We start from the raw sequence: 288358 nt of genomic DNA, 5'->3' as shown, positions 1-288358 counted from the left end.
CAGAGTGCCTTCCATCAGCTTCAGCTGGTGGTCCAGCTACGCCCCTATCTGGACAGGGATAGCCTAACTACTGTTGACTATGCTCTGGTAACCTCAAGGTTAGATGACTGCAATGCGTTATACGTAGGGCTGCCTCTGAAGACGGTTCGGAAACTTCAGCTAGTGCAGCCTTTCGGTGATTTAATCTTGGGGGGCGTTGTGTGCTGTTTTCGTTGAATCTATTTATTTTTGATGTTACGTTTTTCTGTGTTATTTAATATCTGCATTCTTCTTGTTGGAGGAGAACTACATGCTATGGGACAGCATGCAAATGCCAGAAATAAATAAACAAATTCCTGAAAGCCATTTCATTTCTGAGATTAGTCATTTATCTGAAAATGTGAAGACCAGTGTGACATGGGACAAAACAATCCGATCTCACTTGATGCAAACTCCAGCAGTAAACCCAGCACAGTCCCTTTGGTATGTTTTTAAGCCACAGAGACAGATAGAGAGCTGTGGTGACATGGGCCGTGAAACAAAATTGCCTAACTTTTTCCTATGCTAAAGAGATGTTAAAAATAAATGAGTATCCATTTACCCTGATTTTCCACACATGCAATTGATAGCATCTCCCAAAACATGCAATTAGCCAATCTGTGAGTCATTCTTTCTAATTTAGCATTCATATTGGAAGGACAGTGGTTCTCGACATGATTTAAACTACCCTGTTACCATATTGATGGCTACTAGTCATCACGGCTTTGCTGTGCCTTCACAGTTAGAGGCAGTAATGCTTCTGAATACCCATTGCAGGAAATCACAGGGAGAGAGTGTGCTCCTGTGTTCGAATCCTGCTTGCAGGTCTCCTTTAGGCTGGACTAGATGGACCATTGGCCTGAACTAGCAGGCTCTTCTTATAGAGGCTCAGTGGTAGTTTGGATCCATAGATTTACAGATAGGACTTGGAAGACGTGCAATTTATTAGGATTCCTTTATGTGCTACATTTTGTAGATCCAGATCTGCAGCAGCATATAAATGTAAGAATGGATCTACTTTCTCAATATTCCTTCAACTTTACAAGACTGATAATCCACCTATAAACTGGACACACATTTATTTATTTATTTTTATAAGATTTTTTTATTTTCTATTAAGACAAAAGGAAAACATAGCAAAAACACCAACATTAACAATACAGAAATACAATACATAAACACAGCAAAAAACACAATCAAACAATTACAATGAAAAGAAACATATACAAACCTTTAAACTAACACTTATCCTCTTACTTTTCTTGTTACTATCTTCTCTGTTTTAGGGGACTTCCCCCATTCCCTCCACTGTCTTCAAAATCATATATATCTTCTAGGTAGCTTTGTATCTTATTCTATTCACATTTGCTCAGTTTTTAGTGTGCTTTACTTTACTTAATCATATCTTAACTTAAACACCAAATCTTAACATATTTTCTAACAAATAAATCTTTCACACAAAAATATCTTGCTAACAATTTTATCTAACATAAACCTGCTAAAGCCGCTGTTCTATAATTCTGCTCAAATATTCAATTTTACTGATTTAACTAGATAGTCTTTAAATTTCTTCCAATCCCGTGACACCTTCTCCTCCCTCTGGTCCCGGATTCTGGCGGTCAGTTCTGCGAGTTCCATATACTCCATCATCTTCATCTGCCATTCTTCCACCGTTGGTATCTCTTCGCCTTTCCATGTTCTTGCCAATAAGATTCTAGCTGCTGTTGTGGCATACATAGAAAACACTCTATCCTGACTGGGTATCTCTTCATTAGTTATGCTCAGGAGAAATGCCTCTGGTTTCTTACAAAAGGTAACCTTCATTACCTTCTTGAGTTCGTTATAAATCTTGTCCCAGAAAGCATTTACCGCTGGGCACAACCACCACATATGAAAAAAGGTACCTTTCGCATGTTTACATTTCCAACATACATCTGACATTTTGGTATTCATCCTAGCTATCTTAACTGGTGTCAAATACCATCTGTAAACCATTTTCATTATATTTTCTCTTAAACTATGACAAGCAGTAAATTTAATACCTTTTTGCCACAATCTCTCCCAGTCATCCATCATGATATTATGTCCTACATCTTTCGCCCAATCTATCATTGACGATTTAACCAGTTCATCTTTCGTATGCCACTCTAGCAAAAGATTATACATTTTGGAAAGGTTTTTAAAGTTCGATTCTATCAGTTCTGTTTCCAGTTTTGATTTTTCTACTTGAAAACCAACTTTTTTGTCCATTTTAAATGTTTCATATACCTGATGATAATGCAGCCAGTCGGGGACCTGGCTTTTCACTTGATCGTAGCTTTTTAGCTTAAAAGAGTCCCCTTCCTGCTGCAATATGTCCATATATCTTAACCAATTTGCAGACATGTTCGGTCTCTTATAGGCTTTGGCCTCCACTGGAGAAATCCATCTAGGGGTCTTTCTCTCTAACAAGTCTTTATATCTAATCCAAACCTGATACAAGGATTTTCTAACTATATGCGACTTAAAAGTTCTGTGGATCTTAACCTTGTCATACCAAAGGTATGCATGCCAGCCAAACATATTATCATGTCCTTCCAAGTCCAATACATCAACGTTCTCTAGTTTAAACCAGTCCTTTAGCCAGCAAAAGGCCGCTGCTTCAAAGTAAAGTCTTAAGTCCGGCAGGGCAAAGCCTCCTCTCTCTTTAGAGTCTGTTAGAATCTTAAACTTGATTCTTGGCTTTTTGCCCTGCCATATAAACTTTGATAAGTCCTTTTGCCATTTCTTAAAACAATCCAGTTTGTCCAAAATTGGTATGGCTTGGAATAAAAACAGCATCCTTGGTAGGACATTCATTTTTATCACGGCAATTCTTCCCATTAACGACAATTTCAATCTTGTCCATATCTCCATGTCTTTCTTTATTTCCATCCACAGTTTTTCGTAGTTGTCCTTGTACAGGTTCAAATTCTTGGTTGTGAGATTGATACCTAGATATTTTACTGTTTTGACAAAATTGAGGCCAGTGCCTTCCTGTATTCTTTGAATTTGTTCTGCACTCAAATTTTTTCCTAAGACTTTGGTTTTCTGCTTGTTTAATTTGAAACCAGCTACAAGTCCAAATTGTTCAATTATTTCCAAGGCTCTGGGGACACTGCTTTCCGGTTCCTGCAGGGATAACATCAGATCGTCTGCGAAGGCGCGTAGTTTGTATTCTTTCTCTCCCACACGAATTCCTTTTATCTGTTTGTCCTTTCGTATCATATTTAGGAGGACTTCCAGGACCGTAATAAAAAGTAAAGGGGAAATAGGGCACCCTTGTCTTGTTCCCTTTTCAACTTCAAACTCCTCCGATATCACACTGTTTACTATTACTTTAGCTCTTTGTTCTGTGTAGATGGCCTTAATGCCATTCAAGAATTTTTCTCCAACTCCCATCCTTTCCAAATTCTTTTTCATAAATGTCCAAGAAACTTTATCAAATGCTTTCTCTGCATCAACAAACAGTAGTGCCGCATCTGTGTTTATGTTTCTCTCCAGTTTTTCTAAAATGTCCACAATAATTCTCGTGTTGTTACTAATTTGTCTTCCTGGTAAGAAACCTGCTTGATCTCTGTGTATATAATCTTTCAACACTCTTTTCAGCCTTGTAGCCAATACATTTGCAAAAATTTTATAATCCACATTCAAAAGGGATATTGGACGGTAATTTTTCATTTGAGTCTTGTCAGTATCTGGTTTTGGAATCAGTGTGATAAAGGCTTCTTTCCACGTCTCTGGTGCCCTATCTCCTTCTAGTATTTTGTTGCAAATTTCTCTTAGCGGCTGCGATAGCCAGTCTTTCAATGTCTTATAATATTTTGCTGTTAATCCATCCGGTCCTGGAGCCTTCCCTAATTGCATGTTATTTATTGCATCTTCTATCTCCTGTGTCGATATTGGGTGGTTGAGAGTGACTAATTTTTCCTCTGGGACTTTTTGCAATCCGTTCTTTTCCAGAAATCGGTCTATTTCTGCTTCATCTATCTTCTCCTCCTTGTACAGTTGCTTGTAGAATCTTTGAAAACACCATCTGATTTCCTCCGGTTTCTCCACATTTTTTCCATTTACTACCAAAGTATTGATGACATTTGCCTTTTGTCTTTTCTTCAATTGCCAAGCTAGTAGTTTTCCACACTTGTTAGCCGATTCAAATGTTCTTTGTTTCATCATTTTCACTTTCCATTCAATGTCCTGATTCATTATATTAGCATATTGGGATTGCAAGTATTTGATTTCTTTTTGGATTTTAACACATCTGGGATGTCCTCTTAATTCTTTTTCCTTTTCTTTGATTGATTTCAACAATCTCTCCATTTCTGCATTTTGTTGTCTCTTCTTTTTTGCTTTTTCACTAATGAGAAATCCCCTCATTACAGCTTTACTTGCATCCCAGGCAATTCTTTTCTCCACTTCGGAACTCCAATTTATCTGAAAGTATTCTTTCATCTTTTTCGCCGCTCTTTCTACTAGCTTGGTGTCTCTCATCAAAGCGTCATCCATTCTCCATCTAAAAGAATCCTTGGAAATCATTTTTAAATTTAACTGTACCGGATTGTGATCTGAAAGAGTTTTAGGACCAATTTCTGCCTTTTGTATTTTTGGAGCCAATTCATTCGAAATCCAAATATAATCTATCCTCGACCATGACTCCTGAGATTCACTAAAATAAGTTGCCTCTGTATCTGTAGGGTTTTTTAATCTCCAAGAGTCCACCAAATTCAAATTATCCACCATTTCGAAAAAAGTCTTTGGGAGTTTCCCATCATTCGTTAATTTGGTTCTTTGAGATCTGTCCATTAATGTGGAAACTGCACCATTAAAGTCTCCAAGGCAAACTAATTTGTAATCCAAATAGTCCAACAGCAGATCATGTATTTTCTTATAAAAAATTGACTTTCCATCATTTGGTGCATAAAGTCCCAGAATCAAAAGTTTTTCGCCTTGTATATTAATTTCAATTGCGATGTATCTCCCTTCTTCATCTTTAAAAAGCTGTCTTGGGCTATATTTCTCCTTTGCATATATCACTACTCCTCTCTTCTTGACCTTGTCCGATGATATAAACTCTTGGCCTAATTTTTTGTTCTGTAGTAATCTTCTATGACGTCGGGCTATGTGGGTTTCCTGTAAACATATTATATCCAAATTCTTCTTTTCTATGCTGTAAAACACTCTGCGTCTCTTTGGTCTCTGATTCAATCCCCGGACATTCCATGTCATTAACTTGAGCGCCATTTTCCTTTCTTTAATCTTCTCCTCCAGTTGCTTCTCCTTTCTTGTCTTTCTCTGGATCCTGGCTTGGACCTGGTAAACTTGGTAGTCCCGGCGGTGGTGGAAATTCCGCTGGGAACCTGTAAAATTGTGCTGGGTCGAGTGGTGTGCCTTTAAATTGTTCCAGATGCTTGTCCAAAAACTTTTGCTTCTCCGCCAAGGATCTTATTCTTATCTTTTTTCCTTCAAATGTAAATGCCAGGCCTTCTGGAAATTCCCAACTGAAGGGAATTTTTCTTTTTCTAAGCTCAGTTGCCAAGTCGTTGTAAGGAACTCTTTTGTCCAGGAAAAATCTGGGGATATCCTTATAAAAAATTACTTTATTCTGCTCTACCACCAGGTTGTTTCTATAGTGCAAGTCCAGAAAAAAGTCCCTATCGTGTCGATCGTGTAGCACAATCAAACAGTCACTAACTGTTTTGTTACTTTTCTTTCCTCTGGAACCTCTTGGACCAAATCTGAAGGCCTTCACTATGCGCGCTGAGACGTTAACTTCTTCTACCTCCCAAAATCCTGAAAATAGCTTCACAATATAAGCTTTTAGGTCTTCCCCTTCCAATTCTGGAAGACCCCTTAGACGGATGTTGCCCTCTCTCTGATGTAGTTGCAGAAAAGCGAGAGACTCTTCAACAGTTCTCTGTCGTGTTCCAATATTCTCTATCTGCTCCAAATCTAAATTGTCCAATTTTTCCTCCACCTTTTTTATTTTTTCCTTGACCACTTTAATTTCCTCTGAGTCCTTTTTCAGGGTGGTCACCTCCTGCCCAATCCTATTAATTTCTTCTCTGTTCTTCCTTACATTCTCCTCAATTTGCCCAATTGATTTTTCCAGGGTCTGCGTAGAATTTTTAATATCAGCTTTTATGTCAGCTTGTAATTTTTCTATTGCTGAGTTCACTGCTGTATTTCCTGATGAAACTTGATCTTGTGTTTGCTTCAACCCTTCAGTAACGCTTTTCAATCCTGCTGCAATTTCTGCCACACTAACAACCAATTTCTCCATTTGTTCCTGTAGAGTTAGGGAAACAGAGCCTCTTTTTTGTGCAGAGCTAGCACCAGTTGTTTTTGATCTAGTGTCCATCTCCTGTGGGCTCTGCAATTGTAATCTCAAGGTCACTCCAGTTGCTGTGGTAACAATCTCAGACATTCACAGCAGAAGGCCAACAGTCCCAAAAGTAAACACCAGGTGGCCAGCAGCTCAGTTCTGAGAACAAAGAGACTGCTGAGCCAGGAGCCCACACCAGTCCCAAAAATCCAGCTTTTAGGCAAAGAGTTTAAATTTTTCAGAATATAAATTCCTTAAAGCCAAGAAGGGTTTATTTTCATATAGCCCAAGTCAGTAACAGTTCCTAACTTGCAGTGTTACCACCAAAGTCCATAAAGTAACTTGTATCTGGTTACAAAAAAGTCAAAATGTCTCCACTGGTAAACAGTCACTGAAACACCAACAAAGAAAAAATGGCAACAATGTATCACAGCCCGCTACTGACCCGGAATCCTAATCCAGAGGGTGAGGGGCATCTTCTTTTGCCATATCAACTGTTTTTAAGTCTTTAAACATCCTTTAAGCAACTTTTAATCAACTTTTAAAAAGTTTGGCAGAGTTCGCAAAACTTTCCCGTTAGTCGCGGCTTTGATCTTTTAGCGCTACCAAGCTCGCGCAAACAGTTCAAAGGGAACAGGCTTCCTTTTGCAATTTCCTCTGCAAGCGGTGCTCTTTAAACTTGTAAAATAATCCAATTCTTTAACTTACAGAGTTTCTTTGGAGGTTTCTGTGTAGGAAGTGCCGGGTGCTCAGGTCTGGCGGGATCGCTGCTTTGATCCCCCGCAGGCAGTCGCTTCTTCAGTCCCGTGCTGGGGCTCCGCTCGCCTGGTTTTCCCCCTTACGAGGGTCAATCAGGAGCGGAGACAGCACGTCTGGGACCCACGAAGCCGTCGGTCCACGGGACGCTCTTCCCGTGGCTTTAAGGGACCCGTGGCGCAGGCACGGAGATCCCTATCGCCTAGCGGAGGACGGAGCCGTCGGACTCCCGTCCGCCATTGACTCGGCACCTAACCGGAAGTCCCACACATTTAATTTATGTTATCTTCTGTTTATGAGGCCCTGCTGCTTTTGTGCTTTTACTTTTAAATTTGTATTATTACTATTAGTATTATTATTGATTTAAAATATGCTTGTGGTGTTATTAATGTTAAGTGTAGGCTGCTTCAAGATACTTGTGCTGAAGAGTGGCATGGAAATGTCCCAAAACGAATAAATAAATAAATAAATTTTCTTTTCTCTATCTTCATATTCCTCTCTCTCCCCCCTTTTCTCTCTCTCCAAACAATGTGTTTGGTATTGTCATTCAACTCATGGAACACCTTAGGTAAGATCATCTCTGTTGGTAGGAGAACATATTCTGTTTAAGAGGTGGTGTGGGGATAGCCAGCATCTGGGACGACCAGTAATTCCCGGAGTTCCTGCTCCCACTGGCCGTGAAAGGGTCTGCTGGTTATGAACCTGAAGGTCGTGAGATTGTTGTTGGGAGTTCTGAAGGTTTCCGAAGGTTTCTGAAGGTTCCGGAGGTTCCCGGATAGGAAAGATAGGCAAAGCTAAAGAAGCGGCCAGAAGAAGGCCAAATAAACTTTTGAAATAAAATGAAATAAAGACTAAGAGACTGCAGTCAATGGTGAAGTTGCGCTCTACTGCTCTGTGCGGCTTGGTTTCTCTTTTGGTTTCTCTCTGGCTTGTCTCACACTGATGTTCTTTCTTAGCTTGTCTCGCGCGCACTCCACACCACTACAGAGAGCAGGGGCTATTTATTAGGAAGTTAAACATCGTCATAACATTGTCAACAACCAATCACAACGTTGTTTCTAGGTGAGTTTCTGGGTGGGAAACTCTTAACTGACCGTTAATAAGGCTAAATTGGCACACTTTGCCCCAAGCGCGGAGGGATCCAGGCAGCAAACCTTCTGCCGGATCCTTTGCCTTCCGTGGGATGCGCGGAAGGTTACCTTAAAGCAAACAGGTACAGGAGCACCTTAAAAACGTATTCCCACAAGGTGGTTTAAAACAAACAGGCATGGGCTGCATGGAGCAAGCTAGCATTTATTTTGCTGCCATATTTTCTTTATTGCACATCATGGACATGATCACATTTCTCTTCAACCTATTAGACATTGATTTCTGCCAGAGACAAAAACAGTATTTTATTTAATATACCTTGATTTATAGCTATTCTATTATGAACACTTGAAGAAGTAATAATAACTACAGAAACAGAACTGGGGGAAAGCTCAATTGAACATAATAAAATGCAATAAAACTGAAACCAAACAGTAAATCAAACAGATTAAAGCACAATAATGTGGTAGTTAAAGAAATCACCTCTTCTTCTGATTAACCCCTAAATGCCTGTAGCCTAGAGTCAATTGGCACATAAACTCCTAATTGAAGTCCCAACCATCTTTTGCTAGACTATGCATTTTGAAGTAGGAGATATATTGCCAGTGTAGTATTCCTTTATGGGGTTTTTTTAATAAAAAAAATTACAAAAACAAGTTGATGGATACAAGGAGCAGCTGGAAATAAACACAAGAGGTTTGTTTATGTTTGAAACTGTGCCTGTCAATCAGTGTTCATATATAATGAATAAAATTTTACCCAGAATGTTTGCATTTGGCACCTTACAGTTACAGTCCTGCAGATTAAATTACAGCACCAGCCTAGTTTATAATGTAGGGTAGCCAGCTCCAGATACTTAGAACAAGTTGAAAACTGTATAGCTGCAATGACAAGAGAAATACAGGAAATACATCTAGGAGCTGTTCTGCATGTCCCTTGATAACACAACATTACCCCACATCCGTTTTATGCACCAAAGCCTCTGTGGAATCATGCCACTTACATAACAAGACCACGTGTCCTGCTAATTCATTTATCATGGCCCTGTCATCTTCAACCAATAAACTCAGTGTCGTTTCCTTTTATCACTGTTTCCATAAGAAATAAGGGAGGCACATCCACACTGCTTCCTTTTCTTCCCCCACCCCCACCCCAATATTCTCAGGGTATCATTTCAGAGCTGCAATGGCCCAGCCAGCATCTTCCTGCCGGCAAGCCCTTGCATTACCTCACTGCCTTTTCCTCCCTGCTAACACCAGAGACACCTTCCCCCACCCTCATAAATCACATGTGGAACAAATAAGTGAAGAGGAGTTGCTAGCAAAAACTATGGAGGGCAGAGGCGGGGCGGGGGGATCAGCTCAAGTGAATCATTGACTCAGACTTACTCTCACACATAAGCAGTGCACAGTTATTGCAGCCAAGCCAAGCGCCAACTTTCACACATTCTCAGCTGCTTTAGTCCTATCAGCGAGGAGTGGGGAAGAGGGCAAGCTCATCGCTAAATAGCCAACTGGCTGGCAAAGATCTGGGAACGAAGGTACCTATCTCAGCAGGCCTCCGGCCTCCAGGACATATTTTTCTAATTACTGCAAGCAGAGCTATTATTTTTCTATACCCATACATGTCTCCTCTGAAACAGTTTCTACACTGCATTTTTTTTAAAAAAACACACCACTTTTTAAAAGGTTGTTTATAAAACTTGAATAGAAAGATTAAGACTTCTGAAAAAAGGTCCGGTGGGAATAAGCTGTCTCATCTTGAATGACAGGAGGATTGTTTTGTTTAATTTGGGTTACTCAATATAGCCAGATGAGATGCATCATTGCAAAAGCTGCAGCAACAACAGCAGCTAGGGATTCAAAGTAGGGGGAAGAAATGGGGCTAAAGCTGTTTATCTTTGAAATTGCAACAACCAAATGTCAATGTTTGATCCCGACTTAGGGGAAATTCTCAGAGGCTGAAACAGAAAGCGGAGGGGGAAGCAATTGCTTCCCTCAGCCATGGCTAACCTTCCAGTACTATGCTGGTAATAAAACTGCGTGAGAGAACAACATGCTTCTATTTACATATTTTGCCAGGCACACATTTGTGTATTGGGTGGCATTCAGACAAAAAATGTGTTGAGTTGTTTTCTAATTTAGAACTCAAATTTCAACCTTTTTGTCTGTTACTGGCTGGAAATGACCATTCCCGTCGTAGGACAACCATCAAAAGGCAACCAAGTCTACAAAAAATGACCCTAGTTTTAGGATACTGTTTCTAGAAAGCTGCTCTGACAAGCCCAAGATACATACCAGAACCGAGAGACTGCACTGGGCAACAACAGCAGCCATAATAGCTGTGGCCTAGGTGGCATAAAACTAGAATTCTGGCCAGGTGTCAGCATCCAGCGAAATGGGGCACAATGCTTGTGCCCACCAGTGGGAGCTGACACTGCCGCCCCCCCCCCCCGCCTTATTTGTCCTGGCACTCAGCAGAAAAGCACTGGGTGCAGAGAAGCACAATACTACATAACAGAGGTAAGTAGAAGGTAGATAAGGATGCAGGGATAGATCTCTGGGTGAACTGCAGTACACCAGAAAGGTGTGAAACAAGCAGTGATTTTATGAGCAGCATGCCTTGTGAGCTGGGTTGTGGTACATACACAGCCAGCCCAGCCATGAGACCGAGTGAGGCAGCTGCATTGGGCAGCAGAAGCCCAAGAGGTAATGCTCCCCTGGATATAGGTCCCCAATGTATTAAGTTTGTTTCACGAAGAGCACTTACAAGGCCTACTATTCTCTCCTTGTCTCTCTGTCCAACTCCCTCTGTCTCTACTTCCTGTTCCTCCTTCAGGCGCGTCTCCTTGCAATTGATGGTTGTAATTCTGAACTCCATACGTCCTGTTGCAGCCAGGCACTCCAAGACTAAGGTATTGTTGGCCAGGAGCTGTTGAAACTGTCTCCAGGGCCAGGAGCCTTGGCAGAACGTACACTCAGCCATTTGGAGGAGCTAAATATGCCGTGGGTTTCCCAGGGATCTCTTGGCTATGTGGATGTTTGCAGGACACCAGTTAGACCCATCTGTGGACTAAGAGCTAAGAAAGCAGCAGCAACAACAACAACAACAACAACAACAACAACAACAACAACAACAACAAACAGCAACAAACAGCAACACTGAAATTCTTGGGATGTTGGATGGAATGTTAATTTAAAAAATTACACTTGATGGTGTTAAAAATTTAGGAAGGGCATAATATAGATATACAGTACAATTTCATATATGAGTTTGCGTGTGGTGGGGAACCTTTTCCACGTGAAAAGAGGACAACCAAACTTTCTTGAAGCCTTTTCCTTCTATAGCAGCTCTGAGTCTGCTGATTTGTATTCTCTCCGTGGAAGCAAGGTTCATTAGCATTCCTGCAAGGATCACCCACTAACCCATTTGGCTGCATTCCTAAACACACTTGCCTATAAGCAAGAGGATCTGAAACAAGTGAGACATACAGATGAGTAACCACGTTGAGGATTGAAGGCCTTCTAAGTCGAGTGAAATAAACTATTGAAATAGGGTGCTTTTGAAAAGGAGGACCTGGGGTACCCTTCCCCCTTGCACCAATGACCTTGTTGCTGATTTACAGAGCCCTACAGAGTAAAACCCATCAGAAATTTTGATGCGTCGGAGGGAAATGACACAGTGACGGCAATGCACTTTCTCCCCCCCCCCCATGATCGAATTATAGAGGAGGAAAGAGAATACAAAGTGAGCTGTAAGCAGTGGGTACAAAAGCTTCTCTGTGCTGTCTGCTGACCTACTCAGACTCGCAGCTTTATCAATAAATTGCATTATCTATGCTCGAGTTAGTCCCACCACAAAGGATATCTCTCAAGGTTATCAAGACCGTGCTTAACTGTAAAGATTTCTGAAGATTAAGGCTGTCAGGTGCCTCTTAGTTTAAATGGCTCATCTCCCCCACCTCACCACTGCCTGAAGCACCACAGTTTCCAAGCATCTTCTTTCTAAAACTGCCTTAAGATTCTATAAGAAAGACACCACCGCCCTGATCCAGCATTCAGTTTGGACACAAGGACTTCAATGAGGACACAGAGCAGGCTGATAGGGGTAATTGGCATTGTGTGTACATCAAATGGCAAGGTGAATCAGGATGATTTAGGGAGCTGCCTTCTGAAGTGTGATATCTACAACAAAACCTCACCCCCATTGGATTTGGTGCCCCACAAAGTCCTGTGTCACTGTATTTCAATGTTTTTTCTGTGTCAATACAGCTCTATATTTCCTATATATCTCTATGTTGCTCTTTGCAGGAAATTTGGGATTCATATGCCTGTGCAACATGAACAACAAATACTGGATACAACAGGCATTTGGAGGTGACTCATACACTGGTCTTACATTTTCCTCAAGGGGTTGACTCATATGCCTGAAGAGCACTAGTTTCCATATGTTATCTTCTGCTATATTAAAGTTATCAGTGGAGGGACTCCTGGCAGTGAGGTGGGTAGGGATGGGTGAACCCGTCCATTTCGTTTTATCATTTTCCCAATCTTAAGTTCAGTGCTCCACATTTCCACATGAGTTTGCAAAAATAGAAAATTAAGTCGTCATGGATAGCTCAAAACAAAATAAAAAAATAAAAAAATTCCTTCCAGTAGCACCTTAGAGACCAACTAAGTTTGTTCTTGGTATGAGCTTTCGTGTGCATTGGTATCTGAAGAAGTGTGCATGCACACACGAAAGCTCATACCAAGAACAAACTTAGTAGGTCTCTATGGTGCTACTGGATGGATAGCTCAGTTGGTTACCAGCAAGGTGCTGATAACACCAAGATCATAGGTTCAATCCCCATATGGGAAATCTGCATATTCCTGCATTGAAGGGGGTTGGACTAGATGATCCCCAGGATAGCTTCCAACTCTACAATTCTATGATTCTATGAAAATTCCTCAACATCTTTGTTTGAATTCTGCTAATATTTGTATGCAATTTGGAACAAGATCTACATTTTTACAAAGGAATTTCTCCAAATATAATACTTTTTGCATATTATTTTCTCTAATGAAGTAGTACCTTGGTTGACGAACAGCTTGTGAGTCAAATGTTTTGGCTCCCAAATGCCACAAACCCAGAAGTGAGTGTTCCGGTTTGCAAACGTTGTTTGGAACCCAAACATCCAACGCGGCTTATGCGGCTTCCGATTGGCTGCAGGAGTTTCCTACAGGCAATCGGAAGCCGTGCCTTGGTTTTTGAATGTATTTAGAAGTCAAATGGACTTCCGGAACAGATTCCATTTGACTTCTGAGGTACCACTGTACAGGCATTTACAGTGGTACCTCAGGTTACAGATGCTTCAGCTCACAGACTCCGCTAACCCAGAAATAGTACCTCGGGTTAAGAATTTTGCTTCAGGATGAGAACAGAAATCACATGGCGGCGGCGCGGGGAGCCCTATTCAGGGCTGTCTTAAGCCTATCTGGCACCGTGGTGCAGGTATCCCTCTGGCGCCCCCCACGCCCACCTTTCGTTCGGGGAAAGGTGGGTGTTCCGCGTGGATCCCTTCCACGAGGACCCCTCGGGCCCCTTCCCAGCTGCCCTGTGCCCTCCTCCAGTCCTGAACAGCGGCAGGCTAGAGAAGCGCTCAGAGGAGGAGCAGCCACCAGGGATCGCGCCCGCCTCCTGGGTGGGGCTCGCACACCCTAACAAGCCGCCGACGTGGCCCCCGGACCTCTTCCCTGGCGTCCTCCAGAACGTGGCACCGTGGTTCCCCATGCCACTATCCTCTATGGCTAAGATGCCCCTGGCTGCATTAGCTAAAGTGGTACCTCAGGTTAAGAACAGTTTCAGGTTAAAAACGGACCTCCAGAACGAATTAAATTCTTAACCTGAAGTACCACTGTATATGCACACTTTAGTATATGCACGTTTGTATGCATTACTCGCCTGGAGAACTACATTGCAGAATTCAGAGAAGTTTAAATTTCGAAGGATGGCTGTATTTTGACTTATTACCAAAAGTGCAAATTTGGTAGGTTTACCTTTAAACATGAACTGAATATCTCCCCATCCCTAGAAATGGGTGGCTACCAGTGATGTCACCCCAGTTGTGAAATGTCCCGCCAGGCACCTTCTCCATTGTCCTTAAGGAACCAGGCAAAACCATTATTACTACTACTACTACTACTACTACTACTACTACTATTTTCCTGTTGGCTGTTTTCTACAACTTCTATATTTCGGGGTGGGGGGCTTTCTTCTTCTTTAATTTTCCTGTATTTACACCTTAATTGTTCCATGCTTTGTGTAAACAGCCTTGGGAGTATGACTGAAGGGTGGCATAAAAAATAAATAAAGACTAGCAGTTATTTTTGCAGGCAAGAAAGTAGATGGGAAAAAGGAATTGCTATAAATATCTCCGTAACAGAATGAGACAGGAAGCATCTTCGTCTGGAGATTTACCAGAGTCTCAGCAGTTTATAAGAAATGTGGTAGCTCAGCCTGAGCTGAAACCTACAGAGAATAGCTTCAATTGTTTTTCCTCTATTTCCTTTTTTACAATATCTTGTTACTTTAAACATGTTACTCAGAAGCTTCTACAATACAATTCCAAATAATAAAGGAATAAGAGCTGTGATGCAGGGGCGTAGCTAGCAGCTGAGCTGCTGGGGGCGGCAAGCCAAGCGGCACTCATGGGGGCGGGGCGTCGCTCCGTGCGCATGACGTCATGACGCATGCGCACGGAGCGACACCTCCGCCCGGGCCAGCTGGCCCGCCCCTCTCCCGCTGCGCTCCATGAGCGGAGCTGTCCCAGGAAAGGAGAGGGGTTGGGCCAGCGAGGGGGGTGTAATTCCTCTCGCTGGCCCGCCCCTCTCCTTCCCCCCCCCCCGGGCTCCACTTCCTGAGTGCAGCCTGCTGCGCTCCATGAGCAGAGCCGTCCCGGGAAAGGAGAGGGGTTGGGCCAGCGAGGCTTTTTTTGGCTTTTTTCGCCACTGGCTGGAGGCGGTCACCCCGGGAGCAGCAGCCGAGCGAGCACCCTGTCTGTGCAGCGCTGCTGCTCCCGGGGGGTGGGCTCACACAGGGTGCTGCTGAAATTTGAAAGACCCAAATCTGCCCCAGACATTCTCCTCATTTAGCTACCCAGTTCTTAACATGCTGAATTACTTCATGGGGGTCCTGAGAAAGATAACGATAATTTACTAAGAAGGATAATTTAATATAATTGTTTCAAAAAGGTCAATTCTTCGCCTAAAAAAAAGAAAAGAGGAATGGATGGAATGCAGAATTACAGCATCAAATGCTCACATTTCAGATTTCATTAATGCAATTTCTGTATTGGCATAAGGCAGCCAAAAAGAACTGCTGTGTTACAGTGTCTCAGCATTCAGCACACTTGCAGGAAATTACTCACACTGGACAAGCTTTTATCTGCTCCTCAGCTTCCCTTCATTACTGGAATGCCATTAGTCATGCTGCAGCCTTCCAAGGGTGAAGAGCCAGCCACACTGCCTTGGCATAGAGACGGCTTGCTACATTTTCTCCTTAGGAAAAGCCTTCACAGTGCAGTGATTTGACTGACTTGAAAGTCTTTTCAGACATTCAAACAGAGTGTAGAATCTCCTAAATAAATAAAGCAAAGGGGGTTGAGGAATAGAGTGTAGAAAGAATTGCATTTTTTGTGTGTATGCGGTGAGAGGATAGAATCATAACAGTCACCTACACCCACAATCAATTTGTACATTTGTTTAAACAGCTGAAGAAAGAGAGAAAGTGTGTAACTTTAAGGAACATGTAAAATGAGTGAAATGCAAGTTTGTGCTTCTAAACACATATTTTATATGCGAACATTTTATATTCTTAAATCTTTAAACAGTAGCAAACTGGAAGATAAAGACTTGTGTTTATGTAATGCTTGAAAATAGAAAGAGGCTTTAAAACACAACAACAACAAGCAAGCAAGCAAGCAAGCCATTAGCTGCAGTTTTAATCGTCCCAACCACCAGAATCTTTATCTATTATTTCAAATTGTATGCCACTTTTCCACATAAACGTACTCAAAGCAGCAGTGAATGTAACCACAAGAAATGCAAATCAATACATCATTGCAGTAACAGTCTAAATACTTGTTCACTTCAGAACATAGCAATCCAAATAAATAATTCATCATGATAATATGGATATTATAACATTTTAAATTCATTTTCACTGGCCATTAAAACATATCAATTGATTATTATTTGGTTACAATATATAAATCAGGGGCATATTTGATCAACATTTCCAATGTAATCAGTTCTTAACAATAATATAACAAGCAAATAATACACAGCCATGCTGTGCCAATTGGTATAAAATACTGTATAAGAAACTGCACATTTTATTCATGGAAGCTAAAAATTAAAGTGCAGTTCTTAGTAGCTTGAGCATATACTATGAAGTGCTCAAATTCAGCCACACAGGGAGCCACTCTTCTGTTGACAATAGATGACACCCATCACCTCCTTTAGTCTGACCTCTTATCCCAGACTCCCCATTAAAGCCATCAGGTAACTACAAAATTTAGAGTGTATCTATGAAACCAAACTGCCTCTAACATGGAAGTGGTTCAGCCCAACCCCCTCCCTTCCCTGGCTCTCATCATGTAATTAATACAATGCTCATACCTTCCACCATCATACCATCACACTCTGCACATTGCATTCATTTAGAAGTGTACCATGGTTTTCTGTCTGTTCCCTCTTGGTCTTTCTTCTTGAGAGCCATCAGTGCCCCTCAAATGGCAGGCAGACTATGACAATATCATGGGGAAATACAATGGGTTGAACCCAGAATTCTGTGAACGCTCATGGAAGAGGGGGCTCTTAGGTCCTGCTTTCAGGCTTCCTCTAGGCATCTGGTTGGCCACTCTTGAGAATCAGATGCTGAACCAGGTGGGCCTTTGCACTGATCTAGCAGAGCTCTTGTGAGGTTCACCCTTCGCCAAATGCCACAATTGGCGCTATAAGGTCAGGGAACCTTTTGCGAAAGGTGTGGGAGATGCCACAGGGAGGTTACAGAAAGAAAGAGGAATTGGCTAGAATTGCCCTCTCCATGCTTCTTCTCTTAGAAGCTTTTGCTGGATCCAACCCCCTGCTGTGAATGGGAGTAACATGAAACAAAATCCTCCTTCCATTCAAAAAAGGGCACCTTTGGATCCAGCCCAATGTTTTCATAGCATCCAAATCAGCTCATGGAGATACTGAATTACCCTGACAGCTGGAATTTACCGCATCTGAAGCTTCTGCCCTCTGCACACAGTAGTCATATTTTACACTTTGATGTTTATCAACCTCTACATTTTATTTCACAGAATGGATCTGTCTAGATAGCTACAACTCTCTCCATTTTGTCAATAAATCTGCTGAGTCATTTTGCCTGCTAGAAAGAAGCAAACATCTGTGAAAATTCATAGTTGCCTGACTCCCATTAAAATAAATGGAAGCCATGCAACCAAACCATTACAGATGCCTCAGTGGGTGGGTGGGGGAGGAGGATCAAGCTGGTAAATCTGAAACTGTGGCAGCATCTTTTGTTCTAAGCCCACTACATATCCAGAGAACCACATGCAGAGTATGTGCACATGTTTAACATTGCTCCAAAGCCTCTTTTGTAAAGTGCTCCCCAAGAATCCCCAAATGTTTGTTTTTAAGAGTGGGTTTTTAGAAAGCTTTTGGATATTCTTTGAGGTCACCTACGGAAAAGGACACTTTTAAAACTTGGGGTGCTCATATGGATTGTGTGCGGTGCACACCTCTAGATATTAGCTAAACCTTACATTCGACACTTTTCTATTCCGATATTGTGTTATCACTGGACTAGGGAATGAACCAAAATTCAGTGCTTAAACTGAAATATATTAAAGCACTCTCATTTGCCAGAGTGGGACAGTGGGTGAGGCTTATTAAAATAAAGAACATTTCTGTCAAAAATCCAGCAATCCTATACAGAATAATTTGAACTAATTGAATTGCACCACATCCAAGGCTTCTGGGGACTCTAATGGCCATGCAAAGTTGTGTGCATCATCCAAGAATGTCCCATTATACACAATCCAGGTGCGAATGCATAATATTCTTGCAATTGCAGTGAGCAGAGAACTCCATATTCATGCAGCGCTCTTCTTTTAAGTGTTGAATTAGGAGTTTCAAAGTACAGTACATAGGATCAAAAATGAAGATGGAGGAGAGGGTTGGATCGGAAAGCTGTGCGATTCAAATCAGGTGGAAACTGAAAGGGTTGGAATGTTTTCTGAAAGGGGCTATGAGGTGATTACAGCTCCAGTAATTGTTTTGCCCAGCCATTCCTTTAGGGCAATCGCTTCAATAAGAGGTGCCAAGAGATGGATGGAGAGATCTAAATGCAAACATTCTGCAAACAGCTTAATGCTTAAATGTAGTGGAAAATAATTGACATCACAAATGCCCCAAAGCCAAGCATATAGATGGCATACATCAGTTTAAACAAAACAAAACAAAACAAAACAAAACAAAAAAAGACACAAAGTGTTTCATACATTAATCCTGGAATATTGAATTCAGACAGGAAAATATAAACCCAAATGCTTCTAGGATACTAGAATGGGTTTGTATTTAATTTATTTATGGCTTCTTATTAGCCCTGTTCAGGCACTGTTCTCTGTGTTTTCATGTAAGCAATCAAACAAGAAAGAGCAGAGGCACACTGCCAAACCTTGCCCCCTCTGGCGCATCATTTAAGACCCTGATTGTGCAGGCTTCTGAATCATGCAGGGACCCTGCAGGGGACAAGACGGCTCCCTGCTGCAGACTTTCACCCGGGGATGCACATGGAATGAAGATGATGTGCTGGAGTGGCCGGGGCTTGGCAGAGTGCCCTGACCCCTTCCTCACATGACTGCTTAGACGTGAGTTCAGAGAGTGCCTGAATAGGGCTTTGTCGATAATCTTCAATACTAATAAAGTGCAAGTGTCTCTGCGTCCAGTCCCTGTGTCCGTGGGATTGCGCTACTGCGCATGTGCCCCACGGACAGCCGTTGGGACTTGGAGCGCAGAGACTTCGGGCGGCTGGGCGAAGCTGTTGAAAAGTGGCAGGTGTGCGCGGGCACGCGGCGGGTGTGCGCTCGCGTGGACGTACTTCTAAGCAGCAGCAGCCGTTACAAGTGGCGGTGGGTGAGCAGTCTGTTTTTTAAAAAGTTTCACCACATATGTTCTAGCGCCTGTTAATTTAACGGGTTGAAAGCACTAGTCTTCTATAAAGCACAAAATAGAAAATATAGCCAGCGTGATATCTAGTGGCCTCAAGTACTTGCTTGCAGGGTTTCCTATCAGCAACTGGCTGGCCAATGTGGGAAACAGGATGTGGGCCTAGATAGGCCTTTGGTCTGATCCAGCAGAGCTCTCCGTATGTTCTTAACCTCTTGGACCGACTACCATAATATGCTTTACACTTGGCCACCCCTGTAGATGATTCAGAAGCTTCCATTGATGTAGAAAGTGGCAGCATGCCTTTTGGCAGATAAAGCAGAAGGATATTCATCCAATTCTGCAACAATTGCAGTAATTTCCAATTAACTACTGGGACCAATTCACCATTTTGTTTTTGTTTTTAAAGTGTACAGCCCTTTGCAGTCTTGGGCTACAGACCTCAGGGACCCAGTTCTCCTTTTTGCCTTCTTCTGCCAATTAAGAGGCTCTTGTCTCCTCAGTGACCTTGTTTTGGCAAGAAGCAGGGCTTTTAAAACTGTGATAGCCCCAAAGGCTATGGAGCAGCCTCCAAGAGGAGGTTCACCACTACACTTAATCTTACAGCCTTAGAGGTGGGTTGGGGGCATTAGATTCAAGTCATTTGGCAGCTGATAGTGGAGATACTTGCAGGTAGCATTGTTGCCCTCATTTCATTTTGCTGTTTTTGTTTTTGTTTGGGGGCTTCTTCTTTTTCTATTCATTTTTTAAAATTATTTTTAATGCATTGAGTTATAATGTTTTTTTGTATTTTAAGACGCCTCTAGCTTGGAAGAAGAAATGAATGTGTGAGATACTTGCTCGCTTTGGAGTCTCAATAAGCAAACAAGCCAGTGGTAATGTTTACAATTAAGTCAGAGTAGCAACTGATTAAACATTTAACAGATCTAAATTGGAACAATATCTCTCAGCAGTTTGCTTCCCTGGAGCATTTTGGCTAAAGTGAAAAGCTCGGTGTTGTCAATATACAAATATAGTTCAACCTTGATTAAATAAAAAGCAGCACCAGTGTTTCATCGGGGAATACAAGGGAGTAAGGAATAATACCAATGTTCCAAGGACACACGCACATACATATGATAAATTTGCAATTCTGAGTCTGATATAAAAGCAGCAGTAAAGATCCAGTGTGATGCATAGACTTGGATGTGGCAGATCCAGACAAGTTTCCTTCACACATCCATTTTCCCCAACATCGTTACTACATCTGCGCTTGTTCTCTCTCATACTATTCCTGTGAGGAGATAAGGCCAAAAATGGATACTAAACAGGGATATGTTCCGTCCTTCCTTCCCCCAACCTCTTCTGAGTGAGGCTCTAGGAGAGTTTTATTTCCCCTTCCATTATGGTGTCACACAGCCAAGTCTGTTTGGCAATGTAGTGCCATGATGTCATTGTATTGACTACCTGGTCCCTAATTGGCTAGAATGGCGCAGCGAGAAGCCCTTTCAACTACAAAATAAAAAATGGAGCTTAAACAGCAGTCAGATCTGGAAAGCAACAGCCATGAATAAAATGTGAAGGAGTGGAAGATACTGGTGTAGACACTGTAGCACACAAACAGACACACACACACCACATAGCACTTTTACATTCACAACTGAGTCGAATGGAAATGTGGTCCTGCACTAATATTTACATTGTGCTGTGTGATGAGAGAAATATGTGGATTCATACTGGAAACAAAGACAGAAACCCTACCCTAAAGACACTCTTTGGTCTATACTTCTTGGTCCTCGCCAACTGTTACAGATGGCTACTTCTATACTTGCCTCACATTTCTCAGTTCTGTTTTTTATGTTACATCATGTGTTGTGTAGATGCCACTAAACCGTGCTACTGCATGGCAGTGTCTTTCTTTCCAGTCTTTTATTGATGATCTCTCCTGTTTATTCATATATAAAAGAAAAATAATAATAACGGCATGTTAGCCTCACCGTCTATTTTCCAGTGATGAGTGAAACTGAATTATCTAGAAACATAGAAACTCAAGTACACTTCAGGAATAATTAATGCCTGGAATTTTTTTTTACAAGGCCATGGCATTTCTCCCTCCCACTTCTAAACTCTCAAGCGAATATCAGGAAAAGGCATAATGGTGTAATTTAATATTATTAATGGGTCTATCTGGCTAATTTAATTTCTGAGAAATTCTTGTAGTGAAATGAGATATATGGAAGGGAAGCAAAAGGGTTCTCTCTCTCTCTCTCTCTCTCTCCTTTCTTTTATTCTTTCACAAAGTTGCAGGTCTACATTTTTATGCTACATCAATATTGAAAAATTGGAGACTCAAATGTCTTTTTCATAAAGCCTTTGCAAACATATATTAGGGCTCTATTTGTACCTAGCTATTCACCCATGATTCCCAGTGGGATTTATTTGCCCATCATCTGTTGGTATCCTAAATTTGTATGACGTTATGCAGGTGTGTGCTTTTTTTGATTAAAAAGGAAGTTTATAGTGACAAAAAAGAAAATGTAGCTGTACATTATGCATAAACTTAGAAGACCCAGCTGCATAACCATGTACATTATTCGAGTTATGGGTCAATTATGGAATCATACCCATGCAGTTTCATCTTTTCTTTTCTTTTTTACAGGATGCTTCCAGACGGGAGTTTATTGTAGACTCGCTGTTGCTCAACCACATGACATCATTGTCACCAAAATGCCAGCCCATTTTTAATATATATATATATATATATATATATATATATATATATATATATATATATATATATATGGATTTCCCCATACCATGGAAAACCTAATAAGCAAAACCAATCCATTATATATATATATATATCTATGTCTGCAGCCACTGCTGACTCCACCCCCACAGGTGTGAATGATATTCAGCACGACATGCGGGTATATTGCTCAAAAAGACACTGTTCCATAACACAACAGGTACTGCAGTCTGGAAGGAATGTTAGAAAATGGGACAGAAGCACTAGCATTATAACCAGGAAAGCCAAGACAATATTAATCAAGGGGAGGGAATGATAAGTCTCTTTTTTTCCTTTGCTCCTTGCCAAGATATCACACAGGCAGTGCAATCACAAGTCTTCTCACATGCCACCTCCAATGACAAAGTACACTGAGGGATCCAGCCATCACCAGGGCTTCCACTTGGTCGTGGATTTCTCGGGGAAGAGGTAATGGTGAGAGGAGACCTCTCTGCATGCTGTCTCAATGTAAAAAGTACACAGACAGACCTGACAGGTTATACCTCTCTGCAACTCTGCAGAACTGACTGATTCCCTCCTCCTATCCAGAAGAACTGTTATCCACTCATTACGTTAGCATGAGCTGCCAGAACAGTTCCAGTTGCCTGAAGATATACAAGGCTGGCACAGTCATTAGCCAGAATGAGGTAGCTGCTTCCTATGGCATATCATGGCAAGTGATGGGGGTGGCAACAAGGCATTAGAGGGCAGCACCATCTGAGCTAGCCTGCTGCCCTTAGATTCCTGGAGGATGTTGGCCTGTCACCAGTGTTGAATCGACTGTGAACCCAGACTTATTTTGTACATGGGATACAGCAGGGAGGGTGCCATTTTGTTCTTCCTCAACCTAGTGCCTTCCAGATGTTTTGAACTACAATTTCCATCATCCCTGCTGATTGGCAGAGCTGATGGGAGCCAGGAGTTCAACAACATCTTTCAACACATGTACAGGTGAAACTCAAAAAATTAGAATATCGTGGAAAGGTTCATTTCTTTCAGTAATTCAACTTAAAAGGTGAAACTAATATATGAGATAGACTCATGACATACAAAGTGAGATATGTCAAGCCTTTATTTGTTATAATTGTGATGGTTATGGCGTACAGCTGATGAGAACCCCAAATTAACAATCTCAACTTTGGGGTTTTCATCAGCTGTGCGCCATAATCATCACAATTATAACAAGCAAAGGCTTGACATATCTCGCTTTGCATGTCATGAGTCTATCTCATATATTAAACTCCAGTAGCTAATGAAAACAATTGCTTACATAAATGGACTTTTCCACGATATTCTAATTTTTCGAGTTTCACCTGTAGCTACAGCCATTCAAGTTTGGGCAAATCCTTGAAAAATTCTTCAGTCCTAGTGGGAACAGGCCTTTAAAGTATGGTGGTCCTGTGTTTTTAAAAGTGACAGTGTCTTTTCTACCTAAAATCTTCATGAATAAGATGACAATGGGAATAGATTAAAGAGAAAATATTTCTGTTTTGAGTTAACTTTGTACAACTGGCGGTATTGTCTGTGTTGACAGCTTAGTGCTTCTGGTAGCCAGCTTTATTCTCATATGCTGGAGATTAGCAAATGAAGCAGTAAAAGAGGAAACAGCCAAAATCAGATGTACATGTACCATCACAAGGAAATATGCCGGTATGTTTAGGGCACTTTGTCAAAAACATGAATTCTACTAAACCACGCTATCAACAAAAATACTAATTTTAAATAAGCATTTCAAAGGGTTGATTCTTCACTAGAGACCTTTACTACCATAAATGGAATTGAAATAGAAGCTCCATACAGTATTTAATAATATAGTACTTTTTTATCCAGCAGGGCCTTTCATCATGGCCCAAACACTTCTATAATATTTACACACAAATAAATCCTAGCCAGCAAAGGTCCTTTCCATTGTTAATCAATGTGATGTTGTGGATACTGCCCATTTTATTGCCTCCTGTTGAGCACAGCTAGGCTACTAGTGATGAACTGTCCCATGATTCCCCTTAGAATAGCTTCTTTTAGGGTGCTTCCAGATTACCTATTTATTGAGCATTCATCCTGATTTCTTTGCAAGGAGATTAGATGACAGTGGCTATTTAATGAGCATTAGTTCTGATTCTTCTTTGTGTGTGGAGAGATTAGTTGATGTTGTGTCAAAACAAGTGCTATTCCACACTTTCCAGCACATTTCCCCATCACTTTCCTTACTGCAAACCACCACTACCCCAATGTTTTGGGGAAGCAGGTTTGTTGTGCAAGACCTCCTGTTACGCCTGTATTAATTGTTCAAATGAAATTTGCTGGTATGTGATTAAATCCTACCCAAAAATAGTGAGTCTGGAAGTGCCACTAATTGCACAATGCCTGTTTTTGTCCCTGGAGGAGGCTGCATTTACTTTTTCCTTTGCATTTTCCTTTTATTTTTTTAGCAAAATAGTGTGGTTTGACTATTTAAAAAAAAAAAGAAAGGAGATAAGTATCCTAGTAATTAAAACCTTTATACTATCCTATAGAAACAGAAACTGGCATTGAGGAAATTCCAAAAGGCTATTGAAGAAGGGGAGGAAGCATTTCTGAGCAGAAAAGACAGGAAACTGCCAAAAGGTTTCTGAGCAAGCGACTCTCTCTCTCTCTCTCTCTCTCTCTCTCTCTCTCTCTCTCTCTCTCTCTCTCTCTCATGACACAATTGGTTGGGGTAGCTCAACAAAACATATGGCACGCAACACATGGTGACATTTTGCAAGCTGCTGGACAAGTCAATGCAGTTTGAGGTAGACTCTGAAATTTTGGGTGGAGGGCAGGTGAGAAAAAGCTTACTTGAATACTTAGAATGCAAACTATGATTTCAACTCTAGGTTCGGTTCAGGTGTGACATCTTTGCTGAACCAACATTAAAGGGTAGCAAAGAAAGGTTGAAGAAAATTTTGGTTGTGATAACAATAGGGAAATATGCCTATTATAGAAACCCTATCATCCATTTATTAAAACAGTAATAATTTTACCCCCATTAACCTGCACTGAATTATGAAGCTCTCATAATTAAATATACTTTAAATGCAAAATGATTACTTCAAGATTCCCAGATTAACACTCTTTGCTCTCTCACAGCATTGCCATGCTTTCCCTCACTAGTCTTATAATGCTTCTCTCTTGTCTTAATTAGCACTGACATTCCTGATGCTTTGGTGTTTATATGGATTAGCAAGGAAATCTTTTTTTTTCTTTTTGAAAAGGGAAGGGATAAGTGATATAACCCCATTCATTCCTGAGTAATCAACCTTGTCCAAATATTAATTCTTTGTATGAATGAATGTATGGGAAGTGGGGGGGGGGATCAGTATCATGCCTCCTGAAGCTGTGCCTGGCTCCCATGTGTGTTTTTCTTAGTATCATTTACAATTGGCAATTAAAGAGGGAAATATCAAAGGCCCCGATTGAAGTGTTCATTCATTTTCATTTTAATAACTTATATACTGCTTAATATAACACAATCTCTAAGCAGTTCACACAAAGCACAGCCAAAAAAACCCACAAGCAAAATAAATAAATCTATTTATATATAGTATCAAAATAGAAAAAGAATTCAGAAAAACATTACGCAAATCATTAAAACAGAAATATGGAAATTATGTCTGTGGGCTGTTACAATGCTTTGAAGAGAAGGCATAGTAAACCCAACTTCACAAACCATGGTTTGAATTTGGCTCAGTTCAAACAAGCCATAGTTGAGCTTAACTTCAGCATACTAGTCAGTATGTTGGTGACAAAGTATGATTACTGAAAAACAGATGTGAAAACTTCCAATCTATTCCTTGAGGCTGCAGGACAAGGGAAGCAGACAAACCCGGTTTAATCATGACTTCCAAACCAGTTCATTACCAAAGGCTTACCGGTACAAACGAAAAACCTTCCTGAACGTGGAAAGTGGATGGAAGGAAGGGAGAGAGCAGTAGTGGCTAGTGGGACTGTAGGTGATGGTCTTCCTTGTTCTCCTGGCTTCCCCAAGCCACACACTGTTCCTGGTTGCCAAGAGGGAATGGCTCAAGGCAGTTGGGGTCTTGGCTCAGTGCAGGCACAGCAGCAGACCCAATCCGGTGCTCTAGCAACTATGCCTGCCTCACGCTGAGTGAGCTCTACATGTGGGAAGCCAGGACAGGATTCAGCCCAACCAGCTACTACTGGGAGAGAGAATATTAATTATAACAGCAGTACATCCATTCTACTATCATTCACTTTTATTTAAAGAAAATCAAGCGAATATTTCTGGGAGGACTGAAGCAAATGGAAGAAAGCCCTACCTAAGCGGACAATGAAGAGCTGAGAGCTTTTATCCATCAAGCTTTAAACAGTACTCTTTCCGCCCCCAAAGGTTTGAGAAGATAAGCAATTTGAGAGCAAAACAATAGCATGCAACAGTGGAAGGCAATTATGGAAATTAGTTCCATTGGAAGCAAGAGTTCAGAACAAAACCTTTTATTGAACAGTGGGATATTCAAGCAGACTAAAGTTTCTAAAAAGAGGTAGTACAAGAGGTATATCTATTTGCCACGAGTGTTTTGTTTATATAAAAAATATCAGTATCTCCACAAGTCTATCCAGGTGTTCTTGGGGTTTTACACAAACATCGTGTGGTTTTTATTCAGTTGGTTGGGTATCTTTTTTGGCAAGTCCGTTTGCCCTCCTCAGGTGGATGGCTTTGCGGGCAGGCCCCGGGCCTCCCCTGTGAATTGACCTATCACAGGCAAGATCATCCTCCTGCCACTGAATTGGCCAATGGTGGCAGGAATTTAGGGGCATTCCCCTGGGCGCGATGCCAACTGACCAGTAGTGGCGCTTGGCACCATGCCAAGGGCAAGGATAAATGTCCAGCCTGCATGGCCTTTCAGCCTATTTCTCACTGCATCAGTTATCCCACCAACTCTCCCTCAGATTAGTTTTCTTTGTGGAAGGTACAACCTTGCCATGGACAATGTCAGTCGCTGGATTTAGGGGCTGAGCAGGAATTTTTCCCATCTGGTAAATTGGCCCTGCCATTTGGGTTTTCGCCTACCTCATAGCAATCGTCACAACTTTGTAAGGCGGATAGGCATTGGGTAAGCCTAGTCTTAGTTGGAGAAGAGGTTGTAGCTTCCACCTGCGCCTCCATGGGTAAGGGTATCCTGTTCAAAGGATCCGGGAGGAATGGCACCTGTCCGATGCCCAGACAGGGGCTAGGGCCACACCACTCCTCCAACGGAGACCACTCCCCCCCCCCGATTTGATGTAGGTCAAAGGGCTCCCTTCATGCTAAATCGGTGCGAATGTCAATCTGGAGAAAACCCAAATTGCTGTTTGCTCCGATTGAGCACTAAAGAGCAGTTTCCCCTGAGGAAAAGCAGCAAGACTGAAGTGTGGATAAGCCCTAAATTAGGCTTCCTATCTTGCATTGTTAACTCTGACTTTGTTCCACAGACACTGATGCAGCCCTAAACCATTTGATGGGTATAATTGCAAAGCTGCTAGCAAGTGTACTTACTACTTAGTCTTCATGGTGGTTGCTCTTCCAGGACCACCTTCTTGGGATTAGTCTATATTTTGATGACGACATACAGACAAAGGCATTAATTGCCTTGGCCTTTGTAAACTGCAAAAGAGCTCATTTAGCAGTTTAAAATGGGATCCAGATGCACCCACTCGGCATTTGCCTTGATAGCTTTTGGAGACCAAGAATAGAGCCTTTAAGCAATAACTTTTTGTGCTCATGGCAGGAGCCCAAGGTAATCTAGCATATAAAAATAATACTGATGAGTTCATTATTTGGACTGTTTGTGCCCAAAACATTGTCTGCATGTTTTACAACTATGTATTTTTTTGTATTTTTTTAAAAGAGAAAATAAAAACAGAGTAACAAGAGAATGCTAAATTACCATCATCAGTTTTGTTGTTGTTGTTGTTGTTCATTTGTTTCTCCTGTACAGTACTTGGACAGACACATGGAAATGTATTGACTAATATTCTAATTATTGACCTTTGTTTGTTCCTATGGTAACAGTTGCACCATCAAACCTATTCCAAATGAAAAATAAGCCAATATTTACCCAATGCCAATTCGCCTGGTGTGGTCAATGAATTTCAGTGATGGTGGCTCATCACACACACACAATAAAGCCAATTCTATTTGCAACTGACTTTGCTAGTTCTGTAAACACATTTTAAACTGGGCAGAAAAGAGGTTATGAGCTATTCATTGTGAGACTCAACCAAGGGTAATTTACAACCCTTAAGGGTGGAACCATTCAACGATTTCAGTCACTATTTGATTAAAATGTGTCAGTGGTATAGAATGTATCTGTTCTGTCACCATTACAATTTATAGAAGAGTTACAATCAGTGTGACTTCAGAATGAAATCCTATAGCAATCACAGTGGCCTCCAACCCTTCATAATGATTGCTACTGTTGCTTTTCTTTGTCATTTTCCTTTGTTCTGTTTCTTTTTCTCTCCTTCCTTTTGTCTGCCTCTCTCCTTTAATTTAATGTACCGGGTGGTGGCTGGCAGCTGGCTTGGAAGGCAAACGTCTTAAAATAACATTGTCACGGGGCAAGGAAACGCCCGCAGGGATGCTGGACATTGGACAACCAATGCGAAGATAAGATTATTTGTGGGTAGAAAAGGGAAAAGTTAAGAGGTGACAGGAAAATGATGGGGTGCTAAAAAAAAAATCACCAAATGTTACTGAATAAATGTTGGGGTTTGTTACAGAATTTGGAAAGAAAGTATAAATGTTATTAATAGACTATAATTTCTGCGTTCCTTATCAGTAACAATCTGCTTCTTTCCATTCTAAATATTACTTTTACTGCTGAAATATGAAAGGACAAAAGCTGCTTTTGGGCAACCTGTTTATTCAGCATTCATCCTAAACATTAGGAAGAACTTCCTGACAGTAAGAGCTGTTGAACAGTGGAATTTGCTACCAAGGAGTGTGGTGGAGTCTCCTTCTTTGGAGGTCTTTAAGCAGAGGCTTGATAGCCACCTGTCAGGAATGCTTTGATGGTGTTTCCTGCTTGGCAGGGGGTTGGACTGGATGGCTCTTGTGGTCTCTTCCAACTCTATGATTCTATGATTTGTTTTCAAGGAGGTTAGGTCATGATAGACCAAGCAAGCGTTAGCCCACATTTTCCAGTTCACTTTCCTTGTCGCAAAAGTTTGATTGTTTAGGGAAGCCAGTTTGTTGCACAAGACCTCCCAATAAATTTTGATGGTGCAACCTGAATTTTCTGGTTTGTGATTAAGTTGTACCTGAAAATAGCAAAAGTCTGGAAGCACCCCCTAGATTGGGACTAATTCAATTAACTTATTTAATAGAAACAGCACATGAATTTCAGAACAAGCTACATTCAGATGATTTGTTCAGATTCATCATTGCTGAAGGCAGCTTGCTCAGGTATAATAGTTTCTTTTAGCCAATGGTTATTTGTGTAAATTAGGAATGTTCCTTCTAGTATTAACTAGAGTTTATAGTTACGTATAAACTGGCTCTTACTCAAAGTACCGGTAGGTATTTACTCCAGATCTTCATTTCCTTACTCATTTTAATAGGGATGTTAGCACAGTTATACCCCACTCCAACAGTGGAGAAAACTGACTGACAAATAAAGAAACAACAGCTTACCAAAGAATACTCACAGAATACCATCAAATAAACATTAAAAAATTAATAATCAAACCAGCACAGTGCCAATCTAAGCCTATCACTCTAAACAAGATCAGTTTCATACAGCTAGATCACATATACAACTGACAACACATTTTGGTTTGTGTAGAGATTAGGGAGGGAGAGATCTAGTCTTTTAGATCTTCTGAAGGACAGATCTTTCTTCATGCCAGTTCTCTCCCCCACTTGTCACCTGTGCCAGATTAAAACCCACCATATCACAGATACATTTTACTATGAAACATCTTTGCCTATTCTCTCTCTCTCTCTCTCTTTCTCTCTCTCTCTCTCTCTCTCTCTGACTTCTTGGATTCCATAGCAGCATACATAGTAAGATTTTGTTTGACTTCATAAATGAAGTGTATTGAACTTCAAAGCCCACAAACCTTCTTGGAGGAACATTTAAGAGAAAAATGACTTATAACAGACTTTTCTTCTTCCCTGGCTGTTATTTTCCTCACATCTGTTCACATAGCAACAAATGGCATGTTTGTGCTGTAAAGCAGTGGTAATTCCATTAGTTCCACACCCAATGACATCACACAGAATGGGAATCTATGATACAAGTAATCATATGGCAGCAATTATGATTTTCATTGTCATAAGGAAAGCAGAGTGGTATAGGGCTTAGGGTCTTGGCCTTGGGCTAGGGTGTTCCAGGTTGAAATCACCACTCAGTCATGAATCTAAATGGATGACCTTAGGCCAATCATACTCTTTCAGACTAATCTATCTCACAACATGTCCCTCCCCACTGCCTGGAGTCCTGGGTAGGAGGGACCTGTGCAGAGTTATGCTTGGTGATTGGCTAACAAAAAGCTGATTGACCACAAAATGGGGTTAGAGGATCATATGCATCACCTTAAGCCCATTGGAGGAAAGGTAATGTATAAACATAATGATGGTAACAGCTTAATGAGGCAGCTTAATGACACGTGTAGATTTTCTACTCTTTTCAGCTAGGTCCTAGACCTTACCAGATCCTGGACTTTCAGTGCAGTTTTCAGTGTAATCAGCTATGCAGTATATGAAGAAAACCTCTCTTTCTTTATCAAGCAACTACAAACAGTATCGAATCATCCAGAGCAGCCTTCCTCAATCTGGTACTCTTAAATGTTTTAGACTACAACTCCTATAATCAGTGCTTTTTTCCTAAAAAAATGTTTAGGGGTACTCTCATTTTCCTACTCATATTGAAATACTGCCCCTCAATGAGATTCACAAAATGTTTAGGGGTATGCGTATCCCTGCACCCCTCCAGAAAAAAAATCACTGCCTATAATCCCAACTATTGACCATGATGGATGGGGATGATTAGAGTTTTAGACAAAAATATTTGGGGGACACCAGGTTGGGAAAGGTGGTGGGACAGAGTTTTCAAAACAGAGATGATGACTCAAGCGCCAGAATTTCTCATTTTGGAAATCAGGAACCTATTTCATGATATACTATGTAGGTCCATTATGTCATTAGTTTTTTTTTTCTTATTCCTTTCTTAAATTATCTTTATTGGTTTTAGAGAAAGCAAGACGTGGGTGAAATATAAAGAGGAAAATCACACTGAATAAACAACATGACCATTCAATCAATGTCAGTTCCAAATTTCCCAAAGACATATGATAATATGAACCACCATTTTCTTTCAAAGGGAAACAGCTTCCTTTTTCTAATTAGGGAAAATCAGTGCCAGAGTGGTATAATATTGTGGTGTAATGACTGAAGTGACAGGGAGACCCTGATTTAAATTTCTCTTCTGTTTTGAAGGCTGTGGGTGGTCTTGGGCAAGTCAATCTCTACCACTCTAACCTGCCTCATGGGTTTGTTGTGAGGCTAAAGTGGTGGTCAACCGCTCAGAGGCCAGATGGGATGAAAATAGAATAGTTAACCCAGTTCAGAATGGTTCCATACCTTAATAATCCTATCTGTAACAAAAGGGACGTCTCCTGGGCTGCCTGCTGCTGAGAAAAAGGTCCACCCTTTGTTTCCACAAACGATGAAATATTGCAATTTGGGGGGTTTTCTTTATTCTTCTGCAGCAAAAAAAAGTATTTGTTTTATTGCTAAAAGATCCTTTCCCTCTTTAATTAAAACAAATATGCATTTGTCTTATATTTCTGGAAACCACCTGGGTGTTTAGTGTATGTTTTTAGTTTTGTCCACTGGGATAAATTAGCCTACCACTGAGCTAAATGCGACTGCCCTATGCAAACATCCAGACCCACTGACTTCAAGAGTCTTTTTGGTTTTCCCACACAAGCAGAAAATCTGTAATGCATGTGTTTCAAATGCTGGCCGTGGTCTTTTCTTGGAGTTCTACGAGTGAACTCCTAAGCATGTTTAACTCAGTTGTAGGTCCCACTGAGCTCAATGGGACTTACTCCCAAGTAAGAGTGCTTGTGATGGAACTGTTTGTGGTTTATAAAAATGGATGCAGCTTCAAGTGGAGAAAAACGACCCACCCACAGGAAACATGGTCTGAAGAACTTGTTTCTCAATTGCCATCTCTTGTAGCAGCACTGGCTCTGTATGCTCTACTATTTATTTGATGCATAAACAATGTAGCCCTGGTGCATTGTTTAAATTAGGGGTAGGGGACCTGTGGTCATTGAGATGGTGTTGGAATAAAGTTCCCATCAGCTCCAGCCAGCATGGCCAATGGTCAGGGATGATGGGAGCTGTCATGCAACAACATCTGGAACATGACTAGTTCCCCACCCTGACTTAAGTAATATTTTTTAGTTCACATAAATTCCTTGTATCTGAAGGCAGTGAAAGCGTATTAGTAAAACTGATAAGGACAGCTGAAACTGTATGAACGATGTTAGTGATGACAGAACTAGGGAATGACTACTAGACTTCATCTAGATGAGTTGTTGTCTGTTCTGATGTCAAGGTTTCTATTTTCCTGCAAGCAATTTTTCCTTACACCACATCATGACCTCTCACAGGTTATCCTTGATGCCTCTGGCTCCTGGGCACCCCAGCTCCATAGAACTACTACTTAGGAAGGATGTTGTATCCTTTATTTGCAAAACAAATGGCTCTCCAGTGGCCTTTTATAGCCTGTCCAACCAGCCCTGTCTAGAATGGCTACCAGTCCAACCAGCCCTGTCTAGAATGGTCAATGTTCTGGGATGGTAGGAACTGTAGTTCAAAACAGGTTGGGAAGGCTGCCTTACCAGCTTTGTGTCTGGAGGAGGCCTTGATACTTGCTTCTTTAAAAGGCCTTCTGATTCTGAACCATTTGAACACCCCCCTCGATAGATAAGTTATATAACCCTGTCGTCCCTAAAAAGAAAAAAGGAATCTTAACAGCACCACATCCACGAGGAGAACCAAGATCATGCATTTACCGTATTTTTCGCTCCATAGGGCGCACCGGACCATAGGGCGCACCTCGTTTTTAGAGGAGGAAACAAGAAAAAAAAATTTTTTCTGGTTTTCCTCCTCTAAAAGCCCTGTTTTTTTGAGGATCAACTAAAAGTTTTGCAGCTTTTTTTTGCAAAGGGAAAAGCCCTGGTTTTTTTGAGGATCAGCTAAAAGTTTTGCAGCTTTTTTTGCAAAGGGAAAAGCCCTGGTTTTTTTGAGGATCAGCTAAAAGTTTTGCAGCTTTTTTGCAAAGGGAAAAACCCTGTTTTTTTAGGATCAGCTAAATGTTTTGCAGTTTTTTTGCAAAGGGGAAAAAGCAAAGAGGAAAAGCTCCGTTTTTATGGGGTTCAACTCACATTTCTGCAGCTTCTAAAGGAAAGGGAGCCTTTTCTACAGTTTCCAGACAGATAATCTAATCAGCCAGTCGCATGTAGCTGGGGAAACAAACAACCTCCCTCTGCAGCACATTCAACAAAGGAGGGCGGGGCTGAAAGGGAGCTGGGGACTCTTATCTCTCTCCCGATCTCTTGCTGCTCAGCTGCTGAGCGGGGTCCTTTCAACACCCCCTTTTCTCTTTGTAAAATAAAAAGCACGATCCTCTTTTGGCCCCTGGGCAATTCAACTCCAGGGACCACCATTCGCTCCATAAGACGCACATATATTTCCCCTTACTTTTTAGGAGGAAAAAAGTGCGTCTTATGGAGCGAAAAATACGGTACTACATTCAGCAAAATAATAAGAAATGTAATCACTGTGCCCATACAGGAGCATATTTGAGTTCCTGAGCTGGTCAGAACTTCAGAACAAGGATCATTAAGATTTAACAGTGCAATCCCATGCATGTTTACTCAGAATCAACTCCTGCAGTGTTCACCAGGTCTTACTAGTTAGTGTCTTAAGGATTACAGTCCAGCAGGATGGCCTTGATTCCTTCTTTTCTACAACTACCCCCAAGTCCTTCCTGTACTCATACAAGTTGCTTGTATTTCTACACCCATACTCGAGGTTGTTTGCCTTCCATGCTCACAACACTCATATGAGATACGGTATGCAGTTTAGGGAGGACCTAAGTTTGTTAAGGAGTGTATGAGCTGTGCCTTGCAACCTTCACTTTTTATGACAAACAGGAACAATTGAAGGTTAAATGCTGCCCCTTCTTTATTTGATGTTTACGCAAGAATTCAGATGTCCAGGAATGTTGGTTGTTGTTTTTTAAACAAGCTTGTGTTTGTGCTGAGTTTTACAAAAGTTATCTGGCTAAAATCAAACATCATCTCTGTTTCTCCAGTACTCAGGAATTCTTCGTGAATTAATAAATGGTTGAAAAAGTTCCTTACTGTCAATTGAGTTTCTTGCAGAAGGAGTCAAGGTGAAAGATTTTCTGCTTGATCAAGAGAAGAAATGCACAATAAAATTTCTAACACCCATTCATTATCTGAAGCCAACCCTGCCCTTGAAGGGAGCCCAAAAAAAATCCACAAGAAGAATAGAAGGATTTAAAAGATACCATTCAGACCGTGTTGTAAACAGTTTAGGAGGCTATAGGCAAGGGTGACCTCCGCACATTGGACTTAAGAGTGATGAAACTGCTGGATGTTGAAGGGATCAACAATGTGCAAGGAGGCACATTAAGGATAAACAAAACCCTGTGAGAGTTAAGGGAACTTTTATTTCAAAGGTCATTTGACAGTGTCAGTTCCCTGGCCTCTGGTCACTCACTATTGTTCCCCACAGTGACTGTCCATCTGTCTCAGACCCACAAAGGACAAAATGGCATCTATCATTATCGATTACTTTAGGTTTTGAAGTGTTTTGTGAATTAGAGGCTGGTGCTGATGGAGGACAATGACTCTCGCTTAGGCTTTTTGGCTGGAGCTCCATGGGGTGCCTCAGGCACTTTCTTGGCTGGTCAATAGGGGCTTTTGAAGAACGGCTGCACTGCAGTCAACACATGCCAAAAAAGAAGAGAATATTGCTGTCAGGGTCAAGTTTGTTTCAATGACCACTCAGGAAAAGGTGGCGGCGGGGGGGGGGGGGAGTGCATTTATAATTATGAGTCCCTCCATTTGAAATTTTGTGGCACCTCCAGTTTAATGAGACAACTACCATATTAAAATGGTTGATAAATTGTACTCCAGAAACTGAAACTTGGAGTGTGTTTAGGGAAAGGCGACAAACATGACCAATTGGAACATCACAAGCTGTTTATATTCAGATTGTCTTTATTAATTTTATGTTTTATGTTTGCAGGGCAGCTTGCAAACTTAAAGAGCAATTACAAGATATGTATACAAACATCAGTTAATTTAAAAACGGCATCCTACAGAATGCAGCAGAACAACAACAAGCTGGCTTAAAATTGGGGTGCTGCCAGGTTTGAGGGCACTCTGGGAAAGGTGACTTCCAGCCCCGCCATATTACTCACCCCACCCCCTCATTTCTCTGCTGCTGGTTGCCTGGTTGGTGGACCTGGAGCTTTAGCTGCGGGACGTTTTGCTTCTGCAGCTGGCTCTGTGGCATCATTTGGGGACACGCATGTACACCATGGGGTACTAGATTCAGGCTCTGTAGTTTGGCCCTCTAGTTTTGAACTAGAGGCCTGGAAGGAACCTACCACATAAACCAAATGAACTGGTCACAAGCAGTAAGGGCCTCAGACTCTCCAGTCTCTACTGCCACCTGGGAATCCAGAAGCAATGATGGGTTTCCCACATCAATCAGGCCCTCCATCACGGACAATTCCATCTTGCCTGCCTTGCTTCTGTAGTCAGGCAGTGATTTGGATCTCCCAGTGCTGTTTTTCAGGGGGTATTCAAGGGTACACAGGACTGGCACCTCTTTTTGTTGTTGTTAAAAAGTGTGGCACTTACACTGTAACAAATTCATGGTGAGTACCAGCACCTCTTTTTCTAGAAAAAAAGCACTGGGACCTCCTAATTTTGTCTCTGAATATCAGCTCCTGGGGATAACAACTGGAAGAGACACTTGTGCACATTGTGCCTCTGAGTTTCCTGTAGACATGTCGTTGGACCTGTAAGAGCAGAATGCTGGACTAGCTGGGCCTTTGGTCTGATCCCGTAGGATTTATGTCCTGCTCCTTAGCCCAAATTAGTCCAGGTTCATTTTGCAGATATCTGGAGGACCACAGGCTCTCCACCAATGCTGTAAGTGCTCCAATGCTTTTTGTCAGAAGGCATTTGGTAGATTTAGCCACTTTGGGGTGCTTTTCTCACTGTCCATTGCTGTTTATGATTTTATCTTACTCAGTATTTTTAAATATTCTATGCTGGCTTGGCATTAGGAAAGCAATCTATGCATATTTTAAATAAACCCATGACCTCGAGACCTTGTGTACCATCTTAGCTGTTCCCATGGGCTTACATGGGAAGGAGGACTAATCTTTAGATCCTCTTCCTCAGCGGAAAATTATTTGCTCACCATGCCCAACACCCTTTATATACTGCTAAGTGGTTTGCTGATTTAACAGGGAGGAATCTTGAATCTTTCTCTCCCCTGGTGGTCTTGATGATGTGCCTGGGTCCCTGACCTCGGAAATATGGCCATTATCAATCTCCTTTCTTTGTTTCATATCCATTGAGCAAGGGAGAAGATTATTACTGAATGTTGTTCTTTGTTTTATTACATCAATCATTAATTTATTATTTGTGCAACTCTGAAACTCTTCTCTGAGGTGGCTATTTCTGTTCTGAAATTGGATTGCATCAAAACCTTGTGCGAAAAAAGAATAAAAGAAATGTTATTAGTGTTGCTCGATAACAGACAAAATTGATCTATTGTCAGTGACATTTCTTCCTGACTGAAGACTAGGAAGCAAATGTGATCTCCTGATTTGTTTTTGGTTTTTTTTTCTTCCTCAGGAGAGAGTCTGGGAACAAGAACAAACCTACTTATAGTGCCTGAAGTGCATGATTCAGTACAGTTATTTGTTAGCAAATGTTGTTTTATCTGCTCCATTTTAGTTCCATTTATTATGAACGTTACTCCTATTAGACTTTTGGTTTGTTGGGGCGGGGTTCTATATTATTTACATGCCATTGTGTTGATTATTATGTAAAATTGCTTTACATCCACCCTTGCTGACTCCTAATGGTTATGCAACTTTCAATAGTTTGTGATAATCTTTAATTTCACCTTTTCCAGCAATCAAAACGTGCCTGAAAGGCAGCAAAGCTATTGAAGGCTGGATGAAATCTTTTATATATGTTGATTACTTGCATGTTCAAAGCCTTTTCCAAAAGAGAGAGGGAGAGAGAGGGAGAGAGAGAGAGAGAGGGAGAAAGAGAATAGGCAAAGATTGTTAGGGTGCCAACAAGTTGGCGTGCTGAAGTGCAGCAGTCAGACAGATAAGCCGAGGTCGAACAGTCCGAGTCAGAAGCCAGTTGAAGTCAGGTATCAGCACGGGGTCAAGAAAAGCCAAAGTCAGGAACAGTCCAAGTCAGGAGCCAGCCAAGTCAGTCAGGAACAAGCCAGGAGCCAGGAACAAGCCAAGGGTCAGAAACAAGCCAGGAGTCAGGAACAGAACGAGCGAGAGCAACCACACACTCAGCATAGCAGTTGCAGGTGCTAGTGAAGGGAGCAGCCAGCCTTTCTTAAGTAGCTGGCCTGTAACCACGTCTCTTACGAGTTGCAGCTGCCTCTAATTGTTCCCTGCGTCTCTCAGCCCTACGTTCTACAGCTGAGAAGGGAGGAGGGGAAGGGCCCTGCCTGTTTCTCTCCTCACAAGGGCCTGATTCTGGCTCGACTTCCTCCTCCTCCTGTTCTGGTCTTTCCCCCTCTCCATCTGACTCTTCCTCTTCCGAGGAGTGCCGCCACCAGTCTTCTCCAGGTACGAACACCTCCATTTCCCCAGGTTCTTCCGTGGGTGCAGTCTCGCCAGGGGGGGCTTGCTACCACTCCTCCTCATCTGGTTCAACCCTGACAAAGATGTTCCACAGTAAAATGTATCTGTCCTCCAGAAGATCTAAAAGACTAGAGAGAGAGAGAAATGCATCTGAGAGACTGGGAGAGATTAAACCCTAGTCTTTCACAGAACATCTTATGCCTTTGACAGGAACAGAAATCAATGGCTGGCCGAAAAGCATATTCCGGACACTAAGGTGTGTGGAAATGAAATGCTCAGACCAGCTGCATATAAATAAAGTGGCAATTAATGATCTGCCTCCCTGAGAGTTTAATATCAAACCAAAGCAAATGCTGAGAAAGTATGAGAGAGAGAGAGAGAGAGAGAGAGAGAGAGAGAGAGAGAGAGATTGGCCTCACACCAGCGTGGTGTTCACTCAATAATTTAGTGATGCTTTGCTCTATGAGGAACAGTGGATGTATAAGCTCATCTCTGCCAGATCAGAAGCAAGCCTTATACTGCAAGCAACTGTCACATTCAGCATGGCAAGGGAACATTGGCCTCCTTCCTCCCAACTGGCCAAAATAGGGAGAGGGAAGACCAAATATATTGAATAAAGCTATCTGACATTTTACAATAGTAGAGTAACATAGGTCTCCTTTCACGTTTTGAAAGGCATATCTACTCATTGCGGCCCTTGAGTAGAACTGCTTTTGCTTGACCTGCATTTTGATGGTATTGCATATGGATTAATTCTACCGCGCTTTTCTTGGTGTTCCGCAGCTGTGCCTTGTGAAAAAATCTGATCTTACCAACTGAACAGAAATTCTGTCACACAAAATCTCTCTTTGGGTTTCCCAGGCATTTGATAAGATCCAATTCAGCAGGTAAGGTTGTTGTTGTTGTTTTTTGCAAAGGAGTACACAAGACAACAAGAAAAGCTCTCAGACCCAGGCAAATTAACAGAATATGATCCAAATACAGGTCAGGCAAAAGTGTGAATGAGCCCTAAGGTTGTATACAATATTTAGAGCTTTCATGATAGATTGCGGCAGAAAGTGTTTTTTAACGTTTTAAGACTGCAAATTTTATTTTATGGCTTTTGATATTGCTGTATATTGCCCCCTTTCATATATGGGTCTATAAATAAAATGATCATAATGTTGATCATAATAGAAACAGCAACTGCCACCTGATCCTTTAACCGCAAAAAGTGTGAATCGAACCCAGGACCATCTTCATGCAAAGCGTGAGTCCTACCTCTGAAAATTCTCCCTCCCCAAAAGCCAGGCAGCCCATGTGACCACAAAGTGCACAACCGATGCACGCTTGTGTGTTCAAACACCTGCTGAATAACCACGTGGCCCCTCTCTCATGCTACCCCCATTCACACCCCACCAGCAACAGCCAGCAGATCGTGTTCAGGAACAGCAAAAAGAAAGTAATTCTGCAACAGAAATTAAGAACTGGAGTGTACTGCCCCACTTTGCACAATGTAGCATTAATGTACACAATATTTGTTTTTTAAATACCACTTGTTCTGCCTCTGTGAAGCAGACCTGGCATATAGCACTGCTTGGCAGCATGGAATGAGCATCCTGTTCCTTAAGAAAACCTCGGTGTTCTTTTACTGCTGCACAAAGCAAGAGTTCTTGTGTGTGGTTTTCTTTGTACACTGGCACTAATCATTTGTTATAGCCTCCCACCCATTCCAACTGTATAAACTAAGAGTTGTTAGGAATGTGGGTTAATTTGATGATGATTCTTGAAAACGATTGTTTCGTTCCTAATGGGTCGGGGCGGGTTACAGTTTCATATTTATGCAGCACCTGCTGTATTTTCTGCCTGCATGTGTAATTCACAAGCTATCCATTGTTTGTTCTACCCATTTTCAAGCGGTCTTGGGAATGGGAATGACTTAATGGGCAGACAGGCTGTTGAAATAATAACGTTGCCCTTCCAGTAATGGGAAGCAGAAGTAACCAGCAGCAGCCCAAGATACTCACACATAGTACTATTTTTAAAGATTAATTTTGTATTTGCAAATTTAACAAGAAAAAAAAAGTAAAAACAACAGACCACCATCAGTTCACATTTTGGATACAGTGACTATAACCGCAGAAATCTTAATTTAAATGTGTAAGTTAATATAACCCCACAGACGTCCAAAGAGGTATTTCCAAAAAAAAGATGCAAAAAATTCGCATCAACAATGGCAGCAACAACCCCAGCCCAAGCTTCTGCTCAGCAACCTCAGTTTTTGTAGCAGGAGTCCGTCAGGGCCCTGTCCTCCCAGGCCAAGTGGGAAAAGGCCTGCAAGGCAACGAGCTGGCCTTCCAGGACCCACAGTCATTGGGTGAATCCAAGTTCTAGTATTATAAGGAAAGGCGAGAAAAAATATATCCACCCTCCCCACGCTACCCATAAACTTGATTACTGATGTTTAAAAAATAGGGACTTTCTACTAAGCAGTCACACCCAAGAGATACTGACTACATTAGGACGGGCCATGTGAAATATGCTCAGATACCACTCCATTGCTGTCCACCCTGCAGCATCTGCTGCTTGAAGCATCTACCTTGCTCTGCCTAATGGTAGGACCAGCCCTGGCAACCACTATGCAAGAAATACAATGAATACAGAACGGGAAGAATGACTTTGAAACACCATGCTAATTCAGCCTATGCTGAATTTTGTTCCAAATGCACTGACCTTTGGTTGTGTACACACTCGTTTACTGTGCATCCAGTGTGCTCCCACTGCAGGTTTAGGAAGCAGCATACACATAATGTAAGCCACAATCCATATCTACACTGCATTTTTGTGCAATTTCCCCCCCCCCCAACCAGCTTCGTTCCGCATTGAGAACAGGAATGAATGACCTAACTGCATTTTAAGCTAGTAATGTATACACCACAGCCTTTCCCTGTAATAAATTGGAATCCTTGCATTCTCGGCTGGTAAAATCCAAAGAAGCACACAGCCTATGTGGTAATTCAGAGTTTATTTTAAGCCGACAGCCACTGCTGAGGTGCTCTTTAGAAAAGGTGCAGTCTCCTCCCTCTCAATCAGCACCTTTGACAGACACAGGGGGAGGTTGTGGTAGTTAGCAAAGAGGCAATGAGTTTACATGAACCTCTTTCTCAGCATGCTTCAAAAGAAAAGGCATCCTATGACGCTGGCATTCCAAATTGCAGAAAAGAACAGCAGTGAGTGCCACTAAAAAAGGGTACAGCACTCAGCATGTTTTCATGCATGCCACTACTCCTCCACATCAACTTTTAAATTGGAAGAAATAGTTGTACAGTACCCAGCCATATGGTCACAGGCAACAAGATAGCCATTTGCCCACAAGGTAGAAGATGCCACTGAGGTCTTACACGTTGGGTATCTTTTGGGAGATTTTCCTCCCACATCAGTAGGGTGATAATAATGCTGTTGGTCACACCTACACCCCACATTTAAAGCACCTGGCTTCCCCCAGAGAATCCTGGGAACTGTAGTTTGATAAGGGTGTTGGAAACTGTAGTTCTATGAGGGAAAAACCTCAGTTCCCAGGATTATTTGGGCTGATGGAGGATCAGCGGGACGTAAATGCAAGTAAATAAATTGAATAAATCCTTGTTTCCTTTTAGAAAATAATGTGCTGCAACAAAGCTCTGGAAATGCAAGAATTCTGTTGAGGGTGAGGGGGCAAACTCCAGCACCAAACTCAGTACAGTGAGAACTAACGAAAGGTATCAGGAAAACAAGACCTGAGGAGGAAACTTATATATGCACCCATAACCCACTGTGAAGAAATATTTTGTAACAGCACTTCAAATCCCACAATCTATTTTCAAGCTCTGAAGCAGTCTGAACATTTGCAGTCTTGTGGCTCCATATTACAAGGATTTATATGGAGCAGTTTTATATTCCAGCATGCATCCAAGAACACACGTTTAGATGTCAGACAATAGCAGTCACAGCCCACACACTGAATATGTGATTACCCGGCAAAGCAAAAGGTTTTCCAGTTTGCCTCTACTGAATGTAATGTTCTTTCAGTCAAAACTGCTTGAACGCCTTAGTAAATTGTGGCCTGGGCAGGAAGTTTGGCTCAGTGCACCTTGCAGAGTGCCATGTCCTTAATGTTTTTTGTTTTTTTTTAAGTTAAGTATTAATGAGTAGTTTCTGTAAGTACAGAGCAGTCACTTTATTTCATGTGTGTTCTGTTTGTGGTGTTATTTTTTCCTGAGATGAAAAAGAAAAGCAGGAGTGCTGTGGCTTGTATGGGCCCACAACATTTCACCACTCAGCTGCCTGCACTGCACAAAAAGTGTGCCCCCAACTCTTCTGCAATATCACCAAGGACACTGAGGTATGAACTCTTTGAGAGTTGTGCCCCAGCAACGTCTCTGACGTTGCAAAGAGGTCGCACCTCTCAGATCACTTCTTTTTTTGCCATATCATTTTTAAGTTAAGTATTAATGAGTAGTTTCTGTAAGTACAGAGCAGTCACTTTATTTCATGTGTGTTCTGTTTGTGGTGTTATTTTTTCCTGAGATGAAAAAGAAAAGCAGGAGTGCTGTGGCTTGTATGGGCCCACAACATTTCACCACTCAGCTGCCTGCACTGCACAAAAAGTGTGCCCCCAACTCTTCTGCAATATCACCAAGGACACTGAGGTATGAACTCTTTGAGAGTTGTGCCCCAGCAACGTCTCTGACGTTGCAAAGAGGTCACACCTCTCAGATCACTTCTTTTTTTGCCATATCATTTTTATTGGTTTTATAATAATACAATAGTAAAATCCATCACATTATCTTTTCAACTCTTATCGTTTTGGCTTTTTAAGGCCATGACTTCCTTCAAACCCTCCTTATGATATCCTAACATTCATCACTAATACCTATACTTCACATATTAATCATTGCACCTCTCAGATCACTTCCATCGGCAGCACTACAAAAAAAATGTTGCTTTCTTAAGAAAGCACAATGTCTGCACGGTCAGGCAAATTCTGGCTGTGGTGCCTCATACCCTCCAACATTTCTCCGATGAAAATAGGGACGTCCCACTCCATAATGATAATTTTGCTATTTATACCCCACACATCTTACTTGGTTGCCCCAGCCACTCTGGACAGCTTCCAACATATAGAAAAACATGAGAAAACATTAAACTTTTTTTTTTTTATTCCCTATATAGGATGGCTTTCAGATGGCTCAGCCGTCAGATAACTCCAACATTTCTCCAATGAAAACAGGGACGCCCTAAGGAAAAACGGGACATTCCAAGGTCAAATGAGAAACCAGGACAGCTTCTCTAAATCAGGGATGTCCCTGGAAAATAGGGACACTTGGAAGGTCTGGTGCCATATGGAACTTCCTTCCTGCCCCCTTCAGTGTCCAAGTATTTGCACCCAGTGTTTGAGGTGTCTGTGGCAACTGGGTGCTCACATTGGCAATGATAGCTTTAAAAGAAGACCTTTGAGAAAGGCTGTATGCATTGCATAAAAATGAGTAAGCTTAAGAGTTTTCTCATTGTCGTCTTCTAGGACACCTTGCCAGTAATATACTGCTTCCTGGAATCTTATTAAATCTGAATTTCTATGATCATAGTACTGTACATGTCTGACTCATTATATAGTGTTGAACTATTCCTAATAAAGAAGGTTACTGGCACTGCTGATCACATGAGCTGACCTTTTACTGTTCGACAGTAACCCTGATTCCTTAAAATGCCAGTAACCAGCCATCAAAAAGCCATCCTAAGTACTGTAATTCAACAGCAAGGGCTGGAACAAGCAGTCTTCCAGATGTGTTGGACTTCAACTCCCATCAGCCCGAGCAAACATGGCCAATAGTCAGGTTGGGAATCCAGCAACATCTGGAGGGATGTAGGTTCCCAACCCTATCCTATGGTATTATACTGCTGTGGATTATGAATAATAATTGTCAGATTCTTAGCAATGCATTAATGTATCTGTTTTCAAAGCAGCATTGTTATGCCGACCAATAATGGATTTTAAAAATGTGTATAAAATTATTTTGTTTGGTATGAAGGAGATCATTGTGCTTGTGTGAGGTGTCTTGTTGTTGTTGAGTCACAAAACATGATTAAAACTCACAGAACCAAAAGAGTAGGCAGAGAAACCACGCAAACATATTGGTGAATCTCAGACTTGTCACCCCTATGCAATAATACTGTGTGACATGAAAGTGAAGCATAGAAAGTTATTCATCTTCCACACAAAAAATGATTATATGAATGTGTTTTTGCCCAGCAGAAGAGGTCTGGTTAGGCGAAATCCTTAGTAATTGCTATGTATTAATTTACAGACCTTGTCTGACTAGGCTAGCTGAGATAGCAGAGAACCTTCTTCAAATAGAATTGGGTGATGTGTTCACATGAGCATTTGTCCAGGCAATCCAATATCAAAATGGCTATATATCTGCAAGAGAAATTGAGTTATAGTGAATAACTTTGTAGAACACAGACCCTGAGCAAAAATGACTGAATTATATGTTTGGGCCTAGTGTAATAAGAGGCATATTATGGTGATAACAATCGTAACAAAATTATAAGCGGCTACATATATATATATAAGCGCAGCATCAAATAACGAATAAAGCAGCAGATAAGGATTCCCGCCCCCTCCCTGTCAAAGCAGCACAATGAAAGAAACATAACTGATAGCTAGGATCTCTCCCATCCCTGGTAAGACATGTCTTTCCCAAGTGACAGAAATAATTTAAATGGTGCTTTCTGAGGAAGGGTAAGTTACTGAACAGGCAATTGAACCTTGACATGACCAAAAGGATCCTGCTTCTCCTACCCATGCTCCATATTTCAAGAGAAAAGACCTCAGAGTATGGTCTAAAGGCACATGAAATCACCACTTTACCAAAGCAAAGCAGGTCTAGGCCTAGCCTGTGCCTGGGGAGGTGATCACCTGAAGGCCGCTTGTATGCTGCCTTGGTTACCATGACAGGGTGGCAAAAGGCAGGAGGCAAATGTAAGAAAATAAACAGCTGGTGGAGGATACCACAAAAAACCTCTGGTGTTGACTGGAGGGCATGGGAAGCACATGGGAGAGAAGTCGCTCCTCAGTGTTTCAGGTGTTCTAACAATGCGCATCCAAGAAACAATGCACACTCTGCCCTGCAATGGCAAACCTATAAGATGCTACGTTAAAACTGGCTCTAAGAGGGTGATCTAAAGTTGTGTGTCTTTCTCCTAGCTGATGATGAGGACTGTGACATTACTCACACACTATAAGAGACTCTCTAAGCAACTTACCACACAGTTGTGTTCTTCAGCACCACATGGCTGCTCCCCCTCCCCTCTTTCCGCTCCCCTGGTGCATGATCTGCCCGAGGCAAGTGCTTCACTCTGCCTAATGTTTTCTGGATTAACTAAGCACGCACGCCAAGTCACAATTTCGCCATTTAACTAGGAAAGGGGTTTCAGACAGCCGAAGGAGAAACGTCTTAAGAAAAACGTGGATTAGTCTTTGTATGTACCACCACACACACTTTGAGGTACTACCACCACCTTCCTCCACATTCTTGCATTTCCTATACTCCTGCTCACATTAAAATCATAAAACAGCAACAGACTCACCACAATGTTCCATATTAGCTTTTTATCATGAGGTCTTACTCGCTGAATCAGTTGTTAGGCATCTTAATTAATGCTTGCGCTCACTTGCCCTGCACATGGAGGAAATAGCTCACCATTCTTCTGGGTGATGCCACAATGATAAATTGACCACCATTCAGCAGTTTCCTCCCCCAGATTTAAATCTGCATATGAAGGTTAATCTGACCTGCAGTAGCACACAGCTATCTCTGCCTACTATCCACAGGGGGTTTGTTTTGTTTTTAGAATATAGAACTGCCAATCATAGCTACTAATTCCTACATATTCCCAATGTTAACTCCCTATACATTGTCCCTCCCCCCCCCTCTCTCACACACACTACTCCAGAGATCAGCATTGGAGTTACCAATGGAGTTTGTTAAGGCTGCAGATTCTGAATAGAAGCTTCTTCCTCACTAGCAGTATTTCATTATAAATGTGCTTTACTGTGTTAGGCTGCAGGTGAAGGGCCAATGTGAAACTGGAAGCGTCCCACGCCACGTTGCCCTCACTGAGCCTTTGAGCAAGCTGGTACCTGGTTCAGCAACTAAGTTCTAGCACATTTGCAAAGCTAAGCAGGGTCTGGTATGGTTTCAAATTGGATGGGGAACCATGCGTTGAGATTCCTGCATTGCAGATGGTTGGACTACTTGGCCATTGGGGTCCCTTCCAACTCTACAGTTCTTTTCACCCACCATCTTGGAAACACATTTAATGTTTCCATACTGGAAATAAAACATCACATAATTGGGATTATTTTAATAATGTTAATATATTGAATGATCTTTGTGTGACAATGTTGTGCTCTTCTTCAGGGCAGATATTTCTAGTGGCTTGCTCAAGTTAGTCAGACTACAGCTTCCAATTATACTGCCTTAGATGCTAGGTTATGTTCAGCAGGCCTGAGTGGTGAAAGAGAGCCTACAAGAAAGCATAATATGCTACAATCAAATGGGGAAATGAGAAACTGAAATTATGAGGCTGGATAAGGACGGCTGTTCCTGTAATTAAAGTTTCAAAATCGTCATAAATCCAGGCACTGGCTTGGCAGTATTTATGCTGCTTTAAAAAACAACAACCCCACAACCCCTCTATACTTTTTATAGTAAAACCAAATGTACAAATATCCTGGACTGACCTAATAATAACTGCCTAACCAAAATATTTAACATGGTTGCTCAAGCAGCTTTGTTTGACTGGACTGTGATGGCAGCAAATACACAAAAATATAAATTATGAGTTTCTGAGGTTAGATACTATTTTCCTAGGTCAAATATGAACAAAAGCATTGGTGGTTGGGGTGGAACAGGAGTCAATATTTCCTATGAAAAAGAACGTTTAGTAGAACAGTGGAACTTTACGACAAATGTCAACGGATCAGTTAGAAAATGTCAACGCAATCTGATAATGACTGTAATGAGAACCACGTGTGGAAAGCAATGAGAAGCAAGTGTGAGCTGTTCCATTGTCAACAGCAAGAACATCCTGGCTGTGCTTGCGAAACAAACTCACAGGGTCACAAAGAGTCAGGTGGCATGTCCTTGAGCTGCCTTAAATCTTATTGCAATCAATGGGACTCAAAGGCAGGGGGCAGGAAAGGTGATTTCTGCATGAGGTGAGAGGGCAGCAAACAAAAATGATCAAAGGTCTGCTCTCAGGGACTTATTCTGGACTAACCTGCAGAACAGCATTAGGGTGGTTGCCCAACTGACTGATCTGCAGAAGCCAGCAAGTTTTCATGGCCTACCCAGAGGTAAACCTTAAAGGTTCCACAATACTGACTGGGTTGCCTAAACAGCCCATGTTTTGTATTTAGCACAAACTCCTCCCCCCACTCCAGTCTTCTGGCATGCACAGAAGATGCTTGGGTGAGAGACAGACATTTCTACCATTTGCACCTAGAGATGGGGTAGAAATTCTGTTCAGTTCATATTTAAAGGTGAATCTATGAAAATTTCACTTTCCAAAACTATACAAGAACCGAGGCACAGCCATCCTTTGGAAATCAGACTTGTCTGAATTTTGTGTTGCACTTTTTCAGCTGAACCATGTTCGCAAAAATTCATATATTAGGGGAAATGTGCATAAAAATGAGATTATATATATTGGGGGGAATTGTTTGCAAGAATGTTTACTTTAGTCAAAACTGCATACAAAAAATGTGTTTTATCAGGAGAAATTTGCACTAAAAGTCAGATGAACCTTCATGAGGATGAGCAGCTGGTAAACTGGAAAAACGTTGCAAGGTGTCTCATTTTTCTTCATTAAAATGTTAAAAGTGAAATGGTTTGTTTTAGTGGAACTTTTGCACCCTGGCTTGCATGTATTGATATCCCTTCAAAAATTAGGGGTAGCCACAGTATGTGCAGCCACATCCCCACAAGTTCACTCTCTAAGCCTTCAGTAGTTTCTCAACCACTGCAACATTCTTCAGTGTCTCCAGGCAAGCCAAGGGAAGAATACTGAAAACCTGTAACACAGAGCAGATTATTTTGTCTGCCCTGTTCGACATGAATTATAATTCAATATATTGGTTCTCCTGCATGAACGCCATCTGCTTGTGACCATTATAATCCATTTTCTATGCTGCAGAGACAAGATCTTAAGGGGGAACGTGTGTGCACAACCACTATCCAAACACTGCCGCTTCTCCCTGGGGATCTATTAAAGCCCGGCACACCCAAGTATTTATGAGCCATAAACTGCCTGCTTCGAATGGAGATTCATTGGGAATCCCTGGGAGAGACTGACAAAGACAGAATATCCTGTAGCCGCATGCTGGTGGGGGAAGGGGCGAAGTAAAGGCTACAAAGATTCCTTCTAAGAGCCGCAGCAGCTGCAGCAGCTGCATTGATCAGTTGCTTCCCATTACTGCCCATCCATCGCTTTGTCTCTCCGGCAGCCAGAACGAAAACAAAGAGATTCTTCCAAAGTCATAGTCCATTAATGTTTTTTTTTTGGGGGGGGGGTTGGTTGGTTTTGTTTTGTTTTTTGCTAGGTCACCACTCCAGACTAGTCTGCACATTACATTTCATTAAAAGAGTGGGGGTGGGGTGGGGAATGTGAGATTCTACTTGTACTGAACGCTTTTGATTATAGTCCATGCTGATGCACAAAGGCTGCAATGTCCTACTCAAGTGTAACTCCTTTAAAATGAGCGGGATTGTGCCCATGCAAAATTCGAGTGGTCGAATTTTGTACTTTGAAGGGGTACAGCTTTCAGAACAGGGCTTTTGTTAATATACAGAAGAGAGTTCCATAATTTTATTTTATTTAAAAAAGAAGGAAACAAGGACATGTGTACATCTCAATAAGGTTTTAAAGATGCATTTTAATCTGCTGTCAAGGCAGGGGTTGACACAAAGCCACAGAGACAAATTGGAGCAGCAACCTGGGGGCGTCCACATTCCAGGGATGTCTGCCTTAGCAAAGCAAATACTTGCAGAGAGAAGACCTTTTTTAAGGGTTTGGATGAGGTGCACAGAGGGAACATAGCAGCTGGTTGATGACCCCTGAATTCCAAAAAAGAAGAAGAAGCCATAACGGATAAGTTTCTGACTTGAGATGGTCACCTTGGACATGGGCACACTTAAAAATGGCAGTCATAGGATGGAAACCTTGCTAATTTAGATTGTAGTGTTATGCTTCCTCCTTTAATTCTCACATAACTTAGTGGGTGGGGCTTAATTCAGAATGGATATGCATAGGATTTCACTATAGTCAGTGATCTTCTGCATGCAGATGCTCTACCACTGAGCTACAGACCGTCCCCTTCCTCCATTTTGCAGGCTATAGGGGATATATCTACTATTATTATTGCTCTTCTAGTGCAAGCATTTCTGCTGGCCAGATGGAATAAGTTCCCCTCTCCTCCCCTGTCTGCTGTTCTGGGGATTCTCCTGAGCAGAGAAAATTGGGGTGGGGGTGGCATGCAGCAGGCAGGAGGGGGGAATGCCCCATTGCACTAGTAGGACTCATTATCCTGGTTTTCACTAGTACAACCTAGTTGCATCCAGCCCACTGTTTCTGATGTCTTACCATGCTAAGAATTTCATTGCTGCTACTGTTATGGTTTCATTATTGCTTGACTGTGATTAATATTGTGTTTGTTTCTTTATAATCTGGTTTTTGACCTAAAGGTCTACAAAGTGGTGAATGTGGGCAAATACACGTACGCAAACTTTAAAACTTTGTTGCAGTTGTGATTAAGGGGCTAAGAAGCCAAAGGCAATGGGACAAAAGTAGGCTGAGAGAGATAGCATCACCATGAGGGAGGAGGGGATAGAAAGAGAAAATGGGTGAAGTCCTGAAAAGCTGAGAGTCAAAAGAAAGCATAGGAGAAGGCTATGGAAAGCTTTAAAGGCAAAGAGAAGGAATTTGTGCTAGATACAGAATAGAAGGCAATAAAGAGGAGCATCATATTGTCTAAGCAACAAAAGAGGTGAATGTTTTGTGGATACGTTTGAGCAGACAGATGTGAAAGAGGAATAAAAAAGAAAATATTGCCCATTTGACTTTTAAACCGAAAACTTAAATATACTTTCCTGTGTTAAACCAAATGCTTTTACAATGCAGCTGAAGCATTTGTCATCCTGAATGAACACATTGCTGGGAAACTTAAACTGAAAGATTGAGTTTCTTTTCCAACCTAAAGCACATCCATTCCAAAGATTTTCGCAGTATAGGAAGAAAATAAATCTAAACTTGTCTTGACCCATTCATCTGAGTCACAATGAATTCCTCCAGTTTCTTTCAAAGCACAGAAATCTGCAAGACCTTTTGTGGTTCTCTGTTTTCTTGATTCATAGATACGTATGAGATTGCAAGAGGAGGAACTCACTGCCTTATATGGCTAAATAAGTGTCTTGTTTTTGGGGGCAGGAGCTAGCTGGCTGCAGATTCCAGAAAGAAAAGTATATGGTGCTGCTACAGCATGCACAAATGAACAACACTCTCAGAACGGTATTCCATGATTGTGCAATTTCTTTGAAATAAATGCTGCTAGGTTTTCCAGGGAAATACCTCCAGCCATTCTCCTTTGTCCTCTTATTATTTCCCTTTCCTTTTTGCCTCTCTATACAGCTGTTCTTATACACCACTGCAGTTACTGCTGCTTCCACTATAGGTGTGGAGGATAGGTGTGCATGACAGCATTTGGCAGTTCTTTGCAAGCGTGTGCGCATTCACAGCCATGACTTGAAATGCTTATTAGCGCTGCAAGCAAACACATCTATGAATGTAACCGTGACTTGGCACATCAAAGCTCCAAAAGAAGGCAATTTCCTCCTGCTCTCTTGCCTACCGAGAGATTATGAAATAAAAATGTTTGAGATGCTTCATTGAATCAGGTTTCTAATTCCCTTCATGCCCAGGGTAGCGCACATACTTCCTCCTGGATTTTATAATCATAACAACCCTGCTGAAAGAACGTAACCCAGTTTCCTGGCTGAGCTGGCATTGAGCCTAGGCTGCCCCAGTCTACATCAAACACTCCATAGACTGGCTTGGTGCCCTCCAGATGCCCCATCATCTCTGATCATTGTTCATGCTGTCTGGAGCTGATGGAGCCTACAGTCCAGAACATCTGGAGGTCACAAGGCTAGTAAAAGTGTTCTGGATAAAAATTGCCCCGCACTGGCTTTTCATACATTGTTGAATTAAATTAAAATAAAAGTCAGTTGTACAGACAACAACTGTTACAGGCGTGTCCGATATGTGCATGACCGTGCATGTACACATCATGCTGAGTGCCCACGTAAATCAGGAGTTGCCTGTGATTTGCAACTCAGGGCAGTGTCATACAGAATGCTAAGCCGTTACAGACTGGACATTTTATCACACATCTGCAGTTGCTCAGGTATCTTGGGGCAGAGAAAACCTACTCTGAATGATTTTGGCCGTGTGCAATGGCTTAGTGATAAGGCCAGACAGGAAGCACCAATTCCTGGTGCTGTTTCTTCCCTTCCCCTTTTGTTTCATTTCCCGGCCCCCACCCCAACATGTCTGAAGAAAGGTAAGAGCCAATGGCATCTCTAGTCCAAGTTCTTTTTCTTGCAGTGACCAACCAGATGCCTGAGGGAAGCCCACATATATTTTCTCGTTTGTTTAGCCTTTGTATCAATATCTTTCAGTTACAAAGCTAAGTTTCTTTATTGCCGTCTTCTTCAAAAGGGCTGCATGCATTGGGCTGAGAATGAGGGGTGGGATATGTGTGCCTTTCATGTGTAGACATGTATGTAGTGTGTGTGGTATGCTTAATGCTGGTGGTGTTCCTCTGAAATGAATATTACATCCTCCTTGCAACAGAAAACAAAGACTGCAGACTCCTCTTCCTGCTCTTTTGAACCAAGCCTGATTGCATAGAAGAGTAAAGAGCGGCCCCTCCTGGCTCAAGGCACAACTCGGATTGCAACTTGTGGAGATTCCTTCCACGCCACCCCCAACCTCTACTACGCAGCAAATGGCAGAGAAAGGCGTTTTCGAGCATGTGCAATGGACTGCATCAGTGACAGCTTTGCACTGATTCAGGGTACAACATCACCGTTTACAGCAGTTGCTGGTGTGGGATCTCACTGAAAAGATATGGTGCGCATCTAATTTTGCAGGTGCAACACTCTGAGTGGCAAGGAGTGCTGTACAGAGCTGCCAGCGAATCAATAGAACAACAACAAATGACAAGATTCACACACCATCAGCCGGCTTCTGAGACCAAGAATTTCAGAGCCTAGGAGAATTATGCACTTTCCATTTTGACTAATCTCTTCTGGCTGCAGTGGAGTCTTTTTAAAGAAGCTGAATCAGCAATAAGCAGCAAGGGAGACACTCTAGGCAATGCTTATGTCTACATAACAAATGAGCAAAATCCCACTATTCCTTCTAGATTTCACTTCAGCCTCATGTGCCTTTGTTTGCTGTGGGAAAATGAGCGTCGCTGCAGACATTGCCTCTTCCACCTGTGCATTGCTATGACGGAAGGAACAGCAACGTCCCACTTTCTATGAAACTGTTAATAGTCATGTCCTGTATCTTTCTTAAAATAACTTTTCATAGGTTTTATAAACAAGGACCATAAAAAGGATAAATGATACAAATAAACAGATCAAGTCTTCTCATGTCATTTGTATGTCACAAAAATAGCACAATAAATTTGCAGTAACATCTACGACATATGGTTCATTATTAGTGGTCAATGTGTGAGTTATTGGTTTGAACAAAACCAAAGGGGAAATTGGATAGAATTGACTGATAACAGTCAAACGCCTAATCAGGAACCCTTGTGGTTGTGCTTAGATTAAGTATGAGTAATCTTCATTTTTCCTCCTATGTTACCAGTGAAACGATATAAAGTCTTGGTATATTGATGAATGTGGGACAGAGGTTCAAAGTGAAAATAATAATTAAAGTTTAAATTTAAATTTAGATCAAACAGATCGAGCCAAATGCTGATGCCTGGTTTTGCTCATTATCTGGGCTATTAAACTAGCATATGTTATGAAATTAAACTACACCGGGGTAAAGCCATCTGATAGCAATCCTTTCAGTCTACAAAGCTATTTGTGATTGCAGTCTCTTTTCCACCCTTCCAATACCGTTCTGCTATAGGCAGTATCTTATGAGCGGTATCCTAAACCCCAGGCACAGTGCAGTGGGTATAGGAGGGGTTAAAAAGCAATGGCAGCACAACAGCCCAAGATCCTTTCAGCTTCAAGGCAGCTTCATCACCCAAGTGAACTTAGCAAGCATTTCAATTTCAAATATTATTATTATTCTTACTTTCAGTTAAGTATTTTTATGTATTTACTTCATTTAGGGGAAACAGTTGCCCCCCTGCCGCCCCCAACAACATCTGGAAGGGTATGCAGGTTCCCCATTCTTGCCCTAGGCCCTCCGCAGCCAGGGTTCATGGAGAAGGAGGGGGGGGAAGAAGAAGAAGAAGAAGAAGAAGAAGAAGAAGAAGAAGAAGAAGAAGAAGAAGAAGAAGAAGAAGAAGAAGAAGAAGAAGAAGAAAAAAAACAACAACAAGAGACAAGAGTTTGGATTTGATATCCCGCTTTATCACTACCCGAAGGAGTCTCAAAGCGGCTAACATTCTCATTTCCCTTCCTCCCCCACAACAAACACTCTGTGAGGTGAGTGGGGCTGAGAGACTTCAAAGAAGTGTGACTATCCCAAGGTCACCCAGCAGATGCAAATGGAGGAGCAGGTAAGCGAACCCGGTTCACCAGATTACAAGTCTACTGCTCTTAATCACTACACCACACTGACTGGAGAGTCATTTGCAAGGAAAGGAAAAAGACACAACCCCCCACCCAGTGCTTTTTCTGGGGGGTAGGCAGTGGTACGCATACCCCCAAACACATTGTGAATCTTTGTATTTTTATTGTATTTATTTTCTCTGGTATAAATCACTATAAAAGGTGGTTTTCTTGAGTCAAAACGAGAGTACCCCTAAACATTTTTTAAAAGAAAAAAAAGCACTGCCCCCACCCCACCAAAAAGATTCATATTTGCGTAAAATTCACATATACTGATTGTTGTGCATAGATGCAAAGTTATAATGATTGTAATTTAAAAAGAAACATAACTCATCTCACCACAGTGTGAAAAGCCTGTGATAGTGAGGAAGACTGATCTGGTGACCTGGGTGCCTGCTCAGTCTGCTGCTAGCTGTAGATGGGTGTTTGAAGACCCCCCTCATTTCTTATGGTTCCCCATCTATAAACTGGACGTGGAAGAATCAGCCCTTCAGATAGGTCCTCTGTAATGTAGGACACATCACCACCTCAGGTAGGGGTCTCTAACAGATTACAGTTCCCTTTCAGGAAAGGAGGGCAAGAGTGGTCCAAAATCTTGTAGCATGTCTCATCCAGTGTTTTTCTGCTGTCATTGAGATAATACAGTGGTACCTCGTGTTGTGAACTGTCCCCCTTACAAATTCTTCAGGTTATGCGCTCGGCTAACCTGGAAGTAGAAGTCCCTTGTTGCAAACCTTGCCCCGGGATGCGAACAGAAATTGCGCTACGCCGGCATGGCAGCAGCAGGAGGCGCCATTAGCGGAAGTGCGCCTCACGTTACGAGCGGTTTCCGGTTACAAACGGACCTCTGGAACGGATTAAGTTCATAACCGGAGATATATAAACAAATGGAACTTGCTGCCATCTATTGGTCTTCTTGTGGAATAGCTTTTGCCAGGCCAGTTGTTGCCCCCCCACCCAATAATAATAGCATACGTGCTTTGCTGCGGTATTTTATGTGCTCTAAGCAGATTAAAGATGCATATGAAGTGTGACACAAGGTTTTAATTTGTCTCTGACAACTGACTGTAAATTGGCAAAGCTAAAATAATTTGGGAAATAATTTCTAAGATGTTCTTCGTTAACAAGACTTTATTGTGGGAAGGCATTATCAAGTTACAGATTACTAAAAGCATTGTTTGTTTAAGAAACATTTTTTAAATGGCTACATGTGCCTGCCACAGTAAATTAAATATCACAATGCCATCTTACCAGTCAAGCCATGCAAATAACTGTCTGCTCCTTAGTAACGACTCTGTTTTTGAACACTGATAAACACTGGTGGAGGAACGGGATTGTGGAGGGAGCGGATCGCCCCCAGCACCGCTATTCCGGTAGGGTGCCATTGCAGTGCCCCCTGGACATGTACCGTGTATTCCCCTGTGCGCTGGGCGCCACAACCCCACAGACAGCGCATCACGCCCCCAGAACGTGCACCACGCCCTTGCGGGTGGCGTACCACACCCTGGGATGCATGCCACACTCGCCTGCCACACCTCCGCCTGCTCTCCACCCCCAGTAGTGGAGCATGCAGCTTCGCCACTGCTGGTAAAGAAAGCGCAGCTTGATATTCCTAAGGGATGGAAACACATTTAGTTCCCACTCATACATTTAAAGCATCATTTACAGCATTAAGAACAACATGAGTTGCAGAGATACCTTTTCACAGAGAATAACCACATCATTGATTTCACTGCATCTATATAAACTCTGGAAGAACATCCTGTGGTGAGACAGAGAGAGCAAAAATAAGGTTTCTCAAAATCTCATGGAGACCACTGGTGAGATTACAGAAAGAGGGTACCTGAAACCCATGACAACTGTAGGAACCTGACACAGCTCTTCCCATATTGAGGGGCAGGGGAGGCTCTATAGAGAACTATAAAGCTATTATTTGATGAAGAAGGACAAGAGAAATATCACACAAAGACTTAATAAATAAATAAAAATACCGACAGCTGTGAGATTTACAACAGCCAGAAGGCAGAAGGACTTAGGTGACAACATAATGACAGAATGGTCCCAACTAGTATGGTCAGTCGTTTTAATGGAAAAATTGACACAGAAAGCGAGGCACACAGGGCCGGATTTAGATGAAGAGAGGCCCTAGGCTACTCCACTTGTGAGGCCCTTCCCAATCCCTCACCCTCACGACTAGAAGAAAATGGAAGAGTGTTATAAACAAAATTGAGTGAAGCCAAGGATGATGACGGGTATTTAAAATTCTGTAATTCACAATTTCTCCTCTGAAGGCCATAACATGTTATTGTTAAATACCATGGTGATTTTTTAAAAAATGCATAAAATTTACACTGAAAAACTATTGCAATAACTGAACTTTGTAAACTTTTTGTGGAATAAGCATTATTATTATTTTAGGAAAATGAAGTTGTTATGGTTTTTTTAAAAAAACAAACAAACAAACCCCCTTGAGTTTACAAATTGCCTGGGAAGTGTAAATAATATGATCATGATTATCTGACAGTGTGGCACTTTTAGAATTTACTTTATGTTGTCATTAAAAAGTCAGAAGGATCCAGAAGGCTGTTGCACCTCTGACCTGGTCCAGAAGGATGTTCTAATGTTTTATGGCTGCTATGCTGTTAGTCTCTACCTACTCTCTATTTGTATATTCATAACAGAAACTTCATAATTCTCTGGTGATATTTACCTCTGAAGGAAAACCTGGTACATGCTGCTCCTCAAACTAGATGACCAGATACATTAGTTACCGGGGTTCATGTACCGCTACCAGCTTTACCGAAGTAAAATATGAGTTCCAAACTTCTCTCTTCCAAAGTTTCTCACTTCCTCCAACACAAGTTTGGTAAGTGAAAATAACACTTTTACTTGGGGGCTCTCCAATGGTCAGAGTCATGTGCTTTCTGTACAGCATTCAGAAAACAGGCAGTACAACTTTGATTTGTTACAATATTATTTGGTATAGGAACACAACAGTGGCCTGTAGGAGCCATGTGGTTTGAACTGGAGCAGCCCACTCAAAACACCTCTTTACATGCTGAATTTCTAATGGAAACTGAGGGAGAGGGAGAACAATGGGCTTGATTGCCTTCCTCCCAAGGCGATGGGGGATGACCTAGCTAGCCTAACCCCTTCATGCATTAATTAGACTTACACATGTTGGTTATTTGAACGGTCATCCTACAAAATGTGTGTCTTCTTTTCAATAACCAGGCAGATGCACCTGGCCATGCCTTGGTAAGGCAGCTTACTCTATGACATTAACCCCTTCATGCATTCTCTAGTCTTTGGCATGTTGATTATATGAACTGGTTATCCCACAAAATAAAATAAAATAAAATAAAATAAAATAAAATAAAATAAAATAAAATAAAATAAAATAAAATAAAATAAAATAAAATAAAATAAAATAAAATAAAATAAATAATATTTGTACCCTGCCCTCCCTGGCCAGAGCCGGGCTCAGAGTGGCTAACATCATATAAGTAATACGAAATGTTGTGCCTTCATTTAAATAACCAAGGCTAATGCCATCTGCCTGAAATTAGCCCTGGAGCTGGGGAGGCCATGCCATGGTTTATATAACAATTACAATATAAGCACAACTGTGACTCGCCATTGGGTGTCACTCTTCTTTCAACTAATGGTAGCACAGGCGGAAGCAGAGAAAAATCACCTGGGTCCTCTCTAAAAGAGTTGGAAACACTCCCTTACAAATTGGCAGGGTTGGGGTTTGGATGTGTATTGAAGCCATCCTATGCCGTGCAGCGATATCAAAACCTTTCTCAGCATTTCAGTTAACATGCTCTTCTTGGGTTGCTTTGCTTCTCTCATCCTCTCCCCACTAAGGCACAGCTCGGGGTTCTAACTTCTTTCTTCTTCTGGAATAATGTTATACTGTATATTTCACAATTCACTGAAGGGGGAAATGTTCCTGGGGCATTCAGTTTCTTTTGGGAAATCACCAGCGACTTAGGGTGTCTTTGTGACATTTGGTGTATTTACAGATACAGAATACCATTCACCTAGGTATGCCGAGCTAAAGAAAGGCCTCTGCCATGACCAAGGAGACTCAGAATCACTCACCAGCTATGCCCCCTGCCTTCCCAGAAGAAACCCTGTGGCAACTCCTATCAGCTCCAGGCAGCATGAATGAAGGTTGGGGGTGATGGGAGTTGTAGTCCAATAGCAACTGGAGTCTGCCAAGTTAGGAAAGGCTGGTATGAGGGCTGCTAAAGGAGGCCAGGGAGATATCAAAGGGAATACTCAGACCCCTGCCTGCCATGCAGTGGAACATTTCTTATCATTTGCTACCCACCGATGATGTATCAACCAACTATCCTCTACCATTAGCAAGCCAGATGCCCAGTAAATGTCGGGTAACAAAAGTTTAGACTTATTCCAATACACTGAACAGTATGGTTTACATTAGCAAAAGGAAGCTAGCAGATTGCTGATGCTGTCTGCTGATTTTCCAGAGATTTGCAAGCATGGAACAGGAAACGACATTTATATGAAAAAGACTTGATGAAGGAAATCCTCCGAAGTGAGGTGTGGTTTTACATGTGAGCCATTGCACTGAATTTCCATCAACGGTGGTGCATTTGTTAGGTCTATATCCTGAAGGAAAGAACTGTGCTTGACCCCCTAGCTTGAGCCAGAATCCAGTTTAGTTAAAGTGTTTGTGTTTAAACAATGTTTGTCTTTTTGACTTGAAAGGGACTGAATAATCTAAGGGGCAAATGCTACACGGCACACACTTCTTGGATGTGAATTTTTTTTAATGTGCATTTGTTTTAAACTGTTTCTATATTTATAATTCTTGCATAATTGTTTTTACACTTGCCATTGTTTTAACTGTTTTATGTATGTTATTATATTATAAATAGCTTTGGGATCCTTATAGGAAGTGATTCATAAAGTAAATAAATAAACAAACTCTTTCCTGACCATTGGCCATGCTGGCTGGGGCTGATGGGAGATGGCGTCCAACAACCTTTGAGGGGGGGGGGGAGCTTGTCTTTGCTATAGACAAATGAATTACTGACACGGTGACATTTTATTTATAATTTAGCAATTTTGCCGAAAAAGCTCAACAACTTTTCTGTCTGGATTTCCACTGTTTGAAATATGGCAACCCTAACAGAGGCCCAAAGACAGAAAGAATTCCAAACAGCACTCGACTGCTGAGGGCAATCTGTCTGTGAGAATGAAAACAGTGATGCGAAAGTATGTTACGGACAAGGGTAGCGGGAGAGCAAAACCCCAACAATTTTGTTTTAAAAATGAGGAATACCCTTTCACAGGGAACTAGCACAAATGGATACAGCAGAAATTAAACTGACAAAAAAAGAGAAAAGATAAGAGGCTTTTCATTTGGGGGCCCTGAGGGAATCTAATTAACCACTTTCTAGAGAAACGGCAGCAGTGCCTCACACTGAATCCTCTGTCAGATACTTGGCAAGAAGTCAAATTGCTTTGAAAGAAATTAATGGGGAGGGAAAGCTATAATGTCTGACGATAAAGCAAACTGGCTGGCCTAAGAGCTGTAGGGCCTTTGGTTCTGGAATGCTTGAGTGCATATTGAGAGTGGACCAGTGATGAACCCTAGGATAGTGTTTACAAAAGAACACAAAGAGCATAGTCATAAATCGCCCGCTGCAGCCTGTAATTACTCAAACTCTATTGCAGCAGATTTCCTCTTCATGTGATAAGTACTACTTGAAGCCAAACTAATGAGCAATAATGACCAGAAAATTGATTGGTTGAGGTTACACCTTCTTACATCGGTGATGCAGAGATAGACTCGTTTCTAACTGCAATTAAGCTACTTCCATCGTTCCAGTGTCGACTTCAGTGAGTCCATACTACAGTTTGTCCATTACGAGCTTCTTACTTTACACCCATCCTGCTGTTTAAGGTGATATCTTTGTAATCAAATAGAAGATGCTAAAAACCACAATTGCACTAGGGAGAAAAGAACCCTACCATATAGTTCACTCAACCTGGGAATGAGCTCCAGACAGACTACACTAGCCATGAGAGCTATGGCTATTACATCGCCTCCAACATTTCTCCTATGGAAATAGGGACGTCCCACTCCATAATGACAACTTTACTATTTATACCCCACACATCTTACTGGGTTGCCCCAGCTACTCTGGGCAGCTTCCATATATATAAAAACACAATAAAACATTAAAAAACTATCCTATACAAGATTGCTTTCAGGTGGCTTCGGGGTTGGATAACTCCATAGCCTCCAACATTTCTCCAGTGAAAATTGGGATGTCCTAAGGAAAAGCAGGACATCCCAGGATCAAATCAGAAACTGGGATGGCTTCTCCAAATCAGGGACATCCCTGGAAAATAGGGACACTTAGAGGGTCTGCTATTATTATTACAGCAGAGGCCATACACAAAGGCTTCTAGAGATGAAGGATAAGCAGCTTTGTGACTGCAGCTGTACACAAGAACACAATAAGAGCCCTTGACCATTCTTGCAAGTAGTCCAACTTCCTGCTTCTTTTAACCAGTGGTCAACCAGACATCTTCAGAAGGCCCACAAGCTGGACATGAAAGCAAGAACCCTTTCCTCCCATTGTTGCACCCCAGGAATGGTATCCAGAGATCTACTGTCTCCGAACCCAGAAGTTGCACAACTAGCAGCCATTGGTGCTTGGGTCATCTAAGGAAGTGGCCATCACCACATCTTGTTGCAGCAAATTCTGTAACTATGCATTGTGTAAAGAAGTTCTTTCTTTTGTCTAACTTGAAACCATGGTTAAAGCCATTTCTTTAGACCTGAGGGATAGCTCAGTTGGTAGAATCTTAATGTCAGGGTCATGGGTTTGAGCCCCACACTGGGTGAAAGATTCCTGCAGCACAGGGAGTTGGACGAGATCCTCATTGTCTCTTCCAACGCTATGATCCTCTGTAACGTGTGACACATAGCCACCCTACACACCCATTGAGAAGCAAAAGGATGAACTCATTCTATGATAAATCAGTTTGTCTGGAGTCTAATGGATAATGCAATAGCACAGAGAGCACCAAGGCTTAAGAATTTACAGGCAGAATGTCTAGAACACCTGGAGCTTGGAGTGATGTTTGTGACTGACGATGACATTTTCCTCAGGCCTTAAATTAAAAATAACTTTGGATAATGATTAAAGTTATGAAAATGCCCTCAGACCTAATTGACAGCTATTAAATGTGCATGTGCAAGCTATTTTTGAAAGATGAAATGTTTGCTCTACATGTTGTGTCTGAATTATTTTACTACACATTCTTAAGAAGCTCTTTAGAAGCATTCTGTGGTTTGCCAATAGGGTAAGAAATGGAATCCCGAAGCAGACAGGCACAAAGTGTTTTAAGGAAAGAGAGGGCTTTTATGAGCTGAATCATCATTTGTTTCCTCACTCCCAGAAAGGGTTTAGGCTTGTTTTCACATTTAATCACAAGCGAGGAAATTCAACATTCTGCTACAACCGGTATCCATGGTCAAATAGATTGCTGAATTAAATTATTATTTGATAATAATTTAATTTTACAGGCTAAGTACAGAAGGTCCAGTTACATATCAGACTGCCAATAGGTCAGGCTCAAAGACATCCCTTGGTTTCTAATGCCATTTTATCCAGGGACTTTGTTATGCTTCGAGCTAAAGCCAGTACTGTTTAATGATAAAATCCCAAATAACCCCAAGTATAATTTGCAGGTATTGGCCCAGTTCACACATCACAGTAATGTTTTACTATGAAAGGTGGTGATTGCTCCCACTGTACTTCTCAACTCTGGCCTCTAAGAGAAACAAACCACAACATCTGACTTAAAAGGTAAAAACTGACCCCTGGACAGTTAAGTCCAGTCAAAGGTGACTATGGGGTTGTGGCGCTCATCTCACTTTTAAGCCAAGGGAGCTGCCGTATGTCCACAGACAGCTTTCCGGGTCATGTGGCCAGCATGACTAAACGACTACTGGCACAATGGAACACTGTGATGTAAGCCAGAGTGCACGGAAATATGCTTTACCTTCCCGCCGCGGCGCTACCTATTTATCTACTTGTGTTGGTATGCTTTTGAACTGCTAGGGTGGCAGGAGCTGGGACAGAGCAACAGGAGCTCACCCTGTCACGGGGATTCCAACCACAAGCCTTCTGATTGGCAAGCCCAAGAGGTTCAGTGGTTTAGACCACAGCGCCACCCAGCGCTAAGCATCTGGCTTAAGTGTTACATCTGAACCAGGGATTGTTCTTTAGCTTGCTTAATCAAATCATGATTGGGAACTCAAGAACAAATCTCAGCTGAACATCATGGTTTGTTTCACTTCAAACAGACCCTAGTTCACACGAAGGCAGGGATCGTGTTTTCTTCTTCCCATTGGCCAGAAGAGAGGAGTGAAACAGGAGCCATCTGCTTATTAGGATGTACAAACACTGCCCAATGTATGTTGATGACTGGCTTCTTAGTCATTACATCTCCCCAGTATATTGCTCTAGTCTAGAACTTGAAGGCTGCTGTCCTAATCACATTTACATGAAATTGAGTCCTATTGAACTGATAGGTCTTATAAATGTTTTTTTGCTAAAATGTGGGGAATGGCTAAGCTAACTTTGCCTGTTTTTAAAGAGCCAACATCCTCCCACTAAAATATATTATTACAGCCTGGATTAGATATTTTCCTGTCAATCTTAAGATTTATGAAAGATGTCTCTAATAAATCATTTAAATAGAATGGTGAATAATTTCAGTGTAATAATTCAGTGACCGGATCATCTCTTCCTAGCAAGATACACATGGTAAACCTTAAGATGTTGGAGAAAAGCCAGATAGACAAACTTTACAACGGGTAGACAGAGTGGAAATGAACTGATTGTTGCCATTTACTCATGTGTACCGTACTAAATCAGACTTTCACAATTATACTGGAAACAAGAGCAGAAATGGATTTTCATGGTGATAGTTACAGTGCAAAACCATAAACTACTGTCACCACTGTTGCAAGAAATTCATCGAGATGTCCCTGAATACAAAGTGATTTATCCTTTATTCTGCAAAATACATCAGTTTTATGAGAACCTAGCAATTGATTCTGAAGAACATGTTCAAGCATAGTTTTGCAAATTTCCCTTTTAACAATTGCTAGCACCCTCCAATGAACTATCAAAACTGCTTAATGCTCACCCAAGTTTGTTTGTTTGTTTTTTAAGCTGTTTGGGGAATTTGGTGCAAGAGACATGATGCTGAGGGGCTAATCATAAGATGGGGGGGGTGTCTCATGACCATTAGACACCATAACTAAAAAAATCTTCTAATCAGCTTTCCACGTGGTGACCACTGCCATGTGGAATGGTTTAAAGCAGATTGTAATGAAAACATACCAACCCATTATATATTATACTAAAAGAAATGTGTTGACCTTCAAGACAAAATTCATATGTTTATTATTCATTTAGCACAATCAAGGTAGATGGAACTTTACATGACATGAAACTGCATATAAGGACATTTGACACAGCTAGCATCTATGAGCATGATTTGAGCGTGAAAATATCCCACAATTTCCACCTTGTGTGCTAGATTCAGCCTTGCCTTCATCTTTGAAGTGGTTGATCTAGAAAGAAGCAACTGATCAGGCTGGGTGGGTTAACTTTTGCAAGAACAAGACTGCTGTAATATTTAGGACTACTATTTATTTTTATTTTTTTAGAGGGATCTACAAGGGGGGGGGGGGAAGCCAAATCCACAAAGGCAGCTGCCTCCCAAGCTAATCACATTGTCAGTTGCAACTGTATAGCCTTTGGAGAATGAGTTTTTAAAAAACCACATACCGTAAGTATGCAGATTTGCCTTTTAACTGTGAATAAGAGCAGAGGATTAAGTATATGAAATGAAGTTTTTAAATGTTCAAAGTCTTGAAAAGTTCCTCGTATTTCAAGCATATTTAATTACAATGTAAAGTATTTAGGAAAACTGTAAGAAAATATGTTCTGAGTGGGGATTATTGGGACGCATTCCTATTTCCCCAAAGCAAAAGGGGCTGACAGAGGAAACATACCACCTGATGGGAAATTATTACACTTAATGCACACACCCTTCCGGCGATCATCTTCAAAGCATTTTCTAGCTGCAATCACACTGAAATTGCTGGGCTATGTTGTTGTTCTCATAACTCTAGATAGGAGTTGTAGTCCAAAGTGTCTGGAAGGCACCAGGTTGGGTTAAGGGTGGTCTAAGTTGAGCATGAAAGCTTAGAACTGGCAGATGTGTGACCTGTGACAATTACTATTCTTTGTACAGTGGAACCTCGGAAACCGAATGCCTGTAAACTCAGACATTTTGGCTCCCGAATGATCAAAACCAGGAAGTGATTGATCCAGTTTTCGAATGATTTTCGGAAGCCAAACATCTGGCACGGCTTCTGTGGTCGAACATTTTGGAAGTGGAACAGACTTCCGGAACAGATTCCGTTTGACTTCCAAGGTACGTCTGTACTTTGTTTCTAGTTCTGCATTTCAGTTTGGAGTGGCGGGGATAAGTTATCATTAACTCAATGGCTGCATACCTATCCTGGTCTATTTGTACAAAGTTTGTGGGGAGATTAGATGACACCAGCTATTTGCAAAGCATTCATACAATGTTCCTTCAAGCAAGCATTACAACACACTTTCCAGTGCATTTCCCTATAACTTTCTTTATCACAAAAAGTATGCTCTTGATCTGTGGGGGTTTTTTTTGGGGGGGGGGGGAATTTGTTGCCAAGTCAAGTTTAATTGTGCATCCTGAATTTGGATGGAATGCTGCCCCAAACTAGCAACTCTCTGGAAGGACCCTTACTCTCTGCATGTCCCACTTGGATGAAATGGGGAACAGGGTGTGAGTGGCATTTTGATGGAGATGCCATTGGGTGGATGCTGTGAAAATCTTCCATTCATGAGTAGCAACAAACCCATGATAAGCTCACATGTGGAAGCACTCCCGGTGTGGAAGCAGCCCCAGTAAAAATTGCGGTCCTGTTATTAAGCCTGCTATAAAGCGAAGGAAGCTTTTGCCTAGCTAAATTACCCTGGGAATTCTTCATGGCGTTGAGATGCACAATGATCTTCTTGCTGATTGCCAAGGAAACACTTAAATATGGCTCTTTGGAACAACTCTCTGCTAACTTTCAGGATATCCCTGGTATGTTGATGGATGGAGTGTGAGAACTGGGTTTCATTTAAATTGCAAGATGAGAATGACTACTGTTACTTGCAATAAACATTCTTCTCTGGAAGGATGACATTCAATCCTCCCTCCCCCAGGATCCCGTTTTAATTTGCTTCCCCTTTCTTCTCCTCTTCCCACCGACAAAGTTTACTTCAGCTGAAATAAGTTACATATAGACCACACTTATGATTCTATTCCATTTTTAAGGTGCCTTCTATGTCCACAAGCAAGGTGTTCTGAAGGAGGCTAAAGTTGTGGGTTAGACAAGAGAAATCAATCATCCATAGCTATCCTAAAGCATCATTTGGAAGCTATCATTAGCCATTTAAAAAAATGTTGTATGACAAGAGTTGAGGCACCGCAGTTGACTGAATATTTCTGTCTGCTCTGCATCATTAGTGAACCAGTCAGTCATGCAGTTTCACATGTTAGTTTTGGCATACAAAGCATGTACAAGCTGAATTCCAGAATCAGAATACCCAAGAATGCACACCACAAGAAGCAATTTCCCCCATACATTTTTGTGTTTTTTTTTAGGCATGCCACTTAAAACTGTGCAGTTTAGATCAGTTTAGTGATATCTAATGTCTTCTGTGTTACATGAACATATTTGGCGTTTTCAAACAGGATGAGCCAAAAAAAAAAAAAAAAACCACCCCATTTTCTGTGGGTCTTATATTATTTCATCCCCATCAAACAAGAGAACAACAGGAAAAGTCTACGAGCAAGCATCAGGTTGAAAGGTGTCAGAACAAGGTGACCAGCTATTTAAATAGCTTAGGAACATATCACAAACTCATTGACCTGGTCACTTTCAGAAGAGTTGGGGGTGGGCAATCCACATCCCAGGCAAACAAAATGTAATCAATCCCCCAAGGAAAAGAGTGGTTTTCAGCATACCATGCAGACCCAAATAAAGGAAAGTAAACCTATATGGGAAATGACCTGGATTTGTTCGATTTACATTTCCTGGTTTCCTGTTATTCTTTTTCACATGGTGCTGTTTTATCCATTACCAGAACACCTGGGAGCCAGAGCTCAATCAAACAATCAGGACTAAATGCAAACTGGCACTGCAATTCATTTGTTTTGTTATGGTAGTTGTGTGGTTTCTTTTTATTTTATTTTAAAGCCATTCCTAGATCATGACCCAAGATATAATTTTTAAGCCGAACAGTGCTGCTTCTGGGAAAGAGATTTTCTCCACAGGGAAGCAGTCTTTTAAAGAGCAATAAATGCACTACGTAAAAGGAGTTCCTGCAGGGGAAATATTTGGCCTGTCTCTCCATGTGTGCAAGTGCCATGGGCCAAGGCTGCATTCATAAAAGCTGCTCTTGCACATAGTTCTAAGCCGTGGTTTAGCATTAACAAGGGCAAGGTGCAATAAGCCTCAGGCTCCCACAGCTATATGGAGGAGTTTGGAAGCTTTCATTCTGCTTTAGATTAACCACAGTTTCGCATTACACCCAAACCCTAAACTGTGGCAAATCTTAATCATGTTTTGCTGAAACAAGCCAACTTTCTAAGATACGGTTGGCTTTTTTCAATCGGCCATAGTTATGGCAAACCACAGTTTATCCAGGTTTGAACATCACAACAAGTTGTAGTTGATCTAAATTGGAAGGTAAGCTTCCAAACTTCTCCTCGTGGAACCACTAGAGGAGAGAACAGGAGAAGTGCATGAGCCCAAAGTGCAAACAACACCTGTCTGTGGCTAATCTAGATGTCTTCCCCTCATCCCACATTAATAGGGATGAATGCAACCATTGCAGATCTTTGAGCACAGGTGTTGTATGCTGTGGTGGTGATGTGGTCCCTCAGAATTTCACCAGAGTGCTGGAGTGGAGCCTCTCTCTGATTGGCTGCCAAGACAGCTAGCCAGAGGCAGGTGGAGCAACACAGGGAGAGAAAATAACAGGAGCTGTTTCTGAGGGAGGGAGTTAGTTAGGGCTTGATTTGAGATGGGAGATAGGGATTAGGATTGGATTTGTCTGAGGGAGAATTGGTTATGATTTAAGCTGAACAGCCATGCTATCTATAGCAAGAGGAAAGAGCCTCGCAGCTTACAGATAGGAAGACCGGGCCGAGTGTCTGGGGAAAGTATACAGACAGGAGTTAACTGGAGGGCTGAGTCTGAGCAAGGAAAAGGAGAACCTGTGGGAATACAGACAACCTGGGTCTCATTCTAGCCAGGAAAAGAAGACTCCCAAACCAGTAACCAGGGGTGAGGCAATCCCCTGGGACTGTTGTACGCATTAGAATACCTCAGGAATAGGATTGTTAAGAGAGTGGGTAACTGACAAACAGTGCCCCTTTGCTTGTGAACCAAATTAATAAACTCTGTTAAAAGCACTGACCCGTAGCATCTGCTTGAACTAAGGACCTAGAAACGAGTAACAGAAAAGGAAGTGTAACAACTGATTTTGAGTAAAGGGAGTTTAAGAGAAGCCGTGCCTGCGTTTAAGCCTCTGGCATCCTTAGTTTAAATAATAAGTTAACTTCTACCTGAAAGAACGCATTTCCTGACCCAACTTTGTTTCACCAACTTGTCCTTGTTTGATCAACTCCTGCCTGAGACTCCCTGAGTCACAATTTCCCTCACATAAGACCCCCAACCAGGTAGCCTGTGGTAAATGCTGGGCATTTGTTTAATTGGTGTACTGTGAGGTGGCCCACTATATTTAGGGGGGGGGCAGTTAGCAGGGTGAGTCTACATATGCTGACAAGTGGCCTCACTCTTGGCAGTAATCATGCTGCAGCAAACTGCACCAACCGCAAATCGAACACAAGGGAGGCCCAACATAAAGTGCATGGCAGTAATCATGTCTTGAAGTATACCAGCGCATGAACTACTGTGCCAAGGCTTTTCCATTCTGGGAATAGACGTAGCTGTCGAACTATCTGCAGTGGGCAAAAAGCATTTCTAGCCACTAAGGCTCCAGTGACAGAGCTGGATCCAGAATCACCTGCTCCTCCAGGAGAAGTGCAACATTTGTCAAGCATTTGAGGGTGGTCCAAAGACTATAGGCACTAGCAGATTTGTAATTATTTTTTTTTACTTTAATGTACCTCTGTTCCGGAAACTGGAAGTCAAATGGGTGTTTTCCAACTTGCCCTGAATATATTTTTCCCTAGGTATGTGGCTTTACTGTGCTCAGTGTTCACTCGGGAAAAAAACATTTTAATTAAAATATCAATCAGTTATTGGGGCCTATGCAACAAGCAATGCCTTTAGGACTGGAATGTGTGCAAGAGGGAGAGATCCCCGCTAAGAAACTTGTGGGCACGCTACCAAGCGCTGTGGGAAATGGCGAGCAAAGTTACCAGACGTTGAGGGGCAGGAGGAGAAAAATAATGAGGCACTTCAAGGAAAAGAGCAGGGAGGTCTTACTTCTGTCAGGGGTGGTGGGTCGAGGCTAAGCATGAAAAGTCCTTAATGAATCCAGTAGCTGTTTTCTACATTAGGCACTGAGGGGGACAAAAAAGAGAGCAGATGTTTATGAATAGCCACCTGGAAGGCAGAGCCAAGCAAAGCAAGGAATGGGTGGAAGAGGAAACCTGTGACAAGAAAGGATTACCGTTCTGCAGCCCACACAATTGTGGGCAAGCGGGGAGCCCTTTAGATGGAACACTTTATTAAACAGTGTGGACATTTGGGCATAAAAAGCAAGACGGGAAAAGGGCGTCCCACACAATAGGTATGAACAGTGTGTGACAATGCTTCTGTCTGAACCTTCATTGACTAGCTCTTAGGAAGCAGCCCCATCTCAACGGTGTGTGTTGTGGGCCTGTGTGTGTTGTGGGACTGCCATTATATTGACCCTGATATTGCTTGACTTGTGGTTGTGAGTGATGTGATGCCGGTGATATAACCTACCTGTCCCCTAAAGCGCTAGTTTGTTAGCAGTCACTGGGGCTAGGTTCAAATCATAAATCATCATCACAGAGGAGAGACAGCAGGCTGTACAAATGAAGGCTGTCCCCTGCAGGGAATCAGTTATGACACCTACGCTATTCTGTATCTATGCGAAAGTGCAGGGGCAGGTTGTCCACGGATTAGAGGTGTGTTGCCATTACCTGGGGACACCGAACTTTATTTCTTCTAACACCAGTGAAGCTGTTGAGGCTTTAAATCAGTGCATCTAGTGCATTAGTGATGGCCAGGGTAAATTAAGACAAATTCATGGAAGATAAGGCTATTAATTGCTGCCACAGTGGTACCTCGGGTTACAGATGCTTTGGGTTACAGATGGTTCATTTTACAAACTCCGCTAACCAGGAAGTGGTTGCTCCAGGTTAAGAACTTTGCCCCAGGATAAGAACGGAAATTGCGCGCTAGCGGCAGCAGAAGGCCCCATTAGCAATAGCGCACCTCAGGTTAAGAACCGTTTCAGGTTAAGAACGGACCTCTGGAACGAATTAAGTTCTTAACCCAAGGTACCACTGTAGTTATGATGGCTATGTTCTACCTTCACTGCTTTATGCCTCTAAATATCAGTTGCTTGAGTGGTGTTGTGTGTGTAAATGAGCTTTGATAATTGAACATTTTTTGGTGCATGGTTTTTCTGCTTTTCTGAAAGAGTACTTAACCATGTACATTACAGTGAAAAACTACCCAGGGCTCCTTCCTTTTCTCCCTCCCTTGTATACTGCCCTGATTCTGGGATGGACATTCTTTTTCCATCCCATCTCTGCAATTTTAAAGGCCATTTTTAAAAAGGCAGCTAACAGCATGATCCCAGATTCCACTACACAGCAGTATAATGAGAGCACAAGATCCAGCATGTCAGTTCCATTGTTCAGCATTACAGAGCTGTCCCCATTCCCTGTGTAGGAACTGCGGCAATTAACAAGACTATTGCTGTACACAGCACTTAGGACAGGGGACATTTGGCTCTGGCCCACCGGCAAGAGATAAAGGCCGGACTTGCACCATGCATTTAAAGTGGTACCATACCACTTTAAACAGATATGGCTGCCCCCAAAGAATCCTGGGAATTGCAGTTTGTTATAGGTGCTGAGAGCTGTTAGCAGACCCCTATTCTCCTCACAGAACTGCAGTTACCAGAATGGTTTAAAAATCAATCTCTCTTCCCAGGAAACTTTGGGAATTGTGGCTCTGTCAGGAGAATAAAGGTAAAGGTAAAGGGACCCCTGACTATTAGGTCCAGTCGTGTCCGACTCTGGGGTTGTGGTGCTCATCGCGCATTAATGGCCGAGGAAGCCGGCGTACAGTTTCCGGGTCATGTGGCCAGCATGACAAAGCCGCTTCTGGCAAACCAGAGCAGCTCACGGAAACGCTGTTTACCTTCCTGCTGGAGCGGTACCTATTTATCTACTTGCACTTTGAAGTGCTTTCAAACTGCTAGGTGGGCAGGAGCTGGGACTGAGCAACGGGAGCTCACCCTGTCGCGGGGATTCGAACCGCCGACCTTCTGATCAGCAAGCCCTAGGCTCTGTGGTTTAACCCACAGCGCCACCCGCATCAGGAGAATAGGAATCTTCTAACAACTTTCAGCTTCCTTAACAAACTACAGTTCTCAAGATTCTTTGGGGGAAGCCAGGGGCGTAGCTAGCTGCTCGGGCGCCCGGGGCGGTGTGCACACCCTTGCACCCAGGGCGAACTACAGCTGAGGGGGAAGCGGCAGGCAGACGCTTGGGCAGTGAGGATCCTGCAGGTGCCTGAGCCACCGCATCACTCCCAGGAGAGATGCGTGGCTTGGGTGCGCTGCAGGCCCCAGGCTTCTGGGCTGCAGGCCTCTGCTCTATTGACTGACTGTATGCGCAGCTCACAAAATGCTCCTTTTCCTAAGCCCTTGCCAGTTTTACTGCCTGCCTCTTTCTTCACACTTGCCCGGGCTGCCTACTTATTGCAGGAATGGGAAATGTCTGCTGCCATCCGAATGCTGATAGGACTTCAATTCCCATCATCTCCAGACAGCATGGCAGGTCAGGATAATGGGAGTTGTAGTTCACCAACATCTGGATGGCCACATGTTCCCAAGTCCTGATATACTGGGTACTGGCCTCAACTTGTCTCTCTGACCTATGATTTTTGCTTTCCTCCTCTGTCAGATACTTTGGCTCAGCCAGCTTGTTGAAAAAGGGCCAGGGCTGAGGAGACGCAGATCTCTCCACTCTCGTCCAGGGAGGCCCTGACTGACCCTGCATGGGATGGAGTGCCAGATCCCTTCTTCTGTGAGACAGACAGAGAGAGAGGTTCAAGCTTGCCATTAGTAAGGTTTAAGTTTCAAAGGGGGTTGAGTTATGGGACAATCAGTTAACATGAAGCACATTAACCTTGCCAGAGCACAGCTATACATTACAGGCCTCTTTCATGTTTAAATATCATGGAATGATGTTCAAAGGAAGTTAAGAAGGCTACATTTCATTGTAGTAATATATGGGAAAACAGATAGGCAAAAAATAATAATATCTAGCCTACCCATACATGGATTTTCCATGTTACAGAGTGACTTACAATACCAATGAATGAATATGAATGAATGAATGAGCACACACACACACACACACAAACCAGGGGGTGGGGGTGGGGCAAGAATGACAGAAATCTAGGCAAACCATGTCCAGAGCAATGAATTAATACCTTCCAAAATTCCTAATGAAAACCATGTACATGTATTTTCTTTCTTTCATTCATTCATTCATTCAAAAAAGATCCCAAGGGAATGGGTGGCTTACAGAAAAAATAATTGAAAAATAATAATGTGGGGTTGAATAAATGTTCAAAAAAGGAGTGTGGACATTATATGTTGGGTTCTACACAAACCAGCTTCTCTCTTGGGGGAAATAGCAGCTGGAGGAGGGTTTGTTGTTATTTTTTGTCAGGACTGTGTGGCGAGGGTCACGGTGCTGATCCTGAATAGGGCAGCCTGTGGCTGTTATTTAAACAGGAGGAACTGGGTACTTTAAATGCAATCATGCATTTAGCATATAGCCTAGTTTGTCCCTGGAGGATTTCATTTACAAATCCTTAAAGCCTGAACATCCTCCCCTTCCTGGTATGACCTGTAGACACAATGCAAAGATATAAGCAGGAAAAGCATTGAAGAACATAATGTAAACTCCATGTAACCCCAAAGGGGCTTTCACTAGAGTTCAAGCTTTATAGATACAGTAAGAAAATACCAGGAGAAGAGACAGTCCTTGGTGTGTCCTTAGGGATTTGTGGGCAGGTAGGTCTCAGTGCACCAATAACATTTCAATTCAATGGAGATGTATGCTTGAATGCATCCACAGCCTTCGCTAGAGATAGTCCTAGTTCTGAAAACTTATGCTGCATTCAGTCTCTGGGATGGAAGTGAAAGGCAATTTCCCAGAGAATTTCTTGCCATGTCAGCAGTGCAGAACACAAAATTGCACTTTTTTTGTCCTGCTAGTTTGGAACGAAGACACATGCAGCAATCCTGTTGTCATCAGCCAAATTCTTCTCCATTGACACAACACAGTTAATATTAAAAGCTGATCCCATTCTGAGAAGCAATTGGCTATCATTCAAATGCCTGATGGTAAAGAAAGGTTTTTGACTGGTGCTGGAATAAATTCAAAATTGTCCCAGGCAAACGTCACTGGGGAGAGCCACTAAGAAAGCCCTCTCCTTCCTTGTCACTCTCCAAATTTCTTTTGGAGGAGGGACCTGTAGGTGAGCTAAGGGCCTGAGCAGACTTTCAGGAGAAGAGGTATTCCTTAAGGTACAGAGGTCCCAAGCCTAATGCTGAGTAGACTCTGTCGAAGTTGTTGTTCAGTCGTTCAGTTGTGTCCGACTCTTCGTGACCCCATGGACGAGAGCACGCCAGGCACCCCTATCCTTCACTGCCTCCTGCAGTTTGGCCAAACTCATGCCAGTCGCTTCAAGAACACTGTCCAACCATCTCATCCTCTGTCGTCCCCTTCTCCTTGTGCCCTCCATCTTTCCCAACATCAGGGTCTTTTCCAGGGAGTCTTCTCTTCTCATGAGGTGGCCAAAGTATTGGAGCCTCAACTTCAGGATCTGCCCTTCCAGTGAGCACTCAGGGCTGATTTTTTTAAGAATGGATAGGTTTGATCTTTTTGCAGTCCAAGGGACTCTCAAGAGTCTCCTCCAGCACCATAATTCAAAAGCATCAATTCTTCGGCGATCAGCCTTCTTTATGGTCCAGCTCTCACTTCCATACATTACTACTGGGAAAACCACAGCTTTAGCTATACGGACCTTTGTTGGCAAGGTGACAGGGTAGAACTCTGCACTGAACACTGCTCGAATAGCATAAATACAGAATTATTCTCAAAATAAAGCACCCGAGTCCAAAAGTCCTAAGAGAAGAAAGTGCCACAGGAAATATAGCAATGTTGGTATCCATGCAAGTTGAGATAGTTAAATGAAGTGAAAGGTAAACAAGGGGCTGGTGCAGGTATACCCTGATCTCTAAGTTATTTAAGGAGATTTGATTTTGGGTAGGATTTAACTACATCTTGGCAAAATTCAAATGGCACAATTCAAGTTGTGCGACAAACCCGCTTCCCCCAAAATCAGACGTGTTGTGACAAGGAAATCACGGGGAAAGCAATGGAATGTTTGGGATAACAGTCACTCAATGCGACATCTTATAACTTTTCCCAACATCACGACAACTGCTCAATAAATTGCTGGCATTGCCTAACCACCTCACAAACTTCATCAAAACAAATCATGATGAATGCTCAATAAAGTAGTCATTTGGAAGAGACTTAACAGATAAGCCTTTGGTAAGGCAGTCCAGACTATTTGTGCTGTATAGGCACCTTATGCTCAAAGCACATGACTTCCCCCAAGGATTCCTGGGAACTGAAATTCACCCAGCACAGAGCTACAACTCTCAGCAATCTTAACAAACTACAGCTCCCAGGATCCTTTGGGGGAAAGTCATGTGCACCAACTCTCCAGGGTCTGCGGCACCGAAAGGTGCCTTGGCCCTTTTCAACTTCGGATGCCACCGACTGAACTTGGGACCTTCTGCATCATGTGATGCAGATGCTCTAGCACTTCACTAGAGTCCAGTTTTTGGAAAGGCAGCAGGTCACATCCCCCTTGCCTCCGCCTCCAAAAACAAAAAACAAAACTGCGTATCTATTACTGTCCCAAGTAATATGAGCAACGCTTTATTCCCGAAAACCCCTTACCCATTTTGATTGTTATGGTCAGTGCTTGTCTCTCATTTGCTTGTTTCTCATTTGTTAATTACCTGATCTCTTGCCTGGGGACACCCAAGCTGGAGGTGCACAAAGCCACGTGTTTACGATTATTTCAAGCAAGTGCCGGTCCCGTTCCCCTCCCCACTCGCCCACCTCTTCTCCATGCAATAAAACCGTTGTTTGCAGCGGGAGGGAAGGGCCTTTGAGCAACGTGGGGGTCTGCCGGGGCGGATCTACCATGCAAATCTCCGACCCGCCCCCAGGCCGAGGCATGCAGAACCAGGAGAGGCAAAGCTCAGACTCCAGTCCAGCGTGGCTTTCCCCGTCTGGATTTGGGCGGGCTCCTCGGTCCTGCAGCTTTGCGCACTTGGCAGCTCTGCTCCCCTGCCCCGTGGAAAGGCTGGGAAGAGTCCAATAGCTGTGGAGAAGAAGAACGGCGAACCCAGCTGCCAGGGAGGAACAGAAGACCCCGAGAAACGAGGCGGGGTCCCTCAGAGAGAGGGGGGCGTGGGCAGCAGCGTCCCTGGATCGTCGCGCGTAGGTTTGCCTTCCAGTTTCAAACTAAAGGACCTCTCTCTGTCTCTCTCTCTCTCTCTTTCTCCCAGCTCTACCCAACTGCCTCCTGTTGCTGCCTCAGTTTCCTCAGGCATGGTGCTGCTCGCCTGGAACACTTTTATAATTCTTTTCTGGCTGCCCCTTGTTGCAGGTGGATTTCCCGAAAATGTCAGGTTAGTATCAAAAAGGGGCAGGGGGGCCATGGGGGTTCCTTTGGAGCCAGTGTTTTTGTTTTAATGCATATTTTGTGTTTCTCATTTGGTATTTTTATGTCACGAGCCTCGCCGTGATCTTCGGATGAAGGGTGGTGTACAAATTTAATATAAATAGATTTAAATAAAATAAGAAAGTGGGTGGGGTTTCTTTCTGGCACCCGTCTGCCAGTCTTTGCGGCTAGGAGTCACCCGCCAAGGGCTGGTTCAAACCAGCGTTTGACTCACCTGGAAGCTGAATCTGTGTCCTGCCTCTCCTGAAATTTATTCTGATGGGTGCTCTGCAGTGCTTGGTCTGCTATGGCTTTTTCACGCTGGGTGCCAGAGAGCCTGAGTGAGAAATACAGCTGGGAATTGCAGCACTGTGGGGGGAATGCGTGCAGAGTGCATTTTCAAGTGATCACAGCCCGTGCCTGTGGATCTAGGAGACAGGGCTTCCACCTTGCCGGATTTTGTTCCAAAGAACCTTGGGTGGCAAGCAATTCTCTTTTGGAGAAAAAACAAACCAGTAGTTTAAAGGTGTGGCTGCATCAACACTTTGCTCTGAGGCTGGTGCTGTGGTGAGCCTTCCTAATCTGTACACCTGATTTAGTGAGGATTTCGAGGAGAGTAGTGCAGAAGATAATGTCAGAAGTTGTGTCTGCATGCTGTATACCAGAGATGTCCAACCAGTAGATCCCCAGCTGATCCTGATAGATTGCGGGATCCGTATCGCGCACAAAAAGTTATTGGGGAGGGGGAGCTAAAAAAACTGTGCAATCCCCCCCGAAAGCTCAACAACTCTGGGCACTTCCCTCCTAAAAACAAGCTCAACAATTCTGGGTAATCCACCCACCCCCCACACACTCCTTCTCCCTCCAATGACAATGGGTAGATCACTGCCAGTTTTTTTATATATATACTGGGAGTAGATCACAGTCTCTTGTGAGTTGGACATACCTGCTGTATACCTTAGAAGAGGGGCCAGGGTCAGTGCAAGGGATTGCATCTCTCTCTCTCTCACACACACACACACACACACACACGTTTCTCCTCTTCCTGCTGCCACTCCTCCCTTTCATCATGCAATTGTAGAGATGGAAGGGATCCTGAGGGTCATCTAGTCCGACCCCCTGGAATGGTAGTGGTGCCCTCCTCTGCTTCCCCTTGCCACGCCCCATTCCTCCTCTCCTTCCCACATTAGTGGGAAGGCAGTTTATCTCCACCTCTTTGCTGCTTTCCTGCATTCATCTCCTGAGACAATTGTCTCATTCTGCTTCATGGTTACTCCACTTGCAGAGCGGCTCAGTTGTGCGCTGCCTCCTCAACAGCTGATTTCATGTGTTTGCCATAGAATACTGCATGTACATAACCTTGCAAGGGATGTTGTATGTTAAGCCTGATCTGGAAGTGTGTGAAGAGTTCTATCCAAATCAAAGGGGCAGGTGGTGTTCTTAAGCAATAGCATAACTACCTCATGGGATCCAGATAGACTTACACAGCATATGAAATTGCATGTTGGCAATTGGATATTCCCAGTAAACTGTCCTGTCCTGTGTGTTTCTGGCCTGGCCACACAGTATATAAAATGTATTGGCAGCATGCCCAAACAAATAGGTGAACTGAAATCAAACCTGAAAATGGATAAGTATGGTCAGTGAGTTAAAAAACCTCTGGTAAAACATAGTTTTGAGTTCATGTACAAATTACCATTATAGAAGTGGTCTGAGTCACTCATTATGTTTTAAAATGTACACCTTTAAAAACCTGCATATGAAATAGATAGACTCATGTAGCTTTATATCCCGCTTAGTCCCGAGCCTGCCAAAAAAAAGCCATAGTTTCCCCACCCTTATTCTAAACCACAGTTTCCAAAAGTGGCCAATATTGACAGCCGGGGATCAATGGGGTTATGTGAAGGGGTCAAAAGGGCACCAAAAACGGTCTAGAGGTAGAAAAAAAGTTTCTGAGGTATAGTGCAAAAACTTTGATTAGGAACTATGCGAAATAAAGGGTGATTAGGAACTATGCGAAATAAAGGGCATATGCACTGTATGTATAATACATCTCCCTTGCCAATGAAGAACCTCTTTATTTAATAAGCTGAATCCACACAATACACCAGTATTCCTTACATGTTATGATTCCTAGCAATGGCAATTGGTGATTAATAAAGGTTGCTTATATGTTGATATTTCATTTACATTTCTAATAATTTTGTTTCTAAGCTCATCAAGCGTCAGTGAGCTCAGATGTTTGGGAAGCCCTGCTCTAAACCAGACTTCCTCAACTTGACACCATCCAGATGTTTTGGACTCCCAATTCCCATACGCCCCCTACGCAGCACATCCCCAAAACATCTGGATGGCACCAGGTAGGGGAAGGCAGCTTCAGCTCACCCCCAGTGTTATGGATGCCATCCCATCCCGTTTTCTGGCCCTGGGGCTTTCTTTAAATGGCACACCTGCCTGAGTTCTTCCACTTGCTTCCCTGCCTCTTTCCTGCTCCTGTTAACTAACTAAACTCTTTCCCCCTCTCTGTTGTCTGCTGGCTGTTTCTCCTGCCTCCTTTCAAGAAACATGGGAGCTGGAAGCATTCCACACCAATTGGGGCTCTGGCATTCTTCCTTTCGCCCATCCCCATCCAGACTCTAGAGTTTTCTCTACCATAAGGGATTTTGGGTAGAGAAAGCAGAATCACACTACAGTACCTGTCTTTGTACAGCAAGGTTTTTAAATAGGGAGTGGGGACGTCACATTTCAACGTAAAGAAATTGGTGGTGACCTCCCTGCCTCAATTCAGGAGGAGCAGGAGGAGGAGTGAGAAAAGCGCTAGAAGAAGATTCCTAGGAGGAGTTTCTATTCTGAGCCCAGCATCAGCATAGCTGGAAGAAGAGAGGTCTCTAAGGGAAATCTCTTATCTTGAGACCACTCATGGGAAAAAGAGTGTCTTTTCCAGCACCTGGCGATTCCTCAGAAGTAGAATGCTCAGAAGCATTTGGACATCGAAGAAGCAAGTGGCAACCTCCTCCATCGCATCCCTCTTAGGTTGTCTCCTTTCTACCTTTGTCTCTCACCTGAACCTAGAAGTCCCTGCTCTAGTTTACATCAATATGTTTTGAAGCCAGTAAATCTAGTATTGGGGCAGTGCTTGAATTACAGGGAGCTGAGGGTGCCTGGTCCCTCCAGTTACTGCTTTTATAAGGCAATGGAAGCATGGTTGGCCAACCATGGTAGTTGAGGTTTTCCTCTTCCCTCAACATTTCAGGCACTGTGTTAGGGCGCCAGCGGGTTGGTGCACTGAAGAGCAGCAGTCAGTGTCAGATAAACAGAGGTCCAACAGTAGGGGTCAGGAGCCAGCCGAAGCCAGGTAACAGTACCGGGGTCAGGGGAAGCCGAAGTCAGTTTGAGTCAGGAGTCAGGGAAGCCTAAGTCATGTACAAGCCAGGAACCAGGAAGCCACAATCAGGGACAAGCCAGGAGTCAGGAAGCCAACGTCACGAACACAGGAATCAGGAACAGGACGAGCAAGAACAACCACGGGCTCCAGCACAGCAGGTGCTGGTGAATGGAGCAGCCGGTCTTCCTTAAGTAGCCGGCTCATAACCACGTCTCTTATGAGCTGCAGCTGCCTCTAATTGCTCTCTATGCCTCTCAGCTCTACGTTCTACAGCTGAGAAGGGAGGGGGGCCACCGGTTCCTTCCCTCACAAGGGCCTGATTCTGGCTCGACTTCTTCCTTCTCCTGTTCTGGTCTGTCCACTTCCCTATCTGGTTCTTCCTCTTCTAAGGAGTGCCGCCACCAGTCTTCTCCAGGTATGAATTTCTCCATTTCCCCAGATTCTTCGATGGGTGCAGCCTTGCCGGGGGTGGGGGTGGGGGGCGGGGGGCTTGCCACCACTCCTCCTTGTCTGGCTCAACCCTGACACTGCGTAGAGGGAGATAAAGGAAAATTGAGTAACATGTGCATTCTAAATTCTCCTGGAAGAATAAATAAAACACACCATGTCTTATTTTAAAATGCTGTCGATCATTTAGCTACTTGGAGCTCACAAAGGTATAAAGCTGTGCTACATGCACCACAGGCTCTGGGAGAGAGAAGTTCCAGTGTGTACTTTGAGTTGGTTTCCTTTAAATTAAGTCACCAGAGGCATTACTGTGGTAAAAGTGTTTAGTTTCACATATATGTAGGTTAAGTGTAAGCTGAGGGTTCACAGCATTAACACTCCCAACATATTCTGCTCCCACATTCATGTTTTTTTTAGGGGCTACTAGTGCCACAGTATTGGATTCTTATAAAGGACAAGTTGGGCCTCTGTGTCTCTTTCTACCTTAGTCCCCTTACTACCAGTTTATTGCTTGCTTTCACATCTGCACTTTGATGAAATCACTTCCCACACGAAGAGGGTAAGCTAAGCTCTGATTCCCAAATTGTTCTCTCCTTCCTGAAGAACCCATCCTTTGAGAGGCACCTCCTTGAGGAAAACAAGATAGTTGACCCCTCTGTCAGTGTCATCAAGATAATCTTCAGTGATGCTGCTGCTTCCATTAACCTCCGCTGACCAGACCTCAGTCTTGCAACCAAGAATCACATGGCTGCAGCAGACCCGTCTGGTAACATTCAGACTACTGCCTCCTCCTTATCAATGCATATGTACTTACCTAGAAGTAAGCCCTATTAATTAGGATTGCACCTTAAATAAATGAGTTAAAAAATATTGAACAGGAACATGAAAAATCATCATCATCTATGGGTGCTTGGAAATAAAAGCAGGAAGTCACAAAATTAGAATCAGCTTGGAAAAAGTGAAGCCAAAATATCTAAAGAGACAGTTTAAAAAACCCCACAGGAAATGTGGAAATTTGTAGAAGATAAATGACAATAAATAAAAGGGGTTTTTGGAAACCTCTAGGAAATAAAGCAATAAACTTTTGGGATTTGCATTTAGCAGCAGATTTCAAAAGACGTAAATATTACATAAGGCAGGCGCTTTGACTGTACTCCTTTTGGTGCCTGCTAAAAGCATTTTTGTTTAGACAAATCTACCCAGAATGCTGGTGTGTGTTTAGTTTATTGCTGGTTTTAATTTTTTATTGTTTTAATTGTTTATACTAATAATTTTACTGATTTATTTCTTTTGTAAACTGCTTTGAGGGTTTTAAAAACAATCAAACACTATATAAACTTCGTGAAATAAAGAAATGTTTTCTCTAATTTTGAAGCCTATCAAGTTTGTCAAAAACCTTAAGGAATAACTTTAAACTTCTTACTCTGGAGTAGTTCTTATGACATAAATGGAATTCCTGCAAAGTAAGTAGTCAGACCTTGTAAGAAAAGCCTCATGAACTATGTGTCATAATTGAACGGAAATTGAACAACTCTGACAACATTGCAACTCTGAATGAGTGAATCTCAAAGCTAAGCAAATGCACAGACCTAAACTAAAAATGGCAGTCAAAAGGAAAGCTAGAGTGAAAAATTCTCAGACCTTTTCAACTTCAAAACAAAATAAAAAATAAAAAAATCCTTCCAGTAGCACCTTAGAGACCAGCTAAGTTTGTTCTTGGTATGAGCTTTTGTGTGCATGCACACTTCTTCAGATAAGGTGCTACTGGAAGGATTTTTTTATTTTTTTATTTTGTTTTGACTCTGGCAGACCAACACGGCTACCTACCTGTAACTTTTCAGCTTCGTAGGTGTTGCGCTTTGTATGAGTCCTTGCTTTCTTTGCATGCATGCATGATGAAATCGCTGTGATATGCTATCACAGGACCTATTGTACACACATGGTTTGCCTGCTGTGTGAAGAATGATTCCAGAGCCTGCAAGGTTGGCAGCTTTTCTGTAGATTGAAACCATTTTAACATGTATGTGAAGATTTTCATGCATGGAGATCTGCATTGTCGCCACACTAATTGCAGCAGATCAGTCAGGCCAATGTGTTTGTTTCTGATCAGTTAGCAGCTGTAAAGGTAATTGGAACCTGCCAGGTTCTGGTAAGCATGCCTTTAAAAAAAAAAAAATGAAGTTGGCTCTGCTGTTGGTGAATCACAAATATACTGCTGAATTTTACCTTGTGAGAAGTTCAGCAGTAATCCTGGTACAGTATATGCCTGGACTAGGCAGTGGGGAATGTTGGAACGCTTTTCTTTCTGTTAATGTGCTTAGCATGTTTTATTTATATGGAATGTGGATGTCATTTCCACTCGATTGACCACTACCCCCCTGCAACTCAGAAGTATCTCTTCAGGGTTTCTGGTTTCCTTTTGATAGTCTACAGTATCTCCCCTTAAGCCTGAAAATGTATTGGAAGAAAATCTGGAGCTATTTGATGCTGACATGCCATTTTTGCTTTTAATTTTAAGAGGGAAAATGAACCACAAGTTTCTTTTAAAGTATCAGTTGGTTATTATTACTTTTTTGTGAGGTTTTTGGACTTGGTTGGTTCCCCCCCCCCTCTTGGAAACTTTCGGGGATTTAATGCACTAAATATGTTTACCAGCAGTGTTTGGAAGCACAACATTGCAGCTTTTTCTAATTTTCATTGTCATCAATATCCCACAATCTTTTCCAGTTTAAAAAGACAGCCCAATCATAAATGTGTTTACTCAGGGCTTTTTTCTTTTTCTTTTTTTAAGCTGGAACTTGCCAGAACTTAATCCTGGCACCTCTCAGGTGGGTGCAATTGCCATTCTAAGAGAAAGAGGGAGGTGGTTCAAGGTGACTTCTGGCACTTACTTTTTGAGAAAAATATCACCGTGTTTATTTGGAAACAAGACTCACAGGGACAAACTGTTTCTGACTTCCTTGTAATTATGATGGCAGCCATGGCATCATGCAGAATTCCTATACTTAATGGCCAGGAAGTAGCAAACTATATATATTCACACAAGTTGGCAGTCACACATACCCCCACCCTTGACATAGCAGACCACTTTTGAAACTGAGGTGACAATTTAAAAAATACTATGACGTGGCATAAACACCTGCTGTTCAAGGTGTGTGTGTGTTCTTAAAACCCTACAGGCCTCTGGGTATGCTTCAATTAACAATTTGGATGCAAGTCCAATGTTCCTACATCCCATGCTGAATATCACTGATGATTCAGCGTATAGGCTGAAACTGTTGATTCTTTGATGACATAAACATATTTTTAATAGTACCATAGAGCACAAAGTATAATATAATAGTGGGATTTAAAATCTATACAGCTTTTCTATTTAACCTTTATCATTTAAGTTTGAAAATAGGATAATTATTTTCAGGGGGGTGGAGGAAGTGAACCATGTTTTTTCCACTCTGCGTTTCCCATTGCTAATAGCAAAGTTATATAGTAACACAATCCACAAAACAATGTTCCCGATAGCCTCTGTTTAGGAATGAATGACAGCAAGATTAAGTGGATTTGTCCTGTTGCTATCAACTCTTTCCAGGCATATTAACCAAGCCATGTGAAATTTTTTTTTTTAATAAAACAAAACAATTTATTTCTCTCGTATTCCTTTCCCTAGGAAGCTCTACTACACATAGAGAGGTTTGTGGCTGAATTAATCATGTTTATCTCCAGAGACAATCCGTGGTTTCATTTTACCTTTATGAAAGTTCATAGGAAGTTCATAATTGGATGTCCATAACTATTCTATGGAGAGAAGGCCAAAGGAAACGTCACAAGGAGTTCTGTGATTCTCTCCGCTGCGTTTTTTTTTCTTAACCAAAATCAGCCAGGGTAGACTGGAATGCCAGACAGATGTGAGGAGGACAGAAAGGGATGGCTTAACCCTTTCTACTCTAGCCCCACAGTTCAAAATCAACCTTCACAAGCTGGTTTAAAAAAAACAAAACTTATGAGGAACAAATAAAGGCTCCCCCATATATGAACAGGGAGTATGCTGAAGGAGATTTGACCTGGAAAGTGATCAGAAGGGAAAGGGGTTAAGTCTACTAGGATTTGCAGGTGCTCAGGTTGCCTTTGGTTTAAACCAGGCATAGGCAAACTCGGCCCTCCAGATGTTTCGGGACTACAATTCCCATCATCCCTCACCACTGGTCCTGTTAGCTAGGGATTATGGGAGTTGTAGTCCCAAAACATCTGGAGGGCTGAGTTTGCCTATGCCTGGTTTAAAGAAACAACCCCAATGCATAGGAGAATGAATCACAGACACCTTGCAATTTGCCTCTTATTTTATTTATGTACAAACTTTTTTAACAGCACCTTTCTTTTTATTTGATAAAATGTTTTATGCGAACACTATTCTTGCTGCTATGTATACATTCATATTGGAATTTAACTGCAAAGGTGGCAGAAATGGCTGTGAAAATTGGGTGCACATTGTTTTATAACCACAGAATATGGTTTCTTAGTAGGTTTCATAGGCTGACACTCAATGTGTGATGCTGAAAACTTACATCTGTGCACCAAAAGTCTTTGTGTGCTTTCAGATTCAGCAAATTAGAACTGGAGGAAAGTAATTAGATTTTGTGCTTTTATTTGCTGTTTATTTAATTGAGAACTACCAGCAACATTGGCTGGTAAGTGCAGAGATGGTCATCTTAACGCAGCTGATGTAAATCTTTGGAGTTAAGGAAATTTGGATATATATGCAGGACATAGATGGAAGGCCACCTTAGAACCTGTCCCTCTGAAATCCTTGAAAAGGGGCAGAGGATTTAGAAGCTTAACAAATAGAAGATAACCAACATTTTTGCTGGAGGGAGCAAGTCAGTTCTGCTGCAGTGAACCACATAGGCAGATAACACTTGCAATTAAAGTGCTTCAGGAGTGTTTAATTTCAGTTACTTCAACAGAACACCAGTGTGGCCAGACTACACAATGGAGAAATGGAACATCTTTCCAGGTCCTGGATCTGCAGGGGATCCGTTAATTCATCTGTTCTATTTTATGCACAGCTCACGAGGTCGTAGGCAGCTCCTAACCATGAATCTACCTGGAGTCTGCCGCTATGGCTCCAAGCTTGACTGCTGCTATGGCTGGAAAAGGAATAGCAAAGGGCACTGTGAAGGTAATAGCAACAACCTTTCATTCCCTTGTCTCCAGAAATATATCCCTAAATATGAATGGATTTGACTTCCTGACGGGCCTGCCAGTGGTTTCGAAAATAAAGAAATGAAAGCTGCATAGTGCTGTTTGAGGGTTTAAAACGACAAGACAGGGTCTAGTGAAAATGTTCTTTTGCAAGAAAAAAAGTATTCTGATCATTTTAACTGATTTGCTGTACAGCACAGACCAACTATTAATCATTTAACAGATGCCACATACCATAATCTATCCATTGATATACATGGATGAGAAGAAAACAGTCCATTAATATTATATTAACTGATACATATATTAGCACTGTTGTAGTAATTACCATAACACATAGCATCACAATTACTATATGAAAAAATGCAATTTTCTGCATTATTATTTTTAACTTGTGGTATAATGTTTCATCTTGTTCCCCCCCCCCCTCCTATTAGTCCTGGGCAGATGCTGTACTTTCCAGGGTAGCCAAAATACCTGATTTCCTGGGCTCATTCCATAACAATTTCACAAACGTAGCTCATGGAAGAAAAGAGCTGCCGCTATTACACAAAATGAACCACGTATCTTGGAGGAGTCTAAGGTGTGACTTGTAGAGTCCACAAATAGAATAGAATCTAAAACAAAAAAAGTTTTATCGTAGGATAGAGTTGCCCAACTAAACCAGAAGACAAGCAAATAAAATGGCTTAGGTGATTTTCCTCACATCCACAGATACTCTGCTTTCATTTGGACAACATCCCATGTGTTTTCCCCATCATGCTCAGCTGTGTGATGAATATGTGAGCTTTGACCTGTAGACTTTGGTCTGGCTTACTTTCTTGAGACATATAGGTTATTTTCCAATTCCGGTACTGTTATAGTCTGGATTGCATTGGGATATGTGGAGCCCTGGTATGATATGTGTATAGTATTGCTTGGTGCTAGGATTCCTGTGAACATATGCAGTAGTTGTATACCTTAGAATAAATTTTAAAAGCACCTTTTATAGGCTCTACCCGTGAGCTCCACCTATTACTAATCTTTATTATTATTATTTTAAGAAGATCACTATGGGATTTCCATGCTCAGTTTTTACCCCAAAGCTGTAGTGTTAGAAATTAAAAAACCACAGGGAAAATGCAACCTTTAAGCAAGCCATGCAGAGGTATTTATAGCCAGGTGCTTTTGATTAAGTGGCAAATGTTGTCCTCAGGTATTTACGTTAAATGGAGTATTTGCTAGATTTTAACTGTATAGCATCCTAATGCAAATGCACCTGAGGATTATCTGTGTTGTTTTCAGCCCTCTGTAGAATTACTTCAACGAAGAACCTATGGTTCTTTAATGACCCCTAAGATTTTAATAAAAAATAGTAAAAACACAAGGGAGAGGTTGAAATCTTTCTCCAGCTGGAGTCTGGCAAAGCTGAATGAACTAATAAAATGTTGACTCTTGGAGTCGTCTCTTTCGTAGACGCTGCATCTGCTGTCCTGATGAGCTTAGCTTTGAATATATGGGGCAGATGAACAAAAGTTCACATCATAATTGATATGCTCACCAGACTGTTGTCCAATCAAAATAGCTGCCAAAAGAGCTTTTTCTCCTTGAACCTTTATTAATGCATGTTGCAGATAATAGCTCTAGTTGAAAGCATTGCCATCTGTTGAATAGAGAAGTCCTTTATTAATAATTTTTGTATTGTTTGTATAACCCCAGTTCAGCTGCTTGAGTACCGTATATGGTGTGCTAAGAATGGATAATAATGTGAAGTTCTTTTTAAAAAAGCCAGGAGAGCTTCCCACCAAAAAACAATAGAATATCTCTGACTAGTATCCATTTTTCAAAAACTTTACATTCTTCTCTTGGCAGATATCTGGTTTGAGTCCTGCATGATATATGGTGAATATATAAATTAAGATGCAGACGTTCTGTGCTGTATAGTTGTACCTTGGTTCTCAAACGCCTTGGTACTTGTACGTTTTGGCTCCCAAATGCTGAAAACCCGGAAGTAAATATTCCGGTTTTCGAACGTTCTTTGGAACCCAAACATTCAAGCTCCTGCAGCCAATCAGAAACTGCACCTTGGTTTTCGAAAGTTTCCGGAAGTCGAACGGACTTCTGGAACAGATTACATTTGAGAACCAAGGTACAACTGTATTGTTTTTTCTTTATTGCACTGTTCCTTTCATTAGACTACTTTTGGTCAGGATTTTTATAATAAACACCTTTTTCCTGCTGGCACAGTATCATTAAACCATTTGGAACAAATGATGGTTTAAATTGCCAGATATTGATGTCTAATAGATTTTAGAATAACATTTTGGGAGACTCTGAAATTCAGTCATGTTAAGTTTGGAAAGTTCTGAACAGTGGCCAAGGACTTCTACGATTCAGCTAAAAAACAAACTAAATTCCACATGTATTCTGTGGAGTGGAAACCTAAATTCTGTGACCAAAAGCCTTATAGATTTAAATGTATGGATAGGAGATATAGAAACATGGTACGTATTTTACTTAACCTTGACTGCAGAAGTATCACTGGACATGTGAGCATGTTATGGGAGAAACTGCAGTATGGGACTGGAGTTTTTTTTTGCAGGGTGGGGAGCTGGACATCGGAGGAGTTGAGGCAAGTGCTTCAGACGTCCCTGTCCCTACTCTTTTTGTGGATGGATTAGCTGCATGAATTTCTAGAAGTTCAGAGCCAGTTCATCATCCCACCTCTATACTTCATGTTTTGGGATTCGCTCAAAAGCCAGGTGGCCCTTCTCTCATGCAGTCAGCTTAGGAAGAGTGTGAAGCTGCCAGTCAGAAGTCCACATGGAAGTATTTGCATAGAAGGACAGTCCTCACATGGAAGGCACCCTTTATTTGAAGGACTGTCTAATTTAACCCATTATAACATCACCTGGGTGGCAGTCTCAGAAGGCATACAGGTCACCTGATCCCAGGTTTCTGTGCTTACAGTGAGATGTATTTCTGTTTCAATTAAATTATTTATTTAAAGCATGTGTAACCAGGGCAGCTTACATACAATCAATCAATTAAACAGGGTTTCCCAAACTTGGGGTCTCCAGCTATTTTTGAACTACAGTTCCCATCATCCCTGACCACTGGTTCTGCTAGCTACAGATGACGGGAGTTGCAGTCCAGAAACAGCTGAAGTTCCCAGTTTGGGAACCCCGAGTTAAAACAAGATAGCCTCTGCCTACAAGCTTAACAGTCTAAAAGATACAACACCCAGTGAAAAGGGGTGTGGAGGGGAAGGGGGGAGCAAACTCAGGTGCCAATCATTAAAGTCAAAACAGTAGTGCTTGGCATGGCAACAGTCCACAGTTCAGGGACCTGGATGGAGCTGGTCTTTCAGCAGAGCTGATGGAATGAGCCCTGCTTCTCACCTCTCCCACCGAAGCAGCCTGCTGGAGTAGCTTTTACTAAAATTAGAGTAATTATTTATGCATTTACAGACATAAATATACATTAGCACATGCAGGTCATATGCAAATATCTGTGCCCTCCCTTTTCTGGTGATGAATTTCCACTTTTTTGGCAATGTGCAATGTATGAGTTTAGTAATAAAAGGCATACAAATACTGGCGCCTCTTTTTGTTCTTAAAAATTGTGGCACTTACTCTAACAACTTCATGATGAGTGCCGGCTCCTGCTTTTCTAGAAAAAAGGCACTGAGTACAGGTAAGAGTAAAAACTGCTCATGGTCACCAGTTGGTCTGAATGTGTATTGTGTATGTAATGCCTAATACTTCACTAAACCACTGCTGAAGCACCAGATTAATTGAAATTCAGATCGGCATGGAATTTTTTTTTGGGGGGGGGATATTGGAAGCCATCGTTAACTTTGCTGTTAGTCATACCCAGTCATACCCTGTAGGAAGAAAATCTAATAAAAGTGAAAAGACTTCAGTTGTTCAGAGAGATAGCTGTAAACTCTCAGAAAGTAGGATTTATGGCAAGCAGCCATTGTGATGCTTGGGTGGTATATTAGTTTCTGATACGGGAAAGTGTTTAGGTCCAAATGTGAGCCTCTTTATTCCTCCTGCGCTCTCACTGTAATTTCCAGGGGAAATTAAGTCACTCCAGAAAGAATTTGGATCTACAGTAACCTGAAGCAAATCTGGCAATGATTGGAAACAAAATCAAATCAGCAACGACGTTATGTTGAAATAAACATTTTCTGGAGAATATTTATTAAATTCCATAGTAAATAGGAAAGAAAAGACAATGGTATATTACAAAGAACAAATCATATATAACACAATTACAAGTTTTCTTGGTGTGGTTTGATTTGCTAAAGTACAAAGTAATTTGGTTTTTTTTAAATAAAAAAACACCCAGATTCTAAATACATGCGGACATTTTTCAGACCAAGGAATTAGACAAACTCTGCTTTTGGTCTTCTTAAATCCTTTTCTTATTATCACTGTTTTCCAAATATATACTGAAGAATATACCAGTTGGGTTATCTATCTTCTGCGTTTTCACTTCCTATTTCTCTCCTCCTCCTTCTACAGCTACTTGTGAACATGGGTGCAAATATGGTGAATGTATGATGCCAAACAAATGTAAATGTTTTCCTGGATTCACAGGCAAAACCTGCAGCCAAGGTATGTACAATTTATCATTTTTCTTGTAAGCGGTATGCTTCAGCTGTCGCATCCTTTATTCTCTAGCAGCAGCATGTACATTCTTCAGGAGGTGCGCACCCCTGCATTTCGGGGAGACCCTTTGAAAGGTCAAATTGTTATTTCTGTTATATTTAGATCAGAGTCCTCCTCCTTTCCCAATACACACAAACACACAAACAAACCCCCTTTAATTTGAGTATGAAGTTGCAGTGATTTGTGTTCCTGCAACTATAATAGGCACATTGTGTTCTTATAAGAACATCTGGTGCCTCTTTCTAAGTGTAAGAAATACAACTTATAGGCTAAGGAATCTTGGAATCGACTCAACCTAACACCACTTCTGGCATCTCACTACTGTATTGAGCTATGCATTCTCTGTGGGCTAGGAGAAGCTGTGCTCTGGCTTGCAAGGCCACATGAATAAGGGAGCAGAGGCTGATGTCATTAAAGCTGGACTGGAACAGAAGGCCTGCTCAGAAGAACTCTGGCTTTACAGGAGTTGCGTGACTGTGATGTCCCATGAAGGGTGTATGCTATATTTTCTTGATGAAATTTACATGTTTTACTATCGGGCAGTAGGCAAAGAAGTGACAGCGCAGGCAGAAGAGCCAAATCTCCCCATGTCTTTTCCCCCCTGTGCTTTAAAGCAACTGCTGGAGGAAGTGTGACTTTTGGATCAGCTGTGGAAAAATGGTCATCCTCTGCGCCTGCCTTTTGTACTTGCCCTTTGCACTGTTTCCCTGATTTAAAATCACCCCTTTGCTGAAGCTGGTATTCAAAGTGAAGTAGGGGGATAAATTTGTAATATGTATATCTGTGTGTGTCCCCTGTGTGCCAGTTAGAGTGAGGGAAATGGCACACGAATGCCCAAATCCCCCGAGTGCCAGGGCTCCAATCTTATTCATCTCCTTTTCATTCAATGAAAGGATGTCAAGAGGTCTGATCATAGGTCTTCAAAGTATCATAAAGTTTGGCTTCTAAGTTTCATTTATTTTGATGAGAGAAATACGAGCATGTGATTAACCTTGGCTAGACTGAGGGCTTATCCATACTTACCTTTTCTCCTGTGCTTTCTAGGCAGATGGCCTTGCATTCGTGGTCCATGTCTTAGCCCTCCCCCCCCCTTTTTTTTGCCTTGCTGCTTTCCCTAGGAAAACTCAATCTTTACTGCTGAATTGGAGCAAACGGCAATTCAGGACCTATACCTAGAAATGTGGAGCGAACATGAACGAGCTCAGTGTCTGTTATATGTGCTTCCCATTACCTGCAGTGGACTTTTACACTAGGCAATGCATGTGTGCGCATACGGCAGTTTAAACTGCATTCAGGGCATTCCATGGGTGCATGTTTTTGCTTTCTCATCATCTTTGTCCGCAGCTTAACATTTCCACTCAATTAATTTAGATGTTTCTGATCTGTGGATAAGTTGGGGGGGGGGGTTCTAATGTAAAATCTCAGGTTACCTGAGTATGGGTACACAGAAGTGAATTGTGTGGGTATGACTTTTCAACATACGTGGTGATGTTTTACTGGGTGCTAACCCTAACCCCCCTTTTTTGCTGTGGTCTAAACCACTGAGCCTAGGGCTTGCCGATTGGAAGGTCAGCGGTTCGAATCCCTGCGATGGGGTGAGCTCCCGTTGCTTGGTCCCAGCTCCTGCCCACCTAGCGGTTTGAAAGCACATCAAAGTGCAAGTAGATAAATAGGTACCGCTCCAGCGGGAAGGTAAACGCCATTTCCGTGCGCTGCTCTGGTTTCGCCAGAAGCGGCTTAGTCATGCTGGCCACATGACCCGGCAAAACTGTCTGCAGACAAACATCGGCTCCCTCGGCCAGTAAAGCGAGATGAGTGCCACAACCCCAGAGTCATTCGCGACTGGACTTAACTGTCAGGGGTCCTTTACTTTTACCTTTTTTTAACCCTAACCCTTTGTTTCCACTTGCTCATGGCTTGAGCTCTACCTATCCATTTTGTCTCCATCAGCACAAAGGAAAGGGTGCCACATGCCTATTACTATTGGTTGTTGCTGAAGGTTCCTTGGCAGTGGGAAGGGGAAAAAAAGTTAAAACAGCTGTTTTCTGTTGAACTGCTCTTCTGCAAAACAGCTGTATTAAAAATAAAATTGGCTCATGCAGGTACAGCAGATGGGGAAGGGGAACAAAAATACTCTCTGCAAATCCCTTTCTCTCAAATCGCTCTCCCTGTCCTGCTTTATGCGTTTTGTATTTGTGTGTGAAATGTGCTGCTTATGTTCTTCTTCTGAGCCACACCACAGCTTTCTGTGTTGGGAGGGAGCAAGGCTATGGAAAATGGAGGCACTTTGTGTCTTTGCCTGCCAGCCATTCTTCCCCTGGCAAGACACTCCTTTGTGGGTTGCCGGTTCTCTACCTGGTGGTGCTGGGTGGAACACACAAATATATATTTATTTTTGAAACTGCTGTTTTGCGTGAATGTGTAATTTGGAAAAAGATGACGTTGCTGTTTTGCCCACTGTGAAACATTGGCTCTGGTGAAACTTTATTACTATGTTATTCCACAGACAAAACAGTTCTTTAAAACAAAAGGTGTGCACTCACAGGTAAACAAATACCTGTGTGCGTGCCCCCAATGGAGCTCAGGTTTCCACAACTTCCGGAGGCCACAGAATTAGTAGCTGAGGGGAGAGGACAATGACACTCAGCATGAATACATCCCATAAAGCACCACCCACTAGTGTGGACAGGAAACATTGAGACAGATTTAAATGGAAAGTGCTTGGGGGGGGGTGTCGAAGTATGCATGGATAATCCATGCTACACACATGTGCATTAACACCCTGGTGTGTGCACAGCCAAACTGTCCTTGCTCTTTTCTTTCCTCTCCAGTTTCCCTAGGGTAAGAGCTATTTAAATCTTCCAGTCAATATGTAGAGGCTGTGTTTTGCCATCTCAGAATTTTCTACAGTGGTAATAGCACTCAAAAGTCCTCTTATCCGAAGTGTCTGTCCATTTTAATGCAGTGGCTACACATAAGTGCCATCAGTTGCCAGAGCTGTGTGGTGGTTTTGCAAGGGCAATACATGTAAAACAACGTGAGTTATTTTGTGAGTTATTTTGTCTGTCTTGGGGAAACTTTTTCAGCCTGAAGGTGGATTCTGCTCTGGGACTAGCAAATATCCTCCATCATCCAAGTAGGAAGTCAAAACAGTCAAAATAGCCCCTCAACTTCATGAAGGCTTAGGGGATGTGGGTTAGGAAGGCGTGTCGATTCCTCTCCACTAGTCTCTGCTAGAAGAGAGGTGTGATGGATGCAGCTGGGCCCTGTCATGACAGAGGCTTCACACTTGGCCTGGGAGTTTCCCTGCCAGGAGTTTGGTGCGTAAAGCCCTGAAACAAAGAGAGGCAGGATGAAGGTGGCTTTCTATCCAAAGTCCCACGGGGTCAGTTCTCAGGCTCTGCAACTACACCAACCTGGAGCTGGCACACAGCAAAAAATGGAAACTGCCTTTTGCACTACATTCCACCCTGGCTGGCATGAGCTGGCATTGTTTCAAATGTAGTGGTGGCTCCATGAATGCCCCTCATTAGGACTTTTCTGCTTTGCAAAGATTTATTTTCAGGTTATGAAAATTTGCTTAGGAGTTTAAAATTTGCCAGACGGTTAAAACAAAGTATTTAAAACTGGCAAGGTGGCATTTCTTCATGCCAGTTTGTCTTTACAGATTTAAAAAGCATTTTTTTAAAAAACAAAACAAAAATCTTTCTCTTTAAAAAAAAAAGCATGAAAGGAAAACAAATAAAACCATACCCGCATTTGTAAATCTCTGAAAATGGAATTCTGTCAATGTGTCCAACAGATTGAATTAAAGACTGCTTTTGTACATAAAAGAAAACCACGAGGAAATATAACTGACTGGTTAAGATCAATAGTAAAGGCCACTGGAAAGCAGACGATAAGCATTTTCATTGTTCTAGTAGCCAGGAAGTATGCCTGCCTATTCAGGAAGTATATGAACTTCAAAACAGAAAAGTTGATTTAGATCAATGATATAAAATTGATGCTTCAAGCTTGGCTTTAAATCAGTGATTTACAATGCCTTAATAAATCATCCAGCCACAGCCAGGTAAGCGAACTAACTTGTTTGCTTGTAAAAGAAATTTACATTTCTTGTTTTCAGTTACAGATACTTACCATACCTAACTGAGAACCTCTGAGCTGTGGAGACAAGTCCACGTGGCCATTCAGCATATAAACAACAGTGCAGCAGCTGTTTTCTTTCCTCCCTTCCCAAGACAATCTATCTCCTGGTGTAAAACACTTCCCCAGATTCCGTCAGGTGTGGTGGTAACTTCCTGCTAGTGCTCCTAGCACACAGCCCAGCAGATGGTCTGCTGAATTCTTTCTTTCTTTCTTTCTTTCTTTCTTTCTTTCTTTCTTTCTTTCTAGAATCTGGCTCACTCGAATCCTGGAGATATTTTCTCCCTATGAGAATTTAAGCTGTAAAATAGCAACTGCAGTAAGCTATTTTGTTTTCTTCCAAAGATCTGCAAACTCATTCCCTCCACCCCAAATGATTTCTGCAGATCTCAATGAATGCGGATTGAAGCCACATCCTTGTGAGCACAGATGTATGAACACGCATGGCAGCTACAAGTGCTATTGTCTCAATGGGTACATGCTCATGCCCGACGGCACCTGCGCAAGTAAGTGATGGATATTACACAAGATGCAGCACGTGAGATGGCAGTCAAATCCATATTGTAACTAATCATGAAATAACCTGTGCCTCATAGTATGAAACAGCTAGTTAATTTATACTATTACAAGTTTGGTGGTGGTGGTGGGGAGTAGGCCATATGCTGAGACCCTTCTAACCCTTGGATCCAGCAAATGTTAAAGTATAAGCCAGGCTAGCTTCCTGGTGACGTAATGGGACATTAAGGGAACAAAGGAAGTGGCTCAGGGCCAGAGGACAAATGGGTGGGGCCCCTACCTGGTGGGTCTCCTCCCTCAACTGGGTGATAGTTAGAAGGACAAAGGCAGAGTGGAGAGCAGAAAGTAGAGTGGTGTTGAGCTAGAAGCAAAGAAGCAGGTGGAAGACATGCTTGATTTCTGCTGGAATCAGTTCCGGGTTTACATATAAGCTAAACAAGCTATAGATTAGGGCCCCACTCTCTTGGGCCCCCCAAAAAAATTAAAGGAAAAAACTGGATGTACATTTCCAAAATATAAGATAAAAAAGAAATAAAATAAAACCTACATACAGCAACAGTGTTTTGTGTTGCGTAGGTCCATAAATTACCATATAGCATATATTCAACACAAAAGTGACAATTTGTTGATGACAAAGGACAGCTGGACATATAAAGGGCCCCATTACCTTCATTAGCTTAGGGCCTCATCAAACCTAAATCCGGCCCTGGCTGGAATCCAAGGCTGCAACTATGGGAGAAGCAGAACCTCTTGGGGGTGTTCATGCTGTGGACCCCTCAATCATAGGTTCAGATTGTATATATGTGTAAATAAACCATACATCATAAAGACACTATGGTCTCCACTGTGCCTCATTCAGAAGGAAACACGAACCCGAGGTAAGCGCCTAGAACCCCAGGAGACTGGGGTGGTGTGCAACAATATCATAGGAATCTTTCAGTGCTCCAGTACAATTAGCATTAAAGGATATGCTGAGCACGCTTTACACTTAAAGCTATATAGAGAGCATTTTAAACTTCAGCAAATTAGTGTTTGTTGTTGTTGTTGTTGCACCTCTTAGGAGCCAGTAGTGGGGCATTTCTTTTCTTTTTTAGCTCTGTCCATTTTTTTTTACTGCATGTAGATAAGACAGAAGGAACCACATCTGAAAGCTGAGTAGAGCTTTTAAAAGAGGACTTGGATTTATGAACACATTTTCAAAGGTTTCTGTTGCAGAGATTTTCATTTCACACTTACAGATCCCCTTGAGAAATTAAGCTTTCCCAGTGGGGTGGTGTTAATTTAGAAAGGGGTAAAGGACAAGTTTCTAACCAGATTATTTTCTCTGAATGCAATGTTGAAACTGCCCAAAGTGATAAATAAATGAAAATGTACAATTTACTAGTTTGGAAGTATTAGCAGTAAAAAGGAGAAAGTTTTTAGTGGTTTTGTTGCCCTTTTATAAGGGCTAACTCTTTTTCTTGCAGCTGACAGATTGAAAAGCAAAATATAAATACCCAGAAGCAATTCTTCCTTATGAATTGTCAGGTGTGGTTTCCGAGCTACAGAACAGTTTAGAGTAGAAGGGGGAAAAAAGCAGGCAGCTAAGTTGTCACGGAAGCCTTGCAGATGATATCCAGAGAAACCTATTTAATGGCTGTAATATAAAAAGGGAAGATGCACATATGTAACTGGAGCCTTTTAGTGCAATCATACCCAGCCCTCATATTGGCGGCTGGTGTGTACGTTAGGATGGTGTGAAGGTTTGTCTCTGCCAGTGGAGAGGAGCTCTCGGGGGGGTGGGGTGGGGGTGGCTTTTCCAGCTTTAATCAAGTGGTGCAATGCTGATAGTGATGGTTCTTCCCCTTGCAGTAGCCATCAGTAAGACCCAAAATGGGACACTTCCAGGCAAGGTGCTGGAGGCTTTGGTTCAGCTGGATCCAAGACCTGGGGGTACCCCAAGGGCTACAGTCACTCAACCCCTCACATAGAGCTGGCATATCTAACAACAACAACAACAACAACCCACCTTCTGCCCCACCTGCCCCCTATCTTCTGTCCTGGCTGGTGCAAGCTGGGATGACTTTGAATGCAGTGGTGGATCTGCTGGTCTCCAGTCTTATTAGGATTGTGCTGTTATTTGTTAGCTAGCTTGCTTATCTATCTATCTATCTATCTATCTATCTATCTATCTATCTATCTATCTATTGCATTTCCATAGTGCCTGTCAAAACTCCCAGGGTAGGATACATATTAAAACATTTAAACCAATATACATATAAAATGTTAAGTTAAAATGCAGAAATAATTGAAGCAGCTATATATAGATCAAACCATAGGTTGTTTTTTAAGAAAACAGCAATGATGCTGGAATGCTTGGGTAAAATTTAAACAAGGTCAGCATTAGGTAAGCTTACCAAGGAAATGCCTTTTTATATTACAGGTGCCACAACTAAAAAGGCCCTCTCACCAGTCACCACTTGCCTAAGCTCAGGTGCCTAACCTGGGGCATACGATGAAGAACATAAGGTTCATGCAGTCTCATGTGGTAGACATGGGTCCTTCAGGCAGGCAGGTCCCAACCAATTTAGAGCTCCACAGATAGCTAGTATTACGTTGAACTGTGCCCTGTGAAATGGAACAGCAACCCATTTAGCTGTTTTTAAAACTGGCAGTATGGTTTTGCCACAGCGTTCCCACTGGCAAAGAGACAAACCACTTTTTAAATCAGAGGCTTGTGTTTATTTGGCAGTGGGAATAGCAGTAGCCAAATAGCTAACGTATGTGCTCATGTTACTTTTTTTTTTTTTGCATGCCAGTGCATTAATGCTCTTAGGGAAGGGATTTTAAGATCATTATCATCTGTTAATGAAACAAATCCTCTTACGCAGTTTTACCTATGGCTTTGTCAAGTAACATGTTTTTCAAGATTCCAGGAGCTGCGCCATGGTGAATTGTCAATATGGCTGTGAGGAAGTGAAAGATGACGTGCGATGCTTGTGTCCATCGATCGGACTTCAGTTAGCGCCAAATGGAAAAACATGCATAGGTACATCAGCATCCCTTTATGCTCTTGCTGTCATTAGCACAACAGTTCCAAGAATCCAACCTGTGCTTGCTGAACACCATAGAATGGCTATACTTTTAGAGCAAGAGTGAGTAAACTTTTTGGCTTGGTGGGCCAGGTCCTTATCTGTCCCCACTCCTGCTGGTGAGCTTTGAGGCAGCGTCATCTGACTTTCACACAAACAAATTGTGATGAATAAACAGGTGGTCTGGAACTGCCTGCAGAGTTTGGTGGGTTTTTGAAAGTCCCTAAAAACCAGTTTTTCTTCATGTTTTTAGACATCTAATATATCCACTCTCCAACTGTAGCTATGTGAGAAGCCCCGGGAGAAATGGTTTGGAGGTTTTATTCTTTTGGAAAGGGGATACTTCCTCATCCCAATGGGCTCTAGGGATCTTTTAGAACCTAGGTGAATCTTGACAAGCACAGGAAATGAACTCTTAGCTGTGATAACAGTCTCTCATAACCTTTCAGGCAGCCTATTCATTAAACACATCAAACTGGAAGCATAGCTCTGCAAAAGCCTGCTACTTTTGTCATACAGCTGCAACAGGAAGCTGTTCATGGATTTCATGACATGAGAGTATTTTTAGGAACTATAGAATGAACCCTTATGGATTCTTGGCTCAGCAGTTAAACAAGAAACATGCCACAGAAGGAAACACTGCTCCTCTTCTCCCAAATTTGTCTGTATAAATGGGATTATTACTGCCTCTGCCATCCTCCCATCGTTTAATTAATGTTTATTTGAGGCTTTTGTCCACAGCATAAAATCATGAAACACAGTTGAAATCTAACAGCCAAGTTCCTCATGCACGCATGTTAGTTGTTTATGTTTGCATTTTCTTTATTTATAAAATACTTCACTATACTTAGAGCAAGAAAAATAATCCTATCTGGTTGGGAGTCGATGATTCCAAATTAAGGACTGCACTTTAAACATAATTACAGACATCTGAGTTTTGTAACTTTCTGTTGTATATTGAAATCGTTTATCCATAATGCATGTATTTATAGAAGGGGGGAATTCTAGCCAGGTGTCCATGTGAACAGAGTGTAAATTGCTTTGTACTTTTTTGTGCCCATTCAAGCACTGATATGAGCTGTTTCTGTCTTGAGACGAGGAGAAGAGGGTAGTTATTTCAAGCCTGGAAAGGAAGAGGGATGAGAGTAAAATAGAAGGGGGGAAGGATTTGGCAGGGTCCCAAACACTTCTGTTCTGAGAAACTTGAATGAAGCCTAGGATAGGAATTTAATACATAACCTAAATTTACTAGGGACTAGAAAGCTTCAAACATTTGCTACATAAATCAGTGAGATCAATGAATTTTGCTGAGAGTTCAGTTCCTGTAATTTTAATAAAATAGGCATGCACCTGTTGGATATTTATTTATTATATGTATATATTACATATTATATGTATATGTATATATGTATATCCCTTTCTTCTTTGATGGAACTGAAGGAGGCATACAGTGGGGTTCCCAGGTATGGGCTGAACTTGCTTAGCTTCAAAAAAGTTGAACAAGTTCAACAAAGTTGTGTGCCTCCAGATCATGGCCTGGGTATCAGAACAGTGATGTTGTGATGTTGTGTCAGCTCTGAGTCTCAACTACTAATTGACTTTCCAGAAATCAGTCCTAACCAACTGGCCTGGTAATACCTAACATTATTTACACAGCCTAAGAAAGAGCTTCAGAGATCTTAGGCAATAATTTAGGGTTGTTGCTGACTTCCATCTAAGACAGAATTTGGAACAAAAATTGGGTCTTGGGGACAGGTGAGGATTTGTTGAAATCTTCATGCTTACACTTCATGCCTACACTAGTTATGTGTGGCTTAGAGTGGCATGCATACAGGAGGAACATCAGGGGACATATTATGGGTGGCAACTATGCAGAAGGACTAGATGGATTTCATCAGAAATTGGTAGGCTTTAATCGGGATAAGCAAAAGTCAAGCTGGATTCCAGACATGGATTTTGCACCTCTCTAGTATGGGACATACCATATCAGCATTAGTCATTTTATTCACAGACATGACCGTTAAGGGTTTGTTTAACCACCTATTATCCTTATACCTTTTCCTTGACCTTATCAGATTTCATTTTCATATCTTAGATATTAATGAGTGCTCCAGTGGGAAAGCTGTTTGCTCTTTCAACCGCAGATGTGTCAACACATTTGGAAGTTACTATTGCAAGTGTCAAATTGGATATGAACTGAAATATGTGAGTGGCCGATATGACTGTGTAGGTAAGAACTAGATTCTAGTTTTCCGTGTGTGTCTACACATGCACATATATGCACATATTTTCCTTTTCTCATAAACTTGGCTGATTTTGGTGTATTTTTGAACTGTAGTATAAATTTTGCTTGTGCTTGTTTAAACTAATACCCTGAAAACCACTTTTAGACAACTTTTGGGACTTTCTTGAGTCTCTACTGCCTAGTGGCAAATGAATTAAAATAAACACCTTTCTTTATATATTCTCTTTCTAGACTGATAAGTGGAACCTATAACATAATATTACAGTGTATCCTCTCTCCTGAAAGGAGCACTCTCCTTCAGAGTCCCCACCACTCCTTCCCACCAAGCAGAACATTCCATTCCCCGACTCCTGCACCCAACATTCCAGTTTTATGTTTTCAGCTATCACTCCACATTGAGAGGCTACACAGTAAAGTGCATCCACGTGGCACTTTTGGGTGTGTTGGCTTCTTAGGCTTGATTTTTTTAAAAAAAAAATGTTGTACATCTGCAAGCCTTGGGAATTCCTCCAACCTAGTATCTCTTCCTTATTTCTCATTGGCCCTGTTTTGGCTACAAGCTTGGTGATACTCACCACCTGAAGGAATGATGGAGCATTCCTTTGTAGTGTAGCTTAGAGTGTCAAAGAGAATAACATCAATGAACGATCAAGTCTAGGGAATCTAAACGTTTGTTTGCCCTGTGGATGTGAGCTTAATTTCTAATGAAAAATAGTTTCCAGGTCTGTTTTGATGCCATGTGGATGGCTGCATACAAGACTTAACATCTGTGCATGCATTTGTCCTGGCAGGCAACACTTTATGCTTTGTAATTATTAATTTTAAAAAAATCAATGTTTGTAAAAAAAAAAATTTTAAGGTTTGTTTAGGAATTCTCTGCCCTCTGCCTACTAGTTTTCCACCAAATGCTTATCCCCATTAACGGTCTAGCTCCAGTCCCCAAAGTGATGTAAACCAGAGAAATACAATAAATGGGCAGTTTGTTCAAATAGAATTTTTGAATCAATACTCATTTATTGTTAAGATCCCCCCTTTATATTCATTGACAAATGCAATCTTTAACCATAGCAATTACAAAGAGGTTGCCAACATTTTCTTCTGATACGGTTCTTGTGCTTCTATGACAGGCAGGAATTAAACAGGTGCAGCTTTTCTCAGCATGAAAATAATGCTTAATTTGTTTTAAATCTCTGACTTCTCTCTGTCTTCAATTATTTGTTTTCCCCTGCCCGCCTCCCCCACGCCCCTATTCCTCTAGATATAAATGAATGTACTACAACTATACCTAAGTGTAACTTCCACGCAGAGTGCCTCAATACTCAGGGATCCTTCAAGTGCAAATGCAAACCAGGCTACAGGGGCAATGGATATGAATGCTCTGGTAAGTGCAATAGAAGCGTCATCGATTTATTCTAACACCTTTCTCAAATGATGGGAAGTTGGGACATTTTCAGAATGTACTATGTCTTTTTGTTTCCTATAAGATCCTGTGAACTGCTTACTGCTATCAGGAATCTAGTCAAGGGGCATCATTAAAATTCTCTTTTATGTTCTTTTCTTTTCTGACAGTTGGTCTAGAAATTTAATAAACAAATAATCAGAAATCCTGGTAAAGTGGGGAATTTGAGGTTGGGGCAGGAGGTAGAGATACTTGATACTCTGTGAAGATGAAAATGACCACAATCTTCATGTAGTTACATTGGTTCAACTTTATATTTGTTGCTTTGTTTTGTTGTTGTGGCTTTGGGAAATCAAGGGGGCATGACCCATAAGGGCATTTCGTTCTTTTGTATTTACTGTGAAACAAGAACCAAGCCTTGCACTTTCACCATGGAAATGTTTCCTCAGTTCTTGTTAACTTTCCTAGTACAGGCCAGCCCAAGACATTTCACTGCCTGAGGCGAACTACAAAATGCCCCCGTCCTCACCAGGGAAGAAGGTGTGAGGGAAGAGCTACATAATGCACAAGGGGGGATCCGCAGGAATCTGCTGTGGATCCTGCTACCTGATGCAGTTGCCTTACCTCGCCTTAGGGTGAGCCGGCGCTGATCATAGTAAATACTTCAGGGGGGAATCCTAATTCCCATCTGTGGGTGGAAGAAGGCCTGAGCAGTGTAACATCTGAAGTTCTGCCACTCACATTGGCCATGGCGGAAGGTGATGGGGTGGTTTAATCCTATGTTGCTGTGCCATCTCCAGTCTGGTGCAGCGTAGAGACCCATATTGGGCCCATATTTATCACAAAACAAATGTTTTCAGAGAATTTCTTCAACATCATAAATAGTGCTTTCGGGTTCATTAAATACTGTATACTAAGCACACTGTGGAAATTCAATTCCACCTAAAGGGGGATTACAATTACAGTGCGAATATTAGCTCTTTCCACCTCATTTGACATACCTTTCCATAGTTCAGTCTAGACATGGCTTGCGTGATTGCCTGAGGAACAAACATTTTTACCATGTCAAACTGATTTACCCTGCTAGAACCCAAGGTGAAAAAAAGCTGATTGGGGTGGGGTGGGGTGAGGACTGTGAACATATTGAACATTGGTTTCAGCCTATGAACTGTGGCATCTTTAGTGTTGTCTGGGTCTGGCTGAGGAATCTGATATGAGTGGACTTGCAGGGATTGGATGTGCTAGATGAGGGCATTCCAATCCCCCAAACTGAGCACCATGTCATGCCCCCTTGATTTCCCAAAGCCAGAACAACTTGGCTGCGCAGTAAGAATATTTCATTACTTATAGAAAGACTTCAAAGCAAGAACTGCAAGCAGATGTTCTGGTTTGCTGGGCAGTCATTCTGTCTTGAAAACCTCAGCAGACTCTTTATTAAAACGCTAGGGGTTTGCCTTTCTTATTGCTGAGAGGAAATTTGTAGGGAATTGGGGGTTTCCAGTCAATTTTTCCTTGCTGTACCCTGAATAAAGATTTCAGTGAACCATGTCAGTTAAATTTCACAGTGTACATCTTTTACAACCCCATTTTCTAGTAAGCGGCCAGTTAACAAAACTCTGAGATGGAGGCATCTGGGCAAAACTAACCAGGAAACATTCTTCATAGGAGAGATTGACACTGCAATGCTATTTCTAACTTTGCAGTTTCTAACTTGTTAAAAAACTGAAACTAAAGCCTCATAAGACTGAATGCTGTTACAATATGTGCCAACGAAACATAACAGCCTTCTTTTGTTTCTGTCCTAGTTGATTGGGATGAAATTATCTAACCAAGTATGTTAGACAAATATTCTCAATGTTATCTCTCTTTAGTACAGGCATAGGCAACCTTCGGCTCTCCAGATGTTTTGGCCTACAACTCCCATGATCCCTAGCTAACAGGACCAGTGGTCAGGGATGATGGGAATTGTAGTCCGAAACATCTGGAGAGCCGAAGGTTGCTGACCCCTGCTTTAGTAGTACATATGGAGTATGATATAGGTTTGTAGCAGGTTATCTTCCCATACTACTGCTACCATTTAAACCCAAATGATCCTATGTGAAATGTCACATTTTCTATTTTATTCCCATGAATTTCAATTATGGTGAAATCATGTTTTTCCCTAAACAGATGGGTCACAGACATTAATCATGAGCGGAAAGGACATGTCTTGCTGTGCAGAAACTATCTGGCTTCTTCTCTAAACACACAAAGTTAAAAATATGACATAAGGTCAAATCTGTCAGCCGCTGGAATAACTATATATTTGTATTTTCACCTTCATTTAATGGTTTTTCCCTGTTTTGTCAACATAGATGTTTAAGTCACAAAGCATTGCTTTTCTCACTGTCTTGGATGTCATTCTAGTACAAAGAACTTCATTGCAAGATCTTGGGGATTCAGGCCAGTGCGAATGTTATCCAGAGATTCCAGAGCCACATAGACTCAGAGCTGATTCTCATCTTAACCTCTTAATGAATCAAATCTGTACTGGTGGAATGCCTTCTGGATGCTATTACTGGCAAAGGTAGCTAGTAGGGATGGTTGAGGAATTCACTGCTTGTAAATTCTGATATGAGCTGGCCTGATTTGCACCTCTTTAACTAATGTGCAGATTGGAACGTTGCTTTCCAACAGGTTTTATGCTTCTCTGAATGCTGCAACAGTTCTTATCTCAAAAAAACATAAAAATGTATCTAGAAGTACATGCATCTAGATACGTTTTGATTTTTTTTTTTAATGCCAGTTTTCCTGCAGATTTTTAAACTGCACGGGTTACAGTGGAAACAGGACAGAATGGACCTAATAAGTGGACACCTGCAAAAATGATATGGACCAGAAATAAGACTGATCCATACACCTGTAGTAGCTGAGGATTGTTCCCAAAGCTTACTTTGTCCTCTGGGGGACATAATTGGAAGCACCTATCCATAGCTATTCCCATTTATCCATATGGACTGTTGTCCTTGCTTTCTCTTGACAATTGGCAGGCTCCTGATAGAGAAGAGCAACTGCTGGGAATACTCCACAGAATTTGTTATTTTCCTTTGTGACTGATTTGAGCTCTATGGTGCTTGACACATGGCTGACTATAGTACATGCTGATGAATTGTGTTTGACTTGTTGCTGACAAGTTATTCTGGCCCAGTGGTCAGACTAAGAAATAGTTACTTACCTTTTTAATGGGATTGACAAAGAAAACATTCACTGCTGCCCAGATCTTCTACTCTGTATACCCTTGGCTCTACATAGCGACATCTTTACAGATAATATACATTGCTTTGAATTTATTGTACTTCAAATACATTTCCAACATTGCCAACTGGTGTTTCATCAAAACGTTGCCAGCTGGTATTTCATCATGTTGAGAAGCACTAATATTGTGCAAAAGCCTAAGACCCTCAAAGTTTAAGCTAAGTCAAGCATATTTTGTGTTTTCTTGGTTCTCTACCCCATTCCCTACCCAGTTATTCATGAAAACTATGTGAAAGACATTCCCAGAATCTCTGGAGTTGCCAAAGAGAAGCTCAAGAAGCTGCTTGTGCACAAAAACAGTGTGAAGAAGCATGGAGACATAAAAAATGTGATCCCAGAACCGCCTGTGACCCCAGCTTCTAAAGTTCACGTAAGGCCGTTAGATTACGAAGACGGTGTGCACACAGAAGGTGCCTATGGCGAACAGGGGGGAAGTACTGAAGATGTCAGAAGAGAAGGGAAAATAGAAGAGGAAGAGGAAGTTGAGAAAGGAGGAGACAGGGAAGACCTTGAAAACCAAACTGGTCATGAGAAGAAACTTCGAGGAGATGTGTTTTGTAAGTTTCACCTTTAATTCCCCACCCCCACTCCAATGTCTAAGATGATGTTGAATTTTGAGAAGCATTTATTAACTTCTGTGGTGGGATGGGGTTTTTTCTCTCTTGTTTTATTAACAAAACCCAAATTCTACTTTAATGCCACCATTTAATAGCACTTACACCGTTTAACCCCTTAACTTACCAAGAACCCTGATAACCGTGGGATATAGGAGTGAAACAAGGGCATTCTGATATAGGGTGGGATTCAACTGAGTTGTTGTGTGTGCTGACACAGAATTCCTCTCTCACAATGAGACTCCCCACCTCTCCTGCCCTCATATGCCTCTCTGTGCCCCGTAAATCTGCTCTGGAGGATTGGAGGGGGGAAACCTAGAACAGTTTTAGGGGCTTGCAGGGGACGAGAGGAGGGAAAAGTCCCATTGTTGTGAGCAGATCTCATTCCCCGCCCCCCCCACATACCCCACTTAGTGCTATGTTGAATTTCAGCCATAGCTGCTATATTTGACAAATATATTCATGCTTATTTATTACAAGATTATATAGTGCACAAGTTCATGTGGTTACTGTGATATAGTGCTCTTTCTTTAAACTAGTATATGTTTTGTTACTTACGGTAAATTTGGCTTATTTTACACTTCTTAACCAAGACGCAGGTTTTTACACTACTAGGGACGCGGGTGGTGCTGTGGGTTAAACCACAGAGCCTAGGGCTTGCCGATCAGAAGGTCGGCGGTTCAAATCCCCGCGACGGGGTGAGCTCCCGTTGCTTGGTCCCAGCTCCTGCCCACCTAGCAGTTCGAAAGCACGTCAAAGTGCAAGTAGATAAATAGGTGCCACTCCGGCGGGAAGGTAAACAGCGTTTCTTTGCATTGCTCTGGTTCTCCAGAAGCGGCTTAGTCATGATGGCCACATGACCCAGAAGCTGTACGCTGGCTCCCACAGCCATGGACCTAATGGTCAGGGTTCCTTTTACCTTTAAACCAAGATAGCTTTGAGGAGCCTTATCAAAAGTATCTCACCTGATTGCCCTTGCCCACTATAACTGAGGAATTTTGTTAAAGCCCCTGTTTCAACCTTTACAGACCTATTAAATGCAGGTATATTCTTTCCTGTCCAATCCTAGAGTCTTCCACTGGCTCTCCTACAAGACACCAGCACCTAGCATTCCAAACTGCCTCTCACATCTTTTTCCTCAGCACTGTAGACCAGAGGTTGCCTACCCCTGCTATACAGCCTCTGCAAATGGAATGAGGCATGCATGCAGTGTGCATCTAAGCCCTCAGTGCAAACATATGGATACCAGTCTGTCCTGGAAGAGAAACCAGGTTTGCAGGACCAGAATCGGCTATACAAAATGCATGGTTGGCTTCCATGTGTAAACTTGGGGCTGTCCTTGAAAGAAAGATGTGTGTATGTTTTCTCAAAACATTTCCTTTGCTTCTAGTTTAGTTGAGAAGCACTAAATCAATGGCCATGACAATCTGTCATGCAAACCCACCCTTATTTCACTTAAATCCTCAGGATTTCAAGTTGCCATTTTATTCATATGTGTGTGTGGGTATTTTTTTTTTAGTGAACCTTGTTTGGCATAGAATCAGCCGTTTCGTTTTTGTGATGCGCAAACTGTTTTTCTTTCTGTCTATACTAATTATATTTCTTTTGCTTGAAAACATCCAAATGCCCACATCACTATAGCGAAACACAATCTGGATAAATGAGATTGTTTGAATCACGGCCTTTAAAAAATCCTTTTAGTGTTGGTGCTTTAGAGCATAGTTAGCTTAAACAAATAAGGAAACAGTTTACAATACATGCCTTCGCTGTTTTCAAATATTTGTTGATTGACTTTGCATGTTGATTGGAGCAGGATAAACTCAGGGGGACTTATGATCCTCATTTATCAAAACTAGGCAGACAGTTAAGATATTTAATGATTTCTCAGTGATTTGCAATATGTTTCTTTGTTGACATATACCAAGCATGGAAGAGGGATCAAGAACATTTATTTTTGGCTCGGTTCTCCTCCAACAGCATGTCACAGAGCGGCCCTTTTGGATAATGCTGTGGTTTGCGTTACATGCAAAAGCGTCAGGTTCATATGCTGCTACTTTTCCATATCTTCATCCTCCTCTGGTATGGCCATGAAGAGAAGATCAGAAGCTTTCTCTTCCACTTTTAAACTAACTGACAGTCCCTTGTATTCAAATGTGGGAAACCTGCTTAGTTTAAACTAGCTCTCCACAACCTGATACCCTTGATCAGTGTTTCTTAAACTTGGGTCTCTAGCTATTTTTGGACTACAACTCCCATCATCCTGAACTAACAGGGCCAGTGGTCAGGGATGATGGGAATTGTAATCCAAAAACAACTGGAGACCCAAGTTTGGAAAACACTGCTCTAGATGTTTTAGGGTACTGTACAGCTCCTTTTGGCCAGGCTATTCTGGCTGAAGCTGATGGGAGTTGTAATTCAAAAAATCTGGAAGACATCAGGTTGAAGAAGGCTTGTCTAAACTAGCATATGATCCTGGCTTGCTCAGTAAAAATCAGCCAGAGTCCCCCAAACTCTGATTAGATTAGATGAGTCATGACTGCACCAAAAGATAATGGTGAAGGGTACTTGTGAATCCAAAGCTTGAGCACCTAATGTTAAGCCATAGTTTTGCAACATGGTTTTGCAACATAAGAAGGAGCTGCCTTCTGGCGAAGCTGTGAGGAGAATTTTGGAAGTTTTTACTTTTGTTTCAGATTAACCACATCTTGTGGTTCATTTTAACTATAGTTTGTAGAAAGATGCTTCAACCCTGGTTTAAGAAGCTGGCTTGTTTAGGGATTAAAAAACACACCAGGGGAGGGAATGAGAGGGGGAGCCAAGGCTTATTCTCATAATGCTAAACCATAGTTTAGCATTATGCCTGATAACAGGCATTGTGTGTCCATAACGCTCATAGCAGCTGCCAGAAACATGTGGCAGGTACTTGAGAGGGTGCCGCACAACTCAAAGCTGGGAACTGAAACACATGTTATGGTTGTCACAAGGAAGCTGCCTATAATGAACTCAGAGTCAATCATCCCAAGCAGGAAGGAAGGAAGGAAGGAAGGAAGGAAGGAAGGAAGGAAGGAAGAAAGAAAAGAAAGAGGTTTCCTCCCACCCAGTACAGTATTTTAAATTTAGGCCCAACAAAGAAAATGGAGCTCTGCTGTAACAAGTGGAGACGCATTCTAAGATTTCTTCCTTACATGACTCAAATTAACCTCTTGAACAAATGAATGCGCCTTGAAGAATCCTTACATTTATTGCGACTCCAATCTGTTGTTTGGGACAGCTTTCTTACTGTAAATTGGCAGTGTTAGACCTATGTCCCTCTCTTAAAAAACAGCAACAAACTAATACAGAGCATAGTAGGCTAGAGCATAGTAGGCTCCCATTATCACTAAATTATGATATTTCCATAAGTAAAACTTGCACCAAAACCCAGCTTTGTACAGTTGTAGTTGATGCATGAGGGTTGATCAAATGCATTTTTAATGGTGTGGGTGAGATCCGGGGGGGGGGGGGGGGTCTGTAATGACTCACTGCTCTGGTTATTGTATGCTAAAATACTGCTTTATCGTTCCTATATCATATTCCATTGAAGTGTCTGATTTATATTTATTTACCTGCTGAAGTGCCAGAGAGTGTTACAAAGTAATTTGACCAAAGCTCTTCCAGATGGTGCCCTAAAGATTTATTCTGTGCTGTGTTTGTCATCCCAATCTCGTGGTTCCTCAGATGTTTGGCCAAAATGACCTCCTCTTTAGTTGATGCCAAGAACGTACAGAAATCAGGCAGCAGGAAGCACTTGAATGGAACACACATCACCATCAGTGGTGATTAATAACAACTACTGGGGTCACTGACACAGTTGATCTGAACTTTACTGTTTCAGGAGTAATTTCTGGCTTCACCTTCAGATATATCCTACATGCAAATCCTTCATTAGCACTGCCACTAGGCCTTGATACTCACAGGCCCTCAGGCTTAAGGAAGCAACTTTAGGCACAAGCAAGGGCTCAGATATGCTCACTGATATATTTTTTCTTTTGCCTTCAACAGTGAGCCCCCTCATGTCATTCAAACTGAGCATCAAAAACAGCTTGTGGTGAGATGTTGCAGAGGGGAGGATGGAAGGTTTGCTATTTGAGAATAATGAATCCAAATATGCCAAGTTGTGCAGTTCTCTGGATTATATCCATAGTTCCTAAGGAATATTTTGGCTGAAATGCTGCATAAAGAAGTCTTGAATCCCAGCAACATCAATAGGATTTAAGCAGCCTAACTGATATGCTTTAGATGGAACACCAAACTGTGGTTTTGTGTTATGCATACAACAAACTTTGGTATCATGCCTTCTCCATATTCAACTTGAGTTCTGCACTTCCTTAATTTATTTTTGGATTTGAGGCATGGTTTGCATTACATTTGAACCCAACAATCTATGCCTTCCTCAAGCCATAGTTTGTCTGTACTCTAGAACCACAAACTGTGGTTGGTGATCCTGGCTTTCAGGCAGTCTTAAGTTTTGACCAAACCATAGTTTGCCCGATTCAGATGAAAAAGCAAAGCTATGCTTGGCTGAGAATCCAGAAATAAGAAAATTGCTGTTAATGAGGAGGAGGAGAAAAAGAAGCATGCAAACACCCAGGCACAGTTGTGTTGTAACTATATCCACAATCAAGATTCTTCTACAGTTGTTCAGAAACTACAGTTGGGCATGCCAGCAAATTGAGGCATAAAATATCGCCAACAAGCAATTTTTCCTTCACTTAAAAGCATTCGGTAATTCAGAAGGAATAATTAATTCTGACTGGTGGTGTTTCACTTATCTCTCCCCCACCCCCCACCATGTGCAGCGAACTTAGTATCTCATAGTTAAGTCGCTTTCCATTTTAGTCATAGCTCTTTCCCTTACCTCATACAGATATATGAAATAAACACTTTTTTAGAGGCTTGCACATTTGGTATACTTCCTTCTAATTCAAGTAACAGAAGTCTGGGTGATTTAAATCATGGTCTTAGTAATGTGAATCTTGCAATGGTACTAGACAAGAGAATCTTTTGGCAATACATTATAGTTTATACAGTATTTCCTGGATCATCTTTCCTACATTCTGTTGAGCATATTTAACTGCCTTGAGGGCTTCTTATGTCTTTGTACATGTGTACTTGTCTTTTCAAGTAACATCTGTCCCTGCTCATTTAGGGTTGCAACCCCATCATGGAACGATGCCCAATTATTTTTATAATTTAGAGACCCCTTTACACCGTAGAGTATTTATGTTGGCCCGTTTGGATTTATTTCCATCCTCCGTGTTATTTGGAAGACTCAGAGGCATTCCTTACCAGAATAGACTCTGCACCTGTGGCCAGAACGTACCCGATTCTCTAGACCACATAATTCTGGACTGCCCTCTTTTTAACATCCTCCGTGCTGATTTTATAACGCCCTCTCTATGGCTTGAGGCCCCACCTAACAAACAACACAAGATGCAGTTCCTTTTGAGAGATGACTCCCCAACACTCACTAGAGCTTTGGTACAATTTCTGACCAGGATCTTTGAAGTTAAATCTGGGGTAGTTTGGTCTACATAATAGGCTGAGGAGGATTCCCTTTTTACTGTATGTAATATAAATATAATGCATATGGATGGTCTTTTTTATGATTCTATTGTCTTATATATGCCAATAAAGGTGAAGAAGGAAAAAAGTAGCATCTGTCAAAGGTTTCACATATGGCCCCCAAAGAGACCTGTCTGTTTTCAGTTTTGCAAAGTGCTAAAGAAGAGCTTTATGCACCAAATTATCTCCATGAACCTTAACACATGTTTATACAGGAATGGCTTGTTGCCGAACCAGGCCCTGGGTTAGTTTACGTGCCTGAACCAAACTTCCATCCGTTTGTCACATCGCTGTACGTGGAGGTGATAACTCAGAGTGTGGTCTTCAGGCACATACTGCAGTTCTACTGCTAAGGCTAACTGGGTATAGCCCCAAAACAATCCCTGGATGAGACTGGGATTACAAGCTACTCTTGAGCTTTTAGGAGTAAGTGTAAGGTTGTCCTGGGGTCCTGTATTGGAAATACAGTACCTCTTGAGTTATAACTCCTTACAAATATTGCTTTGCCAACACACAGTATTTTGCCCAGTCCCACAAAACGCATGTTCCAATCAGTAGCTCAAACATTGCAGCACAAAAAAACCTGATCATTGCATAAAAGAATGAACATCTTTTGGTGATGCATTTGAATTTGAGCTCCTTCAGGTCTGCAGCATTTTATCTAATAAGGGATATTATCTGGAGATAGCTTAGCCATGAGTTAGTTTTAGACACTGGAGATAACTTAGCCATGTGTTAGTTTTGGAGACATAATTTTTTTTTTTTTAATTGCCATGTAAACACAGCTGGTAAGTATATGTGCCATATAATTTGTAATATTGTGAAAGCTTGGTGGTGTGTGATGTACATATATTTCAGTTAATTCATATTTGTTTTAACTGGTTGTTTTTTGGAACTAACAATATATGTTTCAATCATTCAGCTAAAGAAGCTGCTGCGTTTGGGCCTCTCCCAGCACAAAGGAAACTTCCAGTACAAAGAGCAGAGCTGGAAGGTGGGCAGATTTTAAAAGGATTGCTTTTGTTTTCATCTAGTGGTGATGTCTTTTCATGGGATCCTTCATTGGGTGAACTTTAGGACATTAAAAATGATAATAAACAGCCTTTTTTGACAGACAGAATCCAACACTGCAATCCTAACTATGTCTACTCAGAAGTAAGTCCTATTGAATTCAGTTGGGCTCACTCTCAGGTAAATTGCTTCAGAATTGTAGCCTTAGATTAGTTAAGTGCTTTTAAGATCTTCTATGGGTCTGTTTATAAAACCTCATATTTTTACAGGCCTGCATTCCTGCCTGTCCCTCCATCAGTCAAATTCATAGTATCTGTTACCTCCCATAAATCTTCCTATGCTTCTATCTGGACAGCCTTCTACTTGTGTGTGTGGTTCCAATTTCTCATGTGTACCATATCACATTTCACTTAATTGAATCTGACTGTGCTGGTTTCAGCCTGACTGCAGTTTATCAAGAAATATTACTGAAATATGAGATGAGGTACACTGATAACACCAAGATGGTTATCCAGAGCTTATCTAGGCAGCATCACCTTCTACTGGGTTCCACTTCACCTGGAAATAGGGCAAAAAGATACAACAAGAGATTGGTACAACTAGCACTCTTTGCTGATCCTAGTTTGCAGTTCAGAGTAGTAGGGATGAGCATAGAGAACTGCATCATGTCTGCATTATTTGCAAATATTGGAACACACACTGCTAGCAACGTGTGAACAAGACAGTTCTATGTCTGAAAGCAATATATTCAGTGCAATATATTATCCTGGCTAAGTGGGAATAGTTTGTCCATGAACAGCTCCAATGCAGCTGAGTGAATAAATATATATAGCTTATTTTAGCGGAGAAGGGCTGAAAGGGAAGAGACTTTTGCCTTGCTTTACAGCATTTAAAAAATGCTTCATCCACTATGTGTAATACAACACCTTGTATTTCCTTTCTCTGAATACCTCATCTCTATTTCTGGACCTCACCTAAGTGGACTGCAGCTTTGGGCAAGGGTCTTGTGCCTGGCAGCAAGATATAAATGATGACTTTGACTGGAATCCTGCAGATCATGATAATGGTAATACTCCTAGATATGCAATGCCTCCCCCATCCCTTGGCCTCGCTTGGCTTCCTCTGTGTGTCCCCTCCTAGTTAAGAGGTGGAGTTTGACCACTAGAGAAAGCCTAGGAAATATGCTTATATATCAGATCATCGGTCAGTTCAGACATTGACCATGGCGTATTGGACCAAGATCAAGAATTTTCCTCGCATGCTCAAATGCAACGTTTCCCCCAGGGGTTTGTTTCTCATTGTGACCAAACCAGGAAACTGGTTTAATCTCTGGCTGTAAACCATGGTTTGATCCTGGTTAGATATCTTATAGACAGGCATTAAACAACAGTTTCCAAGTTCAGATGTAATGAAAAATTGGTTTATAACAAACTCTGAGTGTTTGTATTACAGATGGGGAGAGGGAAGGAGAGAGTGCATGAACATATTTGTTATCAGTGCAACAAATAATGAATTTCTAGATCCAGAAAATCACTTGTGATCCAGACCAATGTATGTCTTTGGTTTCATCTGCTGCCTGATCATTTTTAATGAGAAATTGGTTTATAACAAACCCTGAGTGTTTGTATTACAGATGGGGATAGGGAAGGAGAGAGTGCATGAACATATTTGTTATCAGTGCAACAAATAATGAATTTCTAGATCTAGAAAGTCACTTGTGATCCAGACCAATGTATGTCTTTGGTTTCACCTGCTGCCTGATCATTTTTATCTGGAGATGTCAGGGTTTGAACCCGAGACCTTCTGCATGCAAAGCATAAGTAATATCACTGAATTATAGTCCTTCCTCTGTGGTAAATAATCAAAATATTTAAGATGAAACAAAAGAAACATTCCGTTTCTCACTTTCTAAACCCCAAAAATCTCTCTCTAGGTGATGGATATTACATGATGGTGCCGGGGTTCGTGGGTCACAAGAAGGATGTTGGTCGTTTGAAACTTCTTCTCACTGATCTTGAGCCAAAAAGCATATATTGTCTGATTTTTAGTTACCGACTTGCAGGAGAAAGAGTAGGGAAACTACATGTGATCCTAGGCAGCAGCAGCAGCAGTCCTTCCTGGTCACAGAGTGTGGGAGATGATGAACAGTGGAGGACTGGACAAATGGAAGTCCACACAGCGGCTGAAACAACTATGAATGTAAGTTAAAGATTAAAAACCACCTGCAATGACCAGTGTAAATAATTGCAGTTATCTCTGACTGCTGGCAAGTTGTAATTATGGCTATATGGTACCTCTGGTTAAGAACATAAGAAGTGCCTTGGATCAGACCAAAGCCCAGTATACCTGAAGGAGTGTCTCCACCCCCATCATTCAGCCCTGACACTGAGGTCCACTTCCGAGGGTCTTCTGCTGGCTCCCTCACTGCAAGAAGTGACGTTACAGGGAACCAGGCAGAAAGCCTTTTCAGTGGCACCCTCCCTGTGGAACATCCTCCCATCAGATGTCAAGGAGATAAAAGAACTACACTTTTAGAAGACACCTGAAGGCAGCCCTGTATTGGGAAGTTTTTAATGTTTGACAATTGATCACGTTTTTATATTTTGCGAGGGAAACCCAACCAGATTGGGTGGGGTATAAATCATGAAACTATTGTTGTTTTTGTTGCTGTTTTTGTTGCTGTTGTTGTTAGTTCAGCATCCTTTTCTCACCACTCTTCCCCACATATTCTCCCCAGCAACTGGCATTCAGAGACAGGCCACCTCTGATGCTGGAGGGTAGTATGCAGCCATCATGGCTAAGTAGTCACTGATAGCATTGTTCTCTATGATTTGTCTAAGACCCATCCATGTTGGTGGTCATTGCAACACTTTGTGGTAATGAATTCCACTGTTTTAACTATGCAGTGTGTGAAGCGGTACTTCCCTGAAATATTCCAACATTCAGCTTCACTGGATGAAGCTGGGTTCTAGTATTAAAGGACGCAAAAGTTCCAAAGACAATATGCCACTGAGTACTGGTTGCTTGGGGAAAATAGCGAAAGAGTCCTGTTGCCCTTCAAGACTTCCTTGTGGGTTTCTTGGAGACATCTAGTTTGCTGCTGTGGGAATAACAATGCTGGACTGAATGGATCTGTTGGTCTGATCTAGCAAAAGGTGGTTCCTACGTTCTTATTCTACGGACCTGATTGTAGCATGATGGTCTCAAGGCTTCAGGGATAAATTTCTTACTGCAAATTCAGTAAATATATATACAGTCATACCTTGGGTTACGGCCACTTCAGGTTGCGCTTTTTCATGTTGTGCACCGCGCCAAACCCGGAAGTACCAGAACGGGTTACTTCCGGGTTTCGGCGCTCGCGCATGCACAGAGGTGCTAAATCGTGCTTTGCAGAAGCGCCGAATCGTGACATGCGCAGATGCGGCGCTGCGGGTTGCGAACGCTGTGGGTTGTGAATGTGCCTCCCGCATGGATCACGTTCACAACCAGAGCGTCCACTGTATATAAATCAGATTCTAATGTATTTGGGGACTGCAGTATTAGCATCACAGGTCATTGGAAGTTGAGGAGGCAGAAAACATTTGTTAGGCCTGTTACCTTACATCTCCACCAAGAACTGGGCTGATTAAATACATCTGGACAAAGGAGAAAGAGTATGGCATGTTGTGCAAAGATGAAATAACAAAATGGCAGAATTGGGCTTTGTGAAATGGTATGGGAATGTTAAGAGGGGCAGTTGTGGTTTTGGTTTTTAGTTTTAGCTTTTAAAATAGGGAGAGGCATCAAAGTGACAAATACATTCCACTAATTTTTAGCTCAACGAAAGGGGTTTTGGTAAAAGAAATATAAACCAAAAACAAACTAAGGAACAAATTCCTTGACAATGCCGTTCAGGAGTTAAGGTTGAATCAATGATCATGCATAAGAACAGAAGACAAATGTGCATTGCAGCATACTACAGGACATGAGCAGAATTTGAATACGGTATTTATTTGTATTGGGTTTGTAAAACTGAATTTTATATCTTTGGATCTTATTTTGAAAATCTTCTTAATCCATAGAGAACCATAAGATGTCTCATTATTTCACTGAATTTTTTTAATATGGTGGTAATAAATAATGATGATGATGATGATGATGATGATGTGCATGTAGCACAGTTCAGATTTCTAACTTATGAGCACCTAGTACTTCTTGATAATTTGCACTTCTTCTTTTAATAATGTTCTCCCCACTCATTTTATTAGATCGCTTTTGAGGCAGAACGTGGAAAAGGTAAAACTGGAGAAATTGGAGTGGACAATGTTACACTGTTTTCTGGTCTGTGTCCTGAAGACCATTTGACATTGGATATCTGAGCTTACTATTTTAAATACTATTATATTATTTGTTGTACTGGTCCAGAATTTTGTATCCTTGTGAGCTAGATAAAGTGCAAATCTGGAAACCAAACTTCATTGCAGACAGATAAACCGACAGGTACAAAAATGTCTCCAGTTAGATACTACATTTGTATATAAAATATACTAAACTTTGGTTTGTGTGTAGCTCTACTGTATTATATCATTTGTGGTCAGGGTCTTATATAATGTGAAAATATTTTGCCTAGATTTCCTGCAAAGAAAAAAAGAAGTGTTTTACATATAATTTCTTTGAAAGAAAATGCCTATTGTTGTATATTCCCCAAGTTCTCCTGCAGGAATGTGAAACAGGATCTTCAAAAGGATATGCCATTTCTTGTAACACTTAGGACTCCTACAGTTTGCTACAGCTCTGTGGGTACCCTGGTGTATGCCTGGTGGTTGCTGCAGTAAATAAGTAAAGCATAAAAGAGAGATACATGTCTCCAAAGACACATGGATGTATTGGCCAGATGACCTGATGAGTATCTATCTGCTCACCACACTTTAAATGTTAACTGACACAAACACCATTAATATTTGTCTGGACTCTGGAATCATTTTTCTGCCTAAATATCGCAACTGTTTGAATCCCCCCACCCCAAATAAATAGTCAGCTTCTCTACTTCCCTTGTAAATCCAACTACAGCTATTTTTAAAGATGCTTTTTTATATATAAAAAAATGCCAGTGGATTTGGGGGGGAAGTGTTTTTATAAATAAATGAAACTATACCATACTGATTTTGGTGAAACTTTTCTTTATGTGGCAAAAGTGATGTCACAGGCACACAGGGCCACAAATCAGTCCTAAAGTAATCCAAGCAATGGTTGTTGAGTTGCTGGAGCAGCCCAGTCAGATGGGTGAGATATAAATAATATGTTGTAATTGACAGTGCTGGGCACCCATGGAGCACAGTGGCAAGTTAAAGCAGTCGGAGACTATATGCATTCATATAGGTCATTTCCCCCTTTCGTAGCCAACAATGTTGGGTCACAAAAACAGGTAATTCCCAATTCCTGCTTTTTGCATGAACACCTGGGAGAAGAGTTCCAATGTGCAAAACCTTTCTTATTTCTTTCATTATGGAAGACAGTGCTGTGGACATATTCTTGTGACTCCCCCAAACATGAAAGTGAAGTGGTTGGACCGTGCTTGCTAGGACTTTGTAAGAGGATCAGTGTGGTTTTGCAGCTTCATGGGGGGAAAATATGAAGGTCACAATAATACAGGGAAATAAATATGCTTGAAGCCATTGAAATCAGCCTTTCGCTGGTATCTGAGAAACAAATGTGTTGGTTCTCTCCGCCTTGTATATATTTATTTATCATTAGGTTGATCATATTTATCCATAATCGCTGAGGAGAAATATATATAATTAATGTCAAAATCGGCAAATTACACTGATTTACCCCTACTGTATTTTCCTCTAAACTGAAGACATATGAATGTTTTTTTGTGGGTTTTAAAAAAATTGCTAGCATTACCTAGGAATTATTAATTTTCATATGTATGGATGGTTACCAAAATAAGCAAAAAGGAATACTGTTGAATGATGTGTATGAGATACAGATATTGCTCTTGGAACTTATCCAGTTATATTTTATAAATAACTAGATTCGTTTAGAAAGTGTAATAGCGCATCTGGAGACAGATTTGAACTAAAAAAGGAAAACATTTCCTAAAGATGTCTAAGCAACACAAAGTGATAATTACAAACTTGAAAAATTCAGTCAGTTCATGAGAAAACGTTTATGTGTGTCTTTGTAAACTATGTATGCTGATCATCTTTTAATTAGAATTTGGCAGATATTGTGCAAAGGAGTATAAATGTACAAACTTTTCTGGAATAGCAGAAGCAGCTATTTTCCTTTTGTTAATACAAGTACATAAGATAAGCCCCTCTGAATTGAACTAAATGCCCATCTAGACCAGCGTTTTGTTCTCACAAGATGCCTTGAGAAGTCCAGAAGCAGGACATGAGCACAACAGCACACTTATGTTCATGATGCTCAGCAACTGGTACGCAGAGACATCCTGATACTGGAGGTAATTCATAGCAACCGTTCCTAGTTAACCGTTGATAGCTTATCCTCCATGAATTTGTCTAATCCCCTTTTAAACCCAACCAAATTGGTGGAAAAGATGGAAGGAAATCTTAATTTGTCTATTGCATACCATCATGCAGTTTGTATAGTGCTTGTATCTATGGTTGCCAGCTGCCCCTACTCCAGGACCCATTGGCTTCTCCTGTTGTTCCAGTGACCTCTCCAAGGTGCCTGGCAGCTGGTCCAATGTCCACCTCTGTCATCACCTTTTCTGGGCAATGGGCACCTGATATCCTGCTGCTCCAACTGAGGCAACTCCAGCTGGCCTTTCCAACGCTGGAAAACTGCTGGGTGAACTGGTAACAGAGATCAGAAAAGAGATCAGAAGGATGGAGAGAGATGGCTTGTGGGAGGAATATGGGGAATTAAAATGTACTTTGTCATCCTGTGCGGGGTGGAAGAGGAGAAGGCTGGCAAGTGGCAATATGTGCAGATGCAGGGAGGTAGAAAGAAGACACTATGGAACCAGCAGGAGAAAGCCAGACAGCAAGAGGCTGGAAGGGAATAACCATTTGAAACTCCCCACTCATCCTTTTCTTTAAATTGTGTATCCGAAGAGTCACATGCCCCTTTTCTGTTCCTTAGTTATTCCTATGCCCCAGATGGGGTCCTTTATTTTTATTGCTCTGTCTCAGCTGCTACCCACCAATGTAACAGGCAGCTATGGTCAAGTCGTCAGTGGTAACTCACATGAGGCTCCACAGTGTTGCACCCTCACTATAATAAGCAAAAATGTCTCTGCGTTTGGATTGATGTCCATGGGCACTTGCTGAACTATGGTTAAAAATGGCATGTTCTCCATAATATTGCAAGCAAATGGGTTTAGATTCCCAAGAGAGCCTAAGATGATGGCAATAAATTTTTGGACTCAGTGATATATTTTCTTTTCAGCTATGACACAAACAGATGTTTCATTCAGCTAGTGTCTGCTTGATTTGGGAAATGGATAGTTCTGCCAAGAAACTATTCCCTCCCTGTGTCTTCTTCCAGGGAAGGATAAAATGACACAAATATTGGTCAACTGAGAGCTGAGCCAACATGCTCCAATCATATGAAGCTCCCGAGGCAGCATCCTCATGGGTGCCTCCTGCCATGCCCCCACCTCTGTCAAATAAGCAGTGCCATTATAGGTGCTGATTTCCTGCAAGACCTTGTGAAATCTCATCAAAGTCTTGCAAGATGTCAAGGACAGCAAAAGATCTCACGAGATTTGGGTGAGATCTTGCAAGCTCTTTCAGGAAATTGGCGCCAATGCCAGCACTGCAGTGCTGGTACAGGTGCAGTGCCACCGGCAGCTGGTGCTGTGGTGGTGTGTGTCCCACTGGTGGTGTGGTAGAGCAGGGTGGCACTTCCTGTTTTGCCTCAAGTGGCAAAATCGAACATACCACCACTGAACTCAGGATTTCAGAATTTACAGCTGTCAGTTCTGAGGGAAGGCAGGCAAGGACCAACAGCCCAGGTGGAGCTTGCTAGCTCGGGGAGGTGGTGTGTGATGGCTTAGCTGGAGTAGGCTCAGAACAGCTGAACATCACATGCCTTGTCAAGCCCAAAAGGTATAGCAGGCCTCCTCCACCTGGCCAGGCCTACCTCGTGCACTGAAGTGGCAAAAGACCCCCCCCCCCAGGCAACACATGTATACTGGCACCGCTTCTCTAGCAGAGGTGTGGGTGTGGCAGGAGGTGCCCATGAGGGTGTTGCCTGGGGGGGGGGCAAAAGAACACCCCCACCTCTGCTAGAGAAGCGGTGCCAGTATATATGTGCACATGTAAACAAATACCCATGTGCCCTTGGAAGTAAGCACAATCGAGTTAAATGGAGTTTACACCCGGGTAAGATGGTATAGTATTGCATCCTAGCTGTATGTCTGACTAAGCCGCCCAGAGTGGCTGGGGAAGCCCAGCCAGATGGGCGGGGTAAAAATAATAAAATTATTATTATCCCCATTCCATTCTGGTACATTTGAAGCCACTGTGGTGCATAGGTGAAAAGGATATTGTGATATACAATACAGTGATGCATTGCACAAGCCATGGCAATCCTCCGCTTCCCCTGCAAATGACCAGTGCCTTTAGCAAAAACATCCCAGTTTTACTGATTTTAGTGCAGCTTCCAGCTGTTCTAAATGTTGGACTATACAACACCAGCAGAGGGCAGTAGATATTCAGACTTCGATCCTGCATATGAAGGCATAAAACAGTTTTGTCTCCCTCGCGTGAAGTTGCACCAGATCACTGCTTTTGTAGTAAAAAAAAAGTTATTTCAGTAAGGGTATTTTTGCCTTTGGGAAACTTGGTTGGTATCCCCAATGAAGAAAGTAAGAAGTCTTTATTGCAGTTGCTCAGAAAGTGAAACTACCTTTAGCTTCATTTCTTAATGGAGCTTTAACTTTGCAGAAGTATGCATGCACTAAAAAAGTGAAGTTAGTACAATTTCCTAAACTGCAATGAAGAGGCCAATTGGTTGGAAAGGCAGTTGTATTTTACTTAAGCCCTTCTAGGTTGCACTCTTTCTGAACACTTCAGGAATGAAATTATCACCCCTCTCTTATTGTCCATTCCGGGTCGCCCAACCTCTGCCACAGGGTCCTTTCTCTTGGCAGATCAAGACGAGCAGGTGACAGCAAAGGTTGCAAGGTTTTTAGCTGGGGCAATCAGAATAAGATCCACTATTTTGACTATTGCTTCAAAACCCTAACATGTATTTTATATAATTGGCTTTTTTATTTCCGATCTTTGTATATCGTATTGTTGTTTTATTGCTATGGCCGATGGCTGACGCAAATATTCATTCATGCATTCATTCATTACATAAGCCTCTGGGGTGTGGGGGGAGGAGTACGGTCTGAATACAGTCTGTATTTCTATCGTTAAGAGCAGCAAAAAAAAACTTCCTTAATTGTGCTGTGCTTTTCGTGTTTTGACGTGTTGTGAAGTAACGTGTTGCGGCTTGCACGAGAATTGGGGGCGGGGCGGGGGTGGGTTAAAGCTGCCACAACACTCAGTATTTGGGCAAAGAGAGCGCGCGCCTGCGCCCCAACAAGAGTCCCTGTGCGCTTCGACTGCCCGCGAAGTGCCAAGCGCGCCTCGCGCGCCTCCGGAACCAAAAGCGGGAGCGCGCGCACGCGCCGTGCGTCCTTTCCCCAGAAGGGCGGGGCTGGGGAAGGCGGAGGAAGCTGCTCGGTCGGGCCAGGTAAGTGGAGCGCGCGCGTTGCTACGTACGCTGTGGCGGGAGGAAGGTTTGCAACGGCGGCGGTGTGTTGTGGGGTCTCCTCGCCCTCACCCCCAAACCCTCCTCCGTGGTGGAAGCTGCTGCGGCCCTTTGTGGATGTCACCTCGGAAGAAGCTGCCTTACACACGGTGTCTCAGCAGCATAGGCCCGTGTAATTTTGTTTGCAAGCAGCTGTCCAGGGTTTGGGTCTCTCTCCCAGGTTTGTGCTGAGGAGTGAGCCTGGGAATGGATCGTCTGCGTTCAAAATGTCAGGGCTGTCAACTATTTTTGTTTTGTTTTTCCTGGCAGGCTAAAGTGGCCTTGCCAAGGAGTTATTTGAGAGGCAGAACTTCCAATCTCCCCCCCCCCCCCGAGCATGGAGATGCAATGGCTAAAATGACCAGAAGAAACAGAAATCAGGAAGACCAAAATGTTAATAAGAAATTGGGAAAATGTGTAACTTTTCTTAAAGACCACTGTAAACAGTCAAAATCGTTAGTAGGATTGGAATATCACTTGTAGTTTAATGGTGAATTTTGGATGCAATGGAGAGATAAAAGGTTTGGATTATTATAAAAGATGCAGGAGGAAATGATTAACAATAGGACTCACAAAGAGGAGGAGGGAAGTAAAAGAGATTCATTGGAATCTTGTCTTTCTGTTGTATGTTGAATATGTGACTGTAAAAAATTAATCTGAAAAACCAAATGAATACATTTAAAGAACTTCTAATATTCCCCCCCCCCCAGCATGGAGATACAGTGAGGGTGGAAGTTGCCACTGGTTGGCGTTTACCAAACAGTTTTCAGATGTTTGAAAGCTTCCCCATAGAAGTGGGAATTTCTTTTTTCTTTTTTTACAGCTTGAAGTTTAAGTCTGGAAGTCACACTGACACTGTAGAAGCCTTTCCCCATGTGGGTGTATGTGAATGAAAGAGTGAGTTATGGATGCTAATAAATTGTGGCGGAAGGTACTCTGCACTTTCTTAAGGGCCTTCTCTGCTTCGCATTACGCAAGCAGAGTATTGGCAGCAGGCTCTGGAGCTCTGCTTTTGCTTGCACACACCCAATCTGTTCCCTCCATTTGACGCTGCAAGCCTTGCTTTCTGTACAAGGAGCAAATGAAGAACTGCAATCTTTGAAGAGGTTCTAAATGTGACACGACTCAAGAATCACTATGTCTAAAAGTATTGAGGGACAAACGGTTTTCCTTTCGGGGATTGCCAGGCTTTTATTATGTTGGCAAATGGCTTTACAGTCATTCAGTTTCTTACATGGGTGGAGTTAAGAATTCTGCAGACAGGAGCTTGTAATAACTAACCTGATAAAATGTAGGGGCCCTGGGATTCCATGTTTGTATAACTAGGATTCAGCACACCCTCTGCTGGGTTTTTGTTGCCAAGCCCACTGTTTTTCTTCTTCCTATTAGCTGTACAGCTCCCATGAGATGCATTTTGCTCTTGATTGTGTTCTGTGCTTGGTAGACAGTCTCTACTATGGCTTTATGAAAGCTGAAATACCTATCACAGTACCCTGTGCTTAAAATATATCACAGGGCGCGGTTATTAACACTTCAATTACATAATGTGCAGATGTTCTGTGTTTACTTAAAGGTAAGCCCCGGTGAGCTCAGTGAGTGAATTCCCTAGTAAGTGTGGATTACAAGCCCTTTTTATTTTATGTAGTTAAAAGGTTTGCACTCTGTATTTTTGCCCTTAAAAGAGCCCCAGTGTGTTAATCACTATTAAAGATGCAAACATTGTAATGACATTCGTATCTACCTTTCTATGGAACATTTTATAGAATAGGTTTTGAGAAAGACCCTGTGTCATCTGAGGAATTATCTGAATCAGAGCTCTTCTGTTATAACTTCCGCCCTTAATACAAATCTATAGTGGCTGTAGAAAAGATGAATCTGCTTCTTTCCTTACAGGATCTGAAATGTCTTACAAAAAAGTTCTCATGACTAGAGCTGATTGTATAGAAAACCTGCTTTCTGAAAAAAAATATGAAGATATTGGAAGTCATCTTGTGTATCTTGAAACTGTTGATATGACTGTAGACTGTCTCCAGGAGACGGATATTGCCAAAGCTGTGTTCAGAATCCTCAAGAACTGTCCCTCTGTGGTACTGAAAAATAAGGCAAAGCATTTACTATCGAAGTGGAAAACACTTTATAAGCATCATTACAATCAATGCATACACGTTAAGCCAGTATTACCTGATAATGCAAAAGAAGATTCTGATCACCTTAACGTAGTCCTGGCAGATGCAAACACTTCTGGAAAACTGAATCAGCATGTGATATTAGGCCCTGCCAGTTCCAAGAGTTGCCTGCTATCAGAAAACCATCCACAAGATACTGGAAGTAATGTGCAAAAAGACAATGCAATTCAGCCTGCACTTCAAGAGCACACGAGTTCTGTTAGTGAAACAAGCCCATTTCAGGTTCATACTACAGCTATGAGATGCAAATGTACAGAGCTTCTTTATGAAGCTTTGATTGACTCAACAAGTAATGCAAGTGAAAAGCACCACAAGATTGCTGAAGAAGTTGAACAACACATCTTTGTACTTTATGCTAAAAATGACAGAAAATACAAAAACTGCATCCGAAGCAAAGTTTCTAACTTGAAGAATCCAAAAAATGCTCACTTGAAACGTAACCTGCTTCTAGGGACTTTGAATCCTAAGACATTTGCTGAGATGTCCACAATGGAAATGGCACATGATGAACTAAAGCAGCTCAGAGCTTCTTATACAGAATCATCTGTTCTGGAGCATCAGCTCCCTCAAAGCATCAGTGGTACACATACAGACAAAATAAAATGTAGACGCTGTGAAAAATTTGATTGCACTGTTACTGCAATTGCCAGGGGAGCTCTTTTCCTTCCTGGTTGGGTACGAAATGCAAATCCAGATGAACAAATGATGACTTACGTAATTTGTAATGAATGTGGAGAGCAGTGGTACCACAGCAGATGGATTTGTTTGTGATTATGCATCCTTTAATCCCTACGTCTTCAGAGGAGATAAGTATTAAATATGAAATTACCAAAGTACAGCTATCTGAATAAGGAGTATTTTAAGTGCTGTAATGTTTGGTAATGCAATAAAAAGTGGATGAGCATTATGAAGCAAAATAGTTATAAAGCTATTTGAGAGATCAAGTTTTAAGTTGCTTTAAACTATTTTTAATATTGTGTAATATTGTGTTTTAATATTAATGTGTTTTAATTGTTGTAAAAAGTAAATTGTTTTAACCCACCCTGGAACCTTAGGGTGAAGGGCAGGTAAATAAATTGTAATAGTAAATATAATTAATAAATCAGAATATGACAGTACTCCCCACTTCTTAATTAAGACTGATGTCACTATAATAATTTTCAAGCATATATTTGTTCAAACTTTTATCAAGACTGATTTTTAAAATCTAGCAAATCTGTACTCATTTTAAGTAATACTGGACCAAAATACAGGAAGGAGTTTTATGAACTTTAGAAACACTAATTGAAATCCTAATCCCTTAGCTTCCCCCCCCCCCATGGAATGGTAGCTCAAGGACGCAAAACAGAATAAGAAGCATTTGGGAGAAGGGATGGCGTCCTTGCAATGTGGCAGGACAAGGATCCTGTATTTTGCCAAAGTGGTGTGGTTGCCTTGACAATGGAGATATAACTTCCCCTTCATATCAGTTGAAACTGAGGACAAAGGAGTGGCTTTGTCATGTAGCCAGAGTTTTTAAGTTATGTGGTGCATTCATGTTCATTACAGGAGTGGTTGGGATCGCAACAAAGAAGGAAGCCTTTAAAATGGTACGGAAAGATCAAAAGTGTAAGGGAAAAGCAAAAGGAGCCCTGAAACTTCTGAGTGTGGAAATTCAGCACAGCACTTATTTTATATATTGTCAAGCTCTTATCTTGAGCATTTGTACTTTTGTGACAGATCTGAGAGACAGATTAGAGATTTTGCTGGTATATCAACCATACCACTGTCCTTCAGTTTCCCTTCTAGAATTGGCAGAAGTAGTTTTGAGTATGGTGTTGGAAACTGCCAAAATTATTGTTATGGAGGATCTCGACATTCTCACTGAGGCTGTCTTAGGACTTACTTCGTCACCACTGTGATAATCATGGGTGTATTTTAGCTTGTTATACACACTCAGCAGGGTGTACTTTGGAGTTCATGTTTTTCAACTGATCAAGTTTTTTTGTAATTTGGAGATTGAAGGGGGTTACTTTGAACCTATTGTCAGGGTCAGGTCACTTCCTTGTGGGGCTTAGGCCAACAAACCAGAATAAGAGACCATGATTTTAAGAGGTTAGCATGGCATGGTTGGTGCTATAATTCAGCATGATGACTCAATTTCATAGCTACAGCTCTTGCTCCACATTCAAAGTTGACTGCACTGTTAGACGGGGGTGAATTTATTTAAAAAGGTAAAGGTAAAGGACCCCTGACAGTTAAGTCCAGTTGCAGATGACTCTGGGGTTGCGGCGCTCATCTCGCTTTACAGGCCGAGGGAGCTGGCATTTGTCTGCAGACAGTTTTTCCGGGTCATGTGGCCAGCATGACTAAGCCGCTTCTGGCGCAACGGAACACTGAAACCAGAGCAGCGCATGGAAACGCCGTTTACCTTCCCGTCGGAGCGGTACCTATTTATCTACTTGCACTTTTTGGTGTGCTTTCGAACTGCTAGGTTGACAGGAGCTGGGACCGAGCTACGGGAGCTCACCCCATCGCAGGAATTCGAACCACCGACCCGATCGGCAAGCCCAAGAGGCTCAGTGGTTTAGACCACAGCGCCACCCGCGTCCCTTAAACAGAGTGCTTATAATGAAAAGTAGAAGGAGACAGTGTTAAGTTATAAGCTTTCTTGCAGGACCAGGGCGGTGGATTTAGGACACTAGAAGTGGTGCGTTTGCAAGGGCTGGGGAGGAGGGCATCAAATGGCCTCGCATAGGGCAGCATATTACCAAAGACCACCCCTGCCTAGACATTTTAGCACCTGAGGTGAACCCACAAAATGCTGTGTTCCTCTTCCCACCAGGGAAGAAGGGGGTGAGTGAAGATCTACAACAGGCCTTTGACTAATTAAACAATCAATGGCCTTTTAAACAATGCATGGGTTTTAATGTTTTTGTTTGTTACTGTGTTATGCATTTTTGTGTTTTGGTATTGTGAACTGCCCTGAGATCCTTAAATGAAGGGTGATACAGAAATCCAATAATTAATAAACAGGAACAAGGGAAGAATGAATATTGGGATATGCTGTCCCTATGCATCCTGCCATCTCACCTTGCCACATGGGTGGGCTGGCTCTGCTTTCCTGTTATATAATAAGCAACAGAAGAGATGCTTTGTGTTTTAACCAATGATATGTTCTAAATGTTTTTTTCTTTGCCACTGTTGCTCTTACCATCTGAACCATGCACCCGGGAAGCATATGCTTTCGTCCTGAGCTATGGTTTTTCACATCATCTAGCATTATTCCAGTGCTTAATCTTAGCAAAATAAATATGCACTGCTTAATATTCTCTAGCATGCTATGTCATAGAGCATGAGTAAGTGTCCCAAATGTCTAATAAATGATGCTGTAAAGGGCATCTTATGTTCTTCAGAAAAAGGAACCGAGTGTCCTGTCCCTGGTTCTTCTTCACAGCTCACTTGCACTCTTCTGTGCTGACTGGCATTCAACCTCCTGATGAATTGTAATTACATGAAACAGCTGAATTACAATTCATCAAGAGGTTCAGTGCTGTGACTTGTGGACTGAATAAAGACTAAATATTATAACACTGCATATGTTGATTTGTTTTCCAGTGCCAGGACATCTGTGCTAACAGTAACCTTTTTGTGTGAATGTCCAGTGTTAGAATCACATAATTCTCACCATATGTACTTTTCTGCATTTCATTTTCCTCTGACCTGGCTGCTTACAATCCCTTTTCCTTTCTTTCTCTGTGTATACCTGCAACACAGGATGACACTGCATATATTTGATGAAGTGGTCTGTAGTCCATGAAAGCTTCTGCTATAATAAATCAGTAGTCTCCACGGTGCCACAAAACTCTTTCAGCCATCTAGACATCATTATCACTATTTTGCAGATATGAACCTGAAATCGAAAAAGTGTGTGTGTTTGTTTTACTTACTACTGCATATAAACAGTCCTTAGGCTCTTGTAGTCATTATTTGAGGAATATTTGAGGAAATACTATTTGAGGAAGGAAAATGTTAAGTCCATCTGAGTTCCTTTAGGCTGCATCCCATTCCCAATTAATGTTTAAATTAAATTGTGCTAGGTAGAATGAGAGCTGGACCATAAAGAAGGCTGATCGCCGAAGAATTGATGCTTTTGAATTCTGGTGCTGGAGGAGACTCTTGAGAGTCCCATGGACTGCAAAAAGATCAAACTTACTATTCTTAAAGAAATCAGCCCTGAGTGCTCACTGGTGCTGGAGGAGACTTGAGAGTCCCATGGACTGCAAAAAGATCAAACTTACTATTCTTAAAGAAATCAGCCCTGAGTGCTCACTGGAAGGACAGATCCTGAAGTTGAGGCTCCAGTACTTTGGCCACCTCATGAGAAGAGAAGACTCCCTAGAAAAGACCTGTCCAACCCTCTCATCCCCTGTCGTCCCCTTCTCCTTGTGCCCTCCATCTTTCCCAACATCAGGGTCTTTTCTAGGGAGTCTTCACTAGTCACAATATGACTAGGTAAACAAATGCTTTCATCGTCAATTTGTGGACATCCTTCCAAGGCTCTGAATGTAAATGTTTGTGAAGGGCAAATATTTGTTGAATATTTGAAAACAAACTTGAGGAACCCCAGTATTGCTTAATACTGTATTGTAAATACTGTAGATCATTCAGGTACTGCAAACAGGTAACTGGCAACAGGTTGTGGTTGCTTAAAAAAAAAATCCCCAGAAGGCAAAATCTGGATAAAATAGGGAGAAAATAGAGACGGGCTATGCCAAGTGAATGCCAAGTGGGGGGAAAAATACTGCCTGCATGAAGAAACGCCAATCTCACAGTAAACACTCATCTGCAAGCAGCCAGAAAGGGGAAAAGTTGAGAGCTACCTTGGGGGGACGGGGGACTGCATGAGTGATCTTATGGAGATGAACCAGGTAAGACCGCAGTTGTTGTTGACATCTAAACCAAGAGGCAGTCAACAGTGCCAACAACTGCATAACACTGAAGGAGGATGAGGACAGACAGAAGAGGGGCCTTTTTTTAAAGCCCCTGCCCCGCAGCTTATGGAAAAAGGGGCGGCCCAAAACGCGCAGCCCATTTCAGGTACCACAGATAATACTACGGACAAATACAATATGCGGCTGCTGCTAAGTGGCATTTCCCGTGAAATGGTGACTCGTCTCTACCTCGGGGTGGGGGGGTAGGGCGTGAGAAGCAAGGGGGAGGCCCCTCTCTCCATAGCAACAGCCCCACCCTAGCAACAGTTCGACCGCACCGGACGGAGTTGCGGCTGCCCTTCCCCTGGCGTCACGTGAACGCCAGGCCCCGCCCCCGTGGCGCAGCCTCCGCCATGTTGTTTTTTCTCCTCCGAAGCGGCCCCTCCCCCACCACCCCTGGCACCTTTGCGAACAGCGGCTGCGGGTGACTCGGAGAGCCTCGTCCTCGTTCCTCGCAGGTAGGTGGGCGCGAGCGAGCGCCGGCCACCTCCGGGCCCCTCTCCTCGGGGCGGCGGGCGGAAAGGAGGAGGAAGGCTTTGGGGGGGCACGGGGGGGGGGGGTTTACGGGACTGGGCAAGCTGGGATAGCAGCCAGCTCGTGCCTTGCTTGCTGAGGAGGGATGCTGTAGGGCTGTCCTGGTTCTGCTTACTGGCTTTTGGGTGGCTGGGGTCTCCCCTTGTCGCAAAAAAGGGAGCGAGCCACACCTCCCCCCCAAAAAAACCCCCAAGAGTGGTTGTTTTGCAGGGTAAGTAAGCCGAGTTTCAGTCGCTTCCTCAGGCTACCCAGCCGTGCAATGGGTATATATGTTTCATTGATTTTAAGCCAGTGGTAGGACTGCGGTACTACCGGTAGAGAGGAGGGCGTTGTTGTTGTCAGGGTCCAAACCATTCGCCATGGGCTCGTTTCCTGCGCAATGACGAGAGAGCCTTCTTCCTATAGAGGTGCTTCGTGAAACTTCCTCGGAGGAGGAGGGGGGGGGGCTGGGGTCTCAGGCGGCTGATGCCGCCCGTCTGTTTTCCTGCTTGACTTGCTAAAGGTGGCGTGATTAAAGGTCCCGTGATGGAGAGGCAGGCGGCGGCGATTCGCTTGAGAAATAGCTGCTCTTCTATACTTATCGGCTGGCACATGACCAGTTTCTCCCTAGGGCAGTTTCTCAGAACTGATTAAAGTCACTGGACTGCTCAAACGACAGCTCCGCTTCTTATGTATGTCCTCTTTGTCTCCCTTCATTTTTCTGGCGCTTTTCATGTGGAAAATCCCCGTACCTTCCCATTTGAGAAGAGAGGATGATGTATGATACCATTTAATTGGCTGCTCTTCTGGTTTTTTATGAACAACCTCTTGCTACCTGTGCTTGAAAACAAAGAGCTTTTGCTTTATGCTTATCCAGTGCCAATTGGGATGAAGTACTGGGTCTATCTAGCTGTGTGGCAAAATAACTGCTGTGGGTTGGTTTAAAACTGTTAAGTTTTTTTTTGGTTGTTTCTGTCATATGGAAGAACAGGAAAATGTAGGATGTTTGTCCTTAGCAAGGATAAGAGTTTCGAAACATTCCCCCCCTGAACATTACGTAAAAGTAATTCTTGATTGTGTTGGAAAGCCACTTGAATGAAGGTGAAACTTTGTGGTATGTAAAGGACTACCCTGAGTGCTGCTTAACTTCAAAATTCTTCAAGACACAATGGTCTGACTTAAGTTTCTCTAGCCCTGTTTTCTGAGCCTGTAACTGAACAGCTCTGATTTCCTTGTGTCACTTTCATAGTTGTCCTAGGGTGAAGAAGCTTTGTAGATAAACTTCATTATGCCAAAACTTCCAGTGAAGGATATTCTACTGTTTTCCTAGGCCGCTTAGTACATTGCCTCATTGTACCTACAGTTAAAAAGTAGGTACTTCCTTATACTTAAGCTAATCTTGCCTGTCTGCAATTTAAATCTAAAATTAGAGGGGAAATATTTTATGTCAACTTCTAAAAAATCTGAAAAGATCAAGCTGCGGGGTGGGATGGGGATCCCACTTTTAAATTGCACAAATCACTAATGCAGGGGTGCAGGTGGGGTGTCAGGAGTCTGACAAACCTATTGCTAAAGCTGTGTCATATTAACACACTCCTGCCATACAACCAGGAGTGGGGAAATTGCAGGTGCTTGTTTTCTTGAACACATGACACTTAGTTCCTGCTGTTTAAAGAATGTTTATGTGTGTCTGCAGTATTCATTTGTGAATAGAATTAGTATTCATTTAGTACATTTTAATCCCACCTTCATTTCATCATGGAACTTACACTGTCTTACCATGGGAGTTTCTAGGCGCTGACCAGACCCAGTCCTGCCTAGTTTCAGCAGGGTTGCCATATCATCTTTTCCCAGCTGTAATTTTTAAATTTTATCTTACATATTTATAAATTGCCTCACAGCAGGAAGCTATTGAAGTGGTGTACAGTAAGATAAAGTGAATTAAAATACAAAAGATGGACTCCAAAAAGATTAAACCTAATATTCCATAAAATGACTGAGTCATTTGTGGGAAATCTTAAACTAAAACATCTTCAGTTTCCCCCCTAAATATCAAGATGTTAGGCCACTTTCAAATTTCAGCTGGTTACTGATTCCATCGGGGTGGAGCTGCAACACCACAGTGTGAGCAGGTTTATGTGTGCCATTGTAATTTCATCAATATTTTTATTGGCAGCTCTGACTCGTGTAATTCTGTCATGAGGAGAGAAAAGGAATCGTAACAGTAGGCACAAAAGCTATTATACATTTGAAAAAAATGCTTACGCCTTTGGGGAAGCTTTGAGGAACAGGTTCTGATGTGTAAAGGGCTGCATCAAGTTTTGCTTAATTTCACCAGAAAGACAAAAACCACCTGAAAAGACTAATTGCAGCCGTTTAGAGTCGTCAACAGGTTTTCCACACTTATCAGCCTATCACCCATTCCCACCACCCTTCTGAGTAATACCCCTCCCCACTCCCCCACTATATTTAAGGATCTGGTGACTTCTGTTTCAGTGTATCTGAAGAAGTGTGCATGCACACGAAAGCTCATACCAGGAACAAACTCAGTTGGTCTCTAAGGTGCTACTAGAAAGAATTTTCGATTTTGTTTTGACTATGGCAGACCAACACGGCTACCCACCTGTAACAAAAACCACCTGGTTTTAGATTTTTATGGTCCTATTTTCCGAGTCAGTGATTACTGTAAATAGCTTTAAATTCCTGTAATGTGTGCCATTTGCTCTCCACATCTAGTGTGTGTTTATAGTAGTGCATGTTTATAGCTGACCGTGGATTTTGTGATATGGTACAGCTAGTACCTGTATATTGGGCCTTAACTTTCTAGTCCCTCTAACTAGTGCTTCTTGAATACACAGCTCTTCAGTTTTTTAGTTCCTCTGGAATAGCTTGATCCAGACAAGAGGGAGATGATGGTGGTGAATGGGGCCTTGTGATCAGATGAGGTAAAGTTACATGCTGCTGATAGGGAGACCAGGCTTGCACCATGGGAGTCTGTAAATCCAGCTTTCTTCCTGGAAGCATGACTGGACGGTTTCAATTAGTGCTATCAGATTTGCCTATCAAGAAAAACACATAAGCTATAATCCTGCACATGTATGACTTAAATTCCTCTTTAACTTCAGTGGGAACTTAGAAAACCAACAGACACCACTGTTTTAAATATGCCTATACACTCATACGTGTTTCTAGCTTTATTTGGTATTAAATCAGACATTCATAAATAATTGGACGAAAACCCCAGATCTCACTTTAAAAAGAGTCCAGCACACTTGATAGCTGGTATTCTGAATTTCAAAGTAATCCTAACCCCTAGCTTTCAGTAGTCAAACATACTTGTTTACATACTTTACAAAACATCTGAAGTACTTTGACTGCCTTTAAAGTAAATCTCATTTAACAAGTAATTTGGTGCTACAGAATATATTGTTACAAGCCAAAATTACAAAGCACCCTTGAAGTGATTTGTAAGTAGTTAGATTTTTTTTTTAACCTGGGGAAAAACATTATAGTGGGTTAAAGTTCATTCCCCCAACACTGAATTACCTTTTACACCCCCATACCCCTGCAAAGTGCCTTTCTACTACTTCTTCATCTGGTTACTTGAACAAAGTTTGATAAGAGAAGCAGTAAGGCTATAGACCTGAAACATGAACAGTCATACAGCCTAATCCTGTCAATGATTACTCAGAAGTACTACTGATTTTAATTAAACCGAGGCTGCAGTGCTGTAATTTGGTACAACTTTCTTCTGGGTAGACATGTATAGATTTGTGTTTTTATTTCCAGGTATATAATCACTTACATTAAAAAAGCATAAGAACCAGACTATAAAGAATTAAATGCTTGGAATAACATGAAAACCAATAGTTTTTTCAGAAAGGTGGAGTGCAATATCTAAAAATAATAATGTATTTTTTTAAAAAAAAATCTACCTTTAAAGGTAAAAACATCAGGGAAGTTTACAAAACATTAAATTACTAAATATATATGAAATGCAGTTAGCTCAAATGATGGCATTAAAGTAACATCAAAATACGATATGATTCAGACTTTGGAGGGGACAGTCTAATATATGTAAATCTGTTGATGCTTATGCTAAAATTCACATATTTGCAGTGTGGCATGTGCTTTAAGTGAAATTGTAGAGCAGGGGTGGGGCTCCTGTAGTCTTCCAGTTGTGATCAGTCCCTAAAACCATGGTCAGTGGTATGATGGGATCTGTAGTCCAGCAACTTCTGGAGTGCCAAAGTTTCCCCACCTGTTGTAGACCTTTTTGGTTTATACTAAGAAGACACTTCTTCAGTTTGTGATTCTGTCCTGGATGCCCAGTCTTTTACATATCTGCCTTGCCGCACAAAAGCTCAGTATCTATGACTGGACTCCCAAAGCTGTTCAGTTTTGCCTGTGTAGTTTGCATTATTTATATTCCCGAAGTCAATTCTTAAAATAACTGCACCCACATCTATTTTTATAGAAAATGCACCTTTACATTTTTCTGTTCTCTTCTGCTTCCCCCCAAACCTCGAACTTACTAGCATACAGTGAAAGCATACCTTGGTTTTGTTTCCTCTTTTCCATCTAGTTATTCTAAAAGCAGCATGTGAACATTTCACTTCCTCAAAAAAGGGGGGTGTTAAGCTTACCATGATTACACAATAACTTATTATTTGCCAAGTAATCTTAATTCTGTGATCGAGCTACTGCCACTTCCTAAGCCCTGCTGGCTTGCTCTGGCCAGGAGGTTTGGGAGTTTGGCTCTTTTTGTTCTCAAATTTTGACTTTTTAAAAAAGTTTTCCTCCTACAAACACAAATGGGAGGGGGGGATATATTGGGCATATTGGTGGAATGAAGGCTTTTTGGATCCCTGCAGATCCAGGGGCTTTTGTGATCTGCCTATTTTCAAGCTTTCCTACCAGATACACCTCCAAAGTTATACCTGCACCTACTGAGCTTTCTGTGTGTATACACTGGTAAGAGTGGCACACTACATCTAAAGGACCTTTGCTGGTGTATGGCCTTAGTACGGTAGTAGTAGTGTTTTTTTTTTTTTTTTAAGTGCATGGCTATACTGTGTCTAAAGGTTAATACAATGTCCCTCTTTTTTACAGGTATTGGATTACAATGACTGAACAGTAAGGGTAACATATTTGGTAAGTGTTTCATATGCTTGTAATATTAGATGTACAGTATTCTGCATTTCTAAAATCTCAAGTAGAGGAAAGATCGAGGGGAGGAGGGGGTGTACCAGGAAATATGGCAGAGGTGGTTGTTTTGCAGAATACTGGTAAATCCCAGAAATTTCCCTTTAGACAGATGTTAGGAACTGTTCAATTTTAGAATTACCTCTGTTTTTTGAGATGCTTCATGAGGATGAGGTCAGTTCAAAAGCAGGGTAGAGTTAGTTTAACAGTGGTCATGGTGGTTGTAAGATGTGTCTGTGTGGATGGAGAAGAGAGCAAGCCTGATCTTATACTGGCAGCCTGGCTGTTAGCATGCAGTCAGTTTGTATAGCATGATAATTTCTCATTCACAGAATGATTTTAGTATAATTAAAATCAATCTAACATTTGTGACTAAAGTTTAGAAAGCAACTAAAGTGCCCTTGATTTAATCGCTACCATTTACAGCAGGCCTTTAGCATATAGTAGAAGAGCTTCATCTGTCTATGTTGTTGCTTACAGTTATATTGCATTTTAATCTTTCTGTTATTTTTGAACTTATTTAAATAGATGTATTTTATGAATATTGCTTGCCTCGACTCTTTTGTGAGGAAGGGCCAGTTATAATAAATAAGTAAATACCATCTCAAATAGATATTTGTGTAACAAGTGGGGATTTCTTTGTATGAACAAGATCTGTTCTATTTTGCAGAACTGGACATAAGGAAATATCTGTTCTTGAAGCAACAATGTCAACAAAATCAACACTCCTTAAAGTAATCCTTCTTGGTGATGGAGGAGTGGGCAAGAGTTCGATTATGAACAGATATGTCACTAACAAGTTTGACACAGAGCTGTTCCACACAATAGGTGTAGAGTTTTTAAATAAAGACCTGGAAGTGGATGGACACTTTGTCACAATGCAGATATGGGACACGGCTGGTCAAGAACGTTTTAGGAGCTTGCGGACTCCTTTCTATAGAGGTTCTGACTGCTGCCTTCTCACTTTCAGCGTAGATGACTCTCAGAGCTTCCAGAATCTGGGCAATTGGAAGAAAGAATTCATTTACTATGCAGATGTCAAAGAGCCTGAGACGTTTCCCTTTGTGATACTGGGAAACAAAGTTGATATTAGCGAGAGGCAAGTGTCTACAGAAGAAGTCCAGAACTGGTGCAGGAACAACGGCAACCATCCTTACTTTGAAACCAGTGCAAAAGATGCAATTAATGTTGCTTCAGCCTTTGAGGAAGCTGTTCGAAGAGTTCTTGCCACTGATGATAGGTCAGATCACTTGATTCAAACTGATACAGTGAACCTTCACCGGAAGCCCAAGCCTAGCTCATCATGCTGTTGACTATTTTGTTTTATTTTCCAGCCATATATAGTTCTAACTTAACTTGAAGTAATAATAGATCAAATATGATTCAGTGGGTGCCACTCTAATATATTAAAACTGTAACATTCTACTGCTTTATGTGTCGGCAGAGAAAAGCTTCTTTTCAATAAGTAGCCCGTTACTATGTTAGTGGAGTCTGACATCTGGGAAGGTACCAGCTGAAGAGTTGATTTAATTTAAATGTGTCATTGGAAAATTAATAAATTATATACTAAAACTTGAAAGTTCTAGAAGCACTACTTGGAGGACTTGTTCTGAAATTCAGATGCAGAATAGATTTTTTTATATGTACATATATATTTTTATGAGATCACCAGCCCATGTTTTGCTTCACTAAAACCCTTTTTTCATAAAGCAGTAATGGTAGGTGATAGGGTCTTATTCTAGTTCTCATCTTTAAAGTGATTTTTCTTTAAAAAAAAAATCAAAGCTAATATAAATATTTTAAGGGCTTTTGCTATTTGCCTAGTGTCACTGAACTGCCTGTAGATTTTATGTTAGGAAATAAACCTGCATACATGGAGCCTGCCTGGTTGTGTCTTCCTGCCCCTTTCATCTGTACCTGATTTCTGTAAGGTTGGAGAATGTATCAAGAGTTTTCAAAAGAAGGGGCTTAATGTAGCTTCTCATTGATACTAAAATTTCCCTTTGGCGTGGTTTTAATTTTAATTATGCATTGTCAGTCTTAAATAGTTGTTTATCCTGGCCCCAGTTGGCAATTGCTTGGATTTAAGGTTTTGAGTGAGAAAGCATTCAATAATTTTTGTAGCAACATTTTTAAAAGTTAGAGCTGCAGTCTTGTGCACACGTATCTTGAGAGTAATCTGTATTGGAAGCAATGTGACTAACTCTTGAGTAAACACAGGATTCTGCTGCAAGTTCCTTCAGTAAGAGAGATGGTTGAGAGGTTCATTGCCTTTGCCTTTATCACTGAGCAGTTTTCCATGGCATTATCTTAAAGCAGGTGAAGTTATGTTTGAATACCATAATGTTTGATACGAGCTAAGGTGAACATGTGCTCTCCAGAGGTTGTTGGACTACAACTCCCATCAGCCCTGCCCACACTGGCTGGGGCTGATGGGAGTTGAACTCAAACACCTGGAGAGCCAGATTCCCCACTCCAGGCACTCCCCTTTTGTTAGATTGCTCTTTGGATGGATAACATCCATTCTCAGGCAGTTGTTGCAGCACAATGCAGCTCAGTAAGTGTGAGAAAGGGCAGCTTGGATTTAGGATGAGAACTTTTCACTCATTCCTCATACCTTAGGCAAATCTTCTCATAAGCATTAAAAGAGCAGTTGCCTTCAACTGCTTGCTCCTGCCTTCATACAAATTATTTGATCTTGATATATGGGGCTTTCTGTACTTTGATCAACCGAAAATAGAGCTGTAGCTGGAGATTTAGGCCATGTTTAATGGGCAGCATAGAAAAGGGCATATGATCTGAACTACTCTCACACACATGCTAGACAAGTATGTGGCTGGATGGTTGAGTAGAGAAGATATTTTGCTTTACCACTTGTGTGTGGAAGCACTATACTTTTTGCTGGGGTACTCGCTGCTATGCAAGATGCCTTATTGCCATTAGCTTTGTGAAGTTATTAAAATGAATGCTGTTTAAGGTGATAAAGATCTTTGAGAGGGCCAATATACTAATGTTATCAGTGAAAACAGAAACACAGCATAACTTGTGGGAGGGCGACACTTCTCAGGTTTCCTATCACCCACCCATCTGCCTAACATCAGTGCAGGAAGGATCCTACAGACCTTTGAACTGCAGGTTGACAAGGAGCTCATGTACTTATTCCAGTGAATATATTGTCAAACTACAGGTCTGTGGACACTAGGCAGAGTTCAGTAGAGTGGGGGGAAACTAGCACAGTGTGTTGGTATATGGCTGGGTGGAAAAGGAAACCATCTCTCCATCAGTAAATATGACCTACAGGGCTTCATTACTGTTTAGACTTATTTTAGTTTTTAAACTCGAGAGCATAAGTAATGACAGAAATGTGTGTGTGTGTGTGTGTGTGTGTGCACGCACACACACATACACTTTTGAAAAAAACATCATTTGTGTTTCTCAAATAAGATGTTTCCCAGAAAATAATGACCCTACAATTATGTGTTAACTTGGAGTGGTAGTCAGCTAAGTTTTACTCAACACTGACGTACTGAAATCAATGGACCTAGCTTATGTTCATAAATTTCAGTGGGTCCACTCAAGAGTAAAACTTTGTTGAATACCACCCTCAGTCTTGTGCCCATTTATAATAGGCTGTACCCAGTGCTGCCATTTTGCTTGCACAACAGACTGTTTCTTGTAAAGCAGCAACTTTCTCCTCTCCTGAAGCCCCTCATGCATTCTCCAAAATTGATCCAACAGATTGGTGGGTGGTGGGGAGAGGAAGCAGAAGTTCTGTTGCATGAGTAGAACACTGCCTGCACAGTTTTGGGTGCCATCCATGAACAACACAATGTCATAGAATCCTTGGGCCAAATGGTTTTGTGACTTGTGTTACTGTAATTCAGAGAGCTCTGAAGTATTATGACTTGTGCTAGTTATCCAAGGCTTTTTCTACATATACTAAAGAAAAGAGACCTACATGGTTAAAGATACAGCATACTCTGTTCGTACTGCTGAATACTTCCTCCTGTTAAGTTACAACATACCCAAGACAGCAGTTAATATTAGAATACAGTAGTTTAATGAACTGAAAGACTTAGTGACCCATTCAGAGAGCATCAATGCATATAATATTATAAATTTACATTTTATTTAGAATGTTAATTCAGAATCTCTGCAAATGAATCAAACATCACATATGTTATCCTATCACTTCAGTATGTTTACGTCGTGAAATGTAACCCCAGTAGGAATGTAACACAATGAAACTTCAATAGGCTTAAGCAAATTCTTAAGTAAAACATATAAATGAGTTATTTAATGTAAGGCTTTAGTGAGAGCCAGACTACCTATAGATGTTTTTGGCTTTCTTCCTTACTCTTTTCCAGGCTAAGGCTATATGGTCTTTCATATACAGTACACATCACTGATGTCAAACTTAGAGGATTAAGAATACAGGCTATTTAATCTACCTAACATAGGACTGGATAGTGCTTCACTTGATTGGATTGTTCCCAATATAATAAGTGTATTATAGAAAACAAAGGATAGTTCTACCTCAGGTTACGTACGCTTCAGGTTGCGTACTTTTCGGGCTACGAACTCCCGTAATCCGGAAGTGTAACTCGTCGTGCGCACAGAAGCGTTCTGCGTACTTCGCGTTTTTCGGGTTACATACGTTTTGGGTTACGTACAGTGACCTGGAACCAATTAAGTATGTAACCCGAAGTACGACTGTAGTGGGATTTAGTTCTGACCTTTAAAGCTTCATTTTAGTTGTTTGGTGTTAATACTTTGAGTAAAAACTTGAGGAGTAAGTAGCAAGTTACTACAAATAAGTCTCAAGATGCTTTTTACAGGCAAAACACATCACCCTTTTTGCATCCTGTTGCTTCATTCACATGTGCACGTGAAAATGAAGTCACTTGTAAGCAAATAGTGTGTTTCTGCCCACCTATGTGCTCAATTATTCCAATAAAATGGTAGCAAGTTGAACTGAGGCAATTCACTTGTAACTATGTGTTTAGGAGTAGTTGTGTTTCTGTTCTGCTATCCACACCTTTTTCATTTCAACACATCATTCTGGTATCTGGTTAGTCTTAATACTGACATAGCCCTGAACTGAATGCTTTCACACTGATCAAAAAATCCTGTGGTCTGGCTTGCTTTAGTTATTAAAAAAAAACTAGCTTCTTCATTTAACCTTTTGCCAAGCTAGCGGAGGTGCTGCTTTTAATATTCAATTTTTAAAATTAATTTTGATATATACAAATGTTTTACAACTAGACATGTTTTACAATAAAGACATCTGTTAGGCTCCTGAAATTGGTTTTCATACAAGGTAATAGATAGCCTTGAGTGGTTTTTTTTTTTTTTTTTTTTTTTTTTTTTTTTTACAGATTAGCCTTTATAGGTTCAGAAATGTCTGATATACAGCAGGCTATTTAGGTTCTAACAGACTTATAGTGACTCAGCTTAAAAGATGCTTTTTCCCAAGAAACTGGACTTTTCTGTCAAATGCAGTTGATCGAATCTGTGAATTCTGTTCATAAAATGGATTCATCGCAAACTGAGGGGAAAAAATAACATAGTGAGAACATATTAGTAATTATGACATGCCAAAAAAGGTCTAGGTTGAACCACTTTGAGGGGCTCTGTTCACACATAAAGCTAAGCCAAACTGCAGCCACTTTGCTCCTCTGCCATTCCTGCTACTGTGAGCTAGGCTACAGTTTGATTTAGTATGTTATCTGAATCCAGTCTTGAGATTTATATTGCTCTAGACAACTGCAAAGTATTGCTCTTCGCTTACAGCTCATGGTTTGTCTGGAGCAAGACAAACCATGAGGCCAGTTTTGGACATGCTATGCAAAACCATGGCTTAGCGCACAACAGGAGGAGAATGGTTTTTGTTTAGTGTTGCTTGTGAATCAGGTAAATCTAACTATTCAGTTGAGGGTTTTTTTTAAAGAAAAGGAAAATTCAACACTACACGAGGGTACTTCCTCTTCCAACTGAGTATCTCCAAAATCTTCACAGGATTCCCCAAACCCTGAAGCAGATTTTGGTGTACAAAGGGGCTAGTGAGAGAAGTCCCACTATGCAAGCAAAAGTCTACTACAGGTGGGCACAACTGTTACTTCCCACTATGACCAACCATCTCCAAATACTTTTTAGACAGTAAGTTAATGTCGGGATCTACATGACTGCTCTAGCCATACGTAGCTGGCTGATACTGTCCTAGTTTGTACTTCATATTTAAAAGAAACTATGCCTTCCTGTATTGTCAACACAACTTGTTATACCTGTGCTGTGGAATCTCCCTTTCCAACACTTCGGGCTCGGAGGGAGCCCTTGTAACATAAGCTTAAAAATGTCATCCTTCATAATATAAACATGCTAAACAGCAATTTACACTTCCTTCTAAATGTGGTTCTGTTCACAGATAAGGTGCTTCTTCCAAACCAAGATTCCCAATATTAATTCTCCATAGCTTCCTATACAGTGGTACCTCAGTTTACGAACTTAATCTGTTCCAGAACTATGTTATTAAAGTGAAACCGTTCTTAAACTGAGGTGCGCTTTCCCTAATGAGGCCTCCTGCTGCTGGTGCGCTTCCACAGTTCGGATTCAGTTCTTGGACTGAGGTAAAGTTTGCAAAGCAGGACACTACTTCTGGTTTTGCAGAGTTCGTAAACCGAATAGTTCGTAAACAGGGCTGTTCTTAAACTGAGGTACCACTGTATTAGCACAGATAAGATTTGATCAATGAGGGAAGACATAGTGCTCTCCAGCTGCAGCTGGGTTACAACTCCCATCATCCCTGACCATTAGCTGTGGTGTCTTGCGCTAATGGGACGTGGGTTAAACCACAGAGCCTAGGGCTTGCCGATCAGAGGGTCGGCATTTCGAATCCCTGCGACGGGGTGAGCTCCCGTTGCTCAGTCCCAGCTCCTGCCCACCTAGCAGTTCGAAAGCACGTCAAAGTGCAAGTAGATAAATAGGTACTGCTCCGGTGGGAAGGTAAACGGAGTTTCCGTGCACTGCTCTGGTTCACCAGAAGCGGCTTTGTCATGCTGGCCACATGACCCGGAAGCTGTCTGCGGACAAACGCCGGCTCCCTTGGCCTATAAAGCGAGAAGAGTGCTGCAACCCCAGAGTCATCCGCGACTGGACCTAATGGTCAGGGTACCTTTACCTTTACCTTGTGCTAATGGGAGCTGTAGTTCAACAACAGCCAGAGGGCACAATGCTAGCTACCTCTATTATGGAAACTTACCTTTATATACAAGTCATAGACATCACTAAAGAAGTTTTTGATTCCATCTTCTTGCCTTACATCATGAAGCATTATAAATCTCATATGTAGAAGAAATTAAGAAAATAATCTCACTTTTTTAACACTAGGGTTTTTACCAACCACCCTCCCTTTATCCCTGATCATTTCCCTCCTCTCACAGCTTGCCCCCAGTCACACCCGTACTCCCTGTCACTTATTGGGGGCAGCAGGTATGTGTGGATAAAAAGGAAGAAAGACCACCCCCTCCCACTCCTGCCAGTAGCCCTACCTGGGTTGCCACTCGTTTCTCTCAGGCATGCACACTAGGTTATCAGCATGAAGACAGACGAGTGCAAGTACAAGATAGAGATAAAGGTACTAAGAAGAAGAAGAAGAAGAGTTTGGATTTGATATCCCGCTTTATCACTACCTGAAGGAGTCTCAAAGCGGCTAACATTCTCCTTTCCCTTCCTCCCCCACAACAAACACTCTGAGGTGAGTGGGGCTGAGAGACTTTAAAGAAGTGTGACTAGCCCAAGGTCACCCAGTAGCTGCATGTGGAGGAGCGGAGACGTGAACCCGGTTCCCAAGATTACGGTTCTACCGCTCTTAACCACTACACCACACTGGCCTGAGGATCCCGTAATTTGATTCCTGAACTAAAATGGAATTGCCTAGATTTGTAGTATGTAAAACAGATGGCAGACATAAGCCAAGTGCACCTTGTATGAGAGGGTCAAGATGGCCTAAGCAAGTGAGCAATGACATTTGGAAATATGAAATCATACTTCCATTGGATACAAATTGAAGGGCTGCTTGTGTGACCCAAAAGCGACTTTTAATCATCTCCAGATGGCACCATGTGCTTCAGTTCATAGTTGTCTGCCATTCACAAATGAATACACTCTGGTTCTGCATTAGCTCAAGATGAATCATATCCATTTATCCCTTTTATTAACCACAGAACAACCAAAAATGCTCTAAAACGGGTGGGGAACCTATTTGACTACAGCCAATTCCTTATCGTTATCTGCCTTATTTATTGGTTTAAAAGGGGAGAATAGGGAGACTCACAAAGCCTTTCCCAGGTCTCCCCATGCTTCCCATTTAAGCCTCAAATCAGGGACTGAAAAAGGGAGGGGAGAAACTTCCAAAAGGCTTTAAGAACTTTCAGAAGGCTCAAAGAGGAGTGTAGGAGCTGTCATGAAGTCTTTGCAAAAGGCTCTTTGAAGTACGGTAATTGAACGAGCTACTTCAAGGGACATTTTTGCACAAGGCTTTGATCCAAATTCAGTTGATGAGCAGGGATTAAATCCTACTGCCTTGGATGTGCCATCTTGTTCCCTACTGGGAACAGAATCCTGCAGCTAAGGTAGGACACATCAGTGATGTCAGCTGATGAACATGGTTTGGAAAAAATGGCTGTATACCAAATTGGACCCCTTGGCAGACCAAGACATGCCCACAGGTTGGAGGTTCCAGCAAAAAAGGATATGTCCTGCTGTGACAAAAGCAGAAACAAACCATTCATTAAACTTGTCCACGGTCTTCAGGTACATATTATTAGACAGCCACATGTTCTCATCTACTAGGTCAAGAGCAGCATGAGCTATGAACTGATTGAGATGGCGGTGGTCATCCTGGAAAAAACAACAGAACTGAGTATGGCATAAAATAACTTTATGATGCACTGCAAGATGTAATATACATTTGGGCAGTAATGCATCAGATATACAGACAGTATTCTTTCTGCCTCCATAAAATGTTAACCCAGTGTATGACTGGATGCTGAATCAGCCTGATTGGGGGGATGAAGTGGGGCTGGAGGGGAGGCAAGAGGGAGGAATCAAGCATTAATCAGATACATAGGGACTTCACTACATAAGGGCAATAACATTTTCAGTGGCAGCAAATTTAATTAGAAACCAACTATTGACATCAAATTCATACGGACCTTGAACTATCAGCTTTCTGGACTTAGGCATGCTCATGACTATGTAAAAATTCAGTATTTATACAAAAATTCGCACCTTAGACTCTACTTTACCAGCTGGTAGAAATTCCATTTCAAACACTGGATTATCATGGTGACCCACAATTACAAAGTAGAAGCTTCCAGACATTATTAAGATATTCCTCCTGAAAAAGAGCATAGATCATACAGCTGAAGTGGGCAAGCTGGTTTTCCTCTTCATCCTTCTTTCCTAAGTAGCTCTGCTTTCCTCTGGACTACACTAGCGAGGCCAAGAGCAGGGTCTTGTTGTATGGGGAAGCCCAGAACCTCCGTTCACACTGCCCAGTCTTGCATCCTGGGGAGGTCACTTTAGTGCTGCAAACGTAGCAGTTAACTTCATCCCTAGAGGCACACTCCATTGTATCTCTAGGCAGACCGATTCCAATAAGAGACTCTTGATTTCAGAGTCGTGGGCTCGAGCCCCACATTGGCCTAAAAGATTCCTGCAAATCACAGGGGCTAGACTAGATGACCCTCGTGGTCCTTTCCAACTATGCAATTATATGATTCTATCATCCTGGCAGACATTCAGGCCTCAGGGTGAGTGGGCATGAACCGCATAGAACCAAACTCAATGGGGAACCACCGGTGTCCGCCATGAATGCCTCTACTCTCGATCGTTCAGCGGGGACCAGTTTTACTATTTCCCAAGCAGACGTTTTAACAGGAGTAGGAAGAAGAGGTTTTACCTGAAGTCCAGAGAGCAGATAAAGGAAGAGGAGAAAACAGAAGGCAGCGAGGCTCTCCTCCCCAAAACATCCGGCGCGGAGTGATGTCGTCATAGAGCCCAGCCCCTTTTATTGGTTGATTCTGATGGGCGGTTCTCTCATAGGCGAGTTGTCGCGAGAGTTCTGCAATAGCGACGTGCTTCGCTGAGCGCTAGTAACCGCGGCGACGAGAGCTTTGAAGCGGCGGTTGGGAGCGAGTGGCCGCTGGGAGTGGGGGCGGGACCTGGAGAAGAGCGTCTGCGCGAGGCCGTTGGAAGACGCTCTCGTCGCGCCTCAGAGGCGACGTCTCGGCCGGCCGCCGCCTCCTCCCTTTTTCTCGGTCTGTTTCCTGCCCGTGTCAGAACTTACCCGCTCTCCTCGCCACAAAATAGACCCTGAAACTCGGGAGGATGAGCTGAGAAGGGCCCCGCCGCCGCGCCTCAAAAGTTGTGCCCGGCCGGGTCCCTGAAGCGCCTCTCCTTGACCAGAGAAGCGTAGCCGCTCCCTTTCGGAGCCGCCCTCCGCGATACGAACAAGCGGGCGGGAAGCGGAGTGCGCTTCTCGAGGCCGGCCAGAAAGCAGGCGGGGAGCGAAAGGTCTAGCAAAGAGGTGGGCTAGTAGGAAGAAGGGTTGTTTTTAAAAAAGCGGAAGAGAATGTGCTCTGGACTGCGCACAACTCGCATTGTTATTATTGGTATTATTTATAAGGTGTCTGAAGTTTCCTAGGGACTACAAAAAATGTCGGGAGACTCAACAATTGAACAGACACCGGATTGGGGAATGGGTAGGAAACGGGGAAAACCCTGGCGTTGCCTGTACAGTATTAAATTGGGTTGCATCTAGTAGTTAAATGAAATAGGCAGCTCTATACTTGCAGCTGTGACAATAGCTCCTCCTCCAGGGCAAGAAGATGTATTTTCTTTCTCTTTCTCTGTCTACTCCCCATTTACCAGGGCACTGGATGGAGATAACAGGGAGGCAAACTTAATTACAGGATGAGTTGTTTGACAGAGGAGCATATTGTCTCAGGAGGTGGTGGTGCATGCACATAGCCAGAATTTATGTGGAGTGGGGGCAAGATTTATGTTAGGGGGCAGAACCAAACTATTTGTGATGTGATTGCTGTTAGTTAAGTGTATTTACTTGATTTAGGGATAGCAGCTGCCTCCCCTTGGCGACGCCTATATGGTGGTGAGTTCTTGTAGGTGTTTAAGTAGTGATGGCTGTCACAGGTGCTGTGGCTGTAATCCTGCATTCCCGATCTGGTGTTGAGCAGGTCTAGATGACATCTCAGATTCCTTTCAGTTCTACTATTCTAGAATCTTAAATCAATTGTGTCACCACATATGTCAATTTTCTGAATCTTATTATGCATATCGTAATTTTTCACAGGCAGAACAATCTGAGTTGGCCCTGGGAGGCTGGTCACAACAGATTCTCAGTTACATCCACAGGCTTGCCAACCAGGATGAAAAGCATTGTTTAGAAACTGAGATATGAAAGCTAGGAGATAAATGACACCTTCAACCTAGGTTATGGGCACAACAACGGAATGTCTAGGCATGCTTTTTAAAAAAAGAATACAAAGCTGAAAATGAATGAACTACAGCTAAAATAATTCTGTTCATTTTTCACATGGTGTTTAGTCCTTATCCTGCCAACCCCCCCTAATATTCTTAAGATGGTCTCTTTTCCAGTCTTCAGAGAGTAGCTGTTAGTGGGGAGGCAGAAAAAGGTCCTCCTCTCCTTCCACTCTGCAGTTTTAATATGAATCCTAGGCGCAGCACTGTGCCCAGAGCTCAGAAACTGCTTGCGCTAATGAATTTCCCTGTCACAAAATGCACCTATAACAGGGGTAGACAACCAAAGGCTCGGGGGCTGGATGTGGCCCAATCACCTTCTAAATCTGGCCTGTGCTATGGTGTGGGAATCAGCATGTTTTTACATGAGTAGAATGTGTCTTTTTATTTAAAATGCATCTCTGGGTTATTAGTGGGGCATAGGAATTCTTCCCCCCCTCTTTTCTTTTTTTCAAAATATAGTCCAGCCCACCACATGGTTTGAGGGATGGTGGACTGGCCCACAGCTGAAAAAGGTTGTTGACCCCTGGCCTAGAACAATGGGAGTTTTGAACACTGATGAAAAGGGAGGGTTTTTGTTGTTGTTTTTTTGCTGCACAAGCTCTAAGCTGCTATAGTAGAGGGGCACAAATCAGACCTCTCCAGAGAGGGATGGGACTAAGATCCAGTGAATCCTACCCCACCCCTTGTAGTGCCCTTTGCAGGGCCTCATGCTGGCTACACTCTGTGACAACACAACTGGCAGAAGCATTGCTGTGCTTACCACAGCTGTATAATACAAGGGTTGACTTTGTTGTGACACTGGTCAACCCACCCATTGGGAATTGAGCCTATTATATCTGCTGTACTGGCCTAATCCCCACTTCTGTTTCTTGATCATTTTAGAATGGGAAAGAATATTGGGAGGTGGGATGGAATGTTACATACATTTTGTGCACAGTAAAAGTGAGCGTGTTTTAATGTATGGTCCTAAGTATACTTAGTCACTGAATTCTGTGGGCCTTGCTCCTTGGTAAACATATAGGACTGCATTCTAGGGCATTCAAAGTATGCTTTTGATGTAGCAGTTTTCATTCATACAGAATATAACATTAAAGAATAATGTGCATTAAAGAAACAAAATAATTATAGAGAGTTCATTAGGCTATTCAATAAGGCACCCTTTAATTATGATGTGTGTTTCAACCCTACCTTCAACTTTACTTGCTTCTGTTACCCTTTACACTGCCTCAATCCCTAGTCAATCTCCTTGCAAACCCATTTTAAAATTTCCATCCCATTGGGATCGAACCTATTCATATAATTTTGAGACCTGCATTTTTAAAAAATGGACAAGTCTCCACTTCTGTGCCATTGCAGTTTCAATGCTTTGAATAGAACAGCTGGCAACAGAAGAACATAGGAAAGTGGGTTAGGTATATAACTAATCATGTCTGTTTACTTCCTTTGTTGAATACTGTTTTTGTAAGTACCAGGATGTTTGTTGATGGTAAATGTAAGCTACACGTCAGCAATTGATAGCCCTGCATTTGCAACTCAAATAAACATGCTGATTTGATGCATGCTGCTAAGAATCACTTAAGGCTTTAAAATTTAGAAATTCGAGGTTTTGATATGTGATTATTAAAAAGCTGGAAACATTTCTGTTACCATGGCTTGTGTTTTTGGTTCTCTGCAAAAATAGCAATATTGTTTTCTCATGTTTTCAGATCATAATGTCTTCAGATGAATTTAAGGCTCTGTCACAAGATGAACTCCGAAGAAGACTATATCAGACATTTAAGAACCGAGGTGTTTTGGATGCACTTAAGGTATTTGATGTAATTAAGCAAGTTTAAAATAAGGGTTTTAATTTATTTAGCAGTATTTATACCCTGCGTACTCACTGAAATTCTCAAGGCAGCTTTCAATATATTTAAAGCACAATAAAATAGACATTGATACAGTAGTCACAACTGCAGAGCAAAGGTGTATGTATATAAGCCATGAAATTATGAGATATATTAAAAGAAATATTGCTGCCAGATTTTCTCTTGATGTATTGCCTGATTGTTTAATGTGTAAAGCATTATACATACCAGTGTAACACAAGGTTTCAGTACATTTAACATATCAAAGTCTTAAACTTTTTTCAGTTTATTTAATGTTTCTTTTTCACTTTTTCTTCTAGAAATCCCAGATAACAATAATACACATTTTTCTTTGTGCCAGACACAGCTTCGAAACCAGCTCATACATGATCTAATGAATCCCATTTTAAGTGGAAAAATTCAGCCACAAGCTGTTTCTAGTGAATGCAGTTCATTGTTAATTGGTGCTTCTAACAGTCTGGTGGCAGATCACCTGCGTAGATGTGGCTATGAATATTCACTGTCTGTCTTCTATCCAGAAAGTGGATTAGAAAAGGATAAGGTAAGTACCTTCTTTTGAAGGATGTGTGAAATTATGCTCAGTACATAAATGAAGTCCTGTTTATCCAGTGCAGTTATTACTTTGTCTATCAACCTATCTAGACCATCTGTAGTCCAAAAATGCATTTGTCATTTTTTACTAAGTAAATAAGTAAGTAAGTAAGTGTGGCCCAGTAGTGGATCCCAGCTATCTTACTGAACACCAGTCCTCTATAATAACCAATAAAATGAATAATATGTGCAAAGTGTGTGTGCGTGTGTGTGTGTGCACGTGAACACCCACACACTGGGCCATGCACACGTTGACCCCCTAGAATTCTCAAACAATTTATAACAACAACACCCCAGAAGCATAATAGTGTGTGTGTGTACATTTTATATGTAACTACAAACAGTCCAAAAGTGGGTGTAGGAAAGCCTGTTTGCTTGCCAGCAGCAGGGGACAGAAGGATCTGTTTCTGCCAGGATCAGGCCTTTAATTAGGCATTGGAAATCTCAGGAAGAAGACATTATGGGTATGTACAGCAGGATTGGGTTCATCTATGTAGGGCAGGCATCCCCAAACTCGGCCCTCCAGATGTTTTGGGACTGCAATTCCCATCATCCCTGACCACTGGTCCTGTTAGCTAGGGATGATGGGAGTTGTAGCCCCAAAAAATCTGGAGGGCCGAGTTTAGGAATGCCTGATGTAGGGTCTTCTTTCTAATGCCTACTGAAGGTCAAATGGTCCCACAAAACATCTAAAGTACAGAGAAGAAACAACTTCAGAATGAAAGTTTCTCATTGCAAAGTTACTTACAGTTTGATGAGCCAGCTTAAAAGCAGTCAGATATGTTATGGTAAAGTCTAGGAATGACTTTGTTAATGCATGACTGAGTGACTGTTTCTGAGCCTCTGAAGGTGAGACATTGTGTATATGTGAACTACTGTGTGTTTGTGTATGCAAGAGTGTGAGTGATTGTAAGACTCAATGCGAATCATTGTGAAAATGTGTTAACTACTGAGTGCCTGTGTGTTTGACTGCAAAAGTGTGTATGATGGCATGCAATAATTGGCCTTGATACAAACTGAAGGTATATGTGACATCCCAATCATTCTCTCATTTTGATTTTGTTGGCCTAGTTGTTTAACTTTTTTTTTTTGGACAATATGGATTGTCAAATGTCTAATTGAGAGTTATCCGGCTTCTTTATCTCCTTATAAAGGCGCTCACCATGCAAGATTTACTACAGCTGATAAGGATCAATCCAAAGACTGATCTTTACAAAGCACTGGTAAAATAATCTTATTTCTGGCAATCTTATTTTTTGTTAAGCATTGGGTAAATAAGAATGAAATCAAAATCCTCCACCTGTGCTGTGGAAGAGGGTTAGGATAAGGTGGTAGAGACCCTTTGCTGTACTGTTGCGAAGGCCCTACTGCACTCTGTGGAGTGGGAAACTATTAGTGGCTGTTCTCTCACTGGCAGAAGCCTGCAGAAAAGCTCCAAAGGGAGCATTGTGGGATGCCACCTGATCCTCAGACCCCTCTGGTGCATGTGTCTGGAATTCACACAGCAAAAAAGGGGGAAGGATACGCCCCATAGCTTTTGCCCTGGCCAGTGGGAGTGGCAGGGCTTGGGATGTGGCAGCTACTTTGCAGCTCTTCAGCTGGAGCTCAGGACTGTGGTATAAATTGACTAAATCATTTTTTTTTTCAGATTTCAGCTTCAGAAAAAGAGAATACAAAAGGTACAGCTATAATGTACATATATTCTAAGTAAGTTAAGATTGTAAGCCACAGTCCAAAGATACCGTGTGTTTAAAATTATGCACACGTGTTTAAACAATTTAATTAATTGTTTAAATAACAGTTAACTTAAAACTGGGTTTAACTAAAAACCTCCAGGGTGGTTTAATTTTTTTAATGTTAATAATAAAAATACAGCAGTTAAAAACAGATGGAAACATTTGACATCCAAATAAGTGACCAGTGGTTTCTTTGACATTTTCACATAAGCAGATCCTATTTTAAATGTATTTTAATATTTGATGGAAGCCACCCAGAGTGGCTGGGGAGACCCAGCCAGATGGGCGGGGTACAAATAAATTATTATTATTATTATTACTGCTGAAGAGGCAAGTTGCTGTTTGGAAGAGAGGAGTTTGAACAGCAACTTTGGATAGCATACATAAATATTTAAACAGAAAAACAAAAATACTGCACATTTTGTGGCCACTTGAAGCCTGTGTGCAGCAATATCAAAATATAATACAAATACAAGAAAAATTAGCATCTGTAGCCATCACAAACCTTGCTAAACAAAAAGGTTTTCAGCATGTGCTGGAGTTGCCTCATTGTTGGCACATGCCTATTTCTAGGGATGACAATTTGGGAGAGTAGACACAGCCAGGGAAGGCCCTCTTCCTGGGTAATCCAAGTGGATGTCTTCTGGCTGTGGCTTATCCATGAGGGCCTCTGTAGGTGATGTTAGGGAATGGGCAGATTTGCGTAGGTGAATATGATCACTTTAATAACCTGGTCCCAAATTGTTTAGGGCCTTATAGGTTAATACCCAAAACTTGCTGCAGTAGCAAATTAGCAGCCAGGGCAGTTCCTTTAAAAATGGTGTTAGATGTCTGCACCCATGCATATCAATTAGTAACCTAACTGCTTCATTCTGCACAGCTTCTAGACCAATATTATGGCAGCCCCATGTAGAACACATTGCATTAGTAGAGTATTGAGGTTACCAGTGCCTGGGATACTGCCATAGCTGTCAACTTTTCCCTTTTCTTGCAAGGAATCCTATTCAGAATAAGGGAATTTCCCTTAAAAAAAGGAAAAAGTTGACAGCTATGGTTACTGCAGCAAGACTGTCTCTAGGAATGGCTGCAGCTGGCATATCTACTGAAGCTGGTAGAAGACATTCATTTCCCCTGGAGGCACATGAGCCTCCATTGTTAATGATGGATTCTGAAGCACCCCAATGTATGAAACAGCTCCTTCAGAGCAAGTGCAACCTTATCCAGACCAGGCAAATTGCCTAATTCCTGAACCTGGGGATCACCTACTCACAAGGCCTCCATCTTGCTGGGTCTCTGTTTATTGGCCCGCATCTAGTCCACCATTACTCTCAGTCACTGATTCTGAATCTGCACAGCTCCTGATTCAGATGTTACAGAGAAATAAGCACTCCCTTAATGACCATTCCCAACAGCCAACAAGCTGTTACCTAATGCTATCTGTGGAACCAGCCCCACAAATAGTGGTAACACTGCAGAAGAGTGTCCCCTGCTCCCAACTCACAAGGCCAAACCCGCAGGAAAGCAGTGTTGATAGTATCAAAAGCAGCTGAGTGATAGAGTAAGAGGGTTACACTCCCCTATCTCTCTCCTGATAAAGAGCATCCAGGGTGATCAAGACTAATGGAGTCTCATTACCAGGCCTTAACCCAGACTGAAATGGGTCTAGATAATCTGCTTTCTCCAGGAGTACCTGGAACTGGGCAGCCAGCACACTCTCAAACAACTTCCCCATAATATGGGTGTTGGAAACCATATGTACATGTTATGTGTTAAAAATGTTTTACCTGTTTTGAAATGTTTCAGATGTTTTTTTTTTTTTTTAAAAAAAACATTTTTATATATTATTTGCTACCATAGGCTCTTTTTGAAGAAATTTTAAAAATAAGAGGGACAGCTTTTTTTCTTTAGAATTGTTCAACTTCCATTCATTGATACTCTTTTACTGTTGCAAAATGATATTTATTCCTTCTTGAGTTTGAAACTTGTCATTTGTTGGAGAAGAGATGTGTGATTAATGGTGTATCTCTAAGGCTTTCTTGTACAGATATTAACTGAACTGATAGACCATAGCCTGCATAAGCAGATTTGCAACACAGAAACTCAGACCAGTCCCACACCTGGTAAAGAATCTCTTGGTAAGTGGAGTTACCGTAGTTGCTTTATCCTCAGACTTTCTTAGCTATTTATATATTCAGCCTTAAGAAAGAGAATGCTGTAGCATCTGTTCTGTATCCTTTCTTTCATACTGCTTCTGACATAACTCTTTACTAACGAGTATATGTGCAACTTGTTACCTTTAAAAAGCATATCCTTCAAAAAAGTTGGGAAAGTTTTAGCTAAGAAGGAGTTGCACATATTTATATGTTGCAATTTCTAAATGTGGATCAAAACATGATTATGGGTTCACATTTCAACACAATATGGTTGTGAGTTTTGTGCTTTGAGAGAAAACAGAAACATTGAAAATGGTGTCTTCTCTACAGAGAGTTCTCTGGAAAGATAGGTATGTGATTACATAGGTATGTACTAGACTGGTCCTATGAATTTGCTACACCTAGCCAGCTGCAGAAGTGTAGAACAAAAATAGTAGAATTATGCCCCCCCCCCTAAAAAAAAAAATCTTGCAGGGTTGAAAAGTATACTAGTGCATATACCAGTCACATCATCCTCTTTTACTTCCTGCGCCTGCAGGCCAGGAATTCTCTCTATGGTTGTGGGAAATATACTCCAAAACACTGCATAGGACAGAAAACATATTTCAGATGAACAGATGGAACACAAATGCAATACTAGCCCAAGCAATCTATTCATAGAATGGAAGTTAGGATGGGATACAGATGCAGTCTATATATACAGATGCCAAAAGTGGCATCTATTTAAGCTGGAGCATAGTTTCAGGCTGCTAGATACCTGATTTATTTCTATATTGTTTTCTCTCTTTCATTTATTCCTTGGTGCTCTTTTTAGTAGAAGTTAGTCATAGCTTTATGCTTTCAGACCCTTCCCCCCCTCAAGCAGAGGCAGGGGACCTGTTAGGTTGGCCTACCCTTGGAGGCTGATGGCTTCCAGGTAGCTCTTGGGGATTTTCCGACTCATATGACTGATGCTTCTTTTGAGGCCGTGGCTAATTTGTGTAATATGTGAATGGTGCAGGCTGTTGACAGTCAGTCACTGTTGAGTGCCCTCTGCCACTTTTCAGTGGTTACTTCCTGCTTGTGGAATGCTCTCTAAAGGGCCTTTTGTCTGGTGCTATATTTATCTGTTAGACACCAGGCAAAGACTTCCTTTTAACCTAAGCTTTAGGTCATTAATTTGAAGATTTTTAAAATATTCGTGGGCTCTTTAGAGCGGGGGGCAGAATCTGTAAGACATGTCTCTTATTTCTATAGATGTGTGATTTGGGATGGGGAGAGTTATTGGTGGTGTTTATTGTAACTGGTTTTAGTATTTCTTATTATGTTTGTATGTTACTTTGAGTCATTTCCATGAGCAAAGCAGCCAATAAATATAAATCATCATTGGCATCATAGCATAATAAAATGAAGTAGGAGAGCTGGCCCCTATAAAAATGTCAACAGTTTAAATTTCTTTTGTTTAGTATGATCACATATAATGGAACAATGCCTTTTGTATATTTTCTCATAGCCGAGAAACTTCAACTGATTGATGAACAGTTTGCAGACATGTATCCTCAGTGCCACAAATCTGAGTCGTTTGAAGTAAAACTTGCTGAATATAGAAAAGAAGTAGAACAGCAGCTTCAAGAGGAAATGTCTCAGAAGGTGAAGAGAAATGGGAGGAGAGGCAATGATGTTTTGTCAGTCTTATAGGCACATGAAAATTTGCATTTTGATGCTTGTGTCAGTACAACAATTTACCTTTTCTCAGAGTACACAAAATACGTGAAGGAAAAGCAGAGGACGAACATTTATTGAGCAAGACATGGCTGTTTACATTATGCTTCGTAGGAGTAATCATAGGGATTATTTTCAGGATCAACTAAATGCTCTGTCTCAATTGCTTGCTCACTTAACGGCCAAAGTTACATTAAACAGGAGATCTGTGAATTGATCACTTTGTCTTTAAAAACTATAGGAAGCGACTTGGATCAGGGCTATAATGTGGCTCAATCCTTTCCCCTTGCATGCATCAGTGCGTGCTGCAAATGCCTGTTCACCCAACAGTTGCTTTTAGGAAAAGGAAAATTGGGAGATCTGATTAGTTGTAGAGCAGTGGATTTACCATGGTACTTTATTACATTCTTACACAGGAGGGATTTGCTAGTCACAAGAATTAGCCATCTAGCTGTGATCTAGTATTTTGATGTGACAGTTGACACTTATAATTTTATTTTGAATTTCACAGTTGCAACACTTCAAAGAGGTTGAAATAGCCAAAATTAAGATGGACGAGAGAGCACAATCCCAGAAAGAGATTTCAGAGCTTCGTAGAGAATTTGAAAAAGTTCACAGAGCCAAGTCAGAGGCTCTGAGTTCTCGAGAAAGAAATGCTATTGAGAGGCTTCAGAAGCAGCAAGAGGTAATGTTTGAAAAATTTGAACAAATTGAATGGAGGAGTTGGGAGGTTTTATCCAATATCAAGTGCCATACTGGGAAATTATTGGGAGTGACTGTATGTATTTTGCTTGCAAGTTACTTGTATATATCTTCCATTGTGGTTTGTTCCTAATCTGCAATTTGTGCTGAAAAATGTGACCACCTGCTATTAAAATGCGCTGCATAAGTTATGGTGTGGGATGTTGTATTTCAAAAAGTGGAAATGCATCTTTCATGCCCTAATATTTGTGTCTTATTCCCTTCGCACTGCTAGCCACTTAAAAAAAAAGAAGAAAAATCCTGGAACTCTTCCCATAACTCATAAGATACTGTATTTTTCGGACCGTAAGGTGCACCGGACCATAAGGCGCTCCTTGTTTTTGAAGGAGGAAAACGGGGGGGGGGGGGGGATATTCTAACTCAAAACTGGCAATGGCTGCGGAGGAGGAAAAAGCAGCTTTTGGGCTGCACGTCCCTCCTCCGCAGCCGCCAGCGGCAAAGGGGTGGGGGGTGGGGACGTTCCTCATTCCTCCCCTGCCCCTTTGACGCTGGCTTTAAAGCAAGCGGGGGGAGTGTGCGGCGCTAGCAGTTCTCCCCCCCTCTTGATTTAAAGCCAGCTGCGGAGAAGGGGCGGACCTAGCATCGTCCCCATCTCCCCAGCTGGCTTTAAAGCCGGAGGAGAGCCACTGACGCCGCCCCGCCTCTCGCTGAATGTGGCAGGGGGCGGGACCAGCAGCCCGGAAGGAGCCCTTCCAGGCCGCTGGTCACACCGCTACCACTGAACGCGGGGGGCGGTGGTGAGCGGTGTCCGCGGCGGAACCAGCGGCCCGGAAGGGCTCCTTTTGGGCCACTGGTCATGCCCCCCGCCACCTCTTGGCACGTTAAGTGGGGGGCAGCTGCGGCAGCCTGACCAGCGGCCCGGAAGGGCTTCTTTCGGGCCTCTGGTCATGCCCCTGCCACCTCTTGTCGCGTTCAGCGGGCGGCAGCGTAACCAGTGGCCCGGAAGGGCTCCTTTCGGGCTGCTGGTTCTGCTACCCCGCCTCTCGCCGCGTTCAGCGGGAGGCGGTGGGTGGTGGCGACAGAGGAGATGGGACTAGTGGCCCAAAAGGAGCCTTTTAAGGCCCTGGTGCCCCCACCTTCGCTTCATAAGACACACAGACTTCCCCCCTTCCTTTTTAGGAGGGAAAAAGTGCATCTTATGGATCAAAAAATACAGCACCTGTTTAACTAGTTGTAACTACTGCTAAGTCTTCTAGTAGTAACTAGTTTTATCAGCAAACTGCATAATGAAGTGCAGGCAGTTCCAGCAACCAGTTAACAATAGAATGCTAGTTGTGAATACAGCCTTCTAAATCTCATATAGAATATGCTGCTGTTGCTACATTTTGGGCTGCATATAATTCAGATATGTTTTTTCCAATAGATTGATGCAAGGGAAATTTATCTGCAAAGGCAAAGCCTGCTGAAAGATATTGAAACAGTAAGATCCCGAGAGGCAGAACTGAAGCAGAGAATAGAAGCTTTTGAATTGTGAGTTGCTAAACATTCATATAACTTTAGTTGGGAAAACCTCCCATATTTTTTTTGTCCTTCTAAATGCTACAGTTAGTATGAAGCTTCATTTACTCTTATTTCATTAAATGTAAATGTTACATCTCTAGAAGCAGTATGGTGTTTCATCGAAAAGTTGGCATTGCTTTGACAGTGTGTTTTGAAATCATGATTTTTTAAAATTAAACCACCTAGATACTGACAACAGTGTATGTTGATGTTTTGCCATTAGTCCTGATGTATATTTAGGAGAATACGGGTTTGTGAACTGCTTAGAAGTTTTCTATCAAATAAGTATGTAAATAATATTTAAGCATAGTTGCTCAGGAATCCATAATTAACTGATTAGGCAGTTTAAGTTTGTCTCTTTTTAATTCCCGTTCCCTCCCCTTCAGTTTAATGATAGGTGAAAATCCCTCTGATTACCCAGAAGAGGGAGCTGGTAAACCTTTGAAATAGAGGAATAAGCTTCATCCTCCCTTGTAATTCCTTTACTTTCAGCATTTGCAGTCCTAAATAATTAGTTCGTGAGCCAGTGTTGTTCAAGATTTCCTGAAATCAGTAGTATATGTTCAACAGTAGGGTTGTCAGATTTAAGGCCTAATCTTTAACACAGCCCACATTTAAATCTGTCAGGGCTTGGTAGCAATGCTGTAAACTATCTGACATACCAGTGATTTCTGCAGTATGCTTTAATACAGGTCTCTGTGCTCATGCAGTGCAGGTGTCAAGGAGTGTGGAACTTGTACTTTGCCAGCATTTGCAGTCAAACCGGAATGGGTAATAGTGACCCTGGAGAGTTGTATGGCAGGGTAGTTTAAGCTCTCAGGTTGTTTTTTGTTTTGTTTTGACATAATGAAGAAATTTAGGGTGGGGAACAATGCCATGTGGGAAGGAGATTAAAATGATTATAAGTTTGGGATTGGCTATGGGAGGTAGCATCGGTGCTGTTAAAAGTGGCTTTGCAAAGCACAGTGTGGGTGGAAGGGTTTGGATGGACAGGGGTATTTGAAGAAACTAACAACCAGCTTTACTGCTATTCTTGCTCTAAACAACTGATTATAAGGGAAGTGTAGTTACAGAAGGGAACATTTGAATATGAAACTTTTGTCCATATGATTAGCCATTGCTTTGTACAGTAATATAATTATGGGAAATGTGGGGGTCTGAAGACACATTGTCATCTGAGTCACTTTAAACCTACCAAGTAAAAACACCCTAATAACAAATCAAATAGCAAACTTAGTTCTTCATGTGTGGGTACTTAAGATGGCTGCATCCACATATGAGGGAGATGGTAGGAAGCTTGGTGAAAATCTCAAGGGTTGCAGGAGTACAAAAAAGAGAGAACTTTAAAAAAAGAACTCTAATGGGGTGGCAGAATGACCGCTCCCCACATCAAATGGGGGGGGCGACGTTTGCTCGGTTGCACACAGCACCCTGAATTCCTGGGTGACAGCTGGAAGTTTGGCTGGCTGCGCCCTCCCCCAGAAGGGATACCTGGGGTCTCCGCCTACCCCAGTTAACCGTCCAATCCCGCCTGGGGGAGGCGTTGCTAAGGGATTGGCCAGGTAAGGGGAGGGACTACCCAGCCCACACAATAGAGGGTGTAGCTTACCTGGGAAGCAGCAGTCAGCTCCAGAGCTTCTCCCACCCTCCACTCCCTCAATTAACGCTTATTTTGCAGGTTAACCTCTTCTTCACAGGTACGCAGGTGCTGCTATGTCAAGGCCGCTGTTGAAGGGCCGGCAAGGAATTTCCCTGCATTGGCAGGTTTCACCTTTCCCGTAGCAATTCGTCACAACTTTGGTGGTTTCAGGCCTTGGGCGGAATCCTTTAGTCATCTTCCTAAATGGGGGGGGGCATGGGGCGGTGAGTCCACGCCCCCAGTGTGGTGGTGATAACAGGGTTCCCTGTTAAAGGGGTATTGGGGGAAGCTTTGGCCATACGCCGAGAAGTTGTCATTGCTCTCCCCCACCAGTGGCGGCAAATGGGGGGCGTGCTATCTGCTTGAACATATGTTCTCCAGAGCCAGCCCAATCCCCACACATTCTCGATAACCCTGACGTTGCCCAGATCCCCGGCTGGGGGCTGGGTAGGAAAAATGCCCAATGCCTGAGCCAAGGTCTCCCTACATCTGAATCTTAATAAAGTTGTGGGGAATTTTAATCCCATAACATGTTGTCTTGTGTCATTATTCCGCTCAGGGGTCGTCTGGGGTTTGGGGGGACTCCACTTGTCCACCCAATATCCATTTGCTTCTTACCTCAGCATTCCCCCCCCCCCAACTCCCCAACTCCTAGGCACATTTTGCAGCATTTTGTTGTGAGTTCCACTGTAATGATAAGTTCCCCATCATGTTTCTGATGCTTCTGTCACCTCATTTGTTCTGTTAGGATTGTTGTGCATTTTATTTCTTTGCTTCAGAGCTCAAAACCTTCAAGAATCAAAAAATAAAACTGTAGAAGATGCACTTCGTCATCGAGAGGTAACTGTGAAGAACATTGAAGAGACTTACGACCAGAAGCTAAAGAACGAACTCCTAAAGTAATTAATTTGCCTGTCTCATTCAGTGAATGCATATGATGCGCATAGAAAAGTAGTCACATAGTAAAGACAAACAGAATATACTAATAAGTGAAACTTTATTGGAGCATTTTCATACACTAGGGATGTGTCTGTCAGTGTGATGGGAAGAGATGTAATTTGGAGCATTTGCCCTATGGACAAGAGGAGAGTAATGGAAGCAGTAAGCCTATAGAGGTTTCTTGTTCATCCTCTTGCAATGACCTGAAACTCTACTAAGGCAGGAGTGACTAGCCCACAGGTTGTATTTTCTCCCCTATATTTTTTTGTACTGTACTTTTCCGTGTGTAAGATGCCCATATGTATAAACCCCCCTGTTTTGGGTTAGGGGGGGAATGCCGAAAATTGCTCACCCGCACGTGCCACAAAATCTCCTCTGTTCTCTCATCGGCAGAAGCTGCCGATCGCCTGCCCAATTGCCACAGCATCGGCCAATAAACACCACCCATTGACACCAATAACACGCACAATAGCTGATAGCCATGGCAGAAACCAATCAAACACACAACCTATGCACTTCCCTTGTATAAGACAACCCCCACTTTTTAGCATGAATTTTAGAGAGAGAAACCTAGTCTTCTACACAGAAAAGTACAGTACTTTACACATTGCCCATGCCCACTTCTGTGCTTCAGTCCCTGGAGTGCTGACCAAAGGGCAATGTGATCCTCTGCCTTAAAAAGGCTAGCAGTTGCTGTTTTAGGGATTTAGATTTTAATTAGGAGATGCTCAAATATTTAATATTTAATCAGGAGATGCTCAAATATTTAAACTCGGATTAAATTTTGTAGGGATGTCATGATTGAAGGAAATGCTGCTGGCCAGGGTACACATATATAGTGGCCTCTTTCCTCCTGGGCCAAATTTGAACAAAAAGAAACTAAGGGTGCAGTTTTAAGCAAGTTTCAATTGAGTTCATCTACTTGGATTCAACTAGCTGTCAATTGTGTTTAGGACTATAATGTTATATATGGTTTCTCCCTCTGATTTGTTTCTGAAGGTTGAACATGGTTAGTTATCCAGGATAAAGCTACTATGACTTTAGCTATAAAGACACATGGAATTGAAGCTGACAATGCTTAATCAATTAAAAGTCTTCAATAAATTGTCAACATTTTGCAATACTTTTTATTCCTAGGTATCAGCTTGAACTAAATGAGGAATATATCGCTAGAACCAAGAAAATTACTGAAGATGAGAAAAGAATTAAAGGTGTTTTTATATCTACCTCTGTATTTTAAAAACCTACCACTCAAAAACAAATGTTTGACTTTTATTTAATTAAATATGTCTAATATAAAACTTCCCTGTTTTTCACCAGATAAAGCTGTGCTTTTGCATGAAGAGACCATTTCTCTTAATTCAAAAAAGCAGGAATTCGAACATGCTGTATCACATTCAAAAGAGCTTGAGGTAGTTGAATTTAAAATGTCTGTTTTAGCAATATATTTTTACTACTTTTATAATTCTGATGAATAAATTATCCAGTTATATCCTGGAAGAGGTCTACTAACTTCCCCCCCCCCCCTAATATGGTATTTATTTCCAGCTGGAACTAGATTCAGTCAAGGCTCAAGTTTTATTATTAAGCAAGCAAAATCAGTTGATGACAAAAAAACTGGAAGAAGTCTCAGATTATCCAACACTAAAAGAAGAGAAAATGGAACTTCAGGTGCAGAATAAGCTACTCAAACAACAGTTGGGAGAGGCGCACAATGAAAACTTGGAACTTCGAGACAGTTAGTGTGAATCTAATATTCTTTGAAAAAAATTATCAGCGAGATTTTCAAAGAAAATACATTTTAGAAATGTAATAGCATGTCTGCTCTTTCTCTTTGTTATTTGTTTTTCTTTTGTATTTTTATCATAACTAAATGGGTTTTTCATGGTTTTCATAGTGCTTCAGGAAGTAACCCATCCAAAACTACTTATCTGCACCTATCTCTTTGCAAGACTGTCACTGGCACCTATTGAATAGTGACAATGACATCAATGGGCTTTCTTTAAAATGGTGTTGCACAAGATATAAAATCTGTAGTAGCTAGCCAAAGGCTAAAGCCTATGTGCTTTGCTGATTATATACAAATGACTGTGATTCGAGCAAGGAGCTAAAAAGATGACCTCAGATATAGAGGGACCTCAACTGGCTTGGTTATATGCCCTTATTATAAGTTGTGTATGTCAATGTGTATATTATGTACTCGAGCGTTTAGATGCCCCAGAGGCTAAGATAGCCAAAAACACAGAACAATGACTCAAGTTTTTGAAGGAGATTAACCAATAGGATAAGGCCTGTCTGCAGTCCACTGTTTGCTCCTCTCCTTGGTTTGTTGTGCTGTGCTGTCCTCAGTATCCATGTGGGTTTGTGTAAAACCCACATCCATGCTTTTCTGATTATTGGATGGAACCTTATTAATCTTTTGTTAATGCTAAGAAGGATGTTCAGTGACTGCCTGCATCCAAGGCTTTCCAGGAGTTAAACCATTTGAATCCTAGCACAGAACACTAAAGAGTATAGTTGGAAGGTCTGCTACAGCGTATCTGTTCATCAGATGCAGTGTTTCCTGGCAAGGTTAGATTTTAACTTTATCCCACCCTCCACCCCCAATCCTACTATCTTTAGAGTTGAGTCGTCCATCAGCTGAATATTTGGTCCTTGAGGCAGAGCTGAAAAGAGCAAAACATGCTAGGAAGCTTGAAGGTGAAGAATGTGACACTCATAAGCAACTCTTGGAAAAACAGTTACAAAATGAGGTAAACTACCATTTTGTTGTTTACGCTCGTTCTTCTAAAGACCTTTGTCAAAGATAGTGTTTATTTAAAATACTTTTTTTTAACAAAATAGAATCAGCATAAATTCATCAACCACATTTTCCTCACTCCAAATTATTAAAGTCTAAAACCAATGTTAAAAAATACAGTCTGATTCTGCAAAAGCAGTGCACACCCTCTACACTTGTATTTGCTGCTGAATTGAGAACTCTTTGCATAACACTAAGTAAATTGTTAGTGTTGTAAATGCTTACTGTGCTAATAATATACTTTAGGAATTAGACAACTAAATTCTCCCAAACAAAGGCCAAATGTAGACTCTACATTCATATTCTTCATTTCTCTAGATGAGGAACTGGTGCTCTCAAAATCAAAATATCTGTTTCTCTCTGCCTCCCTTCCACCAGTCCATTCACTTGAGACCTGGGGGGCTGATTGCTCATTTGTAACTATATGGATTAGTTGCTTCAGTGTGTAAGAATGCTCTTGAATTAGTAAGGCATTTTGTCTCTGAAATCTTTTTAGATTGAACATTGTGTACAGCTGAAGACTCAGTTGTCGGAATGTGAAAATACTATCGGGAAGTTAAATGCACAAATGGAAGACCTTAAGTTACAACTGAAACAGACGCAGACAGGTTTGAAAAATCCTCTCCACTTTTGGGCTAACTCAGAATAAGATCAGGCTTTATTTAGAGCAGTTTTATTTAAGTATTGGAGCAGATTGAAATAATACACATGACAAATGGCATGTATTGATTTTTTTTTGTAAAAGTCTGGTATTTGATATTGTGAATTTTTAAATTTAAAACATTTTTTATTATGGAGAAAGATCTTGACCATATGTAGACAATATCCGACCGTTCAGAAAAGAATCAGTAAAGATTCTTGTGGCATCTTAAAGAATAACAGTTTTTTATGACTTACAATTTCATGGTCTAAAGGTTCCTTAATCAGAGCCAAGAAACCAAAAGAGTTTCTGCAATTTTTAGCCAGAAACCTTCCATAACTATATTTTATTGCTCCCATCTCAGATTTTCTTATTTGCCCCCATTCATTCCTTTCTGTTACAACATTCTTTGTTTGAAATCAGTTTCTGAAATTGAGTTAAATCCAATTTAAATGTGGCTTTCTGTGTATTTGGTCCCCCCCCCCACCTTGGGTACCTTATTATAGCTTTAAGAGACCTCATAATCCACCTCAAATCTTGAAATGACTAGGCAAATACTTTCATTATGCTTCTACATTTGATTTTAAACATTTTATTCTTGTGTGTGTAACTGCCTTCTGCTGGTATAGGCAGCTCTTTGAATCTAACTCTCTTCTTTTGTGGCTCCTTTCAGCTTAATTTGAATATTTTCTGTTCATTTTGTTTGATCATACTAACTTTAAAAACCAGAAATAAATTTGAATTTTTTTTGCTATATTAAAGCATGTTGGATTTGTGTATAGAATAACTATATTAAAATGTAAGGTAAGTTCAGTTTTCAGTTTTGCATGCTAAATATATAATGACCAAATCAAAATTTGTCTTAAATTGTTTTCTTTTTCTCTATTAAATTCTTGCCTGTAGCGTTAGAGAATGAAGTGTATCGGAATCCAAAGCCCTCTTTGGTTGATCGTTCTGTCATTGACTTGTTTGATGACAAGACTGTACCTCCTGATATTTATATAGATGGTGCTTTCCTGAAAACACGGCCAATGGCTGATACTATTGGAATGGGAAATGGTACAAGCCCCAGACATCATCACCACCTTTTGAAATCTAACACTTCACAAGATTCTGATTTAGAATTTGTAGCTAATACAAAGGCTAGAATAAAAGAATTGGAGAGAGAAGCTGAGTATTTAGAAGAGGCCTACAGGAATTACCAATACAGAGCCATTCAAACCACAGCTGGCCCAGCAAAAACCACATTCTCTTCACCTATGGCAAGTAACTTTACCATGGCATCTCGCCAAAGACTTTGGTTTGCACAGGATGATCTATATCCCCAAGAATTACCCTTTCACTGCCAAAAAAGTAAAAGCTATAGATGGACACCAGGAAATGGGGATCACATGAAAGATCATCTAACCCCTCCACGGAAGAAGTCTACTTCTAGACGTCTGTCTTCTACTCCTGTTTCCAAAGCAAAGAGAAATATTAGTAGCAAGCTGCTTTCTGAAGGTAAGCAATTTGATATTCATGAATTATGAGTGAAGTTGTTGCTTTGTATGGGTATCAAGAGCTACTTATATTAAGAGTTTTCTGCCGTGATGGTTCCTTCCCTTGGTCCATTTCTACTTGCTGCAAACATGGAAATGCTGTTTTTCATCTAACCCCCTTTAATTTATCATTGAAACTGTTAGTCTTTTATTTGCTGACTCTGTAGTCTTTGTGTGTGTGTACGTATGTACACACACACACACACAGTATACTCTGATTAAACACTCTCTTGCTCCTATTTAATCAAAACATGGAGATAAACTTAGGTGAGAAGTACTGTGCAGAAAAAATTCTTTTGTATTTTCCCCCACAATGAACCAATTTTTTTCTAATCTGAAAACCAGTTTTAGAGAGTATCAAGCCTATCTTTTAAGCACCCAAAGCTTTCCAATGTTCCTGTGTTTTTACCCCTCCTTAAAGTATTCTGTGGTTTTCCAGGAACGATTTCCAATGCGTATTACTGGTATCAAGTGTTTTGTTGCTTACAGTAGCTGTTCAGATACAATTGCACAGTAATACGTTGTTGCCTTCTATTCTGCAGATACAGTTGCCTCATCTTTTGCTGCCCCTCATCAGAATGCAGACCAACCTCTCTCCCCCATTCAAAGAACAGGCAACCTTTCATCTCCTGAACATGCTTCTGATATATCAGTTTCTTCTTCCCCAGCCTCCTGCAAACAAAAACTAAGGTAATGTTTATATAGTGGCGAAAGATCTTCAGCTATGTTATGTCCCATATTTGCGTGTTACCTGTTGATATCCGTAATCAAACGTTCTTCCAAGAGCATGGTTTATCCTCAGGCACTTTAGTAGTTACAGTATCTTTTTGTGTACTGCATTTTTAATACATTACAGAAATATGGAGATATAGCAAACATTTCCTAATCCCTTACACGAGCTGGTTTTTCTTTTTCTTTTTCTTTTTTTTTTGCTGCTGAAGGCTGCCCTTGCATTCAAATAGAGATGGAGATAGTAGTGGACCTCTAACATGCAGTCTCGGGGGTAGTGGTGAGTGAGTAGAGGTTGCCTAACTTTTGTGGGTCCATATCCTGACCATGTTGTTCCACTTTGAGAGCTGTATCCCGTAAGTGTTAGTGTGTTTGGTAATAGTGCATCAGGAAGAAGGTAGAGAGTACTGTACAGTGGTATGCAAGTTGATAAAATGATGAGGCAACCTTGCTATTGTGAAATACGAGATCATGAGTTTAGATATTGGATATTATGACTGAAATCTGAATTATTAGAACACTTGGACATCATGGAAGCTGTCATCCAGACTGCAGAAAGGAACCTCACTATGGTTTTTCCCCCTCCATACAACCTTAACTCAGTTTTCTGATGGTTGATGCTGACATAGGGAAAACTGTGCATAAAGGCGCCTCCTGCAAGAGCAAAACAAAGAGCTTTGAGAAACCTTTCTGGTAACTAACGTTCATGTCTTTGTATGTTATGCCCATGATTTGCTCTGCAGATGTGACACAGGACTATTAACTTTACGTTTTAGAAGCTTTTCTAAACTAAATGTAATCACTTTTCTCCATCTCCTTCCTTCCTTCTAGTCTTCATCAGGAGCAAGGTGAAACTCAAGGTGTTAGTGACTCTGCAAAACCTGAGAAGCTCCTGTATAAAGACCTTGGAAATGACAACTCTGACCTTGGAAATGATGAGTCTGCCAGTAAATGTAAGTTTTTACTATGTTTTTCAGAAAGAAGCAATGCAGAAATTTTATATCTGGGAGCCACCTTTTTTTAAAAGCCAGAAATCTCTTAAGTATGACTCTTGGGTTTTGTTTTTGTTTTTGGCTTTTCATAACCTCTCAACTTGTTTTAAGCCACCCGTTTTACCGGGCAACTGTGTAATGGTCTTAACATATAAAATGCACAGAATTGAAGCCTAGCCTAATCCTTGTGTATGTATGTGTGTAAATGTTAGTGGGAATGGTATTGGACATTGTATGACCTACACATTGGTCTTGGGAACCCACATTAGTACAAAAGCAAAATATGCCGAAGCTGTACAGGTTATATTGGTGAGGTCTTTTCAGATCTGCTGGCATAGGCAAAGTATAAAGTCAGAGCTTTGGGAAACACTGGCACTCTTCTGATAGACATTTTAGTTAATATATCTGATGTTTGCCACAACCTGGAAATGAAAAACTAGAGATAGTTTAAAACTGAGCTTTCCAAACTGTGTGTCGTGACACATTAGTGCATTGGCTGCAGTGTGTAGTTGTGTCGTGCATATGCTCCTTGCACTCCTCCTGGGGCCGGAAAGGGATTACTTTAACCTCCAGCTTGCTAGTAAAACTGAATTACTGTGTTGCGAAATGATGCATGTCTAAAAAGTGTGTCACCAACATGAAAAGTTTGGAAAGCTCTGGTTTAAAACTTAGAAGATGTGATGTAAAATTATGAGATTTAATGAAAGTGAAAAATGTTGGAATTGGATAATGCACAGGGAAAACCAGTAAGTGCATGAAAGAGAGGGTTACAGCACTGGATATACAAACTATAATTTGGGTTGGACAGAATTATTGAGGGAGTGCAAATTAAAGCTGTGCCAAAAAAAATGCAATTATAACTTATTGGCTTGTACTGCTATCACACAGTTCCTTGTGTTGATTCTCTTAGTGTTTGTAGATGGATATGAAAGTATGGATGGGCACATGTGTACATATGTATACCGGTACATTATCACTGGCAGCAGAGACTTGGCTGAGGAGGTGGGTGGGCATGGTATATAAAAAAAATGTGTGGCATGCACCTCAGACCAGTCGTCTGGATATTGAGCCTATAAATTAGCCAGGTTATATTTTTATATAACCTGTATCAGGGATGGAGAACCTTTGACACTTCAGATGGTGTTGGACTGTAACTCCCATAAGTCACTGCCTACGTGGCCATTGGTTAGGGGTGATGACAGTTGTGGCCCTTCAGATGTTGCTGTTCCTTATAAAAACAAGATTATATAACAATAATGAAAAACCTGATATTAAAAGATAACAGACTGCTGCTTTCTGACAGAACCTGTTAGTGATGTTTATGTATGGTGATAGAGGAGTTGAAACAACTGGAGAGGGACATGATGCTTGCAGGCCCTACCAAACACCAATAAACTCCAGCCTGAGAAGAGGCAAAACTATAGGAAACTTGAAAGTTTTGTTTTATGGAAGTGACTCAAATGCAACCAGGCCCTCCATATTTTGCATTCATTCTTGTGTCTCACTGGTGGATTTTAATCCTACAAAGTCCACATTGAGTTGAAGCTGTTTTGACTCTTTGCTTAGGAAACATATTGTAAGAACTAGTTTCCAAGCCAGACAGTCCCATGATTCTGATTAAAACAGCCCATTTGAAGTTTCTTCATTCTTAGGGTAATGGTTGGCTTGGCCAAGAAGAGCACTTAATTAATGGCTTACACTTATGCATTCTGAACTCAGTCATTCCCACACTGTGTCCATTTCTTTGCCCTGCTTTGATAATTGCAGAATAATGAGGGCATTGTTCCTACTTCTCCTCTAGATCAAGAGGACATTCCAGAACAGCTCGAAAGCGATGCGTCACATCCATCTCACATTGTTAGTGGAAGCCATGTTCCAGCTACTGTGCCAGCAGCGGGCACTTCACAGCAGGACATAAGTGAGTTTTCAGCTCAAACAAGTGTGAATAGCCATTTTAGATGGCTTGTTTATCGAAGTATATGGAAACTGAAGCTTTTGCAGCATCTTGTCTGAAATACAGTAAATGGTATTGTTTTAAACTGACTACTGTCCATAACAGAATATCTTCATGATATATTTCAGTTTAGAGCTGCTTCAGTCAACTTTAAGAACATATTTTTTAAGTTTCTCCATACCTGTAACAGGAAGGCACACAGTTATGTTAGACATTTGAAGATAAAGCAACAAGGGTAGAGAGCTTAACAAAGGAACCTAGGGGAACTCGAGATGGGTGGGGAGTGAGTTTGAAAGTAACTATTCTCCCTGCATAGTGCACCACTTTCAACAATTTGTATGGAAAGATAGAGCTTCCGTTTCTCTCAACATTTGCCCTCTGGAATCCCTATGAAGTTAACATGTTTCTTGTTTGCATATTGGGGCAGCTGAAAGGGTAATATTTGTGACAGGGAGCCCTGCAGCAGTCCTCTTCTCAAGCCTGCTATTTCTGTTAGACAGCTGAAATTGCTGTACTTGAATTTTTATTTTGTTTTGTGACATTTCAACAAAATGTACCCTAACTATTAATATATTTCTGTACCCTACTGCACCATCATGATGACTAGGCACAGCTAGGTTTTCTGTAGCTTAGTGATCTTGCACAGTCTTATGTAGAGAGTTTATTGGGCAGCCATAGAGTTGGAAAATCACCAATATACTGTAAATGGAGGCAAAGGAAGCTGAATACAGTTTGTGCAGGACATGGCATATTCTGCTTCTCCGGATTATTAGTCTTTTCTATGCACTGTTAAGCACCTATCTGTTTGGAATAATATGCATCCATATACTTTAACTGTGTTTGATTTAATGCTTCAGAATGCAAAACTCTTTCTTTGCTTAATATTGCCCTCTATGCATTAGGTGGAGCAGAAATAACAGCCCTGGAGAAACAAAGGCATCCTGAAGAACAGGAGGAGGAGGAGGAGGAAGAAGAGGAGGAGGAGGAGCAGCAGCAGCAGCAGCAAAAATGGGAAGAGAGGGAAGCAAAAAGGCAGCAAGAGAGGCAGGACACTTTGGAAAGAGAGCAAGGAGAACTGGAAAAAACAAATGAAGAATTGGTAATGCATTTCAGCGTCTTGATGATTTAAAATAGTTATTATAAAGTAAAGAGTACTTTCTTTTTTCTGGACTAGGACTGTAGATACAGGCAGCCCCCCATTTACGTGCGTTCAGTATGTGTTTGATCTTGTATACGCACATCACGCCGAACCCAAAGTGACCTGGAAACGTCATAAAGACATCACTTAAAGGGCGGAATGGGGGTATAAACGGGGGGGGGGGGCGCTGCCTGTATAGACAACAGATTCTCAGAGGCAGTTTTGTGGAGTGGCTGTTGCCTGTAGTGTGCTGATAGAATTTCTGCAGAACTTGGGTTCCCTCATGTTTTCCTTCCGGTGGACATTGATAGATCAGAAGCTATTCGCCACCTGCCATTTTACCCACCATATTGATTTGCCAGGGATATGAGTAAGCTGCTGTAACACTGCATTAAATTGGGTTTTCCCCTGCTCTGTTTTATCCCCACTATATCCCACTCACCCTGGTTGAACAGAAATCAAATTTATTATGTTGTATTATTCATAGTGCCTCAGTACTGGGAAAAGGAAGGTTTTTTTTTTTACAAAAAACCAAATTGGACAACCTTTGAATATTTCCTTTTGGAAGAAGGAGATGGTTTATAGAGCAGCTATTTTTGAAGCTCTTTGTGCATAATAGTATTTTTTTTAAATAAATGATCACTTCTGAGAGTATGCTGTCTTGGGGTACTCTGATGATAGGAGGCTGCAGCCCTGCTACTACTAATGGCAGGCTGGAGTCCTTCCCATCCAGTGGACTTCCTCATGAGGAACTAAGTGGTCAGCATTTCTTACCATTTCTGTGATAAAACCAAGATATGGCACATTAATCTGACACCACCAAAGATGGAAAGTAAACTGCATCAGTTGTTTTTAGTATTATGTTCTGGGGAAAGAGGGACCAGTACAAACATTCTCTTGGAGAACTGACTTTTTAACAGTACTTTGCATTTAGCTGTTTTACATTTTTATGCAAGTATTTATAAACCACCATATAAAATATTAGGCCTGTGTATAACATTAAAGACAAAACACCATTTGAGAAAGCAAAATACAAATAATGGTTAAGGTCACTGGCAATCAAAAAATAAGCTGCTACAGTGGGCTATCAACATTAATAAAAGGCCTTCAAGAGACACCTGAAAGTCAATAGCAAGGGTGCCTGCTGAATCTTCTAGAAGAATGTTCTCTATAGCATAGGATCGCAACATCAAATGTAGAACTTCTGGTTGAGACCAGTTGCGCTTCTGTAAAATGGGGGATTTGATAATCAAATGTAGTTTAGTTCTGGTTGAAGTAAGCCATCTATTTATTACTGTGAGGATTTAACTTGTGTGTGAAGAGACATAATTATTGCAGGCAATTTGCTGCAACTAATTTTGTGCTGTTTCTTTTATATAGTCCTTTAAGATCCTTATAAAAGTATAGGATGCTGAGTGTAGGTAGGATTATGTTACCAGTGGGCCACATTTAAGTAGAGCATTCCTTTCTTCTCTTTTAAAATGTTTTATGGCGTTCATTCTTTGGTTTCATAAAAGTGTATGCAAGTGTCAGTGGAAACCGAGAAAAAGCATGAAGATGTGGCAGATTTGGAAACGATTATCTCAAAGTCTGAAGAGCATGGTGGTGATGCTGTTCCTAATCCACTGGAAAAATACATGAAAATAATACAGCAGAATCAGAAGCAGGAGTTTGCAAATGAGGTGATGTCCATTATTCTTACATCTAATGCCCTGGCTTTCTTCCATTAGGGACCCCAAGGTGGTATACATGTGGTTAATAGGAGGTCTCCCATCTAGGTTCTGGTCCGAACCAGATGTGCTTAGCGTCAGCAAGATGGTGGTTTAATGCGCCTGAGATGTATTAGTTTTGGAACTCTGCGTACTCCAAGAACAAAGATGGAGGGTGTATTCTATCACACAATCTCAGTACAGTAGTTGCTTTGTCTTTTTCACACTGGACAAGCAAGCATGCAAGATAGCATGTACACGACCAACTAAAGAGTAGAAAAAGATCTAATTAATTTAAAATGTTGAGGTCTAGCTTTTGTTGTAACAGAAACTTGGGATTTAAAGTCTACCTTATGTTTCCCCCACTTGAGGTCATTTAATACTCAGTGTATTGCCAAATTACTTCGGTTAATAACCAACAAAAATTTCCTAATGTACTTGATTGTTGTTGCGAACCTTGTGGATATTTGCAGTTGAGCTGATTCTTCTGCAGCTTGCTTTGCTGTTATTCAGAATTAACCATCTTCAGCTGAATTAATGATTAGCTTAAAAGGATGGATTCCAAACCATCATACTTCCTTGATTACAGCTTTTTGGCTTAATGAGTCATGCTTCATGCATATACAATAAATTTCTAGTAGCCACACTTGAGTTCAGTTTGGCAAAACTGTTTATATTATTGCTGTTTATATCTACTCTTTTTTGCTGCGTGATATCAAATTCAAAAAGGAACAGTAGAATGTTAGATCCTCTCTGTGCATCACAATATCTAGGACTTAATGCTATAAGCAAACTGAACTAATCACTGGAGAGTGCTATCATTTGCTATTGTGTGGGTGGCTTACCTGTGGCCCTCCAGATGCCGTTGAACTCCCAATTCCTGGTCTGTGGTCAGGAACAATAGGTATTTGTAGTACAGTAACAGTTGGAGGTTCCCCACATCTGTTCTACTGTTGATCTTTGTTAGTCATTTTGAATTGGTAATACACAGTGATAACCACTGTAATTCCATCACGCTGCAGTAGTGATCTCTGCTTGGTCTTGTAACATACAAATTCTTGCATCAAACTACTTTCTTAATCTTTTATTCACTGATCACTTTTGACAAATACAAGATCATTTGAATTTGGCAATGATACTAGAAAAAATAGTGGGCAAATACTTAAGTGTGTACATTCTGGTTTTAAACAGTTTAAACATACAGGTTTAAGATTACCCGCAGACCTATGGAGACCACAAAATTTTGTCTGGAAAAGGTCATACTATGGTAGAAAGCCAATAACAGGACACGTGAAATATGCCAAACTAAAATTAACAAATTCCATTACAAAGCTGTTCAGACATAAGCATGCTATTTTTTAAATAAAGACCAAAAAACCCCATTACAGTCAATAAGATTGTGTCTCTATCAGTGGCTGTTGCAACTGGTTGAAGGCAGAGAGAAAACACCAACTGCCATTTAGCACCTTCAGTCCTAGAGATGCCCCACTCCAGCAGCCATTCCACCTTGCCATGTACAAGCTAGAACATGAATGTGTGTGTTTGCCTTCATTCCCTCTCCCGTTTGCATTGTACCTGTTAGATGATAATGCATCATGGCAGTGACCTGTCTTATCTACTCTCTGCATAGCACTTAGGGTAATTTTAAGTACCTAATCATATTCCTGTTTTTTTGAGTAGCTTTGGAGTGTGGAGACCACACAAAAGCAACCAGTAACAACTTTCTTTTCTCTATTAGGACTTCAAGAAAGAAACTGAAGTAGTGTCTGAGAAACTCTCAGGCAGTGGAAAGGAGGACAGGTATGTATCTTTCTAGTGCTTGACGTGTATGGTTCATTTTTATTTATTTTTGCTTTTGTATCAAGTGGGGCCTTTTTGTGTTAAAACAGATCCTTTCCATTAAACAGTTTTAATTGCATACTAATTACACTTGTCTGGTAATTTTTACTGTATTGCAGTTGAATTAAGATTTGTTAGAGTTTTAAAGCAAATGTCAAAAGAATGGATTTCATACTAAGTTTATTTGAGCAGGTCTCTATTTATAGATTGTTTGTGATAGCAGACATTGGGGAAGAAGATTTCACCACATCCCTATAAATGTCCAAATTATCCCTCCCCCCTAAAAAAAACCTGCTCTAGATGATTGGGGGACTTATGATTTGATGTGTATGCTGTGTGAGGGAAGGGTAGATGAGAATCCTAAGAAGGAAGTGTATTAGACTGTTTCAAAATTCATTATTATCTGTGTTCCAGCTTTAGTGCTGCAGCCACTCTTCATGGAGAGCCTGATGATGATTTCTGGTGAATATCGATTAGCAAGGGGCTACCTGACCAGAGAAGTGGACTTCTTTTTCATCAGAGGAAGCACCACAAACTAGGGTGAGATTCTGAACGCTGGAATATTGCCATCTGCATAATTCAAGAAGAACATACTAAAAGTGAAACATTGCTGTTTGTTGGCACAAAGTTCCTATCAGTGCTACAGAAACAATGTTTCAGAGAATTGCTTCCTACCTGAACAACCAATTTTACATGTTTATAATATGCCAGTACAATAAAGATAGCTTTTTATAGAGGCAGTGGGGGAAACAATCAAATCAGGTTGGTTTACCTTGTTTAACAAATGAATATTTTTAAAAAATAAAGCAGCAGTCATAGAAAATTCTGTGTTTAAATCTATTTGAAATATTTTCTTCCAGAGTTTATATTACAGACTTTACAGATGATTGACCAGCTTGTCTATATAAGCATAGCTCAAAGCTCTAGAATGAAAACAATGTTTAGGCATTTAACTTTTGGGGTAATGTGCTTAAGAAGCTTTTGACTTTATTGAATAGTGACTCTAGAATTTCCTGCTGCTGCACATCCTTTAGCTATTCTTTAAAAACAAACTAGGGCATCAGCAAGAGTTCACTCAAGCTTTGTAATTAGTGGGAAATGCTGGTACAGATGAATCGATGGCACCTGATTTGTTGAAATGCCAGAGATTTTGAAAGTTGAAATATATCCTGGCTTCATGTAGTTTGACCACGCTGCACTAAAATAATGAAACACACTATAGATGGGAAACTTTTACAGTGAGCTTATGAGAGATGCCAGGCATGCCTTAAGCAGCAGTTCTCCTAAGACAAAAGTTGAGCAAATAGTACTCTGTTTCAAAATTAGTTACTGAGAACAGGCCCTTGCAGATGAGCATCTTTCAAAACACTTTTGCATATCTGTGTTTGCTAATTTGACTGCTCTCATTTCTTAAGAGACAGAAACTAACAAATTTATGTTTATGTCAAACCGTATCAAACCTGAACTGTGAAATACAATATTGTTGTTTTTTGCCCCAAAGGTAAACTGATAGTGGCAAATCCATATATCGAATAATGTGCACACTTTTTGAAAGTCAGACTCAGTCCAGAGGCACCCTAGCACTGCAGAATATCACATGTGATAGCTTATTGTGTGTGTGTACACACACACACACACACCTTGATAAGATGCAGGGAAAGGTCTATCTTCCTATGTCCATGGTTGCCATATTTTTCAATAGATGCTAAAACTTCCAATTATGTCTCACCCAAACACTAGCTTTGGGATGGCTGTCTATACTGCTACAACTGTTTCAAAACTTTCTTAAAATAAGCATACACAAATATTGGTTCTATTATCTACAAATATTTATTGTAACACTTGGATATAACTACAGGAAGCCCTTGGCACTGATAGAAAATATTGATTCACGGTTAGGTTACAAAAATTTATACATAGCAAAATTTAATGCTCTTTACATAAAAAATATTAGACTACTTAAACAAAACTTCAAAAAACTCCCAGTAAATAGCTACATAGAATTAGAAAAGAATTAGGCTTTAAGACACTGTCCATTACCTTTATGCAAACACTGGACTAGTAAGAACATCACCTGCATTGCTGTAGAAATTTGTTTCCTTCATGCAACAGGTAAAAACAAACACTAAGCTATTTTTTATCTGCTCTATATAGATTTTGCCTCTTTAAAAAGAAAGTCAGATTAGGCATGTAACAAACTCAAATGCAAGGTAATACCTGAAGTTTTTTCCACATTAATATTTTTTCCTTTAAAAACTTTCTAAAGAAACATGTGCTTCCTTTATCTTTATACACTTCTGTATGATCTACAGGAGCATGTTAATATTCAGCAAACGTTCAAAACTAATCAAACCACACATTAACATGGATGTGTGACTTGACTTTTCTACTGATTTAAAATTCACTGATGTACTTAGTTTCTCCAACATTTATTTTTTTTAAAAAAAAAGCACACCAAAGATACCATCACTAGTACTCAAGCTAGCACTCAATGTTTCTGAAAATGTTAGAAGGCAGATTTTGTGGGAAACACTTTTAAAATGGCACCCAATATTTTACTGAACACCAAATTTCTTAAAAGAGAAAACAAATAAGCACTGTCTATAAACGTGCTGAGCACCAAAATTGAGACATGTGGTTGACCTGTGCTCTGTATGGCTATGGGTTTTTAAGTTCTACAAATTGTTATCTGCTCACTTGAAACAATTATATCAGTATAATTTCAACTAGGTAACACTTTCTGCTTTGATAAAATACATGATAATGATCTCCCACTGCTATATAAATGCTTCAGACATTTATAGAAAATAAATATTAAGGCAAAGCTGACATTTATTTTCTGAGAAGGAGATCATTATCCTGATCCAAGGGTTTGTCTACATTCCATCAAACGGTATAAAATTAAAAGAAAACAAACTGGGCAACAGCACCCAGCTTACTCTGGTAAGTGCAGTAGAACAACAGTGGCTCATTACAGCATCAATGAAAAGGGAGTGGCTCAGAAAATAACACTTCTGGCATTTAGTCCAAAAAATCCAGTTTTAATTTTGACAGAGACTGAAAAAGATTATTTGTAACTTCCTGAAACCGTATCAAATAAGCACAACTATCAGTATTCAGAAGAAAGGGAATAGCTATCTAGTCATACTAGAATCTTAGTTACTTACATCTGTGTAATTATATACAGCCTTTAAAATCTTTTAGTCATTGCAGGGCTGGATACCAACTGTGGTAGCCTGTTTTGAAAGGAGCATGTTCCTTCAGTAATTCTTTTATAATTGCCAAGAAATATCCATAAAGATCCTTGACTTGGTAACATGTTTTTCTAAAGTGGCCTAGAGACAACCTCTCTCCCCTCCCTCCCCACCCCCCATCGCAGTGCTAAAGGAATGGAGGATATCCACTGCAAATTTTCCCTATGATCATGGCCCAGGAGCATGAATGTGAAGTTTTTATACTTCTGCATTTGCTTGGACATGCATCTGTTCTGCAGAGCAGCCGCTTGATGATTTGTCAGAGCTACAAAATTCTTCTGGCAAACATTTATGTGTAAGAATTGAGTTGCTCTTTGGACCGAGACTGGATATCCTGAAGCTCCTGTTCTTCTTTTGCTTTGATATCCTGGTAAGCCTGCATTTTGCTCGCATCCTTTAAGTAGGCCCAGTTAGAGGACAGTATCATGAGGAAGTGTATCTGGAAGAGAAGGGTGAGCATGATGGCTAGTGAGCATGTCAAGAGGCAAAGCAGGCAGCTAGTAAGATTAATTTTTAAAAGTTATTCTACATTATTAAATATTAAAAAGGCAAAGAGGCTTATTTCTAAAGATCTCTAGAATTTTGCATGCTTAACTCTACTAAGTAGGTACTAGCAAAAGTTAGTAGGAAATAGGAACAAAAGCAGTTAATGCGAAAGAACAACAGAAACGGAAAAGCTTTGAAAATACATTGCAAGTTTACATGCTGAAGCCTAGAAGAGCAACTCAAGATAAATCTGTGATCATTTCTTCCTTTCCCTGTTTCCCCCCCATCCTCTTGAGTAAAGGAAAATTGTAATGTGGAAATTTTATACAGTAATCCTCTTACAAAAGTTGGGTTCCGCCATACTCACTGGGGCAAAAAGTTTTTTTCTAAAATGCAGCTTTCTTATATAAAAGGGTTTGCTTTGCGTGCTGCATGGTTATACTTTGGAAGCTGATCACTGACAAATAAGTTAGTAGCACATAGAAAACATCAACTTTTGTGGCATTGGCTATTTCTCATAGGCCAGGGGTGAGGTGGAATGAACTCGTTTCCATGCTTTTGCTAGAGAACTGCATGGCTTTTGTTTCTTGTTTTTGGGGGGAAATGAAAATGTCAACTAATGAAAAGGGTATTCTTCAGTGAGCCTAATTAGTTGTCTCTCAAAACATTTGACCAGCAAAAACCCAAAGGGCTGGTGTTATACAGTAAAAATGAGAGGCAAATGTGTGGCACTTTAGAAGAGCGCTTTGACAGCAATCTAAAAGGTAGGCACTGACAGTTACCAAGAATCAAGCATGTATCTTGTGTGTCATCTATTTGTAGAACAGGTGCTTTATTATTTTTCAGATTAGTGAACAGCAGAGACAAAATAACTTATTACAGGCCCTTAATTGATCCAGTAATTATTTCAGAGATGATAGTTAGAAAAAATATAGCTTGATGTTAAATGAAAGCCCTCCTTCCTTTAAAGGGATGATTTACAACATCACTGAAAATAACAATCCTCTCATAGTATAGAAAATAACCAGCTCTCACCCACATCATTATTCATATACAAGAAATAAATTTGAATTAATCTAAAATGCTTAAAGATGCTTACTGAAGCTATTTACAATTTACTGTAACAAACTTCAAAAAAGCTAGACTCTTTAGTCTAGGGTGTCAGTGGTTTTTCAAGCTACACAGTGCAGCTCTTTACTGGGCTTATGCAATTTAGAATTTAGTGCAGCAATCTTCCCGACTCTTAAACTTCAAAACGGCATAGTTATATGTGGTAGCCATCATGTAGATCAGCTGGTGGAAGAGAACAAAACACAGCGTATAAGAGACAACAACTTCTACTGGCCCTTTAGGCAGTTCTTTGTGTTAGAATGAAAATTTATACTGTGTCAGGCACGGATTTCAATGAGAGCTATGGCAAAACTGACTAGCTCTGCTTTACCTAAGCTATGTAAGGGTCCCTGGTTGTTTCAGTGGGAAGTACATTGATAAATTATGACTTTAAATGAATTTGGCAACAGAAGATTGAAAGCAGGTTGCTGCAGCAGTTCATTGACTATAAATGGGTCTTGTTTTTAATCAGACTAACTAGCTTCAGTACATACAGGTACCTTTCATACTCCCCAAAAGACTTAAAGGAAGGAAAGACAGGAGTATTAATTAAAACTATTTTCAAAGATAGGAAACCTCTGAAGTGTCCTGATGCCGGGTAGTTCTATATACTAATGGCAAAATAGCTATATCCAAAAATGCCATAAATTGGCCATGCAACAGGATGGAGGTAAACGAATAGCAAAAACAAAACCAAACCAAAAGAACTATTTTAAAGCTTGCTTTGGTGCAAAGCTTTACTGGGAAATGTAAGCACTTGCCTGCTATTTGGAATATCCTGAGAAAACTACAATCAGGTGCCAACAAACACAAAAATTATTACTTAGTTTAAGTTAAACAATATTTTAAAGATTATATCTGAAAAGGGAATACGTGGTTAATTTATGAGAGAGAGAGGATAATGGTACTCACCAGGGCTATAACAGTAGCACCAGCTCCAGCACATGCCACAATGAACAGGTGGTAAGACAAATAGAACTATAACAGTAAAGAGGAAAATCATTGTCCTAGGAGCTCCATGGCACATTAACAAATATAACTCTCGGGAGGCTGCCTAGTGTGGAGGAAGGTCCAATTCCATGAGCCACTGCACCAACAAATATTTTTGAGGGGATGTAGTGAGTACTCAATGTCAAAACCTATGGCACTTCAAGCTATTCAGACAAGGAGTCTGTGCCAGTGTTGCTGCAATGTAATACTGCCAGTTGTACCTAAAGGCCAGGTTCCTTCACACAACTGTGAACACAGGTATGAGCATGACAGCATGGAAGAAGCCTAGTGGGAATCAGATTCTGCATACAGGAAACTTGCACTCATCTCTCTGATTGTGACTGAAAAAAATGTTAGCCTCAGTAACTGGATGCTGATCGCCTCATGTGCAGCTTGTTCATGGCAATTTTTATCCATGCCAGCCAAGAGAAAAAGAATGAACAAATCCAAAATTATTACTCTGATTGAGACTAGGGCCACCACCATGGCAGTTCCATCAGCACCACTCCAACCTCTATTAACATTATTCTAGCCCACTGTTGTAACTGAGGGGTGCTCCACACATTTAAAAACCTGTGTACGTCCTTGTTTCCCACATGCATGGAAGGCAGCATAATAAGGCAAACCTGCCCAACCTGCCTGGAATAGGTGCTTTTATAAATGGCAGCTGTGTGTTACTGCCTCTCACTGTGACTCAGTTGCAGTTAGACAAACTGATTAGGAGGAGAGAGATGCTGTGGACCACAACAGCCCAGTCAGCATGATGCCTTAGCAATAAAGATAGGAGACTGTGTATTTGGAGGGCACTATTTTTGCAGTTGTTCCTTATTCAAAGGAAGCATGGTATATTAATTAAGCATTGATTTAAGAAAAGATGGTGGTATTACTTATTTATACACTGTATCTTAGTGTTTACCACATTGATGTGTTTTATGCAAAATTGATGTCGCTTGATGAAATAATTTTTCAGCACTATGTATTTCAGCTACTGAAGGGGTGGGAGGAGAAATACCATTATCTCTCAACTGGCTATCCATAGAACCGCTTAGCCTTGCAACAAGTAGTGCAGACCTATATCCTCATAATGTTGTATCATTCATTCTGCATGATTAAGAAACATTTTTTAAAAAAATAAATAAATGGCACGAACATTAATGTTTTAGCAGACCAATTGTTTATATCCCAGTTATCAAGATATGCAAGACAAGCACCGGGTGCCGTAGTCCTGTTTACCTCAGGGGTGCTGCACATATCTGCTAAGGCTGACCCACATGCCTTGCCAGGCACAGCATTCCAAGGGATGATACCTGAAGTTAAAATATCAAAAAGCCATTGTTAAAGCTGATAGCTGATGTCATTCTCCCTTCCTGAAATCCATTTCCCTTCCCCACCTACATGCAAGTTGTGTTCCTTTAACAAGCACCCACACATTGACCAGTTCAATCTGGAGTTGGCACCAGAAAGTACAAAATCACTTAACTGTGTTCCCTTTCTACATCTAGGAGAGATTCTCCTTGCCAAGAGATGTTCTCAGATCTAGGATTCCCATATGGCGGACAAATGGTTGTTTTAGTCACTATGGACACTCTTCTTCTTTTTAATCACTGTCATATGCTGTGCTTCCTGACTCTCTTGAATGGGTGAAGGGATTGCTGAAAAGGGTGCTTGCATCTTTACAGGCTCTGCCTTAAGCTTCGTGGATTGAGATTGCAATTGTGGTCAATTGCAGAGGAACCATTCAGAATTATGTCTGCAAGCCACTCTCTTCCTCCATTGCCCATTGCCTTATTAAAGCCTCTGTTCCTGTTCTTCATTACTGATCTTCAGGCCATTTTCTTGCTGGTGGAAGTATACCATGTAACAGCAAAGTTCCTCAACATACTGCACTATAGAAGATATTCATCAAATATATTCATCTTTGAACTTTTTTGGGGAGGGCTATACAGCAATAGGTATGTGTATGAGAGTTATAAAACACTGGATAAGTTTCTGTGTAGCACTAAGCCATGTGGAGTGAGAAAAACTATGAGCCAAGGTTTGGGCAGCATGCCAACTCAACAGTCATGGCATAGCTCGCAGCAGCACAGAAGCAGCAGGACTAGAGGAGAAAAGCTACTTGGTCTTGGAATCTCTATAAGTAGTTCTATTGGGTTGAATCCAACTAAGTTGGATGAAAGTAAGTTGTGTCCATTAACTTCAATAGGTTTACTCTGAGAAGGACTAGCAGTGGATAAAAACCCATTATTTCCCAGGCTCACCACTACTGCGCCCTCCCCACACATTCTCATTTCCACTGGCCTTTCTGAAAGATTTGCACCCATCTTTAGCCAATATCAGAGAAAGTATGTTAGGAACCTTAAAATACCTGAAATCTGGATGGAACCTCTAGAAGTAAATTGACTCAACTTCTATTATGTGTTCAGCTGCCCTGTGTTCTATTGCCCTTCCTTTTTGGAGGTGATCATGTCCCTCACTCCTAATCCCACACAAATAATCCCAGTCCCAGGGGAGGGTGGGGGCTAAACAGTATTTGTCACCAAATAAGCATTAATGATAGGAACACCTGCTTAGTGTGTGTTATGTTAATCAGGCAAAAAAGATCTGGTCCCATAATGTGTGATTCTTGGATGCACAAATCTAAACCCCTGTTCCTTCCTCATACCATTCTGACAATGTATTTCCATTCCAAAACAAAAGGATAAATGAAACTGCTTTGCACAAGCACATACACAATTCACATTATTACAGAAATAGTAAGACTATGCAGATATATAGCTAAATTCAGGAGACTAGCATGGTAGGTTTTCAAACTATTTGGTGATGGGCTCAGGCTTGCTTAAGCAGTTTATTTTGCTGATTGTTTTATTATTAAGCCTGATAGCATAATGCGGATAACAGGCACAAAATCACTTTAGATAAATGACTTGCCAAATGCAGTTAAACTGGGTGCATCTGGAAAGAGGTCAGTGTAATCTGCATTAATTGAAAAAGTAATGACATGTTCAGAGACTCCACACTTGGTTGCTTTTTGGTTCATCTCATAAGGCTAAGACAAACCTGTTGAAGATAGGACAAGGAAAGAGGATAAAGCATTTAATCTGGATTAAAATAAGTACCGTATTGCCTGATATCCACACAGATCTGGTCTGCTGAAGCTGTCATATTTGCTGGGAGTGATCTGATGACTTCGCAAGTTGACCATATGTTATAGAACATGAAGACTGGCACAGCTGAGAAGCCAAAGACGCCAAGCCAGGCCACCCCCAGTACGTAGGTCAGGAAAACAAACTGAGGAGACAGGCACACATTTCACACAGAAACCCCCTTTCTCATTAATTTAGGAAATCAAGGGTTAATCTCATTTACAGTACACATACTCCTTAATTTTAAAATCCAAGAGCATGTCACAGTCTCCATGTCTGATGTGATCTGGGATTTTCACTCCATAGATACCTTCCTTATAGCCCGTGTTGCGATGTTAAAAGCTTGACGTTTTGTTTCAAGTAAGCAAAATAAAAAACAGCCTGACTTTCCAAGCAGTAGTCATTCTGGGATGCTTTCTTTGTCATTGGAGTGGCAATTCATTACTGGGAACTGTGACTTCCTTACAATATCTGTGGGTACCCCCCAATTCCTGCTGTACGCAATTAGGATAAGAGGGCATAGCTTCTAACAACATGGAGTGCCAGCCTGTTGTCTCAGGTGAGCCAGCTGAAAAGAATATCATGCCTCAGCCAACTAAATTGGACCAAGAGATGGGGTCAACTTAATTACATTTTGGCAGGGGGGCGTGGAATCTATAAAGTTAAAAACGAAGTGCTCTCAGTTAAGGGGGAGAGAATCCCCCCCCCCAAAAAAGCACAACCTGGCTGCAAAAAGCCAAACACTGGACAAAAACACACAGTATATAATCTGGGCAATTTTATAAATGGTGTTAATGATAACTTTGACAGAACTGTGGTCCACTTAAAAGTTGTAATTTCTTGGAAGAATAAACTTGGTAAAAAAGAGGAATGTGTCCGAATTATTTTTTCCTCATACCTCTCTCCAATAAAGTACTATTTGAGAGAGAAAAAGCAGGCAATTTCACTTGGGATAAGAAAACAATCTAGAATTAATATCTAATTCTCTTGTGACCATTAAGGGGAGACGTATTGCCTCTGCTGTTCATGTGGATGACTAAGGTTCAATTGCTAGCATCTCTAGCTAGGGCTTTCTGAAAGCCTAAAAAGACACTGCTTTCTCTGTTATCAAAGGTGAGCATAAAGAGCTGGTGCAAACAACACTGTAGATAATGCTATAGACCACTGGAGTAGTAGCAATCCATATTCCTGCAATGGGCTCACCATTCCACTGATGCAGCGGCCACAGATGGTTGTCTTGAATTCACCATGCAGCTCCTTCACAGCACTTGTTGTATAAAATCCCTCCGCCAACAGGATAATTCCATACAAGAAAAAAAACGATGCAATGCCATAGATCACATACTGCATTAGTTTTATTCTGAGAAGGAAACAAACAGGGCAATCAGACTCTTGTCACTGAAATAAAGTCTCATTTCATAATCTTCCGAGAGCACAAGGACAGAACGAACATCTTAGTGGTAAGATCACAGGTGAGACCATATACTAGTTGCATAAAGAACCAATGTAGTTTGGGTCATAATTTCTACCAGGTTGCAAGATTTGACCTTGGTCCATGCTGGTGGTTGAGGCTGATAGGAATTACTGTCTTCACCATATGGAGAGCAGCAGGTTGAGCAAGGCTGGTCTGCAGGTAGATTCTGATCCAGTTGCTCTTCTTTAATGCTGACTTGTCAGGAACTGGTTAAGCTGTTGTAGATTTTTTACCTCATCATAGTCAAGAATAAAGGGAACTGGAGCAGGCGGAGAAGCTGAATTTCACATATGAACTGAACTGGTCAGTCAAATCCTCAAATAAAAACATTTAGTATTTATTGCCCTTCTATACAGCTATTGGGACGCAGGCGGGGCTGTGGGTTAAACCAGTGTTTTTCAACCTTTTTTGGGCAAAGGCACACTTGTTTCATGAAAAAAATCACGAGGCACACCACCATTAGAAAATGTTTAAAAAATTTAACTCTGTGCCTATATTGACTATATATAAAGTAATTATCTTGAATTTTTCAATTTTTCCCACGGCACACCAGGCAACATCTCGCGGCACACTAGTGTGCCACGGAACAGTGGTTGAAAAACACTGGGTTAAACCACAGAGCCTAGGGCTTGTCGATCAGAAGGTCAGTGGTTCGAATCCCCACGAGGGGGTGAGCTCCTGTTGCTCTGTCCCTGCTCCTGCCAACCTAGCAGTTCGAAAACACGTCAAAGTGCAAGTAGATAAATAGGTACCACTCCGGTGGGAAGTTAATAGGCGTTTCCGTGCGCTGCGCTGGTTCGCCAGAAGCAGCTTAGTCATGCTGGCCAAATGACCCGGAAGCTGCACGCCAGCTCCCTCAGCCAATAAAATGAGATGAGCGCTGCAACCCCAGAGTCCGTGACTGGACCTAATGGTCAGGGGTCCCTTTACCTTTATACAGCTATTACACAGCCAAAGTTCACCACCAGTAACTTAAAAAATGCTGCAGCATCTGATGCTTACACATAATTAAATAGCCTCAAGCCCTACCCTCACCAGTCACTATAGAGTATTTCTTACTGCGAACATCTCTTACTGTATCCCAGAAGGAACCACAGCAGGCTTCTGCTGGGAAGGAAGCTTTGTTCTTGCTTTGTTTCAGCAGCAAGAAAAACATTTAAAGGGGTGCCGCTCCTACTCAAAATAGACAAAATGAGCACTGCTGCAAGGCTGGAGACCCAGACCAACACACCTCTGCCATCTAGCAACAAGAAGGGCCTTTCATTTTGTCTTGTCAGTGTGTGCACTGCATCCACACAATATAAATTCCTCATAGTAGCAGTAGGGTACATTGCCCACATCACTCAATATAATGCAGCTTCTAGCTCTACTGAAGACCCATTCATTTGTCCCCCCCCCCAAAAAAAATTCTTCCAGTAGCACCTTAAAGACCAACTAAGTTTGTTCTTGGTGTGAGCTTTCGACACGAAAGTTCATACCAAGAACAAACTTAGTTGGTCTCTAAGGTGCTACTGGAAGGATTTTTTTTAAAAAAAAATTATTTTGTTTTGACTATGGCAAACCAACACGGCTACCTACCTGTAAACATTCATTTATGCAATTAACGTGCAGTTATTTCTTTCTTGTAATGGATCCAGCCATCTTTTCCATTAAAAGTAATGTGTAGCCACAGTTTGTGAGTAATTTGCATTGTCCCCCTTTGCTGCAAAATTTGGTTTCTGGTCATCAGTGCATCCCATAGTTTAGTTTTGTTTCCCTTTCCACATACAGAATGTCAGAATACCCTGCATCTAAGGCACTATGCAAAAGTGCATTTGTTTGCACTTCTAGAGGTATGTAAACCATATTTGTTAGTTTCAGATTCAGTTTTATGCACCACAATTAAAATAATTTTAGTTGATCCACTACACATCCAGAAGATAAATCATAATGCCAAAGGAATTATGCAGTGCTGTCCCATAGAAGTGACGTAAATGACGGCCACTAACAATTTTTTCAAAGATCTAGAACGTGAAAAGGAAGACAAACTCTGTTCACCAAGGACAGTAGAGGCAACATGTTTTAAGCTTAAATAATGTAGACGAGAGGTTAATAACTGAGGGGGAAATTTAACCATAAGAACAGTTCAGCATTGGAAGATCCTACTGAGGAAAACTAGCATGCTTCAGACACAAACCAATATAGCCTATTTCACTGGGAGGCAGAAGATTAGATTCATCGTCTACTATGCATCTACTATGAAGTTATGTGGCATGTGAGAGAAATGCAATGACTGCCTCAATTGCAAGCGATTAGTGATAACATTTATTATTTTATCCTTAGATTTAGCAGTATTGCTTTCCTGTGTACCTCTCCAGTATATTTTTAGTGGTCTGTCATCTCCTGGGCAACAGCTGTTTTTTTCTTGCCTTCAGTTGCTATGGAGCTGAATAACTATGCTCTTTGGGAGATTTATCGCTACCCTTGTTTTCCTTCTCTCTGTTGAACTAGAAAAGACATTTGGGGGGGAAATATATGCTGAATCCCTAACAGCAGCAGTCTTCTGGTGGAAGTGTTGCAAATTCCCCAACCCACCCAACAAATTTCACAACCATATACTGTATAAAAACAGCCCTAATCCAAAAGATGTTTTGCTTGAGATGGACTCGGCAAATTCACTTCAAATTTTGAGTTTTGCCAGCCACTCTTTCCTCCTTGCAGGCTGAATTGGAATGCACGCATATGTTCCTAGCTCTGATATTATTAAAGTTATCACTGCAGTTGCTTCATAGAGTAAGAGAAGTGGTTTTGTACTTACACTTCAGATAACAAAGCATGGTCAGTAACATTTGTGGAGAAACGCTGTTCGAGGATCGATACGGTCCCGGCGAGAGCCACATGACCACAGCCGCAGAACAATGCTACTCCAGAGAAGCAGAGAATAGTTGCCACAAGGGAAGCATATGGAACTCCTCCCAGGCACTTAATACAACATTCAAAGCAACCTAAGCAGAAAAGAAAAGGCAACATTATTTAAGTACAAGAGCAAGTTATGAGAACATCATCATTTGGACTTCGTGTGGTAAAACTAGTAAGAACAATTAGCAAAGTTACTTGTTCAAAGCTAATGGGTTACACTTCCTACTTTCATCAGATGACCTTCCTCTTTATGTCTGTCACCTCAAAGTACAAGAGTGGCAGCATCCCAGAGTCTATGAAAATCAAAGGCTGCAGATGAAGCAAGCTTGTGCAGGATGCTTTAGAAAAGAGTGTGTGTTCTCCACCAACACACCAAATTAACACTTCTATTTTAAGCACAGACAACAAAAATTGAAACTGAGTGCACTATATTGTCCTTTCAGACATCTGCAGGGCAATGGGAGCCAGAAGCCCTCTCCTGTAGTTAAAAATCCTCATCTGAGCCACAAAATCATTTGACAGCCTTAAGTAATCCACTCACACTCTGTAGCTTTATAAAACCTCAGGCCCCATTTGACAGCACACTGGTTCACCCAACATGGATGTTAAAAAGTTTACTGGTGTGTGATGTACTCAAAAGGTTCTATATAAACGCAGCTGAAAGGTTTGTGCTTTCTCGGAAGAACATACAGATATGTTCAAATACAGAACATCCCAAGCTTGTTAATTGTTTTTTTTTTTTTTTATAAGAATTTATTGGCATTTTTCTATAACAACATATACCCACACCCACACCTACAATTAAACAAATGCAAAACAAATAAAACAAATGCAAACAATGTCAAGTTTTCTTATTGCATCTTTCTAGAAAAAAAAAATTTCTATTTCCATATCTTGGCCATTGACTTCCCCTGCCTTTTCACCTTCGAATTTGTATCCTTAATCTACTTTATAACCATTTCTCCTGAAAAAAAAAAATTTAAATTCAATTGTATAGTTACATTCAATTTATATCTTCAACATTTTACTGAGAATGCATCGTCATAATAATACCTCATCGTAATTCTTCTTCATTTATTCTTATCGATTTCTTATCTTAGTCTACATCTTAATCTTAATCCTCTTAATCCATAAACTTAATCCACTTCAATTCACTTTACTTATACTCCACCTCACAGATCTTCCCAAATCATTCGCATCAAATCTATCTCTTCTATCCTTAAGACTACTGCTAATAACATAAAAACTTGAAATATCTCCTATCATATTCAAATAAAAAATATAACAAAATATTGTTGACAGTATTCACCCTCCGATTTCAATTTACCATATCAGGCTACTTTAAGTTTTGCTTAATGCTTCACCCCACACCCCCTCTGTCCATTATTCTTCTCCTGGTGGCATCAGCACTGAACTTCCATGTAGCTTCCCTCTCCAAACGTCCACAGATCCAGGCACAGTCCAAACCTCTCCTTGCCACGAGTTCAGAGGTGTCCATCTCATCATCTCTCAGCTTCTTCGGTTCTTTGTAGCATTCCTTTTCTTCTTGTAAATACCTTAATTCTCTGTCCCTGGCCCCCGAGCTCACACCTCGGGGACTGGATATAAGAAATCTTGACGTCGCCTTGGGGCTGCCACCCCCAAAAAGCGAATTTCTTCTCCGAAGTAGCTCACTCATTTCTCTCCATCTTTCCATCCACCCTCTCAGCTCCTTGGCAAGGCATTCTTCCAAAGTGTCAAAAGTTTTAAAAGCCTCCTCTGTGGGCAATTGGTTCCATTTCAGACCCCCACACAATACTTTGACTTTTCTACAAAGCAGTTCCACCTTCAAGGCAGTGAGTCTCTGTTCATCCGTTAGTCCAGAGTTCAATACCAGTTCAAGGACGAAGCCCAGCATACTGGCAGAGGAGGAGGAAGTGGGTGTCATATTTCTACTCCTGCCTCTTTGTTCATCGCCATTTTCCTGAGCTGGAACGCAAATACCGCAACATTAAATGGAGATATTTTCCTCTAGTTAACTTCCCGAAGAAAAGAGTTTGCCAGTCTCATGTGTCAATTTTAAATACTTTGTAACCAGTTCTGTAGCAGTAATCACTCAAATTGGTTAGTTTCTTAAGCTCGAAGGGAGGGAGGCAGGCTGCCTTTCTCCTTCCCCCCGGATCGATCCAAAAACACGATTTCTAATCAGATTCTTTACTCACGACCACCGGGTTCCTTTAGCTCCGTTCTTCAAAGGTAGAACTTAGACGCTCACCGCGGGCTCTGTCGCCGCATTTACATCCCGGTTGGGGCATGTCCCCGAAGCCCGGCTCCGTTGCCCCTTCACCCCCACTCCCCCTTTACAGGGGGAGCGAGGGAAGGGTTCGGAGCCTCCGCGGGCGCTGCCGGGGAGCCCAGGGTGCGGGACGCTCTTCCCGCACCCCAACCGGAGCCCCGCTTTGCGGTAGCGGGGCTCCTAACCCCCGGGATGGACAGGGCGCTTCGGACCCGAAGCAGCCCTCGACCACCCAGCGATTGCGTCGCCGCCGGAAGTCCAGCTTGTTAATTGACATAGGGATGGAGAATCTGTGGATGACAGTTCTCATCACCTCAGGCCACTGGGAATTGTATCTGGAGGGCAGCAGATTCTCCATGCCTAGGGTAGATGAAATGCTACACACCTGCCGTGCTTAGAAGCACTACTGGTGCCCTTCCACTTTAGTAAATGCCTAAAAGACTGATTAGGGAAAATGGGTGGCCCTTCAGGATGCTCTTGTTACTACAGTTTCCACCATTCCTGACCAGACTTCTGGCTGAGGCTGAAGGGAGCTGGTGTCAAAAAAATAACCCGGGGTGTGTGTCACAGGTTGGCCACTTGATTCAAAACCCAGCATGGGAAATAATTTCGTAGCACAACACTACTCCAATGAAGGAATACGCCTTCAAGACTTCAGATGCAACTAAATTAGAATAAATAGCTTGAAGAGGAGTTTCAGATACTGGTGAGGTAAAAAGAAAAGAGGAGAAACAGTTCATATTGGTCTTAGATGGTTAAAAATGGCAAAATCTACAGCAACACTGATACAGCAAGCATGCAAGTGTATCATGAGAGTAGAAAAGAAATATCCCAAAAGCCCATTTAGTTTCTTAAATTACATATGGGACACTGTTTCACTGGAGATTCTGTGCTGCAAACCCTCTGGATTTACTTGCATATTTTGTTTGTCCTCAGTATCTGGAAATATTTCTATGTCCTCTAGGGGATAGTTTTATATTCATTAGTAACAACAGAACTGCTAAGTCTAGTCTGCAGTGTAGTGAATAATCAGTTTCAGATTCTACTTTCAGCTGCTAGCTTTGCACATGCACAAGGAGATTTGGGCATGGTGGAAGTTTAAAATGATCTGACCTCCCAGGTGCTTTCTGAGAAGACACAGACTGTGCCTCAACCACCCTGCTGTTCTTATGAACTGGAGTTTCTAGAACTGTTGTTAACAACAAGCGGTGGCTGAAAAAGTACACAGCCTAAGATAAAAGGAATTGGCTTTGAACTTGGAAAACTTGCGAGTCTGCTTCTCCAAATGCTCACAGTCACTCATTTGTTCAAGAGAAGAGGAAGCCATTTTGCTGATCGCCATACTAATAAACTACCGGTATCTAGTTGCCCAAGACAACACTTAACCAAGTTATTTTCCTAGAACTGCTATGCTATTCTCACTAGAGATGATGCCAGAATACATAGTCCCAAGCATTGTATTTTGAAATATGGTGGCTTGGAACAGTTGCTTCAAATGCAAGGTAAGCACTAACTGTTCCACTTATGTGTTTGCCTCCAGCTCCCATCAGGAATTCAGGGCAACCAGGGTCCTAGGTGCTGACAAGAGAGAAACATTCCTCTCTGTGCCAGACCAGCAGCCTCAATGTGAATGGGTATTGGTGGGAGGGGGCAGTGATGTGTACAAAGGTAGTGTTATGTGGTGGGGGGGGGGGTTGGAGAATCAGAGTATTGGGAGAAATCTGCTTCATGTACCAAAGTCTCAGATTAAATGCAGATTGGCTTGGGATAAGCCAAGTGCCACCCTGAGTCTATTTTATTTAATTTTTTTAAAAGTTGGCTTATCCGAGCCAATTTAAGGAGAACTGGGGAGGCAAGAGATGCACTCATAAGTACAACTCTGGTGTATATATTATTTGCTACCCACTAAAATCAAACATTACATGATGTTTTTGTACACAGAAATGATTATAGTTGGGCACACCCATAGAGCAATAAAGTCCATGCAGCAGTTAAAAAAGAAGAAGTCTCGTAGCACCTTAAAAAGCTAACAAATGTATTGTGGCATAGGTTTTCATGGTCTGCTTCTTCAGATGCTTGAAGTGTCATCTTAAATTGGCAAGCATATATGCACGCTGGGAGAGAGATGTCACAGGAGGAAGGAACAGTCAGGTTCCATTCCTTTCCCCTTTTCCATGGGTCTCCTGTCCTCAGTCCACTCTGTTTCAAGTATGGTATACAAATGTATAAAAGAAAGATGTTTATTATGTAGCTTTTTCGTATGAAAAAATGTTTTTAAAAGTAAAATATTGTTTGGGCTTTAAAACAGATAAATAAAATAAGAGTGTCTGTCACAAAATAGCTGTTATGTGGTGGCATAACACAAAACTAGAGAGACAGTCACCCCTGACAACCATATGCTTACAGTGGGAAGTCAGCTTTGTCCTGGTACCCATTGTGCAGATTTTACACACATACAGACACACACACAGAGAGAGAGGGGGGGGAAGAGAGAGAGTCTAATAGCAACAGTACCATAAAAAGTATAGAAGGCAACCCCACTACACTATCATTTCACATGCCGGTAAATGACTTGCTTTCCAGAAAGGCTCAAGACTTTTTCTTTCTTTCTTTTTAAATGAAAACTCAGAGTTTGGGCACCTGTCCCAGGACACCAGTTAAAGCCTTCACAGGCACCATAGGGACCAGACTGGAGACACCTCCTAGCAACTCCAAGCAGCTATTACCAGTTGGGAAAAAGAAAAAAATGTACAAGGCAGCTGACTCAAACTACCTCACAGAACTTCATTGGGGTGGGTGGGTTCAAAGAAGTAGCTCAACCTGTCTGTACATTAACCTCTGAAGGTGCAAGACCAGGTGAGTTTGCTCAAGATACAGACCTCCCAGATTCCTCCAGCACCCCTTATGTCAGAGGAAAATGATGTGTATAAAGAACTGTGAAGGCTAGCTTGAAAACAAAATAGTTAACACTATGTTGCACTATATCACAGCAATGGTGATAACAAACATCCTGGCATTGATAAGCTAATTAACACATGATTTGCAATAAAACAGTTCAAGCCCTACTTCAAGCCATAACTGAATTGCCTCATAAATTGTAATTCAGCACACTAGAGTTTCCCACTGAAGCTGCTTTGTTTAATTAGGGCCAGTTACAGAGTGTCCTGAGAGGCAGAAAAGTTCTCCCACAGGCTTTTTGTAGTTGCCATTTATGATATATTTGTGTCCATTTGTTGCTTTGCAGAGACTGGCCTGCTGGTTCCATGTAGAAGGCAGAAGAGCACACCGACAGATGTTGGCAGATGTTATATTGGACAATGAGGGTGTTAATAAGCTCCTGGAGTTGCGGCTGACAGTATGAGATCCTGTACTAGTGTTGTCTTGGTAGCTCAAGTTTCCCCCCAGGGTCTGGTTCTAACAGGTCTTGGATGGAGGCGTCCACCCAAGGCTTGTGAGAAGGAAGTATCATTGTCCAGATTAAGCTGTAGATTACTGAGGACACATCAGTAGACTCATCCAAAGCTTGCTGTGACATGTTTGTGAAGAATTAGGAAGTTAAAATTGCTTGCATAAACCAGGATTTGGATTCCATCCTTGGAGCAGGTGATTCTGGTGAGGTGTCTGGTGATGTCGGAGGAGCTTCAGTTGGTGTAACCAAAGATCATGGGCAAGGTAGTTAAAGGTTAGTTTCCATCAACTACCTGTGTCTTGAATCCTTGCCCTTCCTGATTTCTAAAATTGGGCAGGGAGGGGATAGGTGGTTGGGCTTCAAGAAGTTGGTCCCGGGTCTTCTGAAGGTGGTGGTAGTAATACTACTCCTGAAGAAATTGTGGATAACTATGAAGTGACAGAGATTGATGGCTAGATGCACTATGACTATAGCAACATTAGAGGTGATACTCTCAATGGTATCTTTGTGGGAAATGTTGGTCTAACGGTCTCAGCAGCCATAGTAGCTTGAATGGTGTTCTCTGGGAGATTTTCAACAGGTTGTTATTTCCTCAGGCTATTAATATTATCCTGTAAGAAACTTGGGAGTACTGGTGACACACAGCTTTGAGTACATGCATGTGTTCACTTTTCATGGGTGATGTGCATAATTTTCACAGCCAAAAGACAGAAGCCATGATGCATTGATGCAGTATATACCTCTGTGCACAATATCAAGACTTGCCTGAACTTTACTTTCTGTAGAGTATATTTGTGGCGTGCTTAAACTAGTAACACATCTACTCTAGATAAATAGATGTTTTGTTATGTTTTTAACTCTGCATTTCATGACATATGATGTTATCTTTTGCTAAAAAGTGGTTTATCTGCTGGTCTCATTCTGAAACAAACATAACCACACAATATTTTTCATGTTGGCGTGGAAGCAACTAAATGGCAACAGGAGGACAAACAGGAAACATTTAAGAATGGCCATATTAGCTAGCAGAGTCAATGAGAGATGAACTACTCTGGTCTTTATATAAATTCTGCTTTTTGAAAAGAGGAAAACCTTAACATCCCTTACAAAATATGGTGGAAGATGTTAAGAACAGAATTTGAAAGTATGCTGGGCATGTCCAATACTACCCTCACACACCAGAGTAAAGTAGTTTAATATAAATTGTACAGACACACACATCAATGCAACTCACTTTCAATGGCCATTTTGTCTAAAGCATCACTAGAACCTTTTGTGCAGTTCAGAATAAAAACAATTTTTTGTCCTCAGGCTTGTGAGCAGCAGTTGCCATGGAAGCAGGTTAATAACAGCTCAGTGATTTGCCCAGAGCTAACGGTGAACCTGGCTGCAGATTTAACACACTCACAAAAGGAGGCCAACTGAAAAAAAAAGGACTGAAAGTATTCTCTGGGGAAGGGTATAAAATGAAAGTGGATGTGTGCACACACACATGCACACACACTTTTTTTAAAAAAATAAGGAATACAAATAGAAGAAAAAGAACAGGAACCAACTATGGTGCATAAAGGACTGGGAAAAGCTCGTGCTTTTCGAGTATGGGCAACCCCTGCACAAAGGGGTGCTGTCAATAGTATAAAACCCATACTTGGAGGTGTAAGACTTGTCAGTGTGGCTGCCCCTGTTCTGTGGGACAGTATCCCTGTTGGAATAAAACAGGCAACCATTATTTGCACTTTACAGAAACCACTGAAGACACTTTTTGTTTCAATAAGCTTTACCAGCTGGGTGTATCGTTTTAGAACCTATCTTTTAAGTTGTTTGTTGTCTTTGACTGTTTTTAAAGCTATTTTTAGTTATGCATGCCACCTGCAGATTCAAGTGGATTCAAACAATAAATAAAAGTGATCCTGAACTATCGCCACCTACATGCTGTCTTAAGATGACTAGTGCTGTGAGTCTGGTCTCAAACACTGTCTATACTGGCACTTTTAGTAGTAGAGCAGGGTATAAATAAACTGTCATTATTTATCATTGTGTCAACAGAATAAAATGCATAATGGATTCCCGCATTCACCTACATACACACAGCCAAGTATTTATGAAGCATTCTTTACAAAGTGGGCAAAGCAACTTGCCCATACTCGCCTTATTAGCCAAAGCAACAAACGTTCAGGAGAGGGCGGCTAGCCTGTGACCCGCCAGATACAGCTGCTGGATTGTTTGCAATTTTGGTTGTCTGCTTGTGTGTGTTTTCTGTTTGCTTTTGTAATTGTTTGTTTTCTTACTAATTTTTGTCTGGATTTAGATATTATAGTATTATGCACCACCCTGGGAACCTTTGGGTCAAAGGGCAGAATGCAAATTCCACAAATATATAAATGCAACTCCCATCATCCCTGATGGGATGTTGGCCATTCTGGTTGAAGCCAATGGGAGTTGGAAGTCCAACAGCATCAGGGGGACCAAAAGTTACAGCCATTGGCTGTAAAGAGATTTGCCTTCCCAATTCTCACAACACAGTTACACGGAGAACTATTTGGATGCTCTAAGCCACTATGGGTTGATTAGCACAGGGGTAGGCAACCTAAGGCCCGTGGGCCGGTTACGGCCCAATTGCCTTCTCAGTCTGGCCCGCGGATGGTCTGGGAATCAGCGTGTTTTTACATGAGTAGAATGTGTGCTTTTATTTAAAACAGTGTTTTTCAACCACTAGTGTGCCGCGAGATGTTGCCTGGTGTGCCGTGGGAAAATTACTTTATATATAGTCAATATAGGCACAGAGTTAATTTTTTTAACATTTTCTAATGGTGGTGTGCCTCGTGATTTTTTTCATGAAACAAGTGTGCCTTTGCCCAAAAAAGGTTGAAAAACACTGATTTAAAATGCATTTCTGGGTTATTTGTGGGGCATAGGAATTCGTTCATTCCCCCCCCCTCAAAATATAGTCTGGCCCACCACATGGTCTGAGGGATCGTGGACCGGCCCACGGATGAAAAAGGTTGCTGACCCCTGGATTAGCATGTCAAGAAGAGTTCTAAATACCTCAGTCAAGATTGCTGCCCACCTCCACTGGGAAAACCTTGAGTTACGCTCTTGACATTTTCCAAATGTGTAAGAGCATCCAACAGATCACTACCACACATCAAAACAATAAATGTACTGCCACACCAGAACAATCACACAATCTATGGTTTTATTTAATTTTTTTTTTAAAAAAAGTTTGCAACAGGTCTGCAGGTTAAGAAGGTGTTAAAAATTCAAGAGTAAACAAAGCTTAATCTAACCAACAAATGGTTGGCCCTGAATTAATAGAAATACTGAGTTTTGAAGTTGTAACTGGAGAATTATTGTTTCACAAGCTCCAATATAAATCTACAGTTTATCATATGAAATGGTGTGTAGATTCTGTGGAACAGTGTATTAAACTACTGGCAGATCTTCAAACAGCTGGGAAAGGAGCTTTTCTGTAAGTTTAAATGAGAAGCTAGCCTTGGACTTGCCCTTGCCCCTTATTGGAACACTATCTCTAGCCATGTATAAAATGTAATGCTTTAACTAGAAGTCTCTGTATTAAATAAAATAAATACTGTGAGCATGTGAATAAAAGCTCTGCAGGGGTTTCAGGCTGGAGATCAACTTCCAACTTTACAACATGTTGAAGCCTGGCAGGAGGTGGCCTCAGGATGACTGAACCTCTCTTATTCTTCCCATTCCCCTGAATCCCTTGCCTTCAATACACTTGCCAACTCTGCTCTCCTATTTTGTACCCAAGGATTAAGCCCTATTCCTTCATCATTCCCAAATAATTGGTGCAGAACAGTTTGTGGCAGTAAATGCAGAAAGACACTCAGAGGCAAAGGTAAAACAAGCAGTTTGTAAGAGCCGTCAGGAACCAGCTGGGCATTCATTATCAAGTTTGCTTTAAGCTATTTTAAAAATTGTATTTTTAAATGGCTGCAACCTGCCCTGGGACCTTATGGTGAAGGGCAGATAAGAAACCAAATGCATAACAAATAATAAGCAGTATTTTTCTGGTTTTGAGCTATGCTGTCAAACAACTTTGCCAGAAAGGGAGAACATGGGAAGGGCATCCTATATTATGGGCTCACATTGAGTAAGTTTCAAACACTGATCTGGGGTAGCAAGTTCATCCAAGGTGACAAACGAAGGATAATGGTCGGAGAAAAATAAATAATGTACAGTTAAGGTCCTCATGATTAAACTAGCATGATTAATTGTAGGCTGGGGGAAGTTGGAAATCAGAAGTGATTGCTCGCCATATGCCTAAAGAAAATTTGTCCAGAAACACAGGTGCTGCTTACAACAGTGGCCACAGAAGATGACTGCTTCATATTGGTGGACACATACCAATTCATTTAGATTTTCAAGCTTGTCGCAGGCCAAAGTTGTTGCAATTATCTGCTGTATACCTTCAAAACAAGTCAAATCCATCTTTCCATTTTGATAGCAGCAATAATGCTTGTCTGCTGTGTCAAATCATGATAATGGCATCCTTCTTACAAACAGTAAAGCAGCAAACACTGAGCTATATATTTTTCCTATTTAACCTTTTCAGATAAATTTAGTGTGCCATGAAGCTGGCAGTTGATGACAGAGAGGGTTCTATTATAGTAAGCTGAGAGAGAGAAGGACCTAGACTGGCCTGTAAAATGCAAGAAGCTGATCTAATGTTTGACATCAACATTGATTCAAGTCTCTAGCTGGTTTAGGTCATCAAAAGTGCTCAAAATACTGTGTTATACAGCACATGAGACAACATAAGCAAGAAGAGACCTCTTGATCCATCTGCTTGAGATGAAAGTTGGACAATGTTACCCCTTCTGGGGTGGCAAGGCAAAGCTGAATAAGCCCTTCTGTGTTGTGTTTGAAAAGGTTAAATTATTTTGCAACACAAGGTACTGCGAAACATCAGGAAGAAATTTGCTGCTCAATTATCTTCCAACAAATTTATGTTTTCTGACATACTCCTTTCAAAAGGAACTTCAAAGCTGCAGATTTGCTGTATTTTATAGAGCTCCCAAACATTTATCTAAAGAACAGTAAATTCAACAGCATATCCCATTGCTATGGTTAGTCTGACCATCAGGAAATTAAAGGCCCCAAAGCTCTGAAAGGTATGGGCCCCTAACTTGCCACCCGTAACATACGGAAACGATTTGTGAAGCCTCTCGAGCAGTTCTGTCCACACAGCTTGCTTCTCTGTCCTAATCACAATACAGTCTCTGGATCCAAGCCAAGATCTCACCTCTTTGCTCATTCTATGCCACTCTAACGCCATGTCCTGCTCATGAACCTCCCTCCTCTGCATAGTACCTTCTTGCATACTCAGTGTTTCCTCACTAAACATGTTCCCCTATTTTGCTGCCTTCCTTTCTATTCCTTACAGCCTTTTTAAAAAAACCAAAGGGTGGGGATTCCATACTTGGCCAGTCCCACCCAAATTCCCATAACTTTCTCTCTTCCTCTACCATACACACCTCACAGATTCTGTTATTTCTCCCCTCTCATACCCCCCTTCCTCTCCCTGCCCCAATATACACCCACCCCAGCTTCTAGCCCAAATATCCTCTCCACCATATCCTACAATTCCTGGTATGCCGCCTATATTGTCCACTCAGCCACTGTTAACAACTGAGCTGTGCCAAACATCCTACCTAGTGCAGGCTATGGCTGTTGGAGCCCTATCTGTACCCTAGGGCAGAAAGGAGATGCATACATTGGTAGTGAAGCCATTTCATACACTGCCACTTCCAGCACATACATTCAACATGGGTGCTGCTTCCATGGGGCAAAGTAATTGAGAGAATAGTTCCATCAGGCATCCAGGTATACTGTACAACTTTTTTTGCTGTACATTTCTCCCTTTTAAACTGGGACTGGGTGGGAGAGAAATAGGAATAGTGTGTTGCTATACATCTATTCAGCCAATGTGTTCCATTTATTATTGCTAATATTGCTCTGCCATGCTGTTGGCTGGTGCTCCCAGAACAAAGCCACACAGGAATAACATACAGAAAACTCAGTAGCGATCCAAAAATATCACTACTTTGTGGAAAGAGCTTGAGAAATAAGAGAGTTCACTATTTCCCCACAATCCCTAACTGCTTCTAAGATCAACTGTTAGAGAAGGAAGAAATTATTATTATTGTTGTTGTTTTTAAGAAAGGAAAGTCAGCCCAGAGCATTAGGAAGTCGTAGGCTGACTGAGTACTCTGAAACGCCTTGAGCTCAAAATATTAGGTCAAAGCTAGTATATTACTTTCCTGGGCTATACCACATCCTTTTGTTCCTCCACATGAAATACTTCTGCAAGGAGAAAATGGAACAAGTTGCCTTGGGTAAGTTTGTGGCTGGTGAGCCCCCCCCCCCCCGAATTAGATTTAGATGAGGTGCTCAGCTAATATGAATTCCTTCTTTGTGTGCAAATTCTACCATTAAAAGGATTCTGCTACCTAATACTTGCTCCAACATATGCAGTGTTCACACACCAGTGATGCATCTATGTCTGTATGGCCTGGAAGGGAGCTGGTTGAGCAACCGATATGCATGCAGAACACCCCAGGTTCAATCCCTGGCTAAGGCTGGGAAATATTCCTGTTTTCAACCCTGGAGAGCTTCTGCCTCTGGGTAAGACAAGATGAGCTCATGGTCTGACTCAGTTTAAGGCAGCTTCTTCCTATATTTCACTGGCATGTAAATGCTGCATGCCTGAGTGCTGGTAGGCAAATGGGTTAAGAAGCCCTTTAAACGATGTGACAGCAGGCAGCCTGGAACCCTGGGTGGGCAACTACTGGAAGTACACAGAACATCTTGTTTAATCAGGCCAGATAACCCCAAACATTGATAATCCAGTAGAACATCAAACTGACTTTCTACCCACAGCTCTCAACTTCTTCAAAACACCTAATATTCACAGAACACATGCCCTTTCAGAACCTGCTCCCACCAAAGAGAAATGCTTAAAATTGTGGGTTATGAAACTAACAACAACAACATTGCTTCAAATAGCACCAACACTTGAAGGGTTCAGACAACCAGGAACCACACACACTAAGATATTGCATGGCACTAGTAACCACATCCAGTCCATCATTAGCACCTCTCAGTCTTGGTTTCCCAGTATTGCCCTGTCCTCTGTTTCCCACCCACCCCAGTCATCTATTGAAGTTGTCAGCTTGTGACAGCAGCCGCACCCTGAGAATGGCTTCAACTGGCCGGCTAAACCAGGTGAGCATAGCCTATAGGTCTCAAACCTTCAGTGAGTCAGAGACATCCCCTGCATGCAAAGACAAGTTACGGTGGATTGAGAGGACAAGACCAATAGTAGGTCCAGTGGTCAAGAAGGTGGTTTCTGCATGTGCTGTAGAGGGAAGTGAGGAGCAAATAAGGCTTAGGGATTAGAGTGGGGCAGTGGATGTGGCTTGGGGAAAGTCTCAGACCAGACAGAGAATCCTGTTTTAAAGTATATCACTAGAAAAGGGAAGCAAAAGCAATGTGGGATTCCCTCTCCCTCTCTCACATGCCTAAACATTGTATTTATTATTTATTATTATTATTATTATTATTATTTGCTGTCAGTTGTGTTTGATGGATAAGTCTGTCCTACCCAACTCCAGCCTTCCTAGCAAAGGACAGAGACAATTTTAAGATCACAACAGTGTGCATTCTGTGAAGAAACAACGCATCATCACAGAAGCCTCTCCCCCAGCTGAAAGAGTAAGGTGAGTTAGCTCAGGGCTAGCTTCCAATGATATTCATTACACAAATTACTAGTATGTGTAAGCAACCACTTTTCTGTCTGGGATACCCAACAGATTTCAAGTGCTTCCATGTTTGTTTTTATTGTAAGAAGCCTATCAGTTCAGTTCACAATGGCCGCCATGCCAAACCTGTTTTAAGCAATAGCATGAATAAAGTAATACAAAACATACATCCATAATATAAAAATCTGCAAAGACTCCCCCCCCCTTTCCATTTTAAAGGCTATCCAATATATTTGAACAGGAGAATTCACTCAGGGACACTTCACTACATTACTTTTAGAACATGTGAGCGCACTGGGTCTTTTAGGAAAGTCAAGACTGTAACATGGGAAGAAATACACCCATCTCTGTCAGTAAACAAAACATTCAGGACAATAAGTTAGAAGAGTATCCAGAGGGCAACGGAGATAAATGTGTGTGTATTCCCTTTCACAAGCTACACCTTCAAACTCACTTAAGGTACAGATGCGTTTTGACTGACCTTCAAAAAAAATCTGTATTTAAAACCGGGGGGGGGGGGTATTTTGCCAAATGTCCTTCCTTTGTAAGGATGGCTGACTATTATGTCAGCGTGGAAAAAATGAAAAATACATTGACATGTGAGCCCTGTGCTCTGTTTCTAATCCATTCAAAAGTTTGTTTTTGAAAGAAGATCAAGGAGAAGATGACTCTGTGATGGAGACAATTTATTTAAGCCTAGCAATGAAGAAACCCATCACATAAAACAGATTGCTAACATTTGCAACTGAATGTTGAGTCTGAAGGAAAAAAGGAAGGAAATATTTACAAGCTGAAGAATTTAAGAGACCCTGAATCAACAACTGTGTCAAACATTTTGCAGTCAAGAGCATACATCTAAAACCACTTCAGAGCTATCTGCATCTGGAATTGGACAGAACTTGTTCACTGCCTTTGCCTACCATAACATAACATAAAGCAGCTCCTTGGAAGTCCATGATCAATAGGCATCAATGAAATAAACCAGTTAACAGTGAAAGACTTGGCCTGTATGAGGGGATAATTCACGAAGGGCAGATTCTATACAATATATGAGTAAAATGTCTACCCTGTTTGCCCAACCTGGTGTAAGAAGAGGTAGAGGGTGTTAGATAGAATGGGAGCCCTATCCTATGGGGGAAGGGAAAGGAGCTACTAGTAAGGAGCCCCCAGATGCCCTGCAAAGATCTGCTTACAGTTTCCTCCCACCTGGAGCATGGATTTGTTCCAGGTATGATGAAAAGAGGGAGGGCAAATAGGAATTTTGTGCAACTACCGAACCTTACTAATGGTAGGGTTGCCATATTTTTGGGGCCAAAGTTGTTGAATTGCAAAATCTAAAAAAAGAGAAGTTGTTGAGCTAACTTTAAGGAAATTTACCAGAAATCTAGGTTTCCAACATGGGCTGCCATACGTCCAGATTTTCCCAGACATTTAAGTGATTTTCGCCCAGACACTGTTTCCGACTGCCGCATTCCAGCTATGTCAGGGAAATTCCAGATGTATGGCAGCCCTAACTAATGAGCCTCAACACGATTTCATAGGCAGATCCAGGGAATCGCGACTGGTTCAGCTGCACTGGGCGTGGAGCTTCTGGGATGCTGCAGCAGGAACCCCAACCATGAAATCTAATGGAAGGCAAGCGGCTGGTGGGCGGGGGCAGATTTTGGCATTAGGCAGGCACCACTGAAATTTGAGACACCATGGTCCGCCGCTCATTCTTTGTTATAAGGAAAGCAAAGGGGAGCTAGGTTCCAGTATTAGTTACCATCTATGACCCGGAAGCTGTATGCCGGCTCCCTCGGCCAGTAAAGCAAGATGAGTGCCGCAACCCCAGAGACATTTGCAACTGAACCTAATGGTCAGGGGTCCCTTTACCTTTACCCCTCCTGCAGTGGCTTTATAAGGTACAACCCTGCTCCAGAGTATAACACCTACCCAGGGTAAGAACAGTGATTTTTCCCAGCTGTTCCTCTTTGGTTCCTTCCTGAGGGGATTTTTTGCCAATTGGCAAAATCCTATTGCATAGGAGATGAGTACCTAGGTTGGGGAGAATGCAAAAGACAGGCTGGGACCCTACCTACTGTCAAGGGTTTCTTACTTCCAATTGTTTTAACCACTGTAACAATGGAAATGCTTGTTGTTTTACTTGGGCTGCTGAAACAAAAAAAAGCTTAGTGGAAAACCAGGTGTGCATTTTTGTGTGAAAAGGCTGAGAGTGAGAGCCCCGTTCTAGTTTATGCTGCTCCCTTTGACTATGTAAACACTTGGCTACTGTTGGTAGATGAAAAGAAAAACAAGTTTATCTCACAAAACTGAAGTCTGTCCTCCACAATCCAGGATTTCTTTCTTATATCTTTCCAGCTGAGGCAGTAATCTCACATATCTCAAAATGTACCCTAAAGCCATAATCAATAATAAAGCAAGCATTGACAGTGATGGAGCTATTTTTCTAGGCATAAAAAAACTAGACCTCTGCTTTTTATTACTGAGGGAAGAGACAGTTATTTATCTGCGTCTGATTGCTGACATCTCAGTAAAAAATATCTACTGAACTGTACATCCAGTTGACCAATAGGCCACTGTAGCTTTTAAGCTGCCCAGAAAAGAAGACTAAGCACAGCAAAACTTCATTAGATGGTCACTGACACACTGATATCCTTTGTCTTTTCGTCCTGCTTTCTCAGATCCAGTTTAAAATTTACCCTTGCTATCTTACTATTCATTCTTACTGGTTGCTTAAACTAAGACATTTTCATCCTCCAAGTTAGAAACGCTAATAAGTAAGTGAAATGGAAATGCCTTAAATAAAATGAAATAAATAACATGTTTCATGCCAGCTGCAAAAAAGTGACTGCAAAATCTGAGTGCCATAGCAATCAGCAGGCAGAGAACTTTATGCATTACTGCTGAAAAGCTTATCTTCTGATCTCCAGGCCTGCTTGTCCACTAAGGATGATAAAAGAATTTGGAGGGGGGGAATTATGAAAGAGCATATGGTGCAAATTAAATATGCAAGTTTGCTTTTAGCAAGGAGGAAGGCCAAGGTCAAAAATGCCTTCTGATGAGACATTCAAAACCACTCTATATTTCAAATATGCAACATTTGCCTTCCAGCTGTTGTTGAAATATGGTTCCTATGGCCCATAATTGTTGGCTTTGCTGACTGGGACTTATGGGCATTTGAGCCCAACAATGACAATAGGGAGCAGAGTTAGCGCTGGCTGCTGTGAAGGATACCTAACTCACAACCTCTCCACAGAGACTACCAGTCACCGAACCAATGGGAAAACAGTCCAAAGAAACAAGTATGAGTGTAAATTAAGTCTAAAGTAGGATATATTACTCCCTTGAGAGCCACAGAAGTCAAATGTCTGGACTGCAAAGGATATGTGGAAGACCATTTGACTTCTTGTATATGGGCAGTTTTAAAGATTATTCTGAGCAGCCATGTAAAAGATGTCTTACTCTGAAAAACAGTTCTGAACAAATGTTTTGAAACAGACAACAACAAAAACCTGTCAGGTGAGAATCAGACACATCAACATATATATTTAGGAACATTTTTGCTACAGCTAGGAAAATGACTGTTATGGTGCTATCATATTTAAATTCTCCAGTTAAGATATTAAACCCCCAGCCTTTTATTTACCTTGAATCCCCAAAGGACTAACATTGCCTCTCAATGCTGGCACATGATGGTACTGGTGTAGCCTTGAATTCCTGTACATCCATTGGTACCTGCCAATTTCCATTTCTGGTCTGGTGATCACTGCCAATTTTAGGTGGTAAAAAGTCAGTGTCTCCAGCAAAGTTCAGTTTTACTTTAAGTACTTTTTATTCAATTCAGATTTACTATAAAGCAATCAGGAAAGGGAGCAAGAATGCAGAAATTTAGGCTGAGATTTTGTAACAGAAGCCAGCCACACCCACACACTAATCAGAAGGGGGTGAAATAACTAGCATTAGATTCTAGGGGCTGCAATTATTAGTAGAATTTAGGAAGCCTGCTAGATTCCACAGAGCACATATAAATTCATATGTTGACATATCAGTAGCATCTGGTACTCTAGAACAGCATCCTCCAACCTAATTCACTCCACGTTTTTGGGATAACATCTCCCATCTGCTGGCTGGCTGGGGCTGATGGGAGTTGGAGGGCACAAGGTTGGGGAAAGTCATTTTTATGGCATTTCCATCCTTTATCACATGCATTCCTCTGTTCCCTTCTTTACTGGCAGTGAGCCATTCTATAGCTGATAGATTACAGCAACCTTTTCTATCCTAGTTGTGGGAAACCACATTTACTATTTTTAACTTTTCACTAAACCCAGCAGAGCAAGATTATCATTCCCAGATGGAGCGAGGAGAAAAAATAATCAAAACACAATTTCAACTGTTGCAGTATTACACAGTTAGCATCTTGAGAAAACAAGTAGATAAGGCAAAGCTGTAGCATATTGTGCAAAATTGTTCGAGGTTACATTGGCAAGTTCCATTGATAATTTGACAGCATGCTATTTATTACAGTAATAGAAATTAGGGATGAAGAAATCTCTCTTTTTCATTCTTCCTGTCTTAAATTCAGTTCTTTACATTTCTGAATCATTTAGAAATTCACCAGCACTTTAGTGCAAATTTCTCCCAATAAACAAGGTTTTGTATGCAGTTTTAATATGCACATTTATGCCAACAATTTCCCCATATATAATGCATATTTGCATGCTACATTATTTGCACAAATATATGCATTTTAATGTATGCTTTCCCTAAATATGCATTTTTGTACACATTGCAAAATTCAGAAAAGAGGAGCTATGTTTCAGTTCACATATTTGCTTGAGAGCATGAATTAGGTAGTTTCCCATTTAATGCTAATGAAATCACATTTCTTCTCTATCCCTAATAGCAATGAAATCAACATAAAAATCATTAAATACAAATATTACAAAATATCTAAATGCTGATTTAGAAGTTAAAAAATAATTTATGATTTACAAATTAAGCCAAAGTTTTATGCATTATCTTCAGCAAGTCCCCCTCTTCATACTCCTTGGAGTTGTTAAGTTAAGCAGTGTCAAACAGTAACCAATAACATGCAGTACTTTATATTCTACTAGGAAGTAACATCTAAGTCTAAGTGCCCTGAACATTGGGAAGATGCTTTTGATAAACACCACCGAGGCATTTCATTATCAGGTGTTTTTAATTGTGGAGAGATCAACACAAGATGGATCCTTTCCTCAAATGCACTGTTGTTCTTTAGTATTTGGTTGCATATTCTTAAGACATTAAAATTTTCTTAAGGAGCATGCAACAGGTTTTATGGAGAAATGGGACCCAAACTCTTCAAACGGTATTACTTCTGCACAATCTCTGTTCATTACTATGGGGTTTAAGTGGAAATCCCACTCAAATGAATAAGGTTGTGAAATCACGATTGCAGTGTTCATGGAGTATGCTTTAGATATTCTATACAAGCTTTCCCAAGTCTTCTTGCAAATCAATCTTGAGTTCAGTTTGGTTTTGAGCCAACTAAACTGCTTCAGATTTCCCCAGAGAATAAAAAGCAAATCAACCCGGTTGCAACCACAAAATTAAAAGAAATGTGTGTGGGTTTCAAATGGAAGTGAAATCTTTTGCATCTGCACCCATCTCATAAAGCCAACGCTGATTCTATAAAGAATCTGAGTCCTTGCAGCAAAAATCTAAGTTTAACCACCATGGACTAAGTTATTTTTGATCCATACACTTTTTACGTCTAAGAAAAAAAATCCTCTCTTAGATAGCTAATTATCAACATTTCCTTGAGCATATGTCTATGTTATTCAGTTGTGGCTGTTTCCGCCCAATGCACAATCAGTCTTCTGTCTTTATGCCCACAATGGATGCCACAGCAGCTGACCATGATCTCAAACAAGAAAATGGAGGCGTGGCTGATCATTCGCAGCATTATTATTTTTTTGCATATATGGGTTATGCAGTTGTCTCTCTGTGTGAGCTTTGTAATTATGCTTCTTCGAACTGCTTCCACATTAGAGTCCTTTAGTATTACTGGGGCACTGCTTCTTCACAAATTGCTGGAGGAAGAATCAAAATGGAGGTTCCTCACAGGATTAAAACATAGTACTATGTTAACTAGCAGTTCTATCACGCCTGCTCACAAGTTCCATTCAGCCCTGCCAGCTTTATATATAGTTTATTACTTACAAGTTCAGCCTCTGTTATTGCTTCCTATTGATCCCAGCTGGGGGTTAGTGAGCAATTACTCCTTGAATAGCCTCTCTGAATTGCCCTGATGTCAGTTTATGTTCCCACCAAAGGGGACACTTTAATTACTTATTTCCTTTCTCTTTTCATTTTTAATAGTGAAATGGTACTTATTTGTTTGTCGAAGTGAACAGGAACTAACATTCAGAGCATCTATTCAACGGGCAATTACTCATTAAATCCTTCAGACCGGGATCAACAGGAAGCAATTACACAGGAAGAACCTGAAAAAAGGAAGTGTTTAATTTAAAGGCGCAAAAGCCCTGGAAAAATCTTAACAGTGCTTTGTCTATCCACACTTGACAGGCTGGAGCTGCCATTGCGTTGTATTGCAGGGAAATTAGTCATAATTTATCAGATTGTGGGGCGGGAGGCATAGGAGGAAAACATGGAGAACACTGCAGTGATCTAACAACAACCTGTGATCTTTCTCTCTCTCTCTCTCTCTCTCTCTCTCACACACACACACACACACACACACACACACACGGAACGGTCAGGCTTTGTTCACTCTTTTTTTTTTTTTAACAGAACATCCAGATTACGTCCAAAGTGAGTGAATTGCAGGTAATAATCCCAGAGAAAAACATAGAACCAACCTGCAGTTCCTTCCCTTTCTTAAAGACACTTTTATGGCCCAGAGAATTGTAGTTTTTCCTTGAGGAAACTAGTGACCAGTACAGCACAATTAAGAGGCATTACTCTTCTCTAGATGGGATGCGGTAATCTAAAGTGGAAACACAGTGCACTATTACTTAACCACCCTTGTACAGGTTTATTTTAAACAAATTAATTTTAATATGTTCTTGGCCTGTGGCAGGAGATATGGACAGACTCAGTGCTAACACAAGGCTACACCTGCACCCTTCCATCACTGCTGGGAAAAGACTCCTGCACCAGAGCAAGAAGATCATTCTAGGTACTTCTATGAACAGGGGTCATGGAAAAGGAAGAGATGAAGGTGCCATTAACACAAACCTGTGCCCCACAGTCCTAGCCATGCTGGTAGACCAAATTTTGCATCCCTTGGGACCTGTTGCAAGGGCCTCTCTCTCTGTACACAAAGAGTAAATAAATGTCAAGTTTTGCACAGCATGCTGCAGAGGGTTATGCTGCAACAGCTAAAGCCTTCCATAAGAATATTACTTAGATTATGTAAGCGTATTGACTTCATTAACATTTCCCTCTGTAAATTATTTGAGCCCCTCTGATCTAAGCAATCTCCTCTTGTATGACTGCTTTTCCGGATGCAATCCATGCATGCAGAAAAGCAGCGATGCTTTGGGGAAGCTCAACTCTTATCACCAGGTGATGCCCCAGCATGGCTGAACAGATGGCTGACAGCACCAATCACCTGTGATGGAAGGGGGTCTGAATCCTTCTCCCGTCCTCCCAAACAGGTGCTTTGCACTGTCAAAGCAGACAAACACCAGCCATCTGTTTGGCAGAAGTGACCTTTGAGCACAGAAGCATGTGCAGACCACTCTCTAATGTTTGGCCCGTTTCTTTGTTCAGTCACCTCCAGAAGCGTGATCGGTCCATGAATACCCATTTCTACCTATCATCCTTGTTAGACCATGATGATGCCATTTTTACTGCCACCATTTTTGTCATTCCATGGCTCTGTGCCTACCTACATCATTGCAACTAGGTGCAATATATCAATCATAGGCCCTTCTGACAGTTGCAGAGAAACAATACATGATAAGTTGAAGTTATAGCATCCCTCAAATCAAGAATTCTGTGTGAACCTGAATATGTCTGGGGAGATGTTCATTTCAGTGGAGAGGGCAAATCCAGGTATCCATCAATTTGCACACATGGAGCTGTCCATAAAACTAAAATGAAGTGGCATAGCCTTTGCAGGGCAAGAGAGCTGTGTTCATCAACGCTCACATGCCTGTGAATAATTGCTAAACCTGGAAGAATTGGTGGTTTGTTTGTTTTGCCATACTTGTACAAATTATGTAACGAATCCCATTCTCCAAAGATAAGCATTCACCAAGTTTATTAAACACTGTAAGGATCAGGTAAATTTGCAATTTCTACCCCTGATCTAAACCATGGTTTCTGACATATCTAGCTTCTGTGCTGTCACACAATATGCAACAAATCCTAAGTAAGTATTGAAAGCTTAGTGGACCTTAAAATACAAGTAACTTTATATGGTGCCAGTGACCTACAGTAAAATGTAAAACACACAGGAAGCCAACAGTATTGTTGGGCATGAACAGTATCCTACCTGTGACTGCTGGTGAGCAGAAGTAGCTGGAGTTAATTCAAAGGATTCTGTAACATTAAAACTGATCTCAAATATACAGACGTAAATGTGCTTGTACTATGTAATTTAGATTCCTGAAAACACTGGTTTTATTTCTTTTTTTCACCACCATTTCATATGTTCTGTATTTTTAATGGGAACACACCTTCCACCTGCAATCAATCAGCAATTTCTCACAGGATGGTCAATAGTCAAATGTTGAAGCCCTTCTAATATGCATGTCTTCTCAGAAGTAAGTACCACTGAGTTCAATGGTGTGTACTCCCAAGGAAGTTATTATAGCACTGCTGCCTAAACAGTGCATTTTGTGTGTCCAGGTTTTGCTTGCTTGCTGTATAAAACAAGCATCATTTCATACATTACTCAAATATAGCAATTCTTTTGGAATTTGCTTTTTATATCTACCATAACCTTATAGCCAGTTTGCTCTGGACATCTACAATAAATCTTGTATGACATTTTTCTCCTGTGCTTTACTTATTGGGATAGTATCCCCGCCCCAAATTAATACAAACATCTTGTCTGTGTTAATATGTATCAGGGTGTATTTCCTCCTCCTCTGCTGATATAAAATGGCATTCATTTTACCCATTTATTCCATCTCAGTAAATCCGCCTATCCCCATCCTCACTTTTTGATTTAATTTAATGCCTGCAAGATAAACCCTGTCATTTACAATAATTTATAAACCTTCAGCTTTAAATGCACTCAATCTGTCTTGCAGCCTGTAAAATATCTGCTCAACATTTCCACAGACAATGTTCATAGACTATTCCTTTGATATTTGATAATCGGAATAAAGCAGCATATTAACAATAGTGTCACCCAGTTTCACCAATTAAAAGAACAGCAAATGCCACGATGGCTCCACTCCAGAGAAACTGCAAATCACACTGTGTATTTTTTGGCTAATCTTTTTTCATGCAGTTCTAGAGATTTATGGTATAAGACATACTTAGTTCGAAACGTATTTTAATTACACATTCACCAAAAATTAAACGTCAAGGGCTCAAGTATTTAAAAACATTTTACAGTACATTAGACTGAAAAATTAGATGCACTATTGTGCCACTTCAGATGTAAACCACCATGGGCATATAACCATCATGTTAATGGCACGTAAGTCCCCTTGATTTCAATGACACCTAAGTTAGTCATAACTATAACTTCATGTTGATTTCAATGGGACCAAAGTGTAAGTAACTTGCTCTGGTATCCAACTTATTCACTCTGTGTGCTAATCTTTACAGCTATGGATTTCTTTCTATGACAGTAGGTTATTGCTGTTCAACAATTCAAGAAAAGCATTATTATTTTTTGTAGAAACACGGCTGTGCATTTCTAGAATGCTACAAAAATGAGGGTGATAGGTCCACTGCACTTGTTTTTGAAAATAAATTGCAGAATTCTTATGGGTGTGGACAGATTTCACTCAAAATGTACCAACAATTATTTCAATCACCTCAACACTTGAATCTTTATTTGGATACAAGGGGATATTTAAAATAATCAAAACTATATATTTTAACAGTGACAAGTGTGTGGATATTTCCTTGTTCAATATCTGATATTTCAGTAACACACCAACAATTGCTTCAGAGAGATGACCAATGAAAAAATATGCTTCAATTTAATATAGGTTTTCTTTTAAATGGACGTAATTACATTTTAAAAAGTCATATTATTTAGAAAACATTTGCATTACTTAAAAAAAATCTAGGGATTCTGATACAGGTTTTAACAGTGCGAAAGGGTTTGTGTATTGAAAATTTTCTCCATATTAAGTTCCCATGGTGTGTCATACACCTGAAAGCAGTACAAAATTCTTAAGTGTCTTGTAAATAATACTGCAAAGGGGGTTGGAAAAACAACCCACAGTAATATCCATAAAGGTCCTTGGGTGTTAAATATCTAAAACACCACCCAAAGAAATTATGCATATCTAAATTCTATTCTAAAAAATTAAAGAGAAAAAAAAACCCTGACAGGATTTCAAAGCCTAGTAAAATGCTTACATCCTCTTAATTTCAGTTGGGAATGTCTCTGAAATTGCCATTTAGAAATGTAAATGGAAGCAATTTTTAAAAATACTAATAATACCTAAAGCATAAATAGTCAGAGTCTGGTCTGAGTTTTAGGTGAGGGGAGCTATTCATGTTTTATTTATCTTTGTAGACCTAACCCACTCTACAAAGGGGAACATCATAACGTGGGTGATTACTTTCTTTTAAAGACTTTATAAGCCACACCCTTTACAGACCATCAAGGGAAAATGGTATACTTCCGAATAAGTCCATGCAATCTAGCAAACTAACTAAAGTCAGGATGCAATAGCAAAATCAGAAGTGTCATCTTAAACGTAGGACGATTCCGCAAGCTTAGGTGATGTTTAAAGACACATACATGACACTAGTCCTGAAATGCTTTAGACATGGGCCATGATCAAAAAGACTATGAACCTAAGGGGACTTCACACTGCTTCTGGAATACAGAAAATTTTCAATAGGGGTTTGCGATATGGCATTGAGATATATAGAGATAGATAGATAGATAGATAGATAGATAGATAGATATAGATTATATCCATCCCATCAAGCTGGTGCAAAGGCTAAGCAGTTCTTTAGATGCCACCAATTAACTTTCTTTGCAAGGGTGGGGTGGTGAAGGAAATAATGAACACACACCTTACACTCCATTCCTAAATACCTCCGCGTGGAAGTTTCACTGATTTCAAGGGCATTCATTTCTAAGTACAATTCACTTCTTGGCCTGGAGGTACACAATTTCCTCTTCCGTTCACTTAACGAAGAGCGCTAATTGTATTTTTTGAAATTCAAAATGCAACTGCTTATGAAGCAATATTGAAAGAGGATCTGTACACACTTTGGAGGGCTCATTTTATAAGAAGCACCTTTTAAAAACAACTTTATCCATTGAAGCAACAACAACAACAACAACAACCATCTGGGGTGTTTGTCCCCGCCATGGGCATGCTAGTGTTTTGATATGTTTTAATTCCTTAGCATTGTCATGTTTCAGGTTATTATTTTCCAGGCTATTATTTTATACAATGGCCGAACTGTTCACCAAATTTTACTTTATTGAAACTGAAGCTCTTATAATATTGTATGTTTTAGATGTTCCACTGAGCAACAAAGTTAAAACTTGCGGAATATGTATCACATCACTACATTTAACTAACAGATTCTTTTCCGGACGCTCTAAACCATTAATTTAGAAGTATTCATTAGCAATTTAGGATGCAGTACAGTACAAAGAAACCACTAGCAACAATATATATAACAGGTCCTGTAAGTTTTAGAATTTCTCAAAAAAGATAAAATACTGGAACTAATCCTTTAGTGTGTGCTCATTCCCTTTCAAGTCAGTGGTTTTACACAAGTGTAAATGGCTGCAAAGTTTCTAAATAACTACACTAGCCTGCTACAGAGAAGTGCAATCGAATGAAATAATGCAGGCTGTTAACTTTGTTTCATTGATCTTTAAGAATAACAACAACCAGCAACATTCAGATTTGATTTCTCTTGCTACACTGCCATTTTCTGGTCTGTGAGTCTCTCAATTGGAACATTTGCCCCCAAACACTATTGTGCACTTTAATTATGTGCATAATATTACTGCCTCATTCTCTTCCCCCAAATATTATAGAAATGCAACACATAGGTGCTGTACAAGAAAGAAAAAGAAAACAAGCCATTATGTCTACACTGGCAGAAAGCTTCATGTTACAGTAATACTGGATCACCAAAACCCCTACCATCAGACTCAAAATGTGTAAATAAGGCATGTATGTGTACACACACACACAATTTTTCTCTAAACTGCAAAAAAATGCAGTCTGGGTTTTTTCATGGGGTTCGAGATGGCTGAAAACGCCAACTTAGAGATGTTGGGAGAGATGGCTGTTCCATTAATCTGCTGTCAAGCCATACAACATAAAACCCACTGGAAGCTAGAAGATGCCATAATGATAATTTAAACACTGCTCTAAAGAGAGTGACAAACATAGCCTAAATCTTTTCACTTAAGGTTCTTAAAAAGATTTAAACAGTCTATTGTTCGGTCCTCTGGGTACCTTTTTTCTCTTGGCTTTGTTCTGTAGTTTCCTCCGCTGCAGTTTCCATGGCTGGCTTTATACCATCCACCAAAAATGCTCTCACTCCCCGCCCCCAGCAAAGAGTCTCTCTTCCTTCTTTCTTCCTTCCCTTCTGTCTCCTATTTGCCGCCGCAGTGATTGAGTGGCTCTGTTCCTCACTACAGTAGATTACGCTCCTTTCCAAAATGCACAAAGTCGTGTCAGCTTTAGTTTCGATCTGCCTACTGGTCCATAAAGATCTCTGCCAGGAAACACTCAGCCATACGTCAGAGACCCCAGTTATAAAATAGCAGGTCTGTGCTCGATTGTCTCCCCACTCTCTGTGTGTTTGCAATGGGAGTGTGAAGGGGGGGATAAACCCAGCTAGGCTCCCTTTTTTCACATGGTCCCTACTTTCCTGTTCTCCCTATGAATGTTAATCAATTCTGTGGTGCAGAATAGATTAGTGACATCAGAAGAGGGGCTGCATCTGAGGGAGTGAGCAGAGCCCCCTCCTGTTGCATGACTCAGCGATGACACTCACCCCTCACCATATGCCATCTCTAAGGAGAGCCCATGGCATCACATGACAACAAGACTCCCTTTCCCATGATGATCCCCTATTTATTATGCTTGCAATTTTTATTAATTCCACATGCCCCCAGTTCTTACAAAGAACATGCCTGTTTCCTTTGTAGTTTTAGGTTTTGACGAAGGATGCATGGTTTGAATGCAGTTTAGAAAATAAATGCATACTGATATCTATGCCCATCAAATAGCTATGTGAGTAAAGGTAAAGGTAAAGGGACCCCTGACCATTAGGTCCAGTCGTGGATGACTCTGGGGTTGTGGTGCTCATCTCGCTTTACTGGCCGAGGGAGCCGGCGTTTGTCCGCAGACAGCTTCTGGGTCATGTGGCCAGCATGACAAAGCTGCTTCTGGCAAACCAGAGCAGCGCACGGAAATGCTGTTTACCTTCCCACCAGAGCGGTACCTATTTATCTGCTTGCACTGCGTGCTTTTGAACTGCTAGGTTGGCAGGAAACTATGTGAGTACCATGTGCTTATATGGTAGTGAGAAGGTTCTCACATCTCTGGGGCAGTTAAGCTATTATGACCAGTGAAGAGAGGAGGTGCACAGGTGAGATGAATACTAGAGGTACATAAGATCTCAACTTTCTAAGTTCCAAAGTTCCAAAATAGATTCCTTCTATTTACGAAGGAGCGTCCTTATTGAAATAGAAGCTTAAAAAAGACGACAGGATGTCCTCATCCAGTCATAGGCAAATTTTTATCAGATGACGGAGCAGAGCACATTCGCCGAGCCCATGTAATAGACATTGGCTTGAAGATTTTTGCAAGTCAAAAAATTTCTTTGCCAGTTATTTTGTTTGTTTAGTACTGTGCACAGGGGATCTGAAGATGAAGATCTGAGCCAGATGTTACATTTGTACACAAACCATATTCTCAAGTTTAATACAGATGATGAAAAACCAGAGGAAGTGTTTTATTTCATGGGGTGTGCTAGAAGGTATTCTTCAGAGTCATAAACTCCTAGCATCTAAGGAGAGTTAGGGAGCTTCTGTCATGCTAGATTGCCATGTGCAGGGGTTACCTGGAGTGACCAACAGCATTCAGACATGTTTTCTTCCCACTCACACCCTGCATTCTGAGCTGACAGTCCCACAAGCTTTTTCTTCAACGCTCAGATCTCAGAGAGCAGTAAACTGGACTACAAAGCTATCAAATGCAAAGTCAAAAATCCCAGGTAAATACCAACCTGCTAAATTCAGTGCAAAAGACAGTTAGCATAAAGGAACAGCTAATTCAGCAAGGAGAACAATTGGATACTCTTTCCTAATTTATCACAACTACAATGGCTCCTGGGGCTTCTCACCTGTCATGTCCACTTATCTCCCACTGTCTTCCAGGATGTGGACGGGTGGGGGATGAAGCATTCAACATGCTTGAGGTTACCTAATCCCATGGGTTCTTTTTCCCTTTCAAGACACGTGAGTGGGGCCTTACTTTTGTGAACCCTGAGTAACAGCACTTCCATTTCCAGAGTTCACCAAATGTGTGTGTCCAGGAGCCTTGGAAATTGCATGCATGGCAAAGCATTGCATTATCTGAACAGTGTGCTATGGCTTCACCCTATGGTCTTCCCTATGAGAAACCTCTGAAATATAGCTAGATATTTACTGCTAAAGCCCAACTCCATTTAAAAAAAGACATTTTCTAACATCACATGAAGACTAACAAAACATGAACATCTAGTGTGAGATGCAACAGCTCTCTTTCAGTCATACAACACCCAAAGAAACCTTGTGTGATGCAACACTATATCTGTAGCTATACTTCCCCCCACACCACAGTGTTAAAGAAGATTCCTACATTCTCCCTCCTTCAAACCCAGGGTTGCTGAACTACAACTCCCATCAGTCCTAGAAAGCATGGTCAATGCCCAAGGATGATAGGAGTTCTAGTTCAGCAACATCTAGAAGGCCAAAGGTTCCCCACATCTGCACTAGCCTATGGTAGATGGGATGGCCACTCACAGGCACCAGTGCAAAGATATGTATCCTTAAAGATAAGATAACTCTTCACCCCCATAAATGTAAGAAACAATACCATCAGTGAACAATATCCAAACCACAGAAACCAGGAACACCAAATTGGAAGCAAGTGTGACACTATTCAGGAGAAATTTGGAAACAATAATATGACAAGGCTTGGGAGAGAATCAGTGACAAAAGAGGAAAAAGCACAATTTTACATCCTTCAATTCAAAGTATTTTCGAAATGATCAATGTGCATTACAGGAGGCTATTAAAGAATAACATAGATACAACCCATCAAGAGAAAACAAAATTTCTTCGCTGGCCACCACCCTACTTGAACTAGCAAGTCAATACATTAGAACATATGTCTTTCAAATTTGCAGAAGCATATCTACATTAATGAGTCCAATTTAAATGTATATTAGATTACCATCACTCATGCTCTCTGCCTAAATATTTTACATTGTCAGTACCAGCATCTAGAATTTTATATGACACAACCGACTGTGAGGATTGCTCCCTACACCTTGCTGCTTCAACATTATAAACAAAAAAAAAGGGGGGATAGTCTAAATCAATGTGTGTGGATTAGAAGGGAAATTATGACTGGCTCAGAATATTGACTCATTCACATAGGAAATGTAACTTTTGGCTAAAGGGAACAGGACATGCAGAAAATGGTACGGATTATCTGTCACCTGATAGTAACCAATTATATTCTCTCTCTCTCTCTCTCTCTCTCTCTCTCTCACACACACACACACACACACACACACACACAAACTTCAAAGGGCTTTCTTCCCCCATGCACCAGAATTTATTCTCCATTGTAGCCAGATGAGTCCAGCCCCAAAGAGTCTGTGCACAATTACGTCTGAAGACCAAGAGAAATGACTCCCCCCCCTTTCCTATAACTTCAACAAGCCCTGATCCAACATTAGCGGAATATAGTGGAGGGAGAGGGAAGCTGTTGTATTGCGAGACAGAAGAAGTAGCAAGTGCATTCTATTACAGCTACAACCATTTCATGGCAGAACCATTGTGGGTGGTTGTTGTTGTTGTTGTTTAGCCATCCCTTCTTCCACGGAGTTCAGGATGTCATTCATGATTATTCCACCCCAATCTTATAGGAAGAGTCTGCTGCATGAAAACAGTGGCCCATCTAGTCCAACATCCTCACTGTGTCCAGCCAGATGCCTATGGGAAGCCCCTAAGCAGGAAGTAAGCATAACAGCACTCTATCCACTTACGATTCCCAGCAACTGACAGTCCAAGTACAACACTGCCATCATGGCTGGTAGCTGTTGATAGCCTATTCTACTGGAATGTTGCCTAATCCTCTTAAAGCCATCCAAGTAGGTGGTCCCACTTCTTGTGGTAGCAAACTCCATTTGCTCTATTAATTCAAACTATAGTTTTATCACCACAACCACCTTGAGGGTTAGACAAGAGAGCACTGTAGACTGGCCCAAAATCTCCCAGTGAGGGTCACAGCTGAGCAAAAACTTGAACTGGACCTTTCACAGTCCTAGCCCAACTCATTAAGAACAACACCACATTGTCCCTCAATGCATGGGTGAGGCTGCAAGCAACTTTAAAGCCTGGTTGATTTCATACTTTTGTATGCATTTAGTAATATTTTGTGTGTGCGCGCACATGTGTGTGTGTGTGTGCGCGCACACGTGTGTGTGTGTGCGCATCTGCAGATAAATAACCATTCTCCCCACAGGATTAAAATTTTTTAAATAATGCTTTTAAAGCCTCCCACTTCTCCCTCCAAGCACTCTGGCAAACAAAAAGGACTTTGAGGAGTGTGGGGATGCTGCTCAGTGGCAGAGAGCTCTGGGCAAGAAGAGAAGCAACTATTTTTCAACACTGTTGTTTCCTTAGTCAGACTTCTCTGCAAGTGAGATAGGACTCTGCCTCTCTTCCAAGCAGTCAGTTACATCATGGCTAATTTAGACTATGATTTATTGAAACATGCCTGTTTCATAAACCATTGTTAACCCACAGCATTTCTGGGTTCAGACATAAAGTTAAACTGCATATAACCCAAAAGTAATATTTTTTTAATATAAAAAAAATCTTCCATTCTTCTTGTGGCTTCACTGCAGGCGTAAAGGGGAGCACATGAGCCCAAGGTACACTCCGGTTCATTAAATGTAAACCATATTTTAGCACAAGGCCTTCATATTTGAATCCAGGTATATTACATATCCAAGACATTAAAAGAAACAGATGGATGAAATCCAGCTATGCCGTCCTGCCCACTGAACAACTACCGATCCAGAGGCATCGATGCTGACCTGTACGGTTCCTCTGCCTTTCATAAGTATTTTCAGGGGGTGTAAAGGGCTGCACTAGGATGTGAAAACTGGTGTAAGCATTAGCGGATACCACCGCTGGATCAAAAGTGGGTCACCAGCATTGAATTTAATCCAGACGTCTGTTAGACTGCTATCTGTACACAAGTACAGTTCACATTTTAATACTGTAAATATATTGGCAAACGTTTTCTTCCGCTGTGCCTGTGGATTTCACCTTGGATCTGCTCCCGCTGCTTCTCTTTCCGAAATGGAGTATGCATCCTTCTAATCAAGTCTCATTTCATTAGATCACATACCAGTTTACATAATTGATAACAGCTTACAATTTACTGTATTCACAGAGATCCTGTAGGGATTGCTTTTTTCTACATTGCAACCTTTTTTCTTTTTAACTCGCAGCAAATTAAAGTCCTGACCTTGTGGTATTAAGTCCTCAGAAATCCGGATTCCAGTCCTTCGTGTACCACTTTTAAAGAAGTGGATACGTTTTAGTTATCATGAAAAAGTGTCACAAGCCATCTATTTCATCTGAATGCGCACTGTACTTTCCCACCTTCAAATATTCTTCACAAATTCTCTTACTAAAATACTGGATTATAGAGCTCCCAACTTATCATCATGCTCCCCACAACCTTTTCTAAGCTGCCATTCCCTCATACCTCGTGCATAAGAAACTCAGGCTCAAGTCGTGCCTTGATTGGACCCCTGTGTATGCATTAAAAAAAACTCTTCTTTCTCCCCTTCACAATGCCCTAGAGAATGCAAATCAGGAGCAATCAATAATGACAGCTGAAGTCTAATAGTTCTCTTTCATTCACATCAACACTGTATCATACACTGAAGTAGAGCATGCTCTTTTAAACTCCAGGTGATTATTATTATTTGGTTAAGTCTACTTTAATATTGGACTACTTGAAGTAACAGAAGCTAAGAAATTTGCATGTTTCGTCTGGGACTATGCATTGCCAAATCTCAAAACAGTAGGGGATTTTATATACACAATGAACTTGAGCACAAAAGCACTGTAGGGTGAGTTGAGGACAAGAGTAGCAGCCTTGATTCTGCATCTCCAGATTGGCTGTCTAGTAAATTGACTTGCCAGAGTAGGATTATTGCCTACAGCATTTATTTCTAACATTTTGTCTACTCTAGACATTGGTTGTTAACGCTTTCCTTGGGAAACTCAACATGAGTCCGAGAAAATGGGGGGCGGGGTAGAAATCTGCATAAATATTACCTGCTTTTATATTTTAAATGCAGTTGACCTCCCACTAAAACCAATGGCAAAATCATCACAGATTTGTATCCCCTGCCACACAAAATTCATGTTCTGTGACTATTATATTTCCATCCGCACAGCAGAGGTGGGACAGGTTCATGTAGGTAAGCAAATCCATCAAAGGACTTCTTCAAATGGACTAAGTTTTTCTCTGGTACTCAAAGTTCACGCATCACAAAATTCTTCATGCTATGGTAACTGGCACGGAAATTCTATGCTTGTCTGCGCAGAAGTAAATTCTATTGTTTTTAGTGGGGCTTACTCGCAAGGTAAATGTGAATAGGATTGCAGCCTGAAGCTCTAACTCTTAGAAAAATAATAATACATTGATGGCAAACACAGCAGTCAGCACGTCAATTCTGAGCATGGCGCCAAGAACACATGATTTTCTTCCTTGGGCTTCACTTCTCTATGAAAATTACACATGTATTTATGAAGAGGTGGGCAGAGAAGATGTGCATAAGGAGAGACAAGACATGCCTGAAATTGTGTGGTGAAATAGACACGGAGGCTCTCCTCTTTTAAAGACTGCTGAAGAAAGAAGGTTGCCTGCTTGGGGACAAGGGTTCACTGATATGCATGAAGCAGCTTCTGCAGTCTCAAATCTCCAAAATTTGTGATCAAATCTGGATATACAACCTTTCCATTTCAGGTAGGTAGCCATGTTGGTTTGATGCAGTAGAAATATATTTTTAAAAAATCTTAAGAAGTGTGCATGCACACGAAAGCTGATACTAAGAACAAACTTAGTTGGTCTCTAAGGTGCTACTGGACAATTTATTTTATTTTATTCATTTCTAACCTTTCCATTTGTTAGGAAAGCCTAAGGCCAATAAGCTAGCAGGCAGGGCTAGTCTCCTCTTTTGACTTTGCCCCCTCATAAACTTAATGAGTTAATTGTACATGGCCTTGCTGTATTTCAGGGAGGTGTGTGGCGGCCCCAGATATGGGATGCCTGAGAAGGGAAGATTTCCAGAAGAGCTGGCCGGGAAGGAAGCACAGACCGAGTCCATGAGAACCCACTCATCCCTGAGCAGCCAAGAGGCCATGGGTCTTCATGGGTGACTGAACTCTTCATCTCTATTCATCCCTTTTCTCAATGCATAACAACAAAACAGCAGTGCTCTCATAATACAGGCCTCTCCATTCTTTCCTCTTTTATCATCATTCATATCTCAACTATGACATGACTGAAAGGGATTCTGATGGGAAATGTGCTTCACATTAGCATATTTTCCCTCCATACAATAGCGGCATTAAGCTGCTGCATTTTCAAAGCCTAAACAAAAAGCAGCAAGACTTTTCGCAGCAGCAGTGTTTGAAGTTTAATTATCTGTCTGCCTTATCTCTAACCCATTTTTATTTCTTTTTTAAAACAAAAGAGGGACATATGTTTAGTTGGAAAGTTTGACTAACAGAAAACAGTAGGATGATAAACACTGTTTTTTTTAATGCAACGTCTTTAAGATGATTTTACTGACGCGTGATGGTGTTAAAACTCATCTTTACTTCATTGATAATTGTATTTCATGCTCAGAACCACTTTGTGGTGATAGTTATTCTATTTTAGAATTAAAGAGACCAGTCTTCTAGGCAACTCATTTTAATACTTACAGAAGTTTCTTTCTTAATTGTGGTATGCTGGCATTTTCTCATGCAAAAAGCTAGGCAGGCACAACACTGCTTAAGTACACAGCAAGACATCTACCCACCTTCTTGTATTGTCAGTTGCAACAGTCTGGAAGTGTACAAAACCTAATTATTTTAGAAGAGGGCATTAGACATCAAATAATTAGGAGAGAAATTTTCAAAGAGAAGTGAAGCCCAAGGAAGAAAATCATTCCAACTGCATTAGTCAGTAGACACATGAAATGCAATTCACGTCACCCTGAACTGAGGGCTGAATGGCTGACTAGTGTAGTTTTCAATGGGAAGTTCAACACAACTTGATCTGAAATAAAGCCTATATATATATATATATATATATATATATATATATATATATATATGGAATGTGGTTTAGAAAAGCTGCTGTTCTCCCTTCTTCTTCAATTGTATTTATATAAAAACATAGGAATCTTCATTTACTTGAGGGCCCCTCAATGCCTGAAGGCTCTAGTTAGCATAGGATGAAACAAGACGATAAGCTGCAGCAATACAGAAACATCCTATTTTTAGGCTTAATTCGGGCAACCAAAGGATTTGCCCTCATCTATAAAACCCATGTGTCAAACTAGAACCCACAATTTCCCAGTGACAAACAGAACTTTCTTGCCTAGGCTGTCCCCAGTGGCGGAGCTTCATGCAGGGGCGTGGCATCCAGGGCGGGCAGGGGCAGCCGCGATGGCACCCTGCTGGGATTGTGCTGCCGGGGGTGGTGCGCTCCCCCCGCACTCCTCTTCCTCTGCCAGTGGCTGTCCTTAAGCCTTCTGCTCTCAGAGCCAGGGCAAGAAAACCTCTCTTTTTAGACAAGAGGACAGTGACTTTAAGAGTACCTTAAGGGATACTAAAATGACAGCAAGGCCAAGCTCACAGTAACAATTCAAGGGAGAGTACCTCAATAACAGCTATGCCCCCAAAGTACCGGTACATGAGAAGCTGCTAAATTGTTTGTGGATTAGAAAACTCAGCCCGTTTTAGCAAGCAAACTGCACCATAGATGTGCCAGCCAATTGTCTTTGCTGCTGCAGGGAACTGGCATATTCTCTCATCTTTGATCCGTGCTGGCTTTGCACAGATGTAAACACGCAGGGTTCAATCCAACTTTGGACCTGCTGAAACTGATGGACAAGTAGTTTCACCATGCTGTTTTCAGTTGATTTACTCATAGAGTATGATTTAGTTGAGTATGACCTGCAACTGCCATTGCATTTTCTACCTTTCACTCTACCTGTTGTATCTACATTATTCCTCACATTTAAACATGTACATAGAAGGGGCAACTTTTAGTGGTGTAGGTAGGACTTGGTACTTTATTAGTTTATTGTTGGGTGAACATTTTATGTATCTTGTATTGTTAAGAGTTTTAAAATTTTATCTGCTTTTGAATTTCCTTATACTATATTTTATTTTTGTCAGGTTGCGTTGACACTTTACTGTAAAGAAAACCAATAGATAGATACATAGATAGATAGATGATTTATACCCCGCCCATCTGGTTGGGTTTCCCCAGCCATTCTGGGTGGCTTCCAGCAGAATATAAAAACATAATAAAATGTCAAACATTAAAAAATTTCCTGATACAGGGCTGCCTTCAGATGTCTTCTAAAAGTTGTGTAGTTCTTTATCTCCTTGACATCTGATGGGAGAGAGTTCCACAGGGAGGGTGCCACTGCTGAGAAGGCCCTCTGCCTGGTTCCCTGTAACTTCACTTCTCTCAGTGAGGGAAATTATGTAAACCACTCCCACCTCTCCTGTGCTACAATATGTACAACAAAATTCACTATTTTGGGCAAATATGTTTAATACGTTCATTTGGGGAAATGCAATCAATGGAATAAGACAAGAAGAAAGTAAAAAATTGAAAAGTACTAAACAAAAACAAGACAGTCCCTACCAGAATCCGAACAATAAAAAAATGATAGCAAGAAAACAAGCTTAATATGAACCAAATGACTTGAAGAAGGTTATCTTTTTTGTATGCCTTGAAAGCAGAGTCATTTAAACTGATGGCCACAGGCCACTTTTCTATCTTCCAGCTGGGTTATTTGTGGGTCTTATCTCCCCAGTTCCATATCATTCTGCTACACTTACAGGGCTATACATAATTAGCAACCCTTCCCCAAGTTACTAACTTAAATCAGTTGATTGCCAGACCTTAATTGGTCACATGGTTTGCATAACATCAGAAAATCAAAGCCACGCTGCAGGCCGAGCCAACTCCAACACAGGAGACTTTTGTTGTTTTTGAAAAGTGCTACAGTGAGATTGGTGTTTTTTTTGGGGGGGGGTGCAGGCATAAATATAACCAATTAATATTAATTCGTAATGGAACACAGTGAACTGTAGATACAATTTATCCACTATATAGAATTACCAGATGATCAATGTTAATGATTGTAGTTGGTCCCAAGGTTTTATCTGAAGATGCAAGAACACAGGAAGCTTTTGTAAACCAAGCCAGACCATTGGTTCATCTAGCTCAGTCATGGGCTTTTGTCCCCTTCCTCTTGTCCCACTGCTTTTCCTTGGGGGAAACAGCTCTTTAGCACTCAATTGGAGCAAACAGCAATTCAGGTTGTCTCCAGATTGATGTTTGCTCTGATTCAGCACTAAAGAGCAGGTTTTCCCCAGGAAAGGAGGAAAGGGGGGAAACCGCTTGGCCTTGTGCCCAGGAAGTGCAGGGCAAACAGAAATGTGGACTGACTGGAAGTGGTTCTGCAGCTCTAACTCGTGATGATTGGGAATTGTACCTGGGACCTTTTGTAGGTAAAACAAGGTGCTCTACCACAGTCCTTCCAGACACAGGTGACCTCCACCTTGCAGAAGCCAAGCAGGTCTGGGTCTAGTCAGTAAATGGAGAGAAGGACTCCTACTGATGATTCAAATGCTACTCTGGAAGAAATGCGGGATATAAATATAGCAAAAACATTGAAAATCCTTTATCAAATGGGTTTTTGGGGTGGGGAGACACACCAGCCTGTTCCTGACTTTTAATTGGCACTGCAATACAGTGGTACCTCAGGTTACATACGCTTCAGGTTACATACGCTTCAGGTTACATACTCCGCTAACCCAGAAATAATGCTTCAGGTTAAGAACTTTGCTTCAGGATAAGAACAGAAATTGTGCTCTTGCGGTGCAGCGGCAATGGGAGGTCCCATTAGCTAAAGTGGTGCTTCAGGTTAAGAACAGTTTCAGGTTAAGAATGGACCTCCAGAACGAATTAAGTTCTTAACCCGAGGTACCACTGTAGTATGAGGGCAACGGGAGGGGTGCTGGATCTTCTTTGTGTCCTCTAGCAAACCAATGCAGAGACAGTTGCTGCTCTTGGTGCACCGATGTCACTTGGGGCTGGATGGGTGGTTTGGCTTAACTTGGGTCCCTGGCTTCTGCACTGCCTAACCCAGAAGCCAGCCTACACAATCAACAACCAGGCAGGCTCATAAAAACCAACCAAAGTGGCAGCCAAAGAAGTCTGGAAAGGCAGTAGCACCTTGTTAGTGACAACTAGCAAAAACTCCCTGCTATGCAGGTGCCACATGAGATGTCTTTCACCATCACCATGCCCCTTGTAAGTGCCTAGAGCAGGGAGAGGGAACCTCTGGCCCCTTCAGACAATAGGCAGTATTCAACAAACACATCCTCTCAATCCAAGGGTTTCCATTTGTGCGAATGGACTTTCCCCCTTCTTCACACCATGTGCTCTCCCCTAGAACAGATTTAGGGGGCATGTAAGGAGGAGAGGATGGAACCTTCTATTGCACAAGCAGAAATCCCTTCTACTGAGAGAAACGTTCACATAGTGCTATGCAGAATACAACCCTCAGTATGTGTTCTTTGGGGTTGGTCTAGCATGGCAATTTTCGAAGTGTTCTCATGCTGTCTTACAGCCATATGCCAAAATGATGTTGACAAGTCTTGCAGCAGGGAGGCTAGTATTAATGCCATTTTGCCATCTTGCTATGACATTGCCAGTTGATTTAGCTGGCCTGGTTGGCTTGGAGAATGATCCTTCCTCCTGCCCCAACCATTCTGTATATGTATCCCTATCCCACCCAAAGTTGCACGTTTGCTGGTCCATGGAAAAGAAGGACCATTTCAGATAGGAGATCAATATCATTTTGCTTTATTCATTGTATACCATGGGTGGCAAAAATAAATGCTAAAGGACTAAACCCGAGTGAATGATCCAAGAAAGGAAGATATGAAAAATATTTATGAACCTCAAATTCATTATAAAACATCACAAGGCAGTACTCAACCTAAAAAAACACACAGGAAAACCATTTTTAAATGTCAAACATATCAGTAAAAGCTGGTTGCAAGTATATTAAAAAAAAGTCTTGTCAGTTAAACACTGTCAATGAATATGTAAAAGCTCCACTTAACATGATCTGCACATACGATTCTCCGCAACATAGGCCTCTTGGTATGACAGTCCTCTCACACACAGCACTCCTAGGAGAAAGCCCAGAGAAAGTCCTCTGGCTTTTTGTATTGTTCTGGCAAAGACAGATCATTGTATGCAACAGTGTCTTCCTATCTCAGCTTGTTGACATTACAAACCATTTCAATTCCTAAGTTCCTTTCATCCATAGCTGTCAAGTTTCGGATTTGAAAATAAGGGATCAGCAGTCTCACCTATCCCGGGGACAGTCACATGTCAGTGGTGGGTGGAGCTAGAAGCAAAAGTGGGCGGAGCAGCAATGTAAACTCCAAGCAGGCTCGGGCTCGGAGCGGAGCAAAGAGGAGGGCAGCCATGTGATCCGCGCGATGGAGCCCCATCGTCTTCTTGTCTGATCCCATCAAAACAGGACAGGAAGCAGCAGCTGCTCAAAGGCAGCCAGGCTCCGCCTGCCAGCTAACCCTATTGGCCAGCTGAGGGGCTTGGTGGCAACGGATAGGGGCTGATGCAGGGGGAGGAATACACCCCCCTGTAAGCACAGGAAACGGCTCCCACTTGCTTTGAGGGCTGAGGATTTTCTCTCCAAGTAGGCGAGGTCTTCCTACCCAGTCCCTGGCCAGCAGGGGAGGAGCTGTTTCCATTAAAAACGGGAAATGTAAGGGAAATAAAAAATAAGGGAGAGCAGCGGGAAACTGCTTGAAATAAGGGAGAATCCCGGGGGAAACGGGATACTTGACAGCACTGCTTTCATCTCTTTGGACCATGCATCTAAACTGTATTCACAGGCTTCTTGACTCTGTTATTCTGCTTCTTTGCAGTTCCACCAAGGCTTTTCCATTTAAGAGGATTGCTCTAGCCGTACATACACCCTGTATTTAAAACTATGACAGGTCTTGAAACACAGTATTTCTTACCCACTCTTTGTTGCCAAGACAATCCCAGAGTGGGCTACATTAAAAGCAACACAAAATACAATTACAACAAGTTACGGAACAACCTAAAATCAACAAGATTAACAACCCAGCAGCCTCCTCCAAATGCCTCAGTGAATAAATGAAAACTCAAAGTTGCCACTAGCCATTTCTGAGAGGAGATTTATTAACTGGGGTGCCAGTACTGAGAAGGTTGGGGGTGGAATCCAGTGCCTCCATTGCATTACCAAAATGATATGTGCTTGTGCAATGGAATTCTTCCCCTCTCACCTCCCCAATATGCTCCGGAAAGTTAGGGGAACCCCCAAAACAGTTTTAGGAGGGGGTGGGGAGGGAGGAGTTCTATTGCACAAGCAGAACCAATGACTTAGTGCTACTTGTGCTAAGACACAAACCTTACAGTTTACTTGCTTGCCATGTAAGCGTGCAAGCTGATTGTGTGAAGGGAAGATATTGCAAACTGTGGGTGAATATTCAACATAAGGCTTTCTTGGGGGGGGGGAGAAAAAAAGGAGGAGAGTGCATTGACCCTGCATCCCAACTGGCCTTGAGTTTGTGACTCTGCAACCACAACAATAATTTCCCAAGGATTAAGCCCCCTATCAGTCCAGCAAAATAGCACCATTAAGTCCTTGTAAGGCATTGTATAGGAAACAGCCAATGTTACCTTAGCTCAGATGCATCCATATGAAATATGATTTCGTATGCTGGGTACCCAAACTAAGGATTCTCATCTTTATCAGAGTGCAGCATTCCAGTGCAAGAAAATAATTGGCGCATCTCCTTGTGTGACTAAGAAATGACATTTCACTTGGCAGGGTGCACTGCTGTTCTTTGGTCTTAAAAGAAGTCCATGAACATAGAGAGGAAAAAGAGTGTGAGACTGCACAAAGTGTGCCTTAAAGGCTCATTGGGAAGGAAATCAACATGTTATTCCTCTCTAAGAAAACCCCATGAAAATCAGTGGAAGGAATGGAATACCTTATCTACTGTATTGACCTGATATATTGGCACTCTGCTTCTTGTCCCAAGACAGAGCTTAGGATGGTCAGGAGGTTGTTCTGCTCTCTTAGCAACCAGGTGCACCTAACACTTTCTTCCACAAAGTCCTAGAATAAGCTCTTCATCTGGCTACGAGAGGAGGCAGAGAGAGGCATAAGTAGTGCAGAGTCCACAATTTCCGCTCACCCCCTCAAAGAGGTGGGAAGGGTTTGTGACACCATGTGGGCTTACCTGGCCAGGTGCCACCCACCTTGCTACAGGGTGGCCATCGGCCCGCCCCCATCTCAGCAGGACAATGGGCTGCTGGCTGGGGGTGGGGCGATGGGTGAGGGGCGAGGGCTGGAAAAAGGGCTGAAGCTCTTCGGTCCAGACTCACTTTGTTTTCCTTCCTATAACTTTAATCAGAACACTCAGTAGCCAATGGCCACTTTAGGCAATTTCATTTTAATCATTTATATGCTAAAACTCAATAATCAGATACTTGTGTACTCAATAATGTCAAATCTCATGGACTTCTGTAAATGTAAAACAGTAGCTACAATTTATTGCTAAAATGCAGAATGCCAGTCTTACTAGTTGTTGAGAAACATTTTGCATTAGGCATGAATTTCACCTCCCTATGGATAATCTGTGGACCTCTTGAAATACATCTGTTCTCATAGTTGCAGCAAGTCTTACACATGTAGCAAACCCAATTTGTCGCCATATTATCCAAACTGAGACATGCAATTAATCTTAAAAGCCCTGCACTGAGGATAGACAAAACACATAATTATGCATCTTGTTTACATGTAAAACTTTGTACGCACTTGCTATTAGCATCACAGTATCCTGAATATAACAGTATAAATTAACAGTCACATATTAAATGCTTGGGGATTGGCAACTTCTTATTGCCAGTCTCATTTAAAGTTCGAATTAGCCAAGCAGAGGCATACATGATGACATTTGAACGCTTTGTTATTTTACCCTTCCCTTTTCTTCTCACAGCATGCTGTTCTTGAAAGTTTACTTTTACATATAGTGTTCTGAAATCCTACCAAGATCACAGTAGAAAGAGGCATAAAATATAATCAAAGGAAGCTACATAATCTCAAAACTACTGCTGGGAAACAAAGAAAAGTCAGTGGGACCCTGGAAAAAAACAAACTGACAATTGTTTTGTCTAGTTGTTCTGTCACACAGACTGTGTTGCATAGTCTTTCCAGACTAACATCCAAGTTCTTGGGTTGGATCCAAAGAACCATAAGCCGAAGGGCAAGGGTTCCTAGTTTTGTAACAAATGCTTGAGCAACAGCTTGGCTGAATTCAGACCATTTGATTTAAGGTCTGAACAAACCATGGTTTATTGGGAGCCGAAAAACTGGGAAGCTTGTGCTAACTTTAATTTGCAGTTATCTTTGAATTCTCAGACCACTGAGAAACCTCAATATGCTGTTGTATTACTAAGATGGGAGAATTTAGGGTGCTGAGCGGACAGGAAAGTGAAATCAGCTTTAAACCATACATTTGCATCCACGTTAACCAAGATTTACAGTTACGTATTTAACCAAGTTAAAATTACTTTACATGTAATCAACCACTCTTCCAAGCTGTAATGCCTCTATCTTACACCCTTATCTCAAGATCAATGGCCTTCTTCACATTTCACATTAAACCATCTTAATGTTTAACTATGGTTAATGTGAACAAGTAGTGTGAAGTCCCCACTTCACTCCTCCCCTGCACAAAGAGCAACAAACATTGGCTTGTTGTGTTGTCCAAACCAGAGCTCATTGTTTGTTCCTCTCCAAACAAGTCACGAGTGGTAGTCAAGGTTTAGTGCTTGTGGCTTATTTGGGAAAAACAAAACACAAGCCCAGATTTTAATGACAGGACATGCCAAGGCTTGGGGTTAGTTGCTTGTGGCTATACCAGGAGCAGAAGAGAAGCGCAAGGTGGGGACTTTTAAGAACTGTGCACCTGTACACTGCTCTTTTGCATTAAACCATAGTTAAACTAGGGTTTCAAGTGATGTTCTAACCAGGCCAATGCAAAGTACAATTAAGACTTTTAGCACAGAACAAGGAGAAAAGGACTATGGGTTAGCAAGCCTCTCATCACACAGCTTGTATAGAAGATCAGAGTTCTTAATCATACAAGTACATTTGGGCTATGTTAATTCGACACTCACCTCTAAACTTTGGAAATGACGAAGTAAGTTCCACAGTACATTCAGACAATGTATCAATCCCATAATTGTTCACATAAGTACAGAACCATTTTCAAGTTGACAGATGTGTGAACTTTCTGAGAGTCACAAGACAACAATATCAACTCTTTTATGAGTGCTGTAGAAACCAGCTACTAAGCATTTGGCTTGGATCCTATTGGACTATCTAAAGAATTGGTGAGTCCTAAAAGGAGACAATTAATAGCAAAGACTAGTATTTCTTACTCAGATGTAAAACTGATGCAATATTTCTGCAAGTAGGTAATATTTTATTTTATAGCTGGCTGAAGAAAGGCCGACTTTTGTACTTCCTTCCATTTTTTCTATAAGTATTTGACATTTCCATGAAAAGGTTTATACAGGAAGATAATTGGTTGATAAAAGAACAATAAAGCTGTATATTGAAATATAATAGACTTCTCTAGATATGTATTTATATATTGAGATATCAAATGAATACAGTGGTACCTCGGGTTACAGATGCTTCAGGTTACAAGACTCCGCTAACCCAGAAATAGTACCTTGGGTTAAGATCTTTGCTTCAGGATAAGAACAGAAATCGCGTGGCAGCAGCGGGAGGCCCCATTAGCTAAAGTGGTACCTCAGGTTAAGAACAGTTTTAGGTTAAGAACCGACCTCCAGAATGAATTAAGTTCTTAACCCGAGGTACCGCTGTAATAGTATGAGAAAGAAAATTCATTCTTTGGATGCCGGCGAGCAACAAATAGGATATTGATAAAGCAAAATTGCTTTAACAGAATTGTGTTAAAGCAAGGTATTTAAAAAATCAGGACATAGTGGGTAAAAATACAAAACAAAAAATGTATACACCTGCTAGAACTGCTGTATAAGGTTTGGTTTAGGAAGTGCCTTTACCAACTTTCAAAAATGAATGAAAAAGACTCGATTATAGGCCTACCACCCAAAATGAATGGCCATTAAAAATGTAGTTCATCCAGCAGAACAAAATGATCCAAGGAATTTATCTAATTTAAGCCATTACAAAAGAGTAGCAGTTTTGTGCTGCATTGACCAGAGAATGTTGTTGTGATAGAAGAATGTCACTCTAGGATCCTTGGGAAAAATAATGAGATACAAATGCAGCAAATAATTTTTAACAGTTGATTTGGCTCTCAAATAATTAAAACTGAATGTAACTGAGGTGCACTTTTTGGACACAATAAATTGGAAATGTCCCTTTTGCAAAATTATACTGGAAATAACAGATGTTCCATAGCAGCACAACATGGCTAATTATGCATGTGCATGCTTATTTTAAGGTTTCCTCCAGGACATATCATATGATTCCAGCTACAGCCTTTAACATAAAGAGTTCACACAAAGCAACATGAAGAGATATGCCTATGAGTTGTGCTATTTATAGTCTGTTCAGAGAACAAACGTCAATGCTTTCTCAATAGGTTTCCTTTTCCTTGCTTAAATTCATTTTTAGAACAGGGAGGGAGGAAGAAAAGATTGCATTCAACATTCAAAATAGAAAGTGAGCAACAGTCACTGTTTGATAAGATATGGTAGGAGTTTCTAATGCCATAATTTCAGAGCTGAATGTATGGCACTTATGTATGGGCATCCGAGGGCTTTGACCAAGGATTATATTGTACCTTTTGGCATCTGGAACTAAATCCTGCCAAGGTGTGAGCTGATGTATCACAACAAAAACACAGTCCTTTGAGAAACTATTGAAAAGTCATTTCACATTATGAACGGACTGATGAATGAACAGCCTTCTTGTGGAGGCAGGGGGAGGGAGCAGATATTTATTGTTTCCTTGGGTTCCAACTTAAACCCTACAAATGAGATCTGCAACAAAATGTTTCAGTGTGGAATGCTGTAATTCAATATGTCAGCCAGTTAGCTCTACATTTTTCCAGGATACTCGCCCCCAATTGTCAGAGTTATTTGGCTACTGAGCATGCTCAGTCCTCACTGTACTGCCTCGGAGTCTCCACCCCCTCAGATTTTTCTCCTAGGGATTGTTTGTACTTCTGTGAATCTTGGGGTTCCCCTGAGCCTGCTGATACCTCCCCTCTTGGGGGTGTGTGGGCAGCATTTTCACTATGTGAAGACTCACACTTGGCGAATGAGTTCACCATTAGTATAGATTATGCCCTTCATAACATGCTGATCAAAGAAATATCATGCAGTTGCACAGAAAGTAGTCCATTGCCCAGACTCTTCTAGCTAATGTCAAAACGTTAATTCCTTTTAATCCTTTAAGCTTCTTTCTGGATTGAACAACTGCTCCCAACTTGACTATCCCCCCCCCAAAAAAATTATGAGGCTTCCAGATTCAGCTAGCAAAGCAGTTAGACACTAGTATTAATATGCATATTGTAGAAAGGAAAAGATGCATTCTCTTTTAAAGAGGCATTTTCCTTTCAAAGGGTATGTTTAGCTTCATATACATCATGCTTAGCTCCAACAGTGCCCTACAACAATGGAATCCTCTTCTCAAATTAATGGGGGGTGGGTGAACGGAAATCCAGATATGCTGTTCTATTTGCACAAGCTTTTGTACCACCATTTGCAAATCATCTTCCCCTCTGGATGTAGCATGTTTTACTGTTAACTTAAATCCCTTACTAATGTCCCAATGGCTAGAGGTGCATGGATGTTCCCACTGCAAAACACTTGCAAACACAATGACATGAAATCCAAAGGGCAAAGAAAACAGTTGGGAGTGGAGTGCAGATGTGCCAGTCATAGCATGCTTTGCAATGAGGGAAGTGCATGCACCACATGTATGGCCCTGTAGCTGTGAAAAGTTTCCCACTAGGCATTGTGCAACAGTACTAATGGATTTACTCTTTTTGCTCCTACTTCTTTGGTGGGTCCACTCCATTGCCCTTGGGGCAGCCACAAGTCCACAAAAAATGGAGAAAAGTAAGGACTAGCCGCAATATTTGATGCCACTGATTTAAGAAACAATAAAATTAATCCAAGTTTATATCACAACATAAAAGAGTTGGAATAACTACATAAGAATCAAGCTTGGGGTCTCCAGCTGTGGTGTGTGTGTGTGTGTGTGTGTGTGTGTGCATGTGGATGAGAGATCCTTTTGATAATTGCTGCCAAAATGCATGAAGTTCTGAAGTTCGCTAAATGGAGCCTCTGTATTCAGAAACCACATTCTCAATCCAAGACTGGGATAAACATCTGGGCAGTGCTGTTCTCTTAATTCCTGACATGTGAAAGGGGATACAGCAGAGATACAGTATGAAGCATTGCATGATCCAAAAGCTATGCCAACAATTCTTCAATTGAGTAGCCATTGCACTTGTCACACATGGTCTCTGGGAAATATAATGCTTTACAAAAAGGTTAATTGGAGCTTTGTGAAGTTAGGGGTTTTTTCCCCTTGACCTGAAATGAGTCTTGAGGCATTCTGAATTGGCTTCCATCCTTACATGAGATGACACAGAACTCTTGAAAGCCCCACTTGCTATTTCTATAATATAGTGCATTTTGCCAAAAATTAAACAAAATCATTTTTGATAAGGCTATCAATGGCTACTAGCCACAATGACTATGCTGTTAAAGGCAGTATACTTCTGAATACGAGTTTCTGGCAATTGCAAGTGAAGAGAGTGCTGTTGTGCTAAAGTCCTGCTTGTTGGCTTCCCATGTCTGGCCGACCACTGTGAGAACAGGATGCTGCACTAGATGGGTCATGAGCCCAGTCCAGCAGGACTCTTCTTCTGCCAATATATTCTTAAAACACACCTTAGTTTACATAGTGCACATGCTAAGCTTGTTTCAATAATGACATGAACATGCGGCAGGCAACCTTTTTCTTGAAAGGAGACCCCATATAAGGGCCCCAAACAAAATGTGGATGTGGCACTTTGTCTTGCTTTCTTCCCTTATAGGGATACCTTCCCACTTTTCAGACTGGGGAGGGGTCACATCAAAGGAGTTAAAGAGAGCCACAGGTTGCCTACCAGTGACTTAACAGGAGACATAAAGGGTAAAGGGTAAAGGGACCCCTGACCGTTAGATCCAGTCGCGGACGACTCTGGGGTTGCGGCACTCATCTCACTTTATTGGCTGAGGGAGCTGGCATACAGCTTCCGGGTCATGTGGCCAGCATGACTAAGCTGCTTCTGGTGAAGCCAGAGCAGCGCACGCAGCGCACGGAAACACCGTTTACCTTCCCACCGGAGCGGTACCTATTTATCTACTTGCACTTTGACGTGCTTTTGAACCGTTAGGTTGGCAGGAGCAGGGACCGAGCAACAGGAGCTCACTCCGTCATGGGGATTCGAACCGCCAACCTTCTGATTGGCAAGCCCTAGGCTCTGTGGTTTAGACCACAGCACCACCCGTGTCCCTTAACAGGAGACATATATACCAGCAATTTTGCAACTATGTTTTCAGTTCATCATTACCTTTAAATTAGCAAGGTTAAACTTTAACCAGGCCACCATATTGTTTAGACCAGGGGTCAGCAAACTTTTTCAGCAGTGGGCCAGTCCACTGTCCCTTAAACCTTGTGGGGGCCGGACTATATTTTTTTTGGGGGGGGGGAGGGATGAACGAATTCCTATGCCCCACAAATAACCCAGAGATGCATTTTAAATAAAAGGACACATTCTACTCATGTAAAAACACACTGATTCCTAGACTGTCCGCGGGCTGGATTTAGAAGGCAATTAGGCTGGATCCGGACCCCAGGCCTTAGTTTGCCTACCCATGGTTTAGACATCAATAAAACCAATCTCTTCTTCCCTTTCCCACCCCCCACCCCCATTTCTGCATGTTAAAACTGGGAACTGAACAAAGTGAATGCATTTCACAGAAAAACAGTATACAGTGGCAATGTTAGAGAGTATTATTTGCAGCATTTTTTCAGCCTTTGGTTGGTCTGCTAAAGTAGGTACTGAAATGTGTTTTCCAAAGCAAAACACTTTCATTTTGGAGCAAGGCTGGCCATTAAACAGCCTACAGGCCCCTGAAGAATCCATAGGCAGCCTACACACTTCATCCCACACACTTTCTTCCAACAGTCTTGAGAACACTAGGTATATTTTCACTCTCCCTCCCTACCCTTTCGGAAGAGGAATTTTCTGGCTTTCATGGCTGCAGAGACAAATGTGTTATCAATTTAATGCCATAATGAGTAGTGATGCAATTAGAAGGATGTTGACCCTTAGTATTTGTACAATTCTCTCAATTTCTAAAGCCCATAATCGGAATGACTGGCTCAAGTGTGCCTGTGTTTGTTTGCAGCTCATAATTTCAGTCTGTTACCACCACCAGCAGTTCTGGGTAAATCATTGCTATGATCTTCTCCACACATGTATGGAGATATTTCTGGAGGTGCAGCCCTTGCACCTCCACACTTTCCAGTATTACCTGTAGGTCCTTGAATACTCTTTCCACTTCTTCTCTGGTATGTGCCCCATTTGGTACCATACAAATGGACTATCATTATCAAAAGCAAAGTGTGCCCATTCTCTTCACAAATAAGCTTAATCCACTGCTTCCTGCAAGTCCAGCAAATGGGTGCTGCATGTCCTTGAGCTCTACAGGATGAAACAGTGTGGGCTGGTGGGGAATGCAGGAACTAAAGAGTTCATTTGGTTGTATGCACTTGGCAATGGCATCTGTAAAATTTTCTCTTTCTTGTATGCAACAAATTTGGGGAAACATTGGGTAGTCAGCAACACATTTGGGAACACCACAAATTTAAAGATGCATGATAATCTAGTGGCTACACTTTTCACGAGCTGACGTGCTTCTGCTTCAGATCCAAAGCTCTCATGGGTCATTAAAGGTGATCTAGTTGTTTACAGAGTCCAGGCAAAAATAAAATACAAATTTGCTTGTTTTTCACCACTACCATGAAAGGTGGGTTCATGCGACCGGGATTCAAATAAGCAAGTATATGCAGTAGGCTACAGAAATTAGAGATACTTCAGTTGGCTGGTTATCAGCAGTGCCATGATATGGCCAGAATGTGTTCTCCAGGATTGGCCTACGAGAACCACAATGATCTAGGTCAGTTTCTAAATCAGTGCTTGTTGCTTTTAGGGGCTTTGCATCTGGTTCAGGCTGGCGCTTTAGCGTATTGACACAGCCATTAGCCTTGGCTGTCAGCCAAGCGGCAGGATGATTGCCCTGTGCACCACAGGGAGCAGTGCCGTCTGTGCACACATGTTGTTCTGCAGCACAGGGCCTCCAAGCCATGTCACATCAAAACCCACTAGCGAAGACTCAGAGATGCATTTCAGGCATTTGGTTATCTCTTTCGCAATATGGCAAAATCAGAAAGTGTCATTTAGCACATCTATGTGTGGGCTGATGCCGCTGAGTAATACAGCTATTTTAAAAGCTGCTGCTAAGCAACACTGATGAAGTTGCCATGGACAAGAACATTTTTTTTTGTCTTCTAGAGACACTCTATTTTAATACATGTTTATAAGTCATATTTAAAGTTATTTATTCAACTTTTGCTTTCTAGCCCACCCTACTCTTAAAGATGCCAGGTTTGGTGAAAAAATGCTTCTTTATCTCACTCTTCTTCACAACAAAGTGGGGTGGGGAAAAGCAAAATCATCATTAATTCCCATTTCGGTGAAGTGCAGCTTAAGGAGTATGGTTTGCCCAAGCTGTTGTGAGTCCTGAGATCACATCTTGAAGAGGATGGCTGGATGTCGAGGAAGAATAGGACTTTGGACCGGCAGTGGAGCATTCCCTGCCTGCGCCCAGTGCTGCCCAGCTGGACAGCACCTTGAGAAGGATGCAGCAGCTTAAGGAGCCCTCCCTGAGAGCCCAGTGCCACTCGCAGAAGCAGCACTGGGCTTGCAGGGACCAGGGTGCAGCCTGTTGAATCCTTCTCAGCCACCCTCCAGGTGGAGGTCAGCTAAGAAGGGTACAACAGCTCTTGACGGGGCAGGGTGCCTTGATGCACCCCCAAAAAAACCTGTCCAGGGTGACAGCCCCCTCAGCCCCACCCCCATGCTACACCCCTGGTTTGGAGGAAAGACCCTATTGGGTTGGGAGATGAGCATCTGGGACCCCAGGAAAAGTCTGGGCATCCCAGTGGTTTGGTCTGGGTCTAGAGGAATGTACTTATGGGATGTCAGAAGAGCATCCTGCTCTTGTGAAACTGAACCCTCACAAGTGCAATCTCACAAGCTGTTGAGGTGGCTACAGTGCCCTCCCCTTCAGTGAAGAGTACTTCCCTTTTGCGGAGGTGCCTGAGGATAAGTCTGGCATTGAGCCAACTCCATCTCCAAAGTTGCAGAGACCACAATGCCAGCATGAACAAACCCTGCATGCCCAGCCTCTACAGAGGAGTATCTATTTGTTTGCCCAGTCCTAAGGATCAGAAAGTAAACTGCAGATAGATGTGCCTGCCCTGCTTTTCAAAAGGAGAGCACAGGGTGGGCATGTCAAGTGTTGGATTCATGTCTTATCTCCAGCCTAGCCATGTATCAAAGAGCTGTGCCATGTCGTATCCATTTGTAAGCTGTAGAACCATGTTGGGATGCTGTACTGGCTCCATGAATAAAACCTTTAGAACTTCCAAACATGTTGGTAGTTAGAGTTCTGAGTCTGGCAAGGAGAGCCAGGATACCAGCAATATCCAGCATCTCCATTAGTGAGTATCAATGCCAGTCACCGAGGTCTGGATTAAACAAGTCCCAGCTTTCTATGGTGTATGGGAACATTTGATTTGTCAAACGTGCAGAGTGAATTCTGGGTGGGTAGGTGCATGTGTTTTGTGGTAACAAGATTCTGATCTTCATAAAGCTTCTTCTGAGAATGCACTGCAAGACTGTAAATCTAATAGGGGGATCAAAACTTTGTTTAAGCAAGCTCACAAAAGCATCTCTCGTAAAGCTCAAGTAGCTTGAAGGAGTCCTGGACGGTGCCGTAATTTTAAACCACAGTGAAAAATGAATTTAAGGACAATTCTCATAGACAAGTTGATTTATTGCTAATGTAGTGAGAGCAGGCTTGGCATATGGTGATGAATCAGCCATGGAATTGCTTCGCTGTATGAGGACAAAACTATATGAGATGCCATTCATGATATTAGCAACTCATGCAGTTGGCATCCCCAATCCAGATCAAGGCCCTGATAGTGATAGTTATGGTCCCTGTTATGGTTCCAATATAGACTGAGACCACCACACCTGCCATTTACTTTTTAAAAAGCAATTCAACACAACTGATAATGGCATGAATAGCAGCACCTCCTAGCCTGGCCCAGAGTGCACATTTAGTGGGCAGCCAGAAACCAGAAGAACCTGGCAGATCAATAAAAGTTCTGCTTCTGTGGTTTGGCATCTTTACCACCAGGGGAAAGCCGCAGCTCCTTTTGCCCTGCCCCCTCTGGAACCTACACCATGCCATCAACTGCACGGAGCCAGAAGAGACTGTCATATGCACATCCATGTACCCCATATCTACTGCACTGCATCTTTGGGCTGGATTTTTGAATTTGATTTTAGAATTGCTTTGGGAGCTGAGCTATAAGGCATGGTGAAACATGGCCCAGATTTCAAGCTGAGTTCATGCTGTAGTCAAATGACTCTGAGCTCTTAATCTTGAGTCAAACTCTGGCTACCAGTAGCTATCCATTAGTGCCATCTTCCTCTTGTGTGCACTCAACAGATTGACGGACCATGGATTTTTCTGTTGACGTCATTCGTAAGTACAATTAAATGCTTGTGACATATGACAACTTCCTGTTCATCGAGGAAGAAATGTTAAAGTCTAGTCTTTTTAAAGAATGCTATAGTTGTTTGCTTTCCTTTATATATCTAAACGTTTTTTTCAAGACGTGAGATGACAAAAAAGATTAAAAAGTCATTGTATACATATTCATTGAAACAATTGATACAACAGGAGATGGAGGCTCTCCTATTGTTTGCTATAAACTGCCCAATCATAATTCACTATTGTTACCTTATGTGTGAGAATGATACTGTTTCAAAATCTTGCAAAAGAACCCAATGTTATACAAAGTTGTCCGTTTCTGTAGCATTTGATATCTGTGGGGGGCAGTACAAGGGAATAATAATTCAGTGTTGCATGACATTGTTTTGATGATAATCTATTTTGTCTCATTTATAGGGGATTCAGCACATTTTATGCAGATAGAGATACTATGAGTTAAGCACCACTAAATTAATAGGGAGCTCTGGGAACAGAAAGGAATATAGAGCTTTCATTACTAAGCTATTGATATGAATGTGATGTAGATCAATAGTGACTTTCAGATATTGCTGTCATGTAGTTACACATCACCAAATCAGCAGGGTGCCCATACTAAAAGACCATGTGAATAACTAGAAATGCAGACTAGAGACAGACTGTTTGCCCTGAAACATGAAGTCACAGTTTTTTAGGAATATTTTCATCTTCAAGGTTTATACTAAAACAAAGTTACTTATATTTTAAAATATTTTAATCAACCTTTAAGCTTCCCCCAGAACTTTCAAATACCAGTGTGCAAACATTAATAATATTATTCTACAATAGATAATCTGCTTTGTAATTTTTTCAACATGTACTATTCTTTGAAATTGCTGAACCTGTTCCCAAGTAGAGCATTACTACTGAAGGTTAAGATTTTGTTGGAAAGGGGGTGAGAACCTAAACCATTTAAGGATTCTTATTTGTTATTTAAAAAACAAACAAACCAAAAAACAGAAACCTTAGAGATAATTTCACAAATGCTCTCAGTGCTGCTCTGTTCATTTGCTTATACATTCTAAAATAGGCTTCCTCAACCTTGGCCCTCCAGATGTTTTTGGCCTGCAACTCCCATGATCCCTAGCTAGCAGGACCAGTGGTCAGGGATGATGGGAATTGTAGTCTCAAAACATCTGGAGGGCCCAGGTTGAGGAAGCCTGTTCTAAAAGAAGCCAAAGCCCAGGCTCAGGTATTTTCTTAATTGGCAGAGACATTGTGAATCAAGGTAAGATGCCACTATGTGCTCAGTATTCATGGGACTTCAGTTCTTACACTGGGCCGATTTTTCTCCTCAAATCTATGGGCAATTTGTATGAAAGAGGATTGTCAAATTATTTTTATTTATTTGCTCAGAGAATGCAAGATTCCCTTGGACTGAAACATGTGAACTTCTGTATTTAGCTAATTCAGGGACATAGCAAGATTAGGGATTTCCCAGTCATGAGTAGGTAGATGAAAGGTTAACAAAATCCAACTGCCAAAGCCAAGGGAATCTGGCCCCCTAGCAGAGCTTGAATAGAGAGCCACCTGGGGACCTTTTGCAGGTCATTCTTAAACTGCTTGCTATGAGAGCAGGGTATAATATGCAACTCATCTGAACATTCTGAGAGAGGTTTGGGATTCAGTTTTATAGCAATGTACAGGACTGTGCAGAATGTAAGTTAAGCCAATAAAGAAGACGAAGAAGAATAGTTTGAATTTGATACCCCGCTTTATCACTACCCTAAGGAGTCTCAAAGCGGCTAACAATCTCCTTTCCCTTCTTCCCCCACAACAAACACTCTGCAAGGTGAGTGAGGCTGAGAGAAGTGTGACTAGTCCAAGGTCACCCAGCAGCTGCATGTGGAGGAGTGGGGAATCAAACCCAGTTCACCAGATTACGAGTCCACTGCTCTTAACCACTACACCACACTGTATTATGTATTTAAAGTATTACGTTTTAGAGACCGGACAGTATTACGTTTTAGAGACCGGATATGTCCTTCAGCTGGCATCATCACAAGTACAGTAATGGTTTCCACTGAGCCAAGGAGAGTCTGCAAAAAGACCCACACACAATCTACATTATAGAAATAATATGGCTCTGTGTGTTTTCTGTCTGAACAGACTAGGGTGGAATCTACACACATTTTTTAAAAAGACTGATTTTTTTTTGAAACTTTTTTGAAAAATACATTGAGTTTGGCATAGCTTATGGTTGCCATCTAGTGTTATGTTTGTATACTGCACTTTACAACACATTTAAAACGTTTTATTTGCAGCTGTGTAGCAGAGTCCCCAGTCAGGGATGGGGTCCACCTGACCTTGCAGATGTTGCTGGACTCCCGCTCCCATCAGCATGACCAATGCTCAAGATCAGGCATGATGGGACTTGTAATGCAAGAACATGTTTCGCACCCTGGGCTAGATGGATTGAGTACAAACACCATCATTTGGAATAACTCCACATCAGACCCGTCTTTTCTTTTCTTTTTAAATAGCTGAAGCTAGCAGCCAAGACTACACAGCAGCACTTACCATGAGATGACACTTATGAGTCACTGCACTCCAAACCCAGGATGTGCATATGGCACTCAGCATCATCTACTTACGTTTGGAGAAAAATTAGAAATATATCACAGCAGGTAACCAAGTCTATCCTTATTAGAATTTTAAAAAGTTAACAAGCTAATATTTTTAAGATATCTTAAGATAACACATAACAAAAAGTATATTAGGTCAGATGTAAAAATGCTATTTTTACCAAGCCTCCTTGATTCAAAGAGCAAATGGTTTTAATCTTTCCAAGTGTAACTAAAAAAGAAGAAGCCAAGAAATAGATCAGAAGGATGAAAGGGGGGGGAAGGGTGTATGGAATCTGAACCACATGAGTCTATGTCATGCTTTTAATTTTGCACCCTATGGAAGTTAAACTTACAGTGTGGGCTAAGAACCCGTTTCTATTGGGCAGAACATTGATAAGTACTTAGAGAATGAAGGTCTCAGACTACATTTGTAAGCTCTACTGCATTAGACTGAAAGTCAGCCATGCAGGGGTAAATCAGATGTCTATAGAAAGCCCACAAGCAAGCTGTAGGAAGTCCACAAGCAACTTGTTACCTTTAACAACCATCTCTCTCACTTGTTCCCCTGTAATTGGTATTCAGATGCATCCTGCAGCTGTTCCTAAAAGTAGTATACAGCCATGAATGCTAGAAGCCACTGGTAGCTTTTTATTCTCCCACAGATTTGTCTAATCCTCTTCTAAAGTTATATAAATTGGCAGCCATCACTATATCTTACTTAACACTGCACTGTGTGCAGAAGAAGTTTCCTTTGTTTGTCCTGAATCTTCAAGCATTGGTGGACTCTGTTTTCTGGCATGAGGACGCCCCCATACATGTGAACTCTGCATTAGTGAGACAGAAATTGCCTTTGCAGAAGCCATGCTGATTCTTTCTTCAGCAGGACCTGTTCTTCTATATACTTGTTAAGCTTATCTTATTAACACTTTCAACCGTCTCCCCCCCTGAAATGGATGTTCTAGTTAGCTAGCCTACACAATCCTCGAACCCTTTTTAAAGCTTGGTGCTACTTTGGTGGTACAGATGCTAATCTTAGAGAAAAGCAATATATTTTTCTTAGAAGGCTATTTGTCTCTGTTCTTCAGACTCCCTTCCAGAAAAAGTCAGTGCAGGTATCTGCCCTACATATTATGCAGTGAAGACAGCTACGAACCTATCAGGGTTTGAAACAAATACCTGTAACTTGGTCTAGAACCAGCAGAGGAAAAACAGTAATTGCTGGGTTTCCTTAGTAAAGAGTTTGATAACTGTCTGATAAAATCCTTTGTCTACATACATTTCAATTATTTTTTAATCAAAATTGAGTTCATTCTATAGCTAAAAATTACTGCCCACCACACAAAACAAGACACTTTTCAGAAAAGTTTGGTAACACTGCTAATTCTCTCTAGCCTTGCCTTGAAATATCGCAACTGCATCAGAGCCTTTTACTGAGAACATTTTGTTTTGTAAGTATGAGATGTAACCACAGAATGGATATTCTGTGAAGACAGGGTGGCATTTCTTTACAGACCTGACAGCTGCACTTTCCTATTAGTAAGGACGAAAATAATTTAGACATTTCAGCTCAATGGCCCATCAAGGCCAGCATTCTGCTCCCAAAGTGGCCAACCAGATGCCTGCAGAAAAACCACAAGCAGTTCATGAGCACAACTGTTTTTGCAGTTTCTAGCAGCTGGTATTCAGAAGCATCCCTGTCTCTGACCATGGAAGCCAAACCAAGCCATCATTACTAGTAACCATTGATAGCCTTACTCTTCATGAATTTGTCTAATCCATGAATTTGTCTTGCTACTTAACCAGCTGCTGATCCACAATAGGAGCTCTTATCTTATTCTATAACAGCTAAGCAGTCCTTGGTGAGGTACCTTGTCAAAAGCTTTTTGAAAATCCAAGCTCATTATGTCAACCAGATCACCTCTAGCTACAGCATGCTTGTTGAGTCTCATACAATTCTATTAGGTTCATAAGACAGGACTTGCCCTTGCAGAAGCCATCCTGGCTCTGCTTCAGCAAGGCTTGCAATTCTATATGCTTGGTTATTTTATCTTTAACAATACTTTCCACCAGGGAGTGGGGTGATCTGGAGTTTTGGAGTACGTTGTTAGCAATGTGCTGGTGACACATAGCTCCAATTCTCCTTTACATCTGCAGGTGTGGCAGTAAATGTGCTAGACTGATGTCTTGCCTCAGTAACAGACTGGATGAGAGCCAACAAAATGAAGATCAATCTAGATAAGCTGGAGGCACTGTTAGACCAGATGGATGGGAGATTGCCTGTTCTTGATGGGGTTACACGCCCTCTGAATGAGTGGATATGCAGCTTGGAGGAGGACTTCTGGATCCATTGCTGTTACTTGAGACTGAGGTGGCACAGAATGCCTTTCATTAGCTTCGGCTGGTGGCCCAGCCATGCCCCCATCTGTTGCCTATGCTCAGGTAACCTCTAGATTTGATTTCTGCAATGTGTTATATGTGGGGCTGCCTCTAAAGATGATCTGGAAACTTCAGCTGCTGCAGAATTTGTCGGCCAGGTTACTACCAGGGCAAAACAGTTTGAGTGTATAACACCAGTCCTGGCCTGACTGCACTGGCTAACAATTACGTTTCTGGGTCCAATTCAATTTTTTGATCTATAAATGAACCAACACAGACCCCCACAAGAGGTCCGGAGGGTGGCAACATGGGAACAGCTCTTTATTTGGGGGGTGGCTCCCCATATGTGGAATGCTTTTCGCATGGAGGTTTGCCTGGCACCATCATAACATATATTCAGGTGCCAGGCAAAAAAAAATTCCTCTATAATCAGGCATTTGACCTTCAACTCTCTGTGGCCTTTTAGAATGGGACAGAATATTTTTTTTAATGTATTTCTCGTTCCTCCTGGGTTTCAGGTATCTATGTGGGGTTTCTTGTCTGTCTATAAGTCTGGGGACACTGACCCAAATGCTCTAGGGCACAGTCATTTAGGGTATATGGAAATTTCACTGGAACACATACATAGCCCATCTATGTGAGGGTAGCTAAAGCCAGACATTACTACATTTCATCTTTTGAATGTTTACGTGATTTCATTCTTTTCAGTATCTCTGTGAGAATTTTAGCAGTGGGGTGATAGCACATCCACAGCACTAAATTCCTCTTGGGGTCTGGTATCACCACCCACAACAATTTTGTGTAGGAATCTGCTCCTTTGGGGATTTCTGCATTGCTGGACTCAATGATGCACAGGATGACACCACTCCAGTACATCCTTCCCTGTCCTAATCAAGTTTGTATCCTGACATAACCATGTCCCACTGGTTTTCTCGGTTCTGCCAGGTTTCCATCATGTCCTATGAAAAGGGTCTCATATCTGAAGAATGACTCATGAAAAGCAAACAGCCTTACTAAGTCACAAGTGTAGCCTAACAATTTCTGGGCAATGGATCAGTAATGTCGGGCTTATTTTCCCTACCATGGCTAGGGAAGTTCACAGTAACAGTTGCTCCTACATTCCCTCTCCCTGAAATCCTGCAATAGCATCAGAAATAGTAGAAGGTGATGAGATGTCATCAGATATGCATTTACCAGAGCAGATAGTATGGTTTTTGAGTATGTGGTGCTCCCTTTCAATCACACACACACACACACACACACACACCCCTCCGGAACTTGTATTTTCAGGCAACAATGGCAACACATACTTTGGATATTTGTGAGTGGAGGAGATTGGCCAGTGCATCCAAAGCACCCAATTAATGATCCTTGTACCCCTTTCCCCACGAGTACTGAGTGGGGGTAGCGCCATCTTGTAAACTCAACAAGGGATTTTGCTCAGGAACAAGAAACATTCAGGCTCATCTCCCACAAACATCAGCAGCTATCAAACAAGATAGGAGTGGTATCAAACCTAATGCTTTGGACCATCAACAAACTGGGGGAGTTTTAGGAAGATACAGAAGGAAACAAACAGTTGGACATACCATGAATGTTCTAACAGGTTTCCTTCTTCAAGGAAGATCACTTTACCTTGGGTCCAATACTCTCTGATCAAGTTTAGGACAAATAACACTAAGGTAACATGACCTACAAAGCTTCCAAGGCACTAAAATGTTTTCATTTCAGTCTAATTTGGATGATTTTATTGTTCTGTGATTTCAGTTACAGTTTTATCCACCGATGAAGAAATTTTTCAGAACTGAAATAAAATAAATAATCAAATTGTAGAAGGCTAGAGATGTCCTTCATTTTCAAAAGGTGTTTTAGAAGAGGCATTTGAAGAAATATTTAGATGACTAATATTGCATGGAAGGTTCCTCTCATGAGCAAGACAGTTTCCTGCCCCCACCCCCACCCCCGCAAAAAAAGAAGTAAGTAATACCCGTATCTCTGTACTTGTGCACAAGGATGACAACCAGAACAATTCTCAAGGCATAGCAAGTTTAGAAACAATGTTTTACTCAGGGCCAAGCTAGGCATGACATTGTGGAATCTGCGATTCAGAGTTCCTGCAGTTTTTATTTGTTTAAAATAGCAACTGCAGTGAATCCAGCTGGGACTGCAGTACTGGGGGAGTGAGAGTTAAGCCTTTCCCCCACTCTGTTTTCTCCAATCAAAATTACTCCTCCCACAAAGCTGCTATTTGCACCATGGGGAAAAACACAGAGATGCCGTATGTCACATCTAATTTGTTATTCTCAGAGGGAAAATGCAAATTATGGAGTTGGTAAATATTATGGATGATCTCCAGATCATTCCTCTTGCTTCACTAATCTGAGTGAATCCTCAGTTTCCTGGGAAGGTAAGCCTCACAAGGGTTACTTCTGAGTAGACATGTACAGAATTGCACTCTAAATTACTCAACTGTAACTCAATCTATCAAACTTTAATTATCAGGCAACAGAAAGCTTCCTCATCTAACAATTGCTATTTTAGCATGTACAGCAAGAGGTTAATGAAGACTGCAGAGATGCAAGAAAGCATCGCTCTGTACTCATGACATGGAACAAACAAATTTTAAAAGGCACCCAATCACAACACAATGAATTGGCATCTGACTGCCAAGTAAAAAGAGAACAATGGACAATCTGAGTGGCTTCTGGTTTTACAATGCAGCCTTGTCAACTTCTAAAAGCAACATTTTCCACTTGCAATGTACTGTACAAGCGTACATTCTCTGTGCAAACATCTATTTGAGTTGCATAGGTCATGCAGTTTTGGAACATTCAGTTTAAGGGTGAAAAATTGAGTTCTATCATGTAAACAACTAGGTATCTTATGACTTCCATGGTATCTCACAGAGAGAAATGCAACACTTAATGTGTTAATAAGGTTTGACATTTTTAGAACAAATGAATTATCATCTGGGCAGCTAATTATTAACAGTCAGCTGATAGCAAGCACTTAACAGCTCAGTTAATACTAGGACTGTTGTCAATTCCTAGCATTGTAGTAAATTTCTAGTATTTATAGTCATGTGCTTTATATATTTTCCAGAAATGACTGGAGCTGGAAGAAAACTAATAGCCAGATTAACTTTTTAAAACATCTCATGTGTTTTACTGCACATCAAATTGTGAATTCCAGGAGTACTGCTATATTGCTTAGGATTATAGTTCTTAGTTGGTGAAACGCCCGGTTCTCCAATTATCTATTATGCCATGGCAAAGGAAACAGTGACAACCTTTGGAATTTGGGAGCATCTGATCTGGGTTTCCTGCCCACCAAAACAAAGAGTCAGGTGACAACATTCAAGTGAATGACAGCAAGTGAGGGAGTGGGGGCGAGAGACTACTGAGCAGCACAAGGCAGGCATTGAATGGAAGAGCCAAGTGCCACTGCATTTAGCCATACAGGTATCTTATTTGTCATCAGTGAGACTACGAAGAGAGTGAGGATGAAATGGAATGGAACAGCCTTAAGTACTTTGGCTCACACAATGATTATAAGATGGCAGGTCATAAACCCAGAACAGCGTGATTACTTTGAGGTCAAGCTTTACATCCATGTTTTCATTATTTCTAAGAGTTAAGCAGCAATTACAAAAACATGAATGAGACAGTGGGGCCAAGTACTGTATAAACACATGGTGCCAGGGCTGTGCAGCCCTAGCGGACAAGATTGATGTACGTTTCCCTTTAAGAGGAACAGGACATACAAAAACTGCTTGGCCCACCTTAACGTTCAAAGAATATTGGGGTTTAGGTTGGGGGGGGGGAGATAAGGGAGAATCACCACACAGCCAAATCCCTCATACTTGTTGCATGACAGCCTCTAATTGGATTCTCTCCTTTGCCAGGTCCCAGCTGCATAACGACAGAGACAAGCAGATGCACTCAATTACTGAGATGATACCTTAATAAGGCTTCTGAATACAGACCAATTCACTGTCCATTCAGTGACAATGGATATAGGCATGCCAAATTATACTTGCACACGCAATGTCCAACATTGCGTGTGCAATAAGGAGGGCCTAATTTCTGCCATCTGAATATAATGTGCATTTCAAACATAATTTTCCGAGTTCCTTAACTGCGACACAGGATATATATTTCAAGGATGGGGCTCATTTCAGTGCAACATCCCTATTTTAAATTTATCCAGTAGAAGAACAAAAGAGGGTCATATCAGCCTGGCCTAATTTGGTTGGAGACTCTGAATTTTACAAAATACACCTTTTCCACACTAGCTTACCAAGAAAGGAGACTCACACATGTTTGAATAAGAAAAAAAATCACATTTATGGTTTGACATCTTCTTTTGTAAATAGATTGTATTTCTATTTTTAATGACAAAATATATTTCCAGGAAGAAGAACCCTCCTGAGTTATATTTAAACCAGTATCTATGTCAGTTCAAATTGTCCCTATTACCTAACTTTTAAGAAAGAGTAAAATGCAGCTAAACAGATGAAAAGCAGACTCAGCTGTTTGCTTTTCAGAAATAAGTACTTTCCCGTGATTCTTTTGATACAGTTATTTTGCAAATTTCACTCTTTGAAATGTTCAGCATAGAAAATCATGAGTTTTCTGCAAAACAAACATCTTTCTACATTTATGAAAATGTCTTCCTACTTGCCAGTTTAAAGTAGGTGTCTGGGGGCCCCTACTGGTGCACCTTCACATATTACTGAGTTAGACACTGCATTTCATAAACATAATGGAGCTAAACAAATACTTTCACCAAGGTCATTATACGCCGATCCATACTGGGCTATAAAAGAAAACTGTGTCACACCAATGACTTGAGTGGAGCTGCAGGAATCCTCTAATACCAGCACAACTTGTAATGCTCCAAGCTGAACTTGTTGCCCACTTGTCTTGTATAATGGTCTGTGTCATGGCCTCAATAAACCTCCTTGTTTTGCTGCCTGTCTGGAGCTGCAAAACAGGAATTCAAGATAATCCAGAAAAACCCTGGTGCAATGAATGCTTTGTGGTTGTCCTATCAGCCATCCTTGGGGTCTGCAGCTGTTGTTGCTGAATGTCAGGTTGGCTTTGAATAAGTCCTCCCTCTTTCATGATCAGATTGCGGATGAGTAGACTGATCTGGTCTGTACCACTGAGACCTGGGTAGGTGAGCAGGGTAGAGTTAGTCTCACCCAGTTCTATGCTAACCTTAGCTTAGAAGCGAGTAACAACTGGAAGTTTGGGTACAAAAATAATGCCTCATTTTCACTGGGGCTTAGTAGCCAACCATCATTTCTAGTAGCCAGCAAGGTGGATTTTCTTGCTCCCAGCTCCAAAAAACAAACAAACACATAAGGCAGAGGGCCTTCTTGGTAGTGGCGCCCGCCCTGTGGAACACCCTCCCATCAGAGGTCAAAGAGATAAACAACTACCTGACATTTAGAAAATACCTGAAGGCAGCCCTGTTTAGGGAAGTTTTTAATTTGTGATATTTTAATGTATTTTAATATTTGTTGGAAGCCGCCCAGAGTGGCTGGGGAGACCCAGCCAGATGGGCAGGGTACAAATAAAAATATATTATTATTATTGTTATTAATTATTATTATTATTACTACTACTACTACTACTACTACTATTAGTTGTGTCCCCTTTGCACCAGTTTCCTAGCAAGAGAGTTGTATAAAACAGAAATAATGAGCAGAGTGTGCATTCATATTAACTTTTCCCTTCAACTCTGTTTGACACTGCTGCTTGCTAGAGATGCTTTCTGCCTTCCCATCTTGTCAGCAGCTTTTACTCCTGCAGTGGAGAATTAGATTTCTGGGTGCCAATAACAGTGGAAACTGTGGACTCTTGGCAAAGAAAAGCCTTTTGTGGCAGCACTGGTCCCAGCGGAGCCCTATAGACATGGACACAGACATGTGAGAATTAGACTCTGAACCCATACTTCTTTTTTGCTGTATTTGCACATACGGTAATTGCAGAGTACATCAGGCCTGAAGGCTGCTCACCCCATAGGATGCAGATGACTTTGGGGAAGCCCAGGATCCCCAAATACCTGGCAAAATGTCACACATCTCTATACTACAGAGGCATGCAACAGCTGCATCTTTATCTTTAATTGTCTAATACAGTAATTTCCATTGTACTCTAAAACATACAATATTCCATCTGCTAGGAGTTTACTTTGTGATTAACATTTCAATCATACAGGTAGATGTTCTTTTTAGCCAGCATTGCAACATTTTCTTCCTATTTTATACAAGTCCAGCCATCATACTCAAAACAAACATTGATTAATGCTAAGGCTACTTTGTCTGAAAACAAATCTAATTATGTTTCACTGCACTCTATTATATTGAATTCCAAACAGCTTATCACCTACCCTTAAAAAACCCTTTGGAAGTCTAAACTTGTAGCCCAATTTTCAGAAATACCACATGCCTCTCTGTTTCCTTTAATGTCAGTTCAGCTGCTTGCCATTACTCAAAATGTTTTTAAAAGCTTATTGTGCAAATACATTGGTTTAAAGCCTAATTCCTAACACTTCCCATGTTCTAATTGTATCTACTGCCTTGTAATATGAATTGTCTTAACACAGAATTCTGCCACATGAGTTTTGTCCCAGTTTATCTAAGCTTTTATAAATTCTGAGATATCATTGCACCAAATAGCTTGGGGATGAAGGCATGAACTATGTCTATGGAATAGTGATGTGTCCAAGGCAATGAAAGCTATCGTTTGGGATATTTTTCAAAGCCAGTGCATCTAAGGCAATAAATGACATGAAGATGCTCAAAGAGAACCAAAGGAGACTCATCACCCTTATCTCTGGATAGAAAGCTACTGGAAAGGCCAGAATTTTGCTATAACTGAGATAAATCAAGGGGTGAGATTTCATCAAGGACCGCCAAAATTTCTTCAAGTATTTGCACATTGAAAATGATGCAAAACACTCTGAACTGCTTGCAGTCTGCAGTCAACCAAGTGATGAATATTCATGGCTTGCTCTATCCTGAGATAGTCCTACTACAGAATTCCCGTACTTTCTATACCTGCAGTGGACTATGGCACTTTGTATCCGCTTAATTCTGTGCATGCATCAGGAGTTATAGTGTCCAAGTAAAATATTACAAAACTCTACCGTGTTTTTCATGTTATAATAGTTGATGCCTAGAAATGAAGTAAAACATTTGCAATAAATGTATTGGACATCTTGCATTCGGTGGCCCCATAGTTGGATCCGCTGCCATCAACGTCCCAGAATTTGGGCACCTCTTCACTCAGCTGCCATGCCTTTCAGGTCCCTTTCTCACCAGGCTTTCAAGTCGTCCACCAGCATTCCTCGGTGTCTGACTGAGCCTCTCCAATCTTCTCTCCCAGTCTACAACACACAAATCACCCTCTCCAAAGGCCCCAGTAGGGCAATCTTCCTCTCTAACCAAACTTAAAGTTTTCCACTTCCCTTATGGCGACTACACTGTTTATATTACAGGCAACTCTATATGACTCATTCTCCCTCTTTCATAAATTAGAATCACTTGTTCCATTCCATGCCATCATAGCAGTTAGACCAGTGGGTTGAAGGGAATTTCTTGCTGGAGGCAGGGAGCAGCTTTTATATAAAAGCAATAAATTACCTTTAGCTGCCTCTTTACCTGCCCCACATGGGACATTGCATATGATGTCAGGTGGGTGTGACTTTAAGAAAAGGAACGCACAGACCAAATTAGCCTCGCAGGCTGGAGGTTTTCCATAACTGCTATATAGTGACTAAGGGGAGCCAGTATGGTGTACTGTAGTGGTTAAGAGTGGTAGACTCATAATCTGGTGAACTGGGTTCGATTCCCCACTCCTCCACATGCAGCTGCTGGGTATCCTTGGGCTAGTCACACTTCTCTGAAGTCTCTCAGCCCCACTCACCTCACAGAGTGTTTGTTGTGGGGGAGGAAGGGAAAGGAGAATGTTAGCCGCTTTGAGACTTCTTAAGGTTTTGTCTACATTAGGTGCAGTATATATAAACAAACTTTGTATCTTTAATATTTAAAGTATTAAGGCAGGGGAGGGGAGAGAGAAGCTAAATCATCTACCTCATGGACACAGGGACTGTCGTATACAGAGCCAGACCACTGGCCCAGTAATGATTATTTTAACTGGCAGTGGCTGTCCGTGGTCTCAGGGAAAAGTCTTTCCCAGGCCTGGTACAGAGGAAATTAAGAATTATGTTGCTGCCTAAGTTCTCTGCCACTGAAGTATATTGGGAGTGTACACACACTCCCAATATAAAGGAATTTCATGGCTGCGTATGACAAAATGTAACTTGATGCTTTCAAGTGCTATCAAGGGAGAGAAAAATAATCTATCTGCTTATTTTTACCATGTTAAAATTAATGCAATGCTGAGACTATTGGAACAGAATGCACTATTCTGTCCCCCTCCCTTCAAAAAGAATAAGTTGAACAGAAAAATAAGATGAACAGGATGTGCTGCTTAACAGATTGTGCACATGGACGACAGACAGCTAACTCCCTCTGCTGCTATCTCAAAGGAGACAGCAGTTACTTATTCCCTCCCACATCATCCCTTTTCCTAGCGAGAGAGAAATGCTGGAAACATAAGTGCGCATGCACAAGCGCACACGCGCATGAGGCTGCCATATAGTCTCAAGTTCACATTCCCTATGAAAGTCAAAATCAAAGAACACATAGCACCGTTCAACTTGCTGTAGTGGGAAGTAAGCCTTTCCTTTAGGGTGGTACAAACTTGCTGAGCCAGCACAGCAGAAAAATAATATATCGTACAGTACCAGCATTTACCATGATGTTACATCAGGGCTGCCGGCAGATTTTTTCAGCACAAATATTCAGACTCAGAATGACAAATGGGAATTTCATCCTTCCACATGGATGAATTTTATATCTGCACTGCAATTCCTCTCCAAAGTACTACCACTGATCTTCTTGGCACTTCAATTAAAACTCCTGAAGCGAATCTACTGACCAGCATAAGAAACTGAAGTCTTATGTTATCCAAAAGGCTACTAGAAGGGAAGATAAATTTCACTCCTAGGCTAAATCCAAAGAGCTCTGAAGTCACATGTTTCTTCCTCAGACTAAAAGCTCTATAGTAGGAGACACTGTGCGTGTGCACAGAGTTGACTATGTGTGCACTCGGGACCACGTGCACAAGTGTAGCATACGATGGAGATAGGGAAAGGCATGGTTAACCTAACCCTCCAGCACCACTTTCCTGATCCAGATTTGCTCCCGTGGCTGCTGTTGTTATTTTGATGCAGAAGATTCAGTTCAGAGATATCCTGCAGCATGTATAGTTTGCTCACTCCCACCCCCGAAAGTGCAGTGCTTAAAATAAAATAAAAACATAATGGTGTAAAACGACTGAAAGGTGGAGATGTTCAGGAAGGAAGCATTAGGATTAGTTGGCTCTGCCATTCTTACAGGAGCACAATGGAGCTTGCTTTCAGTAGCGCAGGGCGAAGAGAGAAAGGGAGCATTTCCCTTCAACTTTCGCAGCAGCACTTATGAAACTGTTTCCTTTGAAAAATATTGTATTCGAGGCAATATGGAACTTCTGCCTGCCATCTTTCACCTGTGAGAATATGCAAGGGGATCTTTGATGTCGGAGGGCATCCAGGGAGGAACATGCTTCTATTTGCATTTCAAGGAAAGGACCCACTGAAACCAATGGGAGGCTTCCCTTGAAATGCAAATACTAGTCACAGAGAGGCGATTCTTTGTCACTACTGTGACAGCAAGAGGAATAAGCAGTCCTGAGGCTGCTGTTTACATAACAACAGAAAAGCATATGAATTGTATTCACACAATTAACCCACACTGTCTAGTTTGGTGTGGTTGAACAATAAGAGGTGCTGTGTCCGTTTTCAGTAGAGGAACTTGCCACTTCGCTACAGTGGGAGCACCTTTGCAAAAATGAGGAACCAAAGGAGTATTACAGGGAAATGTTACTCCTTGGTGACACTGGACACAAATATGGCTGTAGCTAGATTAGTGATGTGAAGGAAGACACATTTGGGAAGGAAGGCACAGATAAAGAGCCTTGAAGGGCAATGAGCACAGCTTGGGGTACAACTGCATGGGGGCATTTGTGGGCAGAACTGATCAATGCAGTACAGTGCAACTGAAGGTTTTCTTTACCCAACTAACAAACTAAGACCAAAACGAAGCTTTTGCAATCCCTTCCACCATTATACTGTATTCCATATGTACTCCAGCAATAGCTGTATTTGGTCTCTCCAATATCGTATTGCTGCTTTTAATTGCTATCAAAGCTCCTATCCCAAATGAACTTGGAGCAAGAGAATCAGAGTCATGTCCTTCCATCATCAATACAGAAAGAAAGTATGCCCCACTGAGTTCAATACTGTTTTGTCCCAGGTTAGCAGGTATAGGATTCAGCTTTTAAGAAAGGACAGTCTAATACCAGTAGAATTTGAGCCCTATAATCGGACCACCATTATTTAAGGGAACTTGCTTTGTTCGGATTAGGATTGTTACACCTCTGGAATATGTTTCAGCTTTTGTTGTTGTTGTTGTTGTTCTAAAACCAAACTGCATTCATGAACAAGGGGGTGGGGAGGGGTAGAGAGAGAAAAGGTCTGGTACTTTGGAATTCCCAAAGAGAACTTTCTAGAACTTTTCATGTACGTCTCTGAAGCATATGGAATTTGATTGATTGATTTATTTTGCAGAATAAGAGTTCAAAGGACAGCATAGTGCTTAGCAGATGACTGGAATGTGAGCTGGATGAAAATAATTGTATTGCAGTTTGAAAGAATAAAGCAAAGTTATTCAGATACTTTTTTACAGCTTAGAAGCAAATAAGGAATTTAAGAATTGTGCCTCCAACTTCTAACAGCTGCTGTGAAAGAATTCTCTCTCCCTGTCCCCCCCCCCACGGTCTCTTTTCATTCTTTCTCTGCCCATTTTCTTCCTAGCAGCTGCTTTTTTATCCTCATCCTCCTCCCTGTCTCTTCAGCTACCAAAGTTGGGGGGGGGTGGGAAGCATGGGGGCGCCAACGCACAAAGCGGTACTTGTTAAAAACTGAATATATCCAGGCAGACTGCCAAATTTCATTTCGAAGTTCCCCATCAGTTTCTCAGCACTAAAACAGAATATACTATTGCTGTATCCATTTCTAGCACAGAGTGTCTCCTATGCATTCTACAAGGAAAATAATTAATTTCATCCAGGAAAGCAACATGTTTAAATAAATAAATAAATCTTTAGGCACTAGAAACCAGATGATAGACAGTGGAACACGGATTAGGCATAGATGGTTTCACAAATGCAGTAATGAGATAATATAGCACTGCCTTACAAAATGATAGATATGGACCTAGCCCAGTTCACACATGGAATCATGGCTAGATAGTTAGTTACTTTAAAGTATGTTAGTCAGATTTATATCATTGTGATGGCCTCATTTGAAATTTAAGATTTTTAGTTATTTATTGGCTTCCCTCAGCACAGTAGCATAGGCAGTGTGTGTCTGACACCCACCCACCCCAAAATGCAAGAATTTTGGCTTTAGCATGAGATGTTCAGCCAGCTACTCATGATGGAAGATAGTCTATTAGTATTAGTCTGATCCTAAATGCACAATGACTTGGAAGTAAGAAAGAATTCACTCACTTATTTTTGGGTGAAGTATCTCAGCCTAAGTCAAATGTATGTCTGCATCCAGAAAGTCTGGATGAACTTCTCCTAAAATCCATGAAGAGCAGCAGTCTACACATTCCCATGACACAGAAAGATCAGTCCATCTCAATATCGATTTCCATTACTGGGCCACAAGCAGCTAAGCATAATGAGAGCTCAACGTGCGAATCCCAGCAAAGTGTGTACTAGTGTTGGGGTGGATAAGCTGAAGCAGATCCACAGAACAGTCATAGCAGTGGAAGCAGTTGCAGGCCAGGATCTGAGCTGAACAGCCAGACTAGAGAAAGGCAGGACAAAAAATGAATGGGAGCTGAAGGCAGGCAGATAGGGAAGGAAGCAGATGGGCAGGGAGATTAGATAAAAACAGAGGCAGAGACACTGAGAACAAGACTAGAGGCTGGAGAGGGAAGGAGGTTATTGACTAGGCAAAGGCCCAGCGGTCATGACCAGAAAACATGTCTAAATCGGAGAGTGGGAAATTGCATTCTTTTAGGAGGCCAATCCTGTCCCTTTTGTCTTCTTCTACTTTGCAGCCCTGAGTCGCTCACAGCAATAGATACAACAATGGACACTACCATACTCATCAACTGTCCTGATTTAACTAGGGCGTCCCTGATTTTGGCAGCACAGCCCTCACCCTTGGAGGTGGTGGAGGCAGTGCTGTGCTTCAGCAGGTACCACCAAACTCCTCAGGACACTGCTGGGCACCTGCGTTTCCTTGCATGTCAGCTGCCTCAGCATGGTGGTGGGCACATGCAAAGGGCAGGCAGTGAGTGGAGTGGAGCGTGTGGTGGCAAAAACTGCACGCGGCTGTATTGTGCACCCTGTCCTGGCTGGGAGGCAAGTGGCTGAGAGAGCGCCTACACAGTCTCCAAGTGGTGGAGCCAGTGGTGTGCTGCTTAGACAGCTGCTACCTCCGTCCAGCATTGGAGGAAGTGAAAGCAGGCTCCAGCTCCCTCTACCACTTCCTTTCTGCCTCCCGACAGGCTGCGTTCCTCACCGGCAGCCAGCTTTAAGGAGAGAAGGTGTGCTCTCAGCCTCCAGGAAACCTGCCCTGTCAGGGTGAGTTGGAAATTGTGGCCTTCAAGGGGGTTAGGCAAGATGACCCCGAGGAGCCCGCCAAACTCTACAGTTCTCTGAGTTCTCTTAGAGAAAGACACGTGCCATGTGACTCAGCCCCAAAAGATGTGTCCCGATTTTCCTCTGCAGCATGTTGGAAGTTATGCACTACTGTACAGACTAGAAAGTTCCTGAAGCTCAGTGTCACTGCTTCTGACACTGGTTCACCAGCATTATTGCCTCCTCTTGGAAAATAACCGATTACAGACTCCAAACTAATTTCCATGGTGCAAATTATCTCCAGTTCAGGGCTAAAACCATGTGCATGATTCCCACAGTTTCATCTTCCACATACCTGGAAATTGGAATAGTAGATTCAGCTGCAGAGACTCCCTTGTGTCCATTTCAGTGAACAGACAAGTCTGGGACTTGAGTCCACTCCTCTGCCACTGACAGCTATCCAGCTCCAAGGTAGTGGTGAAGCTTAAACTAACGACATAGGATTTCATACCGCATTACCTACCGCTAAATAATGTGCCTGCTAAGGACATCACACTTAAAAACTGTGATTTCCAGGCATTCTGGAGCTTGAGTGAACATGGAAAGCACTTGACACAACATGCTAAACCAGTTACAATTTTTGCCAGCAAAACAATGGGTGGGGTGGTAGGCCCAACCCACATGCAATAGACTGTGCCCAGAAAATCCTGATGGCATCCCCATGTGCATGAATTGTGTGTGCCCTAAAAACATCTCCAGAGTCTCCCCATAACATGCTATGGGTTCCACACCAGACAAGTCAATGCGGAACAGGTCTTAGTTTGAAATTCACAACCCTAATTAAAGCACATTGATAAGGGGATAACCTCATTATAACTACCTGCAGTCTTCATTCAGTCAATTACACCAATTCACTGGATCAGGATAGCTCCCTAGAAATCTATTTAAATCCAAATATATGTGGTGGAAAAATTATAGCCCTCTTACTAGCTCTTTATATTTTACTATGCAGATTGTTTGCCAAAGAGGACATTTTTGAGCTAAAAATTACTGAGAGGCTGTTGACCCAATATTTTTTTAAAAAATCCAATTACACAGAGTTATTTCATAGTTAAGACCTAAAATGTATTTTAAACTTTTCTTTAACACATACAGCCTCACATGCTTTTTGTTCCCGTCATGCAGACAACTCTTAACTAAACTTCTTACTACCAAGGGACATAGAAAGTTGCATCCATTCCAAGCCATCTTAGGTGCCAATCCAAAAAACTGGCAGTGCTAATGAAAAAACTCTGCATGTTTCAGAACAAGGCAGAGTTGAACTAAGGTCCTTTCTTGCTTCAAAACAGATATAAAACAAAGAGACTAATTGAAATGCAAGGAAGAACACAAGCAATGAAGTGTTTTAAATTTTCCCACCCTCTCTGAAATATAGTTTCTACTGATCACAGGAGAATGAAGTAGGGATTTGCTATGTATCTTTCTAATAAGAAGTAATCTTAGAAACCTCTTTGTAAATTTTGCAACTGGACTGTTTTTTAATGTTAAAGCTAAGAGGGGGGGAGGGAGGGAGGGAGGGAGGGAGGGAAGAGATTCCATTTACAAATATTAATATCGAAACTTGCTGTTGCAATGTTAACCAGAATTTTCTTGTACCTAATGAGCTGGTGGAACCCAATGTGAGGATAAGGAAGATGTAAGCTTCTTCAGGCGAAAGATGGGAAGGCTCACTTCTTTGTATGTGGATTGAAAATGACAGAGGGATTTGTTGTCGTTGTTTAGTCCTGTCTGACTCTTCGTTACCCCATGGACCTGAGCACGCCAGGCATACCTATATATTTGTGTTTGATTATGATAAGGAACATTAAGAATAAGCCCTATCTCTCTGCTTCCTCCTTTTCTTTTTACTCTTTATCTTTTCTTGTTCTTTCCCCTTCCCTTCCCTTTTTGTCTTTTTGATTCTATTCTAGGTACTATTTTACTGTATTGTGAAAACTTTAATGAAATATCTTTTGGGGGGGGGGAGGAAGGAAAGAAAGGTGGAACCCTAGGCATCTCTTATGTCTTCCCAATGGCAACTTGTAAAAATGTGTCAGATGATGTCAGCCTGTCCACCGCTTCCTCTGCTGCCCTGCAAGCAGCAGCAGCTAATGAGCAGGGAAAGGGAAACGTCAAACACAATGTTGTCATTTCACACATTTCTTCTACAGATGTTACTGGAAGAGCCTATGGTTAGCAGCAAGCATATGCCCCCCATAAAATATAGTCAGACCCTATGAAAGTGCACCCCACATACGAAGCTGCTTTGCACCTACTTGCCTATCTAGCTCAGTGCTGTCTACACTGACTGGCAGCAGCTCTCCAGGGTTTCAGAAAGGATGCATTCCCAACCCAACCTGGAGATTCCAGGAACTGCATGCAAAGAAGATGTTCTACCCTACTGAGCTGCAGTCCTTCCCTTAACTACCCCAGTTAATGTATATGTTTGCAATGATGTGAGGCTGGGGGCGGAAGGCTCAGTCCTCTCAATCTTTATTGCAGTTGATAATACAAACAGCGGCCACATTTGGTGATGACAAGTCTAATTGCCTGCAGCTCTCCCCCTTCTCACACTGCTATCTGATGACATTAAAGTGAGGTCAGGGAGTGTGTGAATCTTCCCACTTCAGAAAATGCAGTCACCTAGACAAATGCCATAATTTAATACAATTCATGTGTACGTCTACAAATAAGGATTTAAGTAACTAAGGCAGGGTACTAATTTGGAATGATCACGGAATTATAGCAGGGGATACCTGCCAGTATTTAGAACTCAGAAGTTGGAATCAGAGCAAGATACAAGTGGGGATATGGAACAAAAGAGAGAACAGAAGGTGTCTGAAACAAACCACAGCTTACCACAAACAAGCAGGTTGCTAGTGTACACTGCTCAAACCATGCCTGTCACACCAGTCCTCTTGCCAAGGCAAGAAGAAACAAATCACAGCTCTGGCTTAGCACTACGTGTGAACTAGCACTCATGGTTTCCCTCCAAACCAACCACTAGAAGAAGCCAGGGCAACATATTACGTATCATATTATTTAGAAAGAAATGTATCAGAAAACCTTGCTACTAGACTTCTATTTCATATGGTTTTAGAATCCCCTACAAGTTCAGAGAGGAGAGAAACTGGCTCGTACTTAGGGTATCCCAGCCCCAACCTGACATCTTATATTGCTGTCCTGACTTGCGGAATGAGAGATTTTATTCTGTGAACCACCCTGAGACCTCCGGGTATAGGGCAGTATATAAATCCAATAAAATAAAAAATAAAAATAAACAACAACAAGAAGAAGAACTTTTCAAGAGTGGAGAAATGGCACTTTTCCCATTTCCCTAAACCAGGACTCCTTAAACCATGTGGATGGACTCCAAATCCCAGCTAACAACATTTGGAGGGACACAGGTTCCCTAAACTGTGTCTAAAATGGGAGGAGGAGAAGCAGGATGACCAGGACAGACTCAGTCACATTCACCAGAACAAAAGTGTGACAAGTTAAAGGTCCATATGAAAAGAAATGGAATGACATCCCAACTTTGAGTGCTGCCCCTAGATAATAGAAAACTACTTATAAAATACAACTCTCCTGATTTTCTATCTCTCCCTGCGTCTTGAAGTTATATATGGGCTCGGGAGTGGAAAGACAATCACCAAGGACAATCCATGGAACAGACTTCCCCAAATGAATTTCCCTTCTGTTTCAGAAGACGGATCCAGGCAGGAAGCTGCTGCATTGGGAACAGCAAGAACTTCCCACATCCAGTATAGGATGCCCTTGTGTGTGGCAAACCTGCTAAACAGATGACTGCTGTGAACACAAATCCCGAAACCCTTCTCCCTTGTTCAATAGGTTACCAGGAAGAAGAAAATAGATTCTGCTGGGGTTTATTTTGATTCCTTGTTCTCTTGGGCTCAGTTGCTTTCCCCTATAGCTGGGAAGTGGAGAAGAGCAGGAGAAAGCAAACAAGCTGAAGGAAAGGTGCCTGATGGCAGCGGTCCAGAGATTATGGAATATGAGAAATATTACCAAGCTTAACTGGATATCTCAGAGGTAAAGGTAAAGGACTCCTGGATGGTTAAGTCCAGTGAAATTCGACTATGGGGTACAGTGCTCATCTCCGCTTTCAGGCTGAGGGAGCCGGCGTTTCTCTGCAGACACCGTTTACCTTCCCACCCCAGTGGTACCTATTTATCTACTCACGGTAGTATGCTTTTGAACTGCTAAAAAGGAAGACTCACATTTGGGGACCCAGTTTTTAAATGTCTCAGAGGTCCCCAGAAGGCACAACCTTGATTCTGACAGGAAATATTAGCCAAATGTCAACTTTATCTAGTGCCTTTAAACTGAAATATTTTACAATGCAGAAGGGAGCTAAACTAAAGATGAGGATATTTGTTGTTATGGGAAAGCCCCACATCCTGTGGTCCTTTGGGAAAACAGTTATTAAGTGTGGGAGAGGTTTTCTCGCTGGCTTGCCTAAAGATAGTACGGGGAACACATCTGTAAATATAAGCAGCAATTATCGCTACTTTCTTTATACACAGAGCCAACTTCATCCTACTATTGAACTGTTCGACAAATAATAAAAAAATCAGAAAGACAAGACACAGTATTGTATTTCAGCACATTAAGAGGAAATGCACTGGCAAACCTTACAACAGAGTTCCTATTTCAGATGTAATTTTTTGAAAGATCATTTATTGTAAGTTCAGGGAACTGGATAGCAACCCTGCTTCATCTTACTTGTTTAAATTCCATCTCCTACAGAATTGGAATTCATGCCAATGTCAACTTCTTAACTACTGTGAAAACAAACGCTGATTTAAAAAAGCAAACATGACATATGTTCTACTAGGCTGGAACATAGGGAGCACACGATTTCCCTACACTGCTGGAACGGTGAACGGGCCCATTCATTTGGAAGTGCGGTGCAACACTGCTGGGAGTGCAGCCTGGAAACCAATCAGCCCTGAAAAGCAAAATGTATGTCTGGACTGGACACAAGGAGGATGCTTCCAAACCTTAAACCTAGGTTATGAGCACAACGACAGTATGTCTAGGCACGCATTTTTTAAAAAACAAGAATACAAAGCTGAAAATGAATGAACTGCAGCTAAAGTATTATGTTTATTTCCCGCATGGTCTAGTGACTAGTCCTTCCCCTTCCCACCCCCCTAATATTCTCTTCTCCAGTCTTCAGAGAGTAGCTGGAAGTGTGGAGGCAGAGAGAGATCCTCCTTTCCTTCCACTGTGCAGTTTTAATCTGAAATCTTAGGTGCAGCACTGCACCCATGGCTCAGAAAGCGCTTGCGCTAATGATACTCCCTGTTGCAAAATGCACTTAGAACAATGGGAGTTTCGAACACTGATACTAAAACTAAGTCTGCCTGTCTTCAACCTTAAAATAAGAAATGTCTATATATAACCTCCTCCATGGTATTCAGTGTCCTAAGCTGAAGTTTCTCAATGGTCCCTTGTCATTTGGTGGTGGCGGTGGGCTCATTAGGGAAGGGCTGTGGCTCAAAGGGAAAGGACATGAGTTAATGGAAGAGCACAAGATTTTCACGCAGTAATTCAATCCACGCTTAATCCTCAGCATGTCCAAACCAGGACAAGGAAAGACTCCTGAATCCCTGGATAGTCACCATTCAGTGTTGGCAATAGTAATCTAGAGAAATACAAGTGACTCAGTATAAGGCAACTTTCTATGTTCCTAAATCGCATGCATTTCAGTCCCACCTAGATGCTCAATATGCAGCAATTGTAAGCTGGGATTCAGCTAGGATGGTGCTTCTCCTGAAACAATTGTGGGGAGGGGTAGATAACCACTTTGCCACATCCCCTTTAACTAAAATTCTGGTCAACACTGACTACTAGAATTTTCCCTTCATCTCAGTTTCTTTCACTTCCGTTAAATATGCATTTCCAAAATCATGTCCCTCCACAGATTCCCTACACTGTCATTCAGCACAGACTTCTTATCCTTACCTTCAAAGCTCCCCGTGACCATCTCCAACCTTATCTTTCTGCCCTCATTTCCCACTTTTCGCTCATACAATTATACTACCTTTCTCTATCCAAGCCTCCCACCTCACTTAAATCACTATATTTCCCAGTGCTAAGCTTTACATGCTCCTTCCAATAATTTTTGCTATTAGCCTCATTATTGTCCTCTATCTGAACTCAAAACCCGCCAGCTTTTGGCTTAACTCTTTAGTCCTGATTTAAATTGCATCTAGGTACCAATAACTGCATTTGCTCATATTCAGCCCATTACCTCTGCCTCCCCCCACTTCTCCCTCACAAACTGTCACTATTAAGACTTTACATTTTCAATAAAGGTACCACTCTGCCCATTTGGCGTAATAATAAAGGAAGATCATATTCACTGCACAGCTTACTTTTCTTTTTAAAAATAAAATCAAGCAGTGCTGTAACTGCAACCAGCTAATTCCTGTATATACTAGTCAAGAGAATTAAGGACTAATTTTAACTATGAGATGGGTCACTTCTGAACTGAGAAGAGGAGTGGGTGGGAGAAAATGTCTGAACAGGTATGGAGCAATAGCCTGATGGGCAGAATACCCAAAAGTAATTATGTGATATATGCTGAGCATGTGCAATATAGCTTGTATGTCCAATAAAGAGATTACAAATTCATCAAAAGGGTCACAGGGTGCATGTTTGTTTCCATATAGAGCAACATTTACATAAGAAATTATCATTATACACATTGAGAAAATGACAATTTTCATGGTACAGACTTATACTATATGTTAAGGACCACTCACATTCTACGTTATTCACTTATTTTAATACCTGCCCTTCACTGTAAGGTTCCAGAGTGGGTTACAATCCTTTACAATTCATTAAACTTGTTGTGAAAGGCTGAAGACATGCCAGTAAGTAGTAGATGTACTTAACTAACCGATTGACATATTATTGCTCAAGTTAACAGCCAACATATTTAAAGCATTTTGCCCCCACTCTTCTGAAGGGGAAAAAAGTCCCCAAAGCATCTTACAAAAATCAAGAATCAGACATAATCTTGGAAGGCACAAACAAAAGGCAAAGTGACTGGGAAGGAGAAGAGGAGAAAGCAAACTCAAGCAGTAGGTTGCTAGTTACAGAGTTGTTATAATGGGGAGAATTCAATTCATAGAGGCTCTAAAAGTTGCTAGCCGACCCAATGTTGAGAGACCCTGTAGTCCCATCTCTCCATCGGCAATAGCCTGGTGGAATAGTTGTTGCCAGACCACAGCAAAGATACGTTAGGTGCCCTCTATAGATTACATGGAAGCCACAGTTCTGTAAGATGCATCTCATGAGTCTACTGCAACATTTTAAAGGACTGCAACTAAAAAAAGAAAGAAAGGTGCCAGTACTCACCATGAAGTTATTACAGTAAGTGCCACACCTTAAACCTTTTTTGGGGGGGAACTGTGTATCCCCCAGAAACAAAGCACTGATTACATCTCTTACTCATATTCTCAAATCTTTATTGGAATATGTACCATCTTAAGGCAGCCTTGTAAAGGAAAGTTTTCAATGCTTGATGTTTTATTATGTTTTTATATTTGTTGGAAGCTGCCCAGGATGGCTGGGGCAACCCAGTCAGATGGACGGAGTACAAATTTATTACTACTACTACTACTACAAGATTTCAGTAGGGTTCAGTACAAAAAAAATCACTCATCAAAAACCTGCATCTAACACTTAAGTTAGTGTTACATTCACGACTCTTCATTGTGTGTTGCAGAAACCTGGCTACCATCTCCATCTTATCCCCATACTGTGTAAGTATAAGAAAGGCTACTTTACATTTGTTTTTCTGAATGCCACTGCCTACTAACAACCAACTGATTAATAAACTTATATCCATTTGTCTGATACCAGGGGCAGTGCAAAATAACGTGCACACCTGATTCTATTATATCTCTTGCACCTTTCTTAAGAAAACAGAGAGAGACAATGCATGACAGGATTTGGACCACTAGAAGATTTTTCCAAGTGCTTCCATCCACACACAGCTAGAGTTTATATCATCAATAAGATTGGTGCAATGGGCATGTCTGTTTTATGGCTCTTCTTGGGCATTTCCACAGGTCAGTGCTGAAACAACGGCAGTATTTCCACATAATGCTAAGCCAAGAATGTGGTGCACTGGCCACACATGCAAGCCTGATCACTTCAGCTTCAGTCCTTCTCCTGTATGAGTGGGGTACAAACCAGGAAAGGGATAGGCAGCTAAGTGCTACATTCAAACCTAGGATTCTGGTTTCTCTCTCTCTCTCGTCATGACTGCTAGCCTGTGGTTTTATGAAAAATGCAAAAGAATCATTAAAAGGGGGGCTAACAAAAAAAATGTCCAGCTGCTGAAATCGTCAGTTGGAAATTTAAAGATTGCTCCCAGAAACAAGAATAAGAAGTCCTCAAAGCAGAAGGCATGAAGGATGAGGGGGAGGTGAGTGAGGCGTGGTGGGAGAAGGGTGGAGTTCAAGATAAACCAAGGAGAGAATTCAGGGGAAATGACCAACTATGTCTCTTTAATGGTGGCTTGTGGCCGTAGTTTCCCTCCTTTCCAGATGTTATTGTCCCATAGTGAAAATCTGGGTTGTGTGAAGTTAGAGGTTCATCCAGAATTAATGTAGGGACAATCCACATTAAGCAAAAGTGTGACCTGGCTCCACCCTCAATTCCACTGGCAACAATTGCACCATGGGATACAGTTTCCAGAGCTGCTCAAGCATAGCTAAACCAATACAATTTTAACACAAGGATGTGTTTCTCTCCATCAACCACATGAAGCGGGAATGAGTTATGCCCAAGTGTGAAAGGACGTCATTATCTGGCACTTCAGAAGAGATGTTAGCAAGACGTTTTATACCAGGAAGGTGACATTTGCAGGCAAAAGTTAGCCTGTTTTTATGAGCAGTGATGAGTACACCCAGACTGCTCTGAGAAACAGTTAATACTTTGCTTCATGCTTTTTCATTGACCATGTTTGGACTATTAGAGCATGACATAATAAGCTGAAATATGAAAAAGTCTTTCAGCTGCACACAAAGCTTCTTTGCTTTTCCCTTTGCACAAGTGAGTGAGCAAGCAAACAGGAGGTCCTCCATTAACTATAAACCAGGGAATTATGGCCAACAACTTCAGAACAAGTCAGAATATTCAAACATGGTTTGAAGTCTATTCATTGCAAAGCTGTTAACCATAGTTTCCTGGTTCAGACAAAACAAGACACTCTAGTTAAAAGAAAATTTCCTGGCTGGTTGGTTTACCCCTTCACACATGGGTGTTGCATATACAGCAAGGAGGCTTATTCATATGTCACCTTACTAAGTCAAAATATGACCACCCAAACTCTCCCACAAAATGGTACAATTAAGCACTGTCTTCTCTCAGCATTTTATGCAAGGGGCGTCAGCTGTGAGTCAATCGCCCAAGGAGGAAATCTGAATCCTACATTCTGTACTGCTGCCTCTGAAATGGACAGCTGCATTAGTACACTGTTTTAAAGGAAATCCATTTGACATACACAGAAACTAGTCTGCTCTTCTGAATTCAATATGCATGTGTTGTGTAGATTAATTTACCATGCTCCAGCTGTGCTTATATGTTTTTTCCCTCCATGAAATAATGCTGTTAAAACCACAGATCCCTTTGTTATATATCTTATGGGGATAATTCACAAGAGTAGTACTTGCCTAAACAGAGCTTCCATCAGCAGCTGCTCCCACCAAGCAATGTTTATTTTCAATTTGTCACAAATATAAGAGTCACTGTGTCCATGGCTTAGGAAAATCTGGGTTCAAATCCAGTATTTACCATCAAGCTGAGCGGTAGACCTGGGGCCAGTCACATGCTTTCAGCCCAGTCTCCTCCACAGGATTGTTGTGAGGTTAGAATGAGTGCGACCTCCATGCATGTGCATTGTTGTGAGCTGTTTGGAGGAAGGATGGAATGAAAATGTGAGATAAAAATAATGGATATGAAGATGTGGCAATAATTATGGTATCTGATTGCAAGATCTAGTAATAATATGGTAGGAATCATGCTCTGTTTCCTATTCACAGCAGGGACCAACTCCCTGAAGACTAAAAAACAGATTACTGCTTTTGGAATAAAATTTAGATATGGATTTGTGCACAACTGATGCCTTTTTTTACTGGCAACTTGTCAAGCTAGACAGAAGTTAATAGGTGTCAAACATCACAGGGAAGCAAAGCAAAGCTTTAATTTCCTCAGATCAGCATTCCAGACAATGTTTACAGACAACTTTTTCGCAAAGGGTTATTCAAGTAGTCCCCCCCCCTTATAAACATCGGCTGGCTGAAATCTAAGCTTGGGGGGGGGGACATCACTGCCAGGATTATACCAAACTCTGCATTTATTTCCCCAGAATCTCTTCCCCTTTTTTCAGCACGCTCTCCAATATCAACAAGAACTCTCCAGACATCTGTGCTGTGGGTATTGTAGCCCCCAAAAGTTGGGTCACAAACATAACCCCAATATAGCATCAGGCTGGTACATCCATGCTTCAACCGAGTGTGCAACAATTTCCATTCCATTTTGCTGGCTTGCTTTGATAAACAAGCAAAATTGCAACTTGGAGAGAAGGGCAGAAGAGGTGGGCAGGCAAGGGGGTGTATCTTTGAAAGTGCCAGTTGCAAACTTTTCAAATTTTTATTTCAGTTGTTTATACTGTGGGTTCCTCTAGTGGTGCATAGTTACAAGTGAATAGAGATTCCACTGAGTGCAACTTGGTGCAGAGACATGTCCATATCTAGATGTGCATTCTGACCTGCTTTTTTACCAGCTGCATTGACTGCTGGTAAAGGTAGATCTGCAAGCATGCACATATAGACCATTCTACTTTCACATTAAGATCTGCTTGAGAATCCCTGCATATAGGCCTACTGTAAGATTAATTTATGGGACACGGGTGCCACTGTGGGTTAAACCACAGAACCTAGGGCTTGCTGATCAGAAGGTCGGCAGTTTGAATCCCCGCGACGGGGTGAGCTCCCGTTGCTTGGTCCCTGCTCCTGCCAACCTAGCAGTTCGAAAGCACAAAGTGCAAGTAGATAAATAGCTACCACTCCAGCGGGAAGGTAAACGGCGTTTTCATGTGCTGCTCTGGTTCGCCAGAAGCGGCTTAGTCATGCTGGCCACGTGACCCAAAAGCTGTACACCGGCTCCCTCGGCCAATAAAGCAAGATGAGCGCCGCAACCCCAGAGTCATTCGTGACTGGACCTAATGGGCAGGGGTCCCTTTACCTTTTAAGATCAATTTGGCTGGAGAGCACAAGGGACAAGGCCTTCTCAGTTGTGACTTCTAGCTTATGGAACTCCCTCCCCACCAATCTCCATTTGGCCCAAAGTTTAGAAACTTACCTGTTTTGAGTGAGCTTCTCTAAAGTTCTTTAATGCTGCTGGTCTGGAATTATTAAGCTGTTTTAACCATCTTTTAGAGATGTGGCATTGTTTGGAGAATAAGCTGCTGGGTTAACTAATGTTTAAAACACTCTGGGCCATGTAAGCTTTTATGGTACTGTTCTCCAATTCTGAATCATCAATATGAATGTGTTGTTCTAATGCATTTTGTGTGCTTTATTGCTGTTGTGAGCTATACCTGTATACCTGAAGGAGCGTCTCCACCCCCATCGTTCAGCCCGGACACTGAGGTCCAGCTTCTGACAGTTCCTGCCCTGCAAGATGTGAGGTTGCAGGGAACCAGGCAGAGGACCTTCTTGGTAGTGGCGCCTGCCCTGTGGAATGCTCTCCCATCAGGAAATAAGCAACTATTCAATTTTTTAAAGACATCTGAAGGCAGCCCTGTTTAGGGAAGTTTTTAATGTTTAATGCTGTATTGTGTTTTTAATATTTGATTGGGAGCAGCCCAGAATGGCTGGGGAAACCCAGCCAGATGTGAGGGGTATAAATAATAAATTATTATTAATAATAATTATTATTAAGATGGCACACAAATATAGGAGGATGGAAGACTGGGACAGTGATACCTGTTAGTTGTAGGGAGACACCTAAATACAAAGACACCTTCAACCTCGCATATAACAGACCCATATGGTGAAATTCAGTAGCAAACGTAGAATTCTCCTTGTTAATTATTAGAGTGCAAAATGGAAGCAATGGAGGAGAGGAACTTGCTGGGGAGTTGCACTTGGTGGAACAAGATGCTCAACCCTTTTCTTGTCTGCCACCACTTATTGCCTGCAACCCGCCCCCGCCCCCCATCCCCACAGCTGCTTTTCTTCATTTGATGAGCAGATGGGAGTCCTTAGCTAGGGAAAAACCAGCATGGGAAAACTGCAGAGGATCCCTGCTCAAATCTCCACACTGCTTAGTAGATGTGTGGCAAGCATGGGACTGGGAACTACCAGGTTTTAATGAAGCGCTACAGTAAGTCAATTTCTCTTATATTAAATTTTATGTTTTTCACCTTTCTGACTAAAGGTAGAAGGTGATAATATTCAATTCCATGAATGAACAGGTCACCTCTAACGATGACATGCTCAGGAAGCCAACATATCCATAAATGAAAACTTTACTGAAGGTCACACTTGGAAAGGCGATACTTTCTATCCTCTGTATTAATTTATTCTCTTTCAAACTTACACAATGATTTAAGTCTGTATAAATAAAATAAAGAGGAACTTATGAATCTGTTGGGGGTTTTGGAGAGATATTTATGTTTCTTTGTCTCTAGAGTAATTTATATTCTATTGAATCTTCATTGAAGACCACTCCTTGGAATATCTAGACTACTGACAATCTGATTGCCACTGTGAGTGTGCACTACAGCCTCCATTAAGTTAAGCAGTGGAGACAGCAATACACTCTATTACTTTTTTCAGAGGTACAGTGTCCCTAATCATCCTTTCTTTTATTTTCTGTTTTGTCAGAGTAGTAACCAAAGTCATCTTTCTTGAGTCTTATTCAATAGCAGGTTGATTTCTGGGTCAGCAACCTTTATGGTCAGTGGACACATCTGGAATTTTGAGAGTGTGCCATGGGCACCAGTCACAAAATGGCTGCCATGAGGTCTGTGGCACAACACAATAACTGCCACATCTGAAAGAGAGGCAGGACTACAAAATGGTGTTGGAATGTCCCCACATCAGTGGAGAAAAGGCACTGCCCACTGCTCCACAACACTTTACAGCTAATCTCTATTCAGAGTAGAAGAGAGGGTGGGTGTCTAATTGGCATCCAATGTGGACAAGTTTAATGCAGGAGCATCACAACTCGGAGTCAGGAGTGGAGCAAAACAACCACCACCACCAGTCTTGGTGTAGTGTGGATTTGCTGGCACCCTAGGAAGCACTGACAGGCACAATGTTGGCCATCACTGTTCTATATCTACATTACTGTGCAAGTAAAAGGGCAACATTGACCCCAGCCTTAAGCAGGGAGTTCCTTGCGTGACCCGTCCTGACCCTGCATAGATTAGATTTCAGAATTCCACAAGATGGGGACAACCTTCAAGGGTGTGTGTAAGGATGTGAACAGATGTTAGAAGGTGATATATTTACTAGATATTATCTTTCCTTCTTCACATTTGTGAATTCAGCAGAGTGCATCCCTTTGAAGCTTCAAAAGGTATCTCACAGTGTGGATGCTCTTGTGACCGTGCTGACTTGATATGTGAACATAGATATCGTGCATGAACTGAACACAATGGAATTTAGGCTCAGTTTAAGAACGTTAAAAAGTGAAAGTGTAGAATTCTTTAGTACTTTAGAACAAGTGTTCACTATGATCTTCCTATTGCATAAGCAAGCAAAATAACCCAACAAAGTTCAGAGAGCAATGATAGATATTAAAGTTAAAACAATCCAAAGTGTCAAATTCTGTCATCCAACTTGAACAGAGAACTTATTCAAGGAACCATTGATCAAAGCAAGTTCAAGATCTCTTGTAACATTTTAAACAATACAGTCCAGTGTGTTTTCATGCTTAACTTTAAAAGCATATTATGACTCACTCACTACATTGTAAGAAAAGAATCAGTTGTGTGATAGTTCACATACAAAAACCAGACTTTTTTTTAAAATGCTTGGTTCCCTTGGTTTATAATTCAAATGAGATCTGAAACAAACAAAAACACAATGAAGTTTCAAGAACAATGGATTATTTATTTAGGTAAAGAGAGATAGCAATTAATATTTTTAAGTTCATCAGGGGAAAGGTATGCATATGAAAAGAAAGGATTTAAGCATGGACTGGACCAAAGGATCCCACAATTGAAATGTAGCCAACTATAATGACCAATACTAATCAAATTTGACCATTACTGTGTCTCACAAAGGGTTTTTAATCCTGCCTGGACAAAATGTACAGTTGAATAGGAAGAAAGAGGGCTGCTTTTCTTTCAGGATTTGCCTCCAGCTGTTCAGAAGAAGAAAGCACAGTTTAAACACAAACAGATTTGTCTTTCTTTTCCCAGTTCAAATCGTACGTCGGAGCCCTAACCCCAGGTAGTTAAAAGTATGGTGTCCATGGAGTTTGTAACTAACATAACTTTTCAACAGTAGCAGTGTGGCCAAAGATCTAGTTGATTTTCTTGAAGTTACCTTTTCAAAAGTTCACTGGGAAAAAAACGTGTGCCATCTTCTCTCTCAAACAAAAAGTGGCATTAGTCTTCCGAGAAGAGACGGAGATGCATAGAGCTGATGTTTGTATAATCAACTTTTCTTTAGTATTCTCCAGCTATGTCCTTTAAAAGTGGGGGGAGGAACTGGCCTGCTCATTTCCTCTTCTCTTATGAAAACCCCAGTGTTCAAGACCCATTCAGCTTAGTCGGTCTCACGCCAAGGAATCTGGCTACAAGATTGTTTCTCAGGCATGTAACAGAGTTTAGACTGAAAAGGGAGGGGTTGGGATGGAAGTTAGTAACACATGGACAGTTAACAAGCAGCCAGATCCAACTATTCCTCTGGCACAATATCTTCCTAAGCCTGCTTTAGAGGGAGGAGCTGTGTTGTACAATCCTCTGTCAGCAAAAGGTATTTGCATGCACAAGGCAGGTTTGCCAGTGTATCTATTGACACCAACGAGGTATATAACAAAACACCCTTCTCTTGAAATATCAAAGTCCTTTTTGCTTTTAGCATGGTATTCATACCCAAGTTCTGATTTTCATACAAACCTCTGGGAGGCACAGCAAAAGTCTACAGGGAACAACTGAGGTGCAGCTCTGAAGTCTGGATGTTCCTTCAGCAGCAGTTTGGGGGACCCTGCTGGGCAATGCAGTAACTTGAAAAGGGTCACCTGCCCTCGACTCAAAGGCTACAATAGCCCCAAAAGGGTATGGTGGCTTGCCTGATCTAGTATTCAGACAAACAAGCATGAGAGTCAGAAAATCCATCTGATGTAGTTAAGTCTATAAGCCAGTTAGGAAATTTCCTAATAATTCAAAATCTATCAAGAGCCAAACCAAGTGTCTGCACAGCTACCAAAAGCATGAGGGCCTGTCTGGAACTGAAGCTCCTGTTGAGGTGGCTAGTCTAATCCACAGTGCTTTGAGAATGTCTTCACAACTCAAACTGCATTCTGAGGACCTGTTTAAAGATGGACAGGGTTCAACTTCAGAGTCCTTCCCCACCCTCAGTTGGTAACATCAGGGGTACCAAGTAACTACTTACCATGACTGGGCAGTTCCTGTTAGTTTGCTCATTCCTTAATGTGGTTTACTGATCAAATCTTGTTCAGGTTCTCATTAATTATTGGCCAGCTAAGCACTGGCATTAGAAAACAGTATCTCATCCAACTCTCATCCCTCACTTTCCTGAGCTTCCCTAGTGAAATCTATCCGACTCCCTTTGCACCAGAAGGGCAAAGCAATAGCCCAGGTAGATAAGAATATTGGAAAGAGTGTGACTTCTATAAGTGAGCTGTGGGGTGAAGTGCATTCAGAGCTCCATCGGGAGGAACACTGTTAGTTGCCCTTGTGTTACAGAGGCCTGATTGGAGTCCAATAGAAGTTGGGTATTTAGTGCCACTAGTCCTGTGCTGTGGAAGGACTATTCTTTCAGCAGAGATTTGGCAGGCAAAACCGCTTGGCTTTCAGGTGTATCTTGAATGCCCTTTCATGCCAAGAGGCCTTCGCAGGTGTTTAAATTGATTAACAAGTCAATTTAATGATTATTTGTATTGTTTACAATGGTATTTTATGTTTTACAGTTGTGCACTACCCACCACCCATATTTTACAATATGGCTGTATAGAATAAACAAATGTTCTGATCGCAACTAACAGTTTCAGGCAGGATGGAACATTAACAAACGTTTTAGAGTGGCCTTTGTTTTAAAACAGCAAGTTCTTCTTTTCTCAAAGATCAAGACTGTTGCTTTAACAGCCCTGGCCAAAGCAACATTGTTTCTGGATGCTTCCAATCGTGCTCTGGACAGCAGTCCTTTTGCTTATCTTCTTCACATGCTTGCTATTGCAAGCAAGACTCCAGTCTTGCCCCACAGTAGGTCACTGTCCCCAAATGCTGCTTATCTAAACTAAAACTGTCAAAACAACACTAAGTCTCCAGGTCCAAATCTCTGTTGGTACACTTTACAGAACTGATCATAAAAGGTTTCTTCTTTTTTAACCTTTGTTGTTATCACGTTCAAACAATAGAAACGCAAACATACCTCCACCCCAGTTTAAGAGTCCATATCTTATTTAATTAGCTAAAAACCTGGGAGAAGAGGAATGTTTTTTGCCTGGCGTATAAAGTTATGTAACAAAGGTGCCAGATGAGCCTCCATGGGGAGTGCATCCCACAAATGGGGAGCCACCACAACAAGGCCCTTTCTCATGTTGCCACCTCCAGAACTCTCACAGAGAAGGAACACAAAGGAGAGCCTCAGATGATGAGCACAGGGTCAGGGTTGGTTCATATGGGTAGAGTCAGTCTTGAGATATTGTGGTCCTAAGCCATTAAGGCTTTATAGGTCAAAACCAGCACTTTGAATTGCAGCAATCTAACCTAGAGGTTCTCCTGCCAACCTAGCAGTTCGAAAGCACGTCAAAGTGCAAGTAGATAAATAGGTACCACTCTGGTGGGAAGGTAAATGGCATTTCCGTGTGCTGCTCTGGTTCGCCAGAAGCAGCTTAGTCATGCTGGCCACATGACCCAGAAGCTGTCTCCGGACAAACGCTGACTCCCTCGGCCTATAGAGCGAGATGAGCATGCAACCTCAGAGTCGTCTGCGACTGGACCTGATGGTCAGGGGTACCTTTACCTTTACTCTAGAGGTTAGCAGAGCAAATACAACAAAAGTTAGGCTATCCCTATCCAAATAGGGGTGCAACTGGGCCGTCATCTGAAGATGATGAAAGTCACTCTGTGCCACTGAAGCCACCTGAGCCTTAGGTGACAGCAAAAAATCCAAAAGTACCTCCAAAAGTACTCTCCAAAAGTACCTGCTCCTTCAGAGAGAGAGTGTGTGTGTAACCCCATCAAGAACAGGCAACCCCCCCCAATCTGTAATGGTCTAGGGAACCGCCCACTAAAAGTGCCTCCGTCTTATCTGGATTGAGCTTCAGTTTGTTGGCTCTCAACTAGTCTGTTACTGAGGCAAGAGCTCAGTCTAGCACATTTACTGCCACACCTGCAGATGTAAAGGAGAATTAGAGCTATTTGTCACCAGCATATTGCTGACAATATACCGGTACTCCAAAACTCTGAATGACCCCCCACTAACGGTTTCATGTAGATGTTGTATGGCATGAGGGATAAAACTGAACCATGGGGCCAAATAGCACTCCCAAACATCACCTTCTGGAAACAGCTATCCAGGTAAGACTTGGAGAGTCGCTTCAAAAGGATACCATAGCCAATGGCATTGAAAGCTGTTGAGAGGTCGAGGAGAATGAACAGGGACACATTTTCCCCCCTCTCTCTCCTAAAAAAAGGTCATCATACAGGCAACCCAAGCAGTTTCTGTGCCAAAACAGGGCCTAACCCCCAACTGAAACAGATCTAGAAAATCTCTTTCCTCCAAGAGCACCTGAATATGATCTGCAGCTACACACTCAAGACCCTTGCCCAAGAAAGGGAAATTGGCAACTGGCTGGTAACGACTTAAGATTTTTCTAATCCAGGGAGGGTTTTCCTCCCCCTTTATAAATGTTATAATAATACTTTTTAAACCATCCTTTTTTACCACAAGTAATATTAAACATATACACTGAAAACAAAGATATCTAAGATTCAATATCAGAACAAATTGCAACAATAATCAGGAAACATTTCACATCTCTCTCCAACTCTTGCTTATAATTGTGATTGTACTCTTTATGGTTCTCTCCTCCCCTTCCACATTTTAATCAATATTCTTCAATACTGCCCTAGTCTCATGATTTAATTTAGTCAGTCAATAAACATTTAACGTCTTAATGTTTTACTGCATTAATGAATCTTAGTAGAAGAATGGTCTACCAAATTCCATAACAGTTAATCAGTTTCAAGTCATGTGTGGAAGCAATTAAGTAGATAGCACAGGATGCCAATAAAAAAAATCATTCTGGAACCTTAATGGTTTGGCTACCATTTCAACTGCCGATCTTTCAATCTTAGGACTAAGAGGCGCGTATCCTTGGATAGGTTGCAGTTGCTTAGCAGACCTGACCCGCTCCTGTACAATGAGTCCAATGTTTAATTTGGTTTTTCAGCTCTTAAGCACACAGCTCGATGAGACCTGTCTCCAAGTTTGCGTTTAGTGGCCCATTTCTGCTGCAAAGAGGCAAAACAATACAGATTGCTTGCAATCATCTTCGATGAATGAGCAGAAACTAGTTTTAAAACTGTTTAGCGTGCTTTAAAAAAGTTAATAGGAATACATTGTATCATTTTGGAATTGCGAAATGAACTGCATGCACCCACATACACAAACAAAGCCAGTCTGTTTGAGCTCTTGCACAAAATAAACTTCTGTGCACCCAACAAATGTATCCAACACCTGGATACATACATGTATCCATATCCACAATGCTCACCCAGGCCTGTTTGAAAAGGCTGAATAAGTTTTTTTTATATGCGAAAATACACACACACACACACACACACACCCAGAAACACTAAATTGCCTATAACCACATCTGGATCAAAGCCAACATAAGTAGATTAATATAAATGGCACTTTCCCCATCAACTTCATTGGAGTGGAGAGTGAACTCCCCATTTGTCAAGGTTAAAAGGGAGAGTTCTTCCTCCTGCCCCTTCCTCCCTTCTTTTAAAGTTAAGTAAGCACTGCAATTCAGGAGCCTAATCTTCATTCCCAACGTATAAGGAATTGTGGAAACCATAAAGCAGTTTGAGAATGTCAGCTAATTTGATGCTGTACATCCGCTTTGGCTTTGGCCAACCAAGACCATATAGACATATAATTTAAACAAAAACCAGATGCACGGCACAAACATCTGGATGCTAACACAGGGATATGAGCTGATAAACAGCAGTCTTGCTCTGATAATGTTCGTTGGGCTGTACAAAGTCTAAAACTCAGCAACTTGGTCTTCTTTATCTGAAGCATCAGCATTTTATGAAACTTCTGCTCTACCCAGAAGCAAAAAGGAATTCATTTTAACCTCCCAAACCAAAAAAGCTTATTGTAAGCGAACTATACAATAGATAGTCTGAGATTCATCTGTGTGCTGAATTTCAGTTATTCCAGTTATTCTGAGAACCAAGATATCCTGCACATATTAAAGTTTATAATTCCAAAACAGAATATTAGGGTCCCCCCTCAATTGTATCTGCAAAGACACAAGAACAACCACAATCAAGCAAGAACTCTGAATAAGCCCTTCTGATTTCAGTTTTTACATCTTTTTTGTATTACTGCTCTTATAAGTATTGCCACACTCCAGAAATCCCCTTAAAATTGGTCACAATTGCATTCACAGTTAAATTTTTTTTCTGTACTGTGAATATACTCCACCAGTTACAGGTGGGTAGCCATGTTGGTCTGCCATAGTCAAAACAAAATCGAAAATTCTTTCTAGTAGCACCTTAGAGACCAACTGAGTTTGTTCCTGGTATGAGCTTTCGTGTGCATGCACACTTCTTCAGATACACTGAAACAGAAGTCACCAGATCCTTAAATATAGTGGGGGAGTGGGGAGGGGTATTACTCAGAAGGGGTATACTCCACCACAATGGGAAAAAACTTTCTTGGCTATTTCTCCTGCCACACCAGTGTTATCTCTAACCTACAATTCCTATACCTACTTTTCCTGATCAGTATGCTACACTTTCTCTACCTCTGCCCACCCCACCCCCCGCAATAACGGGCCCTCACTAAATAAGGACTTCCTGCAATTAATTCAAGTCAATCACCACACCTTCCATATGCTATGTACTATATACCTATTTATTTGATGACCACATAAGCAAAGCAATGTCTCAGGAGTGCATTAGTACATTTATACATTTATGCTGACTGTAAAATTATTACACGTGTCACAGAGAACTGATACCATGCTTAATTCTCACAACTTCATCCAAAAAATAAATCCACGAGACTTCTTTTTTTTAAGCAGCCTACAGCTGGAATGCATTAGTGAAATCTTTGCCATATTCTTTTAGCCATCAAGACTGAGCTCCGGTGCATCGTTATTTCAATAACTCAAAAGCGCTTTAAAAGTAGTTAAATACCTTTTGGGGAGGGGGGGTATGTAAAGTAAAAGGAGGTGTAAAGAAGGGAGGGTTGTCATTTGCACAAAAAATCGGGCAAAACCTTTCCTACAAGGACACCCGCTCGGTCCATGACTTTCAGAGTAGATCTATTGATTGTGTTTAATGAAGCAGGCTTTAAAGTCATACAAGCCTAAACGAAGACACAAGCCGGGATGTATGACTTATAGCCAAGTATAAATTCTCAGTTGGGCTGGGTGGACACACTTAATTCCAAAAAGCGAACACCGTAGCCAAGATCTCAAGAAGGTGAAACGGTTTGCTTATGCCTTCTCTCTAACCATCCCTTTCCAAAATCCAGCTCCAACCCACCAGAGGCAGATTAGATCTGATTTGTTACAATTAAAGAAGGGGCACAGTACGAGTGTGAGTGTCCATGAACTATATGCAGGGCAGTAGCATTGCAGTTTTAAAGTCATGTTACAGTTTTAAAGTCATGTACCAAAACAAAACATGCATCTTAAGCTTGCTTCTTCACACTGCTTTGTGTCTGGTCGGAAGCTTCAAAAGAGCAGACAAAACTCCACTGCAGGGTGATCTGTAGCCAGCGGGGCTCTAACCCAACTGTAAAGTTAAAGGGAGAGGGAGCCTTCCTGGTATCTCAGGGCTCCCTCGGCTGCATTTTGTCGCTTCCCCATCCCTCCTCTCAGCATCCCGAGGAAGACCCAAGGACCTCAAAGGGTAAAGCAACTCCCAACTTCTTCCCAATGCTCAGCACCTCTTTCCCGCCTCCCAAAGAAAGACCCGCGCGCACAAGAGCATGTGCAGAGTGCCTCTCCCATCCTAGCCAGTATCTGCAGTAAGAGGAAAGGAGGCTTCTCCATTCATAGAGAGGGTATAAAATGCAGGGGCGCTTATGAGTTTTAGGTTCTCTCTGCTGCAAAAATTACTCAAGTTTGGGTCCCGCCCCCCTCACACCCGCCTGAGGCTCCCGGAGAGAGCAACATAAGGGGTCGAGGGGAAGGCAGTTCAAACCCCGGAGCCGTTTTCAAGGCAACGCTGAAAGAGCCGAAGCAGCAATTCTCTTACCCATGGCGTCTGGCAAGGCGTGCAGGTGGCTCGGCTGGCGGCGGCAGTAGCGACTTCCCCGCTTGCCCTTCAAGGCTGGTTTTCCCGGGCTGGCTGCGAGGAGACGAGCTAACTCCTCCCGGCGGCGTCCTCTCTCGGAACAGGCGCCTCAGCTGCTCCTCCGCGCGCCGCTCGCTTGCGCCCGCCGGTCCCTCCCTGGATGCGCTCTCGCGCCTGCTTGGCCGAAGGGGGCGGGGCCTCAGAGAGGAGACCCCGCCGCGGGTCGGCAGGCCGGGGAGGCGGGAAGCTCTTCGCCTCGGACGCCTTTGTGAGAGGGGCAGCAAGGCAGTACGAGGAGACTTTAGGTGCCTGGAGCTTCCCGGGCATTGTGTAGCTCTCTATATGCGCCTTGCAGCTAACTCTCTCCTGGGGGAGGATATCTCTAGAGTAACACCATTGGAGCTCTAAGGAATACACGCTTGTAAAGCGCGTGCGCCCTCAGGTGCGTCAGGAGATAAGAAGGCGCCTTCTATTGAGCCGGCCCATCTAGCTCGGTTTCTAGATGGCACCTGGGACCTTCTACACGCCCAACAGAGGCTCCACCAATGAGCTACGACCTTCAGTAGAAATACCTAATGAAGTGGGTGTGGCCAAAGGTCCCTCAGGTGCAGCAGTGTGTCCACCCTCCACCTGCAGCTTCTTCCCCCATCTCTAGGCTTGGAAAAAATTATGTGCTGGTTCAATTTCTGTACTTCAAGGGTTTTTTAATATATAACTGAAGAAACTGCATCTATTGTAATGGGGTGCAGTGGTTGGAGATTATCAGCACTGGAGATGGGCAGGTGAGGAGACAGGTTCATAATCCCCACCTGCCCATAGAGTTTACCTTGGGTGAGCTAACCCTACTTCACCAGGATGTGAGACTACAAAGGGTGAGAGGAGAATCACAGGCAACCTTGGAGGAAAGGCAGAATGTAACAGTAATAACATAAAGGAGGTATTTGGTACACCACTGTCAGACAGAGAAATACGAAGCAAACTAGGAAGTCCTATCTACACGTTAACAATGTGACCCAGCATCATACCATTTTAATCAGGCATGATGGCTTCCTCCAAAGAATCCTGGGAACTCTGGTTTCTTAAGGGTGAAGAGAGTTATTAGGAAACTGCCCCTATTTCCCTCATAGAGCTACAATATCCAGAGTGCATTAACAGTCAGTCCCTCTTCCTAGGGAACTCTGAGAATTATGAACGCCTAACAACTCTCAGTAGAAATGTTGACAAGCCAATGTGCTAAATGATGGTACCAAACCAGTTCAAAGCAGCTGGCGCAGATTCTCCAATTAATATAGAAAAAATCTGCTGTTTGATCTTATGGCCTTTCGAGTAAAGGCAAAAATTCTAGTAAGTGACTAAGATGGATGTCTAAATGATGCTGCTAGACTGGGGTCACCAATTCACCTTTTATTATTTTAGACCACATGGGGAGAAATCGTTCACATGCTGTTACACACACAAATTGTTATGTTTGCTTTGATAGTCAGAACATATTTTATTTTACCTTTTATAGATCATTGTTCATACTGTGGGTGATAATAGCCCTGAAGTTTCTACACCTGAATGTGTGATTTCCAATTACATTTTTCAGCTATTATGTTCAATTATTTTCTGTGTGTGCCATATCATAATATCAATTCAGATTATTGAGAGTGCCAGGGAAAGAGCAAGCCATCTTTGAGATTGATATTTACAAGGTTATTCCATTATGTTCTGAAAATTATCAATGCTGAGCTGAGCACTCGGGGAAAACTGGAAATAATGATCATAGATAGTGAAAGTGCACGATTCTTAACCAGATGTTAGCTTCATAGTGTATTAGAAGCAAAGACAAAAAAAACCCAAAACCCTGCAGGCAAAGGAATGCTGTGTTCTGTACAATTAGGAAAAAAGTAGCTCATTTTATATGGTTCATTGATTTATTTTATGGGGAGGCCAATGGAGCATGCAAGTTATTAAACAGAAGTGTGCTCTAGCTCTTATAGATATCACTACACAGGCATCTTTAGCTATTATTTAAAACATTCATAAAAATGGGGGATGGAGCAAAGTCCTACTGCAGTTCCTTGGAAGATCATATGCTGGAGCAGGTGTTGTCATTTCAAAATGGATTAAAATGAAATAAAAAAATATTATTTATTTAAAAAAAACCCATGCAATATTGACTCAGAGAATGAAACAGCAGCTAAAACCATTAAGACATAGCCAGTTAAAAGTATAGTGTGAGAAAATGGGGTTGGTCTAAACAGCATAGAGGACCCCCCCCCCATAATCACTCTATGGTTACAAGTTTGGGGTTGCACTAAATGTTGGGGTTTTGTTAAAGCACCGTCAAAATCTTGTGACTTTGATAGTAGAAAGAAACTGCTAAAGCAGTCAAAGTGAATGGACATGCTTTGATTGGCAGATTCCTTTTCGTTGGGAAAATATGGTTTTGCATAAGTAAGAACATGGTCAAGTATAGGTGATGTGTTTCCACAGAAACAAAGGATGCTTCCATGCAGATGTTTATTGTGGAATTGGTGATATCCATGCACATGTTTAATGCATTGTCCACATGATGCTGTTGTCATCAAAATGCCAGCCTTTGTTCTTTTTTTTTACATTTAACCCAAATTTCCTCTTACGATGGAAAATCGATTGAGGAAAAAAGAACCCATTATACATCCACGATTAGTGCATTTTTTGGTTGTTGGAGGAGGGAGGTTGGTCCTGTCTGTGGTGGGTGCTCCTCACCTGAGCACAACCTAGCCATTTGTTTCCAGTAGCCTGAATAATAAGAACCTGTTTATTTCCACCGATTACCACATGCTGAAGGCACGTTTTAATTTCTGCAGGGTTCAAAGGAGCTATTTTCTCAAGATCTCAATATGGCAGACTATGTTGGAGACAGCAATTGCAGTGCTTACATTGAGGTTTGTGGGTTATTGACGGAAGGGGCCAGAATACACAGCATGGAAGCATTCCATCAAGGACCACCTACCAGTTTTGATGGGAAACACTTGCATAGTTATGAAAAGCAGAAGACTTAAACTGTGTGTGTGGACCCTTATGTCCCAATCACATGCACTGAAAAAAATCAGATCTCAAATTACTTATTTGAGAAATCTAGGTCCTAGCTTTAGAACCTCTGGAAGGGACATATCTTTCTCCCCTTTCTTCTTTGGATGGAGCTGGTATCGTCATAGCATTAGTGGAAAAACAACAACCCAATAGGCTAGGGGTGGACAGAAGGTAAGACCATAAGAAGGATCGTGTTGGATCAGGCTTAAGACCCACCTACTCCGGCATCCTGTTCTCACAGTGGCCAAGTAGATGCCATGGGGAACCTAAGTTGCAAGAAGTAACATTCTCTTGACTTATGATCCCAGTAACTAGCATTCAGGGTCATCCTGCCTCTGGCTGTGGTAGTAGCCATTGATAGCCTTGTTCTCCATTAATTTGCCTAATCCTCTTTTAATGACTTCCAAGTTGTCCATTGGTGTCTCATCTTTATAAATTACACAGAGAAAGGAATAAGAACATTTTGTTTATATGTGTTTTCTCACACATCCCTTCCAGAGACATGCTTTTAAAAAAACCTCTTAAAAGGGAAGAATAAAGAATAAAGAACAGCTGTTCAAATATATATTGTTGTTCAACAAGCAAAGAGACTTCCAAGTTTCAACCATAAAAAGCAAAAGCAGAGTTACCGGAGCTCGTTGTAGTACTGCCCACCTCTGAAGCGAAAATCTCTCAACGATGAATAAAGAAATCTAGAAGCACCAGGATTTCTCTTATAATAAATAAGTCTGGCTTTGTCCTCCATTATTTTATTGTCCATCTGCTCTGGATTTTACAGTTTTTGTATTTTAAAATTCAGTGGCGGTTGGTGCCCACTGGAACTAGTTGGACAGAAGACAGAAAAACCAACCGTAGGTAGATTTAGAGCCAATGACAGGAAGAGCCAACCTGTCTCTCTGCTGAGTCCTGCAAGGGCATCACTGAGGCTGAGGAGGAGGAGGTTGGTAGGCACTGCCCCCCCCATTGGTTGTAAGACAGCAAGAAGGTGGGGGTGGTTTTTTTCTATGGAAATTAAAGCTGTTGCTTTGAGTTGCCTTTGGCAAGAAAAAGTGGTCCCTCAATTTAATAAGTTGTTGTTGTTGTTGTTGTTGTTGTTGTTGTTGTTATTTGTGTTCTGGCTGATGCCATTTGGACTGTTCTCATGGAGCTCACATAACTGAGATTTCTTTTTAATTCTAGCCTTATAATTTGTTACACAGCAAGGTTTAAGCTGTGCATATAACATTAATTTAACTTCTGGTTAAGCTTCATAATCACAAGTGTGGTCCCCTTCACACCACAGTTGTTACGCCTACACAACCATCTCCATGAAGCATTCAACATGAACACCACAACAGGATTTGGAATGGCAACTGCAGATTGCCGCAAAGAAGCTCTCTGTAGCCCACAGTTTTGCAGTCGACTTAAATTTTAAAACTGAAGTGGAGACCCATTAGATGAAAAGTGGACTGTCTACACCCTTTCCAGCAGAGCCCTGTACCCATGCTAGCTTCATGCATTGGCAGCTGTCCTTCCTTTGCAGTTCATTCATTAATTCATTTACTCATTTACTTACTTATTTACCGGTACTTATATGTATTTGTGCCCTACCTTTCCTGCAAAGAAGTAAAGGTATGTACACGAGTTTCCTCCCACCTGAGAGATTGTGTCTAATGCAAGGTCACCCAGTGAGCTTCAAGGCTGAGTGGGGATTAGAATCCTCAGTCCCCAGGTCCAAGTGCAATAACCCCTATGCCAAGCTGCCTCTCTGTATTACTTCTCAGGCTTTTGTTTTAGCAAGCCACAGAGAAACCACTTCAGCCAGAGGTACGGTACATAGCAATTTCATAATTTGATGAAGGCAGACATATGGTAAAAAAAACTGCAAGTAGCCCTAAGACACCATATATATTTTTCATGGCTACAGCCCATTCTCCAGAAGTTTTCAGTACAAGCTACTATGCCCAGGGCCACAAATAAAAGGGCAGAAGGGGTAGGATTTGGGGGAGCCAAGGCCAGCAAAAGTCCCAGACTATTAGCTTTTATTTAAGAAAAAGAAAGCAAGTCCATCAGACATTTCGGAGGGAAGTCACAGCTCAAAATGCAAACATAGCTCAAATGCTTCAGCACTCTTCAGGCAGTGTCATTGCTGATAATTAATCACCTAATAACTGTTGCTAAGCAATATGATGAAGAAATGTTTATTCCTCCACTTGGGACTCAGTAGAGGACCCATTTGAGATCAAGATTACTAATTCAGGCTCTATGTTGACATCTGTACCTCTAACATGAGCTATCACACTTTGGATTCCAGCTGTTGGGTACATTTAGAACTTCTGGTTCCAACTGCTGGGTACCATTAAAATTTTAATTGACCTTAGAAAAATCATAATATTCATGTCAGATGTTTGTCTAATAAATTCCTTGGTGGGCTGTCTTCACTATTACACCATCTTTGAAAATAGCAGCCATATTTCAGAAATGAATTAAAAACAACACCATTTACACTACCATCCAATACATACCTACTCAGAAATGTCTGATCGAGATAAATGGGACCTACTCCCAGGTAGGTAGGTATGGGATTGCACCCTTAAGAACCATGTAGCAACAACACTGATTATTAAAATAATCAATCAAAGAACATAAGAACTGTCTTAGATTGCATTTCCCTCAATCATTTCTTAGTATGTAAATGTGAGCAGTGATTGCTTAAAATAATTACGGCTGCACATTAAACAGAGTGCATAATTCCCCCCTCCCCAATGAACCATAGTTAATTCTATCTGGAAATTAGTGAGTACCATTTCAGAGTTAATTACAGCATGCTAACTAGATTGTCACTAATAAGTGGCATGCCCTTATCTCTACAGACAGGAGCTAAAACAATGAGTTTGTGACTCTAAAGAATACCTAAAAAGCAATCCATTTCTGTATCCTACATAAGAAATGCAAATGGTCAACATAAGATTGCAGCCTAGGTAGACAAACTGGTGCTAAAATTGGAGGTCTCATGCTTTTTATGGATATGTCTCACTTTTGCCCCATGGGAGCTGGGGAATGAGGGAGAAATCTAAAAGAACTGGAAACAGCACTATACAATGGGCAGCTTCTAAGTCTATATGAATGGCTAAGAGCTCATGGAAATGACTTGGCCACATGGGTGAAGTGTCCAGTTGTGTAGGTGGTTCCCAATGAATCAGGTGCCAATTCCGTCAATGCAGTTGACCCCTGCTGCATATATCCTTGGGTCATTTAAACACGTGATGAAGCTGCTCACAGTCACAGGATTCCTACCGAAGCCTGGAGAATGTCTCCTAGACACCTAAAAGTGAGGAAAATGTGAGGAGAGTGATCCTTTATCCAACGTTCTTGGGTGTTTTTTTGGTGCCGGTTCTATAAGGGAAAGCTAAAAAAAACCTTTCCCTCTCAATTCCTAATGATTTAATCCAATTCTCTTTCCCCCTGCCCAAACTCTACTGCTTTGCAAATTGTCAGGCACAAGCATTCCAATGGTAATTTTGGACTTGTAATCATCAGAAAACCAGAAGAACCACAAAGAAAGAGAAAGACATGGAAATACAGGAAATGTAATCAGCTAGAAATGAAAGCTGACTCAGCACCTCACTGGTGGATATGCCAGAGGAGTTTGCTAATGGTGTGTTTCAGCACCCTTAATTGAACTGGGTTTGTAAAGGAAAAAAGCAGCTGCAAATTCTTTTATATTTAGTGTCTGCTTATTTTGGTTCTCCCCCCCCCCCCCATGCAAATAATATTACCTACCCTTCTGTTTTTGCTTAGTAGGCAGCATTCCTTCCACTGAGTAAAAGGAAAAGATTTTTCTTCTTGTACCAGCCAATGCTAAAAATGCTGTTTCCACTGAAATGCATAACATTTATGTTGCCTTTCATTTCTTTTGAAGACAGCACAGACCTGTCTGCATGTTAACTACACTGGAATTTGTAGTTGCGCTCAAAATGAGGATAGCAAAACAACATGTAATGCCACAGGCCGTGGTACCAATGTGAGGGTTACTGAAAGGAAAACATGTTCATGGTTAAAGCTCTAGACTACAGCCAACTCCTCACCATTTTTGTTTATGCAGGAGTTAGCCTCATTTAACTCTACTGGGGATTATTAGGATTGTACTGCTTGTGCATATGGGTTTAGCTTTATTGTTCAAGGACAAGGCCATCAAACTTCAAATGGTGTGGAGGGAATCAACAAAATGTCCCAAATAGTCTTTGTTGTGATGAAACTCTCCATGGGGTTATTTTATCCAGATTTGGGACAAACAAAAAAACTTAAGAAGAGCCCTGTTGGATCAGGCCAAATTTCTGTCCTAGCCCAGCATCCTTTTCTCATAGTTAGGGCTGCCATACGTCTGGGTTTTCCCGAAAAATGGCATTCGGCCGGATTTCTGCTAAATTGGGAAAACCTGGGCGTATGGCAAGTTGGGGTATTTATTTTTTTAAAAAAATTCTTTTAGAAATTTAAGAAAAGCCCCAAAATGAATGTTTATTTGGGAGATGTTCCCAAGAAAAAACTGTCTGGATTTTCACTTTTCGGAATATGGCAAACCCTACTCACAGTGGTTAATGAGATTAATATTGTCCACATGCAGGTGCCGAGTACAGCAGTACTGCCCACACATGCAATTCACAGTAAGTGGTATTCAGAGGCATATTGCCTTCAACAGAAAATAATAATGGCACCAGAAGTTTGAGTAGTTGCACAGGAACAGTGGATGTTTGAAAGGCCCATCTTGCTGAGCCTTGGACTAATGCAGTCCCTCCTAGTGTCCCTATTTTCCAGGGACAGTCCCGGATTTACAGAAGCCATCTCGGTTTCTGATCTGATCCTGGAATGTCTTGCTTTTCCTTAAAGGTAAAGGGTTAAAGGGAACCCTGACCATTAGGTCCAGTCGCAGACGACTCTGGGATTGCAGTGGCTCATCTCGCTTTATTGGCCAAAGGAGCCAGCATACAGCGTCTGGGTCATGTGGCCAGCATGACTAAGCCGCTTCTGGCGAACCAGAGCAGTGCACGGAAACGCCATTTACCTTCCCGCCAGAGCGGTACCTATTTATCTACTTGCACTTTGACATGCTTTCAAACTGCTAGGTGGGCAGGAGCTGGGATCAAGCAACGGGAGCTCACCCCGACGCAGGGATTCAAACTGCCAACCTTCTGATCGGCAAGCCCTAAGCTCTGTGGTTTAACCCACTGCGCCGACCGCGTCCCTTCGCTTTTCCTTAGGACGTCCCTATTTTCATTCGAGGAATGTTGGAGGCTATGGAGTTATGCAACCGCCAAGTTAAGGAGGTAAGTAACTATACAACCATTAGAAGACATCTCTGTATAGTTTTTTTTTTTTTTAAAGTTTACTGTTTTATTATGTTTTTATGTATGTTGGAAACTGTCCAGAGCAGCTAGGGCAACCCAATCAGATGGGCGGGGAATAATAATAATTAATAATAGTAATAATAATAATACATCCGTTTTCATTGGAGAATTGTTGGAGGGCATGCAGTCTTTATCTTGTGTCTATGAGTCCAGTGATGTGTGTGAATTAAGATTCAAGAAGTGAACAAGTGACAGACTGCTGTCATCTTCTGCTTGTTATTGTGCTTTTGTCCTGCTCCTGCCTGTCAGCTTCCTCCGAGTATCTGGTTGGTTGCTGTGTAAATAGAATGTGGGACTAGATGAGGCTTTGGCCTGATCCAGAAGAGCTCTGCTTGTGTTTTTACCCAAACCTTAAGATTCTCTTTGGAAGCCTGCTTGGGTAACCTCACCAAATGAAGTGAAGTGGATGTCCACGAAGGAGAAGGCTTTTCCAGTGCTGGGATCTCAGCTATTGAACAGCTTCTCCAGAGTCTCCCTTAACACCTTCAGTTCAGCACCCAGGCATTTAAATTTAAATTTGTTCTCACTTAGTGTAGTTTGATCCCAGCAAAAGCTATTTTCTCTGAGTATTGTTGCTATACTAGTAGCAAATATTGTTCAACAGAGAGTAAATGAAGAAAGTATCTTTTGCTGAATTAATTCATTCGTGGAAATTCAAAACCAGCAAGCTTTTGACATTTTAGAGGGCATTTCCTTTTTGCCTCAAACGAACCTACATTTCTCCCAACAAGCTATTATCTTAACTTACTCTGTTGTTTTATGCTGGCCTTCTGTGTGTTGTGCTACTACAACCTATCTAACCCACTGTATGCTTAAAAAACGCAGACTTATTTGACACTAATTTATTCCTTCGAGACTTCATCTTCAAGCCCACTTGATGTAATGTCAGATTTTGAAAAACATGGTGTGATGTCAGCTAATTTTACAAGTCAAATCTGTGTTGCATTAGTGATTTCATACATACTAGGTTGCAAAGCTGTTTTTCATCACTGCAAAATCACATACGTGGGATATTACAGCATTTCTGATTAAATCATGCCTTCTGGACCCATTCAGATTGTTCCATTTAACTGAAGATGGGCAGTTTTGCAATGCACATTTTGGCCTATGATTTTGCCTAATTCTACCCAGCATCAATGAAGTATTGAAGAATTAACAATGGTGTTCTTGTGTGAAGAACTGATTTTGCTACATTTGCATGCCATAAAACTATTCAATTGTCTAAAACAGCGATAACAGGAGAAAATTGCTATTGTGTCCCTCTCTTTCTAATAAGATTTAATTGTTTTGGACAACTAAGATAGAGTACCTTTCCCCCAGGACAGCTTCAGTACATTATCTGAGCTTTTCTTCTTTTCTTTAGAAACTAATTATTTAGAAGTTTTCTGTGGCAGATGTTCTGCAGTCAGAAGAAATGAGCTTATGCTGAACGGAGGTGAGTTGTGAGACTTTCACGATGGAACATTAAAACATTGCCAGACGCTCCTTCCACTAATTATTTGCATTTCCTTTGCTGCGACCAAAGATGATGATGCAGACACAACTTTCCCTGCTAACAATGCAGCTGTTCTTGTGACTGGATCCTGCAGCGAATTCATCATACAATGCTTCTACAGACCATTGTTAATGGGGGACTGCCATCAAATCACAAGTTCAGTTTTGACTTCCAGCACCCAAACAAGAGGCAACGACTTCAAAATGTAGCTGCTCTGACAGTAGATAAAAGAAATAAAGAGAAACTGCAAAAATTAAAAATTCTCGACCAATTTCAAAGGAACCGGCTCCTTTTGAGAATACTCCTCAGTGCTGAGGAATATGAATATATATGTTAATCTGAAGCTTTTTGGAGCAGGATGAGAAATTATTTTAGGCTGGAATGCCTGTTGTGCATTGAAATTGCAAAATAAATAAATAAATCTGTTTTTTGGTAAAAGCCGTGGCAGAAGGAAGATGTTGTAGATTTGGGGAAGCAAATTTTATTCACCCCAAATGCAAAATAAACAATGGATTGAACGAGGTTTTTCTTGCCTAAGTGGGAAACAAGGCCGGTTCTATCATTAGGCAGACTGAGGTGGCCAGCTCAGGCAGAAGACGCCAAATCTTCTCTTGGCTGTTCCCTCCCTGCTGTTCTCGCCCTTTTGAGCTGAAACCCAAGCAGCATTGCTTGCTTGCTTGCTGCTGGTCTGAGTTGGCAATAGTGCCGTTGGGAAAGTCCAGAGCGAGCAAGCAGCCAGCCGAGGCCCCACCATTCCATCAGGCCCCACCCATGCAATGTATGCAGGAGTTATCCTGCTGGCTGCATTGCAGCCCTTGAACAGGCAGTGAGCAGCTGGCAGAGTGGTGAGCAGGAATTAGATATTGGATAGAGCTGTGTGGTCCACCCAGCCTATCCTGCACCCATGTGCTATCCTACTGCCCACAAGTATGCTGCTTGATGATATTCCATTGGCAGCACTGAAGCTGATTCAACTGCCGGTCCAATCCCCTTCTATATATGGAATGGTGGTGGCAGCTTGTTCCTTTCAGCTAGCAGAATGAGCAGAATGACACTTGATGTTGCCAGGACGTCTAGATATGCCCCTCCTCTCAACTCTATGCATGGTTCGTATTGATGTCAAGTCAGAAATACTGAATTGCATTCCTTTATGTAAGAGCTAGGCTTGGGTGGAGAAACTACCTCAGGAGTTGAGGCAAAGGAGATTTGACCCCAACCACCATGAACAGGCAAGAAAGAAAGAAAGAAAGAAAGAAAGAAAGAAAGAAAGAAAGAAAGAAAGAAAGAAAGAAAAGACTGCTGTTGTAGTCAAGGGGAACTGATAAAGGAGAAGCACAGCCCACTTCACGTTTGCTGTGCCTGGGGTACGGAGGAAGCCGTCAAACTGAGCTAAGAGCTAATGTGAGACTGAGCCCTGAACACTTGAGTTTCTAAGTTCCCCTACCATTCTGTATTAACAAGCTCTGTCTTATCAGTTGTTAGGATCCCTAGTGATTTAAATTTAATATTGAACTGTCTTCAGCCCCTCCCACTCCAAAATAAAAAATTCTGGAATTTCTTGGTTCTATTAAAAAAAAAGTGGTGGCCCAAACAAAATGCTGCATATGTATAACTGTAGTTCAGACAAAGAATAATATGGAGAACCATGATCCTTGGGTGACTTGGTATGCTTTTCTAATATGGTGGTTAATTTGAATTGATGAAGGTGAGCTTTTTGTCACATCTAAATATTGTCAGGGGTTTTTTTTCAGGGGCATTTCACTGGAACCCAGTTCTGGCACCTCTCAGGTGGGCGCCATTGCCATTCTAAGATAACAAGGGAGGCGTTCATGGTGAGTTCCGGCACTTCTTTTTCTAGAAAAATAGCACTGATTCTTATTAAATTGGTTAGTTGCTTGATCTTGCCCAGGGTAACCCAAAGAAACTTAAAATAGCTTCTTACAATAGTGATCTAAGTGACTATTATGCTTCAGACACATAGATAAGGTGATACACAACAAGTGTGTGAAATGTGTATGTCTGCAGAAATACATACAGTCTATCAAAAACAACAAAAAGGATTATTTGTGCTGCTGAGTAAATATTGTAAAATAATACTATTTCCCCCAATTAAAGGAGTCAACTGTGGTGGAAAAGAAGCAGAGATTATTGTGACACATATTGTACCATGTGATCCATAAACATGTACACCAAATACCACAGACATCAAACATGTTTACAAGTCTGGAATTGGATTACACTAAAGATGCAAAGGATCTGTATGCAAACAAACAAACAAACAAACACAAAACCAGAAAGAAAAACTAAAATTTTTTTTATCATGAGACATTAAATGTATTTTTATTAGAATCCTTGCTGGCATAGTAATTACATAAATGGGCAAAAAAAAAAAAAATGCCTGCCTACAAAATGTTTACTAATATCCAGGGATATGTTCTAACATGTTGGTTAACTGGTGCAAGTTGAATAGGAGGCAGGCTAACGTCTATTGAAGTTAATTACACACTAGCAAGCCCTGGAAGACATGGCTGTGGCCTGGTTTTCAAACAATGCGTTTTGGAGAAACACTTTTCTACGGAGGGGGGCGGGTCCTGAAATCTGTTAACACTTTTAGTGTGTGTTCATATTTTTGGCATGCACGAGACAGAACTGCAAATATATCCAAATCAAACGCACGGCTAGGGATTCTCGAGGCATTTGGTTTTTGTAAATTCTGATATGAACTGACCTGATACATACCTCCCAGAATGATGGGCAGATCAAAACGCAAATTATAAACCAGAATTAGAACTCCTGCAGATTTGCTAAGCGGTACTTTGTCATAACGTTTAACAAGGCATATTTTATGTTTAGGAATGTTAAACACGCAATGCAATTTTCAGAGGCCAATCTTAAAAAAAAAATGCAGATCAATTTAAAAATGTACCAGAATGGCCTTGGGAGATTAACAGATTCAAAAGCGCCATGGACCGGAAGTAGACTAATCCCAGGATACAGTCTGAAGACACCAAATTGCTGAGATGAAGTCTGGGTTTGGTCAATGCCTGGATGGGAGACTGCTTGGGAACCATATACACGCTACTTTGGGTTTCATAATGGAAGAAAGGTGGGTTATAAATATTATTCAATGGAACAATC

The 288358-nt window shown here is 41.5% G+C and overlaps 6 protein-coding genes across 9 annotated transcripts; 4 read left to right on the top strand and 2 right to left on the bottom strand.

Annotated features, from left to right (window-relative positions):
* The first annotated feature begins 74757 nt into the window (after positions 1–74757).
* EGFL6 (EGF like domain multiple 6) lies at positions 74758–115807 on the top strand. Its single transcript, XM_033147401.1, has 12 exons — positions 74758–75121; positions 84046–84158; positions 88693–88785; positions 93369–93488; positions 96407–96526; positions 98665–98799; positions 100073–100195; positions 103720–104064; positions 110648–110719; positions 111716–111802; positions 112670–112935; positions 114984–115807. Exons 1-12 carry the CDS (start codon positions 75042–75044, stop codon positions 115092–115094), a joined length of 1665 nt encoding a protein of 554 aa, XP_033003292.1. The 5' UTR covers positions 74758–75041; the 3' UTR covers positions 115095–115807.
* Positions 115808–122328: 6521 nt separating this feature from the next.
* TCEANC (transcription elongation factor A N-terminal and central domain containing) lies at positions 122329–123626 on the top strand. Its single transcript, XM_033147400.1, has one exon. The coding sequence runs from the start codon at positions 122391–122393 to the stop codon at positions 123444–123446; it is 1056 nt and encodes a 351-aa protein (XP_033003291.1). The 5' UTR covers positions 122329–122390; the 3' UTR covers positions 123447–123626.
* A 9647-nt stretch (positions 123627–133273) lies between these two features.
* On the top strand, positions 133274–135244 carry RAB9A (RAB9A, member RAS oncogene family). The gene is made up of 2 exons (XM_033147399.1): positions 133274–133315; positions 134037–135244. The coding sequence occupies exon 2, from the start codon at positions 134074–134076 to the stop codon at positions 134677–134679; it is 606 nt and encodes a 201-aa protein (XP_033003290.1). The 5' UTR covers positions 133274–133315; positions 134037–134073; the 3' UTR covers positions 134680–135244.
* Positions 135245–138757: 3513 nt separating this feature from the next.
* TRAPPC2 (trafficking protein particle complex 2) lies at positions 138758–143403 on the bottom strand. Its single transcript, XM_033147398.1, has 5 exons — positions 143328–143403; positions 142655–142763; positions 142120–142264; positions 140625–140710; positions 138758–138914 (listed from the first exon to the last, which is right to left on the bottom strand). The coding sequence occupies exons 2-5, from the start codon at positions 142745–142747 to the stop codon at positions 138816–138818; spliced, it is 423 nt and encodes a 140-aa protein (XP_033003289.1). The 5' UTR covers positions 142748–142763; positions 143328–143403; the 3' UTR covers positions 138758–138815.
* Positions 143404–143790: 387 nt separating this feature from the next.
* On the top strand, positions 143791–171979 carry OFD1 (OFD1 centriole and centriolar satellite protein). The gene is made up of 23 exons (XM_033147392.1): positions 143791–143954; positions 146635–146736; positions 147137–147337; positions 148542–148610; positions 149036–149066; positions 151154–151258; positions 152769–152905; positions 153489–153662; positions 155103–155209; positions 157658–157777; positions 158955–159028; positions 159138–159229; positions 159366–159555; positions 160440–160570; positions 161114–161225; positions 162161–162757; positions 163338–163485; positions 164356–164477; positions 166318–166434; positions 167373–167569; positions 169126–169290; positions 171056–171117; positions 171571–171979. Exons 2-23 carry the CDS (start codon positions 146641–146643, stop codon positions 171620–171622), a joined length of 3099 nt encoding a protein of 1032 aa, XP_033003283.1. The 5' UTR covers positions 143791–143954; positions 146635–146640; the 3' UTR covers positions 171623–171979.
* A 984-nt stretch (positions 171980–172963) lies between these two features.
* On the bottom strand, positions 172964–275396 carry GPM6B (glycoprotein M6B). 4 transcript variants are annotated; one of them, XM_033147394.1, is made up of 9 exons: positions 210627–210819; positions 201632–201751; positions 184411–184597; positions 181343–181499; positions 180113–180284; positions 178230–178303; positions 176919–176984; positions 176768–176793; positions 174751–174849 (listed from the first exon to the last, which is right to left on the bottom strand). In XM_033147394.1, exons 1-9 carry the CDS (start codon positions 210673–210675, stop codon positions 174834–174836), a joined length of 867 nt encoding a protein of 288 aa, XP_033003285.1. In that variant the 5' UTR covers positions 210676–210819; the 3' UTR covers positions 174751–174833. The 4 variants fall into 4 exon arrangements, with proteins under 4 accessions (XP_033003284.1, XP_033003288.1, XP_033003287.1 ...); XM_033147393.1 differs by lacking the exons at positions 176768–176793; positions 210627–210819 and adding an exon at positions 275243–275396 and having other exon boundaries at positions 172964–174849; XM_033147397.1 differs by lacking the exon at positions 176768–176793 and having other exon boundaries at positions 172964–174849; positions 210627–211053.
* Between the last annotated feature and the right edge of the window lie 12962 nt (positions 275397–288358).

Source organism: Lacerta agilis, chromosome 4 (genome assembly GCF_009819535.1).
Source record: "Lacerta agilis isolate rLacAgi1 chromosome 4, rLacAgi1.pri, whole genome shotgun sequence".
Lineage (NCBI taxonomy): Eukaryota > Metazoa > Chordata > Lepidosauria > Squamata > Lacertidae > Lacerta > Lacerta agilis.
Note: the sequence above shows the minus strand (reverse complement) of the source record. Positions and strands in the feature narration are given on the sequence as shown.

Excerpts from the sequence above, each read along its gene's own strand:
- EGFL6 (XM_033147401.1), top strand. The coding sequence starts at position 75,042 with ATGGTGCTGCTCGCCTGGAACACTTTTATAATTCTTTTCTGGCTGCCC. Across the intron at positions 88,786-93,368 it reads AGGCAAAACCTGCAGCCAAG|ATCTCAATGAATGCGGATTG; the intron begins GTATGTACAATT and ends TGATTTCTGCAG. Across the intron at positions 100,196-103,719 it reads CAATGGATATGAATGCTCTG|TTATTCATGAAAACTATGTG; the intron begins GTAAGTGCAATA and ends TTCCCTACCCAG.
- GPM6B (XM_033147397.1), bottom strand. The coding sequence starts at position 210,675 with ATGGAAACTGCAGCGGAGGAAACTACAGAACAAAGCCAAGAGAAAAAA. Across the intron at positions 201,752-210,626 it reads ACAAAGCCAAGAGAAAAAAG|TGATCACCAGACCAGAAATG; the intron begins GTACCCAGAGGA and ends TAAAATTGGCAG. Across the intron at positions 180,285-181,342 it reads GCCGCTGCATCAGTGGAATG|TTTGTTTTCCTGACCTACGT; the intron begins GTGAGCCCATTG and ends CTGTCTCCTCAG.
- TCEANC (XM_033147400.1), top strand. The coding sequence starts at position 122,391 with ATGTCTTACAAAAAAGTTCTCATGACTAGAGCTGATTGTATAGAAAAC.
- TRAPPC2 (XM_033147398.1), bottom strand. The coding sequence starts at position 142,747 with ATGTCTGGAAGCTTCTACTTTGTAATTGTGGGTCACCATGATAATCCA. Across the intron at positions 142,265-142,654 it reads CTGGTAAAGTAGAGTCTAAG|GATGACCACCGCCATCTCAA; the intron begins GTGCGAATTTTT and ends TGTTTTTTCCAG. Across the intron at positions 138,915-140,624 it reads TCTATGACTTGTATATAAAG|TTTGCGATGAATCCATTTTA; the intron begins GTAAGTTTCCAT and ends TTTTCCCCTCAG.
- RAB9A (XM_033147399.1), top strand. The coding sequence starts at position 134,074 with ATGTCAACAAAATCAACACTCCTTAAAGTAATCCTTCTTGGTGATGGA.
- OFD1 (XM_033147392.1), top strand. The coding sequence starts at position 146,641 with ATGTCTTCAGATGAATTTAAGGCTCTGTCACAAGATGAACTCCGAAGA. Across the intron at positions 159,029-159,137 it reads AGATGAGAAAAGAATTAAAG|ATAAAGCTGTGCTTTTGCAT; the intron begins GTGTTTTTATAT and ends GTTTTTCACCAG. Across the intron at positions 167,570-169,125 it reads AAAAAACAAATGAAGAATTG|TGTATGCAAGTGTCAGTGGA; the intron begins GTAATGCATTTC and ends GTTTCATAAAAG.